The sequence below is a fragment of the Bos indicus x Bos taurus genome, chromosome 11 (genome assembly GCF_003369695.1).
Source record: "Bos indicus x Bos taurus breed Angus x Brahman F1 hybrid chromosome 11, Bos_hybrid_MaternalHap_v2.0, whole genome shotgun sequence".
NCBI lineage: Eukaryota > Metazoa > Chordata > Mammalia > Artiodactyla > Bovidae > Bos > Bos indicus x Bos taurus.
The window spans coordinates 14,367,637-14,628,045 of NC_040086.1; the positions used below are offsets into that span (position 1 = coordinate 14,367,637).

Here is a 260,409-nt window from a genome sequence, read left to right on the forward strand (position 1 = left end):
ATTTTCCTAGGTATCAAACATTTTACAATAAAAATAAACATCATTATAGATTAAAGTTTTACAAGGAAATGGATGAAGATTCAGCTTATCTTGTGTTGTTTCCTTTGCATTCAGATCCTGTCTTTTCTTACCCTGCAGAAGCTTGAGTTTGGTAAGTTGCTGTTATTCAGTTGCTCAGTCATGTCCGACTCTTTGTGACCCCATGGACTGCAGCACGCCAGGTTTCCCTGTTTTTCACCATCTCCCAGAGCTTGCTCAAACTCATGTCCATTGAATCAGTGATGCCATCCAACCATCTCATCCTCTGTTGTCCCCTTCTCCTCCTGGTAAGTTATGTTTATGATAACCATGGGACTGCTGGTTATGTCCTCTTGTCTACTTTTAGCAAATCAAAGCTGATTACATGCAGCCATACCTCAGTTAGTTTCAAATAGAGTAAGAAGCAGCCACTCTCAAAGCTCATGTAAGACATCTAATATTTGAGAAATTTATTGGCATTGGCAACCACCCTCTCATTAAGTTCTGTTCTAAACTAAGCCAGATCATCAGGAAATAATACAAAAATCACATCTACTGAATCCCTGTGAGAATTTGGTTTATTTAGTTATGATTAACCCTTGGCCTCTGTTTTATCACAGGATCACTCAATGGGGCAAGAGAAAATACATGTACTAGATATTATTCATCTTACCATACTAACAGTACATCCTAATACTATATTCCAACTCAAATGCCACCTTCACATGATATAATCCTTTATCCCAAGTAAAAGAAATTTTCTACTTTATCATGGTCATTTCATGATTTTGGAGCACTTCTCCAAATAACATAGTTACAATGTACAACTTGTTTAGATAGAGATTATGTGTCTCACCTGCTTTATATTCCTCCCAGGAGGCAATTTATAAATACTGATTGTTTGCCTCACTCATGCCTAAGAAAGGCTGAAGGTATAGGAAGAAGCAGGTAGTAGGGGCACATGTTCAACTAAGGAAAACATGAGAGAACTGAAGTAAAGTTACATAGGGAATGTAACTTGCATTTTCCACAGAACTCCAAGGGCCGCCAAGGGCCCAACAATTTGAAAGGAAAAAATCAACTCCAGGGCACTTCATTAAAAAAAAAAAATTCTACTAATGACAAAGAATTTATCCTAAATGTTTCCAGAATGAGAGGAAAAGAAAACAAAACATGTCACCAAAAAGGGCACAAAATTTTAAATGATACTGGATTTTTCACCAGCAACATCAAATGCCAAGAGATGTTGGAGTAATCTATATAAAGTTCTGAGAGAAAACGATTCCTAGAAAAATCTCAAATTCTAGAACCAAGCAAATATGAAGTGAATGATCTCTGGTTAATGAGACAAGAAATTAAAAAGTTGGTTTGTAATTGATAGAGAAACAATTTTTAAATAGTGTTACAAATACTCAAGATGGGGAATGAAATATAAATCCTGAACTAGCGTAACAGAAAGCCAATGGAAAATGTCTATAATTAATAAGAAATAGAAGTTGAATCATTTGGAGATGTGAATAACCACCAGAAGAAATAGCAAAAATAATTAATTGCCTCTGCGAGCTTGTGGGCTGGGGGGGAGTCAGGCAAAGGGACTTTCACATGTAACCATATGCATGTATTACTCTAAAAACATTTTTAATTTTTCTCTAAAATGGTTTATTCTTATTTCAAATTAAAGCAGTAATAAAATACTATTCTTACTTAATAAATTAGCACAAAGGCTTCTTGAAATAATACTTGGTATTGGCAAAGAGGTGGAGGCAAGGACACTTCATAGAGTTCTAGTAGTAAATACTATACATTGGTAAAAACTTCCTGAAGGACAATTTGATATAATGGGTCAAAAATTTTTTTAAACATGCAAAACTTCTGAGCCACCAGTTCCACTTCTAAGAGTCTGTTAAATAATCAAGAGTGTATACCAAGATTCATTTACTAGTATATTCATAAAAAGTTTGTTTTAATAATGAAGTATTAGAAACAACTTTAATGTCCAATAATACATGTCCAACAAATAAATAATGATGCAATCATGTGATGAAATACTATGCATGCATGTGTGCTAAGTTGCTTCAGTTGTGTCTGACTCTTTGCTACCTTATGGACTATAGCCCACCAGGCTCATCTGTCCATAGGATTCTCCAGGCAAGAATACTAGAGGGTGTTACCATTTCCTTCTCCAGGGGATCTTCCCAACCCAGGGATCAAACCTGCATCTTTTATGCCTCCTGCATTGGCAGGTAGGTTCTTTACCACTAACATCACCTGGGAAGCCCATGATGAAATACTATATAACCACTAAAAATGAAACAATTGGGAAATATTTATTGATATAGAAAACATTCATAATTTGTTAGCTGAAAAAAATGAACCATTTATGGATGAAATCATGTCTTGGATTTGCTCAAGAAACAATTCAGAATAAAGGGAAGTGATAGAGGATTTAGATAAAACAAGTTGGACCATGGGTTGATAATTATAGAAGTGAAATAATTGGGAAATGGAAGATCATTATCATAATAAGCCTGCTTTTGTATATTTTCAAAATTCTCCACAGTAAAGTGCTTTATAACTCTGTACAATATATGTGCATTTAAATATGAAAATGAAAAAGATATAAGATACACACCAAAAGTTGGATGGTCATACCTGCTTACTTTTCTTATCATTTGCTTATGTCTGTTCTTTAAGTGATCTGCACTAAAAGTGAATTATTTTTGTAATAAGAATTTCTAAAATTCCAACATAAAGTATGGCCTGCTCTACTACTCGTCCACATGCCCTTCAGAATCAAGTGTCATATTGTTTTCACGACTTTGTTTTATAATAGCATTCCATTTTTTCCCATTAGGAAACTATATATATGAAACACTAAAATTGGTTTTTAAGTTTGAGAAAAATTCATCCATGCATTCAGTTACAGGGCTTTCTTTAGAATACAATGATGAATTTATTGCTAATTTCTCAGAATGTTACCTTTTAGTTCAGTGCTTCTGCACCCTGGCTGGCTATATTAATACATTAAAATTACCTGGGATTTTCAAAACAACACCATTGCCCAGCCTCTGTTCTACCAAGGTTCTCATTTAATTGGTCTGAGACAGGGCTCAGGCACTGGCATTTTTTTTAATTAATTAATTTATTTTAATTGGAGGCTAATTACTTTACAATATTGTAGTGGTTTTTGCCATACATTGACGTGAATCATCCATGGGTGTACATCTGTTGTACATGTACAACATCCTGAACCCCCATCCTGAACATCCCGTCCTGAACCCCGCTGCCACCTCCCTTCCCATCCCTTCCCTCAGGGTCATCCCAGCACACCAGCCCTGAGCACCCTGTCTCTTGCATTGAACCTGGACTGGCGATCTATTTCACATATGATAATATACATGTTTCAATGCTATTCTCTTAAATCTTCCCACCCTCACCTTCTCCCACAGAGTCCAAAAGTCTGTTCTTTATTTCTGTGTGTCTTTTGCTGTCTCGCATATAGGGTCATCGTTACCATCTTTCTAAATTCCATATATATGCGTTAATATACTGTATTGGTGTTTTTCATTCTGACTTACTTCGCTCTATATAATAGGCTCCAGTTTCCATGGGGTGGCAAAGAGTCGGACATGACTGAGCGACTTCACTTTCACTTTCACTTTCACTTTCATCCACCTCATTATAACTGATTCAAATGAGTTCTTTTTAGTAGCTGTGTATATGTATTGTGTATACGTACCACAGCTTTCTTATCCATTCATCTGCCAATGGACATCTAAGTTGCTTCCATGTCCTGGCTATTGTAAACAGTGCTGCGATGAACATTGAGGTACACCTGTCTCTTTCAATTCTGGTTTCCTCGGTGTGTATGCCCAGCAGTGGGATTGCTGGGTCGTATGGCAGTTGTAGTTCCAGTTTTTTAAGGAATCTCCACACTGTTCTCCATAATGGCTGTACTAGTTTGCATTCCCACCAACAGTGTAAGAGGATTCCCTTTTCTTCACACCCTCTCCAGCATTTATTGTTTGTAGACTTTTTGATAGCAGCCATTCTGACCAGCGTGAAATGGTACCTCATTGTGGTTTTGCTTTGCATTTCTCTGATAATGAGTGATGTTGAGCATCTTTTCATGTGTTTGTTAGCCATCTGTATGTCTTCTTTGGAGAAATGTCTGTTTAGTTCTTTGGCCCATTTTTTGATTGGGTCGTTTATGTTTCTGGAATTGAGCTGCAGGAGCTGCTTGTATATTTTTGAGATTAATTCTTTGTCAGTTGCTTAGTTTGCTATTATTTTCTCCCATTCTGAAGGCTGTCTTTTCACCTTGCTTATAGTTTCCTTTTTTGTGCAAAATCTTTTAAGTTTAATTAGGTCTCATTTATTTATTTTTTTTATTTCCATTACTCTGGAAGGTGGGTCATAGAGGATCCTGCTGTGATTTATGTCAGAGAGTTATTTGCCTATGTTTTCCTCTAGGAGTTATATAGTTTCTGGTCTTACATTTAGATCTTTAATCCATTTTGAGTTTATTTTTGTGTATGGTGTTAGAAAGTGTTCTAGTTTCATTCTTTTACAAGTGGTTGACCAGTTTTCCCAGCACCACTTGTTAAAGAGATTGTCTTTTCTCCATTGTATATTTTTGCCTCTTTTGTCAAAGATAAGGTGTCCATATGTGCGTGGATTTATCTCTGGGCTTTCTGTTTTGTTCCATTGATCTGTATTTCTGTCTTCATGACAGTACCATACTGTTTTGATGACTGTGGCTTTGTAGTATAGTCTGAAGTCAGGCAGGTTGATTCCTCCAGTTCCATTCTTCTTTCTCAAGATTGCTTGGGCTATTTGAGGTTTTTTGTATTTCCATACAAATTGTGAAATTATCTGTTCTAGTTCTCTGAAAAATATTGTTGGTAGCTTGATAGGGATTGCATTGAATCTATAGATTGCTTTGGGTAGTATACTCATTTTCACTATATTGATTCTTCCAATCCATGAACATGGTATATTTATCCATCTATTTGTGTCATCTTTGATTTCTTTCACCAGTGTTTCATAGTTTTCTATATATAGGTCTTTTTTTTCCTTAGGTAGATTTATTCCTAAGTATTTTATCCTTTTCATTGCAATAGTGAATGGAATTGTTTCCTTAATTTCTCTTTCAGTTTTCTCATTATTAGTGTATAGGAATGCAAGGGATTTCTGTGTGTTAATTTTATATCCTGCAACTTTACTATAGTCATTGATTAGCTCTAGTCATTTTCTGGTGGAGTCTTTAGGATTTTCTATGTAGAGGATCATGTCATCTGCAAATGGCACTGGCATTTTTTAAAACTCCCTGTTGATTCTAATGGGCAGGCATAACTTAGAGTTACTGTCTTATTGCCTACTTCAGACAGCAACTCTCAACCCTAGTCACACTCTGGAGTCAGTTATAAAAAACACTGATGTCTAAAGCCTATCCCCCAAATTTCTGATTTAGTTGGTCTAGGCTGTGACATGGGCATTGGAATTTTTACCTCTACCCCTCCCTATCCACTCAACATAAATATCTTTCATTTATTCACTGATGTCTGAGATTTACCTCTTTGCTAAGAATATTCTCTTAAAATATTAACACCCCACTAAAAAAATATACACTAAGGTTTGCAATCCCTGAAAATATACACTAAGGTTTGTGAAAGCAAAAATGTGGTTAATCTGTCTTTTGCATCAACAATCTGAAAAGTTTTGCATATGGGGAAAGAGAAAAAAGTGACAAGGGAAAGGGTTCTGGAGGGCATAATATATTACATACTGATATAGATAGAGATAAAAGAGGGAGAGAAAAAGGGCAAAGCTCAATAGAGAGAAAGTACAAGATGAATTTTCCTTGCTTTAAAAGCAGAAGATGGCACACAAAGACAAATACTGTATGATTCCACTTATATGAGTTACTTAAGAGTAGTCAAAATCACAGAGACAGAAGATCAGAGGTGGCTGCCAGGGGCTGGGAGGAGGAGGGGAGGTATTGTTTAATGGGTCCAAAGTTTCAGTTTTGCAAGATGAAAAGAGGTCTGGTGACAGATGGTGGTAATGGTTGCACAACAATATGAATGTATTTAATACCACTGAACTACATGCTTTACAATGGTAAAGACTGTACATTTTGCTATGTATTTTACCCAACTGAAAAAAAAATTAGGGAAAAAGCAGAAGATGACAACTATGTTTGGACACCTTAAGGTTGAATCTACCACCAGCTGAGCTTTAATGAGCTTAAACCAAATATCCTCAGAAGATCCAAAGATGAGTTTCCCCATGCAACCAACTCTCCATTCTGAGCTTGGAGAAGAGCTCCAAGCTCTCTTCTCCAAGCTCTGAAGTAGAAAACGCACTTCACCTTACTGTTGTTCTCAGGATCACACTGAAAAACATCTCTGTGGGCCCTAAATGAGCCCAATAAAATTGGTAACCCCATTAATCAATATTTTTAACTTTGCAAAGCATGCCTGGAGCCACTTTTCTGGTGTTGAAAGTTTAACATTGAGTTTCAAAGACCACAACTAAATCCCAGAGCTTGCCCAGGTTTCAGTAACTTCACAATGCATGTGGCGGGCCTTTAATGTTTCCTTTGTTAATGGCACTCTTCTTTCTGGAACTCTCACTTTTCAGGAACTCAAATTTTTCCAGGTATCTGGTTCCAGTTTTTTGTTGCCACTTTCTCTCATCTCCAAAGTTTTCCTATTGTCTTCTGAACTTGAAGCCATAAAACATAATATTGTAAAATTAGCTTGTAAACCCTTAACTAAATACTCAGTAAAATGGAAAATTTCTTCAAGCAATCAATAAAATAGTAACAGATGACTGGGAAAACCTCGCTGATATCACATGTAACTTTCAGTTTTCCATTGTAAACCAAAGTCTTCATCTAGCTTTTAGATTTTAGTTTTAAATTGACTTTGTCTTAACACTCTTGTCAGTGTTTCTTAAGCTTGCCTTATGATACAGACAAGCACTTAGGGTGCTTGTGAAAAAAAAAAATGCAGACAACCAAAACCCTCCACAGGAGATTCTGATTCAGTAACTCTAGGGTGGAACCCAAACCTTCATAACTGTCTGTGGGTCTCTGGTGATTCTGCATTAAGTTAAGTTGCCTGCAGGTAAGACAGAGGAAAGCAGCAGATATAGCTCTTTCCAACTCTCCCACTCCTCATCTCCTCTTTGCAACTGTTCTAGAACTTCCCTGCATTTTCCCTGGACTTTGCTGTCTTGTCTCAATCTTGCTATTCAAAATGTGGTCCTCAGACCCTGGTGAGGTGCAGCAGCCTCACCTGGAAGCTTATTAGAAATGCAGAATCTCAGGCCCACCTCAGTCCTTAGGAATCTTCACTTTAACAAGATCCATGGATAATTTATCTTTCTCCTGACTAGTACAGCACTGAAAGAGAGCTCTTTCTCAAACTTTTTGGTAAACATAAAATGTACTCTCTCTCACTCTATGTGTGTGTGTGTACATGTGTGCGTGCACACATGTGTGTGTGGTCACATGGCCTTTACATAGCTAAAACATATATTGCACTTCCTATATTCCAAGCACTGTCTTTGTCTTCACAACAACCCTACATAGAAGGTACGATTATTATCCTTTGACAGAAAAGAGCCCTGAGACACAGCAGCTCATTAACTTGCTCACACTTAGTTTCCATAGCTGGTAAGTGGGGCAGCTGGACTCAAACCAGGCCCATTTTGATTCCTGCCACAGCCCTCTCCATCTTCCCCAGGATTTCTCTGCCTCACACCACTGACTAACCTCCACAGCAGAACAGTAGCAGGTTTCCTCCTTTTCCTGCCTTGAGAGATATCTATTGTCCTTCTCTTGTGGAGAAAGAGGACACAATGGCTTGACCATGAGCCCTGATATGGCTTCATTAAACCTTTCCTCTACTTCTCTTCTTTTCAGGGGAAGAGTCAAGATTTTAATTTTATAGAATTTAATTGTATTTCTTTTCAATTAAATTAATTTGTTTAGTTAAATTTCCCTTTTACTTATTTACTGTTACACCATCTTAATTTATTATAGTGTCATAATTTTAAAGTGAAGAACTTAAACTTAGAGTAACAGTAGTTATTAAGTAAGTGTAGGGTTGGTCTTTGACCTAAAAGTTGAAGAGTTCATCCCAGGAAGAAACAGGCAGGAAAGACTTTTGAGAGGAAACATCACAAACAATCCTTCCTGAGCAGGACACAGGCTCAGTAATCTGGATTTAAGCAGTTGAAACACAAAAGCCCCTTTCGGGACATGGAGCACCACACTGGTGGGTTTACTTGCTGGTGTTGACCAAAGGAGGAGAGGGGGTGATGAAATATCTCCCTCCAGGGAAACACAGGAGCAGAAAGTCCCTTCCAGTAGCCACCTCAGGAAGAGAATTCAAAGCTGTGCCCCAGGCACAGCAACAGAAGTAAAGTTCCTTAAATTGGATGATTTGCCATGGTTGCATAATGAATAGCATCAAAGCCCTTCATATGAAAAGGGTTGCCTGTCTCCCTTCAGAACAATGAGAAAACTGGCCCCAGGTTCCATTTGTCATAAACAGAACACAGCTCCTCCAGTTAGAGAAGCTGTAAGAAGAGTAGCTCAGGACTGCCGCCTGCTATAGGAAAGAAAGGGCTTCCCAAGTGGCGCCAGGGGTAAAGAATCTTGTGTGCAGGAGACATAAGAGATGCAGGTTCAAACCCTGGGATTGGGATGATCCCCTGGAGGAGGGCATGGCAACCCACTCCAGTATTCTTGCCTGGAGAATCCCAGGGACAGAGGAGACTGGTGGGATACAGTCCATGGGGTCAAAGAGTCAGACACAACTGAAGCAACTTAGCACTGCACAGCACAGGAAAGAAAAAAGTCGAGAAAGCTGACCCAGGGCTGAAAAGTAAGCCTGAGATCCTGCAGGGGAAGCTTCTTGGTGGGTTCCTGGTAGCTTCTGAGACAGGAGGCTTTGAGCTGGCTGGTCTTTAAGGTTGTATGAGAATACATCTGTCCTTCCCCAGGAGGGGAACAAGAACATCCACACTAGGCCAGAATGGAGGTATGGGAAGTACAGAGACCTGCCAACCAGGAGCTGGGTTCCTGCCAGGGAACAGAAGGTAGCGCTGGAACGCAGACTGGAGCAGAGTTGGGGCAATGTGACTCCTCACGAGTTACAGACAGGATGGGGATAAGGACTTTGTGCGGGGTAAGCTATGCCAACCAATCCAACCATGCCCAGACATCTTGTAGGGATAAATAAATTCTTCTCTGAAAATGCAATTTCCCTTCATCTCTTAGGAAAAACTCTTTTGTCTTGACTGAAGTAAGAAAAAGAAGGACAAATTCATAGGGTATAACATAGTGACTAAGAACATGCTTTCTGTAATTAGGCTAGCTGAGTTCAAATCTTAACTCTACCTACCTCTACTCTGCTACTCTTTGACCCTGTAAAAATGCTGGAGATGATAATAATAGCTTTTACTTCTGGGAATAGTGTCAAGATTAAATGAAATAATAGAGGTAAATTTCTTAGAATAATGCCTGGTACACAACTAGCATTCAGTAGATGTTTCCACTGGGTAAGGAGAGGAAGCTCCTGCAGAAGAGGGTCTCAACTTCAATCTCCAAGAATCACCAAGGGAAGCTTCTCTAGGTACAGACATCAGAGGAGTCTGGATAAGAAATGAGGACTCAGCATTTTTAGTGCCACTCCAAGTGACACTGATGGAGTTGGTCCAAGAAAACCCTGAAGAAACTCTGCCCTGATGATGGCTATGGGTAGAGGTAGCATTTCCCTTGCCCCATTGAAAACCCAGGAGCAGTTTGTAAGGCACACCCCAGAAGAGCTGGAGACAGCTCTCTTCCAGTTCAAAGCTTTCCCTTTCAAGCTTTGTCTTACATCTGTCCAGTTCTCTGAGCACCTACCAAGACACAGAGCAACAGGCATTTGATGAGGTCATCTCATTACTATTGGATTCCCCTGGTGCTCAGGCAGTAAAGCGCCTGCCTACAATGCTGGAGATCTGGGTTCAATCCCTGGGTCTGGAAGATCCCCTGGAGAAGGAAATGGCAACCCACTTCAGTACTCTTGCTTGGAGAATCCCATGGATGGAGGAGCCTGGTGGGCTACAGTCCATGGGGTCACAAAGAGTCGGACACGACTGAGCGACTTCACTTTCACTTTCTTTCACTTTCTCATTACTATTAACATGCAGCATCTCCCATTCTGAAAGAATGAGGATTTTCCTCACCCTTTTTCTAAACTTTTCTTTTCCTTTACTCTGAATGTTGTGTTTTTAAAGAGGGCTTCAAAATGCTATCCCAAAGGGATAAAGGTTGGAATTAACACTCTATTCACACAAACACAATCTTGGGAAACTCTTCTGCACCACAATGAGATGAAACAGAAGAGCTTTCTTGGGTTCTTTCAACAGTCTAGGCAACCCTTCAGATATGCCCTCCAGCTCCTCCAAGATGCCAGGAACGGCCCCAGATTCCAAACAATAGCAGGCTGATACCCAAAAATGCTCTTTGTGGTCTTGGATGCTTTCAAGCACCATCCCAGATTGAAAAGAATTCAGAATTATGCTTAACAGATTCTCTTGAAGTCATGCCCCACAATGTCCTAAGTAAGCACTTAGCCTCCTGCTCACTTAGCAATGGCATGGCACTTGAGAATTGCAAAGTACATGAAAGATACATGACTTTATTTTTCTGTGCATTTAGTTCTGGACTCAATGCTGACTTTATCTCCCTAATATCCATAAGCACAGAAATGGTTTCCTGGGGGTAGGGGTGGGAAACTAATACAGAAGCTACTTTGGAAGTTCTTCAGAAAAATATCCACAGCTTCTACAGCCTTGTGTCTAACACCAGTCCACCATAGGTGTTTATAACTTCCTTCTTTAGCTACCCTTTCTGTGTTCCATTGCCTTCAGTCAACTCCTCATCTAGAAATGTTTCTTGATCTAATTAGGTAATTCAAGATTTCATTCCCGAAGAGTCTGAATCACTAGCCTGTATTGGGTTGCTATAGTATGCCAATAAGTTTTACCACTGGTCATCAAGACATTGGGTTTCAGTGACCAGTGGTAAAACTGGTCATGAGGTTGCAGAGTCAGACACGACTGAGCAACTGAACTACAACAACAACATCGATGAGGAGACGCCCCTAAAAACCAGGATTGGTAACTCCATGCAGGACAGTAAAGCCCCTTCTTCGGCTGTTTTTCCAGTTACATGAGATATCTGAAGGGTTCAAGTGGCATTTTCAACTTTCATTTGCTGACATAAGGGGAAAAAGGGAAAGATAGATTTAGTCTTTGAGAAGAACCTGATGCACCATTCCTAGCTTTGAATATGGGGAGTGGTCCTATGCAAAGGAATGCGGGCAAACTCTAGGAACAGAAGAGATGCTCCTCAGCCAACATTCAGCAAGGAAACCAGGACCTCATCCTACAACCACAAGGAAATGCATTCTGCCAGCAACCTGAATGAGGTTGGAAGATTCATCCCTAGAGTGTGTAGATAAGAGTCTAACTCTGCAGGCACCTTGACTTTGGCCTTGGAAGACCTAAGTGGAGATCCCAAGCCAACCCAGACAATATAAATGGATGTTGTTTCAAGCTACTAAACTTTTGGTAATTTGCTGTGCAGCAATAGAGAATCAATAAAGCCCCTATGAGATGAACTCAGATGAAACTGCATCACCTAACACTGATAAGCCCCTACTTTGACAGTTAGACAGGGAAGCAACATGAGTCACCAGCAATTAATGTCAGGGCAGTGCTGTTGTACAATAGCCCCAGGAAGGTTTAGGTATTTTCCACTTCCCAGTTCACAAACCTTTTCAAAAAGACTAGGAGAAAGATCTACAGTACATCCCTGTGGGTGGCAACAGGATCCTTCCTTCAGAGGACGTGTCCTACATTTCATTCAAAGGGCTCCTTCCTGAAATCTGGCATAGATCTTGGACTTAAGTGACATATTATGACTACTCAATGCTCACCAGACCTAGAATTTTTTATTATATGTAGTAAAACTTTACCAGGTCATTGTATCAGTTTCCTATTGCTGTTGTGACAAATGACCACAAACTTAGTGGTTCAAAATAACACATTTTATTATTCTATTTCTGGAGGTCAGAAGTCTGAAAATGGGTTTTACAGGGCTACAATCAAGGTTTAAGCAGGGCTGAAACTTGTCTATGCTAAGTCGCTTCAGTCGTGTCCAACTCTGTGTGACCCCATAGACAGCAGCCCACCAGGCTCCTCTGTCCCTGGGATTCTCCAGGCAAGAACAGTGGAGTGGGTTGCCATTTCCTCCTCCAATGCATGAAAGTGAAAAGTCAAAGTGAAGTCACTCCGTCATGTCCAACTCTTAGTGGCCCCATGGACTGCAGCCTACCAGGCTCCTCCATCCATGGGATTTTCCAGGCAAGAGTACTGGAGTGGGGTGCCATTGCCTTCTCCAAAACTTGTCTATAGGCTGATATAAACTGAAAAAACCTTGTAATTCTCCTCCAGTGTCATTTTTACCTGTCGCCTGGAGGGAGGGTCTTTGAGGATCTTACTCTGAATATGGGTCTGGAGGTAATAAAATGTGTTAGGATGAGTCTTGGGGTGAATAAGCATCCCTTGGTAATCCCTTTGAAATTACCTTGCTGCTGCTGCTGCTAAGTCGCTTCAGTCGTGTCCGACTCTGTGAGACCCCATGGACTGCAGCCCACCAGGCTCCTCCGTCCCTGGGATTCTCCAGGCAAGAACACTGGAGTGGGTTGCCATTTCCTTCTCCAATGCATGAAAGTGAAAAGTGAAAGTGAAGTCGCTCAGTCAGGTCCGACTCTTAGCGACCCCATGGACCGCAGCCTACCAGGCTCCTCTGCCCATGGGATTTTCCAGGCAAGAGTACTGGAGTGGGGTGCCATTGCCTTCTCCATGAAATTACCTTAGTTGAGGTCATTACAGAGACTTCAAGCAAGGGAAGTCATTACAAAAATCCAGACACTGAACCTAGATGTCTCTACACCAGTTCTCAGAATCCCATTCTTTCCAGTCAATGTCTCAACTTTCACAAAAAGATCTGGTGAGCCATGAATCCAAATTTGCTCAAATTCTGCAACCCACAGCATCAAATTTTGGGTCTGAATTTTTTTGATACATCAACTATGACCATATGACATTAAAGGTCTTCTTTAAGGCAGTCATAAAAGCTGTCTAGTTTTTGAACTATACCCTGATCCAAAAAATTTGTCTTTTTTTTTTCCTTTGTGAATCTTCTCCAATGAAGTCAGCTGTAAAGTTAACGCACCCCATAGTCCTTACGCTCCTCATATCTGTTAAAATACCCTATTGAAGCAGCACTTGATTCCACAAATGCTTACCTTCAAAATACTCCAAGAAGGCTGTTCATATATTTTTCCAATGTTCATTTAATTTGTGGCTAATGAGACTAATGTCAAGGGAAGAACCTTTCTGAGGGTGAGGCATAGAACTACAGTGACTGGACTACGCACCATAGAGAGTTCAGTGGGGGCCTAATCTAAAAATATTCCACTTACAACAGGTCTCTAAGGCTTTCCCAAGTTTCTCATTAAGAATTAACCATCCTTCTGGGATGCTGTGAAAACACAATTTTTGAACCTCTCCTGCATTATACTCATCTATATGCATGGATGTCCTCATATACACTGAGCCTCTTGAGGGGAGATGAAAAGTCATTCACTTACGTGTCTTTAGGGACCACCATTGGGTAAAAGGCTCTCAAAAATATCTACTTAGGTGAATTTCAAAATTTCTACAGATCAGTATCTACTGTTCCATTTTTACCCTTTCAGCATGGAAATGTTTGTTGTGGTTATCTTATTCCTGTGCCACCACTGACACAGGCTGAGTTGCAGAGAGTGTTGGGAGACTGTCTTTTGAGCTCATAAATCTCACAGTCAAGAGCCACACATGGACTACATGTAAAGACTCTAATCTTTACCTAGAGATCCTTGGTTTGGGGGTCATCTCCCTTATGGAGGGGATGGAGGCATCCTATGCAGGGGGAAGAAGAATGAACCAAATATTCAGTGTCTGGAAAGGTGGCTGTAGCTGATATTAGTTTTATTCCATAATTCAAACTATATTTACTGTCCTCCTCCTTCAAGATAAATGGAAGAAATGACCATGTGATAGTTAGGGACAAGAACTGGGGGGCATAAGAAATATAGGGAAATGACTTGGGGGAGAGAGTATTTAATTGCTTGTCAGTGTGAGACACTGTAGAACCCCCTCCCTTGCTTCAGCAACTGGCAACATTCCATATGGAGCCTCAGCCAAGCTTGGATTCCTCAGTGGAGACAGTATGAGCCAGAGCCCCTTAGAAACTACAACGCATATGTAGCACAAGCGAGAAATAAACCTATTTAGTGGCATTTTTGTTATCATAGCATTGCACAGTATATGATGACTGCTTTAGCATTCCTATCACTTCTCCAAGTTATTTTGAAATCTTCCTGATTTCTGTAATTCAAGGGTCGAACCCATATCTCCTACCTTGCAGGCAGATTCTTTACCATCTGAGCCACCAGGGAAGTCCCTCTTTGGAAAATATGCGTCCCAGACTCCCTTGAAACACAGAAATGCTCTCTGCCCCAGCCCCGGCAGGCAACCGTGCTGTCCTGCCTATTCCACACTCAGTGGTGGGCACGCACTACCTTGTGAAGAAATGTTGTGAGGCAAATCTGCTTCCTTACTATCTCTACCTCATAATCTTAGTTCTTCTCACCTATGCAACTAAGAACCATTCTTTCACCATAGATACCCTCTAGGAAGTTTTCTTCTCTCTGGGCTATTTAATGGTTTCTTATATGGCACTTTCTAGATTCTTTACCATCTTCATGACCTTCTCTTGATAGCAGTGCTAATGATCCACTTAAAATATTATCATAAGACAAATCTCTAAGCTTTCTCAGTTTCTCAGTAAGACTTAACCACCTCTCCTGAATAATGTGAAAATCCTATTTGTCAACCTCCCTTGGGGTGTTTATACATTACAGTCATTATTATATGCATATATATCTCCCTGCCTAAACTGAGTTTCTTGAGGGGAGAGGTAAACTCTCATTGATCTACATATTTTTAGGGACCATCACAACATTAGACACGTGGAAAGCACTCAAGGAAAAGAAGAATAAAGTGGGATTTCTGACCATCAGTTCAGTTCAGTCACTCAGTCATGCCCGACTCTTTGCAACCTCATGGACTGCAGCACACCAGGCCTCCCTGTCCATCACCAACTCCTGGAGCTTGCTCAAACTCATGTCCATCAAGTCAGTGATGCCATCTAACCATCTCATTCTCTGTTGACCCCTTCTCCTCCTGCCTTCAATATTTCCCACCAGCAGGGTTTTTTTTTTTTTTTCTCCAAGGAGTCAGTTCTTTATATTAGGTGGCCAAAGTATCAGAGTTTCAGCCTCAGCATCAGTCCTTCCAATGAATATTCAGGACTGATTTCCTTTAGGATGGACTAGTTGGATCTCCTTGCAGTCCAAGGGACTCTCAAGAGTCTTCTCCAACACCACAGCTCAAAAGCATCAATTCTTCAGCACTCAGCTTTCTTTATGGTCCAAATCTACTGTCTATACATAGCAGTGGCTGCACAGCGGAGCAGCCAAGAGGGGGTACCCAACCCCCAAGGTCAGGAGCGATGGCTGAGAGGAGGCACCCCTCATCCAAGATCAGGAGTGATGGCTGAGAGGAGGCACCCCACGTGCAAAGTAAGAGAAACCCAAGTAAGATGGTAGGCACTAAGAGAGGGCATCAGAGGGCAGACAGACTGAAACCACAATCACAGTAAACTAGCCAATCTGATCACAAGGACCACAGCCTTGTCTAACTCAATGAAACTAAGCCATGCCATGGGGGCCACCCAAGATGACGGGGTCATGGTGGAGAGGTCTGACAGAATGTGATCCACTGGAGAAGGGAATGGCAAACCACTTCAGTATTCTTGCCTTGAGAACCCCATGAACAGTATGAAAAGGCAAAAGGATAGGACACTGAAAGAGGAACTCCCCAGGTTGGTAGGTGCCCAATATGCTACTGGAGATCAGTGGAGAAATGACTCCAGAAAGAATGAACGGATGGAGCCAAAGCAAAAACAATACCCAGCTGTGGATGTGACTGGTAATAGAAGCAAGGTCTGATGCTGTAAAGAGCAATATTGCATAGGAACCTGGAATGTCAGGTTCATGAATCAAGGCAAATTGGAAGTGTTAAAACAGGAGATGGCAAGAGTGAATGTCAACATTCTCGGAATCAGCAAACTAAAATGGACTGGAATGGGTGAATTTAACTCAGATGACCATTATATCTACTACTGTGGGCAGGAATCCCTTAGAAGAAAGGGAGTAGGAAACATAGTCAACAAAAGAATCTGAAATGCAGTACTTAGATGCAGTCTCCGAAACGACAGAATGATCTCTGTTCGTTTCCAAGGCAAACCATTCAATACCACAGTAATCCAAGTCTATTCCCCGACCAGTAACACTAAAAAACCTGAAGTAGAACAGTTCTACGAAGACCTATAAGACGTTTTAGAACTAACACCCAAAAAAGATGTCCTTTTCATTATAGGGGACTGGAATGCAAAAGTAGGAAGTCAAGAAATACCTGGAGTAACAGACAAATTTGGCCTTGGAGTACAGAATGAAGCAGGGCAAAGGCTAATAGAGTTTTGCCAAGAGAATGCACTGGTCATAACAAACACCCTCTTCCAGGAACACAAGGGAAGACTCTACACGTGGACATCCCCAGATGGTCAACACCGAAATCAGATTGATTATATTCTTTGCAGCCAAAGATTAAGAAGCTCTATACAGTCAGCAAAAGCAAGACCAGGAGCTGACTGTGGCTCAGATCATGAACTCCTTATTGCCAAATGCAGACTTAAATTGAAGAAAGTGGGGAAAACCACTAGACCATTCAGGTATGACAGAAATCAAATCCCTTATGATTATACAGTGGAAATGACAAATAGATTTAAGGGCCTAGATCTGATAGACAGAGTGCCTGATGAGCTATGGACAGAGGTTTGTGACACTGTATAGGAGACAGGGATCAAGACCATCCCCGTGAAAAAGAAATGCAAAAAAGGAAAATGACTGTCTGAGGAGGCCTTACAAATAGCTGTGAAAAGAAGAGAAGCAAAAAGCAAAGGAGAAAAGGAAAGATATACTCATTTACATGCGGAGTTCCAGAGAATAGCAAGGAGAGATAAGAAAGCCTTCCTCAGTGATCAATGCAAAGAAATAGAGGAAAACAACAGAATGGGAAAGACTAGAGATCTCTTCAAGAAAATTAGAGATACCAAGGGAACATTTCATGCAAAGATGGGCTCGATAAAGGACAGAAATGGTACGGACCTAACAGAAGCAGAAGATATTAAGAAGAGGTGGCAAAAATACACAGAACTATACAAAAAAGATCTTCATGACCCAGATAATCACAATGGTGTGATCACTCACCTAGAGCCAGACATCCTGGAATGTGAAGTCAAGTGGCCCTTAGGAAGCATCACTACAAACAAAGCTAGTGGAGGTGATGGAATTCCAGTTGAGCTATTTCAAATCCTGAAAGATGATGCTGTGAAAGTGTTGTACTCAATATGCCAGCAAATCTGGAAAACTCAGCAGTGGCCACAGGACTGGAAAAGGTCTGTTTTCATTCCAATCCCAAAGAAAGGCAATGCCAAAGAATGTTCACACTACCGTACAATTGCATTCATCTCACATGCTAGTAAAGTAATGCTCAAAATTCTCCAAGCCAGGCTTCAGCAATATGTGAACAGTGAAATTCCAGATCTTCAAGCTGGTTTTAGAAAAGGCAGAGGAACCAGATATCAAATTGCCAACATCTGCTTGATCATTGAAAAAGCAAAAGAGTTCCAGAAAAACATCTATTTCTGCTTTATTGACTATGCCAAAGCCTTTGACTGTGTGGATCACAATAAACTGTGGAAAATTCTGAAAGAGGTAGGAATACCAGACCACTTGACCTGCCTCTTGAGAAATCTGTATGCAGGTCAGGAAGCAACAGTTAGAACTGGACATGGAACAACAGACTGGTTCCAAATAGGAAAAGGAGTATGTCAAGGCTGTATATTGTCACCCTGCTTATTTAACTTATATGCAGAGTACATCATGAGAAACGCTGGGCTGGAGGAAGCACAAGCTGGAATCAAGATTGCCAGGAGAAATATCAATAACCTCAGATATGCAGATGACACCACCCTTATGGCAGAAAGTGAAGAAGAACTGAAGAGCCTCTTGATGAAAGTGAAAGAGGAGAGTGAAAAAGTTGGCTTAAAGCTCAACATTCAGAAAACGAAGATCATGGCATCTGGTCCCACCACTTCCTGGCAAATAGATGGAGAAACAGTGGCTGACTTTATTTTGGGGGGCTCCAAAATCACTGCCGATGGTGATTGCAGCCATGAAATTAAGATGCTTACTCCTTGGAAGGAAAGTTATGACCAACCTAGACAGCATATTAAAATGCAGAGTCATTACTTTGTCAACAAAGGTCTGTCTAGTCAAGGCTATGGTTTTTTCCAGTAGTCATGTATGGATGTTGAACTATAAAGAAAGCTGAGCACTGAAGTATTGATGCTTTTGAACTGTGGTGTTGGAGAAGACTTTTGAGAGTCCCTTGGACTTCAAGGGGATCCAACCAGTCCATTCTAAAGGACATCAGTCCTGGGTGTTCATTGGAAGGACTGATGTTGATGCTGAAACTCCAATACTTTGGCCACCTGATGCAAAGGGCTGACTCATTTGAAAAGACCCTGATGCTGGGAAAGATTGAGGGCAGGAGGAGAAGGGGACAACAGAGGATAAGATAGTTTGATGGTATCACTGACTCAATGGACATGAGTTTGTATAAGCTCTAGGAGTTGGTGATGGACAGGGAGGCCTGGTGTGCTGCAGTTCGTGAAGTCACAAAGAGTCAGACATGACTGAGTGACTGAACTGAACTGAACTGGAAAAACCATAGCTTTGACTAGACAGACCTTTGTCATCAAAGTAATGTCTCTGCTTGTTAACATGCTGTCTAGGTTGGTCATAGCTTTTCTTCCAAGAAGCAAGCATCTTTTAATTTCATGGCTGCAGTCACCATCTGCAGTGATTTTGGGGCCCAAGGAAATAAAGTCTGTTACTGTTTCCATTGTTTCTGCATCTATTTGCCATGAAATGATGGGACTGGATGCCATGATCTTAGTTTTTTTAATGTTGAGTTGTGACTATAATAGGCTGAATAATGGCATCCAAAGATATCCATGTCCTAATCCCTTGAACCTGTGAATGGTACCTTATATGGTAACAGGAAGTTTGCAGATGTAACTAAGAATCTTGAGATGGGGAGATTGTCTTGTTATCCAGGTGGGCATTAAATGTAATCATGTGCATCCTTACAAGAGACAGGCAGAAGGAGATTCTACTGTGAGAGGAAGCAATGTGACAACTTTAACAAAGAAAGAGATGATTTAAAGACAGTACTCTGTGGGCTTTGAAGATAGAAGAAAGGCCCATGAGCCAAAGAACACCAGCTGTGCCACTATCGAAGCTGGAAAAGTCAAGGAAACTGATTCCATCAGCCTCTGGAGTTGTCAGCCCTGTCAACACCTCAGTTTGGGGCTAGTGAAGATGATTTCAGACTTCTGGCATCCAGAAAAGTAGGAGAATAAATGTATATTGTTTTAATCAAGTTGGTGGTATTTTATTACAGTGACCATGCAAAAATAATACAATGATCAAAAGGATTTCATGGGTCTGACTTTCTGACACAGTCTGAACACCACAATGAGCATCTGGAACAAAGCAGCACCACACTTGACACCCCCCAGACAGTCTACACTACTTGCAAAATGGAGCCACCGCATCTTTCAAAAATAGGAGAGAACTCCTCTTTCCTTTATTTCAGAAATACAGCAGCAATTTCCATCCTTCCAGGAATAAACCATAAGTTAAAATTTGGCTTTCTTTTTTTATTTATTTTTATTTTTTTTTTTAATTTGGCTTTCTTAAATTCACATTCTTTCTTCAACTTTTTCATAGTACTGGCATGATTTGAAGTATTGACTCACTATCAATATTCCTTTTATTCAGATAACATACATTTTATTAAGTTAAAAATGATAATACTTTTATTACAGAAGATTATATTTGAATCTAAATCTGTACCTGAGCCTCCTACTCTTCCCATGGAAGGCAGGAGTACCAGCTACTGGTTTCTCAATTAACAAAGTGATGAGATGTAGCAGACCTATTGACTCAATGTCATTTCTTCAGTTTTCCTTTTTTTAGTTAATTTTAGAATACAGGAAGGACAGGAACAAAAATGTGTGAAGGGTGATTCCGATGTCAGGATGAGACATCAACAGAATTTCAGAAGCTAGAGGAGGACCCATTCTCCCAATGTTAGTGACAACCATTGATTTTTTAAACTGAAATTTAGGGTCAAGTCATTAGGATTTAGAACCCTGCCATTCTTGATGGTTAGATCTTTGGAACATTTTGTCTACATCTGTAACATTAATACGGTAAAATGAATCTTCTCTTAAAAATGAGCATCTTATACTTCAACAAGGCCATCAAGATCTCATTTTAAATGTTATTACATCCTATTTTAAAACTTAGTTATGGTCTAGGTCCTCTTAGGAAATCTTTCTGTTCTTTTCTTACCCTAAGATTTATTTCTCTGTTTGCTTAGACGCATTTGTAGAGGGCATGTCAATAAACAGAAAGTTTAGTTGCTTAATAAAATTAGTTCTGAACTATTGTATCAAATTTATGAGCATGAAAATGCTGTCTTTAAATGCTTCTATCTATGGGTGATTTAAGCAGTAAACTCCCAGCTACTGAAATGACATGGTCACCCAAGACTTCCGATCTACTTCTTACAGTGCACCTGCAAGGCAGATGCAGCCATAAAGAGCTCAGTGTCTGAATGATCCTTAAAGCCCAGGGCATGAAACTATGCAACAATACAAGTGTGTCTGGATGTACACTAACAAGGATCATATGTGAACTTGAAATTTTTCAAATGAGGTTTAATCTTCACTGAACTCTGTTTTATGAGAGAAAAACACTGTTGAAGAATTGATGCTTTCAAACTGTAGCGTTGGAGACTTTTGAGAGTCTCTTGGACTGCAAGGAGATCAAACCAGCCCATCCTAAAAGAAACTGATCCTGAATATCCATTGGAAAGACTAATGCTGAAGCTCCAATACTTCAGCCACCTGATGCAAAGAGCCAGATTATTGGAAAAGACTGTGATGCTGCAAAAGATTGAGGGCAGGAAAAGGGAGCAACGGGGGACAAGATGGTTGGATGGCATCACTGCCTCAACGGACGTGAATTTGAGAAAACTCCGGGAGATGGTGAAGGACAGGGAAACCTGGCATGCTGCAGTCCATGGGGTTGCAAAGAGTCGAGCACAACTGAGGGACTCAACAACAGCAACACTGACTTTTTAAGGAAAGACTTATTAAGTTACTTAACCGAGATAATGGGAAAGCCTTCACTTTACTCCACAGGTGTGAGGGTGGTGTCTCCATTCTTCCCCAGTCACTTGAGTCCCACCCATGGTAACATTTTCTGAACATGAAAAAGCCTAAAGGAAATTTAACTTACCCTTAATACATGAGCTACATCACACCTCCCTTTATCAGTCCCAAGGTCACATTGAAAAAGAAGTCAGCTTTTCTATCCTCCGTTATTATAATGAATCCCAACAAAATGACAAACACTGCCCGACTGTTACAATTCTAAGTCTCTGTGAGCAGAGGCACTATATCCAAGTAACTCCTCTTTCCTGACTTCTCAGTTTCTCCTCTCACTTTTTTTTTTTACAAGGAGAGAAGCAATGTTCATGTATAAATATTACCTCTTTGGAAGAATCCTTAATCTTTGGGGAATGATGCAGATAGGCGTTTGAGCAACGCAAAGCAACCTGCTGCTTTCTTTACTTTCCTTTGGAACCACTTGCCAGTGTAATTGTGGCCAGCTGGAAGTCAAAACTCATCCACTTTCTCAAAGAAGACATTAAGGACTTGTAAACCATCAACAACTATAATCTGTGAGAAAGTAAGCCTTTCCTTTCAGTTCCTAGCTCAATGGTTATGCATCAATTCTTAAGTTCTGTTCTTTGTGATTTACTCCAAAATTACTTCTATTCATCATCTCCTGATTAGTTCTCTTGTGTTCTCGTCAGACAAAATAAACTCCAACCCTAGTAAGGGGGAAAGGTGGGTCAGAACCCAGACCTGCCCTCACTCACACAGCTGCCTTCTCATCCCTTTCAGTCTCTCCAGCTGAGATAGGACTGGCCCTCCAGTGTTTTGACTTCTACTGAGAATTCAGCTTTATCTTGCCACCTTCAGTTTTGTTCAGGACCTCATCTTCTCCTCTTTGTTATCTCATCATCTCCCGTTCTGCATCCAGGTCCTGACATTCTTCCTGACTCAAACACGAGTCACTACAATCCATTCTTCACACTGCAGTCAGATTCAGGTCATCATGAATGCCCCCTTCTCAAAGCTCTCTGATGGATGAGTCTTAGTTGTCTCCAGCATTAGTCCAAATTCCTTAGGATGACTTATGTGGCTCTTCGAGGTTTGGTCCCTGCCTACCTTCTTTCACCGCTCAGCACCTCCCTGCTTCTGTCTGTACTCTTTGTCTCACTGAAGGATTTGCCTCCAAAACTCTTCATCTTTATTTCTCCCCCCTTCTTTTCCTCACATTGCTACGATGTCAAGGAAGACACACAGGTAAGGAGGTGTCCAAGGTTTCTAGCTTGACTCACAGAGTGGATGGTGCCATTCATGGAAACATGAGAAGATGCAGAAGGGGGGCATATGGTTTTGAGACATCTTTGTTTCAATGTGCCTAAGGGATGAATCATAGGTGGAGATGCTAAGCATAGAGTTAGAAAGGAAAGTGTGAAGTTGAGGAAGAGAGGTCAGGGCTGAAGATAAAAGATCTGAAAATTGAAGCCAAGGAGGCCACCAGGAAAAGCTGGAAGCAGGAAGAGATTATGCTATTGGCAGAAAACTTAGGATGTGGGCAGAAAAACAAGAACCAGAGAACTGAGAAAAATCATTCAATCAACAGGAACATGTAAAGGACAAAAGAAGAGATTGTGATTATAAGCCTGCCAAATGCTTATATGATGGGGCATCAGGAAAGGCTATTAAATGTAAGACTTAGGAAGTGGCTAGTGGTTGTCTACCTGTTTAGTACTTTGCTTTTCAAAAGATTTCTCATGTATTATCTCTCATGGTTTTCAAAACCATGAAGTCATCCAGAATGTTGGCCAGAGACACACAGCTGGTACTTGAGATTAAGCCTCAAAGTCTCTTAACTCCTGGATTAGTGCTCTCTCCTCTTCAACACACTATCTTTCCACATATTAACACATGTGAGTATTAAAAAAAAAAAAGAGAGAGAAATACTCACAGATTAGCAGGGAAAACACATGCAAGGAGATCACTTTAAAGTGGTGAATGCTACAAGAGGATGCTAGGGGACCCTGCAGGTAAGCTGCCAAGCCCATCTTGAACTCCTGGAGGAGATGAAGCCTGAGCAGAGTCAGGGATGAAGAATGAGTTAGCCAGGGTGGAAAAAAAGAGCTGGCAAGGGGCCTGGGAGGGCCCTGAGACAAAGCAGTCAACAACAGCAGAGCACAGAGCAGCAGGAACATGGTCAGAGAGCATGGACAGCTGCAAGAAATATGATGAAGCAAAGGAGGAGAGTATGAGATGAGGTCAAAGACAGGGCAGAGCCAGACCCTGAAGGACTCTAGGGCCTTGTTAAGGGGATTAAGCTTCATTCCAAGGATGATGGTAGAGTCACTGGAGGACTTTAGGCAGGAATATGACAGGCCAGTTTACAGCATAGGCACCTCAATTTGCAGAAGTATGGAGACAGAAAACAGAGAACTGTTGCATTAGTCCAGGTGAGAAACATAGGGAACTCCAAACAGAGCCTCGGGAGTCAAGATGGAAAGGAGTCAGTTTCAAGAAGTGTGAGGGTTGAAATGATGTTTTAACATAGCCTGGGTAACCAACAAGCCCACCCAACAGACATTCCACAGTACAGCATGCTCTTCTTTAAGAGGCTGATTGTATTAATCATAGTACCAATTTTTCATATGAAAAACAAGCATAAAAAAAACCTTGCTAACATGTTTATTTCTCTGGGACATTTCATATTATTAGTAACTAGCAAATGAAGCCTTATGTTTCTTACCTGACTAAGCAGTTGACTTCGTTTTCTAAAGTGAAGTTGTTGCAGCATATCTAGATTTTTTTGTCTTGGCTGGAAGAGTCTCCCAACACTTCACTCCCATTTAACCCTACCAACCCCCATGGCTGGAGTAAATTTTTTACTATTCTTAATTGACTCATTGAAATCTCAGAAGAAATCCTTTATGTCTGAAAGCTTTAGCTCTGGTTCTTACCTGAAGATAAATATTCAAGATTCCTTCATCTGTAGATGGAATTTGGAGCCATGGGGGCTACCAGAAAAAGTCTGAAGGAGGAAGAGAAGATGTTGATGGTAGAACACTTAGAATGTAGGCATAAAAAACAAGAACCAGAGAATTGAGACAAATGATCCAAGAGATAGGACCTAGTAGGAACATACAGAAGACAAAAGATGAGCCCTTTTCAGCTCCTGGCTGTCTTGTAACTGAGTTTTTCTATATAATACAGACATGCACACGCACACACACACATACCAATCTAAGGATTGCTTTAAACCTCAGCTCCTTTTTATTTGTTCTGAAATTGTTGGGTTCCTGAGAGTCCTGAATTACTGGAGAAGTTAACAAAGGCAGACGATCCAGAAACGCTTCTGCACCAGAGCATCCTGGTGGAAGAAGGGATGAGCTGAGCCCCTCAACACCTTGTTCCAGCACATAGAGGGTGGCACTCCACACAGTTCTCCACCAGGACGTTCTTCTACCCAGCCTGTCCCACTCTTACTCACAGTACCAGGAGACAACCCCCCCAGGAAAAATGAATAAGATGTTAAATAAAGTGAAAGTTTGCCATGGCCTAGATTCTTACTAAAGAGGGATTCGTTGGGTTCTGGGCACACAGGAGGCCTAAATAATTTATTATGAGCAATTCTCTTGTCTCTCAAACATGCTGCTCTGTCTTCTTATGTACTGTCATAGATATTTACTGATTTTTGGTGGGGAGACTTCTCTAGGCTAAAAGAAAATTTCTGTCTTGGCTCTGTCTTCTTTCCCAAGTTCTGTTTAATCTTTTTCTCCTTCACTGTACCAACAGACATTAATAATCACATCATGACCCTGCTGATACATCTTCAATAATATCACAAAGAATAAAATCCAAATGTCTTAGCCTGTGGTGCAGGGCTTTCCACAACCTTATCTTGAGGAAGAATGCTCCCTGTGCCCATGATTTGGCCACACTGAAGTCCATAGCTTTTCATGCCCTCATGCCTCTTCTTTACCTTCCCTCCTCAAATTCCATGTAAGCTTAAAGTTTGATTCATCAGCCAAATTTCAGCTTCATCACCTTTCTTGATGGGGCTTCTCCAGATGCTACCAGTCAAAATTAATTTCTCCTTATCCCTTCTCCCAACCCATTTTATGATTCTTCAATAGCACCTCTCTTAATTTGCCCTATATCATAATTTCTTGTGAGTAGATCTGTCTCTGTTCCCCCTTTGCTTCCTCCCCCATCATTCACACATACATACTCACAAATAATTATGAGACCCTGGAACTGTCTGTTATTCATCTTTGCACTTCTAACAGGCCCTAACACAGATTTGAACCCTGTCAGAGTGTCAAGAATATTTGATAAGTTGAAAGGTGCTGCATTCAGTATGAAGAAAAAGGCATATACACAAAGAAATTAACAAGCTATAAACTATTACTGTTTGCAGGAAAATTAAAGATTATCTCCTTTAATTGTTTTATTTTATAGAAGAGGAACTCAAGTTTAGAGATGTGAAAATGCAGGAAGGGCTTCCCTGGTGGCTCAGAGAGTAAAGAATCTGCCTGCAATGTGGGAGACCTGGGTTAGACTCCTGGGTTGGGAAGATCCCTTGGAGGGGGGCATGGCAACACACTCCAGTATTCTTGCCTGGAGAATTGCCATGGACAGAAGAAGAGCCTGGCAGGCTACAGTCCATGGGGTCGCAGAGTCAGACATGACTGAGAAACTAAGCACACACAACAGCCTTTATCAGTTCAGTTCAGTCACTCGGTCGTGTCTGACTCTTTGCGACCCCATGAATCGCAGCACGCCAGGCCTCTCTGTCCATCACCAACTCCCGGAGTTCACTCAGACTCACCTTTATCAAGGAGCATATAAATAATCAGTGTCATATAAGTATGGAGTAAAATAAGTATTATTGAAGAAGACAGGATTTAATCATATTTCCAAGGGAAGAGTATGAATAGAGCATTACAAGGAGTAATGAGGGAATCAGCAAATGTATGGCAATCAAAAGGAGCATGATATGTTGCAGAAAATAGTAACCAAACCAGTTTGGAGCCAGCAGACGTTTCTTTCAGGGAAGTAGTGGAAGATAAGGCTCCAATAGTAGGTTGGGGTCAAAAACCCTTAAAGATCAGAGTTCAGACTCTATCCAGTAACATCAGGATGCTCTTAAAACTGTTGTTAAGAGAGTGTTTTGCCTATGTTCTCCTCTAGGAGTTTTATAGTTTCTGGTCTTACGTTTAGATCTTTAATCCATTTTGAGTTTATTTTTGTGTAAGGTGTTAGAAAGTGTTCTAGTTTCATTCTTTTACAAGTGGTTGACCAGTTTTCCCAGCACCACTTGTTAAAGAGATTATCTTTAATCCATTGTATATTCTTGCCTCCTTTGTCAAAGATAAGGTGTCCATATGTGCGTGGATTTATCTCTGGGCTTTCTATTTTGTTCCATTGATCAATATTTCTGTCTTTGTGCCAGTACCATACTGTCTTGATAACTGTGGCTTTGTAATAGAGTCTGAAGTCAGGTAGGTTGATTCCTCCAGTTCCATTCTTCTTTCTCAAGATAGCTTTGGCTATTCGAGGTTTTTTGTATTTCCATACAAATTGTGAAATTATTTGTTCTAGCTCTGTGAAGAATACCGTTGGTAGCTTGATAGGGATTGCATTGAATCTATAAATTGCTTTGGGTAGTATACTCATTTTCACTATATTGATTCTTCCAATCCATGAACATGGTATATTTCTCCATCTATTAGTGTCCTCTTTGATTTCTTTCACCAGTGTTTTATAGTTTTCTATATATAGGACTTTAGTTTCTTTAGGTAGATATATTCCTAAGTATTTTATTCTTTCCGTTGCAATGGTGAATGGAATTGTTTCCTTAATTTCTCTTTCAGTTTTCTCATTATTAGTGTATAGGAATGCAAGGGATTTCTGTGTGTTGATTTTATATCCTGCAACTTTACTATAATCATTGATTAGTTCTAGTAATTTTCTGGTGGAGTCTTTAGGGTTTTCTATGTAAAGGATCATGTCATCTGCAAACAGTGAGAGTTTTACTTCTTCTTTTCCAATTTGGATTCCTTTTATTTCTTTTTCTGCTCTGATTGCTGTGGCCAAAACTTCCAAAACTATGTTGAATAGTAATGGTGAAAGTGGGCACCCTTGTCTTGTTCCTGACTTTAGAGGAAATGCTTTCAATTTTTCACCATTGAGGATAATGTTTGCTGTGGGTTTGTCATATATAGCTTTTATTATGTTGAGGTATGCTCCTTCTATTCCTGCTTTCTGGAGAGTTCTTATCATAAATGGATGTTGAATTTTGTCAAAGGCTTTCTCTGCATCTATTGAGATAATCATATGGTTTTGGTTTTTCAATTTGTTAATGTGTTGTATAACATCGATTGATTTGCAGATATTGAAGAATCCTTGCATCCCTGGGATAAAGCCCACTTGGTCATGGTGTATGATCTTTTTAATGTATTGTTGGATTCTGATTGCTAGAATTTTGTTAAGGATTTTTGCATCTATGTTCATCAGTGATATTGGCCTGTAGTTTTCTTTTTTTGTGGGATCTTTGTCAGGTTTTGGTATTAGGGTGATGGTGGCCTCATAGAATGAGTTTGGAAGTTTACCTTCCTCTGCAATTTTCTGGAAGAGTTTGAGCAGGATAGGTGTTAGCTCTTCTCTAAATTTTTGGTAGAATTCAGCTGTGAAGCCGTCTGGACCTGGGCTTTTGTTTGCTGGAAGATTTTTGATTACAGTTTCAATTTCCGTGCTTGTGATGGGTCTGTTAAGATTTTCTATTTCTTCCTGGTCGAGTTTTTGAAAGTTGTACTTTTCTAAGAATTTGTCCATTTCTTCCACATTGTCCACTTTATTGGCATATAATTGTTGATAGTAGTCTCTTATGATCCTTTGTATTTCTGTGTTGTCTGTTATGATCTCTCCATTTTCATTTCTAATTTTATTGATTTGATTTTTCTCCCTTTGTTTCTTGATGAGTCTGGCTAATGGTTTGTCAATTTTATTTATCCTTTCAAAGAACCAGCTTTTGGCTTTGTTGATTTTTGCTATGGTCTCTTTTGTTTCTGACATACATCACAGCAGGATCCTCTATGACCCACCTCCCAGAATATTGGAAATAAAAGCAAAAATAAACAAATGGGACCTAATTAAACTCAAAAGCTTCTGCACAACAAAGGAAACTCTAAGCAAGGTGAAAAGGCAGCCTTCAGAATGGGAGAAAATAATAGCAAATGAAGCAACTGACAAAGAACTAATCTCAAAAATATACAAGCAACTCCTACAGCTCAACTCCAGAAAAATAAATGACCCAATCAAAAAATGGGCCAAAGAACTAAATAGACATTTCTCCAAAGAAGACATACAGATGGCTAACAAACACTTGAAAAGATGCTCAACATCACTCATTATCAGAGAAATGCAAATCAAAACTACTATGAGATACCATTTCACGCCAGTCAGAATGGCTGCAATCCAAAAGTCTACAAGTAATAAATGCTGGAGAGGGTGTGGAGAAAAGGGAACTCTCTTACACTGCTGGTGGGAATGCAAACTAGTACAGCCACTATGGAGAACAGTGTGGAGATTCCTTAAAAAACTGGAAATAGAACTGCCTTATGATCCAGCAATCCCACTGCTGGGCATACACACTGAGGAAACCAGAAGGGAAAGAGACACATGTACCCCAATGTTCATCGCAGCACTGTTTATAATAGCCAGGCATGGAAGCAACCTAGATGCCCATCAGCAGATGAATGGATAAGAAAGCTGTGGTACATATACACAATGGAGTATTACTCAGCCATTAAAAAGAATACATTTGAATCAGTTCTAATGAGATGGATAAAACTGGAACCTATTATACAGAGTGAAGTAAGCCAGAAAGAAAAACACCAATACAGTATACTAACACATATATATGGAATTTAGAAAGATGGTAACAATAACCCTGCGTACGAGACAGCAAAAGAGACACCGATGTATAGATCAGTCTTATGGACTCTGTGGGAGAGGGAGAGGGTGGGGAGATTTGGGAGAATAGCATTGAAACATGTATAATATCATGTATGAAACGAGTCGCCAGTCCAGGGTCAATGCACAGTACTGGATGCTTGGGGCTGGTGCACTGGGATGACCCAGAGGGAGGGTAGGGGAGGGAGGAGGGAGGAGGGTTCAGGATGGGGAACGCGGGTATACCTGTGGCGGATTCATTTCGATATTTGGCAAAACTAATACAATATTGTAAAGTTTAAAAAAAAAAAAAAACTGTTGTTAATATTGGGATGACTTGAAAAAGATGGTGATTTTGAAAGATAAACCAGACACCAAGTCAAGTCAGGGGACTACACTGGAACCAGATAGAGTAGATAGAAAGTATGGAGTGATAATGTCTGGGCTAGGGGACTACAAAGAAAATAAAAAAGAGGAAACAGACTGATTCATCACTAACACTTGAGAAAGATGATGGGAGCGAGGTAAACATCAAGAGTGAATTAAAGGTTTCCAGCTTACGTGACTGGGAGGGTGAGGATCTGAAGGGATGGGGAAAGGAAGGCAGAGAATATAAACTCTTAAACCTGCAAAATTCCTCCGGACTATCTCATCCAAGTAGCATGTTTTACAGATGATGACCAGGTGAACACTGGTGCTGGAGAAAATGGAAGACTGTTTTTAGTCTGAGTTCTTAGAACAGGGCTCTCATCACTTTGGGAACACCCATAATGGAAAACAGCAACAGCCTTAGGCAGTCACATCAGGCCTCTGGGTGGGCTCATCCTGTGTCTCTTTCTCTTCTGGCTGTGCAGCCCAGGATCTTCTCTGGGCATGGATGAGATCATCTTCTTCAGTTTTCTGGTGCCCCTGATGGGAGTAAACTCTTACCTAAATCCAAGCCTTTTATTCTGGCCCCAGTCTCACCCTCTCTGCTTCAACCTACTCTGAGCAGATGCATGCTAGCTCCACAACTTCCCTTTCTCTTCACATTTATTCATTCCACATTTTGTAAGTCCTAGAAATACAACAGTGAGCAAGACATAGTGCCCTCATAAGGCTTACTTTTTAGAATGGAAGGCAGGCTCTTGCCCCAGCCATTCAAAACAAGTAAACAAATAATTAAAACAAAGTAATTTAAAATCACAATAAGTACCGGCAAGAAAACCAGGGTTGAGACGTACAATAATGGGGGTGTGCAATCTATGTGGGGAATCAGAGTGGTCAGAGAAGGTGCTCTGGGGAGATGTCACTTGAGTAGAGATCCAAGGGATGTGGAAAAGTCAGAATACCAGTTATACACAAAGGCCCTGAGACTTGACGCATTCAAGCAATTGAAAGGAGGCCAGAGAGACTGAAGCACAGTTACTAAGGGGGATACATACAACCAGGGAGCTAGGCAGAGAGGAGAATTCTTTAAGAAAAATAACACAGAATTTTGAATACAATATTAGGTACAAAACTAAGCTTACTTAGAATATGAAAAGATACTACATAAATTTCAAATTTGTAAAAGCTTATTAGAACTAAAATTTTAGAATTATTAACTCTTTCTAGTTGCTAGAAACTTTTATCATGAACAGACCCACTCTAATAATATTACTTAAGTAGACTTTAAGTAAGAAAGCATTATTATGTCTGACAATAATCATACCAGCTTTCCTTTAGTTAGTTTTTTCCATGATACCTTTTTCCATTCTTCAACCTTTTTGAAACCTTATTATTTTTTATCTTTTTCTAGTAACCAGCTTATAATGAGTATTTCTTAAATTCCACCTTAAAAATCTTTATCTTTTAACTAGAGTATTTTGTTCATTTATATTTAATAAAACTACTGGCAAATTTAAATTTATCATCTTATTATTTTCTTCTATTTGAGCCACTGTTTTGCATTCCTTTTCCTCTCCTATAATGCTTCCTGCAGGAAGCACAAGCTGGAATCAAGATTGCCCTGAGAAATATCAGTAACCTCAGATATGCAGATGACACCACCTTTATGTCAGAAAGTGAAGAAGAACTAAAGAGCCTCTTGATGAAAGTGAAAGTGGAGAGTGAAAAAGTTGGCTTAAAGCTCAACATTCAGAAAACTAAGATCATGGCATCCAGTCCCATCACTTCATGGCAAACAGATGGGGAAACAGTGGAAACAGTGGCTGACTTTATCTTTTGGGGCTCCAAAATCACGGCAGATGGTGACTGCAGCCATGAAATGAAAAGACGCTTACTCCTTGGAAGGAAAGTTATGACCAACCTAGACAGCATATTAAAAAGCAGAGACATTACTTTGCCAACAAAGGTCCATCTAGTCAAGGCTATGGTTTTTCCAGTGGTCATGTATGGATGTGAGAGTTGGACTGTGAAGAAAGCTGAGCACTGAAGAATTGATGCTTTTGAACTGTGGTGTTGGAGAAGACTCTTGAGAGTCCCTTGGACTGCAAGGAGATCCAACCAGCCCATTCTAAAGGAGATCAGTCCTGGGTGTTCATTGGAAGGACTGATGTTGAAGCTGAAACCAATACTTTGGCCACCTGATGCAAAGAGCTGACTCATTTGAAAAGACCCAGAGGGATGGTATGGGGAGGGGGGAGGGAGGAGGGTTCAGGATGGGGAACACGTGTATACCTGTGGTGGATGCATGCTGATATATGGCAAAACCAATACAATATTGTAAAGTTAAAAAATAAAATAAAATATAAAAAAAAATAAAAATAAAAATAAATGAAAAGACCCTGATGCTGGGAAAGATTGAGGCCAGGAGGAGAAGGGGACAACAGAGGATGAGATAGTTGGATGGCATCACCAACTCAATGGACATGGGTTTGGGTGGACTCCAGGAGTTGGTGATGGACAGGGAGGCCTGGCGTGCTGCGGTTCATGGGGTTGCAAAGAGTCAGAGGCAACTGAGCGACTGAACTGAACTTTGCATTCCATTTCCTCTCCTTTCATGTTTCCTTTAAATGGACTGTTTTGTATCATTCTGTATTTTCCATATATTTGGAAAAGACAGAATGGTGGAAAAAGTGCATACTTTTTCCACTTTTTTCATGATTATCCCATAGCATCTTTGAAATACCAAAATATAATGTTAATCTTTACTTTTATCCTGCCATTGAAAAAGTGCCAGAAACTTGGAATACCTTAACTACCTCTTTCTCCTCAAAAAAATTGTATGTAGTATTGTTATGTATTTTGATGGCATATAGTTTCAAAACCCCACAAGATGTTATTATTATTGCTGCTTTATATTCAGTTCAGTTCAGTTCAGTCACTCGGTTGTATCCAACTCTTTGCAACGCCATGAACCGCAGCACGCCAGGCTACCCTGTCCATTACCAACTCACGGAGTTTACCCAAACTCATATCCATTGAGTTGGTGATGCCATCCAACCATCTCATCCTCTGTCATCCCCTTCTCCTCCTGCCTTCAATCTTTCCCAGCATCAAGGTCTTTTCAAGTGAGTCAGCTCTTCGCATCAGGTGGCTAAAGTATTAGAGTTTCAGCTTCAACATCAGTCCTTCCAATGAACACCCAGGACTGATCTCCTTTAGAATGGGCTGGTTGGATCTCCTTGCAGTCCAAGGGACTCTCAAGAGTCTTCTCCAACACCACAGTTCAAAAGCATCAATTCTTCAGTGCTCAGCTTTCTTCACAGTCCAACTCTCACATCCATACATGACCACTGGAAAAACCATAGCCTTGACTAGATGGACCTTTGTTGGCAAAGTAATGTCTCTGCTTTTTAATATGCTGTCTAGGTTGGTCATAACTTTCCTTCCAAGGAGTAAGCGTCTTTTCATTTCATGGCTGCAGTCACCATCTGCCGTGATTTTGGAGCCCCAAAAGATAAAGTCAGCCACTGTTTCCACTGTTTCCCCATCTGTTTGCCATGAAGTGATGGGACTGGATGCCATGATCTTAGTTTTCTGAATGTTGAGCTTTAAGCCAACTTTTTCACTCTCCACTTTCACTTTCATCAAGAGGCTCTTTAGTTCTTCTTCACTTTCTGACATAAAGGTGGTGTCATCTGCATATCTGAGGTTACTGATATTTCTCAGGGCAATCTTGATTCCAGCTTGTGCTTCCTCCAGCCTTGACATACTCCTTTTCCTATTTGGAACCAGTCTGTTGTTCCATGTCCAGTTCTAACTGTTGCTTCCTGACCTGCAAACATTTTTCTCAAGAGGCAGGTCAGGTGGTCTGGTATTACCATCTCTTTCAGAGTTTTCCACAGTTTATTGTGGTCCACATGGTCAAAGGCTCTGGCATAGTCAATAAAGCAGAAATAGATGTTTTTCTGGAATTTTCTTGCTTTTTTGATGATCCAGTGGATGTTGGCAATTTGATCCCTGGTTCCTCTGCCTTTTCTAAAACCAGCTTGAACATCTGGAAGTTCATGGTTCGTGTATTGCTGAAGCCTGGCTTGGAGAAATTTGAGCATTACTTTAGTAGCGTGTGAGATGAGTGCAATTGTGTGGTAGTTTGGGCATTCTTTGGCATTGTCTTTCTTTGGGATTGGAATGAAAACTGACCTTTTCCAGTCCTGTGGCCACTGCTGAGTTTTCCAAATGTGCTGACATATTGAGTGCAGCTGCTCTATATAGTTAATGGTTATTTAGATTCAGCCACATATTTACCACCTTCTTTGCTCTCCTTTCCTTGCTACATCACAGATGATGTCATCTGGCATCAATCCCTTTTAATGAACAATGGTCTTTAAATTTTTCTTTAGTGTGTGTTTGTCAGAAGGAATCTTCTACTTCCATGAGCAGTGTATGAGGGGTCCAATTTCTCCACATCCTCTCCAAGACTTACCACTCGTCTTTTTAATTATAACCACCCTAGCAGGTGTGAAATGAAATCGCATTGTGTGTGATTTGCATTTCCATAATGACTAATGGTAAGCATCTTTTCATGAGTTTATTGGTCATTTGTACATCTTCTTCAGAGAAATGTCTACTCAAAATCTTGGCCCACTTTCAAATTGGATTATTTGCCTTTTTATTATTGAGTTGAATGAGTTCTTTATATATTCTTAATACCAATCCCCTATCAGATATTCAGATTGCATGTTTTCTCCCATTCTGTGGATTACCTTTTCACTTTTGTGATGGGGTTGTTTTTAGCATACAAAATTTTTGATGAGGTCATATGTATCTGTTTTTTCTTTCTTGTTGCTTGTGCTTTTGGTGTCACAGCTAAGAAAACATTGCTTAATCCAGGGCACTTAAGATTTACTCCTATTATTTCTAACAGTTTTATAGTTTTAGCTCTTACAGTGAGGTTTATGATCGATTTTGAGTTAATATTTGTGTATACTGTGAGATGAGGCTTCAAATTTATTCTTTTGCATGTGGATATCCAATTTTCCCAGCAATACTTTTTGAAAAGAGTATTCTTTTACCATTGAAGTTGTCTTGACACTCTTATCAAAAGTCCGTTTACCACAACATAAGGTATCATTTCTGTACTTTTCCATTCCATTCTATTTAACTATATACCTATCCTTGTCCCAGTACCACACTGTCTTGGTTACTATGTCTTTGCAGTAAATTTTGAAATTAAAAAAAGTGAGTCCTTTTTTTGTTTTAAGGAATCTCCACACTGTTCTCCATAGCGGCTGTACTAGTTTGCATTCCCACCAACAGTGTAAGAGGGTTCCCTTTTCTCCACACCCTCTCCAGCATTTATTGCTTGTACACTTTTGGATAGCAGCCATTCTGACTGGCATGAAATGGTACCTCCTTGTGGTTTTGATTTGCATTTCTCTGATAATGAGTGATGTTGAGCATCTTTTCATGTGTTTGTTAGCCATCTGTATGTCTTCTTTGGAGAAATGTCTGTTTAGTTCTTTGGCCCATTTTTTGATTGGGTCGTTTATCTTTCTGGAATTGAGCTGCAGGAGTTGCTTGTATATTTTTGAGATTAGTTCTTTGTCAGTTGCTTCATTTGCTATTATTTTCTCCCATTCTGAAGGCTGCCTTTTCACCTTGCTTAGAGTTTCCTTTGTTGTACAGAAGCTTTTAATTTTAATTAGGTCCCATTTATTTATTTTTGCTTTTATTTCCAATATTCTGGGAGGTAGGCCATAGAGGATTCTGCTGTGATTTATGTTGGAGAGTATTTTGCCTATGTTCTCCTCTAAGAGTTTTATAGTTTCTGGTCTTACATTTAGATCTTTAATCCATTTTGAGTTTATTTTTGTGTATGGTGTTAGAAAGTGTTCTAGTTTCATTCTTTTACAAGTGGTTGACCAGTTTTCCCAGCACCACTTGTTAAAGAGATCGGTTTTTCTCCATTGTATAATTCTTGCCTCCTTTGTCAAAGATAAGGCGTCCATAGGTGCGTGGATTTATCTCTGGGCTTTCTATTTTGTTCCATTGATCTATATTTCTGTCTTTGTGCCAGTACCATACTGTCTTGATGACTGTGGCTTTGTAGTAGAGCCTGCCTTATGACCCAGCAATCCCACTGCTGGGCATACACACCGAGGAAACCAGAATTGAAAGAGACACATGATACCCCAATGTTCATTGCAGCACTGTTTATGATAACCAGGACATGGAAGCAACCTAGATGCCCATCAGCAGATGAATGGATAAGAAAGCTGTGGTACATATACACAATGGAGTATTACTCAGCCATTAAAAAGAATACATTTGACTCAGTTCTAATGAGGTGGATGAAACTGAAGCCTATTATACAGAGTGAAGTAAGCCAGAAAGAAAAACACCAATACAGTATACTAATGCATATATATGGAATTTAGAAAGATGGTAATGATAACCCTGTATGCGAGACAGCAAAAGAGACACAGTTGTATAGAACAGTCTTTTGGACTCTGTGGGAGAGGGAGAGGGTGGGATGATTTGGGGGAATGGCATGGAAACATGTATAATATCATATAAGAAATGAATCGCCAGTCCAGGTTCGATACAGGATCCTTGGGGCTGGTACACTGAGTTGACCTGGAGGGATGGTACAGGGAGGGAGGGGGGAGGGGGGTTCAAGATGGGGAACACATGTACGCCCGTGGCAGATTCATGTTGATGTGTGGCAGAACCAGTACAATATTGTAAAGTAAGTAGCCTCCGATTAAAATAAATAAATTAAAAAAAAATTTTTTTAAGTGAGTCCTACAACTTTTTTGTTGTTTAAGATTTTTCTGGCTATTCTGATTTCCTTGCATTCTCATATTAATTTTAATATTAACTTGTCCCTTTCTGGAAAAATATCAGCCAAGATTTTGATATAAAGTGTGTTGAATTTGTGGATTAATTGGGAGAATATTGCCACCTTGAACACTAAGTATTCCAGTCCATGGACATGTATATTTTCCCATTTATTTAGATTTTCTTTCATTGCTTCCACCAGCATTTTGTAGTTTTCAGTGTATAAGTCTTGTATTTCATTTGTTAAATTTATATCCAAGTATTTTTTCTTTTTTATGCCATTGTAAATTGAATTGTTTTCTTAATTTCATTTTCAGAAGTTTCATTGTTAGTGTAGGAAAATGCAACATCTCTTTGTGTATTTATCTTATATCCTGAAACTTCCTGAATTAATTAATCCTAATAGTTTTTTAGTGGATGTGGATTCTTTAGGATGTTCTCTAGGTACAAGATCATGTCATCTGTGAATAGAGAGGTTTTATTTCTTTCTTTTCAATCTGTATGTCTTTTATTTATTTTTCCCAGTTGTCCTTGCTAGAAGCTTCAGTACAATGATCAGTAGAAGTGACAAGAGCAAATATCCTTTTCTTGTTCCTGACATGAAGGGAAAAACATTGTATCACTCTTTATATGTCTAGCTCCCTGCTGAAATTTTTAAGCCCCAAATTTATCTCTATGCATTAGCAAGCATAGTATTTCTACAGTTCATATCTGATAATTCCAGTATCTGATGTCTCTGGATCTACTTTCTCTGCTAGTTCTGGCTTGTATTGTTTTACCTCTTGGTGTATCTCATCGTTTTGAGGCCATTTTCACTTGTAATCACTTTAGAAGTAATTTGAAGTCCTAAACAGTCTTATCTTCCTTCAGAGATTTTCTTCCCCTTTCTATCAGGTAGCTGAGGGTCCTTGCTGTTGGAAGCCAAGGTTTTTCTGAGTTGCCAAGATGAATTACCAAAGCATAGTTGTATCCTTATTCCCTGTTCCTAAGACACAGCCGTTGAGATCTCAGTCCTGAGCAGGGAGTGTTTCAGTTCTTTTTCCTAACTTGAATTGTGCTGGACTCTAATCCTTGTCTCTGTCAAATAAGGTATAGTTCTACCTTTCATTCTTTTCCCTGAAATGAGCATATGCACCCAGAATAAAAACATTTTTTAATGACGCAGGAGTCTCCACCTGCTGATGCCAAATACTTCCTACACTGACCTGCCAAAAGTGTAGCTCTGTTCCCATCAATGAACACCTCCAGGGAAGCAGCAGCTGAAGCCTATCTCTCCGAACTTCTGCTGATCAAAACCCCATAACTATTCACCATCACTTTTCCTCACCATTTACTTTTAAAATGTTTTTATGTCCAGCTTCTTTTAGTTGTCTTCAGAGGGAATGTTATTACCAAATCCAGAGAATTCCCTTTTGTCTTCATAACATTGCTCTCCAAATAGTGGATAAGAGGATATCTCTCTTTATAGATGAGACCCATATTATTAATGAAGAAAGAATAACAAATTTTGAATATCATTGTTTTACAAACCTAGTGAAATAATGAATCTAAGTATTGAATTAATAGCTGCTAAGATCATTAAAAGATGGACAACCAGACATCTCAAGCCTTCTAATAGAAAAACACAATCCCACTATGAAGTAGCCATCTTGGGAAAAAAATCAGACCTGAATTCAATCAAGCCTCTGAATCCATCTACCAATCTACCTACAAGAAATACTAAAGATAAAGGGGCATATCAAAATGCACCATAAAGATGCAAAAAGCAAAATCCGGACTGTGAGACACTCCTGAGAAATAGCTTGGTTTCCTCAACAAATAAATTTCATTATACATAAATGATTTTTATATGTATGGAATGATATAATTTATATATATTAAAATGGAATACTACTCAGGCATTAAAAAAGATGGAACCATGCCATTTGCAACAGCATGGATAAACTCAAGGGTATCACGCTAAGTGAAATAAGTCAGATGGAGAAAGAGAGATACTGCATTATTTCACTCACATGTGTAATAAAAAACAACAAAAAATGAATAAACCAAACAAAAACAAACACACCAATACAGAGAACAGAATAAAGGTCAACAGAGGATAAGGGTGAGGGGAAGGGTGAAATGGGTAAGGGAATCAAAGTGGTGATGGGATGGAAATTAAATTTGTGGTGGTGAGCACACTGTGGCATTAACATCTACAGAAATAAAAAATATAATTTTGCACATGTGAAACATAAGTTACATTATAAACCAATGTTACCTCAATAAAAAATAAATTTAATAATAAAAATATACCTAGCAGCCAAAAAAAAAAAGAAAGTGACTTCTCAGTGTCTAATTTGAATAACTGAGTAGATGTGGCGACACAGAGACACAGAAAACCTGAGCATGGGTGTGGGGAAGGGCAGGTGGGTGGGAAGCAAACTTCTGTTGACATTCCTTACATTCTGACTTTGAGATTTCTATGAGAAACCTATGAATATGTCAAGAATTGAGTTGCCAAGGAGAAATCATATCACTTGGAATAAAATTATATCAATTAAAAGATGACTTTTAAATCTAGATGATTTGATAAGCCCAGTCAGGTGGAAAATATAAAGGCAAACATTTATTGAACCCTAATAAATCAGGCACTCAATAGATTTGCATCTAGATTGGGAGACAAGTCAGTGGTAAAGGCTATGATAAAATACAGGCAAAGTAGAGTGCTGAGTTGCAGTGGGAGGCAGGATCACTCTCTATTCTAGCTCCACAACCTGTTATAGGGGAGGGGCTGTGAATAAGGGTCAACAAACGTACACTGAATGATGGCTGAGATAATTGTCACAATATGAACTTTTCAACTTCCTCCAAAGGAAATCACCATTTTTACTGATAAAATGATAAAAATCATTCTTCCAGTCTTGTCTTCTCAAAGACGGAATTTTCAAAGCTTCAGGTGCTAGGTGATATGTCATGCCCAGCATTTGGAATGCCCTTAGTATCAGGACCAGATGGAGCCTGAAGCTGCTGGTCAGAGCAGCCACGAGCAAAGCAGGCTCCAGTTTCCCCTGGCAGGAGGGCACTGGAACAGCCAAACAGGCTGAGGGGAGAAGACAGGCCGAGTCCATTCCCGCTGGCTCACAAGACCTGTTTATGCAACCCCTCATACCCTTCAAGTTTTCTCCCACCCTGAATGCACAGGCTGTGAGTGAGTGCTAGTTTACAGGCACAGCTGATTCCAATCTCTTCCTTGTCATCTTCTAAAGTTTTATGATGTGTTGAGAAGACCTCTGGCAGAAAGTCTCTGTTTAAATGCCTTTTATTATTTTCTTGTTTGTGATGTATCAGACCAGAGGATGCATGTAACCTGATCAACCTAGTAAAAATTTTAATCCCTTCTATTTTTATGGCCTTCCAGGAAAAATTCCATTTAGGGGAAAAGTAATGAGTTTCAGAACTAATTCTCAAACATCATATCAACATGTTACCAAAAATGGGGCCCAGCCCTGTTGGGGGTCTCAACCCATCTAAAAGTTCCTAATGGTTTTTGTTTAGAATGTGGTGTGTTGGAGAACTTGGGAAGCAGAGACTTGAGCAGGAGAGGGGTGAAGGATTCACTGAGCATGTGTGCCTATGTGTGGGAGGAATGGAGGAAAAGGCTTAGAAGCTAAGGGTTTAACAGGTTGTCTTTTTCTGAGATCTTTAGTTTCAATGGACTTGCTACCAGATCTCTAAAACTAGTATTCACAGCAAAAGTCACAATCTCCTTTGGTTCTCACAAAAAGCCTGTGAAGTAAGTACTCCACAGGACACAACTCAACTTTCCAGGTGGGGAACTAAAGTTGGGAAAAGCTAAATGACTTGTTCAGGGTCATACAGATACTTTGGTTTCTGCCCTGTGTGTGGACCAAATCGCCTTCTGCACAGATTACTCCCTGAGATAAATACCCCCCCCTTTCATTCAAAGAGCCTGGGAACCAAAGGAGGGCAAATTTGATAGTGACATACACAAGAGCTGCAGCATCTTTCTGTGTATAGAATCTTCAGTCTAACAATTCTTACCTCCTTTCTGTCTCACTCCCACAATAGTTGATGTACACCTGAGATCGTTTCACCAGTGCAGGATCCTGTAAGTGGGTGCATGCTTAGTCGTGTCTGACTCTTTGCAACCCCACAGACTGTAGCCCACCAGGCTCCTCTCTCCACAGGATTTCCCAGGCAAGAAAAATGGAGTGGGTTGCCATTTCCTTCTCCAGGGGATCTTCCCCACCCAGGAATCAAACCCACGTCTCCTGCATTGCTGAGGCACCAGGGAAGCCATCCAACTGTAATTCCACTACTTTCTCTCTTACTTAAAGAGAAGTACAGCAAAATCCAGGCAAGAATGATATAAAATCAGCTCTAATTTATCTTCATGTAAGTCATTCACAAACATTCCATAGTTGGTAAAAACAAATTATTAGTAATACCAGTTACTTGCAGTGTAGTTTCAAACTGTCACCAGAAGTGACACCAGTTCCACCCTTATGATAACCACTTATTATTTTTCAGTCTACTACTGTTTCCTATTTACAACCACACACTCACTTTCAGTAATTGAGCTCAGACCACATGCCTGCCTTCAGATAACACCAAGAGAGGAAAGAGACCTGTCCCCATGGAGGAGGCTATGCACAGAGGTGTGTCAGAGGAACCACAAGAGCGAATGACTCTCAAACTGAATCCCAACAACTTAAGTGCAGGTATGACAGCAAGAGACAAGTCAGGAACAGACGAGCAAAAGCAGGATGAAGAGTGAGATCATCTCATCAGCATATGTTAGGGAATCATCAAACGATTCATGGGATTCAGCCAGAGGAGTTAGCTATAGCTATTCTATCAGCTGTCAAATCCATTTTTAAAATCTTAAATCTGATGCTGATCACTGCTCACCCAAAATCTGTAATGGTGATATGCTGTTTTACCAGGGATCCCTGTCCAGTATTAACCATATCAAAAACAAATATGGGATAAGTAGCCTCAGCTGGTGCCCCAGAGCTACTCTCTTCCTCGGCTGACTCTCAGCTCATTTTACAATCATCACTCCAGACCTTTCCCGCTGTCTTTAAGAAATCAGATAAAAACTCACATCCCACCCCCAAATACACAGATAATTTAGTTTCCCAGGAGATTTTGTGAAGTCTGAAGTTTATACAACTTGGGGAGAAGGATTTTTTAAGGAAAAGAATAAAAAATCATGAATATAATATTTTGTATTCATAAAAAAACAGCATAAATTTTTAAGTGGAAAATATATCATCATAATATATAGGAAAATTACACAACATTTTTAGTAATTAACTGCCTGACATATCTCTATATTTTTCTTACAATTTTTTTGCCTGCATACTCTGTGATCATCTCTTCATATGGCAATGACTTCATATCATTTTTTATAGAGAGAACAGAAGGATCATTATCTTTCCCTTAGCAGAGTTAATCAAAATTTGCGGGTTTTTTAAATTGATATTTTAGAAACATTTCTTTCAGTTTCCTGATTCTGTTACTGGTGATATGAGGAAAATTTTTAGGATCACTGTCAAATTGAGGAAAACCTCTACTAAGTTTCTTTCACATATAAGCTATAGGGTACGGAAGAAATTTCCATAGATTACAACTCCCTACCTTTCAAACTTTGTTTCTCCTCGACTGTCCACACACTTCTGATGCCAAGCACTGTAGAAAATGTTCATTTAATGTTATGACTTTTGGCTCCATAGTTTCATGTCATGATGCCAAGTTAGTTCAGCTCAGTGGGCTGTGGAGTATTCCTGGATGTCATTCGTACACTAGGTTTGCTACAAATGACTTACCTATACACAGAAGTGACTGAGATCAAAGGAATATACCCCACGAAACCAAATTAAATATATCCCCAACTAACTTCCCTGTAGCCAGACCTTCAAAATGCTCTCTACCCTCCAGTGCCAATCCACATGAGACAAAAGTGTGACAAACAGGAATCTGAAATGGAAAGAGACAGCAATCTTAACCAAATACAGTTAAATATTGTACTCTTGCAAATCTTACAAAAACATGTTAACACATTGCTAGAAAAGGGAGGGGCCCATGAAACTAAGGGGTTCTGAAGTGTTAAGTTTCATTGGATTCAAGGTAAATCCACCTGTCTCCTATGGAATTTGAAGTCATCCTATGTGAACTTCCTCAACTCCTCTCCCTTCTTTTTCAAAAGGTTTCCATATCTTTAGTGATCCTTTGACCATTCCCTTTTGTTTCTGGAGAAAAAGCCTACGGATCTGTTTGGAACACCTTCCATTTAATCCCATCTCTGCTGAGCTCTTGCCCCATCAATTATCCTTTCTTTGTTATGTGACCCTTTCCTGCTCTATTAGTTTCTTTAACTAAGCCTGGAAATATATCAAAGTCCCAATACATCTTAATGTGTTTATACCATGCTGTTCACCTTATCCCTACATCTGCTCTTTCTTTGTGTTCTCCATTTTTATTATGACTTCCATCATCATCCTAGATCCACAGGCTACAAGACTGACGTATTTTACACTCATATGAATCCTTTTGCCAAGTTTGGTCAAATGTACAACCACAATCTTTCTTAATCAGACCTTCCATTTTTATATGGCCTACATACAGCAGACAAACTAGGTTCCTAAGTCTGCAGTCTGCCCAGCATCCATCCTCCTTTCTTACTGTGAATAACAATACCCCAATTTTCTGTTGAGGAGCCACCAATCCCCCATTCTCAGTCCATCTGTGGGCACAGACCTAAACAAGGACAGAGAATTCCATTCCCTGGGACACAGTAGTTGTTGTTGTTTGGTTGCTCAGTCATGTCCAACTCTTTGCGACCCCGTGGACTGCAGCACGCCAGGCTTCCCTGTCCTTCACTATTTCCCAGAGGTTGCTTAAACTCATGTCCATTGAGTCAGTGATGCCATCCAACCATCTCATCCTCTGTCATCCCCTTCTCCTCCTGCCTTCAATCTTTCCCAGCATGAGTCCTTTCCAATGACTCAGCTCTTTGCATCAGGTGTTCAGAGTATTGGAGTTTCAGCTTCAGCATCAGTCCTTCCAATGATATTTAGGGTTGATTTCCTTTAGAATTGACTGGTTTGATCTCCTTGCTGTCCAAGGGACTCTCAAGAGTCTTCTCCAGCATCACAGTCCTAAGGCATCAATTCTTTGGTGCTCAGCCTTTTTTATTATCTGGTTCTCACGTCTATACATGACTACTGGTAAAACCATAGCTTTGACTATATAGACCTTTGTCGGCAAAGTAACTTCTCTGCTTTTTAATATGCTGTCTAGGTTTGTCATTGCTTTTCTTCCAAGAAGCAAACATCTTTTAATTTCAGGGCTTCAGTCACTTCAGTGATTTTGGAGCCCAAGAAAATAAAGTCTGTCACTGTTTCCATTGTTTCCCCATCTATTTGCCATGAAGTGATGGGACTAGGTGCCATAATCTTAGTTTTTTGAATGTTGAGTTTTAAGCCAGCTTTTCACTCTCCTCTTTCACTTTCATCAAGAGGCTCTTTATTTCCTCTTCATTTTCTGCTCACAAGAGTGATGTCATCTGCATATCTGAGGCTACTGATATTTTCTCCTGGAAATCTTGATTACAGCTTGTTTGTCCAACCTGGTATTTCTCATGCTGTACTCTGCATAGAAGTTAAAAAAGTAGCATGACAATATACAGCCTTGACGAACTCCTTTCCCAATTTTGAACCAGTCTGTTTTTCCATGTAAGGGTCTAACTGTTGCTTCTTCTTTTCCTGCATACAGGTTTTCCAGGAGGCAGGTAAGGTGGTTTGGTATTCTCATCTCTTAAAAATTTTCCAGTTTGTTGTGATCCACACAGTCAATCAGTTCAACCATGACTTAATGACTTAAGTCAGACAATGAGACTCCATTCTGAATTTGGAGTGTGTGTGTGTGTGTTTTTAATTACTGGGAATGAGGAACTAGTAGTGATAACTTGTTTATTGGTTCTCTTAATAAATGAGTTAAATAAAATCTTGGAGTCATGATTTTACTTTTATTTTTTTCAATAAATGATCTTTCTGGAGGTCCTCCACCAAGATGCTCATTGAATTTATCTAAAACAACTAAGTAAATGGCTTGAGGCCAGGCACATGCTATTGTTGCTCCCAGAGATGAATGCCAAATGGCAACAGATCTTGAACTTTCCTGACTCTCCACTTCTCTAGTTTGTTTGTTTTTGTCTAATTTCCACTAATTGTGTGTGGATATGTTTCAGTTCAGTTCAGTTCAGTCGCTCAGTCGTGTCCGACTCTTTGTGACCTCATGAACCGCAGCATGCCAGGCCTCCCTGGATGGACTGGTTGGATCTCCTTGCAGTCCAAGGGACTCTCAAGAGTCTTTTCCAACACCACAGTTCAAAAGCAGGATTCCAAATAACAAAGGCCTTAAAAAGTCCAATCTAAGATTCCTTTTGAAAATTTCCAAATAAAAATTAATTTTTTTATGATTCTTGATTTGGCAAAGCAAACTTAAGGAGGTCTGTATAGTAAATTAACATGCTTGCTTCACTTATAATAAATAAAAAGTCAAATCCAATGAGTCAGATTTATTTTGTGAAAGCTTTTTTTCCAAGACTATTATGATTACAAGGTGGGGGAACTACCAGAAAATTTTGTTAAAACTTGGGAATGAACAGGAAAGATTAGCAAGTATTTTGCCTAGTTCACCAGGTTATCTCAGCCTTTCCATGTCTTTGAGCTATTTCACAACTCTGTAAATTGTAGATGACTAATAGCAACGCAAATGATCCTTTTCCATAGTAATGCAAGTACATCTAGTGAAGAATCTATTGATTCCCAGCACCTTCTCCCCTATCCTTGCAGAAAAAGCCAATTTTCAAATTTTTGAATCCTTTAAATTATAGCATAACTGAAAAATAACATTACAATTTTATACCTTTTTTCTGACTACTTTTGCTTGTCTCCCTTTAAAAATAATTTTGGCATTTTTCACTAGGGTTGCACTAAGTTTATAGATTAATTTATAAATGTGTTTTTGTCAAATTGAGTTTTAATGTTCAATAAACTCTACTAGATTTACATTTATTCAAATCTCCTTTAGTGTCCCTGAATCATATTTAAAATTTTGTTTTTGTGAAGTGTTGACTGAAAGAAAAAAGCACAATATGAGAATTGTGAGTTAAGTTTTATTTGGAGCAAAATAAGGACTGTAGCCTGGGAGACAGCATCTCAGACAGCTCCGAGGAACTGTTCTGTAGAGGTGGGGTGGAAGTTAGTATATATATGGTTTTAGTGAAGGGGGATACATTCAATCAAGCATACCTTTTGGCAGAAGGTTAATTCTAGTCACAAGGAGAAGATGTCTCTGTTAATGATTTTGGTCCTTTTCTAGATATGAGAAGATGCAAGAATCTGGGCTCATAAAACCCTCTCTTGGGAATATCTGACTATCCGAAGGCCGGTTCAGACAGTTTTCCCAGAGCACAGATGCCTCATTTCTCATCTCCACCCTAAACTCCTTTCAGGGTATGTTGAAGGTCAGGAACTACAGTGCCTAGTGACTTCATTCTTATTGAATAAGATAACAAGTATCAATTTTTTTAGCATGGACTTCTACGTTTCTTGTTAAGCTTATTGCTTGGCATTTTATTGCTTTTGCTCCTACTATAAATGGGACCTTTTCTTCCAGTCCCAGAGGTGTGATTCATTAGTTGGTTTAAGCCAAGCAGGATAGTCCCATTTATCTTCCCAGCCCATACTCTTCTGGTCAACCAGACATGAGAAGGAGATATCAGGAGAAGGATGTTCTTCACTGATCTCATTGATCTGAAAAAAGCACATGGAAAGAAGCAGGCCATCTTGTGAGGGGGGGGAAAGCTCCTTTCTTTTAATATAAATTTTTTGTTTTCTAAAATATGCAACTGAAAATATCTTGTCTGATAAATAACTATGATTGTATGCAATAAACCATGTCCTTTATCTACACTTAACCCTTTATTTCTTAACACAGAATCTATAAGCTCAGCATAACAGGCAGTGATAACATCAGAACATTTGCATTCAGGTTTGGTATTAAGACATACACTCTGCCATGGAAATAAATGGAGATTAGTCAAATGAGAAAAGACAAAAGCTATTTATTCAGAGCTCCTGTAGCAAAGGAGCTAGCTGCCATCACTTGTGTTTTGACAGGGACTCATAAGCAGGCAGAGGAATGGGAAAGATTTATAAAGGGAAAAAGGGGGAAGCCTTCAAATATGCTCTCATTGGAGGCTATTGGTGGGAAAGTTGTAGGTAGGCTAATCAGAAGGAAGACACCTTATATGATTATTTAGGGGTGAGTATGTGGCCTCCTATAGCTGTCTCAGGTGGGATTACTGTGGATAATGTGCTAGTTCCCTGTGGTGTTTGTTGCAGACTGTAGGTCAGAGTTCTATTTTTTATATATAATCCAGTCATTGTGTGTTTGCATATTCAGTCTCTCACTGCTACAGCTGAAAAAGCAACTCAAATACTGATATACTTCCAAAATAAGCTCCAATGTGCCCTCCCTACCACTCTTCTGGACCTCAGAACTCTCCATGCGACAAAAGGATCAATGTCTGACACAGCTGATGACCACCAAGACCCTACTCCTATAGTAGCCAATGTAGTTCTGCTTGGTGGGTGCCAGTGCCTTAATGTTAGTCCCTCGACTGTATCCGACTCTTTGCAACCCCACGGACTATAACCTGCCAGGCTCCTCTGTCCATGGACTTCTCAAGGCAAGAATACTGGAGTGGGTAGCCATTTCCTTCTCCAGGGGATCTTCCCGACCCAGGGATCAAGCCTGGGTCTTCTGCATTGCAGACAGATTCTTTACCATCTAAGCCACCTTTTCACAGTTTTTTTCTTCACCAGTGCCTGGTGTGTGTGTTTATGTGTGTGTGTGTTAGTCACTCAGTCGTGTCCAACTCTTTGCAAACCCATGGACTGTAACCTGCCAGGCTCCTCTGTCCATGGAATTCTCCAGGCAAGAATACTGGAGTGGGTAGCCATTCCCTTTTCCAGGGGATCTTCCTAACCGAGGGATCAAACCCAGGTTTCTTTCATTGCAGGCAGATTCTTTATCACCTGAGCCACAAGGGAAGCCCTTGCCTTACTTCGCCAGTGTCTTACTGGTTGTTAAATAACATTTCTAGTATCACTCCTGCTTCTACTTCCTCTCACTTTCTAGCCCTGTTTTCCTTTTTCCAACCAAAAAATTTCATATTATTTGCTTAGTCCTTTTAGTATTCACTTTTATATTATGGTGGGCTTCCCTTGTGGCTCAGATGGTAAAGAATCTGCCTGCAATGTGGGAGACCTGGGTTTGATCCCTGGGTTGGGAAGATCCCCAGGAGAAGGGAATGGCTAACCACTCCAGTATTCTTGCCTGGAGAATTCCAAGGACAGAGGAGCCTGGCGGGCTACAGTCCGTGGGGTCACAAAGAGTTGGACACAACTGAGTGACTTTCACTTTCACTTTTATATTATGAGAGATTGAATTCAAGGCACCAATTCTTCACCTCCCTCTGCAGGCATTCCCTTTGCCCTGAGATTCTACAGTTCCCTCTTCGTAACAGGTAAAGTCTCCTCCCCTTGAAGCTAGGGTTGGCCATGTGACTTACTTTAGCCAACAGAATGTTAGCAGTTGATACAAGTAGAGACTTGAAAAAGCACTTGTGATCTTCTGTGCTCTCTATTGTTTTTATTACTCACCATAAGAACATGTCCAGTCTAGCCTGCTGGAGGAAGTGACAGTGCATGCTGGTGAGCTGAGTCACCCCGGCCAAAGTAACTGTAGACCAGCCAGCTACCCGCCAGCCAGCTAGTTGACGAGAGATACATGAGAAAGCCTAGAGTAGTTCCAATCAGCAGAACAAATCAACCAATGCATAGATTCATGAAAAACGGTAAGTGGTTGTTTTAAATCACCAAGTTTTAATCTGAGATTAAATCTCTAAATTGTATGGTAATATGTTGTACAGGAGTAGTTACCTGATACACATGCCTTTACAAGTACTCAGATGGCTTTTCCTGAATTTTCAATATATCCTGATGCTTACCTATAAAAAATAACAATTATATCTATAGCACCTCCTACCTTTTCTTCTTCAGCCTTTATCAGTTCAATTATTCTACAAGTTTGACATCATCCTCTACATCTACATCTTCCTTAAATGCTTGTGTTTGTTTTTTTTTTTTTTTTTAGCATTGTTGAGTACTTGAGTAAGTTCTTTGAAGTTTTGGTGACATGTTTAGTCACTATTCTTATCTGGTTAGGGTCAACATTTTTCTTGGGAGGGTCTTCATCTTTCATTAGTTTTTCCTCACGTTTTACTTGTAATATAGGTTGTGTACTAACCTCACTCTGGGATGGTCCTTGTCATAAATTAGCTAGGGCTGGCTTACATGCTTTAAAAGTAGCAAGGTTTTATTTATCCTTAAAGGCCTTTTTACTCTTGGGGAATAAATTAAAATGCTTCCTCTTTCCTGAAGGCTTTTCCAGTGTTCTCTTCTTCCTCTCAACTCTAGAGCACTGGCTCATTTGACAGATGCAGCCACCTATCTCACTCGACCCAATATTTAGGTATTCTAGACTGTACATCCCCAAGAACAAAGAACAAGGCCTCAGAAAAGCCTCAAAAACTGGTATACCATCACCTAGTCACTCTTGGACAAGTTATTTAACTGAGGCATAGCCTTCACCTTAAAGTTGAGATCAGGATGTTTCCTTGCAAGGGTATTAAGTGAGAAAATATGTACAAAGTGCTTAGACTAATGTCTGGAATAAAATGGGTGTTCAACAAGTGTCAAATAACTCCTCATCAGCATCTGCATTCTCTGAAAAGCCCAGTGTGGTGCCTTGCATACTCTTAGAGCTCAATAAATATCACAGTTGGGTTGAAGTAAAATTGCTGAATCACCCTCTTGTCTGTTCATTTCACATTAGATTCAACCAGGAAATTATTAATTATTCTGACTTCACATGCAATGACATCTACAAAATGATGATTCTTCTGTCTTTTCTAAAAAATTGAGATTAAGTTGAATATTTATGTTTCTATGTCTATTACATACGCAAAAAAATGTTTGAATGAGTATCATGCTAGTTTTCTAGGTGAATGGTATGAATATTCCAAAATGATACACTAGAAGCCATTCAAGGGGCTTCCCAGGTGGCACCAGTGGTAAAGAACCCATCTATCAATGCAGGAGAAAAGAGACACGAGTTCAACACCTGGGTTAGGAAGATCCCCTGGAGAAAAGCATGGTAACCCACTCCAGTATTCTTGCCTGGAGAGTCCCATGGCCAGAGGAGCCTGGTGGGCTATAGTCCCTAGGGTCACAGAGTTGGACATGACTGAAGCAACTTAGCATGCATGCACTGGTTCCTTTTTTGTGATTATTCATTTTGAATGACATGAGTTCTTCCTGGCCTAGCAACTTTCAGGGAAGTTTAGTTGGGGCGGTTCCTGGGCTAACAGGTATTTGCCCTGAATCTTAGTGTAGCTTCCTACAACACAATGTGTGTGTGTGTGTGTGTGTGTGTGTGCACGCACGTGCATGCACATGTGTATTGCCCACAAGAATGCACTGTCTGTATGTTTCCTATTCAATGTCATCTCCTCTCCCTTCTTTCCCACCACAGCTGCATACATTCGCACTGTGGTACCAACAAGGGCCTGGGAGGTACCTCTCTCCAGCTGTGGCACCCTATTTCCATTGTCTCAAACTAGCACGGTTGGCTTTTGCCTTTCATGTGTCCCAGCTACTTTGGAAAACAGTTTTTGTCTGAGATCTATAGCTGGATGCATCCTATTTGAGGACCTTTCTGGATACCTATACATATTTTAACCAAATGTGCTTCTAACTTAAATTTGTTGAGAATCTGATACATTTGTAATTAGTTCCATTATTTTATTTTATGTATTTATTTGTTTCCATTTCTCTATGTTTCATCTGTTTGAGAAGATTTTTTCCCCTCATTTCTTTTTTTCCCTCTAATGATTTTGAAACAGCATACTCTATTTCATTTCTTTAGTAGTTAAATTTAAATTTTGTATATGCTCCTTAACAAAGCCAATGTCTCCATCCTTTTTCTGAACAGGATATTAGAATACTTTAATTCCAATCACTCCTTACACTTCAGTTACACTCCTTACACTATTATAGTCTGGCATTTTCCTTTTTACATTTAACTCCAAATATTAAACAATTTTATTGTTTTATATAATTGATGACTATTTAGAACAACCTACCTGACTTTCTTGGCTCAAAATTCATGCAGAACTTCCTTTTCAGGCTATTTTCTTTTTCCTGAGTATACCCCTGGGAAGTTCCTTTAGTGAAAACCTATTGATGTTAAGTACTCAGTTTTTGAGTGTCTGAAAATGTCTTTTATTTCACCTACTTCACCTTTCATTTTGAAAGACTATTTTCCTGGACATACAATTCAAAGTGGACAGTGATTTGCTTTCAGCATTTTGAAGATATTCTGTCATCTCTGGCTTCCATCAATGTCAGGTTACAATCTATCGTTTCCTTGTATGTGATTTGTCTTTTATTTTTTTTTTTAAGTTTTAAATTTTATTTTATTTTTAAACTTTACAATATTGTATTAGTTTTGCCAAATATTGAAATGAATCCGCCACAGGTATACCCGCGTTCCCCATCCTGAACCCTCCTCCCTCCTCCCTTCCCATACCCTCCCTCTGGGTCGTCCCAGTGCACCAGCCCGAAGCATCCAGTATCATGCATCGAACCTGGACTGGCGACTTGTTTCATACATGATATTATACATGTTTCAATGCCATTCTCCCAAATCTCCCCACCCTCTCCCTCTCCCACAGAGTCCATAAGACTGATCTATACATCAGTGTCTCTTTTGCTGTCTCGTACACAGGGTTATTGTTACCATCTTTCTTTTATGTCTGGCTGTTTTTAAGATCTTTACTTCATGGTTGGTGTTCTCAGTTTTACTAGAACATGTCTAGGTATTATAGACTTGATTTTTACTTATTCTGTTTAAGATTGGTTATAATTCCTGAATCTGTGAATTTATATCTTTAATTCTGGAAAATCCATTCTCTCTTAACTTCCATTATCTCTATTTTCTTTTGCTGGGACTCCAGTTAGATGCACAATATACTTACCCTTTTTATCTTAAACTCTTTCATACTGTCCATATCTTCACTTCTCTGCAGATTTTTGGCTAATTTCTTTAAGTCTTTTTTCCAATTCAGTAATTTTCTACATCTGTGTCTAAACTTCTTCTCATTTACATTTAGCATTCCATTTCAATTGCATCTTCTTCTTTAAAGAAAAATATGTAATTTGATTCCTCTTTAAGTCTGGTCATTTTTTAATAGTCTCTTTCTCTTTATTCACATTTTAAAATTTTTCTCTCATTTCCTTGAAAATACTAGACATTCTTATTTCTGCATCTGATGTTTTCAATATCTGTTGGTCTGATCTTACATTTTGTTGTTTTTGATGACTCTTATTCAGAGACTGGTTTTCGTGTGTGTTTAATGATTTGTGTGAGTTCATTATTCATTGGAAATTTATCTCTAGACTGTTATGCCCATGATTATAATTTATTATAGCTAAGGATAGAGATTAAAATCAGCAAAGGTCATATGGCTGGCCTTGGTTACTCAATTCCCAGTCCTTTCAGATATCAAACTGATACTCCATGTCCCAGCACACTCGCCATGAAACACATTTTCAGTATAAACTATCTGGTGTGGCTTCAAGCCCCACATAAACAAAGACAGGCAGGATGTGTCCAACTCGTCCGAAGATCAACAAGAAAACAGACCTCAAACGACATTATAAGCCAACTAAATACAGCAGATACATATAAAACATTCCACTCAACAGCAGCACAATACACATTCATCCAAGTGCACATGAAACATTCTCTACAATAGAATATATTATGGGCATACTAATTGTATTATGTTTCATTTTATTGCTCTTCATAGATACCAGGTTTTTAACAAATTGAAGGCTTGTGGTAACCTTGCATTGAGCAAGTTTATCAGCATCATTTTTCCAACAGCATTTGCTCACTTAGTGTCTCTGTGTTACATTTCTGTAATTCTCACAATATTTCAAATTTTTCACTATTGTTACATTTGCTACCGTGATATATAATCAGTGATCTTTGATGTTACTATTGTAACTGCAAATGAGGTAGAAATAGCAAAAGAGTGAAAATTAGAAGTGGAAACTGAAAATGGAACTGAGTTGCTGCAATCTCAAGATAAAATTTTAATAGATACAGAGTTGCTTCTTATGAATAAACAAATAAAGTGGTTTTCTGAGATGGAAACTACTCCTGGTGTGGCAGAGTTTGAGAAGATTGACTCCAATTTTGAAAGAAGTTCCACTGTTGGTAAAATGTTGTGAAATAGCATTGCATGCTAAAGAGGAGTCATTCATGAAAGGAAGAGTCAACTGATACAACAAACTTCAAATTTTCTTATTTTAAGAAATTACCACAGGCACCCCAGTCTTCAGCAATCACCACCCTGATCACACAGGAATCATCAACACTGAGGCAAGACCATCTTAGCAAAAAGAACGTTCCAACGGCTCAGATAAGGGTCAACATTTTTTTTTATCAATAAAGTATTTTACAATGAAGGAATGAACCTTGATTTTTTTAAGACACAATGTTATTGCACACTTAACAGATTACAGAATAGTGTGAAGATTGTGCATTGAGAAACCAAAATATTTGTGTGACTCACCTTTTGTGATACCTTATTGCGGTCATTTGAAACCAAATCTACAATATTTTGAGGTATGCAGGTATGTCACAGAACAAGCCTCAAAAATTTAAAGAGATTGAAATTATAACAAGTATGTTTCCTTACCACAATGAAATTAAGTTAGACATCAACACACCAGGAAATTTGGGGAACTGACAAATATGTGGAAATTAAATAACATACTCCAAAATAACCAATTTAAGTCAAAGAAGATATCACAAGAGAAGTTAGAAATACCTTGAGATGAATGAAGATGAAAAATCCAATATCTGAAAACGTATGAGACACAGTTTAAGGCCGTGCTCAAAGGAAAATTTATAGCTGCAAAAACCTATATTAAAGAAGAACAATCTCAGATCAATCATCTAACATCTGGGCCAGCAGCTCCACCTTCTAGGCCCAGCTCTGGCTTTGTTGGCCTGTGTACACACAGCAGCAGCCCTGCTGGCCTCTGTGCTGCCTTCAGTGACCTCACCAGCTTCAGAGTCATTTTTCCTTTTCTTTGATGAATAACATTGGCAGTTGAGTAGTCCTATTAGCCTGTTTCCACCTATAGAGTTTTTGAAGACCTACAGCCTTCTCTCAATTTGTCCTGTCTCTGTTCCCTTCAATCAAGTTGGTAGTGCTTTCTTCCAGGATAACATCCTCAAAAGCCTTGTGGACCTCCTGTGTATGTCGTGGGGATCAACACCATTAGATAAGAAGGTCTCTACAGATCCTTCCTGGATAAGCTCACCTCTACTCCTAGTTTCAGCTGGTATGACTGATTGGGACCCATGAGTCATATACTTATTCTCTTGTATAAAATGTTGCCCAGTCACATCCTTGGCCTTCTCTCCAGAGCAGGCTTTTCCAACAATAAATTTTCTAACTTCAGCATCCATTGCAATCTAGATAGGCCAAGAACATCTCAAATCATCAAGTGCTGGTTCCACTTAGCTTAATAAATCCTCAATTTATTTTATTCTTCTCATTTTTCTGTAAATAGCAAGGAGAAACAAGGCTACACCTTCAATACCATACTAAAATCTCCTCAGTTCAATATCCAAGTTCATTGCTTATACTTTCTGCCCTCTACCCAATAGTAGAACACAATTCAGCCAAGTTTTCTGCCACTCTGTAACAAAGATTGCTTTCCCTCCAGTTTTCAAAATATGCTCCTCATTTTCTTCTGCGATCTCATCAGAAGCACCTTTAACATTCGTATTTCTATTGACATTCTATTCACTATGATATATGTACTTGCTAAGATGAGAGAATCTTTTCTCTACTGTGCTTTTCACTTTCTTCTGAACTCACAACAGAATCACCTTTAATATTCAACCCAGAACTTTTCTATCATGCACCTCAAAATTCTTCCAACCTCTACACATCCCTCAATTCCAAACCCAACTCCACATATTCAGGTATTTGTTCCAACACTACGTTTTCCAGTACCAAAATCTGTTAGTTTCTTAGGGATGCTGAAACAAGTTACCACAAACTTGTTGGCTCAAAACAATAGAAATGCATTCTTTCATGGCTCTGGAGTCTAAAACCAAGGTCTGGGCAGCATTGGTTCCTTCTAGATTCTGAAGGAGAATTCATTCCATGCTTCTCTCCTTCTTTCCTGTGGCCATTTATGCATATGGATCTAGTTTCTCCAATACCATTTGTTGTAAGGCTATTACTTCCCCCATTTAATTGTCTTGGTGTCTTTTTTAAAAGTCAAGTGTCCATATAAGTTAGAATTTAGTTCTGGACTCCAAATTCTATTCCATTGATTTTTATGCTTATTTTTATGGCAGTGCCATAATGTCTTAGAGAAAAAATGGCAACTGACTCCAGTATTCTTGCCTGGAGAATTCCATGGACAAAGAAGCCTGGCAGGCTGCAGTCCATGGGGTTGCAAAGAGTTGGACACAACTGGGCGACTTTTGCTTCACATACTGTCTTGGTTACTACAACTTTGCAATAAGTTTTGAAATTCCAAGTATTAGTCCTACAACTATTGTTCTTCTCATGATTGCTTTGGCTATTATAGATTCCCTGCCTTTCCACATACATTTTAGGATTGCCTTGTCAATATCTGGGATTTTTGATAGAAATTGTGTTGAATCTATGGAACTTAGACTACTGCCATTTTTAACATATTAAGTTTTTCAGTTCATGAACACGGGATATCTATTTATTTAGATATTCTTTCATTTACTTCAACAATGTTTTGTAGTTTTCAGTATACACATCTTAAACACTTCTTTTGTTTAAAATATTCCTGTTTTATCCTTTTTGATGCTATTATAAAGAGAAATGTTTTTGACTTTTATTTTCAGATTACTTATTGCTAATATATTGAAATACAACTGATTTTTATACTGATCTTGTATGCTGTAACTGTGCTAAAATTTATTATTAGCTCCAGCATGTCTTTAGTAGGTTCCATGTGGTTTTTTTATATACAAAATCACGATACTTGCAAATAGAGAGAGTTTTATTCTTCAATTCCAGTCTGAATGTCTTTTATTTCTTTTCCTTGCCTAATTACCAGCTATAGACTTAATATTTGTGTCTCTCCCCCCCTTTGTATGTTGAAATCCTAACCTCCAAGGCAATGGTGCAACATTAGAAGGTGCAACATTTGAGAGGTGATTGAGTCATGAAGTCAGAGCCTTCATGAACTGGATTTGTACCCTTAGAAGTGAGGCCTGAGAGGTTCTTCGCCCCTTCCACCATGTGAGGACACAGGAAAAGGTCTGCTGTCTGCAGGAAGTGGGCTCTCACAGATGGAACCACCAGTTCCTTGATCTTGGACTGAGCCTCCACAACTACGAGAAATTAATTTCTGTTACTTATAAGCCACCTATGCTCATGGTAAAGAATCTGATTGCCAATGCAGGGGATATAAGAAACTTGAGTTCAATCCCTGGGTAGGGTAGATCCTCTGGAGGAGGGAATGGCAACCCACTCCAGTATTCTTGCCTAGAGGATCCCATGGACAGAGGAGCCTGGTGGGCTTCAGCCCATGTTATTATTGTTGTTCAGTCACTCAGTTGTGTCTGACTCTTTGTGACCCCATGGACTGCAGCACGCCAGGCCTCCCTGTCCTTCATCATCTCCCAGAGTTTGCTCAAACTCATGTCCACTGAGTCAGTGATGCCATCCAACCATCTCATCCTCTGTCATCCCCTTCTCCTCCTGCCTTCAATCTTTCCCAGCATCAGAGTCTTTTCCAATGAGTCGACTCTTTGCATCAGGTGGCAGGAGTATTAGAGCTTCAGCTTCAACATCAGTCCTTCCAATGAATATTCAGGGTTGAATTCCTTTAGGATTCACTGGTTTGATCTCCTTGCTGTCCAAGGGACTCTAAAGGGTCTTCTCCAGTATCACAGTTCAAAGACATCAATTCTTCGGCACTCAGCCTTTTTTATTGCCCAGCTCCCACATCTGCACGTGACTACTAGAAAAACCATAGCTTTGACTATATGGAACTTTGGGTCCAGAAAGTCCACAGGGTCACAAAAAGCCGGACGTGACTGAGGCAACTTAGCCCAGCGCAGCACATAAGCCACATCGTTTACGGCATTTTGTAATAGCAGCCTGAATGGGTCAAGACACTGTTCCTAGCTGGAACACCCAGTACAGTGTTGACTAAAAATGGTAAAAGTGACACCTTTGTCTTGTTCCTAATCTTAGAAGGAAAGCAATAACTCCTTCACCATTAAGCGGTACATTAGGCATAGGTGTTCATAGATGTTCCTCATCAGTTTGGAGACCTTCTCTTCTGTTCATAGTTTGTTCAGGAATTTTATCCTGAGAAAAACTGGATTTTATCAAACACTTTTACTAGTATTTTGTTGAGAATGAGTTTGCACCTATATTTATAAGAGACTGACCTGTAGTCTTCTTTTCTTGCAATGTCTTTGGTTTTGGTATCCAGTTAAAACTGGCCTAGCTGCTGCTGCTAAGTCGCTTCAGTCATGTCCGACTCTGTGACACCCCATAGATGGCAGCCCACCAGGCTCCCCCATCCCTGAGATTCTCCAGGCAAGAATACTGGAATGGGTTGCCATTTCCTTCTCCAATGCATGAAAGTGAAAAGTGAAAGTGAAGTCACTCATTCGTGTCCCACTCTTAGCGACCCCATGGACTGCAGCCCACCAGGCTCCTCCGTCCATGGGATTTTCCAGGCAAGAATATCAGAGTGGGGCGCCATAAAACTGGCCTTAGAGGATGGATTGGCAAGTGTTCCCTCCTCTTCTGCTTTCTGGAACAGTTTGTGAATTGAATTCTAAATTTGTCTGATAAAATTAGAACCCCCAATTTATGTTTGAATTGTCTAGTATGCTTTTGCCTATTCTTTTTACAAAGAACTTAATGAGGTGTCATTTTATCCCAGAAAATGTGCTAAGTATTTGACTTTGAAGATTTTTTTAAGTCAAATACAATACCCCTGTCTTGGACACATGAACAGGTAACTACACCACAGTGTGCCTACTAACAAAGAAACACCTATGTTTTTACTAGGACACAGAGAAAGGAAATTTATCATTTCAGTTCAGTTCAGTCACTCAGTCATGTCCAACTCTTTGTGACCCCATGGACTGCAGCACACCAGTCCTCCCTGTCCATCACCAACTCCCAGAGCCTGCTCAAACTCATGTCCATTGAGTCGGTGATACCATCCAACCATCTCATCCTCTGTGATCCCCTTCTCCTTCTGCCTTCAATCTTTCCCAGTATCAGGGCTTTTCCAAGGAGTCAGTTCTTTGCATCAGGTGGCCAAAGTACTGGAGTTTCAGCTTCAGCATCAGTCCTTCTAATGAATATTAAGGACTGATTTCCTTTAGGATGGACTGGTTGGATCTCCTTGGTGTCCAAGGGACTCTCAAGAGTCTTCTCTAACACTGCAGTTCAAAAGCATCAGTTCTTCGGCGCTCAGCTTCCTTTACAGTCCAACTCTAACATCCATATATGACTACTGGAAAAACCATAGCCTTGACTAGACAAACTTTTGTTGGCAAAGTAATGTCTCTGCTTTTGAATATGCTATCTAGGTTGGTCATAACTTTCCTTCCAAGGAGTAAGCGTCTTTTAATTTCATGGCGGCAGTCACCAACTGCAGTGATTTTGGAGCCCAAGAAAATAAAGTCTGTCACTGTTTCCATTGTTTCCCCATCTATTTGCCATGAAGTGATGGGACCAGATGCCATGATCTTAGTTTTCTGAATGCTGAGTTTTAAGCCAACTATTTCACTCTCCTCTTTCACTTTCATCAAAAGGCTCTTTAGCTCTTCTTCACTTTCTGCCATAAGAGTGGTGTCATCTGCATATCTGAGGTTATTGATATTTCTCCTGGCAATCCTAATTCAAGTTTGTGCTTCATCCAGCCCAGCATTTTGCATCATGTACTCTGCATAGAAGTTAAAAAAGCAGGGTGACAATATACAGCCTTGACATATACTCCTTTCCTGATTTGGAACCAGTCTGTTGTCCCATGTCCAGCTCTAACTGTTGCTTCTTGACCTGCATATAGGTTTCTCAGGAGGCAGGTCAGGTGGTCTGGTATTCCCATCTCTTTAAGAATTTTCCACAGTTTGTTTTGATACACATAGTCAAAGGCTTTGGTATGGTCAATAAAGCAGAAGTAGATGTTTTTCTGGAACTCTCTTGCTTTTTCAATTATCTAACAGATGTTGGCAATTTATAAATCTAGGACATTTGCCCATCCTTTTATTTTTAACCATTTTTAAACTATTTTAAAACTGTCTCTAATACCAACATAATTGAGTTTTATTTTGTGATCCAAACAGTTATTTTTTATTAATGGTAAAGGTTGAAAACCAGTTTAAACAAATTGCATGTCAATTCTGAGCATTTGTATTTGGCAGAGATTTTTCATGTTACATTGGATGTCATGTAAGACACTGACTTGGAGAAAGAGAACAGAGGAAGATTCTTAGTTATTTATACATACCTTTCTGCCATGAACCTGATTAAGCCACACAAATATGGAAGTGAACCCAGTGAAAACTGGGGCTGAGGAAACTTGAGAGTTGAACAAGCTATAGAGCTAGGTAGGAACAAAATAGGGCTTCCCTGGTGGCTCAGATGGCAAATAATCCACCTGCTTTGCAGGAGACCAGGGTTCAAAACCTGAATTGGGGACATCCTCTGGAAGATGGCATGGAAACCTACTCCAGTATTCTTGCCTGGAGAATCCCATGGATAGAGAAGCTGGCAGGCTACAGTCCCTGGGGTCACAAAGAGTTGGGCACAACTGAGCAACTAAGCACACACAGGAACAAAATAGGGGGAAAGGAGGAGTAGGTCCTTTATATTTGTGGTAATCCTTCTAAGTGCCAGATGCCGCACCCCACTGACTCATTTAATATTCCTAACAGTCTTCCCAAGTCCTATTTCACATATGAGAAAACTAAGATTTCAATAGTTTTCTGTCCTCAAAGCATGGCTATCAGACCACCGGCATCACCTAGGAGTTTGTTAGAAATACAGAACCTGAGGCTTCACCAACCTACAGATGCAGAATTCACAGGTGATTTGTATGCACATTAAATTTTAAGAATCACTAGTGATTTCCCCAAGGTCAAAGCATATAAATAGCAGAAACTGACTCCAAAGCCTGTGATCCTTGCTCTGCAGCTACAACACAGTCAAGTCAGAGATTAAACTCCTTGCTCTAGCTGAGCAGAAGAGATCAAGTCATAACATCAGGCATCAATTTTCTCATCTGTTGAAGAGTTAATTATCATCATAAAACTGATTCCATGTCTCAGAATAAATAAGGTGCTTTGAACGCCTAGAACACAAATAAATTCTAAGACAATAAAAGTTTGTCATAATGAATGCTGTTTAAAATTTTAAAGTCACCTTAGCCCCAGGTCCTTTATTCTATAAGATTTATATCTGTTGCAATGAGATCTAAGCTTATTCCTCAGCCATGCTAACAGCTTTGTACACACTGTATGTTCATCCATGCTTCTAAGTCCATTCAGATTGGAAAGAGAATCCTACTGCACCACTCACTCAATTTCTTTATTTAGTTTTTTTGGTGGCATCTCAAGGCTTATGGGATCATAATTCCCCAACCAGGGGTCAAACCAGGACCTACAGCAGTTAAAGCACCGAATCTTAACCACTGGACCAGCAAGAAATTCCCCCATCAGTTCAGTTCAGTTCAGTTCAGTCGCTCAGTCACGTCTGACTCTTTGCGACCCCATGAATCGCAGCACGCCAGGCCTCCCTGTCCATCACCAACTCCCGCAGTTCACTCAGACTCACGTCCATCGAGTCGGTGATGCCATCCAGCCATCTCATCCTCTGTCGTCCCCTTCTCCTCCTGCCCCCAATCCCTCTCAGCATCAGAGTCTCTTCCAATGAGTCAACTCTTCGCATGAGGTGGCCAAAGTACTGGAGTTTCAGCTTTAGCATCATTCCTTCCAAAGAAATCCCAGGGCTGATCTCCTTCAGAATGGACTGGTTGGATCTCCTTGCAGTCCAAGGGACTCTCAAGAGTCTTCTCCAACACCACACTTCAAAAGCATCAATTCTTTGGTGCTCAGTCTTCTTCACAGTCCAACTCTCACATCCATACATGACCACAGGAAAAACCATAGTCTTGACTAGACGGACCTTTGTTGGCCAAGTAATGTCTCTGCTTTTGAATATGCTATCTAGTTTGGTCATAACTTTCCTTCCAAGGAGTAAGCATCTTTTAATTTCATGGCTGAAATCACCATCTGCAGCGATTTTGAAGCCCCCAAAAATAAAGTCTGACACTGTTTCCACTGTTTCCCCATCTATTTCCCATGAAGTGATGGGACCAGATGCCATGATCTTCGTTTTCTGAATGTTGAGGTTTAAGCCAACTTTTTCACTCTCCACTTTCACTTTCATCAAGAGGCTTTTGAGTTCCTCTTCACTTTCTGCCGTAAGGGTGATGTCATCTACATATCTGAGGTTATTGATATTTCTGCTGGCAATCTTGATTCCAGCTTGTGTTTCTTCCATCACTCAATTTAAATGTGGAAAACAAAGGAAAGTCTTTCAGTTCAGTCCAGTCGCTCAGTCATGTCTGACTCTTTGCAACCCCATGGACTGCAGCACACCAGGATTCCCTGTCCATCACCAACTCCCAGAGCTTGCTCAAAGTCTTTCAGAGAATGTTACAGTCATTCTTCTAGACCTGGGGCTAGGCCTTCAGTGAATGCAAGTTAAAACAGATTCAACTCAAGTTCTGAATGAAAGTTTAATTCTTACAAAATCCAAAAGTGTCCTTCTTTTAACCGTTTCTCGGACTATTCTGCACTGCTTTCTTTTTCTTTTTTTTTTTCAGTTTTAGAGGAAATATTGTTTACGTTTGTTTTGTTAGAAAAGAAAAAAAGTTGTTGCGCTTTGGATCTAGCCCCGGTGCTCAGAGATAGGCCAGCTTGTTCTGCTCTGTGGGCTTAAAAGAGCCTCTTTTAGAAGAGTAAAACCATAAAACAATTCAGCATCATAACTGCTTCCAATGAGACCTCCTAACTTGAGAAGCCTGGATCATCTGCCTCAGAGAACATTGCATACTGTACTCTGCCCGTGTTCTTGAGAATTTTAGAACTCAGGACCACTTCAGAATAAGTTTCATAAATAATTAACGCAGCTCCATTCCTTCAGATGCAAAAATTAGCCTCAATTTTTGGTTACTTAATTCTCTCTGTACAATGTAGCTGTTTTTAAAGCACTGTTTTTAAAGCACTGGTTTTATGAGGACACACTGTATTCATGGATGCCGTGGGGGTCTTTGCAAATTTTCCCAGCTGGTATTCTCTCTAATGACATCCTAGGGATGAAACAATTAGAGAGATGACATATCAGGATTTACACAGCAAATAAATCCTTTAGATTAGTACTTCCCCAGGCCAAGGCACCTTTCAGGCGTTGGGCTAAGGTGAGGTGAGTGGAAAAGCAGGTAAATATGAGAGATAAAATGTTTAATAGCTCTTAAATAAAACATATCTGGATAATTTGGGCCAGGCCCTCTCCCATAGATACCCTGTTTATTTCACCACACCTTTATAGACAAGGTAGGTAGTATGAGGCCACTTACAGAAGAATGGAAGTTCAGAAAGACTGCCAATCTGTCCAAAATCACAAAGGCAATCAGTCACACCAGAGACTGGAGCGCAGGGCTGTCTGACATCTTACAATCAGGTCAGCATACAATGCTGTATTAGGTTTACAAGTGTTTTTATTTTTGTTACTTTGGGGTTTTGTTTGTTTGGTCAACTGGTTTCTTTTCTTTGGTTGTTGTTCCTCCCTGGGCACTATTAAGCCACAGGTATATAATCCAACTCACTTTTCTCTAAAGACTTTGGGCAAGATACTTTAATTGACCTTAATACTAAATACTAAGTAAGTGAAGTTGCTCAGTCGTGTCTGACTCTTTGAGACCCCATGGACTGTAGCCTACCATGCTCCTCCATCCATGGGATTTTCCAGGCAAGAGTACTGGAGTCGGTTGCCATTTCCTTCTCCAGAGGATCTTCCCAAACCAGGGATCAAACCCGAGTCTCCCACACTGTAGGCAGATGCTTTACCATCTGAGCCCCCAGGGAAGACTAAATACCAAAGCAATGCTCAAAATTCCCCAAGCCAGGCTTCAGCAATACGTGAAACGAACTTCCAGATGTTCAAGCTGGTTTTAGAAAAGGCAGAGGAACCAGAGATCAAATTGCCAACATCCCCTGGATCATGGAAAAAGCAAGAGAGTTCCAAAAAACATCTATTTTTGCTTTATTGACTATGCCAAAGCCTTTGACTATGTGGATCACAATAAACTGTGGAAAATTCTGAAAGAGATGGGAATATCAGACCACCTGATCTGCCTCTTGAGAAATCTGTATGCAGGTCAGGAAGCAACAGTTAGAACTGGACATGGAACAACAGACTGGTTCCAAATGGGAAAAGGAGTCCATCAAGGCTGTATATTGTTACCCTGCTTATTTAACTTCTATGCAGAGTATATCATGAGAAACGCTGAGAAGGAAAAAGCACAAGCTGGAATCAAGATTGCCAGCAGAAATATCAATAACTTCAGATATGCAGATGACACCACCCTTATGGCAGAAAGTGAAAAGGAACTAAAAAGCCTTATGATGAAGGTGAAAGAGGAGAGTGAAAAAGTTGGCTTAAAGCTCAACATTCAGAAAACGAAGATCATGGCATCTGGTCCCATCACTTCATGGGAAATAGATGGGAAAACAGTGGAAACAGTGTCAGACTTTATTTTTGGGGGCTTCAAAATCGCTGCAGATGGTGATTGCAGCCATGAAATTAAAAGACACTTACTCCTTGGAAGGAAAGTTATGACCAACCTAGATAGCTTATTCGAAAGCAGAGACATTACTTTGCCAACAAAGGTCCGTCTAGTCAAGGCTATGGTTTTTCCAGTGGTCATGTATGGATGTGAGAGTTGGACTGTGAAGAAGGCTGAGTGCCGAAGAATTGATGCTTTTGAACTGTGGTGTTGGAGAAGACTCTTGAGAGGCCCTGATCCAACCAGTCCATTCTAAAGGAGACCAGTCTTGGGTGTTCATTGGAAGGACTGATGCTGAAGCTGAAACTCCAATACTCTGGCCACCTCATGTGAAGAGTTGACTCATTGGAAAAGACTCTGATGCTGGGAGGGATTGGGGGCAGGAGGAGAAGGGGATAACAGAGGATGAGATGGCTGAATGGCATCACGGACTCAACAGACGTTAGTTTGAGTGAACTCCAGGAGTTGGTGATGGACAGGGAGGCCTGGCGTGCTGCAGTTCATGGGGTCACAAAGAGTCGGACATGACTGAGCGACTGAACTGAACTGAAAAACAATGTAGTCCATCCATTCCCTTCTACTGATTATTTTCCTATGTGCCCATCAGTCCTCTGGTCATACAAATTTCTCTTATTCTCCAATGTCCTCTTCAAACATTCTCCAAGTGTTTCTCAAGTTTCATTTCCCTAATAACTTTTCTTTGTATCCATTCCTTGATACAACCAGCCTTTCTCATACCTTCAACTGCCACTCTATATTAATAGTATTTACCATATCAAATCTTTATGGTAGACAGATGAATGGAGGAAGAAAGAGGGACATATACTCCTAAAATCTTTCTCCCCAACTTCTCCTTCAAGTTCCAGATCCCCTTTTCCAACCCCAAGTTGAACGTGAGCACCCAAATAAACCACCCACACCTCAAACACTCAAATGGATGTTGGAATCACCTTTAAAAAGGTTTTATTGAGATGTAATTGATATAAAATAAATAACACATATTTTAAGAAATCAATTTGATAAGCTTTGACATATGTATACACCCATGAAGCCATCGCTGCAATCAAGGTAGTAAACACAGGCATCATCACCTAAGGTTTCCTCATGTCCCGTTCTAATCCCTTCCTTTCCACTCTACTCTGTTCTTCCATCCCTCCCTGCCTCCCCAAACTGATCTGCTTTCTATCACTATAAGTTTGTTTTCATTTTCTAGAGTTTCATATGAATGTAATCATCCAGTAGACACTCCTTTTAGATTGGCTTATTTTACTCAGTATAAATAGGGAGTCATCCTTGTTGTTGACTCTATCTACAGTTCATTCCTTTTTATAGTTGAGGAGTATTACACTGTATAGATATACAATAATTTGTTTATTCATCTGTTGATGGGAATTTGGGTAGCTTACTATTTGGGACTGTAAATAAAGCTGTTATGAACATTTGTGCACAAATCTATATATGGACACTATTTTCTTTTCTGTGGGGGTTAGTATCTTGGGGTGGAATGGCTGGATCGTGCTATATAGATCTATAGTTAACATATTAAGTAACTGCCAAACTGTTTTCCAAAGTGAATGTACCTTTAACAGCCTCAGTAGTATTTGAGAGTTCCAGTGTCTCCACAACCTCTCCAACACTTGCCATGGTCAATCTTTTTAATGTTAGTCACTCTAAAGTTTTAAATTTGCATTTTCCCAATAAATAATGATATTATGCATATTTTCACTTATTTTCCAGCTATGTATCTTCTTTGGCAAAGTGTCTTTTCAAATCTTTCCTCATTTTTATTGGGTAATTTCCTTATTATTGTTTCCAGTATTCTTTATAAATTCTGAAATCAAGTCCTTTATAAAATGCTTTCCAAAGATTTTCTCCTAGTCTGTGGCTTTTTGTCCTTGCCTAACAGTGTCTTCTGAAGAACAGAAATTTTAAATGTTGGTGAAGTCTAATTTGCCAATTTGTCCTTTTATTGATTATCACTTTGGTATCTTTTCTAAGAAATATTGCCTAACTCAAAGTCACAAAGATTTTTCCATTTTCTTCCATGCTTTTTATAGTTGTAGGTTTTACATTTAGGTAAATGGTCTTTTTTGAGTTAGTTATTATATATATACATGGTATGAACACAAATTATTTTCTAAATATGTATATATAGAGAGAGATACAACTATCTCTGTACCATCTGTTGAAAAAACTCAGTTGCTCAGTCGTGTCTGACTCTTTGTGACCCCATGAATCGCAGGACGCCAGGCCTCCCTGTCCATCACCAACTCCCGAAGTTCACTCAAGACTCATGTCCATCAAGTCGGTGATGCCATCCAGCCATCTCATCCTCTGTCGTCCCCTTCTCCTCCTGCCCCCAATCCCTCCCAGCATCAGAGTCTTTTCCAGTGAGTGAACTCTTTGCATGAGGTGGCCAAGGTACTGGAGTTTCAGCTTTAGTATCAGTCCTTCCAAAGAAATCCCAAGGCTGATCTCCTTCAGAATGGACTGGTTGGATCTCCTTGCAGTCCAAGGGACTCTCAAGAGTCTTCTCCAACACCACACTTCAAAAGCATCAATTCTTCGGCGCTCAGCTTTCTTCACAGTCCAACTCTCACATCCATACATGACCACTGGAAAAACCATAGCCTTGACTAGACGGACCTTTGTTGGCAAAGTAATGTCTCTGCTTTTCAATATGCTATCTAGGTTGGACATAACTTTCCTTCCAAGGAGTAAGCGTCTTTTAATTTCATGGCTGCAGTCATCATCTGCAGTGATTTTGGAGCCCCAGAAAATAAAGTCTGACACTGTTTCCACTGTTTCCCCATCTATTTTCCATGAAGTGATGGGACCAGATGCCATGATCTTCATTTTCTGAATGTTGAGCTTAAGCCAACTTTTTTACTCTCCTCTTTCACTTTCATCAAGAGGCTCTTTGGTTATTCTTCACTTTGGGCCATAAATGTGGTGTCATCTGCATGTCTGAGGTTATTGATATTTCTCCCGGCAATCTTGATTCCAGCTTGTACTCCTTCCAGCCCAGCATTTCTCATGATGTACTCTGCATATAAGTTAAATAAGCAGGGTGACAATATACAGCCTTGACGTACTCCTTTTCCTATTTGGAACCAGTCTGTTGTTCCATGTCCAGTTCTAACTGTTACTTCCTGACCTGCATATAGGTTTCTCAAGAGGCAGGTCAGGTGGTCTGGTATTCCCATCTCTTTCAGAATTTGCCACAGTTTATTGTGATCCACACAGACAAAGGCTTTGGCATAGTCAATAAAGCAGAAATAGATGTTTTTCTGGAACTCTCCTGCTTTTTCGACCTTTACACTGATGTAAAAATATAAATCAATTGTTCATATATGTGTGAGTCTATTTCAGAACTCTCTATTCTGTTCTTTAGATATAATTGCCTTTCTTCGTGCCAATACCAAATTTTTATTAACATAGCTTAGTAATAGTGCTTAACATCTGTTGGTGTAGCCTTCTAACTTTTATTATTTTTAAGCTGTTTTAGTTATTCTAATCTTTGGCATTCTCATGTGAATCAGCTTGCCAATTTTTGCTGAGACTTTAATTGGGATTATATTGAATCTATAAATCAATCTGGGGGGAACTAACATCTCAACAATACTGGGTCTTCCCACCCAGGTACAAGGTATATCTCTCCATTTATTGACCTTTTTCATGTCTGTAAGCAATATTTAGTAGTTTTCAGTGCACAGGATCTGTACATCTTTGATCAGATTTGTCTTAAGTTTTCATATTTTTATGCTATATAAATGGTATTTTAATTTCAATTTTCAGTTGTTTGTTGCTTGGTATATGGAAGTACAATTTCCTCTTGTAAGGATGCAAAGTACCTTAAATATTCATTGTATAATAAAACTGTTAAAAGTCTGGCATGTAGCAAGGAATATAAAAGTGTTTTATAAGTATCAACAAGGTCTAATAATAAATTAAATGGATCATATGTGTGGAATATGTTCAGGAGAACAAAGGGTCAGTAACAAAAGATAACTGAGATTTCTAATTGAGATGAATTAGTTGGCAGTGACCTTGTTAACTGAGATCATTAAAACAAGGAGGTAAATGCACTTCATAGTGAAGACAGTAAGTTTAGCTTTGAACATTATTTAGCAATGTCTTTTGATATCAAGACAGAAAAATTTGGCAAGCAGTTGGAAACTAGATCACACAGAAAATAACTGTGGAACTGGGTTTTTCAACTTAGCCAGAATCCAGAGACTGTCTCCTCTTAAGCACCACTTTCCACTGTCTCCCACTCAATGTTTAAGTCATTGTGCTGGGTACTATTTGGCAATCTCCAAAGCAAAATAATTTACAATATTCTACAAAAATTGATTAAGTAATGCTTCAGTTCAGTTCAGTCGCTCAGTCGTGTCCGACTCTTTGCAACCCCATGAATTGCTGCACACCAGGCCTCCCTGTCCATCACCAACTCCCAGGGTTCACCCAAACTCATGTCCATTTAAGTAATGCTAGGTCTTCTTAAAGTATGCTAAGGGAGAGTTAGTTCAATGCTCAGTCCAAAGAATGTTATTATCACTTAATAACTAATTCCATTGTTATTATAATACCCTTATTTTTAATATCTGCATTTCATTGTGGTATTATATTATTGAAAACTTATAATACATAATAGTATGATTTAACCTATGATTACAGTATAAACTTGAGTTCACCATATTGCAATAGACATCTTCTGATGTTCGGTCTATATCATCATTTATATCTACAACTACCACTAATATTAGCTATAGAAGTTTCCCATGGGGAGTGATGTATGTATATCTTTACAAGTATGTATGCATATGTAAGTGTGTGTGTGTGTGTGTGTGTGTGTGTGTGTGTGTGTGTGTGTGTTTCTCTGGATATATATATATAAAATATATAAACATATATTTGTACACAATTGCGACCCTATGGACTGTAGCCTGCCAGGCTCCTCTGTCCATGGGATTTCCCAGGCAAGAATACTGGAGTGGGTTGCCGTGCTCTCCTCCAGAGGATCTTACTGACTCAGGGATTGAACCTGTGTCTCTTACGTCTCCTGAATCAGCAGGCGGCTTCTTTACCACCCTGGAGATGTTTATATACATACATTTCACACATAGGGACATGCAGCACACATAGGGAATTAGTTTAATAATGTCATAAAGTTTCTTTCAAGTTTTTAATATTTATTTCCCATTTTCTCTGCTGTCAGAACTTGTCTCAATATTACAGGTTAGGGATAGCTGAATGAATCTTTCAAGGGGGAAATTTTAAACGAGGAGAGTAGTGGGAGGTAGTCTTAGTTGTCCATTTAGCTGACCAGTTAAGGTCTGTTCTTGTCCTTGGCAAAGAGATTTTCATAAATGCAGCCAAATTATAACTGCCCAAGGAGAGATCATAAAAGTTAACCTTATCTTTCTGACTCTCGTCAGTTCCCTAGATGCACTGAATCCACGCAATAACAATTAATAAAGCAGCTACTATTACAAATGGGATTTGAAGTCATGGGACCTGTGTTTGAATTCAATTCTGTCACATACCTAATGATAAACAGCAATACAGTTAATCTTACTCAGAGCCTTTTATTTGTTTTCTCTGTCTTTTACCATTCTTCTATTGCTCACTTCATTCCAGTCACATTGCTTCTTCTATAATTCTATTTATTATGGTTCTTGAACACATTGAAGAACATCCTCTTCTCCAGGACTTCTTCCTGTTTCCTCTGCCAGGGATATTCTTCCTCTGGAATCCTTTGCTCAAATGTCACCTTATCAGAGGGAATTTTCCTGACTACTCTATATAATATATAAAGTAGTATTCATATACAAACCCAAATTTCCCTGTTCCTTTTACCCTGCTTAACTTTCTCTGTAGAACTGACATAAACCTATATTTATTTGTTTATTGTCTGTCTTGCCCACTAATACATAAGCTCTATGAGAATGAGGTTTTGTTTAGTTCATTACATATCCTCAATTCCTGTTGCAGAGCAAGGCATTAATAAATACATGTTGAATGAACATATTAAATTAATGAATAATAATACATTTCCTATCTACATCATAAAATTGTAAAAACCAAATGGCTATGTAAAAGCTCTCTGTAGAGTGCTGCACAAATGAGGTGCTCTTCCTACAGTGAAGAGATTATTAAATGATATTTTCATAGCCAAGGATTATTTTCAATAGGCAAATGCCAACACAAAAGATCAAGAAGAAATTAGCCATACCTCTCATATATATGCCCTAATATAGAAGAGCCAGTTAGGAAATATAAAAGTCAATCAGTAGTCTTTTAAGAACATTTTTCTCAATATTAAGAACTAGTCAGTCAACTAGCCAGCTTTTAGTTCTTAGAAAGTTAAATGTTTCAAAATTATCTATTTCCTATTCCAGAGCAACTACAAATCAAAATAGCATTCAAGTCGATTATGACTCAAAGTATTGAGAATAAAATTGTTTATCTAATTACTAAATTTGAAGAGCCAGAACTCATGCCAATTTAACTTCTTGTATTAGTGTGTAATCTCTACCATGCCTGTTCTCACTTTAAAAGATTTATACAAGCATGAAAATTCTGGACAACATAATTTTCTATTAGAGGGGTTAAAACCTTACCTCTTGATTTATTTCAGTACTTATTGATTTTAGCCATGTGCCAAGTAATTTGAGGATTTAAGGGTACCTTGCCTTTGTGAGAACAGGAATTAGTTTTTGTTTCCTCTGGAGTATTGAGATCATTGGCTAGGAAAGGAAAATAATTAATAATGAGATGGAAGTCCTTCCTATTTCTTCTGCTACCAGAATCTGTTATCTGAATAGTAAAGATTAAGAACAGCTGAATGAAGTCTTTATTTTCTTTTTGTGTGTGTGAGCTTTTAAAATTAATTTATTTCATAGCAAATGGAACAAAGCAAGTGAAGTATAAGGTGAAATCTTATTATAAATATTCCAGTGAGCAACCAGAATTATTGCTCTATGTCCATCAGTTTCCAGCTGTTAGACTTTGGCTTTGTCTTAAAACTTACTCTTAGAAAAATTGCCAACAAGAGAATATGACTGTCATTTGTGTTAAAAAGAAAATAGGATTAGCTAAGAGAATATGAAGTACAACCCTTTAATATACAGCAACGTCTCTAGGTGTATTAAAACTAAAAGATAATATATGTAAGTTTATGAGTCTGTGAACACCATTTTTAATACATTTATATTTATTAATAGAAGACAAGAGTTTATGATAGATAGATGATAGATATCCAACTATGTGTTCTTGTACAGACTGTAAAGTTAGGTGAATATGAGTAATCTGGTAAAGTTAGAAATAAACTGAATAAAACTAATGATGAAATGTTAAATACTTAACAGTTAAGTTTTGTTTCCAGCCCTCTGGCGTCAATAAATGTCAGAAAAATTCCTTTTGTACTGAACATTTTTTTTAAAAAGCTGCAATATACATTATTCATGGCTGAGCTGAAAGGAGAGTAAGAGTACATTGAAAAGGCAGAAATAACTGTACAGTGAGATAGCCCTAGAACCATACCTCTGCAGAGAAGCTGGAACAGCTCTCCAATTTCAGCCCTGAGATACAAAGCTCCTAAGTCACCATTCCTATATTTAGTATAGTCTTCCAAGTGATAATTATGTAATGTGATGGAAGGATAAATTAACACTATAGTGACAATAAAATTGCAATATGTAAATGTATCAACTCAACATGTACACCTTAAACTTATACAATGTTATATTTCAGTTATATCTCAGTTTTTAAAAGAAAAATTCTGGGTCAAGTCTTCCACCATGTCTACTTCCATTTACCTTTCAGTTCAGTTCAGTTCAGTTCAGTCGCTCAGTCGTGTCTGACTCTTTGCGACCCCATGAATTGCAGCACTCCAGGCTTCCCTGTCCATCACCAACTCCCGGAGTTCACTCAGATTCACACATGTACAAAATGTACAGAATAATAAGAATTTCTTGGGACTTCCCTGGCGGTCCAGTGGCTGAGACTCCATGCTCCCAAATGCAGCAGGCCCAGGTTCAATCCCTGGTCTTGAAACTAGATCCCAGATGCCACAACTAAGAGTTTTCATGCCACAACTAAAGATTCCACACACCACAATGAAGACTGAAGGTCCTGTGTGCTGCAATTAAGACCCAGCACAGTCAACTAATTAATTTAAAAGAAAGAGTTTCTTACATTTCAGTAAAGCTTTTTTGAAAATATTTGTTTCAGATGTCATTCAGATGACCCTGTGTAGTAGGTAAGGTAGAGATTATCATTATCTACATAGCTGCTGCTGCTGCTGCTGCTGCTAAGACGCTTCAGTTGTGTCCGACTCTGTGCGACCCCATAAACAGCAGCCTACCAGGCTCCCCTGTCCCTGGAATTCTCCAGGCAAGAACACTGGAGTGGGTTGCCATTTCCTTCTCCAAAGAAGGAAAGTGAAAAGTGAAAGTGAAGTCGCTCAGTCGTGTCCGACTCTTCACGACTCCATGGACTGCAGTTCCGTCCATGGGATTTTCCAGGCAAGAGTATTGGAATGGGGTGCCATTGCCTTCTCTGATCTACATAGCTAGTAAGTAGTAAAGGCAAGATTCAAACACAGTTCTTCCTTAAAAATGACTCCAACACTTAAAGCCTAGATATGAGAAAATGTTAGGATCTTAGACACAGAGGAGATTGTTTAAATTTCTGATATGCTGAGTTTATGGAGAAAGCAATAGTCAAATAAGATAGGCAGATCTCTCACTTTCAACAGGCTGCCAGTCTGAAAGATAATTGGTGCATAGTGGCCTAAGCTAGTACCCTGTTATATCCTTTTCCAGTTTTAGATCTGAATTTCCCAGATCTGCTTACATATCTTTCTATTCCAAGCCAGTTCAGCTTAGATAGCCTCCAAATAAAATCAGAGTAGGCATTTTGTATACATGACTATTTGAAGCACAATGCTGACACCTAGTGTATTATCTGATTTTTTCTTTCATTATTTTCTATTTCATCCCTTTATTCTTCTCTCCCATCTTTCCTTCTTTCCCTCCTTCCTTCCCTTTTTCCCTTCCTCCCTCCCTCCCTTCCTCCAAGAATGGCTATGAGGATATAGGTTCTTGCTTGTGGGTTTTTCTGGCTGCACCATGCAGCCTGTGGGATCCTAGTTCCCTAACCAGTGATTGAACCCTGCCCCCTGGCAGTGGAAGCCTGGAGTCCTAACCACTGGAATGCCAGGGAATTCCCTAGGATATAGTTTAATAAAAGCAAACATTTATTGAGAATTTACAACATATTTATCTTCATTAACTACAAATAATTATTTACCATCATCCCTATTTCATTAAAAACAAAAGGCGGCAAGTGGGAGAGGTTAAGAGAGTTTAAATTTGATGGGAAAGTTTCTTTCTGGTGGCAAAAGGTCTCTTCACTTTAACAGTTTCTAAGTTCTAGTTAGTTAGTTCTAATTAGTTAATTTCCCATCCAGGGGGAGACCAACCTGAAAATTACCTTGGACAGGACAGCTCCAGTGATAATCACAGTGGAACTCATGGCCCTTCTTTCACATCAGATGCACCTTTTCTGTCAGATAATTAGGATAAGGAGATCAAGTCCTGAGCCTTTGGAGTGGGAGCACTGACTCCAAGACCCTAGACAACCAGAGAACTCACTATTTGATAGGGAGTATCAAATAGTGAGAACTCACACAAATGAAACCACTTGAATACAAGACCCAGCATCACCCAACCACCAGTAGCACCCTCTGCAGGACACCTCATCTAAACAACAAACAAAGCATAAATACAAACCCAATCATCAGCAGACAGGATTACCACCTCACTCAGCCTTGACCATAAGAGGATAAACAAACAAAAACTCAGCACAAATCTCACCCTACACAAAGCTTACACAAACTACTGGACCAACCTTAGGAGGGCGGAAACCAAAAGGAAGAAAGAATTCAACCTTCTTCAAGGAAAGAATTCAGCTTTCCTTGAAGCCTGGGAAAAGAAGACCTCAAACACAGTAACTTAAATAATGAAAAGGCAGAGGAATACTAGAGAAACACTACACAAAAGAAGGAACAAACTAGAAACACAGAAGTGCAAATAAATGAGGAGAAAATAGGCAAACTACCTGAAAAAGAATTCAGAATAATGATAGTAGAGATGATCAAAAACCTTGAGAACAAAATGGAGAAAATGCAAGAATCAATTAACAAAGACTTAGAAGAATTAAAGAATAAACATACAGAGACAAAAAATGCAATTACTGAAATTAAAAATACTCTAGAATGAATCAATAGCAGAATATCTGAAGCAGAAGAACGAATCAGTGAGCTGGAAGAGAAAATGGTAGAAATAACTTCTGAAGAGCAGAATAAAGTAAAAAAAAATGAAAAGAACTGAGGATAGTCTCAGAGACCTCTGGGACAATATCAAACACACCAACATTCAAATTACAGGGGTCCCAGAAGAAGAAGAGAAAAAGAAAGGGTATGAGAAAGTTTTTGAAGAGATTATAGTTGAAAATTTCCCTAACATGGAAAAGGAAATAGTCAATCAAGTCCAAGAGGCACAAAGAGCCCCTTACAGGATAAACACACCAAGACACATACTAATCAAGCTCACAAAGACTAAACAAAGAAAGAATATTAAAAGCAGCAAGGGAGAAGCAACAAGTAACATACAAAGGAAAACCCATATGCTTAACAGCTGATCTTTCAGCAGAAACTCTGCAGGCCAGAAGGGGAATGGCAGGATATATTTAAAATACTGGAAGGGATAAATCTACAACCAAGATTACTGTATCCAGCAAGGTTCTTATTCAAAATTGATGGAAAAATAAAAAGCTTTCAGACAAGCAAAAGTTAAGAGAATTCAGTACCACCAAACCAGTTTCACAACAAATGTTAAAGGGACTTATATAGTCAAGAAATACAAGAGAAGAAAAAAGATCCACAAAATCAACCCCAAACAATTAAGAAAATGGCAATAGGAACATATATATCAATAATTACTTTAAATGTAAATGGATTAAATGCTCCAACCAAAAGACACAGACTGGCTGAATGGATACAAAAACAAGACCCATATATATGCTGTCTACAAGAAACCCACTTCAGACCTCAAGACACATATAGACTGAAAGTGAGAGGATGGAAAAATATATTCCATATAAATGGGAAGCAAAAGAAAGCTGGAGTAGCAATCTTCATATCAGACAAAATAGACCTTAAAATAAAGAATATTACAAGATAAGGAGGAACACTACATAATGATCAAGGGATCAATTCAAGAAGAAGACATAACAGTTGTAAGTATATATGCACCCAACATAGGAGCACCTCAATAATAAGACAAACACTAACAGACATAAAAGGAGAAATTGAAAGTAACAAAGTAATAGTAGGAGACTTTAACACCCCACTCACACCAATGGACAGATCATCAATACAGAAAATTAATAAGGAAACACAAGTCTTAAATGATATGTTAGATGAGATGGATCTCACTGATATCTTCAGGACATTCCATCCAAATGCAGAAGAATACACCTTCTTCTCAAGTGCACATGGAACATTCTCCAGGATAGACCACATCTTGGGTCACAAATCAAAACTCTTAAATTTACCTTTCTTAAATTTAAGAAAATTGAAATTGTATCAAGCATCTTCTCTGACCACAATGCTATGAGATTAGATATCAATTACAAAAAAAAAAAAAAAAAAACCTGTAACAAACACAAACACATGGAGATTAAACAAGACATTTCTAAATAACCAATAGGTTACTAAAGAAATCAAAAGGGAAATCAAAAAACTAGAAACAAGTGACAATGAAAACACAACAACTCAAAACCTATGGGATGCTGCAAAAGCAGTTCTAAGACAGAAGTTTATAGCAATACAATCCTACCTCAAGAAACAAGAAAAACATCGAATAGACAACCTAACTTTACACCTAAACCAACTGGAAAAAGAAGAACAAAAAAACCCCAAAGTTAGTAGAAGGAAAGAAATCATAAAGATCTGAGCAGAAATAAATGAAAAAGAAATGAAAGGAACAATAGTAAAGATTAAAAAAACTAAAAGCTGGTTCTTTGAGAAGATAAACAAAATTGACAAACTTTTAGCCAGACTCATCAAGAAAAAAGAGAGAAGAATCAAATCGACAAAATTAGAAATGAAAAAGGAGAGGTTACAACAGACAATGCAGAAATAGAAAGGATAATAAGAGACTATTATGAACAACTATATGGCAATAAAATAGATAACCTGGAAGAAACGGACAGATTCTTAGAAAAGTTCAATCTTCTGAGACTGAACCAGGAAGAGATAGAAATTATGAACAACCCAACTACAAGCACTGAAATTGAAGCTATGATTAAAAAATCTCCCAAAATACAAAAGCCCAGGACTAGATGGCTTCACAGGAGAATTATATCCAACATTTAGAGAAGAGCTAATGCCTATCCTTCTAAAACTCTTTCAAAAAATTGCACAAGAAGGAACACTTCCAAACTCATTCTACGAGGCCACCATCACCCTGATACTAAAACCAGACAAAGACAACACAAAAAAAGAAAACTACAGGCCAACATCACTGATGAACATAGATGCAAAAATCCTCAACAAAATTTTAGCAAACAGAATTCAGCAACACATCAAAAAGCTCATACACCATGATCAAGTTGGGTTTATTCCAGGGATGCAAGTATTCTTCAGTATACACAAATCAATCAATGTGATACACCATATTAACAAATTGAAAGATAAAAACCATATGATAATCTCAATAGATGCAGAAAAAGCCTTTGACAAAATTCAGCACCTGTTTATTATAAAACTCTTCAAAAAATGGGCACAGAAGGAACCTTCCTCAACATAGTAAAGGCCATATGTGATAAGCCTACAGCAAACATTATTCTCAATGGTGAAAAACTTAAAGCATTCCCCCTAAGATCAGGAACAAGACAAGGGTGTCCACTTTCCCAATTATTATTCAACACAGTTCTGGAAGTCCTAGCTACAGCAATCAGAGAAGAAAAAGAAATAAAAGGAATCCAGATCAGAAAAGAAGTAAATCTCTCACTGTTTGCAGATGACATGATACTGTACATGCTGCTAAGTTGCTGCTAAGTCACTTCAGTCGTGTCCGACTCTGTGCGACCCCAGAGATGGCAGCCCACGAGGCTCCCCTGTCCCTGGGATTCTCCAGGCAAGAACACTGGAGTGGGTTGCCATTTCCTTCTCCCGTGCCTGAAAGGGAAAAGTGAAAGCGAAGTCACTCAGTCGTGTCCGACTCTTAGCGACCCCATGGACTGCAGCCTACCAGGCTCCTCTGTCCATGGGATTTTCCAGGCAAGATACTGGAGTGGGGTGCCATTGCCTTCTCCGGATACTGTACATAGAAAACCCTAAAGATAGTATCAGAAAATTACTAGAGCTAATCAGTGAATTTAGCAAAGTTTCAGGATACAAAATCAGTACACAGAAATCACTAGCATTTCTATATACTAACAATGAAAAATCAGAAAGAGAAATTAAGGAATCAATCCCACTCACCATTGCAACAAAAAGAATTAAATATCTAGGAACAAACCTACCTAAGGAGACAAAAGAACTGTACACAAAAAATTATAAGACACTAATGAAAGAAATCAAAGACGACATAAACACATGGAGAGATATTCCATGTTCCTGGATAGGAAGAATCAATACTGTAAAAATGACTATACTACCAAATGCAGTCTACAGATTCAACTCAATCCCTATCAAATTACCAATGGCATTTTTCACGGAACTAGAACAAAAATTTTTACAATTCATATGGAAACACAAAAGACCCCAAATAGCCAAAGCAGTCTTGAGAAAGAAGAATGGAGCTGGAGGAATCAACTGTCCTGACTTCAGACTACACTGCAAAGCTACAGTCATCAAGACAGTATGGTACTGGCACAAAAACAGAAATATAGTATTTCTGGAACTATGGAATAAGATAGAAAGCCCAGAAATAAACCCATGCACCTATGGGTACCTTATTTTTGACAAAGGAGGCAAGAATATACAATGGAGCAAAGACAGCCTCTTCAATAAATGGTGCTGGGAAAACTGGACAGCTACATGTAAAAGAATGAAATTAGAACTCTTCCTAACACTATACATAATGATAACTCAAAATGGATTAAAGACCTCAATCTAAGACCGGAAACTATAAAACTCTTAGAGGAAAACATAGGCATAACACTCATTGACATAAATCAAAGCAAGATCCTCTATGATCCACCTCCTAGAGTAATGGAAATAAAAACAAAAGTAAACAAGTGGGACCTGATTAAACTTAAAAGCTTTTGCACAGCAAAGGAAACCATAAGCAAGATGAAAGGACATCCCTCACAGAATGGAAGAAAATAATAGCAAATGAAACAACTGATAAAGGATTAATTTTCAAAATATACAAGCAGCTCATACAACTCAATACCAGAAAAACAAACAGCCCAATCAAAAAGTGAGAAAAAGACCTAAACAGACATTTCTCCAAAGAAGACATAGAGATGGCTAACAAACACATGAAAAGATGCTCAAAACTGTTCTTTATTAGAAAAATGCAAATCAAAACTACAATGAGATATCACCTCACACCGGTCAGAATGGCCATCATCAAAAAGTCTGCAAACAATAAATGCTGGAGAGGGGTGGAGAAAAGGGAACGCTCTTGCACTGTTGGTGGGAATGTAAATTGATACAGCCACTATGGAAGATGGTATGGAGATTCCTTAAAAAACTAGGAATAAAACCACAAAAGACCTAGCAATCCCACTCCTAGGCATATACCCTGAGGAAACAAAAATTGAAAAAGACACATGTATCCATTGTTCATTGCAGCACTATTTACAATAGCTAGAACATGGAAGCAACCTAGATGTCCATTGACAGATGAATGGATAAAGAAGTTATGGTACATATATACAATGGAGTATTACTCAGCCATAAAAAGGAATGCACTTGAGTCAGTACTAATGAAGTGGATGAACCTAGAACCTATTATACAGAGTGATGTCAGAAAGAGAAAGACAAACATCATATTCTAATGCATATATACCAAATCTAGAAAAATGGTACTGAAGAATTTATTTACAGGGCAACAATGGAGAAACAGACATAGAGAATAGACTTACTGACATGCGGAGAGAGGAGGAGAGGGTGAGATGTATGTTAAGAATAATATGGAAACTTACATTACCATATGTAAAATAGATAGCCAACAGGAATTTGCTGTATGGCTCAGGAAACTCAAACAGGGGCTCTCTATCAACCTAGAGGGGTGTGATGGGGAGGGAGATTCAAAAGGGAGGGAATATATTTATACCTATGGATGATTCATGTTGAGGTTTGACGGAAAACAACAAAATTCTGTAAAACAATTATCCTTCAATAAAACATAAATAAAAATGTTTTTTAAGTTTAAATTTTATGACTGCACATGTTAGGATTCAAATGCAGATGTCTGACTCTGGAACTGAAGCACTCAATAACTATTCTTAAAATAAGTTTTTTAAATAGATTGTTTCATTGGACAGTTAACTTACTTTATATGTTATTCACTTGGAGTACAAGTTTACAACAGACTTCATTCAAGACTATCCACAAGAGTCAAGGCAGAAAATATGACAAATCTTAGTTCTTCTACGACAGGAAGTCAAGCCTAGAATCACCCAGATCTGTTGCCCTTTCATTCTCCCTTTGAGGGCATAAGAAGACTCATGGAGGCCTCCATGTAAGTTCTGGTTACCTCTGGTTTTTCAGAAAGGACAAGACTTTATCCCATGAGCAACATACACTGTAGTATTTGTGGAACCTGTAGGATTAACCAAAGTTGAATAGGGTTCTTTCCTGCAGTATTTTTCAAAGCCTTTAATATGTTAATACATATTCTGTGTTTTAAAGAAGAGGACAAGATATTACTTATTTCTGCTTTTGTCTCAAGCTTTAATACGGGTTAGTGTGCCACTATCACTGATTCTGCCTTTGTTAAAACCTTGATATTTTGTTCACAATAAATTTTTGTACATTGCTTTGTTCTTTAAGTGCTGCCTTAGAATATTATTTATATTGATTACTGAGTTTTTTCATGCCCTCTTAAATTTTGCAAAAGAAAAACAAGTGCCTGTTTCACCTCATTTGCCTCACTCTAGTCCCAGTGCCAATGGCACCCCACTCCAGTACTCTTGTCTGGAAAATCCCATGGACGGAGGAGCCTGGTGGGCTACAGTCCGTGGGGTCACAAAGAGTCGGACACGACTGAGTGACTTGACTTTCACTTTCACCTTCACCTTCTGGTGTCTAGCATATAATGCATTCTTGATGAAAGTTTAGTACTAGAGAAAACAAAGCTACCATCGATCAAATACTTGGCACATACAAGTGTCTTGCTTAACAAAGCACATACATTATATCATTTCACAATATTAGGGGAAAAAACTATTATTATTGCTTCAATTTTATAGATTAGGAAACACAATAAGAGAAATTAAGTAATTCATCCAAGTTCAAGCTCCAGAGTAATATTTGACTCAAAATCCAACGCTTTACAACTACGAATCCCAAGTCCAAAACTCAGTGTTCCTTTTGTTCCTTTTGCATGAAAAAAGCAAGTCTTTCCTGTCAGGCCTGAACTTCAGTTTGAAACAGTTATCCAAACACCCATCTGAAAACAGCAGTGCTGACCTTTTACTTTACTAAAAATTACCTTTTGATACAGAATATCCCAAATACTCTGGATGCACAATATCCCATAATCCTCTTTCTGGGAAACTCTGTAATAAATTCATTCAAATTAAAATGTATGTGATTAATGACTATTGTTCACTTGATGTAAGGACCTTTAGATGAAGTAGAAGTTTAGAGCTGATTTAATACCATGTTATTTCTATTAACACAAAATTGGACAAATCCATATTCAACAATTTTATCTTTTCCAGAAAATCAAATTCATTTGTATCAGTGACCTACAGTCTGTTTCAGTAAAATAAATGCCACTGTCTGAAAACTGTAGATATTAAAGGTACTCAGACTTCCCTAGTAGTCCAGTAGTTTAAAATCTGCTTTTCAATGAAAGGTATGCAGATTCGAACCCTAGATGGGCAACTAAGCCCACATGCAACGACCACTGAGCCCATGTGTCACAACTACAGAGCTCATGAGACCCAATGCAGTCAAATAAGTAATTTTTTAAAAAGAAGATATCTAACATCTGATAGAGTAACATTACTTCCCTCAATGTGCTAAGCTGCTTCACTCATGTCTGACTCTTTGCAACTCCATGGACTGTAGCCCACCGGGCTCCTCTGTCCATGGGGGTTCCCGGGCAAGAATACTGGAGGGGTTTGCCATTCCCTTCTCCAAGGGATATTCCCGACCCAGGGATCGAACCTGCATCTCTTATGTCCCCTGCATTGATAGGTGGGCTCCTTACCACTAGTGCCACCTGGGAACCCCTTTACTTCCCACAGGCTCCCAGTTATACACATTTTACAATCATTTCAGTAGTTTTCAAAATTCAGTGAGTAATCCTGATGGGCAGATGGATAAGAGTTGGGTTTCCTAGACTATCCTCAAAGAATTCTAATTAATGACTCTGGTTTGAAGCCTTTAAACACCTAAGGGAATTCTCTTTTAAGAATTTCATGACATTTAATTATACCAGTATATCAACAGTATTATCATTTCATCATGTAATCAATATTAGAACTATTGAGTTACTTTACATTTTGCACCAAGTCCTTGAGATATAGGATATATTTTACATTTATAAGATAGTACACATTATTTATTTTATCTTGTAGTTGATAAACTATGTTGAGTTAGTTTTAGGTGTACAGCAATGTAATTCAGTTACATATACATGTTTCTACTCTTTTTCAAAATTATTTTCCCATTTAGCTTATTACAGAATATTGAGCACAATTCCCTGTGCTGCAGTCTTTGCTGGTTGTCTATTTTAAATAGAGCAACATGTACATATCAATCCCTAACTCCAAGTCTGTCCCTACCCCACACCCTTCCCTTCTGGTAACCATTCATTGATTCCCAAGTCTTAGTCTGTTTCTATTTTGTAAATAAGACATCTGGATGCAGAGTTCCAGAGAAGAGCAAGAAGAGATAAGAAAGCCTTTTTATGCAAACAAGGCAAAGAAATAGAGGAAAACGATAGAATGGGAAAGACTAGAGATCTCTTCAAGAAAATTAGAGATACCAAGGGAACATTTCATATAAAGACAGGCACAATAAAGGACAGAAAACGTATGGAGCTAAGAGAAGCAGAAGATATTAAGAAGAGGTGGCAAGAACTATATAAAAAAGCTGTTAATGACCCAGATAACCATGATGGTGTGATCACTCACCTAGAGCCAGAAATCCTGGAATGTGAAGTCAAGTGGACCTTAGGAAAGCACCACTATGAACAAACTGTGGAAAATTCTTCAAGAGATGGGAATACCAGACCACCTTACCTGCCTCCTGAGAAATCTGTATGCAGGTCAAGAAGCAAGTTAGAACCAGACATGGAACAACAGACTGGTTCAAAACTGGGAAAGAAGTACATCAAAGCTGTATATTGTCACCCTGCTTATTTAACTTCTATGCAGAGTACATTATGCAAAATGCTGGACTGGATGAAGCACAAGCTGGAATCAAGATTGCTGCAAGAAATATCAATAACCTCAGATATGCGATATGAGATCTCTTCAAGAAAATTAGAGATACCAAGGGAACATTTCATATAAAGATAGGCACAAAAAAGGACAGAAAAGGTATGGAGCTAAGAGAAGCAGAAGATCTTGAATACTCAAGCTGGAAATATATCAGTTGGAAAGACTGATACTGAAGCTGAAGCTCCAATACTTTGGCCACCTGATGTGAAGCGCCAACTCATTGGAAAAGACCCTGATGCAGGGAAAGGCTGAAGACAGGAGAGGGGACAACAGAAGATGAGATGGTTGGATAGCATCATCACCTCAATGGACATGAGTTTGAGCAAGCTCTGGGAGATGGTGAAGGACAGGGAAGCCTGGCATGCTGCAATCCATCGGGTCACAGAGTCGGACACAACTGATCGACTGAACAACAACATATAGTTCCCTGGTGGCTCAGAAGGTAAAGAACCCGTCTGCAATGTGAGAGAACTAGGTTCAATCCCTGGGTTGGGAAGATCCCCTGGAGGACAGAATGGCAACCCACTCCAGTATTCTTGCCTGGAGAATCTCCATGGACAGACAAGCCTGTTCCGCTCCAGTCCATGGGGGGTCATAAAGAGTCGGACATGACTGAGTGACTAAGCACAGCACATATAAGTGACACGATATTCCTCTTTCTCTGACTTACTTATTATGATAATCTCCAAGTCCATCCATGTTGCTGCAAAGGACACTATCATTCTTTTTAATGGCTGAGTAATATTCCATTGTATATGAGCACATTTTCTTTATCCATTCCTCAGTCGATGGACATTTCAGTTGCTTCTGTGTCTTGGCTACTGTAAATAATGCTGCAATGACCACTGAGGTATACATATCCTTTTGAACCATGTAATTCTCTTGAAATATGTCCCAGAGTGGGATTGCTGGGTCATATGGTAGCTCAATTTCTAGCTTCTTAAGGAACCTCCATACTATTTCCCATAGTGGCTATACCACTTTACAGTTCCACCAATAGTGTAAGAGGGCTCCCTTTTCTCCACACCCTCTCCACCATTTATTGTTTGTAGACTTTTTGATGATGACCATTCTGACTGAGGCTTCCCTGGTGGCTCATATGGTAAAGAATCTGCCTGCAATGCAGGAGATCCAAGTTGAATCCCCTGGAAAAGGAAAGGGCTACCCATTCCAGTATTCCTGCCTGGAGAATTTCATGGACCACCATACCATAGACAGGCCTTCTGACTGGTGTAAGGTGACATCTCATTGTAGTTTTGATTTGCATTTCTCTAAATTAGTGATGCTGAGCATCTTTTCATGTGCATCTTGGCCACCTGTATGTCTTCTTTGGAGAAATGTCTATTCAGGTGATCTGCCCATTTTTAATTAGGTTGTTTTCCTGGTATTGAGCCACATGAGCTCTTTGTAAAATTTGGAGATTAACCCCTTGTCAGTCACATCATTTTCAAATTTCTCCCATTCTGTGGGCTTATTTTATGGTTTTCTGTACAAAAGCTTTTAATTATGCCCTGTTTAGTTTTGCTTGTATTTCCATTACTCTGTATTGTTGTGATTTATGTCAAAGAGTGTGCTGCCTATGTTTTCCTCTAAGAGTTTTATAGTATACTTACATTTAGGTCTTTAATCTATTTTGAGTTTATTTTGTGTATGGGATAAACATCTAAGGTAATTCTAATGCAAATGGTCCTTAACCACATTTCAAAACTTTCAATTAAATGCTTGAAATTAAAAATTCAAGTAAATATTTGAAAAATGTTATACAGTAGTAAGTGAAAAATATAATGGAGATATAAGTATTTATGAAAACTACATGCATTACTGCCCTCTGAGATGGAGGCCTTTAGTCACCTTATTCAAATTTTTGAAAGACTTGCCCCTTTTTTTTTTGCCCAGCCAGGTAGCCAAGAGTTTGTTCTTTCCTGAAAGCTTGGTAGAAACATTGGTATATTTATTTACAGTAATATATTGGTCAAATGGTAAAACTTCCAACACTAAGATGATTAAATTCTGGGGATCTAATGTATCAATATAACATGGTGACTATAGTTAATAAGTGTATTGAATACTTGAAAGTTGCTATGGAATTAGATCCTAAGTGTTCTCACTACAGACAAAAAGGTAACTACATGAAGTAATGAATGTATTAACCTATGGAATCATTTTGCAATATATACATGTATCAAATCATGTTGTACACCTTAAACTTACAGAATGTAATATGTCAACTATATAGAGAGAAAGCTAGGGGGAAAAAACAAGAGATATTACTTTGCTGACAAAGATCTATATAGTCAAAGCTATGGTTTTCCCAGTAGTCATGTATGGATGTGAGAACTGGACCATAGAGAAGGCTGAGCACTGAAGAATTGACGCTTTCAAACTGTGGTGTTGGAGAAGACACTTGAGAGTCCCTTGGATAGCTAGGAGATCAAACCAGTCAATCCTAAAGGAAATCAATCCTGAATATTCATTGGCAGGACTGATGCTGAAGCTCCAATACTCTGGCCTCCTGATGCAAAGAGCTGACTCACTGGAAAAGACCCTGAGGCTGGGAAAGATTGAAGGCAGGAGAAGGGGACAACAGAGGATGAGATGGTTGGATGGCATCACCGACTCAACGGCCATGAGCTTAAGCAAGCACCAGGAGATGGTGAAGGACAGGGAAGCCTGGGGTGTTGCAGTCCATGGGGTCCCAAAGAATCAGATATGACTGAGAGACTGGACAACAACAAGAACAAACAAACTCTTCTTGGATACTGATTGAAAATTAATTGATGCAAAACAAATTTGGTTATAATTAATCTTAATAATATTGAGGCTTTTAACTCAGTAATATGGTATATAACTCCATTAACTGGCATCTTAGTTTCACTAAGCATTATTTTGGAATTTTCAGTATACCAATAATGTAAGATTTTTACAGTTTACTTCTAAGTAGTTTATGTTTTATTTTTTAAGATTTATTTTTTGGCTGTGGTGTCTTCATTGTCTCACACAGGCTTTCTCTAGTTGTGATGAGCGGGGGCAGATTCTTAACCATTGGACCACCAGGGAAGTCCATGGTTTATGTTTTAATACTGCTTTGGTGGTATCATCAACTTCAATTTCCAATCATTAATTACAAGTATGTAGAAATAAAATTGAACATTGTATGTTAACTTTGAATACTGCAAGCTTGCTGAATTTATTATTCCCAATGAATTTTTAAAAATATTTTTAAGGATTTTCTAGACAATCATAGAATTAACATAGAAAAACAACTTCATTGTTTCCTTTGAGATCTGAATGCTCTTTGCACCTTACTGCACTGTTGAATGGAGAAGGTAATGGCACCCACTCCAGGACTCTTGCCTGGAAAATCCAATGGACGGAGGAACCTGGTAGGCTGCAGTCCGTGAGATCACTACGAGTCGGACACGACTGAGTGACTTCCCTTTCACTTTTCACTTTCATGCATTGGAGGAGGAAATGGCAACCCACTCCAGTGTTCTTGCCTGGAGAATCCCAGGGACAGGAGAGCCTGGTGGGCTGCCATCTATGGAGTCGCACAGAGTTGGACACGACTGAAGCCGACTTGGCAGCGGCAGCAGCAGCACTGGTGAAAACCTCCAGTATGAAGATGAATAAAAATAATTACAGCAGACATCCTTGCATTATTCTCAATCTTGGGGGCAAAGTATTCAGTCTTTCACCATCAGGTATGACATTAGCTGTAAGTTTACTGTAGACATCCTTTATCAAGCTGCTGCTGCTGCTAAGTCACTTCAGTCGTGTCCAGCTCTGTGCGACCCCATAGACAGCAGCCCACCAGGCTCCCCCGTCCCTAGGATTCTTCAAGCAAGAACACTGGAGTGGGTTGCCATTTCCTTCTCCAATGCATGAAAGTGAAAGTGAAGTCGCTCAGTCGTGTCCGACTCTTAGCGACCCCATGGACTGCAGCCTATCAGGCCCCTCTGTCCATGGGATTTTCCAGGCAAGAGTACTGGAATGGGGTGCCATTGCCTTCTCCTTATTAAGCTGAGGAAGTCCTTAATCCATTCTTTGCTCATAGAAGATTATTTATCTTACATGGGTGTCAAATGTGTTTTCCACATCTATTAAAGTTTTTATATGATTTCTTATTATGCCATGAGTTAAATTAATTGATTCTTCTTTTATTTTTGGTATAGCTTACACATATATTGATTTTAGGTATACAACATAGTAATCCAATATTTTATATAGTATAAAAATTTACAATGGTAATCTGTCACCATGCAAAGTTGTTACAGTCTTATTGACTATATTCTCCATGTGTTTATCACTGTGATATTTATCTTATAGCTGAGTGAAGTCACTCAGTCATGCCTGACTCTTTGCAACCCCATGGACTATAGCCCACCAGGCTCCTCCATCCATGGAATTTTCTAGGCAAGAATACTGGAGTGGGTTGCCATTTCCTTCTCCAGGGGATCTTCCCAACCCAGGGATCAAACCCGGGTCTCCCGCATTGTGGGCAGAGGCTTTATCGTCTGAGCCACCAGGGAAGTTTGCATTTAATCCCTCTCATCTGTTTCATCCATTCCCCATACCACCTTCTCCTCTGGCAACCACTGTTCTCTGTATCTGAGTCTTTTTCAGTTTTGTTGTGTTTGTTCATTTGTTTTCTAGATTCCACATACAAATGAAATCACACAGTATTTATTTTTCTCTGGCTGATTCTTATATGTTAACTAAGTCTGCATTCCTGAGACAAAATACACTCACAGTCACCATAATATTATTTTCATGTTGCCAAATTGAATTTGTTAAAAATTTCTCATAAATTTTTATATCAGTGTTTATCAGGAATATTGGCTTGCCATTTTTCTATTACTGGGTTTTTCTGAATTTCTTTCAGTTGTGTTTCGTCTTGGTTTGGTATCAGGATAATGTTGGACTCAAAACCTGGGAAATGTTCCTTACTGTTCTATATTTTATGGGTCTGTATGAAATTAGTATTGTTTCCTTCTTAAATGCTTATTAGAATTTACCAGTGAAGTAATCTAATTAAGACAGAAATTTTCTTTGTGGGAGGTATTTAATTTTAATTCCTTTAAAAGATATGACTACTTTCCCAGTTATCTAGTTTCTTGAGTGAGCTCTGGTAGGTGTGTCTACCCATTTCACCTAAGTTGTCAAATTTACTGGCATAAAATTACAAGTTTCTTTCATTATTTTGATATCTAAATGGTCTGTAGTGATGTCCCCTCTGTCATTCTTATAACTAGTTATTCATGTCTTCACCCTTTTTTCTGACCTACTTGGATAGAAATATATCTATATTTCTTCTTCACAAAATCCATTTTGATTCCATTTATTTTTGTTTGTTTTCTGTATCACTGAATTCTGCTCTTATCTTTGCAGATAAGATCTTTATACTTCGGGTTATATAGTATACAGTACAAAGTATCTGTACTTTGCATTACTTTGCTTTTTATTTCCTAGTTTTGAAAAGCAGAAGTTTAGGTTATAAACTCATAATCTTTTCTATTTTCTAAAGAAGCATTCAAATTTTTCTCTAAGCACTGCTTTAGCTAAATCCCATACATTGTTTTCATTTTCATTCAGTTCAAAATATTTCTTCTTTGACCCAATATTTAAAAGCATTTTTTTTTTAATTTTCAAATATTTGAAGTTGGTCCCGAACTTTTGGTATTAATTTTAGTTCAAATCTACTGTGATCAGAAAAAAAGATTTTTTAATGACTACCTTTAATCTACATTTTTCATAGTTCTTTTGTCTTACGTGGTCTTTGTTCCTTTCCTCTTTCCCTAACTTCTTCTGGGTTCACCTGGTTTTTTTATTTTAATAATTCAATTTTACTTGCACTATTGGTTAATTAGCTATAACTGTTTTGTTATTTTGTCTTAGCAGTTGCTAGAGTTTAGAACTTACAGCCAATCTTCAAATAACATTATACCACATCACACATACTGTAAGAATCTTACAAATACATTCTGCCCATTCCCCATTTTCACACTGATATTATTTTTAGATGTTTTACTTCTATGTATGCTATTGGCCCCAACTACATTTTATTCTCTTGCTGGCTCTGATGAAGTTGCCATGTTCAGGAAGCCTAGACAACAAGGAACTTCTGGCCTGGCAGGAAGCTACAGATCTAAAGCCTTAGTCTAACATCACTAAAAGACTCAATCCTGCCAAAACCACTCACATGAGCTTAGAAGCAGACCTTCTTCAATCAAGCTTTCAGATGAGACTCCAACCCTGACTGACACTTTGAATCCATATGACATACCACCTATGAGGCAGATGACCAACCACTTAAGCTGTGTTCAGATTCCTAACCCACAGAAAATGTGAGATGATAAATAGGTTTAGCTTTAAATTATTACTTTTGTTGTAGTTACTATGCAGTAATAAGTAACAATACATCCTAGTAGGATTACCTTGGACTAACATTATGGGCGTAGAACATTAAATTGACCCAATGTTTCCCACCTCCCCCACCTCAGCCCCCCCCCCGCCCCCCCGCCACACACACACACACACACCCAAAGCAACTAACTATAAGCCAGAATACTCTAGCATTCTCGAGAAGACATCTGTATTGTCATGGCAAACTGATTATAGGGAACTGGAATGCAAAAGTAGGAAGTCAAGAAACACCTGGAGTAACAGACAAATTTGGCCTTGGAATACGGAATGCAGCAGGGCAAATACTAACAGAGTTTTGCCAAGAAAATGCACTGGTCATAACAAACACCCTCTTCCAACAACACAAGAGAAGACTCTACACAAGGACATCACCAGATGGTCAGCACCAAAATGAGACTGAATATATTCTTTGCAGCCAAAGATGGAGAAGCTCTATACAGTCAACAAAAACAAGACCAGGAGCTGACTGTGGCTCAGATCATGAACTCCTTATTGCCAAATTCAGACTGAAATTGAAGAAAGTAGGGAAAACCACTAGACCATTCAGGTATGACCTAAATCAAATCCCTTATGATTATACAGTGGAAGTGAGAAATAGATTTAAGGGACTAGATCTGATATACAGAGTGCCTGATGAACTATGGATGGAGGTTCATGACATTGTACAGGAGACAGGGATCAAGACCATCCCCACTGAAAAGAAATGCAAAAAAGCAAAATGGCTGTCTGGGGAGGCCTTACAAATAGCTGTGAAAAGAAGAGAAGCGAAAAGCAAAGGAGAAAAGGAAAGATATAAGCATCTGAATACAGAGTTCCAAAGAATAGCAAGAAGAGATAAGAAAGCCTTCTTCAGCGATCAATGCAAAGAAATAGAGGAAAACAACAGAATGGGGAAGACTAGAGATCTCTTTAAGAAAATTAGAGATACCAAGGGAACATTTCATGCAAACATGGGCTCAATAAAGGACAGAAATGGTATGGACCTAACAGAAGCTGAGGATATTAAGAGGTAGCAGGAATACACAGAAGAACTGTACAAAAAAGATCTTCACGACCAAGATAATCATGATGGTGTGATCACTCACCTAGAGCCAGACATCCTGGAATGTGAAGACAAGTGGGCCTTAGAAAGCATTACTACGAACAAAGCTAGTGGAGGTGATGGAATTCCAGTTGAGCTATTTCAAATCCTGAAAAATTATGCTGTGGAAGTGCTGCACTCAATATACCAGCAAATTTGGAAAACTCAGCAGTGGCCACTTGACTGGAAAAGGTCAGTTTTCAATCCAATCCCAAAGAAAGGCAATGCCAAAGAATGTTCAAACTACTGCACAATTGCACTCATCTCACACGCTAGTAAAGTAATGCTCAAAATTCTCCAAGCCAGGCTTCAGCAATATGTGAACTGTGAACTTCCAGATGTTCAAGCCGGCTTTAGAAAAGGCAGAGGAACCAGAGATCAAATTGCCAACATCCGCTGGATCATGGAAAAAGCAAAGAGTTCCAGAAAAACATCTATTTCTGCTTTCTTGGCTACGTCAAAGCCTTTGACTGTGTGGATCACAATAAACTGTAGAAAATTCTCAAAGAGATGGGAATACCAGAACACCTGACCTGCCTCTTGAGAAACCTATATGCAGGTCAGGAAGCAACAGTTAGAACTGGACATGGAACAACAGACTGGTTCCAAACAGGAAAAGGAGTACGTCAAGGCTGTATATTGTCACCCTGCTTATTTAACTTATATGCAGAGTACATCATGAGAAACGCTGGGCTGGAAGAAGCACAAGCTGGAATCAAGATTGCCAGCAGAAATATCAATCACCTCAGATATGCAGATGACACCACCCTTATGGCAGAAAGTGAAGAGGAACTCAAAAGCCTCTTGATGAAAGTGAAAGTGGAGAGTGAAAAAGTCGGCTTAAAGCTCAACATTCAGAAAACAAAGATCATGGCATCCGGTCCCATCACTTCATGGGAAATAGATGGGGAAACAGTGGAAACAGTGTCAGACTTTATTTTTTGGGGCTCCAAAATCACTGCAGATGGTGATTGCAGCCATGAAATTAAAAGACGCTTACTCCTTGGAAGGAAAGATATGTCCAACCTAGATAGCATATTCAAAAGCAGAGACATTACTTTGCCAACAAAGGTCTGTCTAGTCAAGGCTATGGTTTTTCCAGTGGTCATATATGGATGTGAAAGTTGGACTGTAAAGAAAGCTGAGTGCCGAAGAATTGATGCTTTTGAACTGTGGTGTTGGAGAAGACTCTTGAGAGTCCCTTGGACTGCAAGGAGATCCAACCAGTCCATTCTGAAGGAGATCAGCCTTGGGATTTCTTTGGAAGGACTGATGCTAAAGCTGAAACTCCGATACTTTGGCCACCTCATGCGAAGAGTTGACTCATTGGAACAGACTGATGCTGGGAGGGATTGGGGGCAGGAGGAGAAGGGGACGACAGAGGATGAGATGGCTGGATGGCATCACCAACTCGATGGACGTGAGTCTGAGTGAACTCCAGGAGTTGGTGATGGACAGGGAGGCCTGGCGTGCTGCGATTCATGGGGTCGCAAAGAGTCGGACACGACTGAGCGACTGAACTTAACTGATTTTAGGAGGTAAAAGATGAAAGTAACCTAGTCTCGGACTTCATTATATTATGTTCCCATCATCAAAAGATGATAAAGAAACAACTCAGGTAAACAAAAAACAACAACCTGGAAGATGATGAAATGGAAGCAGTCAGTGAAGATATATTCAAGGATAAGAAAGAATTAAGCCAAGGAAGAGTAGTTGGGGTTGATAGGTAAGGCAGTTGAAAATGATTTCAAGTACATAGAGAAAAATGAATACATACATATTGTTAGGTAAAGTTATAAAACTTCCCCCTGGAGATCTCGCAGAAATAAAGAACAGGTTATTCTCCATAACCCAGCTAAGCTCGATGCTTCCAGAATCTACATACCAATTCAAAACACCACAAAACAGTGACATCACAAGTTTGAACACTCTCACTTGGCAAAAATATGAGAAGTAGCGCTGAACAAGTACAGCCACGTGTCCTGATAATCCGTAATAGAGTATGGGTTAGCAAATGTAGTCAAGATTATCCAAAGGAGTATTAATCACTACTTCAATTACTGCTGCTATAATCTTTGGTTGTTCAGACAGCTATAAGTATGTTGACTCAACAAATACTGTATACAGATTTAACATAAATTTAAATATCCGAAGAAAATCTTCTGTTTCACCCACAAGTTAACTCTGCCAGAAAGGTACTAAGGAAAACATGTGAGTAAATGGTCACCACTCAAGCCTTTACTGTATCACTGCAAAGTGGCATGAAATACACTGTGCTAGAATACCACCAGGGTGTCACTACATTAACCACACTAATGCACTAAATCCCCCAGGGACCTTTAGAAGACTCAGCTTTTCTCAAATCAAACCACTGCAACCACAGTCTTGAAGAACCAGAACTTGTTTCACTTTTTAAGAGAGGCTTTAAGAACATAAAAAGAAAATAGAGGGAAAACTTCTATAGTTAAGCTGGGTGGGTTCTTTAGTTTTTTTACATAGTCTAATTCCGGGTTAACAGTTGTATTCTAGATAAGTCTCACAGAGAAGAGTTTAACTCTTCAGAGTTCTAAGTAAACAAACAAACAAAAAATAACTTTACAAGGTTTTAAAAAAAATTTTTTTCCTGGCGAGTTATCGCTTTGGTTAAGGTCTTAACATAGAAGCACCATATAGCAGCAGAATCAGCGAGATGACAAAACAGGAAGCCTTCCCCAACAAACCCACCAATTCAACAATTTATGGGTAAATTCCCCTTGTGACAAATTCAGAAACAAGCAGCAAAAATCCAAAACCAAATGCTGGGGAGGAAAGGAGCAACAAGAACTCTTATTCACTGCTGCTGAAAATGCAATAGCAACAGTAAAGTCACATATATTAAGCTAGCCTTAAAAATGCATTCCAGTATACAGTAGGTGCCAGAGAAGGCAATGGCACCCCACTCCAGTACTCTTGCCTGGAAAATCCCATGGGCGGAGGAGACTGGTAGGCTGCAGTCCATGGGGTCTCGAAGAGTCAGACACGACTGAGCGACTTCACTTTCCCTTTCATGCATCGGAGAAGGAAATGGCAACCCACTCCAGTGTTCTTGCCTGGAGAATCCCAGGGACGGGGGAGCCTGGTGGGCTTCCGTCTATGGGGTTGCACAGAGTCGGACACGACTGAAGCAACTTAGCACCAGCAGCAGCATACAGTAGGTGCAGACAAGTACTACTTGATTCCACTTATACGAGGTACCTAGAATAGTCAAATTCATAGAGTCAGGAAGTACCCTGCTAGATGCCAGGGGCCAGGCTGAGGGCAGGGGCTGGGAACTTCAATGTTTAGTGGGGACAGAATTTCAGTTTAGGAAAGTGAAAAATATGGGAGACGGATGATAGTGGAAATTGCACAAAAATGTGAATGTACTCAGCACCACTGAACTGTAGTTAAATGTGGTAAAAGTAGTATGTTTTTTTACAATAAAAAAATTTAAATAACAGTACGGTCACTTTGGAAAACAGTTTGGCAATTTCTTACAAAACTAAACACACCCTTACCAAACAATTCAGCATGACACTACTTGGTACTTACCCAAATGAGCTGAAACCTTACATTCACACAAAAACCTTCACAAAGATGTTTATAGTAGTTTTATTCAAAATTGCTGAAACTTGGAAACAATCAAAGCATCCTTTAGTTGGTGAATGGATGAATGAACTGTGGTAAATCCAGGCAATGGAATATTAGCACAAAAAAGAAGTGAGCTATAAAGCCATAAAATGACCTGAAGGAATCTTAAATGCACATTAGTAAGTGAAAGGCGCCAATCTGAAAATGTTATAACTTATGATCCCAATGTATGACATTCTGGAAAAGGCAGAACTATGACAACAGTAAAAAGATGAGTGATGGTCAGGAGTGTGCAGGATGGTGGAATGGAGGCAGAGGCATATAAGATTTTTAAAGCAATGAAACTATTCTGTACGATACTATAATGGTGGATACATGTCATTACACATCTATCAAAACCCACTGAAGGTACACTGTGTAATGCTGTAAGCTGCGGGCTTTGAGTGATAACGTGTCAGTGCAGGTTCGTGGATTTTAACAAATATACCACTCTGATTCAGGCCACGATAGTGGGAATGGCTGTGCACATGTCAGGAGAGGGGGTATGCGAGAAGTCTGTACTTTCTCTTCAATTTTTCTGTGAACCTAAAACTGCTCTGAAAAAGTCTACTGTTAAAAAAATGGAATCAAATTAAATTTCAAAGGTACAGGTGATCTGACAAAAACCTAATTTATTAACTATTCCAACATGTTTCGTATCCTTCTTAAGGCTTAAGGTGATCACTGAGAACAATAAAAATGAGTATCTCCCAAGTTGTGAAACAGTTACAGAAAGTGCCAAAGTGCTGATAGGCAGGCAGTTACCCAGATATTACCACAAGGGCAGCAGCTGTCTGTGTACATGAATTCTGCTAAGCTGGTAGAAGACAAAAGTCTCCTCAGTTGATAGGTATATCTTATTCTAGGGGATCATCACATTGTATGCAAATTCATTCTGACTCAAAGTCTACTTTTGTATATTGTTTGCATTGGTATGCAGACTTTAAACAGTACTTTCTATGATGAGATTTGATAATATAGCTTCAAACTGGCTGAATATTACAAGGTTATGTTATCATTTTCCATTACTAGGTATAGAAGGAATGATCCTTAAGCTGAAACTCCAGTACTTTGGCCACCTCATGCGAAGAGTTGACTCATTGGAAAAGACCCTGATGCTGGGAGAGGTTGGGGGCAGGAGGAGAAGGGGACGACAGAGGATGAGATGGCTGGATGGCATCACTGACTCGATGGACGTGAGTCTGAGTGAACTCCGGGAGTTGGTGATGGACAGGGAGGCCTGGCGTGCTGCGATTCATGGGGTCGTAAAGAGTTGGACATGACTGAGCGACTGAACTGAACTGAACTGAACTGAATACACTCATAATGTTCATCAAATGCCTTTACCAAAAAAAAAAAATATATATATATATATATATTTAAATGCTATGTGAACATTTTAAAAGATGGAAAAAGTAATTTTAAGAGTATTGCCAAGAAAGAACTGTTTAAGAACAGTTATTTTAAAAGCACAACTAAGTTTTAAAATGACATTACTTCCCTGAAAATCACAGCTGCAGATGCCTTGATTCCTGTGCCAGATTAAAGAACATAAGTTAAAAAAAAAAAAAAAACTGAATGACTGCAAAACAGCTATCTCTTAAATTTTAATGAAGTAAAAGTTAACATTTTTCTATATTAAAATTACTAATTCATATTTCCCCAACTTTCACAGTGGTTCTAAGAAAATCAATTGAAAAAAACTTGAAGCTTCTGCGTTTTCAAAAACTGCATTTTTATACCAGTTATCAATTTTCACTGGTCTAGGAGTTTTCACACACATAATTCTCTAATGATTTAAGTAATTTGTATTATGTTATATGGGCTTCCCTGGTGGCTCAGTGGTAAAGAATCCACCTGCCAATGCAGGAGATGTAGGTTCCATCTCTGGTTGTGAAGATCCCCTGGTGGAGGAAATGGTAACCCACTCCAGTGTTCTTGCCTGGGAAATCCTATGGACAGAGAAGCCTGAAGGGCTACAGTCCATGGGATGGCAAAACAGTCAGACATGACTTAGCGAATAAACAACTGTTACATTATCTATAGGCCATCCAGCAAGTTAATATTTTGACTATCCTGCTCAGAAAAATAAGTTTAGGGTAAAGCAATCCCTGGTGGCTCAGTGGTAAAGAATCCACCTGCCAATGCAGGAGACCCAGGTTCGATCCCTGGATCGGGAAGATTCCCTGGAGAAGGAAATGGCAACCCACTCCAGCATTCTTGTCAGGAGAATTCCACAGACAGAGGAGCCATGGGGCTACAGTTTACACAGGACTTAAGTGACTAAACAACAATTATTCCAAAACTTTTGAGGTATATTCTCTTTTGCTTCCCTCCCCCTCCGACCCCCGCCCACACTCCCAACATACACCACACAAAAGGCCTTGTGGCATTACCCTTAACAATTCATTCTGCAATCTCACTTTGAACTAAGAGAAATTTCTAAAGGAATTTCCCTAATCTTTGAAATTTTTCCTGGGCAGAACCTTACCTACACCATTCTTGATGAAGCTACGTCATTTTCTTCACCAAACCTTCCTGTGACTGTGTGTTCTGTTATGCTCCAGAAGCTACCAAAGTTTTTCCCTGGGTCTGGTCTGATTCATAACTGTTTAAAACTAGCTACTAAAACAGAAGCACCTCATCATCATCCTACTAGAGATAGTTAGATACTAGTCACTCATCCACATGCTACTAGTCAATCCTGACTTCTTCACCCTCCTATTTAACAGTTTTCTTGTATCTTCCTCAAATTTTTATTTCCTCAATTATATGTGACCCCTTACTCTTAATTTTTCTTTTTCCATGGGTGGAGTCCAAAATCAAGCACAAAACTCTTAAAAACGTTTAAACAATACGTAAGGACTCTGCAAAACAAGTAGGATGGCCATTCTTCTCTCACTGAACTTATGATGCCGTATTGTAAGTGGATGGCAATTAAGCAAATTCAATTTCCAGAATAATTTTTTCTTTTTGAAAACCCAGTGGGGGATGGGGCGGGGCTTGCATTCCTGGGTCCCTTGAAACTGAAACCCTCCAAGAGGCAGTTTTAAGTAGCCTGCCACCCCAGGGCACTGCAAGGACAGCCAGCTGAAACACACATACACCTTCCTGAGAAAGAGGCCTATTTGCTTGTCCTGTAACTTCAGCCTGAGGGGCAGGTTTCTGCCTGCCACACATCTAAACTACAGAGGTCTTCTGGGACCAGGGTGTCATCTCTGCACTCTCCATCTGCTTGCTAGAGCTCTCAGGTATTCTCTAGAAAGGAGTTTATATACTCATCTGGAGCACAGATTTGTGTAACTGTTGCCTAGGGAACACCTCCAGATTGCCTAGGTCTGGTCTCCAACAGGGCTTATGCTTGTAGTCCCATGGGACTGTATATGTTTATAGGCTTCAAAAGCTGCAGCCTGAGGGTTTAGCTCCCAACCAGCCTGAATCTAGGTGCTAAAATACTCCACTTTGGGACACTGACAGGTCTTGGCACACCCTCAACTATTAGAGATTATTAAAAATAAAATAGGCTACATGAACAGTTACAAAGGCTTGAGATATAAGAGCTAGGGCAGGGTTGAATGATAAGGTTTATCTCTTACACAAGGTAACTCCTTCAAGACTGGAAGAGGTGGCCAGTTTATCTAATGCAGAGCAATGAGCAGAGATCAAACTGCACCACTATCTTACACCATACCAAAAACTAACTCAAAATGGCTTAAAAATTTAAAGCTAAGACCTCAAGCTATAAAACTCCTAGAAGAAAACATACATGGTAATCTCCTTGACATCAATCTTAGCAATGACTTTTTGGATCTGATTCAAAAAGCAAAGACAACAAGAGCAAAATAAACAAGTGGGACTCTACCAAAACTGAAAAGCTTCTGCACAGCAATTAACAAAATGAAAAGACAACATACAGAATGGGAGAAAATATTTGAGAACCACATAACTGATGAGGGGTTAATACCCAGAACACATAAGGAACTCTAACACCACAAGAGGAAAAAAAAAAAATCCAATTTAAAAATGGACAAAGAACCTGAAAAGACATTTTTCCAAAGAATACATGCTCATGGCCAACAGGTATGTGAAAAGATGCTCAACATCACTAATCATCAGGGCAATGCAAATCAAAACTACAGTAAAACATCACCTCACACCTAGTGGAATGGCTATTATCAAAAAAGTCAATAAATAAGAAGTGTTAGAAATGACTTGGAGAAAAGGTAACCCTCGTACACTACTGGAGGGGATATAAACTGGTGTGGTTACTGTAAAACAGAGCTCCATCTTTCTGAGAAAGAGGCCAACTACTGTATGGAGTTTCCTCAAAAAATTAAAAATAGAACTACCATATGATCTAGTCATTTCACTTCTGGGTATTTATTCCATTTAAAAAATGGAAACACTAACTGAAAAAGATATATGCACCGCTATGTTCACTGCAGCATTATTTACAGCAGCCAAGATAGAAAAATAATCTAAGAATCCACTGATGCATGGATAAAGAAACTATGGTAATGACATAATGACATGAGTATTTATTATTCAGTCATTTTTAAAGTATAAAATCTTGCCAATTACAACAATGTGGATGGACCTTGAGGACATTATTCTAAGTGAAATAAGTCAGAGAAAGGCAAATATTGTAAGATCTCACTTAAAGGTGGACTCTAAAAAAAAAAAAAGCTAAAACTTTCAGCTATAAAACATATCAATAATAGGGGTGGTAATGTACAGCATAGTGACTCTAGTTAATAAAAATGTACTACATATTTGAAAGCTGCTAAAAGCAAGATCTCAAATGACCTAATCACAAGAAAAAATATTGTATTACTACATGGTGACATGTTAACTACACTTATTATGAAGATTATTTTGCAATGTATACTAATATAATTTGTCAGTTGTGCCTCAATCAAAAAAAAATGACATTCTTTCTAAGACAAAGGGAAAACAGAGACAAAAGTTGAAAAATGACAAGACAGAAAAAGCTGTATCCCTTCTGATATCATGTGATAAAAGAAACTCAGATTTAAGTGTTGTTCTGGGCTTGCAAAATTTGCCCTACTATACACAAAGGAACCCCATTCAAGAAGAAACTAAAAATCCATTTTTATTAATGATTTTTGGAGGTAAAGAAAACAACATATTTACATACATGTTTACAAACATTTGCATAAAATGATTTTTTCCCTTTTTGTTTAAAAGATTGTTTTTCATTTGGCAAAAGATTAAAACATTAAATACCATAAGCAATGAAACTCAGTAACGTTATAAATTATTATTTCTTCCCTTTATCCTTTTCCCTATGTTCAATACACTTAAAGGTGATCCACAGTGACACTGATATTTAGAAGGACAATGAACTACAGGAGCATGACTAATGGTGAAACTGCCTTGTTAGGAGACAATGCTGAAGTTATGACTGCTAATTAAGAACATGAAACACAGTAATTGCATACTTACAGGGTCCTGTTTTCCTTGATGTGTTCATTGAAAGGAGGAGGAGAAACAGAAAAGGAGAGGGAAAAGGGGGAAGAAGAGGGTCATGCTGGTGGGCCGTTATTTTGGGGGTCTGGAAAGCTCCTTGGAGGGAACCATAAAAAAGCATCTGAGACATCCCCTACAATGGAAGAAAATGCCTAACACCATTCTTGCACACAAACTTGGGCTGCTGGATATTATCTCCAGAGTTCCAGTCTTCATTAAAAAGTCATGACTAAGGATACAAGAGGATGAATACATTACCTATGACCAGAAGTCACAGGTTTTGAGCTATCTTGAAAAAGCTTCTCCTGGGTAAAAGCAGCCTCTTCAGGCCTACAGAAGTAGACTGTTGTTGTTGTTTTTAATATTGGCAGGGGTGGGGGGATACAACAGAGAGAAAAAAAGGATGGATACAGATCAGTATCTTTTCTCTTTCTACCAGCATCTTTTATCTTGGAGGCAATGTCTTTTTAAATATTAGGAGATAATAAGCATTATAGAATTAAACCAGTAATACTACTATTGAATTACTTGGTTGTGTCAACCAACTAAAAGGGGAAAAGAAACAGATAAATCTTGGCATTAATTGCTTTGTTTCCAAATACATGAAAGATACCCTTTTCCTAGAAATAACCAATTTATTTTGTTTTCAAGAGTTTAGTTTTTTAAAAAATACTTTGACTAATCATATTATTTTCCACTTATAAACTTCATTATCTTTATTTGAAAGATTTTTTTTTTTCAGTGAACATGATAAAATCCCCATGATCAATAATCTCTGTCTCTCTATTTTCTACACAATCCACCTACTGCTTTCTTGAGGGTGTTCCTAGGCTGATCTGCAAATAAGTACATAACTTGGTAAAGGTTTATTCTTTAAGAATATTAGGTGCTATAAACTCTGTTACAAGAGAGGGAAGTTAATTATATCTTCCTGTCAGTACTGCTTATTTCAGGCACAAAGACTAAAATTCAGTGAAAATAACTCTACTGTCAAATATCCAGTTTTCCTTAAGTTGTAGAAAAGGTACTGGGAATGTAGACTTTTTCTTTTAAGGAGGGGAAATAATAGGATAGAAACTAACAAGAAAGGCTAAAAATTCAAGCCAGATAGCTTTTGTTATCATACAGTATTAAAGTTAATATTCAGTTTGCTAAAAAATAATTTTTCTAACTCATTTTATATCAAGAGTCACTTCAGTCATATATGAATTGGTCACAGAAACCTGAAGCTGTTATGGACAAACCTCACTTCAGTTAAAGAGGTATTTCAAGTGGGAAAAAAAAAAAAGGAACATGTAGTTTTACCACATAAAAGCTATTATTGCACACTGAATCAAAGTTCAAGTAATAAACTAGCAATAACTTAAATACTACATATTTACCTAAATTTCTATTAGCTAAAAATTTTTAATCTTCATTTTAAAAACAAGCTTAAATGAAGGTATAAATTTAAAACAACACTTACTAATAAAGTAGAATCTGTATATTACACTTAAAATGCAAATTACAATCAAGTGATTTGGAATCCAATATTAATTCTAATGCATAAATACCTGAGTGGAGATGGTCAATAACAAAACTCCATGCAGAACACCAAATCTAAATTTCAGCCTGTTTTAGTCCTAACCATTGGTTCAACTTTCCTCATTCAATAATGTAAACATTTAGCTAAAAATCATTTCTGTTAAGAGATAATAAATGTGAAGATTTCTAAAACAGTAAAAAAAACTACAAATCAAGCACTGCGAGGTACAATATTTTCCTAACACAAAAACAACTACCAGAACCAGAATCACAAAATTATCTGTGGCAATTACAGAGATCTACTTCTTTTTTTTTTTTTTTTGGAGATCTACTTCTTAAACAGAAATTTTAAAATATTTTAACTGTAAAATATGCATCATCGTTTTATCCAAGTTAATTTTCCTGGACACTGTACCAAGTAGAACTCTGAAGAACAGACTAACGCTGAACGGTTCATCAAATTAACTAACATCCAAAAATATAACACTGCTAAATACAAGTACTTAACATTAATGCTTTGGCCACTTCATGCGAAGAGTTGACTCACTGGAAAAGACCCTGATGCTGGAAGAGATTGGGGGCAGGAGAAGGGGACGACAGAGGATGCGATGGCTGGATGGTATCACCGACTTAATGGACATGAGTTTGGGTAAACTCCGGGATCTGGTGATGGACAGGGAGGCCTGGCGCGCTGCGATTCATGGGGTCGAAAAGAGTCGGACGCGACTGAACTGAATATTAATGTAGGCAAGGAGCAATTTTTAAACCTTAACAAAGTCAGGTTGAACTTAAATACTCAGTACAGAGGTATTGTATAAGTGGCCTACTGGTGATGGAAAATATGTAAACTCTGAAGAGAGAAATTTTTCAAGCTTGTTTTACATCAAGTTATATTAAGACTGTTCACATTTAGCACAAGGAATCAGCTTCCAGTAAAGACAGTAAAATGATACTCGACATTTTTTATCTAACATTCCTTATAGAAAATATTTGGTCTTTAGGAAATGAGAATGCCTTCTTGATACATTTTAAAACCATCTCTGGTTCTTATTCCAGATTTTGAACCTATCATACTGAGATATTTCAAATGTCAAAAGCCTTGACTGGATTTGATAAACTAGGTAGTTGTTGGGATATAACATCACTAAAAAGTAACAAGATTGATTTTTTTTTACACAATTGAGCTTATACTTATAAAATGAGTAAGACTGATTTTTTTTTTAAAAACAATTGAACTTATAAATGAATAGTTACTTGTATTCTTGCCTGGAGAATACCATGGACAGAGGAGCCTAGCAGGCTATGGTCCACAGGATTGCAGAGTCAGACACTTAGCAACTTAGCACACATGCACAAGCTATTCTAGTATGCCGCTGCAGGGGTTTTGAGGAATTTCCACTTTAGACCAGTTTGATGTATCCCAGGAGAAAGTCAGACTTATTTTCCCTTGAACACATTTTTCCCCTAAACCATACTACCCAATTTAATCACCCAACTGACCTTTGATTATTTCTAACAGAAAAATGCAACCTCACAGGTCAATAAATGCCCTGTCCTGTATTAAAAGGAACATGGCAGAATGTGAAGGTACCACAAGCGACTACGTTGAAGGAAAATATTCTGCATACACAAATATTTTTGCTTAAAAAATACAAATGTTTAAAGATGTTATTTTACAGTAAGGATAACTAACTAAAATATATTCTTTAAATATTTCATTTTTCCTATGGAAAAATATCTGTGCGTGATAATCTTAGGATGGCCCTATAAACAGAACTATAACCTTGGTTAAATTCATGCATGTGCCATCACATAAATCAAATAGGTAATACATTTCAGACACACAAACATAACTTTTACATGGGGAGAAAAAAAGATTGATAATATGTGCCTAAAATGAATACAAATCTCCAAAATCAATTTTCAAAAATCATGTAAAAATCATTATTTCTAATTTTTAAAAAGGTATCAAAGAACTACAAAGATGTACTTATAATACACTGGACTTAATGTAGAGCTTGTTCAATTTAAAAATGCCTTATTCCTTAATCCTTAATAAATCAAAAAGTTTTTTACTTAACAAGGACCAAAGAACAACCTTTGGGGAAATTAGCCAGGGACTAAATTTATCTTTACAATCAATGTTCAGCAAGGCTAACCCTGGTCCCTGATGGAGAATAAACAGGTCCAAATAAGAGATGAGAAAGTTGGATTCAAGTAGACAATAATTTGTAATTTTGGCTGAACCAAATTCCATGTTAATCCAATTTCTACCAAAATAGATAACTCACTGCATCCTTATAAAGCATCTGGAAAATCAGTCTATAATTTTTTTTAGAAGAAAAGAATAAACAGATCTAGTAGAAAGATTTCCACATAAGACATTAACCTTGAATTTCTGCTTAAAGAGCTTTTTACCTTGAATCTTTGTTATGAAATGAAGCTAAGGGAACAATTTTGAACATGGACATGATTATGAGACTAAAAAAGTCAGAATATTAAACACTTGTTTTTAATTTTATTCAAAATAACTGCCTTTAAAAAAATCTTTTATATCTAACAAACACTGGTAATGACTTATTTTTCAAATCAAACATGTTTTTTAGATGACCCCAGAAACTGAGACAGGATTCAAAGACAAGAATTTCATTTGGGAGGTTATGTCAGAAAACACTGATAAATGAATCAGAAGCGAGACAGAGAAGAGGAGGAAGAAAAATAAAGAATACTTATTCAACAGTCCAGTCTTTCTTCTGCAGAGGACAATGAGGTCTAGCCCCACTGCAAACTCTAGAAAACATGCCTCGAAGTATTACCAGAAGGGTAAGGAAGCTGGAAAAATTATTCTCCGATTCCCATCCGATCTGCCCTGCATGTGGATGAGAAAATCGCAGAGTCGCAGGTACTTGCAGGACACTTTAATGCATGAACAGGAATGGTGGGAGTCAAGTGTCTGCTGCAAAGTCTCACCATCAGAAAGACTTACATACAAATAAATTTCATTTTCTGTTACGATCTCCTTACAAAGAAATAGTGCATTTTTAATGATGAAAGCAATGGATCAGAATTTTGAGGTCTAAAAGTAAACCTCCCAGGAAAGAGAAGTCTGCAGTTCTTAGGAATATTTTAATCCACCAAAAGAAATCTGTTTTTGCCAGAATTAATCAAAATAGACCTTTACATAAATGGTTCCCATTTTTACTGAAGCCACACATCCACATTACTATTTGAATCCAATGTGATATCTCAAAGAGTGAACACCAAAAACAAAACACAGAATAATATTATACAGTATAACATTTGTAACACACAGAACTAAAAATTAGGAGAACTGAATTCTTACACTAGCTCTTGATACTAACTAGCCAAACAAATTTATGTCAGGCTATTTATATGAGCTTAGGATTCTCTCAGTAAAAATGCGGCAACGTATGGCCTTCTTAAAATTGAGATTAAAAGAAAAACCCGTGAACATATTTTTTAAATTAAAAGTATAATATGTTAAATAATAGGGTATTTCTTTATTATTGTCATAAAAAGTCAAAGGTGGAAAGGCCCTTAGGAGTCATACTATTCACTTCCAGCACACATTAAAGAGATAACCTCTGCTCTAGGAAAGACCTGTGATATGTTCCAGCAAATCAATAGCAACTGACTGGCAAAGCTGAAGATGGATTCCAGTTTAAAGCTTCTAGCACCCCATAGCATCTTTCAATTGAGAGCTGGCTGGACATGTCATTGGGCAAACAGGTAAATAACACTAAACACCATAGGATATTGTAAAACATGAGCCAAGACTTGTAGGCCAGTGGTTTCAAATTTACCACTTACATTACTATTCACTTCATTTGGCATTATACAGAATTTACGAATATAAAATTCTATCACCTTTTAAAATTAATAAGAATGCTGGTTCCCACATCAAAACCTGAAAATGGAAAAAGCCAGTTAAAATTGTTTCCAGTTAAAAGGCTTATGATTTCCAGTCCTTTAAAAAACACTTCATATAAGCATGAAGTTTTTGTTCTCCTTGCTTTAAAAATCCAATTCATCAGAACTAAACAAATATCAATCAAAGCTTTTTAAGTGCTAGATTCAAATGGATAAATCTTAAATGGGGAAAAAAAAAACTTCTCAGAAAAAACTATTTAAAAAATTGTTAAGGTAAGAATATTTTATTAAATCTAGTATTTAATTTTAGAACTTACAAAACTTAGCCTTGTCATGTATATGACATCATTCATATATCACTCTAATTTTCTTAGTTTTCATCTTGCTTTAATACTTTTTACTTAAGTGCATATAATATCACATTCAGTAATTCAGAGAATACTGTGGTGAAAAAATTAAAATATTTTCCAAAGTTTACACTGGCAGGCTTAAAGACCAAAACTGATATAACATGGCCTTCAAGAGGTTCTTCATGGTACTTGCTTTCTCTTTGGTTTCCTTATTAGGCTGATAGGGAAAAAAATAGAACTACATCTAGTAAAGTTACAAACCTCAATTTATACAGTATGAGATATACCTTTAAATATAATTTGTAATTTATAATGAAAAACCAACTGCACTGTATTATGGCTTTCAAAATCAGGACAACTGGCTTTAAACTTTTTTCTCATTATTTTTATAGGGTGATGGCCAAAATCTTGTATTAGAATTAAACACATATAAACAAATACTGCAAATGTGATACCCCCTAGGAACAAACCATCTGGGACCACTGGAGAACCCTTGAACAAATGACAAATCTAAAACTCTTAAGGTTCTTCACACAGGACCCAACAAACAGAACATATTAATAAACTCATGACAGGCAAACAAACTCTATCCATAATAGTGACTTTAAAAAAGCAGAGGTTCCTGTTACTAGCATTACTTTTATCACAGGTATACAGCATGGTCAATGTGATACTGTGACATGTCATTTAGTAATATTTTGACATTAAAATAATATAACATAAAACAGGTAAGCTATTTCAATACCCTTTTCTGATAGTGATACAGCTCTGTTTTGGATTAAAGCAGAACCTCTGCTTAGGAAAAGCTAAGTCACTTTCACTAATAAGTAACAACATCAGTTTATAATCTCTCAAAGTCAGTGTTAAAAGATCAAAATCAGTGTTTACTTAAAAATGATTTCCCTTAACAGTTTTACACAAATGAATTAAGTTTCATATTTACACTAATTCCATTACCTGTTTTTCAGCTCGGTGATCCATAATTTCAGGTCTACACAGGTAATATGCCCCAGCGATACTGATAGTATAGGGATTCTACTTTGAAAACCACTGATTTGGCTTTTGTTTGAATACTTCGAATGATTTTATGAGGAAAGGGCCAATTTTCATTTAGAAATTCTCATATTGAATCTTAAATGTGGAACCAGAAACTTTCATTTCTTATAATTCATTTGTCCACCTAGAAGAAGACAGAACAATTCTATTCCTTCTTATACACGGCAGTCACTCAAATGTCTGAAGAAAAACCCTTCTCTTTATTTACTCCAAAATAAATATCACCAATATCTTTGCATTCCACTCAAGCCTTTCTACATTCTGTCTGCCTTCCTATGAACACTACAGTTCATGCATGTCACTCTTGATATGTGGCACTTACAATTTAACACAGTAATATAAAAGTTTTAGTCTTAGTATCAGAGTGCATGTGGTTTATTACACCTTCTAGTCAATAATAATTTTATAATTACATTAGACCTTTCAGCAACTGTATCACAGCACTTTTCAACTGATAAGTCTCTACATTGATACCTCCCCTTGATGAAGTTTTCAGTGATCCAGAGTAAATGAGAAAAGAATAGTGGAGTAACTTTTCCATCAATTTAAAGTCATTCAACTTAAGTTTAACTCTCTTTTATTCTAAGTTTATGTTTTTCCTAAATATGAAGGGAGTCTGAGGGGGCCTTAAAGTGATAGTGATGGAAGATGGTAGTTATTTTTCCAAAACCCTTTCTTTACATGGCAAAATGAAGTCTCACACTTCACAATTTCTCTTAAATCTGGTCTCCAAGTGTCCTAGAATACGAAGGTAAAAAGGTTTATCTGTAAAAGGCTTATCTTACCAGGTAAAAAACTACCACCTAGGTAGCGAAGTGCTTAGAAGAATTTATATAATTTTCAACAACCAATTACAATCTCTATTCTTCACTCTTTTGGTTAATTATGGCAGCAAAGCAAAGTTCCTAATCAGCTCTAGTAAATAAAAGGACTTCAAAATGCTTTAACACTAGTTCCTAAGAGTTTCTGTTTCCCTTACCTACTTCCCACTTATGTTTATAACCCTAAACAACATTCAAACTCAGCAACCAGACCATATATAGAAAATTAAGAGAGGGTTGGGATGACAGAAACTCACAACCATCTGTTGCAGTTTAAAATTACTAACCATGTAGGACAGCAAACTATGACCAGTGGACCAAATTCAGCTATCTTTTCTGTGAAAATAATGTGTCAGTGAGGCACAGACATAGTCACTTATTTCCACATTGTCTATGGCCGTGTTTGTGTTACACTGGCAAAAGTGAAGAGCTGGGAAGAAACTATATGGCCTGAAAACCCCAAAATATTTATTGTGTGGCCCTTCACACAAAAACATTTACCAACCTTTAATCTAGGATAGGGCTTCCCTGGTGGGCACAGTTGGTAAAGAATCTGCCTGCAACATAGAAGACTACCTGCAGCACAGGAGACCCGGCTTCAATCCCTGGCTCAGCAAGATCCTCTGGAGAAGGAAAGGTGCAACCCACTCCAGTATTCTTGCCTGGAAAACCCCACGGACAGAGGAGCCTGGCCAGCTATGGTCCACAGGGTTGCACAGAGTTGGACACAACTGAAGTGACTTAGCACAGCATTGCACAGTTGGCCCTAAAAGACTAATTTTAATCTAGGATAATGAACTGTTTGCTACCAAAGAAAAATTTGAGACTTCCAACAATAACCATTAACTGACTCAGGACACCTACTTTCTCTATTGGAATATCTAAGCGTTGGAATCTGAATGATCCTTTATTCCTTCTCTGTTGCCGTAAAGATTTGTTGCCCACCCAAGACAGAAAGCACTTACTTACCTGCTCACTGAGCTAAACTCTAACATACATTTCTCAAGGACTCACTATGAGAATAGTAAAGAATCCATTAATATACTGCTCTGTGCAAACTAAGGTTAAAAAAAAGTTGTGGCAAATAACTCAAAAGTATATTATAAAAAAGAAACTATAGAACTACATAAAATTTCCTTTACATTTTGTATTTCAAATAAAAACACTTTTAAAGGCACTTAAAGTAGGAAAGTTTAAGTAATTTAGGTAATATTAACTGCATTAAGTAATGCAAATTAATTTCCTTTTGTATTAAAAAAAAGGATTTTCATGTATGCAGAGTTGAAATCAAAAGATAATACTTCTAATCCAATTAAATCATGCAGTTTTTTAAACGTAAGTGACATCAGAATCTCTAAAGAGCAAAGTCACAACATCAAAGGACTTTGAAACTGTTAAGTGTTTAACAGACTACCTCAGTATTTTACAGTTAAAGATTCAATACAATATGAAATATTTATGGTGTGACAAATAATTAGTGGCAGAAGCAGAGCTAGAAACCAAAACTTCTCTATCAGTTTGGAACTCTTTCTACTTTGTGACTAAGTAAGAAAGATATGCTCATTCCAGAAAAAAGTAATATTGAAGTACTTTGGATATTTAAATGTACAGTAAACATATTCAGAGGGCTATAGCCCACTCAACCTAAAAACCCTCTTGTGTGTTTTTATTAATCAATCAACTATAAAATTACAGAAGGGAAAATAATAATTCATTATAAAGCCACTCCTAATAGAAAGATCAAAAGAACAACCAACTATTTGCTTAACAAATTGTCAATGACTAGAAAAAGTAGTAATAGTGAAATGGGGGGCAGTATGATGAGTACTTATAAATTGCTCATTTGGTACAATCTTTCTGAAGGGTAACTTGGTCATGTTTTAAAGAGCTTTGAAAGTTCTCACCTAAATAGAACTAGTCTAATATAGAATTCAAATTTCACATACAAAGATGTCCATCCCACTATTTATAACTGTGAAATATTAGAAACAACCTAATATCCAAAGAGAGAACTGGTTCAATTATGTTATATTCATACAACAGAATAATAGGCAGCCATTTTTTAAAATCACATTTTCAAAGACATGGGGAAGTTCTTATGGTAAATTATAAAAAGCAGGGTATACAACTATATGGTCAGCAAAATCTCAATTCTGTAATTATGCACACACACAAACACATATATACACCCATACGTATAAATAGCATAGACAAAGATTGAAAGGAAATACAAAAAATATTAATAGTGTTATCTCTGGATAGTGAGATTGAAGATAATTTTTTTCTCTTCTTTATACTTATCAATATTTTCTAAATTTTCTGTAATAATCATGTATTAGTCTTATATCCAGAAAACATTAAAAATTTACTCTGTAGTCAATTTTGTAATTTTTATGGTCTATATAATAAATAAGGAATAAATATTTACAACACTCAAAAGTATATCTGAATGATGGGAAATAAATCAATAACATGTAAGAATATAATTTCCATACATGTATACGTGGGTAATTTTGAATCCAAAAGATTACAGTATTTCATCTCAGTTCTTGAGGACAGAAAGTTGGTATTTAGTAAGAAATGCAAATCTTTAAATAAAATTGGTGCAAGGCATCTAAAAATTGTGCTATTCTGGCATAACATTGAAGATATAAATGTTCTCCAATGTGATATAAATACCCAGTGTTATATTAAAATAGGTATAATCTAGTACAGACATCATGGCCAATAATTAACTAATTGAGTTACATTTTTTTTTTTTTGCCAAAGTGACTAGGATTGATCTAGGCTAAAGAAATACAACACCATACCATTATTTTAGTTGGAAGAGCCGCACCAAAAATCATGACAAAAAACATCGCAGAACTATAAGAAAATCCAGTGGTTTTCTGTTGTTATTGTTAATGACTTCTTGCTAAAAATTCAAGTAAGACAGTCAAATTGCTTGGAGCACTAAAAAAGCATAGCAGCAGTGTATGGTCTGCAATGATTTGAGAAACACTAAGAACATTCTTCATTGTTTCCTCATTTGCAGACTACTGCCTATCAAACACTATCTGAGAATTACAGAACTACATCTGTGTTCTTTACCAATCTTGAAATTATATTGTATTATAATATAGTCATGACACAAAGTGATGTCACACATAAAAAGGCAAACTGTATGTAATTTTAAAAACTAACTTTAAAATATGACTCTATTATCTGTGATAAAAAAAATCACATAAATATGTAAAATATAAAAATACATCCTAACATACTTTTACATAAGAACTAAAGTTTACCACTCTTAACATAAAAATTCTGAAATGGAACTAATAAAAAACAATTTTCATATGTACCACAGAGCAATAAGTTTAAATCAGACTATTTTTGAGTTGTGTAGCCCTTTATTAGCAACTAAAATAGAAGGTATCTGTTGTACAATATGGGTAGTAATTGACTATAACTGGAGAATTTTATATTCTAATACAGATCATTTATAAATGCAACTTCTTTATTAAAAAGCTTCCACCCTTTTTGTTTGTTTGTGTACAATTTGCAAAACTATTCTGAAAGCAGAGTATATGTGCACAAGTCTGCAAAGAGTGCAAATTAGGATATGGTAAATGCTTTACAAGTTACTTTCAAAAAACTGACTGCCACAACTGTGCCTTTACATTGCCTGTTTTTTTTGATCAAAATATTTTGATGCCAGCGTTCCTTCCACTGCTCTAAACTATAAAGCATTTTTTTTAATGAGTTGAAATTAAGGAAGGACTACACCTACTAGAAAAGAAGAGAAGAAAGTTCTGTTAGTTTGAGGTTTCAGAATCCCCCCAAACCAGGACCAGTATCTTGGTAAGGGTTAGGCTGGGACCCTGGACAGAGCATGAGTATGTGCAGATGGCATTCCTGAGGATTCAGAGCTTCAGTGAACCGTGAGTGCTCCAGCTGCATAACTCACTGAACTGTCTTGCCAGTTTCTACACTGGCTGGACTGGGCATAATTCAAAAAGGAAAAGCTCATATTCATTCCATTCTTCTGCAGCTCTGTGATAGCCTAGGAAAAGAAAAAAACTGGTTATGACAGACATCACAAAAAAAGTGAGCACTCTCTGAACGCACTGGTAGCTTAACTTTGTTCACTTCACAAACGAAGCCTAGATCCCTCCCACTCCACGTTTCTTGGATTTCCCATCACCTCACATTAAATAGGAAAAAGAATTCTTTATTTCATTCTCTCAAAGAACAAATCCTAATCTAGCTTCTTGATAAATATCAGTCATCTTCCACTCTATCTCTCCCTGTATTTAATAAAGCCACTTAAAAAATAAAAAAATTTTAAAGCATAGTATCTTTCTCTCTATTCACAAAACCAAACCTTGGCCACTGTCGTCTTAAAATGTTGGGAGTGTTTTCTTTCTCTGACATTGATTAAATTTTAAACGTATATAAATTAAGTACCAAATCTAAGAGGTATACCAGGAATTTAATCTAACTGTAAATTGGTTCATCATTTATTTTACTAAAATTTTACTTAGTGAAGTTTTATTTGATCCAATTCAAACTTTAGTAAATTAGTATAGATTAGTCTTGTTTAAATTTCAGAGATCAATTTAAGCCCTTAACAGACTCTTACAGTCAATACTGCTTAAGAGAAGACCTTTCCTAAAAATCCACAATGTACTATCTTTCAAATTACAGCACAGTAATGCTAGACCTTTAGGTTCCTACCCTAGACTATTCTAGACTACATTACCAATTCCATGATTTCTCTGCCTCTCCAAACAATGAGCCCATTATTCCTTCCTCTTCCCATTCCTGAGTACACATTTTCTTCTTTTTGAGTCTCACATTTTCTTCCAATTTTAGTTTTATTAGGGAAAAAATTAATGTTATTATCTCTTTAGAAAGTCCAGTTAATCAAAAACTTCTGCCTCTTTACCAGTCTTTAAATGAAATATTATTGTCTTTGTTATAAGAAGAAAAACATACCATTTGCCTTGCTTTATTAAATTATCAATATCTAAAACTCAGGCACAGAATCTTCCACTTATTTTTTATGGAGTCAAGAACACTAAGTAAAACCCCCAAATTAGTAAGACCATATCTCTTGAAAGCTTACTTTGGTTTATATTTGTAAAGAGCATACTGGAACTGGCTAAGAGTCAAGAGGAAAAAACGAGTTTCAACTCTAAAAAACTCTCTGTATTTAAAAGAAAGTCTTGGCCAGTCATACAGTGATAAATAACCTTAAATTACCAAAACAATAAAATTTAAATTATCTTAAAGGTACTAGAAAGAAAATTTACTACACATACCTAAAACTAAAGCTAATAAGCTGTCACAGATGGTATCAATTAAGATATTCCAAAACATAATAAGATTAAATGTTTTCTTTAAAAAAAAAAAACAAAACAAGGCTTCCTAAGGATACTCACATTTAATAACACCCCAATGGGATGTCTTCCACATATAGTATTATGGTATTTCTTCAAGTAATTGCTAAAAGATACAGGATCTAATTGTTCTATAATACTCATACCCTAAAAAAAAAAAAAAAAGAATGAAAGAAAAAGAAAATAGGACAACTTATTATTTCCTAATTAAATTTAATTACATTTTAAAACAGCTACTTAAAGCTAATGATCATAATTTTCCAATAAAGAAAACACATTACTTAGTGAAGTTGATACTTCACTCATTCATCCAAGGTAATCTCATTATAGTCAACTCTCAACAATACACACATTTTATTAACAAAAACATTTAATCCCCAGTTTAGTTTTCTCTAACCTCCTAGGATGTTTCTACACCACGTTCCCCAGTTGTCACTCAGCTCACAAATCCTCAAACATTTCAGGATTTTACATTTTTCATATGTGTGTGTGTACACACACGATTTATACAAGTAAACCTATTATGAACATTTTCATACAAAATCTAAAATTAGATTTGATATATGGTTATTTTTCTCATGTCCATTATATTACTCATACCACTGACATAATCAAGAGCTGATTATAATTTTACTACTTCCATTACATATACTTAAATATCAACAGTGTGTAAGGCATTTTAATTATCAGTAATTATTTAGGTATGTGATAAATGACACCACAAACTAAGAAAATAGTTAATATATTTTTAATCAATTTAAAGCTCATAACAGACTGATATAAGCTTAAGCAAAATAAGTCTTTACAAACAAGCTGAAAAAATAAAAGTTCTCTCTCTTTTAAACTAGAATGTTTTGTTTTCAAAATTTTAACTGAGAGTCAAAATTTTTTAGACTACTATAGAAACGATCTCTGATTTGGACAAATGTCCAATCAGAGATTACACAATTACACAATTAATTCTGTATTCTGCAAATGCCTTCAAATGTGTTCATAATACATCGATATAGAGCAACTTTAACTCATCTGAATCAAGCAAATAAACCAATGATTCTAAACTCATCCATTCACTAACTACGTCACCTTATTTTCTTACCCAGATAAAATACTTTATACTTATGTTCAATGAAGTGGATTAATATCCTCTGAGAGAAATGTAAATTGTGGTTTAACTAATGAATCAAGTGACATAATTGTGTCTTTTTTTAAAAAACATAATTTGTGTGTTTTTTAATTGTATTTCAACATATTTTAACAAGCACAATGTAAAAGCGTCTACAGTAATCAAATGAACACTCATCTGGAAAATGACAGCAGTTAGCAAGTGACATAGTACAAATACTGCAGTGGCAACATTTAAATCAAAATTTAATTTTATAAAGAATCTTTCTTCAGAATATCCAAGTTTTTCATAAACATTATCATATTTTTCTACAAATATATCTGAAAGATAAGCCTATGTGTGTGGTCAACTTCCAACTTCTTGCACATCAATTAGCCACTCTCAAATTTATCCAAAACCAGTGTTTAATGCTAAGTTGGTTTTCTCCTGTCAACTAGGTGGCATATGAACTAATTTAAAAGTTAAACCTAAGATAAATGATTAGTATTATGATGTTGGTACATAGAAAATCACTCAATATGTTTCTACAGCAAATAATAATACAGAGATGGAGTTATAAATCTCTTCCATAAATATGAATAATCAAGGTCTAACTCCCTAAAGATGAAGAAACTATACATTAAAAAGGTTAAAAACTTGTCTCTAAATTTCTAATCCTAGGCTCCTTCTCATTTACTTACTCTACTTCATACAGAATAGCAAGAGAAATATCAATAAACCTTTAATACTCGCACATAGCTACAAATGCTATACATCTTATAAAAGAATTTTCAAAGCTCCTGGATGAAGTCTAGGACAGCTTACCCTAAATCAAATTCCACTTTGTAATACATTATGTAACATTAAAGGTACAATATGTACCTTAATATTAAAATCGCAAAAGCACACTGTGAATAAATGTATTACATTTATATATATTAACATGAATAATTCAAAGAGAAAACTAATGATCACATTTGTAGAAGACAAAGAATTCAAAGTAAGTGGCCAAGAAACTTCACACAGAAAATATAAAATTATAAATGTAAAGAAGACACTACTAAATAAAGTGTTCAAAATGAAGATACAATAGTTAAATTACAATACAGAAAGCAAAAAATTGAGGTAATGGAAGTTAAGAGATTAAATTTAAAATTTTAATTCCCTGAAGTGCGTTATGTACCTACCAGGGCAAGAATCAATTTTATTATACTCAATTCTCTGACAAATACAACAGTTAAGAGGTATGCCTTTTTACAAATAAGGGATAGAGAGAAAAATTGAGGCATTTCTCATGAGTGAACCTCACCAACTAGAAAATTCATAAAGTATGCAAAAACAATAAAAACGATTAGTAAAACTGCAAAATGGAACACCCATTAATTAACATGGAACAGTGACAAATAAGCTTTTATATATATTTATGTTTTGATTCTAACAATTCTGAAACTACTATGACCAAAATTCAAAGAAGATAAAAAAATGCCAGTTTGATGCTACTGCCCAAATTCCAAAAAGATGAAAAATAAAAGTGCTTCCCAAATATGCCTAAAGAACTCTTCTATTTCTTAAAATACTGGAAGAGATGATCAGTAAATCTAATGTCCAGGTGATAGAAAGCTTGGTAGGGCCTGGTATATTGAGAATTTGAACTTAATCTAATGTGATTAAGAACTTAATGAATTTAATCTAATAGGAAGCAATGAAGTGGGTCACTACCCATTCAGCTCTAAAATACAACAAGACATTATATCCAACTGCCTATCCATCACAATGACCATATGGGTTTCTGAGGAATTTAGCAGCTTTGACAAGAAATCCTCAGACTGAAAGCTAACTTCCTACCTTGAAGGGAAGAAGAGCAAAGGGAATCTATCATTGTGCTGACTCTCCAAGTAATAAGTGAAAGTTTGTAATGTCAAATCCTACCTGGTCATCCTAAACTGAACAGGCGGTTCACCTAGCAGAGCTGCAAATTCAGAACTCTAATAAGATAACAAAGATTTTCCCTTTTTAAAAGTCTGCTGCTGCTGCTGCTGCTAAGTCGCTTCAGTCGTGTCCGACTCTGTGCGACCCCGTAGACAGCAGCCCATCAGGCTTCCCGGTCCCTGGGATTCTCCAGGCAAGAACACTGGAGTGGGTTGCCATCTCCTTCTCCAATGCATGAAAGTGAAAAGTGAAAGTGAAGTCGCTCAGTCGTGTCCGACGCTAGCGACCCCATGGACTGCAGCCTACCAGGCTCCTCCGTCCATGGGACTTTCCAGGCAAGAGTACTGGAGTGGGGTGCTATCACCTTCTCCGTTTTAAAAGTCTACCTATATATAATATATTACGTAAATTTCACTTAATTTTAAATACTATTACCTAGAAATAATCTCCCTCTAAAGAAACAAACACCAAAAAGAGTAGCAAAACATTTTTAGAAGTCTTTGAGAAATAAGAACTGAACCATATCTTTCAATTATTAACACACAACTAAAATTATATTATCATATCATTAAGACTGTGGCCTTCTTTTTTAAAATAAGGATACACATTTATGTTGGAGAGATGGGTACACATTTAGGAAGATGAGGTAGGAAAAGGAAATATTCTAGTTTCTTTAAGAGGTACCAAGATAAAATCTTATAATGAAAGAAATTTTATGGGGAAAAAACCACTCTAAACATAGCAGTGCTAAGAACAAATGTACTAATAAACAGCTACCTTAAGGAAGATACTATGAAACTAGTAGCAACTACTAAAGAAACGACCGGGCTAAGTTCAAGAGAAAGAAGTGTGAGGAGACAAATATGAACGATTTCACTTTCAAAAGATTAACAGGAAGAGAAGCAGCTAAAGTTCAAAGTAAATAAAGTGACTATTATAAATCTGGAAGGAAAAGAAGTTAAAAAGATGACTACAATGACATTTTCAGATTCTCTCTGCCAAATCATAAATGCCACTAGCCATAAGCAAACACTGGTTTACATCAAAAGCAGTACAGAAAAATAACCTACAATCAACTATATATAAAATATGTATAAATGTGGCTGCTGTTTCAAGTATGTTATCTAAAAGGTTCACAGAAATCAATATCTTAAAATGTGCTCTACTTTGGTCACTATACAAACTGAAATTGCAACATACTAATTACCAAAAAACATGGCCAGTAGTCAGTAATATTGTAAGGCTTTCAGAATCTACATCTCTTACAACTAGTTACTTTTTTCCTCCAAACTACAACATTTCAAAGATTCAGCTTGTTTTCCTATATATTTTTCTTTCCTTATGTGTTTTCTTCACATAATTAATTTTCAAGATATCCAAATGCTAGACATAAAATTCCTCCCGTCAAAAAATCAGCAATTTTTCTTTTGATTTTGGAGCCTAAAAACTTTATTTTCTAACATTTTATTAACTATGTTTAAAAAGACTCTTCTGATAACAAAAAAGGCACCAAAACTTAACATAAGTTTCAAAATAAAATCTAAAATTTTATAATTTTATACTTAAAATAATCTTTTCACTCTATCAAACTTTCCAAAGGTATAATTACAATTCAGAATTGCTAACATTTTTGCAATACTTGTATAGAAGTATCCTACTATATTCTCCTCTGAAAAGATTGATATATAGAAATTATGATATTAATTCTTAAATGAAAGAAACTTTACAACATAAAATGATATTCATAAAAAGGAATATACAGTAGGATATTCACCATTTGGTCACATAATCAATTAAGAAAACACACTGCATAAGAGCTGGCATAATATTGAGTGTATAGATATACTTACATATATAAAATCATATATACATGAGTATATGTATACAGCTAACCATTCTTGTTATTTTAATCCATTTATTCTAACTCCCAGAATGGATTTATAACTTGAATTAACAGCATGCTAATAAAAAAAAAAACAAAACACTTAAGAGCCCTTTGAAAATTATATAGACATATATTACTTATGGACTCTGTGGGAGAGGGAGAGGGTGGGGAGATTTGGGAGAATGGCATTGAAACATATATAATAACATGTATGAAACGAGTCGCCAGTCCAGGTTTGATGCACGATACTGGATGCTTGGGGCTGGTGCACTGGGACAACCCAGAGGGAGGGTATGCGGAGGGAGGAGGGAGGAGGGTTCAGGATGGGGAACACAGGTATACTTGTGGCAGATTCATTTCGATATTTGGCAAAACTAATACAATAAAAAAAAAAAAGAAAAGAAAATTATATAGACATATATTACATAAGTGTTTCAATAAATGGACCACAAAAATCAAGTTCAAGTCAAATGTTATATCAACTATTAAATTCAAGCATATTAAAATGAAGCAAATATTCAATATTTATTCCAAAATTATATTCCAGGCTATTTAAATAAAAATTTTAAAGCTAACTTCCAATAATTTTGCATATGTAAAGTATGGTAGATTTGGAATTCAACCTAAAGCTTATTGGTTCTGCTGAACCAAAATTTGTAAAAGTTTCAAAGCCTAAGAAGTGAGCAGAAGAGGCAAAAAATTTCAGAAGTTACAAGAATCAACCTATGGGTAAATGTGACTCTTCTTGCTCTTCCTCAAAGTAAGAAACCAGGGTCTAGTTATCCAACTGATCATACACATCAAGAAAGACAAACAAAGCTAGTCCTTTTAATATAACCTAAAAATCAACAAAGTTAGAAGGCAGGCTAAAAGAAATGTTAAGTATAGATGTTTGTAATATACAATATACACATAGAACAATAATATTACTTAAATATGTCCTCTATTCTAAAAAATTCCAAATGATGCTATTATGTTCAGTAACTTCAGAGCACCAGGTAAACCAATGTTTTGGGGAAACATTTCCCTTGTGCTAAAAGCATCAACTCACTGATTGATGAATTCTTACATTTGCAAAATTAAATGTTCTCTGATTAAAGTCCACAAATTACGTAGCTGAGCAGAAAACAAAGGGTAAGAAAATGAATAGGAAATTCTGTTCTTTTTCAACAGATCAGGGTCCATAATAGGCTAGCTCCAACTCACCTTCAAAGCTGGTTTTGGAATACAGTTGTTTGGACTCTCTCCATATTATTAAAAGGGGATCCCCAGGGGCAGGTATGGGCAAGTCTATTTTGAGAAAGTTCCACAAGTGATTTCAGTTGTAAAGATGGGGTTGGGAATTACTACAGTAGACAATCCCATCTCTGCCTTGGCTTTGATTAACAACTACATGTTGAGAACTCCCAAACTTACTCCAGATCTCTTCTCTGAGCTCCAAACCAATACAGTTAATCCATTAGCAAAGCCCTGTGGAATACAAGAACTCAAATCTATGAACTTCTTTCCATCTTCACTAATACCACCCTGGTTCAAATTACTAGCATCTCTCCCCACAACTCCTGCCAATGCCCACTGTTACTACTCCTGATCCTTTTGTAGAATCCATTCTCTATACAACCAACAAAGCAACCTTTAAAATAATTATTTTATTATTCCATCATTTCACTTCCCATTGTATTCACATAAATTTTCTATCCTGGAAGTTAAACCCCTACATTATCTGATTCCCGGCCCACCTCTCTTACCTGAGCTGTATCATTCTTATCCCTATCTCCTATACTCCTATAACCCTGATCTTTTTCCCTTTCTTCTAACACACTAGCCTCTTCCCATCATAAGACAGTTTTGTCTAGAATGTTTTCTTCCCTCTTATCTACTGAGTTTGTTCCTTCTTATCATTTATACCTCAATTTAATGTTCTTCCTCAGGAAGTCTTTTTCCAAGCATTCAATCTAAAGCAGCCTAGAATTATACGCTTTTTCAAAACCCTGTTAATATTTTCTGCATAGCACACATCACTTTTGGAAACTAACATATACTATATCCTTGCTGCTGCTGCTGCTAAGTCGCTTCAGTTGTGTCCGACTCTGTGCGACCCCACAGACGGCAGCCCACCAGGCTCCCCTGTCCCTGGGATTCTCCAGGCAAGAACACTGGAGTGGGTTGCCATTTCCTTCTCCAATGCAGGAAAGTGAAAAGTGAAAGTGAAGTCGCTCAGGTGTCCAACTCTTTGCGACCCCGTGGACTGCAGCCCACCAGGCTCCTCTGTCCATGGGATTTTCCAGGCAAGAGTACTGGAGTGGGGTGCCATTGCCCTCTTTAAAAATATATATATATATATGTGTGTGTGTGTCTCCTCCAGATAGAATAAAATTTCTGTGAGATCAAGTGAGCTTATTTGTTGCCTTATTTTCAGCAGTGCCTAGAACTTTAAATTTAAATGTACTCAAAAATAATTGGTGAAAAGAAAATCCAAATGCCTACTTGCCTGATATCTCCACTTGGATGCCTTGCTATTTGTAAGAGCAAATAAAACATATCCCTAATATTTGAATTTATGATCACCCTCCCTTGTAAAAAAACTAGTCTTATCATCTTGTGATTATGACCTAAGCGCAGAGAACGAAGACATAACCAGCAGCATAAGCCAGATAATTAAGAAACATCTTTTTTTTTAATTTTTAAAAGATTTTTTTATAAATTACATTCCATATACAATTATTACAAAATACTAACTCTATCCCCCACGTTGTACAATACATCCTTATAAGCCTATCTTACACCCTACAGTTTATACCTCCCACTCCCCGACCTATGTTGCCCCTCACCTCCTCCCACTGGTAACCACTGGTTTGTTCCCTATATCTGTGAGTCTGCCTCTTTTGTGTTGTATTCACTAATTTGCTGTATTTTCTGGAAGGAATTACCCTTGACACTTCCTTCTCCTCCAAGTTTTATCATCAGTCTGTCTCTAAAATATACTGGACACATCCACTCTGTCCCTCTCTTCCCCATCATCAACCCAACCAAATTACCATGTCTCACTTGGATTATCAAACTAGTCTATTCATTTCTCCTCCGGCCTCTGTCCAACCCATTTGCTGCAGTACAGCTATATGATCTATTCACATACAATCTTCTTCTATCACTTTCCTATTTGATATCCTTTAAACAGACTGTTCTAGATTCTCTAGCCTAATTGCTCACTCTCTCTCATCCCCTCAGCCATTGATTTGACAGATATACATACCGAGTACCACAAAAAGCCCAATACAAAATAAAGATCTTGATCTCATGAAGCTTACAATCTAATAGAGGAGGTTTTCACCAACAAATCAACAAATATTAAGTCACACAGTAATAAGTGCTAAGAATAAAAATAGAACAGGGTAAGGTTTTACACTGAGTAACTGAACAACAAAAGGTCTTAGAATGGTGGATTCCCGGATCGCTCAGTAGTAAGGAATCCGTCCGCCAATGCAGGTTCGATCCCTGGGTTGGGAAGATCTTCCCTGGAAGGGAAGATCCCCTTGAGGAGGAAATGGCAACCCACTCCAGTATTCTTGCCTGGAAAAATATCATGGACAGAGAAACCTAGAAGGCTACAGTCCATAGGGTTGCAAAGAGTCAGACATGATTGAGCACATCATAGAAAGGTCTTAAAATAACTGTTCACCACAGGGGCTTAGTGGAAAATTGTGGGCATATTTCTAGATGCTCAAATGCTCCATCATGTCCAACTCTTCACAATCCTATAGCCCGCCAGGCTCCTCTGTCCATGGAATTCTCCAGGCAAGAATACTGGGGTGGGTTGCCATTTCTTATTTTAGGATATCTTCCCAACCCAGGGCATATTTCTGGGTTGTGCCAATAACTAGAAGATACTACTGGGGGATTTAGTGGGTGGCAACCAGGGATGCTGACTGTCCTGCAATACAGGACAGTCCCACACACAAGGAACTGTTCTTATCCCTTAACACTTTCACAGCCTGGAGAATCCCATGGAGGGAGGAGCCTGGTAGGCTACAGTCCATGGGGTCACAAAGACGACTGAGCAACTTCACTTTCATGTCCATATATGAGAAAAACCTGCTTATAATTATCTACAGTCTTAACACCATTTTACATACAAACACAAAGATGTTTTGTATGATTTTAATATAGATTTCCCAGAAACAAACTATCATATAAAGTGAGGGAAAACTATACTTTGTTTAATTTACAGTTTTCCTATGAATTATTCACCATTTTAGAATTGGTGAATTATTCACTCACCCATGTAACTTGGTAATGTAAGTCACAAATATAAACATCTTTAAATAGATGTTTGTGTGTAGCTGTTGAATTAATGATACTCTGTAAGTATCTAACTACTCCACTGTCTCCTCGAATACAGCTGGTACCTGGGCATGTAACATTATCAAATATATATTAATTGACTATAAATTACTTTTCCTTTTATTTCTTTCTCAGATTACAATTAGGGTATTTGTTTAATCTAATTATGTACACAGAAAGATTATATTCACCAACTCAATCATTTGAAAAATATTTGCTGGGCCCCTACCTACGTTTCAACAGCTAGTCTAAGCACTTTGGATACATTTGTAAAGAAAACATATATCCTTACATAAAAAATAAGTGAAATATTTAGTTTCTTAGAGGAAAAGTAAGGTGGACGGTGGATGCTGAAAGGGCAGAGTGTAAGATGTGCCAGTAGGCCTCACTGGAAGGGTGGAAACCGAGCAGTCATAAAGTAAGTGAGACAGTCCAGTGCAAAGGGCACAAGCTCTAAGCTAGGGCACATATATGGCATCACTGGGGAACGGTATGGAGACCGGTGTGTCCAAAATGCCTCCTAAACATCTTACATCTCTATATTGTAATGGCTTCTTTTCTAAGTCTACTGGATGATGAGACTGTAAGGTCGATTAAATCAGAGATCATGCTTTCTCTTCTCAGTATCTTCAATACTTCATACAGTATTAGAATACAGTAAACACTCAATAACCATTTGCTTTATGAAGAAAATAATGACATAGAACCAGAAAAGTTTTCTGAGGCAACTGAGAACTAAACCTCAGAATAGCAAGATTAGAATAGTAGCCAGAAAAGAATTAATTGACGAACATGACAATATAATAAGGCAAAAAAAAAAAGTCAGTGAATCAAAATTCAAACAAAATTTCAAAGGCAAAAGTATTAGGCCATAATCGGATTTAAAGTAACATGATAAATTTAAATATGATAAAATCTCCTGAGTAACTGCATTTATTCCATTTGGCTTTTAATAAAATAATACTACTCAATATAATCTACTTATAGCTTCAGATCCAAAATCTTTACTAAAATGTATTTCTACTTTGACTAAATATTCTTATATTAAAACATACCCATAAAGCTTATCACAAATTGGCCAAGTTGATTTTAACAGATTACAGGTTACAGAGTTAAAGGTTGATAAGAGTTTAAAGATAATTTAGAGACTAAGTCTCTCCAAGTCTCTCATCTTAGAGATGACAAATTGAGGACTATAAAACTGAAACAATCTGTTGAAGATCAGAGAAAATTAGTGATATATTTGCTAGATTTAATATTCCATTATGAGTCGATACCAAAATGATCTGCATGTCTCTAAAACATTAAATATTATCTAAAATATTAAATACTAAATATTAAAGCAAGTACTCTAACCACCCTACTTCAAGGAAAACTTGAGGTTTTGACTCAATATCCGCAGGATATTTTGACTGTAGATTTTGACAATATCTGCAGTTTTGACTGCAGGATCAATATCTACTGAATTCCTGGGCTAGTAAAGAATACAATAATGTTTTAAAATTCTAATTTAAAACAAATCCAAATTCCATTTAGGAAAACCCAAATGGCCAAAAAATAGAATTAAGTAATAAAATAAACTTAGAATTTCCTATGATTGTCTCTGCTTAACAGTAAGTAGTGGCATTAGTATCCTATTGTCCCTAAAACCAAGACATTCCCCAAATAGTATCTAAAATTTGTATCTAATTATTCAAAGCATAATTAATTAATCAAATAAAATTAAGATGAAGGAAATCTCTACTAATAGAACAGGGATTATTTTATAATCAATATCACATGATTACAATATATATTTTGCACATTTAAAGATAGGGAAAGAATTATCAGCCCATTGTATACCTTAACATAATAAGTCTTGAGTCACTAATCTGAAATTAAAGAAAAAAATCTTAGAGCAGTAAAATCCCACACCTGAAGGACTTACCATTTTATCTAGATGTTCAATGGATCTATAAATCTCCCCCTGGGATTCATCATAGTAACTGTAACGGAACCTTTGACCTTGAAACAAATATCATGTACAAAATAAAATAGGGAAAAATTAGAAGCTAAAAAGAAAGCAAGCGCTTACCAAATAATTTCAGTTCTCACGGAAGGCAAAGCACAGCTTAAGCCTCTGAGAGAATGATTCCCAAGAGCCCTTGTATGTAAAAATAAAAGGCATATTTGGGAAGGTAATAAAGAAATGATATATCATCAGTGTTTTACAAGGTTAAAAACTATTTCAAACTGTAAAACCTTAAAGTCACAAGCAATACAAAAGACTAAGGAGAAACAGTTTAAAAGTTAGAAGCATTGTTAAAACATATTATATCGGTCTATAATGGAAAGTAAACCCAAAGAACATGATTCAAGAAGATTTGGCTTAAGGAAACTATCTCAATATAACAAACCAACGAAAGCTTGGCTTTTGTTGTACAAATGCAAAGATTTAATCTCTACTACAGAAAAAAAAAAAATGTAAGTCAGAGATATATGTGGCTTGTATAATTTTTATGATCTAAATTTTTAAAATTTATGTCACTGTTGCAAATGTTAGAAAACGATTAATACAAGTGCCTTTAAGTAGGATACACAAAAGTATAAATTTAACAAGTAAGTTCTACTCTGACAATGAAGTCTCCGTAAGGGTACAAGCACAGAACAGTCAATGTTTAGTTATTCTCCAAAGAACAGAGAGGGCAAATGGAAGAAGTTTAAAAAGGGAGAAACAAAAGGCTCAGGAAGTGAATTTTGCTTCCTACTATGTTCATATAAAAGCCAAAAGTTAAACATATTCATAATTAATTACAGATTATTATTCAACTGATTGTGTTGTATTTCAGATATATCAAAACTTGTTTTTCAGCAATGCCTTTATTTTCAAGAACTCAATATTTTTATATTCCTTATTTTCAAAGATGCATCAAAGTACAATTCTGAAGGCATTAGAGTACACTAATCGTGTACACACATACGATGCGTCTTTGTGCTGAAATTTTACAGCAAAGTTCACATAGCCAATTATTATCCTCGCATCTGAGAAGATGGGTTTCTTTGACTGGATAATTATGATTTTTAAGTTTTCTATTTATCTCACTAAAAAATATCATCTTACAGATCACGAGCTATGTAAAATTATAAAACCCTTTGGATGTCCTTTTTGAGAGAAACCATACTTCACAATTTTTAACATTTCATTAACTTGTTGATGCTGATCATCTCTGATAGTCACCTTTCTACAATATACCGTATTTCCTTAGCTTTCACATATTAACTTTTCACATACATTGACACGTATAACTACTCAATGTGGCAATTCTTATTTCCCCCCACTCCCCCACCGAGCACCACTATTAAATCAATATTGCATCTTACAATTCATGATATCCTAGAATCAAACAATAGGTTTCTGAGACAATTACCTGCATTTTGAATATTAACAACCTTTTCTGGTAAACACTGGAAATTACTGTATGTTGCTATAACTATCAGATCTGTTACAGTCCTTGAACTAAAAAAATTCTTAAACAGTGACAACTCTATCACTCAATATCTCTATATTAAACAATTCATCAGACATTTCCTTCAAAACTTAGAGTTAGGTACAGCTTTGTTTTTCTTTAAAGACTATATGTACTTACTCCTATCTAACATGCATTACATAATTTACCCTATTTTTCCTATTTGCCAGGCTGGTCTCAGAAGGTTCAAAGACAAATCTAAAGTCTATCGTAATAACTTAGTGATTCAATTCACTGGTACTAAATTTCGACTTTTATTGCAAAGTTCTTTAGATAAAGCTGCCTCACATCGTCTGTGAAATGAATAAACAATCAAATAAACAATCCTGGACAAGAAAATTCTAACTCACTGTCACTGTAATTAGCCTATGTGCCTGGAGAACTGGACGTGTACTGGGCAGTCGCAAGACTGTGTCCAGATGCAGCAGAAGTGGAATGACGTATCCTGCTCCACTCTTTGAACCTGAGCTGCTTCAAGTTTATACTAATACATTCTCTTTTTCTTACTTCTGACAATAACTGTTAGTTTTAGTTGCCAATAATCCCTGTTACTGGGACATAATTGTCTTATCTCAAGATGGCCACTCTCAAGTGCAGAGAAAAATGTGTGTACTTTGTGACATTTGCTATTCAAAAGTCTTTTCTACTTATTTTCAATTTTAGAGCTGCTGTTTCAAATTGCTGAAGTTGGTTAAACCTGCCTTAATCATACATCAAAAGTGTAACTATATTTTAAAATGCTATCTTATTCATATGGACCATTTTCAATGTAACATTCACTTAAAAACTGCTTCTGTAGACAGAAGTGCACAGAATGTTTAAAATAAGTTAAAATACTAAATCAACATGTGATTTAGTAAGAATGACAAAATACAAAGAAAATAAATAAGCAAATGTTTTAATATTTTGTTATCTACTTTTTGCTATGTTTTAGTAGCCATCTCGAAATTAGTAGCTGAAGAACTGAATAGAAATATTTGATAAGCACTAAAGAATTTCTGTTAAGAAGCTAAATTCACACTTCTATAGCTACTACATTGAAAAAAGTATCTTACTTGTAACAGCTCAAACTGTCTCATGATAATTTAATTTTACAAACATTTCAAAATTACTTCAGTAATTCATTCTGGTCAACACGCTTAGAGAAAGCATCAAATTTAACGTAAATAGTTGCCATTGTCCTAGCCTAAATGCATTAATACGTACATACGTATGTATGCATATACATGTGAAAGCACATGAGTACACACACATAACACCTTTACTTAAACACCATTTGCAATTTGAATTCAAAAGATTTTTTTGCTTCCAATTATTAAAAATAAAGTTTATCAAGATTTTATTTACTAAGAAATAAAAGAAACGACACTAATACAATACACTGCTCATTGATGCACCTTCAAATATTGCTCATTTAAAATATATTATGATTTCATGTACCTCATGAGTTTTGTTTCACAGTATTTCTAACGTTCAGTAAAGCTTATGCAGCTAAAGTGAACAAATACGGTTGCCTATGTGCCTGGAGAACTGGACGTGTGAACTTTTATATAAGTATGAATTAAGCATATCACATAGTAAGAGAAAATTACTTACCTGAAACTTATCCTTTCAGAAGGTACACTGGGAAAATGGATTCTTTGAGCCCCTGTTTCAACTCCAAGTATGAGCTTTCTAGCTTTAAGAGCCATTGACACTGCCCCTAGGGGCAGCACAAGCTTTGGAACTCCCCTAGTGAGTATGTCAGTAGTTTCTTCAGGTGCCTTCCCTCAGTTCTTTTCAAATTCAAAAGATGAGAGGAAAAATAACCCAAGAAAAAAATCCTGTAAAGCAGAAACCTTACTCTTTGAGGGAAGGAGGGTAGCTCATTTGTGAATCCATTCCAGAGCACGCTTTCTGAGAAAAAGAAATACAGGTAAGTAATTTTCCCATCTCCAAAGGTGACTGGTGATTAATGAGTGGATTCACAGAGTGTGGAGAGTAAGCTCCAGGGATGTCTGTTTAACACACAACAGTCAACTAATGAGGACAAACACAACAATGAATGGCACAAGAACCAACACTGCTTTTGAAATACCTCAAAACAGGAAGTAAAAAAAAAATTAACTATCTCAACATTAAGCTATATGCTAGATTGCAGAAATAAATATTGAGCTTGGAAAGTTGTTCTATAAAGCCCCCAAAAGATCAGTGAGCAAAACAGACTTCCTGATGTATGTCCAGGAAAAACTGTACTATTATACATTTACTTAATCCCTTTATATGTTTAAATATTTGAGTTCAACCTCACAACACCTTGAGATAAGACTATTAGACCATTCTACACTAAGGACCTAAACTAGGGACATTTAATTGAAATCACTACCAAAGAAAAAATGTTTCATAAAGAAAATATTATCTAAGTAGCATCAAATAAGGTATTCATTTTTATAAGCAATATACTATAGTCCTTTCATTCTGAAGTCTTAGTTACAATGTAAAATTATTGGCTTTCTCTCAAACTCGCAAAAGATCAAAACCCTAAATATGTGAAATCACTATGTACCAATATTTGAGAAGACAAATATGATATCTTGAATAAGATATATTTCAGGAATTAGCTAACTTAAATCAATTTAAATATTTAGAAAATAGTAATACCATCATACCCAAGAGACTAACAACAGAAAGGGAGGAGAATATGAATAATCATATACTAATACATATTAAACTAGAAATGCCAGTTTTTAATAAGTGGCATGTATTTATTAAAAATTATGTAAATATACAAATGCAAGTTTACAGATAAAAATCCAAACCTGCTGAAGTGACTGTAGTATAAACCTTATTCATATTTTAACAAAATAATTTATCATTAACTTTTACCAAATAAATTTACTGAAACTGATTTGAAATTAAAACTATCCTTTAAAAGGAAAATTATCTAATAAACAGAAGTGTGAATCCACTTTAAAGAATCAACTTCTGTTAGATCCAGTTTCATTTAGAAACTTCTCAGAAGTTAACTGAAAGTTATGTTAATGAAAGCTGTCAATAATCTAAATTTCAAAGTATAAAGTTCAGGATGATCAGGAAAAAGCAAATATTAACAGAATATATGGGAAAGAGCAAAAATAAAACTCAGGAAAACAGAATACAAACTCTACTAACTAAAAAAACTAAAAAGTCCTGACAACAGACAAAATTCTCTGTAATGGAGCCATCCAGCAAGGTGTGGCATTTGTAAGTGCACAGTGCATGGGGACACATCACTTAACCGGGATGAAGTCAACTACCAGCGGCACGCGTCCTTTCTCTTATGTTACTCTTCCTGATACGCAAATGGTATCAGAGAAACACCATTTGGGGCTCCCCAAAAGCAGGGAGATTCAAATGAGGGGACAGAAAGACAGGGCACAACAGAATCTAGGTTCCAAACTGTCCCTTTGCTTGTCTCACCCAAAAAGAAAAATTCAGAGGATTTTAATCAATTTTTTTATTTCTCCAATATCTCCTTCAAGTCTAAACAAGAGCTAAGTGGGATCAGAAAGATGAATCTCTTTAAAGCAAACCACCCCTTTAAAAAATTAATTTTTACAATGGACATTGGCTAACAAATAAGGTTGACAAGGCAAAATTCTTCCAGTTACACACATATAGGTCTCTCAACTGTCTCTATCATCAAGTTTTTCATTTTATTTTTCACAGAACCCGGACTGAATACAAAGAGAAACAACCACTAGAAATAAAGATGTCGTTACTGCCAGTACTCTAACATATTATTTAACAGCAACAAGAAAAAAATCCCACTGTATATATCTGAGCAATTGGTCAACTGTACCATAATCAAGTGACTTCTCTTAAAGAAAAAAAAACAGCTATTCAGAAATGTGAAGTGTATTAAGAGCCTAACTCAATGAAACTTTTAAGATCTCTTGAGTACTTCAGAAAATTCATCTTTCCTGTGAAATGATTTTGAATTCAGCATTATCATTACTTAGGCATGATAAAATCAATCCGCATAGTATCATTAAAACAAGAAGAAACTAAGTATTGTAGTCATGAGAAAAGGCTAGATTTTTGAGATGGAAATTACTGTTCATCCATATAGGAAAGAGGACCAATGCCACTAGAGCATGAATTTCAAAAATATGAAATTTATCTTCTTTAAGTAAACACAGTTCAATCCATAACTAGCCAATGATTCATATTATTTCAACAGGCATGTACAGGAGAAAATGAAAACTTACTTTACAAGAATGGCAGTCATTATTACATTGTAGAAAGGAGTCTACCAATTTTGGAATAGTGTCCATGTAACTCTTTCCACTTACCCCCAAACCTCCAACAAATTTCCTAACAAGAATTAGTACAGTGCTTTCCGTAAGTACAAAGTAAGCATTTAATGAGCATTATTAGCGACAGTTATACTGAAAAAATAAACACTTGGAAAGGTTCTATTACTTAACCACTAAATGTAAATATAAATATGTTTTAGTCTCTTGACAATTCCAATAGCTAACATTTACCAGGCTTTGGAAAGTTTGACTTCTTTTTTGTAATTATAACCAGAAAATTCAATCCTCCAATTTAAATTCCAAAATTTTCAAGAAATCAGTAGATTAAATGGCCTAAATAATTTTCTGAAGATTTAAATAGATACAAAACAAAATCTGTTTTTCTCTCTCAACATTCTACTTAAATACAGTAGCGGACTAGGATTTGCTTTATAATCACCAATGAGGTAAAAAGGATGAGTTCACACAAAAGCAACATTAAAACATCTCGTCTTTTAAGTGGATTTATGTTGTGGTTGTACTATACCAACATTGAGGGATAGTCCAGGCCCTGAAGAATACTATCATATCAGGGAAGTGAATTATTTAGATCACAAAGTGATTTTAAACAATTCAAAGAGCCTTAAAAGTGAAGAGGAAGGGACACATGCTTTAGGAACTTTAAATTTCTTTATTCATAATACTTTATTCTTTATTCATGCTTCATTCATAATACTAAGAAAAATAGCTTCTCCCCCCCAATAATGATACTCCTTAGTTTTATGACTAAACTTCAAAATCCCCAAGAAAAGAACCCTTTCAGATCTAAGTAATACACTTATATCCATAAAAAATAACTTCTGCCAAAGGTAGCAAACCAACTAGCAAATAGAATTAATTATTAAAGAACCCTGAGAGGCGAGGTAGCACACAGAGCTACCTGCATACCCTAAACTAGGGCTTTCAACCTCAGCACTATCGACATGTGGGCAAGATAATCCTGTACGTTATAGGATGTTTACCTAACAGCTCCTAACAGCTTTGCTGGACTCTACTCATTAGATGCCAATAGCATCCCCACCTCCTTCCCACTCCAGCTATGAGGGCCAAAACTGTCTCCAGGCTTTTCCAAATGTCTCCTGTGGGGATAATCAGCCCCAGCAGAGAAATCAGTGATAACAAAATATTTATCTGTACCATTAGGAAGAATGGTTCTCTTGAACTGAAATCTCAAGGCCACACACAGTGCAGCATGATGTAAGAGAAGAAGAAACCAGCCTATCCAGGCCTGATAAATGTAGAATCAACTCTGGCAATCAATGACAAGACATGTAAAGGCCAGAGCTCCCTATAGCTCATTAAGGGTGTTTTTCTGGCCATTATGTAGCTTAAAATTTATGGTGTTGAGCCTTATGTTTTCACCATAATCAAAGAAACAACTGAAGAATGAACAGATATTGGCATCCTTAAACCATTAAATCAATGAGTCAAAGAGTGTCCTAAAAGGAACAGGATTCAGAAACATTCTATCACAGTAATGAATAAATAGAACAAACTGTATCCAAAGAATTCAAGAAAAAAATTTAACTAAAAGAGGCATCCATAAACATCTCACTTCCTTTATGATCTATTCATTGTGAAGCTTCCTTATTTTTTTTAATTCACAATAACAAAAATCTCTTCGAAGTTCTTATGCTTATGAACCAGTGAAGACCACAGTGCTAATAGCTAACATGTTACAATCTTTGGAGGGTACTTTGAGGTATAATCTTTGGAGGCAACTATGCGCAAAAATTAAGCACCAAAGGCAAAAAGAGAAAGAAGAAAGGACTAATTACAAGAAAAAATGTGGAGCAAGACTGGCATAGCATACAGTGCTCTTCTTCGTTCTAAAGAACATTTGTTTTATCTGCCAAAAAACTCACTTCAGAGAATTTATCACACAGCTCTACCTAGAAATGGGGTTAAAAGATCTTAACTCCTACTAACCTAAGTGTCTAAGCAAGGATGCCCTCACAGTGTGAATCCAATTATACCAGTCGCCTTTGGAAATGTATCCATAATCCCCTATTACAATCTCATCCTTTTTAAATGACCAAGAGTTTTTTATTCACCTTTATATATTATTGCTAAAAGTGTAACTTTCCAAGGAAAGTGATAAATAACTGAAGATCAGAGCTTAGAATGAAAAGACACCTTTAACCACAAGTACATAATTTCTACCATGAAATGGTAAAATCTAGAACTTACCCCAATGGCAGAAATCAGAAGAAACCACAAAGAGATTGCTAGGCTCCGCTAGGTATTTACTGAAGAGTTTTCCGAATTCCTGTTCTTTTGACTCACTCAGAGCTCCAACCAATACAGGAATAATGGTAAACTCATCCTTATGGCTTAAAGAAAACAGAAGAAAAAAAAAAAAAAAGTCATTTAAGAAATAAAAAAATAGGTTTCCAATGCTTGGCACTAAAAAGTGGAACATTTATTAACAGTGGTATGGATAATATACATAATGTTGTTTAATCCTTAAAATCTATAAATTAATATTTAAAGAAAACCATTCAAAAATGAGAGGTACAGAATATTAAAAATATCTATGTAAATTACAGAAATGTACACTAGTTCTTTAGGTAAAGCAGCTATTTTACTACTAACAATATCATCAAATATAAAAGTAAGCTCATCAAATCACTATCATCAATCTTCTCAACTACCCAAAAAAGCTACAATCATCTCTGCCCAATGCTTCTGCAGTTTAAAAGAGCATTAAATTCTTCCTTACTTAATTCTGATTGTAAACACCACCATTTCTGGCACTAGCTCTATAAACCTGCCAAGTGAGACCCACAAAACTTATCTTGGCTCCCAAAAGATTCACCAGCTACACCTCAAACCTAAACTAATTAAACAGATACAGAACAGTCTGAAGATACAACTCAAATTTCACTGGCATCTAGGATGGACATAGAATTCAAGGATATAGGTATTAATTTCTGGCAGCAAGAAAAAGATACCACGCCCATCCACAATGTCTATAGCATATTTACAAGTCCCTTTTTCACTCTACAGATTGAAAGATTTATGGAAAAGGAACAAAGCAAATTAAGAATAACCGTGACAGGCTATAGAAACAGACCTTTAAAAATTTTCATTGTAGTGAAATTTAATTTACATATATCCAATATTATTTATATTCTAAATGACCCCAGATTTGACATTGTAGAAACATGACTCATGCTTGTCTGACTTGTTGTGAACAGGACTTAAAAAAAAAAAATCTTATGATAAACGGCTTTTAATATGGTACTCTGGCACTTAATTGATGTAGGACAAACAGAATTTATAGAAGGGTCTGTAAAAAAAAAAAAACTAGGTTTAAGTATTACCAAAATAAATGTTAGCTCAGCTTCATAAAGCTAAATTCAGGGCACCCAAGCGCCTCCCCCAAAAAGGCCCCCTTACCCTTGTCAATTGCGAAATAAACAGATCATACAGATCTCCAGTCCCTCTGCAATGCAGGGGCTTCTTGGGCAGAATCTGCATCTATGGAGTAAGAAAAAAACAGGAAGCTGGCAGAGGAAGCTGCCATGGGATATCTCTTTCTATGATTCTTAACCACTGTGCTTCACAACTGCGTGAATGAATAGGGGCTTTTCAGTAAGGTAAGAGTGATTATCATATGAAAGAAAAGAATTTGTACTCTTGCAAAAAATTCAAGAAGATTGTTATGAGTTGTTCTAACTTCAAGCACTACCTACATAAATAAAAACACTAAGATCATTAAAATGACACAGTAGGGAAGCAGAGTATAAAAAAACAAGAAGTCAGAAGAAATGGGTTCAAGTACTATCTCTATCACATATAAACAAATGTTGAGTACAAAGGTAAGTTACTAACCTAAAAATTTATCTTATTTGCAAAATGATCATAATTACAATGCCTAATTCATAAAACTGTTACAAAGTGAGGAATACTGTAAGAAAAGTACTTTGTCCGTGTTGGTTTACTCTGCAGAAACATCACAAGTCTAATCTGTAAGAGCCACCAAACCACTCAGTTAACCTCAGTTTGAGCTATCTATACAGGGGTAAAAGTCTCATACTACTGAGAAATCCAACCTTTGAATTAAGATTCATCCATCTACCTCTTTGCCATTTCACTTTTTAAAAAATAATTGTTACTTCTGTTCTGTATCCCCACAAGGCATAAATCAAAGAAGAGAGAATTTGGCTTTGAACTGTGACATTCCTATTAAAAGTCCAGAATCCAAGTTGTGAAGCTGGTCTTCCCTAGCAAAGGAGTATAAAATCTTGCCCTCAAAGAACAATTATAAAACTGAATAAAACTGTCCCCAAAACAACGATTTTGTGCTCTGAAAATCAAGCAAAGGCCAAAAAAATACAATGAGAAGAGTTAATTCCTGAAAAATAAAATAACCTTTTTGAGAAGAACAGTGCAAGCCTGGCGCCTTACCAGGAACTGCCTCAATCCTCTGTCCTTCAACATTATGGTAAATGCAAGGTGAGGCTGGCTATGAAAAACCAGCAGCTTCGCTGTTGAAGGGGGCTGACTTTGGCTTGGGGCAGAGAGCAGAATACGCACACCCAGCAGGAAACAGAAAATCCTGCCACTTTTGTAGCCTGAAATGACCACACCATTTGAGGCAAGCCACAAACCTGAGGACTACCTAGAAATCTAACAGGGAGGTCCTGGGAAGGAGAGAGCCATATAGGGACAGGATAAACTGACAAGTTGTGAGAAGATGCGCCAGCTGAACAGGAGGCAGCACATGTGTGCAGGGGAGGTCCAGAAGGCTGAAGCTCCACCCAAATGCCAGGGAACTGGGAGGATGAGAGCAAGCACAAAGGCACGTGGAGACCTGAGGGACAATAAGCTCTTACACATCCCTGGCTGCCTGGAAACAAGGGATGCACACAAGCACTGGGAGACCAGAGAAGACCCAAGAGAAAGTAAAGGAGGCAAACCTGAAAACTTCTAATGTTCTCCCCAAAACACTCACAACCCACCAGCACACAGTGAAAGCTATATAGGCTCACGGTATTTAAACACAACTTCCAAACAAACAGTAGCTAGCACTAAGCAGTGCAGACACCAGGGTGAACTCTAGACAGTCGAGGTAAAAACAAGTAAGAATGATTTAAAAGCTGAGGAGATGCATCAATAGCCAAACACTGGAACAAAGATTCTGCAGACAGAGTCTATGAAAGGTACTTTTTTTAAAAAAATGAGGGCTTCCCTGGTAGCTCAGCTCCTATACCTCCCACCTGTCAGTATAGGAGGTACCAGTTCAACAGCTGGTCCAGGAAGATCTCACATGCCTCAGAGCAACTAAGTTTGTGTGCCACAACTACTGAGCCTGTGCCTGGAAGCCTGGGAGCTGCAACTGTTGAAGCCTGCACACCCTAGAGCCTGTGCTCCACAAGAGAAACCACTGCAATGAGAAGCCCATGCGCCACAACAAAGAGCAGCCCCTATCTGCTGCAACGAGTAAAGCAACGAAGACCCAGCACAGCCAGAAATAAATGAATGAATGAAACCATCACCACTATCATCTGAAGAAAAAAATTAATTACAATAAAGTTGCTATAATATACTGTACTATGTAAAAGTTCAGTTTCGAGGGAAAAAAAAATTCTGAGCCAAAGAACAAGGAAACTGTAACCCATTCTTGGGAGCAAGGAGAGAGCTAGCAGAAGCTGTATTCAAGTGGAATCGGATATTAGATTCAGCAGACAGATTTTAAAAGTTATCATGTGCTCAATCACTCAGTTGTGTCCGACTCTTTGCAGCCCCATGGACTGTAGCCCGCCAGGCTTCTCTGTCCATGGAATTTTCCAGGCAAGAATACTGGAGTGGGGTATCTTTTCCAACTCCAGGGGATCTTCCTGACCCAGGAACTGAACCCCCATCTACCACACTGGCAGGCAGATTCTTTACCACTAGCGTCACCTGGGAAGCCCCTAGAGTTATTATAAATATGTTCAAAGAAATAAAGGAAACTATGCTTTAAAAAGTTTAATGTATCAGTTCAGTTCAGTTCAGTCGCTCAGTCGTGTCCGACTCTTTGCGACCCCATGAATCGCAGCACGCCAGGCCTCCCTATCCATCACCAACTCCCGGAGTTCACTCAGAATCACATCCATCGAGTCAGTGATGCCATCCAGCCATCTCATCCTCTGTCGTCCCCTTCTCCTCCTGCCCCCAATCCCTCCCAGCATCAGAGTCTTTTCCAATGAGTCAACTCTTCGCATGAGGTGGCCAAAGTACTGGAGTTTCAGCTTTAGCATCATTCCTTCCAAAGAAATCCCAGGGCTGATCTCCTTCAGAATGGACTGGTTGGATCTCCTTGCAGTCCAAGGGACTCCCAAGAGTCTTCTCCAACACCACAGTTCAAAAGCATCAATTCTTCGGCTCTCAGCCTTCTTCACAGTCCAACTCTCACATCCATACATGACCACAGGAAAAACCATAGCCTTGACTAGATGTACCTTTGTTGGCAAAGTAATGTCTCTGCTTTTCAATATGCTATCTAGGTTGGTCATAACTTTCCTTCCAAGGAGTAAGCGTCTTTTAATTATACAATGACTACAGCAAATATCAACAAAGAAAGGCAAACCATTAAAAAGAACCAAAGGGAAATTTTGGAGTTGAAAAGTATAACTGAAATGAAAAATTCACTATATGGTCTGAAGAGGAGAATCAATATTACATAAAGAATCAGTAAAATTAAAGACAAAATAAGTTATCCAATCTGAAGAACAGAGGGAATAAAAGACTGAAGAAAAATGAATAGAGCAGTGGAGACGTGTAGACAACATCAAATACAAGAGGATGCACACAGTGAGAGTCCCACAAAAGTTACAGGAAACAAGTTAGAAAAAATAATGGCTGAAAAATTTCATGAAACATTTATCTAGAGATCAAAAACACTCAACAACCCAAAGTAGGTAAGTATAACAAGATTGCCAACCTAGATACAGCACAATGAACTGATGAAAACCAAAGACAAAGAGAAAATCGTGAAAGCAGCAAAAAGAAAATGACTCATTACTTACAGGATAGTCTTTTCACAAATAGTATTGGGATAATTGCATAATCCATAGAACAAAAAGTGAAGTCAGACTTTTACCTCATACCATACACAAATTGGATCATAGACACAACTATATTATAAGCTAAAAGTGTAACACTCAGAGAACAGGGTTCAGCAAACATCTTTTGAAATGGGCCATACTTTAGGTTTTCTGGGCTATACAATCTCTTTAGCAACTACTCAACTGCTACTGTAAAAAGAAAGCAGCCACAGCCAATAGGTAAATGAATGGGTGTGTCTATGCTCCCATAAAACATGACAATAACAAGCTAGACCCTTTCCGGCGAGGCAGGAACGTGGACGTCGGGTCTCTCGTTTGCACCGCGAAGACACCTCTACTGCAAAGATGGTCAACGTACCTAAAACCCGCAGGACTTTCTGTAAGAAGTGTGGAAAGCATCAGCCTCACAAAGTGACCCAGTGTAAGAAGGGCAAAGATTCCCTGTATGCCCAGGGAAAGAGGCGCTATGATCAGAAGCAGAGTGGCTACGGTGGGCAAACCAAGCCAATTTTCCGGAAGAAGGCTAAAACCACCAAGGAGGTCGTGCTGAGACTTGAATGCGTTGAGCCCAACTGCAGATCCAAGAGGATGCTGGCCATTAAGAGGTGCAAGCATTTTGAACTTGGAGGACATAAGAAGAGAAAGGACCAAGTGATCTAGTTCTAAGCTTTGGGATTCTTTTGTTCTTATGTTTTGAGAGGAAAATGTTGAAGTTACAGAAAAATTGCCTGAATGAGAATAAATACAGTGATATTCCTACTAAAATAAAAAATAAAAAAATAACAAGCTAGATATGGTCTGCAGGTTGTGTTTGCTGACCATGTTCAAGAAGAGAAAATCTATGTAACCCTAGATTAGGCAAAGATTTCTTGATATCAATAGTGGAATCCATACAAGGAAAAAAAGAAAGAAAGAAACTGAATCCATCAAGAACATTTGCTCTTCAATAAACACCATTAAGAAAACAAACAGATAAGACATACCATGGGAAGAAATCTTTGCATATCAATAAAAAACTTATGTCCAGAATACAAAAATCTCTCATAACTAAGTAAAAAGATAAATTATCAAATTAAAACTAGGGCAAAATATATGAACAGACATTTCACAAAAGAAGATACACAAATGACTATCATATGAAAAGTAGCTCAAATTCATAAGTCACTGGGGAGATGGCAAACTAACACCACAGTCAGCTTACACTACACATCTGTTAGAAGAGCTGTCATGTAAAGACTGACAATACCAGGTATTGGCCAGAATATGGAGAAACAGAACCCTCATGCTTTGTTCCCTAGAATATAAAATGGTGCCATCACTACAAAAAACACAGACTTATCATATGACTCAAAATTCCATTCACAAGTACCTATTCAAGAGAAATGAAAACATATTCATATAAAGACTTGTACTTGTACAAGAATGTTTATAACATTATTCCTAATAGCCAAAAATAAAGATGACCCAAATGTCCATCAACTGGTGAATGGTTAAACAAAATGGAATATTCATACAATGGAATATCCACTTGGCAATAAAAAATGAATGAACCATTAATACACAATGCAACGTGGATGAATCTCAAGAACAGTATGCTAAGTGAAAAAGGACCAACACAAAGGACTACATATTGTATGATTCCATTTATTTAAAATTTCCAAAAAATACAAATCTACAGAGAAAGAAGGTAAATGGGTACCTGAGGTTGAGAATAGAAGCAGAAATTTTCCTCAAATGAACACAAGGTTTCTTTTTTGGGTGATAAAAATGTTAAAACTAGATTGTGAGGGACTTCCCTAGTGTCCCCAATGCAGGGAGCCCAGGTTTAATCCCTGGTTAAATAACTAGACCCCATACGCTGCAGCTAAAGATCCCACATGCTATAACTATGATCCAGTCCAGCCAAATAAATAAAAATAAACAAAATATTCTTTTTAAAAAAACTAGATTGTGAAAATGTCTGCACAATTCTATAAATTCATCAAAAATTTTATAGGATATAAATTCATACTTCAAACTTCAATAAAACTGTTTAAAAAAAGGAAGAAAATCCATCTCTGCTACCTACAGCAGGTTACTTAAACTATCATCCGTCATCCATAAAAACAAAGTTAATAAAACCCACCTTACAAAATACCTATGAGCACTTTAGTAATACAGATGAAAGTTTTAGCCCTTCTTTTTCTGTCCTATGCTTAACCTATGCTGCAGAAAATTACTGATCCAAGATGTGTAACAAACAAAAAAACTGAAATCACACAACCAACAGTGAAGCACTCCCCTTAAAAACAAACAATATCACTCTATCACCAATGCGTCTACTGGTACAGAGTACAAAAAAGTCTAAATTCTAATGCAAAAATTCTAACATAAAAATGTGAATTCAGTAGCTAACATAGTTCTATAGTTAATGTTATAGTTAATAATACTATATGAACATCTGAAACTTGGTAAGCATACATTTTAAAAGTCTTCATCAGAAGAAAACTATGAAGTCTAATATGAACATTCTAAGTGATAAGAAAATCATTTAAATGGCAGTTTTCACTAAATTAGTGGCATATAAATAACTGAAATCTTAAAAGTGATGACATTTTAAACTAGATCAAATACTGTATACAAATAGTTATTTGATTGTTCTTTCCATGGCATTTATTTGAATATTTCTCCTCTGAACAACATTGATGAACATGAGAATTTTCTTTTCTATACAAATCCTTCCAACTTTCCAAAGATTTAGAAGCAGTCTAGAGCTTCTCAGGTGAGAATTTTTAAAAAACCATAACTAAGCCAGTCAGAAGAAAAGCTATTCTTATCTCTAAGATGCTGAAGCTGTTGCCACAATAGCGCTATATAATTTATTCTCCTCTCCTCTTTTAGATAGAAAATATTTACAGAAGGAAAAAAGAGAGGATAAAACATATGTAGATAAATACTAAAAGTCTACTCTGATAAAAATAAAATATATTCCAATCATCTCAAATGTCTTATGGTACCTCTTTGCTCATCCTTTTCATGGTCACATAAACAAAAACTGTTTCATTACAATCAAAAATTCAATTTTATTTATTTCGGAGATACTCCATGCTCTGTAATTCTAAAAAATGCTCTCTTCCTGATATACAGGTACTAATCCAAAGGAATCTTCTATGTTCATGAAAAAGAGAAACTAAGCAGTATACAAAGAAAACATGTTTGCTCTAAAATCTCAATAAATGACAATTAAAAAAAAAAACGATATATGCAGAAATACACGACCAGGAGTATGAAAGTCACAGGGTAAGAACACATGTGAAAATCACACTGCTCTTGTGGCTGTCATTTAAGCTGGACGGGGGTAGAAAATCTCAGGCTGTTTTCCATGTCCATAGACAAGTCATTCCACTCTGTTAAAGAGTAACTACACAAGAGCATACCGTATTTTTTCTCTGATCATTTTAAATAGTTGAAGACCTTGATTGAGGCCAAATCAGAAAGGAAAGAAGAATCTTAAGACCTAGTACAAACCTAAACTATAATAAGAGTTAAAATGGTATTCAGGTGAATCAAAAATTCACAAAGCTGGAATGGCAATATGGCAGCCTGGAACTGGGAAAGTGGAAAGGGAATTCTGCAACTGGGTTAAATTCAGCAGATTTGTTGCTGAAATCTTTAGAAAGTCCTATGTGTAAGACTGGCCTTTGGGTACCTAGCCACTTGGCTCCTGCAATGTTATTTAGGTGGATTAAGGCTCTTTTTACCCACTTGGGACACAGTACCAGCTTGCCTAGATTGTTCATAAATTATGTGATTATGGCAAACACCTGCTTTCCTACTGGGAGTTTTAGCATAGTTTTATAGTTTTAGTTTTATGTCTACATGACTAGCCCCTAACAAAAATCCTGGATTTAGAATCTTAAAGCAGGCGTCCCTGGCCAGAAACACTGTACGCTTGTTACAGTGCTGGAGGAACCACGTACTGTTCAGCCCACCCCTATGGGAGGGAGAATGCTGGAAGCCCACATTTGGATTCCTCCAGATTCTCCCTGACACATCTTTTGTCCCTTGCTGGTCCTATTGTGTATCACATCTTTTCTAATAAACCATAGTCATGATACATCTATGAGTCCTTCAAGTGAGGCTGGTCGTGGAACCCTCAAAAAAGGTGTTAAAGGCACAGAGACAGAAAGAAATCATAATGTGGAGTTTTAGGGAACCCTATGTGGAACAATTCCGCTAGTCTTTTCCTCTTGATCAAATTCACCTTCAACGACAGGGATACGTATACAGATTAAATGCAGAATACTCTGACTCACTGTGAGAAAGAATAAACTAGAAAGACCCAGAAAACATCAGGCAGAGTCAAAGAAACTAGGGGAAAAAGAGAGGGAAAAGGGAGAAGGTAAACTGTCAGTGACAACTAAAATCAACATTTAAGTCATTATAAATCTTTACTGTTTGATCAGGTAAGGGAATACAGTGAGACTATCAATATTAATTTCAAAGGGTATACCTTTCTGAATTTCCATTCCTGTAGGAAAACTAGTAAAAAAGATTTTACAAGGGCAGGCATATTTCAGGTACCAGAGAATCTTACTGAACTCTATTATGGAAACTCAACTGTTTGAAGCAAAACAGTACTATGATGAACTGGTGCAAGTCAGCTTTGAGAATTATGGTCACACCAGTATTTTTACAGAAACATTCCAGTATTTTGATGGAAACAAGTCAACATTTCCATGCCCTATGTTCTCCTAAAATTGTACCTGGTTTACACCAAAAAGTTAACATCTTGACCATCTCTGTTAATTGTACACTCTTACACGTTAAAAGTATTTAAAATGATCTTACTCTCCCACACAGAAATATTTACCAAGTTTTCTTCATTCTCCCATAACCTGCTCAGCTTTATCCATTATTACTTTAGTCCAAAGCCTCCATGATTTCTAAACTATTTCTATCAACCTCTTCCAACTCTAATCCATCCTTCACAGTACCATCATGACATTAAAGAAGAATACTCTTACAGTCAAGTTCTAATCATCACCCTCCTTCTGAAGAACATTTACTAGCTCTATAACAATCATGGAATAAAATACAAATATCTTAAAATGACATTAATGTCCTTCATAATCCTGTCCCAACCAACCGTTCCAGCTTTCTAATCTTGGCCCTTTTACTCTCTGCCCCTACAAGGTTACCTACTCAAATGTCTCCAGGCCCATGTTGGTACCATATATCTGTGAAAGGTCAGATAAGATATACGATAACAAGAAGTGGCAGGATCAACATCAAACTAAAAACATTCATATCGGTGAAAAACTTTTTCTACCTATGCAGGTCAAACAAAAGTCATCTAGAGACAGACCTCAATTACTAACCCAGACTTCTGTAACTTCCACAAGCTAAGTCAAATAGGTTCCTGCTCTTAAAATTAGCCCTGGGCTTTCTTACTTCTGCATTTTATATTTACAGTATTCTGTTTCCAACAAAAAATTCTGCCTCACTCTGTGAAAACTACAGCCATCCTCAAAGTACACTCAAATATCATCTTCTTCACAATGCCTTCTCTGTGCTCCCCTAACTCAGCTATCATCTTCATACCTTTTTTTCTGTTTCTATAAACTCTTCAATTGTACTTATAACATTTTGAATTATATTACATTTATTTATATACAGTTCTTATTTCTCCAACTGGACTATATGCTGAAGAAACACACAATATTTACTTGTTTTTGCATCACTCATTATTCCCTGCATAATTAAGCAACACTACTCGTATCTGAAAAATTTAGATTAACCAAATTTTTAAATTTTGAAGGTTCAATTCAGTTCAGTGGCTCAGTCGTGTCCAACTCTTTGCAACCCATGAACCGCACCATGCCAGGCCTCCCTATCCATTACCAACAACCGGAATCTACCCAAACCCATGTCCATTCAGTTGGTAATGCCATCCAACGATCTCATCCTCTGTCATCCCCTTCTCCTCCTACCTTCAATCTTTCCCAGCATCAGGATCTTTTCAAATGAGTCAGCTCTTCACATCAGGTGGCCAAAGTATTAGAGATTCAGTTTCAACATCAATCCTTCCAATGAACACCCAGGACTGATCTCCTTCAGAATGGACTGGTTGGATCTCCTTGCAGTCCAAGGGACTCTTCAAGAGTCTTCTCCAACACCACAGTTCAAAAGCATCAATTCTTCGGCACTCAGCCTTCTTTATAGTCCAACTCTCACATCCATACATAACTACTGAAAAAACCACAGCCTTGACTAGACAGACCTTTGTTGACAAAGTAATCTGTCTGCTTTTTAATATGCTGTCTAGGTTGGTCATAACTTTCCTTCCAAGGAGTAAGTGTCTTTTAATCTCATGGCTGCAATCACTATCTGCAGTGATTTTGGAGCCCCCCAAAATAAAGGTAAATATCTTAAAAACAATCAAATCTTTACATCAAACTAGTAAAACCAGACAGGGAGGAATTACCATATGGAGTCAAAATGAGTTTTGTTCACTAGCCTACTTAATTACTCCCTATAAATAAAATACATTATTCTTAATTTGTGATTAACAGAAACACTGGAAAAGGAAACATCTCTTGTGTGTTCTTGAGGAGGTGGCAAAGATAAAAGAAATCCTTTGTCCAACCCCAAATAGCAAGTTTTAAATAATAAAATCAGAGCCACGAAGTGGTAAAAAGTCTTTCAGAGAGAAGGAAAACGACATAGTTCATAAGCTCATATTGACATAGAAGAAAAGAAGCATATTAGAAAGGAATAAAAGAATTTAAAATAACATCTTTGGTATATTTCATTTTTTTTCTTATTCTTAATTGATCTAACATAATGATTTGTTCAAAATAATACAGCAATAATGTGCTTGATAATTATAGCTTATGAATGATAACGATGTTATAAGGGATAAGAACAAGAAATTGTGAATACTGTAAGATACCTGCACTGCATGAATCAGTACAGTGTTACTTGAAAGTGTACTTGCGTCAGTTGCAAATGTACATTGCAAATTTTACAGCAACCACAAAAAAAAGCAAAAAGAAGTGTAACCTATGCTAAGAGAGGAAAGAAAATGAACTCATATTAAATGTTCAATTAAAATCAGAGGAAAAAGAAAAAGAGTAAGAAAAGAAAGAACAAGAGCAGCGAATAGAAAATGGTAAAAAATATAACAGATATTAATCCAATAATATCAACAATCTTTTAATAGGTGAGTGGAAAGGTAAGTTTTCATTCCAATCCCAAAGAAAGGCAATGCCAAAGACTGCTCAAACTACCGCACAATTGCACTCATCTCACATGCTAGTAAAGTAATGCTCAAAATTCTCCAAGCCAGGCTTCAGCAATACATGAACCATGAACTTCCTGATGTTCAAGCTGGTTTTAGAAAAGGCAGAGGAACCAGAGATCAAATTGCCAACATCCTCTGGATCATGGAAAAAGCAAGAGAGTTCCAGAAATACATCTATTTCTGCTTTATTGACTATGCCAAAGCCTTTGATTGTGTGGATCACAATAAACTGTGGAAAATTGTCAAAGAGATGGGAATCCCAGACCACCTGACCTGCCTCTTGAGAAATCTGTATGCAGGTCAGGAAGCAACAGTTAGAACTGGACATGGAACAACAGACTGGTTCCAAATAGGAAAAGAAGTACGTCAAAGCTGTATATTGTCACCCTGCTTATTTAACTTCTATGCAGAGTACATCATGAGAAATGCTGGGCTGGAGGAAGCACAAGCTGGAATCAAGATTGCCGGGAAAAATATCAATAACCTCAGATATGCAGATGACACCACCCTTATGGCAGAAAGTGAAGAAGAGCTAAAGAGCCTCTTTATGAAAGTGGAAGAGGAGAGTGAAAAATCTGGCTTCAAACTCAACATTCAAAAACTAAGATCATGGCATTGGGTCCCATCACTTCATGGCAAATAGATGGGGAAACAATGGAAACAGTGGCTGACTTTATCTTTTTGGGCTCCAAAATCACTGCAGATGGTGATTGCAGCCATGAAATTAAAAGACGCTTACTCCTTGGAGGAAAGTTATGACCAACCTAGACAGCATATTAAAAAGCAGAGACATTACTTTGTCAACAAAGGTCCGTCTACTCAAGGCTGTGGTTTTTCCGTTAGTCATGTATGGATGTGAGAGTTGGACTATAAAGAAAGCTGAGCACCGAAGAATTAATGCTTTCGAACTGTGGTGTTGCAAAAGACTCTTGAGAATCCCTTGGGCTGCAAGGACAGCCAACCAGTCCATCCTAAAGGAGATCAGTCCTGGGTGTTCATTGGAAGGACTGATGTTGAAGCTGAAACTCCAGTACTTTGGCCACCTGATATGAAGAGCTGACTCATTTGAAAAGATCCTGATGCTGGGTAAGATTGAAGGCAGGAGGAGAAGGGGAACACAGAGGATGAGATGGTTGGATGGCATCACTGACTCAATGGACATGGGTTTGGGTGGACCCTGGAAGCTGCTGATGGACAGGGAGGCCTGGCGTGCTGCAGTTCATGGGGTTGCAAAGATATAGACATGACTAAGCCACTGAACTGAACTTAATCCAATGATATCAATAATCTTTTAATAGGTGAGTAGAAAGACTGACACAGCCATAAAATGGGCTATTACTCAACAACAAAGAAAAATAAGCTACCAAGCCATAAAAAGACTTGGAATTTTGATAATATATTACTAAGTTCAAGAAGTCAACCTGGAAAGGCTACATACTACATGATTCCAACTACACGATATTCCAGAAACTATATGGCTAGGAAGACAATAAAAAGATCAGTAGTTACCAGGGGTTAGATGGAGATGGAGAGAAGAGAGAAGAGGAATAGGTAGAGCACAGGGGATTTTTAGGACAGTAAAACTACTCTACATGGGACTATTAGAGAGACATGAAATGAAGCATTTGGCAAAGCCAAAGACTATACTAACACAAAGAGTGAATCCGAATTAAACTATGAACTTTACTTAATAATCCTGTGTCAATACTGGTTCCTCAATTTTAACAAATATATTATACTAATATAAGATATTAAGAACAGGAAAAAGTTCAGTTATTAGTAATTAATACCATACATTTGGCATTTGGCATTTGATAGTAGTTTTCTCACTCAGGGAACTCAAAAATATAATTAATAAGAATAAACACAAGAAATTACAAGAGTTAGGCTTAACAATCTGGATAAACGATACAAAATCAATATTTTTTTAAATATATATAATGATATAAGTACTGAAGTTGTCAAATCCTAACCACAGTGAATTTCTAAGATTGACTTGAACCTAAAACCTAAGATGAAAGATTTAAATACACTGTACTGTGCTTTCAAGCTGTCCATGTTACAAAAATATTAGCAGTAACAAAAAGTATTATATGGCTGAAAATATATTTTTACAGTGAACGTAAGTATTTTTACAGGGCCATATTTCTCAAACACTTTGAAATTTACTAAAGAATTCCACTATTTACTTTGCACATTTTTCTGAACAAAAAAGCACTAAAACTGAGGCAAAGGAATTGTTCTATATCTTGACGGTGTTGGATATTTACAAATCTACATTAATCAATATTCACAGACTTCTATGTCATAAAGAATATATTTTACAGTGACCCGAAAATCAATTAAAATTTTAAACGGTAAACAAAGAGTAAATGAGAATAATACAGAGAAAGGAATAAAAGGAGGGAAAGATAATAGAGTAAAATGCAAAGAAAAAGAAGTGGGATCATGTTAATTTTAAGAGTGTGTGTTAGTCGCTCAGTCGAGTCCAACTCTTTGCGACCCCATGGACTGTAGCCTACCAGGCTCCTCCATTCATGAGATTTTCCAGACTAGAATACCAGAGTGGGTTGCCATTTACTTCTCCAAATTTTAAGAGTAAATAGCTTTTCCAAGATAGATGAATTCTACATATCCCAACTTAATATCTCTAAATGCAATTATATATAATATCAAAAATTATGAGTTTCAGTAATAAAGATAATACATGGAAAAAAGGATCCGAATAAAATGCTTAAGATACAACCTCCTGTTTACATTTTAATTACACAAAAATGTGTATGTATAAGTCTTATATATATATATACACACACACACACATACACAAACATATATGTTAGCATTTCCATAATAATATTCACTGTCAATAAACACTGCTGAGGAGAATAAAAGAGGCTTTCACTGCTCATTGTGTACGCTTTTAAATCATGTACACCCATTTTTTAAAAGGACAGATTTAACTGAGCAAGGACATTATGGGTCATTTTGTTTTCTCCTCTATATTACTCTTTTTTTTTAAAGAAAGCTCTAATGAATATCACTTTTAAATATGCTTCATATAAGAGAATTATAAATAATACACTTAGATATTTAATTTTTTAGCCCATGATAATTTTCATTATAGTGAAAAATGAGGAAAAGTTTTAAAATTAGTCAACTGAAGTACTACATAGTCATATACTGGAAAGTCCTGCTGCTGCTAAGTCACTTCAGTCGTGTCCGACTCTGTGTGACCCCACAGACGGCAGCCCACCAGGCTCCCCCGTCCCTGGGATCCTCCAGGCAAGAACACTGGAGTGGGTTGCCATTTCCTTTTCCAATGCAGGAAAGTGAAAAGTGAAAGTGAAGTCGCTCAGTCACGTCCGACTCCTAGCAACCCCATGAACTGCAGCCTACCAGGCTCCTCCATCCATGGGATTTTCCAGGCAAGAGTACTGGAGTGTCCTATGTATACCCAGTTAAAAGGAGTTTAAAAAAAAACACATGTAAATAGGTTCATGACATAAAAAGCAGCTAATTAAAAAACTCTGACCTCATTTTTGGCGCCAGAGTTATTATCTATTGCTATTAATTTATTCAACAATTAATTACTGAGATCCTGTTGTGTGCCAGGTACTGAGATGAGTACAGAAGATACAGAGTAGACCAGCTGCCCTAGAATAGGGGACAGGTCAGGGAAATACTACAGAAGGGAAGCAGACAGATATACATATATAAATAATCTCCTGAAAAGCTATTTAACTGCAGTGCCACCGTGGTAGGCTATCTACAAACATAATCAACAAAATTCCTTCCACATCTGAATGCTCACACCACTCCTTCCGTTAGGTACAATTTTTCCCTCCCCTTGAATCCAGTCTTCCAATTTGCGTTGTCAAGTAAAATATGGCACAAGTAATACTGTGCCACTTGCAAGCCTAAAGATTAAGAGACCTAAAATTTCTACTTACTTTCTTGCTATCCTGAATTGCCATGTACTTCAGGATAGATCAGCAGGAAAGGGAAACCATGTGTAGAGAAAGGCCCTGAAGAAAAGTAACAAGTGGAGATAGGACCAAGATGACAACGAAGGTGCCTAGTAGACAATCTGCATTAAGCCCCAGACAGAAAGTGAGAGCACCCTGGAACCTCTAGCCTAAGTCAACCTATCTTACCTGACAGCAAATGAAATAGAGATGACTGGTCGCCACTCATCCCTGAACACAAATTTCTAGCCCAAAGAATCATAAGAAAACAAAAAAAGTACTTTAAGGTGATATGCCATGCTACAACTGATAACCGAGACCAAAAATGGGTGCCTGGAAAGTGTATTACTAAAAGAAACACCTAGAAAATATAATATTGGCTTTGGGGACAAGAGATAGGTGGAAGGTGAAAGGGCAACAAGGAGCCTGAAAAGTAGACAAGCAGTAAGGACACTGCTCGAAGAAGGGTTATCCATATTATTTCCTGGCAGAAAACAATTATCATAGAACTGTCACATGATAAAACTTAGAAGATAAGAGAATCTATAAATCTAACTAAGATTCCCCAACAAAATATTCAAAGTGTCAATGGTTTCTTCACAGCCAAATATGAGGAGATGTAAGAAGAAAAACATGACTTAAAGAACTATAAGCTGAGTTTAAAAGAAATATTTCTAACTAGGAGTTTCTTGGTTAAAAAATAACTGTTTCTCATTACTAACCTCTATAGATAGCCAAACACTGTCAAGCAAACAGCCTAAGGACAAAGACCAAATACAGAGTACTACCAAGAACATGGGCTCAGAATCATCAAATCAAAACCACATCTGTAAAAGCCTGTTAGGACCACAGGAAGACTTCAGACCATGCTTGCATATTCTCTCAGGCAGGTAAAAGGGCTTCTGAGAAATTACACGACTCTAACTTGGGCTCCAAAGTGGAGAGAATCCTGTCTCCGTAAGAAAGTGGACAGAATCTTATCTCAGTAAGAACTGTGGATGTGACTTTTGTCTAATGGAATGCACTTCTAATCTTATATATAGAAAATCCACAAAGTAGTTAATGGAGTTCTATCAGTTTGTACTAAAATAAAACACTATCTCAAATGAAAAGAGGCCTTTAGGCTTTTAACTGTCACATAAAGCAGAATAAAACTGCTACTCAGATGCAAACAAAGCCCATTTCTTATGGAAAAGTAAAAAGGACTCAAAGAATGGAGCCAAGAGCCAAAAGGACCCAGCCAAGAGCTAAGAATAATACAGATCTTCCTCAGCTTACGATGGAGTTAAATCTAAATAAATCCATTATAAGTTGAAAATACATTTACTACACCTAACCTACTAAATAGCATAGCTTAGCTTAGCCTACCTTAAGTGTGCTTACAATATTTTCAATAGCTTGCAGATGGGCAAAATTATCTAAAACAAAGTATATTTTATAATAAAGTGCTGAATCTCTCATGTAATTTATTGAATGTGCTGTGCTTAGTCGCTCAGTCATGTCTGACTGTTTGCGACTCCATGGACTATAGCCCACCAGGCTTCTCTGTCCATGGGGATTCTCCAGGCAAGAATACTGGAGTGGGTTGCCATGCCCTCCTCCAGGGGATCTTCCTAACCCAAAGATCAGACTCAGGTCTCCTGCAATGCAGAAGGATTCTTTACCAGGTGAGCTACCCGGGAAGCCCAACTTATTGAATACTGTACTGAAAATGAAGAACAGAACTGTTGTCTGAGTACAAAAGGATTTTTAAGTGTATTGGGTGTTCACCCTCATGATCACATGGCTGACTGGGAGCTGCTACTCCTTGCCACTACCTAGAAACATGAGAGAGTATCATACATATTGCTAGCCTGGGAAAAGATCAAAATTCAAAGTACAGTTTCTACTTAATTACGTATCACTTTCACACCATCAAAAAGCCAAAAAATCCTAAGTGGAGCCAGCATAAATCAGGAACCATCTGTAATGAATTATGAAACCACTATCAGAAGATAGAACCAAGCCATAATCAAGGACATTTTCTGTTTCCTGGTTAGATTTCAGAACTGCTTTAGAACAGAGATACTACATGCTTTTACCTTTTCCAACCTCCAATGTGATTAACTGTCTGTCTCAAAACCACATACTAAGTATATTGGGGCCTGTGGAGGGGGGTGGACAACGGGGAGACTTGCCTTCCCAGTTCACAGGTATCCAAATAAAAAAGAGCTGCATTCAAGGAGCCTCATCCACATCCCAACCAAATTCAGATGATAAAATAATGAACTTTGAACATGATGTCATAACTGGATGAGATTTCTGGGCATCTTAGGAGATGTCCTCCTTGTTGGAGAAACATGAATTGTCTACCACAGGAATAACTGTGGTAGTCCATCAACAAAGATGCCTGCCAACAATTCCTCCTACTCCTGTACACTTATGCTACTCCTCCCATCAAGAGTGGCATCTATTTCTCCTTTGAGAAACAAAATGCAGTGGAAATGATGATATGCAATTTTAGGCCTAGTCCTTAATAAGCCAAGAAATGTCTGGTTTTGTTCTGTTACCCAGAATCACCATGTAAAGAAATCCAGACCATCCTTCTAGAGATAGGGCAAAAAGATAAAAAAGCCCTGGCTGATTAAAAAAAAAAAAACAAAAAACAGGCCATAGAGAACAAATGAGGTATCTCAAGTAAAAGTCAGCTCTAAAGTCATCTTGGATCCTCAAGGCCTATTCAAATCATCTCAGTCAGTGTCTTGTGGACCAGAGCACGGTGTTCCCTACTCAAACTCCTGACCCCAAAATTGTGAGCAATAACAACAGCTATGATTTTAAGTCATAAGTTTTGAGGCAATTTGTTATTCAGTAAAGGATAACTGATACAGGTAATGGTAAGCAGTGCTTGCAGCAAAGGTGACAAAGGAAAAGTACTAGGTACTTTTGAAAGAGTCAGTATTACGGATCCTAATGGCACCCCACTCCAGTACTCTTGCCTGGAAAATCACATGGACGAAGGAGCCTCGGACATGTCTGAGAGACTTCACTTTCATGTGTTGGAGAAGGAAATGGCAACCCACTCCAGTGTTCTTGCCTGGAGAATCCCAGGGATGAGGGAGCCTGGTGGGCTGCTGTCTATGGGGTCACACAAAGTTGGACACGACTGAAGCGACTTAGCAGCAGCAGCAATGTAATCTGAGAGATAACGAAGGTTTTCCTGAGAAGTGATATACTTAAAGTGAAAGTGAAGTCGCTCAGTCATGTCCGACTCTTTGCAACCCCATGGACTGTAGCCTATCAAGCTCCTCTGTCCATGGGATTTTCCAGGCAAGAGTGCTGGAGTGGATTGCCACTATACTTAAAAGTGGTAATGTAATGTTACTTAATATGGAGGAAATTACAAACATAAATTTTGTTCACTGGTTTCAAATTTCTATTTTCCTACATTTCCACATTACACCTGTTTTACTTTTGAAATAACATTTTAGCCAGGAACAAAAGTTTTTTTAATGTCCTGTTGCAGTTGAAGAATGGGATGCTCTGATGACACTAGCATTTCAAAAAGTAAACAGGCTATACTGCTTTAAAATTTTCTGAAGAATTAGAATGTATTAAAACACAATTAACCTAAAATTGGTAAAGAATCCGCCTACAATGCAGAAGACCCTGGTTTGATTCCTGGGTCAGGAAGATCCACTAGAGAAGGGAAAGGCTACCTACTCCAGTATTCTTGGGCTCCCCTTGTGGCTCAGCTGGTAAAGAATCCACCTGCAATGCGAGAGACCTGGGTTTGTTCCCTGGGTTGGGAAGATCCCCTGGAGAAGAGAAAGGCTACCCACTTCAGTGTTATGCCTGGAGAATTCCTGGAGAATTCTATGGGGTCACAAAGAGTCGGACACGACTGAGCAACTTGCGCTTTCACAACCTAATATTATACTGCTTATAATTTAATATCACTCTATTTTTGCAAACTTCTTCAGCTATGTAATCCCTTATAGTTATTTTTGTGAAAAGATGTGGACAACATGAGACTGAGAGAAATACATAATACTTTGATAACAGAATTAAGAATGGAAATGACTGCCAAAACTGCAATAATGAAATAAAACCAACATGAAAAAATTAAACAAAATTAACTGAAGAGACATTCACTTTTAGGGTTAAAAAGAAACCAACCACTGAAGCACAAGAGGAGAAAATCATCTAGTTTAACAGTATAAAAAATCCTTGGGGTTTGAGCTGACCGCAAATGTATCAGACAAAAGTAAGTAAGCCATATCAGCATAAATATTGTTAATCTCATACTTCATTAACACATTTAATTAACAAATATTCACTGCAAACCTAAGATGTACCACTTATTTTCCTAAGAGAATACAGTAATGAGGACCAGAGAAGGAATAATTTCACCCTATTTAGAACTAATCAAACTAAAAACATATGGAATATTAAGTCCATATGAAGGAAATGGTTGAAAAAAGTACAGAAATGTGACCTTCAAAAGAAAAACGTTCGAATTTGAATATTGCCCTAAAGAAGGAAGAAAGCTCTTAAAACAATTCTTTCATTTTACTAAAATAATGACTACTATGTGACAGGCACTGTGCTAGGCACTGGGGTAACAGTGGAAAACAGAATGTCCTGTCCTCACCTACTTACAGCCTAGTGAGCATGCTGTCCTCAAAGACAGAGCTCTTAGCAGGCACCAAGTAATGATGTCAGCACTTTTTATAACAGAGATCTCTTTTATAATAGATCTATGTTATATATAGATTATCTCACTTATTATATATTACTACATAATAATTGCTTTTATAATAGAGATTCACATACTTTGATAAAGGCTGAAATAAATTACCTCCAAAGTTACTCGCAAATCTAAAATTTTATGATTACTTACTTGGAGCACTATACCATGAAAGAATGTAATTGTTATTCTGAGATAAATAAATATATAATGAATAAGATAACAGGCAAACCAATACATACAAACACATAGACACATGGGTTTTCTTGTTAATATTTCTACCTAAGAAAACAACCATGCCACTTCATAAATTTAACCTTCATAGGCAAACTACTCAAAACCAACTTCAATCCACATTCAGAAAAATCTAATCTCAAATTCTTTATTTCACTGTAACAAGAATTTTTAAATCTCTTTATCCTAGTGATCATCTTACCCTAGTTAAAATAATTCCAAAGAAACTAATATCCATGATTTCTCTGGGATTTCTTATATTAATTAGTATACCTTTCCATGGCTTTAGCTGTATAAGGCAAATGCATTTCAATACTGTGTTCATCTTCATCTGTCTGCAGAGACATGCGTTCAAACATTCCTGTCTTCCATAGTTCTCCGTAAACTAGAGGTTTCAAAATATAGTAAAACAAATGTATTAATGTATATCCTTATCCTGTGAGACTACCCAGTAACACAAAACTACATGCTTTGGCAAGAGACAAAAGTATCACGTAATATTCTCCTTTGGTTTTAGTTTAAAAAAAAGGAAAAAACAACTAGCTTCTATATAAGACAAAACAGTCAGACACGTAATGATTTACTCAGCATTTTCATATGTTATATAGTTACATAAAAAATAATAATTTAAAATTTTCATCAGGTCCTTTCATTATATCTAAAATCACCTCTAAGTTTAAGGTTTTCCTTGACCTTAATCAACCAGTAGATACTAACAAGAACAGCTGATCAAAACTACTACTGAAATATGGAAAAATCCCCCCGTCTACTTCCTCATGAGGTTTAATAATACAGTTTTTGAGTTTTGTTTTATTTTTAAATAAAATGTATAGGATTATTGTTTTACACCTCAGGTTTTGTTATACCAAGAACAGAAAATTCCTACTGAAAAATGTTATTTTCCTCAACATTAAGAATTAAACTTGTCAGGTAGACTGGAATGTAAATTTACCACAGGACTATGCCTTAATCTTAAATTTTTTAAATGATTTAGCAATTCAGACCCTTCTGGTGGATTATACTTAAAACAAGATATTATATAGCAAGAAAATAATAGAATTTAATACAAAAAAGACACAAGAATATTTTTATTTTATCATTGAACAGAATCAGCATTTTTATAACTAAATCCTTAAATGGGTTTACCAATATCAAAGAAAGAAACAAATAACTGTATGACTTTTCTTCTATGAAACTGCATCTGATTAAAAATTCTCATTGTTAGGCTATCCAAAACCAAAATTTTCTGAATGCTCTAACAAGGTTTTACAAAGCAAGTGTGACCCAGAGGGTGGATGAAGGTAGTAAAAAGGTACAAATCTCCAGTAATAAAATCAGTAAGTACTGGGGATGTTATGTACAACATGATAAATATAATGAACACAGCCGCATATTATACATTAAAGCTGTTGAGAATAAATCCTAAGAGTTCTCGTCACAAGGGAAAAATATTATTTTGGTTCTTTAATTTTGTATCTATATGAGATTATATTCACTAAACTTATTATTTCATGATATATGAAAAGTCAAATTACTGTGTCATACTTTAAAACTGCCGTATGTCAATTATATCTCACTAAAACTGGAAGAAAAAATAAAAATTTTAAAAGCATTTTAAAAATTTAAAAGTTACATAGCCTAAAGCCATTCCAGGGAGTAAGGTTAGAAATATTCCAGTTTTGTTAATAAGCTATATCCTAACAACAAAATGCTAATACTCTATAAAGCCCAAAATTATGAAAATTTAAGCCTAAAGTTTAAAAAGAGGTGACCATTTCCTTTGCAAATAGGTTCTTTTATTCTACAAAAGAATTTGCTGCAAAATTTCTTAAAACAATAAACACTCAACATAATTAAAATATAATTTAATGAACTGGAAGGATATATACTAAGTTCATGACCGTGGTCACTTTCGGGAATGTGGGAATGTAAAGTCAGTTCAGATGAGGAGAAAGTCTGAGTCAAGTGTGAACGATAAGTACATGAGTGTTTGTTTTAGTAGTTTCCGTACTATTTGGCATTTTTAAAATTATGTTTACCCATTCCTCCAAAAATACTATTAAAAGTCAGAAAAAGTTTTACTTTACACATTGAGTGTACAAAATGAGACACAACTAAATAAAAAATGTGATGCCTGGAATCTTATTTTAAAAATCAAAATAATAGGTATGTTTTATAAATAAAATACACTTAAGATTTATATAGCACTCTTCTTGCTAAGCTTCACAACTACAGGCTCATTTTTTCCCATAAAAACCATAAACAAGGAAATAAAATCATTATCCTCATTATCCATTTACAGTGAGGGATTTGTTATACACAGAGGAAGACTAACATGCCCAAAATCTTTCAACAAGTTGTTGTGGGCACCAATTTCTTTTCTGATGCTACACTGAGTACATGGTACTTCCCTGATTATAAATAGAACCACTACAGTTCAGAGACTAGTGAATCTACAGATTTTTGTGGCTGGCAGAAAAACTGCAGTTGTCTTTTAGGCATATGGAAGATTTTCTTAGTTTTTGTTTTTTTGCAGATTAGTTACAACAAATTTTATTTTTAAAATTGAAATATTACAAAAGTAATACTTTTAATTTAAAATAAACTCATAATTCCTATCTTTAAAAACTTTGTTTACAAGCTATAAGAGTTCTATATACTTACTCTTTTGGTCAATACGAAGGTCATACAGAGGTGTTCTATATATATCCACACTGGAAAGTGCACATCGAGAAAGGGGCACATGATGAGAAGGCCCAAGGATGAAAATTCTCCGGCTAGGAGATATACAACAAAAAACACAGGACAATTGCACTTCTACACAAACTTTATTAAGTAAAAAGAAAAAAAAGTAATTTTTAAAAATTACGTGTAAACACTGTTTTCCTTCTTGATTTCATCACCTACTGTTACATGCTAAATTGTGTTCTCTTGGTATCATACATAAAGTCCACCCCCCTGTACCTTAAAATGGAACCTATTTGGCGATAAGGTCTTTGAAGAGGTGGTTAAGTTAAAGTGAAGTCATTACGGTGAGGCCTGAATTCAATATGACTGGTGTCTTGACAAGAAGAGAAAGAGACACCAAAGGTGCACACATACAAAATGGTAACTGACCACGTGAAGAGACATCAGGAAGACAGCCGTCTGCAAGCCAAGGAAGGGGCCTCATAAGAAACCAACCCTGTCAACACCTTCATCGTGGACTTCTCCAGCATCCAGAATGAGGAGAAAATAAATTTGTTGTTCCAATCACCTAGTTTATGGTGTTTTGTTACGGCAGCACTAGCAAACTAGTGTACCTAATGACTTGCTTCTAAATTAAGTTCAGTTCCTTATCTCTGTCTTTCTGTTGAAAGGGCTTTAAAAGAACCATGTTCAATACCTGGAAATACCAGTTACTAATTATCTACAGTAAACCAATTGACTACGCTTAAAATCACCTCTGTATTCACAATGGCTAGAACACAGGTTTTCAATAGCTACATTAATTGCATTTTAAACATTCCAGCTATTAAATAAAATCTCAAACACATCCTAAACTTGCCTACAACTTTAATAAAATTACATAACAGTATAAAGTCTGAAAATCCAACATACTACTACAAAGAATTATTCAGATAAAGCTATTTCCACATTTCATCCATGGCAGAGAAGAAAGGCATCTTGTTGAGAAGAACTCAGTGTAATAAGCTTTATCTGTTCCTATTCAAGTAGAAGTCATTCCCAAAAACAAAGAAACATAATTATGTGTTCTTTGCACTATAGGCTAAAGAAAAGAATGGGACTAACTTGTAGCTTAAATCTTTACAATCCCTTTCTCTTAAACATCAAGATTAAAATGGACGAATTCTTATTTTATCTCAAACATCTCTACAATCTGAATTCTAAAACTCTCCTTTTTCTCTATTCTCCAGATTTATATGAACAAAACTTTCCCCATCACACACATGCTCACAGACAGGAAACTCTAAGAAAAATTAAAATTTTTCTAGAGAAAATTAAAAACTACTCATTGCTCAATTAAGGGACAAAAAGACACCAGAGCTCTACCTGTTTCACATCGAAAACTTGCAGGCCAAGGAATGTGCGCCATATTGCAAAGTATTTATTTTGATAAAATTCTATTACAGGTTAAGAAAATTAACCTATGGTTGGGTGTATCTTACTTGCTATCTGAGGTGTTGGGAGGGTTGGGGGAGCTAGGAAAGATGTAGGTAAGGAAAAGGTGATTCTCAGTTTCGTCCCAAAATCTCCTGAAGAAACTGCAATCCTCAAGATGTCACTCAGAGCAGACACGTAAGACCACAAAGCATTTCTAGTCAGAAACGTAATCCCTTTTCTCACCTCCCCTGCTAATACTCACTTCCTGTCATCATCTCTATGAGCAAATCAATAACGTTTAAGAAAAAAAAAAAAATCAAATCCATAGATTCCTAAATGAACAAAGAGACACCACTATGTTCTCACACCTTAATGGCATATAAATAACACCACACTTTTTAAAATTAAAGTCTAATGTGGGACATAAATAATGGTATATCTGAGTGTTTAGGAAACTTGCTTAAGGACAAGGTACTATATTGGGTTGGCAAAAAAATTCCTTCGGGTTTTTCCACAGGACGTAAGCAGAAAACTCTAACAAACTTTTTGGCCAACCCAGTATGAATTAAGAGCTAAGTAAGGAAAGAAAAGCATTTTTATGATTGAGGAATGTATTTCTAAGAAAAGAAGACTAGAATACTTAAAATCAGAGAACTCCTGGGAATTCAGGATAATTAAAACATGAAATGACTTTTATAATATCAATTGAGACACAGATATATTTCATAGGTAAGTGTAACAAGGTTCTTCCAACGGTGATTACAAGATGAGTATTACTTTAGAAATAAACACCTGAGGTCAGAAAGCCTAACTGCTTCCTCTAATTTAATACGTGGCTATTCATCTTGCTGGAGTTTTCGTCAGACCCAACTGAGATGAAAAGATAAAGCCTAGTTCGGAAAAGAGCTCCCAACAGTCTGAATTACCCAGCTGGGTACCCCAAAGGTTGAAACTCACCCGAAAGCAACATAGTGAAGTTTTGCATTTAGTTAAGAGAGATACCAGGGGAAAAAAGAGATTTAAGTCCCATCAATACAAAACCCTTAAAAGTGATATACCAAAAAACAAACCAAAAAAAGCTAGGTATTGTTGAAAAGAAGGAAAAACAAAATACACATTGAATGAGTACTAATCTCAGACTGAATTTCTGTGTTAGCTATATGCTAAAAGACAATTAACAGCATAAATAAAAAATAACATGTTTTCTCTTTCTTTCCCCCTAGATCGCTAGGTCCATAAACACCTAAGCCATATACATATTTTGGAGAGAAATGGATAATATAAGCATTGGAAGTAATGCCACTTTCTCTCCCTTTAATTAATTACAAAGTGCTTTGTCATAAAGGGGTTACTTTTAAAATATCTGCATATAATCACTGTTACTATACATATAAAAGAAACCTTTAATATGAAAAAATAGGAAAAAAATCAGTAGGCATTCTTTCAGGAAATAATGTAGTTTACACATAATTATACCTCCAGAGAATCCACATTTGTGGAGTTACTAAGACAGTAGTCTGTGCACTCAACACATGAGTTACTTAAATGCCTGTTCTCATAGTCAACTATTTATACTAAATAATGGAACACAAGTAATTTGTTTTTTAATGTTTCATACTAAGTGGAGATATTTTAACTGAAAAATGAAATGTCATGTGGCCCCAAAGAAGATTTCTTTTGGCTCTCTTTTTCTGCCCTGCAAAGTTTTCTGAAAGATACGAATCAAAATCAAGTTACTATCTAAGTAACATCCTGGGTTTCAGTTTTTAAAGTTTCAGTAATAGGAAAAGACTTGGCAACTATAAATATGGGAAAGAACTTAATGTATCATTTTAAAAATTCCTTAAACGGCCAGAGTACTCTTTCTAAAATATGAATCAGATCATATCCCTCTCCCACTTAAAATGTCTTTCAAAGGTTTTTCATGGTCAGAGGATAAAATCCAAAATCCTTAAAACAGGTTCTAAAGTCTCAAATGAACCGGTCCCTCCAGTGTGATTCTCCCCAACTTAGATCACAGTACTTTATACACACTGTCTTTGCAGTGCCCTGATGACAAGGATACCTCTGCCTATTTCAAAGCCTTTTCACATTAATTGCTTCTTTTGCTGGCTTAAGATCATCTCCCCAGAGATGCTATCTCCAATACCTTACCCACAATATAAATCCAATCACCTTGAATTATAGCAGTTCTCAAAGTGTGAACTGTAGATTCCTCAATACCCTTTCAAGGAGTTCACAAAATCAAGACTATTTTCATAATAATACAAAGAAGTTATCTGCCTTTGCAGTGTGTTAACATTTACACTTGTGATACAAAAGTGGGACTGTGTAAACTGCTGGCTACAATAAAGATAATGGAATAAAAATGTACTAGTAGTTATGTATTCTTCACCTTCACCCATGCTGTTTTTTTAAAGCCAGTTTCATTTCATTAAATGCTGAACTCTGAATACAGTTTTATTAAAATATGCTGTATGACAAAATGCATTCAATTTGTGGTAATAAATGCACAAAGTACCTCTGCAACATACAGAAGCATGTCTCAAGGAAAAAGCATTTGTGTGTTTTTGAGTTATGAGCTAAAGTAAACATTTTCCCCATGGAACACAATTTTGAGTTCAAAAAACGACTGCAGAGAAATTGTGGTTATTCCAACTTAGCTAACTGGCAGAAATTTTCTAGAAAACAAACAAAATGAGCCTGACACTTCATAGAAAACATTGGATACATTTGTTGCCAATGATAAACCTGAAACTTTTAAGTGAAAGTTAGGACTTTTGCAAAACTTGTATCATTGTGAGATTGACAGCGTCCCAATAATTAAAAATATTTCTAATGAAATTGATGGTGATATTAACAAATGTGATTTTTTTTTACATTGTATGATGGAATGTCAACATCTTAAAGACCTGCCTAACTCAATGAACAAGTATTTTCAAAATGTCATGTAAGATATCAAAAAATCATGCCAAGGTAAAAGATCCATTCAAAGCCTATGCACAAAAGATGATCCTGGTGGACGTGTAGAGAATGGGAAAGTAAGAATGGAAGCCAGTATATCAAGTTCAAGCTTCTCTCTTGGACTGTTATTTTTTCTCTATACTTATTATTCCCAAAAGCACGTGTTCTCTATCTTCTCAAAGGACTCTGAAGACATTGCAAATCTCAGGGATAGCCACTTTCAAGAGAATACAACTATGACTGTCAATGATCATTTTCAACACTCAGACCTTCAAATTTATTTATTCAGAATTCAATTCCAATATAATAATTACAAGAATAAGGTGATCACTCACATTACCCATCATTTGTCTTTCTTTTTATTGATAGCCTTTATCACCTCCTCAGTCCTTCCTTTTTACCATTTTTTCCCTTCCATTCTTACTGTCCATCAGCTTATTTAACACACAATTTCCACGTATATCAATATAGACTCTCTATGTACTCCTAGGCCAAATTAATTCTGGGGTACCGTTTCAGTACATATCATCATCAAAAAAATTCTGCCAAACAGGAAAAGGTTTGGAAAAACCTGTTATATGAACTAGCCTTGATTATAGATGGTTTATAGACCAGGGTCAAATAAAGGATGTTTCTAAAAAGGTTTACAATCTAATTTCTACTTCACTCTTATTCATGAAACAAATTAAAATTATACATTAAATATGTACTATGAAATACCTGTTAGACTCTCCTCAAATCATCTGGCAATATTATAGTCTATTTATTATTAAAAATTGACTAAAAATAACTTTCAATCAAGGCCTGATAAAATGTGCAGGACAAACTTACTACATAAAAAACAAAGAGAGCAGCTTTTTTAACAATTTGAACAAACTGCTCAAAGGCAAGGAAGTAGGCTAAGGGTGAGATTCTCTTTTTAAACTCATGGCTACTGTGAGTTATTTCTACATCTCACCACGAATGATTATACTTCATCTATGCTAGTACGGGTCTAATCAACCAATCGACATCTGACAGAATTAAAAGTTTCCAGCAGAAATTTTTGAAATTTCACAAGCTTCTTATTTTAGAGAGTGGTATACTAAGCTTTTAAAGTTCACAACTTTCTCATTTTATAGAGTACTATATGACTCAGTCTCAATTTGCCAGGAAGATTTTTTTAAGCTAATTTCAGAGCTGTCATTAAATTATTATAAGATAATATACTTCAAACACCATATTAAATTCATTGTCAGATTCTAAAATAATTCAGATACCTTTTCCTGTCAATGAGAAATTATTCTTCATTCATTAATCAGAATTTAACAAGTACAATAAGAAATTTTCAATTATAAAGTGATTAAAACAGAACAAAGGGCTTTGGATTTTTCTTTAAAAAGTGTTCAACTCCAGGTTTTCAAAGAAAATTTTAAAAAGCAAACTATTTAACTGGTCTTGCTCCTGGACCCACTTCCATTGAGTGCATTCATGGGGGCAGGAGAGGGGCACACTCGGCTCTGACAGTATCTACCTTGAGACAACATCAGATTCCACAGGTTAAGGGTTCAGTCCTCCAAGAATGTCCCCACAGCCATACCCCACCTCAGATGCCAGTCACAAGCCCAGGTTGTCACTTAGGCTTTACTGATCAGAGATATTGCAACAACCACCTCCTTGAATTTCAATTCAGATGCCAATTAAGTCCAGGTTATTACCTGTACTTCTGACAGACTGATTACAAGTCAGAGGTTCCCATGACCCCCCTCCTTGGGTTCAATTTATTTGCTAGAGCAGCTCACAAAACTCAGAAAAACATTTCACTTGCTAGATCATTGGTTTATTATAGAAAGATGTAACTTAGTAACAGCCAGAAGGAAGAGATGCAAAGGGCAATTTAGGGGAAAGAGCCAGGAATTTCCATGCCCTCTCCAGGCAGGTCACTCTCCCTGAATCTCCGCAAGTTCACCAACCTAGAAGCTCTCCAAAGCTTGCCTTTGGGGCTTTTAATCAAGATCATGATTGATTCAACCTCCAGGCCCTCTCCCCTCCCCAGAGGAGGTCAGGAAGTGGGAATGAAAATTCCAACCTTCTAAAACACAGGTTGAATATTCTGGCAACCAGTCCCCATTCTTAGGTGGGGTCCAAAAGTCACTTCATTAACATACAAGAAACACCTTTTTTGTCAATGTCACCACTTAGGAAAGTCCAATGGTTTGGGGAACTACGGAAGAAAGCTAAATATATATGTGAAATATATTTTGATCATCTAAATGACCAAATATATATTTCTTACAAAATCACAACAGTGTATTAACAATCTAACATTTCCAGAACTAAATATTTCACCATCAAAGGGAAGGTAATAACCAAATGTTCAGATCATGAAAAACAGTATTAAAGCTTTTTATAACCTACATGTTATAATCAAATTGATAAAAAGTCAAACTCTTAATGAAATCAAATATATAATATGTAAAACAAATTACTTCAGTGACAAAGCAAGTATGATATAATCTCCAATCACCTAATCAAAATGGAATCTAGCTATATTACTTACGTAATAGATGGATCCACTTGTTTGTAAGCATGAGCAGCACAAGACCCACAGTACGTATACCCTGCATGGCTACAAAACAAAAAAATGTTTAACTTAATGATCAGATTCAAAAGCAAATCATTCTGGGAGAAAAATAACTTCTGAAAGAAATATAGTAATTATGGTAAACATAACAGAATTATGTGTATAGATTAAAAAGCAATGTAGGGAATGATGCAACTTCTAGAATAGCACAGGGAACACATGATTGTTCTGTGTTCCAATTTTAAATGTTAAAAAGTATTTTGTAATTTTTTTTTGATCTAAAAGAAAATTAGATTTAAATTTTTCATGGCTTATTTGAAGTTGCTAATGTAACACTAAGGGGCTTCCCGGGTGGAATCAGTGGTAAAGAATCTGACTGCTAACGGAGGAGATGAAAGAGACTCAGGTTCAATCCATGGGTTGGGATCCCCTGGAGAAGGGCACTGCAACCCACTCCAGTATTCTTGCCTGGAGAATCCCAGGGACAGAGGAGCCTGGCAGGCTATAGTCCATAAGGTCACAAAAAGTTGGACACAACTGAAGCGACTTAACACGCAATGTAACACTAATAATAAGATGTGAGTTTTTAACATTCCTGTTCAATACCATCAACAGACTATTACATATACAAAAACGATAAGATTAAAAGTAAGTCAAATCAGAGCAAAACAAATACCTTATAAGAAACAGCTCATGTCCCTCTGCATACGCAGAGGTAAGAGACCTGACCTGGCCTTTTGTGTACCACACCCTTTCATTTTCTCTCTCTATTACGCATTCTATCCTTCTCACCCTCTGGTCTTAGCTTTACATTAGTTCTCTGATCACCCATACAATGCCTTCGTTTCAGAACTTCAATTTTCTTTCTTGACTCAAGTTATGTGAGTCCAGAAATATTTTATTTAATGCTTCTAGTGTGTGGGCAGTAAATGTTTAACAAATGGCTCTGCAGGGAAAAAAAAATGTATACATATATACAGAAGCTTATTATAAATTTAACTAAAATAAAAAGATATATATCACACAATTTACAAACAATGAAAAAATATGTAATATCCTTTACTGCAAATTCCGCACAGGCAATTGATTGTCCCAGAATGCTTTCCCTGATTTTAGCTGACCTCTTTAATCATTAGCCAAATAATGACTGCAAATGAAAAGAGTGAAACAATGAAGACATATGTCTGAATTTCACTCATTCAACAACTTGAAAAATGTCTTTGTTTATTAGACAGTAGTTTTTTAAATACGGGAAAGCATATTTTCTTCCTCATTTCTTTGTGCTAGTCACAATTGTAAAGCGATAGACATACCATAAAGTTTAACCTGCATTATTAACTTTTCCCCATTTCTTTTCTTGAGTATAGACATATAATCAACAAAAAATAAAGTCCTGATTTGTAGCAATCTGCCTATTAATGTGGAGTAAATCATTCCTATCATGGCCAATTTCAAGATGCACAGTAAACTGAAAAGACAAAACACAGACTGGGAGAAAATATTTGTAAAGCATATATCTGATAAAGGATTTATATATAAATATATAAAGAAAAAGCAAATATCTGATATAAGATTTATATCTGATATACAAAGAAATTTCAAAACAACCTAATGCTTTAAAAAGATACAGGTAACTATTTTACAAGACAAAAAGAATTCACACAACAATGTGAATGCACTTAACACTACTATACAAATGGTTAAAAACCCTTAAAATGGTAAATTTTATGTTACGTATATTTTATTATGATTTTTTAAAATTTTTAAATAGAAAAAGATGTGAACAGATACTTTCAAAAAGAACACATGGGATGGCAAAAAAGCATACGAGAGAAGGCTCTACATCAGTTAGTCATTAAGGAGAGGTGAATTAAAACCATGAGCTACCACTAAACACCCACTAGAATAAGCTAAAATAAAATGAGTGACCATACCAAGTGTGGCAAGGATGCAGAACTGAAATTCAGTCTGTACTTGTGGAAATGCAAAACAGTACAACTACTCTGGAAAAAATGGTTTGGCGATGTCTTTATTTAAAAAAAAAAAAAAAAAGCTAAGCATACTTCTGCCATATAACTCCTGCCAGCTATTCCACTCCAAAAAAAAAAAAAAAAAGCATTATGTGCACACAAAGATTTATACTCCAATATTTATCCCATTTTTATTTGCAGTAGCCAAAAACAGAAACAGTCAACTATCCCTCAAAAGGTGAACTGATAAACAAATTAAAAAATATCCATACAACAAAGTAACTTTTCAGCAATAAAAAGGAACAAACTATTGACACACTCAAAATAATTATGCTTAAAAAAAGGAATGGCAAAATAAAGAAAAATAAATATGCTGAGTGAGAACACAGACAAAAGTTTCATATTATATGATTCCATTTAAATAATTCTATAATTAAAAATGTTTAATTTTGAAAAAGAATATATACATATATGTGTGTGTAAAAGCGAGTCACTTTGCTGTAGAGCAGAGACTGACCCAATACTGTAAATCAGCTATACTTAAACTAAAAAAATAAATAATTCTAAAAAATAAAAACTATAGTGACAAGAAACCAGTGGACATAGGAGGGTGGGGAGAAGGGCAGAGAGGATAAGAAGGCACAAGGAAACTTCTGAAGATGAGGAGTATGTTCACTGTCTTAATTGTGGTAATGATTTCACAGGTATATACATATTTCAAACTTACATATAAAACTATACACTTTATATGGAGCTGAATGTTAATCATACCCCAATAGAGCTGTTTTAAAAATGGTACTCTCATCTTAACTAAACACAGAAAAAGAGTCACATAAGTCAACCACAGTCATACAAGATAGCAATGTGCATGCTTAATTAGGACTAAGGTACCATGGGACATACGCTAAGCACACTGTAATCACTGAAGGCTTTACTAATCACATTAATGGTGGTCACTCCATTCTCACATCTCTGTCAAGGGAGCCTATCAAGCTGCCCCAATATAGCAATATTCTCACAACCCAATTCTAATTCTAGCCAGAAGGTAATGTAAGTTGTCCTGTGGCTCAGCAAATTCAGTTTTGCTGTCATCCTGTACTAATCTTGATACTCCAGACTAACCAGAGGCTCTATCTGATCCAATTATAACCCCCATCTTTCAGTGCCCAAGACACCAATACCAACTGCTTCAGATTCTTAACACCTGTTCCTCATCTTAACATTACTGGCTCCTTCCAATCAATTCAGAAATACACTGTCTTGCCCTGCCATGTGGACCTTAAAATTCATCTGATCCATCCGGACCTGTCCTGGTCTGTCTCAAACGTGAATGACATTCAGATTTACAACACTACTTTGCTCTTAGTTGTCACTCACTTCACATTCCTCCACTTCTCAATTCTTATATCTTAAACTGGTCCTTTCTTCTTAGATCTGCTTTTCAGACCTTAGTTACTACTTGCTCTTCATGAATTTAAAGGCCCTGAACCCCAATCTATGCTCCAATCTCTAAATCAACCTGTCTTTCTGAGTCTCTCCCGGTTTTACCAATGCTGTTACTACTTAAGCTTAGTTCTTTTTTTAAAATACATATTTTAACTTTTTATCACAACTCAGCGATTAAACACCACCACAGCTGATTAACAATGTTGTGATGTTTCAGATGCATGGCAAAATGACTCAGCCATACATATACATGTATCGGTTCTTCCCCAAACTTCCCTCCTATCCAAGCTGCCACGTAACACTGAGCAGAGCTGCATGTGCTGTACAGTAGGTCCTTGTTGGCTATCCATTTTAAATATAGCAGTGTGTACATATTAATCCCAAACTCCCTAACTATCCCTTCTCCCAATTGAACATCTTTTCATATACCCCTTGGCCATCTGTATGTCTTCTTTGGAGAAATGTCTATTTAGGTCTTCTGCCCTTTTTTTGATTGGGCTGTGTGTTTTGATGATACTGAGGCACATAAGCTACATGTAGATTTTAGTCAAGTCATTTGCAAATATTTTCTCCCATTCTGTGGGCTGTCTTTTCATATTGTTTATGGTCTCCTTTGCTGTGCAAAAGCTTTTGAATTTAAATAGGTCCCATGTTTGTTTGTTTATTTCTTTTATTTCCATTATTCTGAGAGAGAGACTAAAAGAGATATTGCTGCAATTTATGTCCGAGAGTTATTCTGCCTGTTTTCCTCTAGGAGTTTTACAGTGTCTGGTCTCACATTTAGGCCTTTAATCCATTTAGAGCTTATTTTTACACACAGAGTTAAAGAATGGTTTCACTTTTTTACATGTTCCTGTCCAGTTTTCCCAGAACCATTTATTGAAAAGGTTGTCTTTCCTCCGTTGTATAATCAAGCCTCCTTTGTCATACGTTAATTCGCTGTAAGTGTGTGCGTTCTTAAATGCCAGACTTCTTAGAAACACTAGATTCTTGAAGAACAGATAGGACAGAAATAGTAAGAGAAGAAGTGTAAGGGCATGCAGGAAGGGAATAAAGGCTGAAGGAAAAACATGAGCAAATGTCCGAATGTATGATGTAAATGAGAAAATATGAAATTGGCCTGAATGCAGTAAGAGAGTAGTACTAAGACAGAATGAGACTCTGACTCAGTATCAAGTCTGGACTTGGTAAAACAAGTTTCTGAAAAGCTGATGTATGCTCTTGAGCAGGGAAGTGACCACGTGAAACTGTCATCGTGTACTGAAACACAAGCACAGAGGACATCAGGGACAGAAGAGTTACATGAAGCTCTCTCGGAAACTGAGGTTTCAGGTAGTAATGTCATGGTCCAGAATGGTGTCAGTGTCAGTGGGAAATGAGAAATCAATGCACTAGAGTCTAAAAAGAAAAACTGACATATCTTAGTGACCACATAGGAAAAAGAAGAAGAGGGCAGTTATGTTTAAGGGTGGTAACTAACGTCTACTAAGTGCTTACCACATGTCAGGCAATCTTCTATGTTACCTCAAAGCATTTCTTTTAATCCCAACAACTCTCTGAAATAGGAGTTACTATTCTTTTCTTTTTATAGGTGAAGAAACTAAAGCGGAAAGGCTAAGAAACTTGCTCAAGGTCATACAGATAGTAAGTGGTACTCCAGGATTCAAAGCCAAGCAGTAGAGCTCCAGAACCCTTTCTTAACCACCAAAAGAAACCTTTACATATTTGAAGGAAAAAGGGGAAGGGTCCGTGGAGTTGGAAAAGTAAATGTCCTAACAACTAAAGAATAATTCCAGAATCACATATCCTGTAAGACTACAGGGAAAGACGATAGCTTTAATAACATGATTAACTAAAGTAAACTTGTTTCATAATAAGAACTCAGATTTCACGGTTTTAGTCCTTTCTGAAGCTGAAGGCTTAAAAGTATGCTTGAACGAAAGACAAAATAGTGGCAAAGAGAGAGGAATCTTAACCTGGATAAAAAATACATTGCAGTGTATCTTTTTTTAAAAATCATTGAGTATACCATCCCTCTTATCCCCCATAGTGAGGAACTCTACTTACATGAAAGGACTAAGATCACAGTCAAAGAAGAGAATTTCTATTACTTTCCTTTATCCTGGCCCAGATATATGGTAAAGAATAAAGTTGTAGTAATTACCATCAATTCTCACCAGTGATCCTCTGTCTCTATACCTTTCTCTTGCTAATATCATCTAATTCTACATGTATGTAGAAAGAGGTTCCACTAAGAGATCACACACAAGAAAGAAGGCTTTGCTAAGGGAATGACTAAGTTATTTTCTTTTGTGCATGACAGCCAGAAGAGCAATGAAAATTTGCACTCTACAGATATTTGACTATGCATCATAAAAGTGTGTCCAAGTCAGTCTTTTTAAAGTTTTTAAAATCCTTAATACAAAGACATCCTTGCTAGCAGTTACAGGTCACTCTGATTCTTAATGTAACTTCTCATGAAAACAAATACAGAATTATACTCTAATATCTATAGTTTGTCATTAGGCTAGAGCTATGCCTCTAAAAACTAATCCTTCTTTTAATGCAGAGTACCTTTGTTTCTCCCTTTACGCCTACATAGCAGACCCTTTGTATCAGCAAGTCCAGTTCCTAACCTACCAGAATTTGTGCCCCTTACAGAGCTGCTATTAAATGAGGATGCAAAGTCACTGTCCATGATCATTCACTGGTTAAGTGACAGTTTTCCATACAGCGACCTTGCAGTGTGATATAATTTAAATTCCTACATCAGGAAAATTACCAATCACTACATGGACTTTCACTTGTATCAACCATGAATGCCAAGAGTCTACAAATATTCTATGAGAGGCTTTTCATCAAAGAGGATATAGGGAATCGTAAAAGAACACTTATTCGACTTCAACAAAGTCAGAATCTAGTAGTCCTAGTTCTACTGAACAGCAGCAAAAAATGCAAAATAAAGACCACACTGGATGAAACGAGAAGACTGGACTAGATGAAATGAGATCTTTTTTTTAAGGGATTTAAGAAAAGTTTGCAACCTTAAGCTATGATCTACAAACCTAGAATCTAAAGTTAAAAACCCCTGTGAACATACACACTACTATGTATAAAATAGACAGCTAATAACAACCTGTTGCAGAGCACAGGCAACTCTACACAACACTCTGTAATGATCTTCATGGGAGAAGAATCTTTAAAAAAAAAAAAAGTGAATATATATATATATAACTGATTCACTTTACTGTACCCCTGAAACTAATACAACATTGTAAATTAACTATATGCCAACAAAAATTTGAAAAAAAACAAAAAAACAAAAAAACAACACCTGTGAGCATACAGGATCAAGCTGAGGGACAATTGGCCCCAAACAGTTCACAGAAGCAGCAACCTCCATACTGCCCTCTCAATTTTATTCTGCTGCACCTAACTTTGCATTCTTTCATAGGCATGGCTCAATGGCCCTAAAGATTCCTGCTTCAATAAAAAATATCAGTAGATTGTTATACCCCAAAAATGTCCAAGTAAAACAGCCATTATTCAGGATATTTTATTTTTATAATTGGAACCTCACAAATATTAAGTAAACAGTGTTATGAGCTAAAAAGTCAAGTAAGAATAAACTAACCACAATGTTGCATATTGAGTTTCTTTTACTGCTGGAGTATATATGATTTGAGATACTGCCATGAATAACCTGCCACTTAACAAGGACAGCATATCTCTAGGAAATTAAATTAACTAGATAATTTATGAAGATTCACTATCTCATGATATACACTGGTAAGAGCTCTATAGGTATGCTTCGCTATATACAACCTGGTCTTCTATATAAATGTTTCTTGGCTTTCAAACCAGTTTTTATACTAAAGGTGACACATGTCCACAGTAAAAAAAAAAAAAGAAAGAAAAAAGTCAAGCAATGAAAAAAGGTACAGAATGAAAAGTAAAAGTATCCTTTGTTCCATACTATTCCTGCTAGATTAGCCACTAAGAAATCAAACTCTAACAGACTTTTCTGGTGGTCTAGTGGGTAAGACTCTATGCTGTCAATGTAGAATATGCCATGTTGTATAGCCAAAAACTTAAAAAAAAAAAAAATCAAACTCTACTGTAAATGTATGGTGGGAGCCTCCAATAGTCATTGTGTGTGTATGCATGCTAAGTCACTTCAGTAGTGCCAGACTCTTTGCAACTCTATGGACTGTAGCCCACCAGGCTCCTCTGTCCATGGGATTCTCCAGGCAAGAATACTGGAGTGGGTTGCCACGCCCTCCTCCAGGGGATCTTTCCGACTCAGGGATGGAACCTGAGTCTCTTATGTTTCCTGCATTGGAGGCAGGTTCTATGCTTTACAGCAAAATATAGCTTCATCATGTAAATTAAGCCCCTTCCATAATCATTGGCTTATATTTTTATATTCAGTAAGAGGTTTCTTAAGTGATGCAGACCTGTACAGATCCATTTTAAGGGTTGCTGAATTATTCAAGAATACTGCAAGATAAACAATTCTGGCATCAAAGTATCTGGCATTCATGGTGGGAGGGCTTTTGGAACTCCTAGTTCATGAGATCATTTCAATATATATCCCTGGGCCACACACTGTCTCCTGTGCCTTAAGTAACCTGTAGTTCTGTTTCAATCAAAGGATAGGATATTTTTTAGTCAAATTTTTTGAATCCTTCTCCCAAATGTGCCTGCTTATATGTCATACAGATTAGAATTCTTTAAGACTGATCAACAGTTAGTTTATGGGTCAATATTTATTTTTCTAATGTCAATAATAAGTGACATTATTCTACTTAATCCACATCAATATAAAAAGGACCAAATATTTAAGCATCTTTGAAAGTGTGCTACTTAGGTTCTGGGTTTGTCTTTTTAAGGTTCCCCCTGTATGATTTATTCTTATGAAGGCAGAATCTAAGAAAAGGTGGTCCCAGAGAGCTAGAATTTATAAAATTTTAAAAATACATTTTTTATTTTAAATAAATACAGAAATCTTAAAATTTTAAGTTGTCTAATTACTATATAAGTAGTTCTTACAAAGACCTTTCTGTGCCTGTGTCACGTCCAACTCTGTGGCCCCACAGACTTTAGCCATAGCCAGGCTCTTCTGTCCATGACATTTTTCTGGCAAGAATACTGAAGCAGGTTGCCATTTACTCCTCCAGGGGATCTTCCCAACCCAGGGATCAAACTCAAGTCTCCTGTGTCAGGACTCATGCATTGGCAGGCAGATTCTTTGCAACTGAACCACCTGGAAACCCCTTTATGCCTATTTAACATTAAAATATTTCTACCTTAAAAAAAAAGGAAGGTAACTCTGGAAAAGTTATCTCTGGAAACCATATGATTAGATGAACTTAACTACATTTAAAGTTTTCATATATTAACAAAGCAGAAATTATTTATATATAAACTACAAAGTCACTATATGGCAGAAACATGCACACCAAAGCCAAAACTATTTTCAATATTCATTTTGAAACCTCAGGTAACTTAAGAAATCTTTTACAAAGTATTTGGAACTCAGGCCCAAATATCTCATTTCCCAGACCACTTCCAAAGATTTCAATTTAAAACTAACTACAAGAAGGAAACAAGCATAGCTAGTTTTTCATGAATAACTAACCTCATTTTAACCATAACAGTCAAATATCAGCATAGAAATGGAAATGACAATAGAACATATATTATGATATACTATAAAAAGATGATTACTAAGCTCTCGTTTCTCACCCAACCACGGATCTCACTTATACAAACTTCCCAACTTATCCTTGCATCAATTTTTCTCTACTGGATTGTGTCAACATTATAAACACTTCAATAACTCTTACTTTAAATTGACGCCATATTCCCATTGCCCTGTTTATAAATCCCTCCTTGATTTATAGCAAAATTTCTCCCCCCAAAAAATGTCTATATTCACTGTCTTCATTTCCCTCCTTGATTCTTTCTTGAACCCACTCCAACTGTGCTTTCATCCCCACCACTCCACAGAAATTGTACTAAAATAACCAGCGATCTCCACAGTATCCAATTATCAATTATCAGTCTGCATCTTATTTGACCTACTGGCAAAATTCGACACACCTGATCTCCTCCTCCCTGACACATTTTCGTCCTTTTACTTCCCAGAAACATCAGTCACTCTTGGTTTTCCTCCTTCCTCCCTCATCCTCCTTCAAAATCTGCTTTGCAAATATTCATCTTCATCCTGACCTCTAAATAAAGCTGGCTTGCCTAAGGGCTTAGTCTTTGAATTTCTCCTATTTTACTCCCTAATTTACTACAGTCCAATTAGACTTTAAGTGATAAGTTACACACTTAACTGTGTTAAGTGTGATATACCAACACAGCCTAGCCCTTCTTCCCTGTACTCCAAACTCACACATTTAGCTGCCCATTTGCATCTCAACATTAACACAGGGAGAATAAAATGTTAGAGTCTATACAAACACTTAAAATTCCACTCCCCACCTCTACCCTTGTTTTTTCCTTTAATTAATACAAACACAATTCCATCCTTTCAATTTCACAAGCCAAAACTTAAGTCATCCATGACTTTTTCTTCTACTTTATTAGCCCTACCTTCAAAAATATCCAGAATATACTGCTTCTCATCACCTCTACCACTACTCCCAGTCAAAGCCATTATGTCATCTCTTTTCGGTACTAAGAGTAATAAGCCTCCTAAACAGACTCTTTGCCTCCACAAAACAAAAAGTCTAGACCACAGCAAGAGTAATCCCCTGCAAACCTAAGTCAGATGGTATTACTTTTCTGCTTAAAGCTTCTCCATACTTGCCATATAACTTGGAATGAAAACCAAAGCTTTTATGATTTCCTACGAAGCCGCCCCACAGTCAAGCCCCCACTGCCAATCTCAGCCACCACTCTTCCCCACACATATGCCTCTCCAGCTACACTGGCCTTGCTTGTCCTCAAACACACTAAGCATATTCTGTCGCAGAGCCTCTGTCCTTGCTGCTTCGCAACCTAAACTCTCTTTCCTGGGTATCTGCGTAACTCCTCTCTCACATCATTTAGGCTCAATTGTTCCTTAACAGGGAGAGTTTTTGTTATTAATCTATATAAACTAGCAACTCCCAACCCATGCTGTCACTCTCAATCTTTTTATCTGCTTTATTTTTCTTAGCGCCCAACTGCACTCGACACAGAAGTATTATTTACTGTCTGCATTCCCCAAATACTAAAAGGCAAGCACTATGAGTAGTGATTTCAATTTATTCAAAGAGCAGCACAAAGAAGAGCATCTAGTATTTAGCCTGATAGATATCTGCTGAATGACAAAATAAGTAACAGCAAGTCATTATGCTAAAAGTTTTATAAAGATTAGCTCATTTAATTGTTAGAAAAACTATATGAAGGTAATATCATGATTCTAATTTTACCAATAAGACAAAGGCACAAGAGATTAAATAACCTGTATGTCACACAGTTGGTAAGTAGTGTAGTCAACTTCCTGAGTCTTTTAAATGAGATCAACTTAGATCTCATTTAACTAAATGTTTGGCACATAAAGTACGTAACATTTATATAATACTTATTATGTGCCCAACATTAATGTAAGTTCTTTATGTGTATTTACTTGTTTAATTCTCATAGTGTTTAATAAGTGGTTACTATTATTATTTTCACTATTTATTATTTATCAAGTTACCAACCTGAACTCGAGAAGTCACATAAAAGATGCTGCTGTGAGAGAAACAGCAGAAACTCCAACATTTACCAAATCAAAATTAACTGAATTCATACCATACAAACAGTTAACTGTGTTTGTTAGCTTGTAATTCTCAAAAAGTGCTCTAACACTGACAACAGATTGCCTTCTAATAGGCAATAGACTGCCTTCATTTTAAAAAAATCTACCCATCCTCTAAAATCCTGGCTGCTAGTCCATATTGCACCACATTATGTTTAATACACTTTTATTTGTAAGTTTAAAATTATGTGATTAAAGTCGATCTTTTTAATGTTTAAAATAGAACTTACTCATTTGTACCAAATACTACTGCAATCACCAAGCTTACCTAATGTTTAAACTGTTTCAACTAATGTTTAACTGTTTTAAAAGTCAGTTTTATTACCAAAAATAAAATTGGAAACTTCTTCATCTGAGAAAACAGCCAATTCCTTTATCCTTGAGTTAAAGTGAAAGCCACAGCAATCATGAAATTTAGTGAATATAACTTCTTCATTTCAACACAGCATTTGATTTTTAATTTTTAATTCAATCCATAGACATTCATCCTTTATTAAAAATCAACACATGAAAGATTCTGGGTAAAGACCCTTAAAACTTACGGTGCAATAATGGCTCTAGCAGGTCTTTTTGTAGACTGTACTTGTGAAAGCCAACCTTCTAGCTGGGCATTCAGCTGCGGTCCTATAAAAAGAGAAAGAGGGAAACTGGAGTGAGCAAAGCAGTACAGTACCAGTAACCATACATGACACAAAGTTCTCACTGAACTTATTTGGGACTAAAATAGCTTAATGGGCAGTGGATCATCGTTTTAGATGTTAATGTCTGAAACTTAACCACTTATAAAGTTTCCAGGAGCAAGCCATATGATAAAGACAAGTACTGATTAAACAATATTTGCTTTAATCCATCCACTTTATTTACAACCATCTTCATTCAAGAACAACAACACCTCCTCAAACAAAGGTACTGATCAAACAAAATAAAACAGCAAACAGAAAACAACAGTATATGAAAAGAAAATAACTGAATATTTCTGGAGCATCAAAAGCTGCCTTAATCACTAAAATCACATCTATAGTGTGATCATTACAATACTCAATGATTGTTTCTGCCATCCACTCCAGCCCCTATTCCCATATCATATCAATAACCAGGAATTGTACCACCTCAAAAATTTCAAGTTCAGGCATCCCACTCTCTTCACTTCCTATTATTCCAGTTCACTTCTAAAAGTCTGTTGGAGTCATTTTGCCAACTATCCTTCATCCTCTCTTCTCCACTTCTTATACCTATCCTGAGATTTGATGATACATCACTATAAATCACTTCTTTGCCTGTGGCCTCCTCCTTTGCTCCTCTCTTCCTCCATCATAGTCAAATCATAGTTAAAACCAGCATTCCACCTAACACAGCAGCTCCACCCGAATAGCTGAATAAGACTGTAAAGAAACACAACCATAAGAACTTTGAAATTATGTTCATAAATTTCAGTAGACCCTTAGGAGACAAAGCCCAGAAATCATACCACAACAACCTAGTGAATCTGCTCCTCCATCTTTAAGATAAAGAATTACTTCATATAGCTTCTCCATTTATCTTAAACCGTCATCCCCTTCCCATTCCCAGCAGATGATCAACCTTTTCACTTTGTTAAGGAAAAACAAGCCGCAGAAGAATACCCAACCATCCTGGTTTGCTCAGGACTTCGCCAGTTTTAGCACTGGACGTCTGGTGTCCTGGGAACTCTCTCAGTCCCAGGCAAACCTGAATTGAGTCACCCTAAACTCAGAAGAGAATTACCTCCTCTTCCTCTTTTCCTGCTCCTATCAAAAGAAAAATAAACTACTTCTGCACTGGGTCCCAATTTGTCTTCCTTTCCTGCTCTTCCAACTATCCTTTTCTTCCGCCCTAACTTGTCCCTTTGTACAAGATCATTATCATCGGCATGCAAATTTAAATTTTTTTAATTAAGAAAAAAGAAAAGCTAAACAAGCCTCTAACCAGCAACTCAGGACCATCTTTCTCAAGGACCCAGTAGCCATCTCTTTGAAATGTGATCAAGGAGGACAGGAGCCTAACTTCAGAGGGTCACCTAGCCCCAGGTTGCTAAACTACTTCCTGTCATAAAAATACATAAGTTTATTTTTCCTTGGATAAAGCAATTAGCTAATACATTATGGTCACTCTGATTACCAAGCGAATTTAGAATGAACTATGTGTGACAAATGTTGCTGTCAAGTCCTCTTTCTTGAGCACTACTTATTATTTATCCTAAGAATATGCATATAATGGATTTTATCTGCTTAGCTGTATAAAAGGATAAGTGTTCTTTAGGTCTTTGCAATCTCTTAGCAGACAGCTGGTGACGTGCATCGTATTCAAGCTAATTACTTATCAAAAATACAATTGTTTCCTTTCTCAGAATTTTTATATTTATTGAAAAAGTTCTTAAATTTATTTAGATATGAATGTTCATAGCACTCATGTTTATGTAAAAACAAAAGCAAAATGAATTCAAAATATTCTTAAAATTTTCTTCATATTCACAATCTGATTTCTAAATTTCTTTTAACTCAGTCATCAATGACCCTGTTTTTCCATAATATCATCCTCTGTACCATTTAAGGAAGTAGTGATGTGAAATTTCTTTTTAAAATGCACCTCTACTGCCTCAGAATTCTCCTGCAAGCAACTGACACACATTGTTCAAGCTGTGATGCTACACCTTTCCTGATGTTACCAAACCAAAAGGTATCACCAGAAAGTGCAACTAACAGGTTTCAGAAGACAACACAGCGTGTTCATCTCTTCCTTAAACGATATGTTACCTGAAACACCAATGGGTTGCATTACCTAGTCATACCCAACAGGATTAATTATTGAGTTTGGGTATATGTAGGCAGTGATAACCATTTCACAACTGACAATGATTTAAAGATGCCACTGACTGCAAAACCCATTGCAATATCAGAAATATTAAAATCTGGGGGAAATCTACATCTTTAAATCAATGAAATATAGTAGCACTATGAAAACCACACTCTCCACAATGTTCTGGTATTTTTATTTCAATGCAGAATAGTGAAAAAAATCATTGAAGACTAGCATCTGGGAATGCTTCTCACTGTAACCAAAACTGTTTCTCAAAAGGCTTCCTGAATATAATCATCTCATTTAATTTAAAAAGTAACATTTCAGCAGTTCTCCCCAAATCCCTTCCCTTCTTACTGTTGTCTTACCTTGATCATATACTCAGAATTTATTGCTATGCTTTTTACAAAACTAAGTATCTTATTTTTAGATACATCTCAAGGGATGCTATTTGTTTTTATGCATCTATGACAAGACTCCTCACACAGAGAATAACATGCCCTTGGGAACACAAGAACTGTCTCACTGAATCTGACCCCAAGCCCATCCAGAGCAGCACTATAGCAAACCCAAAACACAGAAACAATCTTGTTGTAAAGAACATTATTGTTCTCCTTGATACAAACCTCAAAGAGTCAGACCAAATCCAAATATCTTGGATTCCTTATTACCCACTAAAATTACAAACATAAGAATTTGTTTATAATTTTTGCCAAACTCTGTAGTTCAGGATACAATTCATCAGGGCAAATAACTATGCAGTGAACAATCTTCAGCGCATACCATCCAACTCGTATCTGGCCAAGTGGCTATCACTTAACCACATTCCTGCCCCTTCATACAGTCTTTCAAAGTTTTTCATATAGTTAATATCAATTCCATTGGATTTCATACCTAAAAGGGATTCAAAATTTGAAGGATCACAGTGTACTCCTCCCTTGAGGTGATTTACAAAATCATAATCTGAAAAATGGGTTCAGCACTGAATCCTTTAACAGTCTATTAACTTGGAATCACTATTCTGAATCTATTTATAAACAAATTCCCTATCCCTATCAAATGTTGCCACTGAATTCCTTGAGAGTACCTGGTTATAGTGTCTCACCTCAACTCTCTTTAAACATCAACATATTGATTTATATCTGCTATTTCTTCATTATAAAAAAAATATGAGGGAACACATATAAAGACAAGGGTAAAACAATAATCCTATAATTATAAAAAACACCAAAATTAATATTTTCCAACTTTCCTGCTAGTCTTTAAAATGATAGACAATTCTGTAAACTGCTTTTATTTACATAACAATACATAAGTATTCTCCTATATTATGGACACTTTAACATTTTATAGTTAAATAAGATTTCTTTGTGTAAATGGATCACTGGTTTCCTTAAATATTACTCTAATATATTTAGATTTTTTCAAAGTTTTTGTGCAATTATAAATAATTCTATAACACATATCTCTATTTTCATATTTTAAATTCTCTCCTTTGGAGACTCTCAGAATGGAATTACTATGTAAATCAATGTGAATCTTTTTAAGATTTCAAAACATGTATTAAAAATGTTATCCAAAATTGCATCCCTTCAAAATTATGCACCATGCAGGAACAACACCTGTTTTACCATACCCTCACCTCATTTCTCTCATTTGATAAAAATTAAAATTTAATGCCTGACCTCAATTATATTTGGCATTTCAAAATAAATCATTCTATTTCTTCAAAGCAATTAAAATGACTAAAATATATACATATTGACTCTTAAGATATGTATTTTCTACTTAGACCACGGAATAGCAACATGATTGTTAACAATGGATAACTTGTGACTGGTAGGAATACTTAAGGTTTAGCAAACAATTACTATCTATTGGCCTTTACAGTTGTTGCTGCTGTTCAGTTACCCAGTCGAGTCCGACTCTTTGCAACCCCATGGACTGCAGCAAGCCAGGCCTCCCTGTCCCTCACCATCTTCCAAAGTTTGCCCAAGTTCATGTTCATTGCATCAGTGATGCCGTCCAGCCATCTCATCCTCTGATGCCCTCTTCTCCTTCTGCCCTTGATCTTTCCCAGCATCAGGGGCTTTTCCAATTATTTGTCTGTGCACATCAGATGACCAAAAAACTGGAGCTTCAGCTTCAGCATCAGTCATTCCAGTAAATATTTAGGGTTGATCTCCCTTAAGATTGACTGGTTTTATCTCCTTGCTGTCCAAGGGACTTTCAGGAATCTTCTCCAGCACCACAGCTCGAAGGCATCAATTCTTCGGTGCTCCGCCTTCTTTATAGTCCAGCTCTCACAACCGTGCGTGACCACTGGGAAGACCATACCCTTGATTATACGGACCTTGGTCAGCAAAGTAATGTCTCTGCTTTTCAAAATACTGTCTAGGTTTGTCATTGCTTTCCTGTCAAGAAGCAATCGTCTTCTGTTTTCAAGGCTGTAGTCACCATCCACAGAGATTTTAGAGCCCAAGAAGAGGAAATCTGTCACTACTTCCACGTTTTCCCCTTCCATTTGCCATGTAATAATGGGGCTGGATGACATGATCTTAGTTTTTTAATACTTAATCTTAAGCTAGCTCTTTCACTCTCCTCCTTCACCTTCATCAAGAGGCTCTTCAGTTCCTCTTTGCTTTCTGCAATTAAGAGTGGTATAATCCGCATATCTTAGATTGTTGATGTTTCTCCTGCCTATCTTGATTCCGGCTTGTAACTCACGCAGCCCAGCATTTCTCATTATGTGCTCCGTGTATAGGTTAAACAAACAGGGTGACAGCAGACAGCCCTGTCATACTCCTTTCTTGATCTTGAACCAATCAGTTGTTCCATTCAGGGTTCTAACTGTTGCTTCTGACCCGCATACAGGCTTCTCAGGAGACAGGTAAGATGGTCTGGTATTCCCATCTCTCTAAGAGCTTTCCACAGTTTGTCATGATCCACACAGTCAAAGGCTTTAGTGCAGTCAATGAAACAGAGATAGATGTTTTTCTGAAATTCCCTTGCTTTCTCTTTAACCCAGTGAATGTTGGCAATTTGATCTCTAGTTCTTCTTCCTTCTCTAAACACAGTTTGGACATCTGGAAGCTCTTGGTTCACATAATGATGAATAGCCTAGCATGCAAGATTTACTAGCGTGGGAGATGAGTGCAACTGTCCAATGGTTAGCCATTCTTTGTTACTACCCTTCTTGGGAACTGGGATGAGGGCTGACCTGTTCCTGTTCTGTGGCCATTCCTGGGTCTTCCAGATTTGCTGACATAATGAATGCAAAACCTCGATGGCATCATCTTTAGGGATTTGAATAGTTCTGCTGGAATTTCATCACACCCACTAGCTTTATTAACAGCAGTGCTTAAGGCCCACTTGACTTCGCACTCCAGAATGTCTGGCTCTGAGTGACCAACCACACCATTGTAGTAATCCAGTTCATTAAGATCTTTTTTACACAATTCTTCCATGTATTCATTCTATCTCTTCTTGATCTCTTCAGCATATACTAGGTCTCTACCATTTTTACCCTTTATTGTGCCCAAGTTATCCATTATACCAGTCATAAGTTATCCATTACTGAAGTTTAGCAAACAACTACCATCTACTGGCCTTTACAGGAGACAGGTCAAATTCAAAACCAAGCCTATTATGTTGTATTATGCTCAAGTTTTAAATCACTCACAATCATAAATACTTTCATATTCTCCTGGCATTAAATCTTCTTAAGTAATGGGGTATTTTTTTAACCTATTTTAGTAACAATAATTCTTTCTCCTATAATAGTCAAAAAGTGGTCTACAGACCAGAATCATCCAATGTGTTTATTTTAAAAAGAGATCACTATGTCACCACAATCTCTGGGGATGGTACCTACAGCTTTTAACAAGCTTTTAGCAAACTCTGCGGTGACTGTGATACACACTAAAATGCGGGGCCGCTGCCATAACGGCATTAATGTGAGCAAGAACATGCTATATGAATGAGTATATGAACGAACGCAGCTAACGTAACAGACCCTTGGTGACAACTGTTTCCATTACATAAATAAATCACATAATCTATAAATTAGCAATATAAAAATCCATGAATTTTTGTCTCTAAACTACTTGAGGGCTTCCCTTGTAGCTCATTGAATCCATAAGTGATCCACTATTCCTTAAAATATACATAAGTTTATTTTTAATAGTGTTTCTAACCTCTCACTTCAATCAATGCCTCACCAGCTTTTCCACTCAAACAACCCTGATGACAAAGGAAAATAAATTCAAGATTCACAGAAACTGGATGATAAACAAACTCTTACATCTTCTTAGTCCAATAATTTATGTGAATGTAATAAACTAAATGACAATACAACATCCATAGTCATTTCAAAACTCCCATGCTCCTACCCGTGATTTAAATGGAGGCCCTAAGAAGACACACCACATTTACCCTCTAACACCAGGGTCAAGTACTCTAATTAGGAAACATGAACCAGAATCATAAAAAGCAAGAAGCTAAAGTGGTACAAATGCTTAAAGTTGAGTCCACAATACTTCTTTAATGCCTGTCTAACCAGAACTTGTTATTTTCTCCCAACTGCAACTAACATTTTTTTTTTTAAATGTTTCTTTGGGTTACAACCAACCAGTTACTACTACCCAATGTGGATAATTTGATACCAAATGCAAACACACAATTTATGGGAAAATAAAACAAGTCTGCCTGAGTGGAAAGAATCAGAAATAAGATAAGACTTTCCACACAAGGAAACAATTTTCAGGTAACTGCTCAAAATAAGTTTCTGATACCAATGGTCAAGATGGCAGAATAGGAGGACGTGAAGTTCTCATCTCCTAACAGGTCAGGACTTGGGCCTAAGCCCCTGTGATGGTGGTGGTTGTTCAGTCACTCAGTCATGTCCGACTCTTTGCGACCCCATGGACTGCAGCACGCCAGGCCTCCCTGTCCTTCACCATCTCCTGGGGCTTGCTCAAACTCACGTCCATTAAGTCAGTGATGCCATCCAACCATCTCATCCTCTGTCGTCCCCTTCACCTCTTCCCTTCAATCTTTCCAAGCATCAGGGTCTTTCTAATGAGTTGGCTGTTTGCATCAGGTGGTCAAAGTATCTAAGCTTTAGCTTCAGGATCAGTCCTCCCAATGAACATTCAGGACTATTTCCTTTAGAATGGACTGGTTGGATCTGCTTGCAGTCCAAGGGACTCTCAAGAGTCTTCTCCAACACCACAGTTCAAAAGCATCTATTTTTTGGTGCTCAGCCTTCTTTATGGTCCAAGGCACTGTGGTAGGAGCACCAAGTCCAAGCTGCTGAACTTACAGAGTACTTCAACCTTAAGAAATATGAATCCATGTGAGCTCTTCCAAAGGTCTGCATCTCAGCACCAAGACCCAGTTACACCAACTGCCTCCAAACTCCAGTGCTGGACACCTCAGGCCAAGCAATCAATAAGACAGGGACACAGCCTGACCCATCAACCAAAATGAGATGACAGAGAAATATGTTACAAATGAAGGAGCAAGCTAAAAACCTATAAGAACAAATAAATAAAGAGGAAATAGGCAATCTACCTGAAAAAGAATTCAGAGTAATATTAATAAAGATGATCCATAAACTCAGAAATAGAATGGAGGCACAGATTGAGAAAATACAAGAAATGTTTACAAGGACCTAGAAGAAGTAAAGAACAAACAAATGGTGATGACATTAACTGAAATGAAAAATACACTAGAAGGAATCAACAACAGAATAACTGAGGCAGAAGAATGAATAAGTGAGCTGGAAGACAGAATGGTGGAAATAACTGCCAATGAGCAGAGTAAAGAAAAAACAATGAAAAGAAATGAGGACAGTCTCAGAGACCTCTGGGACAACATTAAATGCACCAATCTTTGAATTATAGGGGTTCCAGAAGAAAAAGAGAGTCTGAGGAAATATTTGAAGAGATTATAGGTGGAAAACTTCCTTAATATGGCAAAGGATATCAGGCCAGAAAGAACTGGCAAGATATATTTAAAGTGATGAAAGGGAAAAATCTACAATCAAGATTACTCTACCCAGCAAGGATATCATTCAGATTCAATGGAGAAACTACAAGCTTTACAGACAAGCAAAAGTTAAATTAATTCAGCACCACCAAAACAGCTTTACTGCAAATGTTAAAGGGAACTTCTCTAGGTGGGAAACACAAAAGAAGAAAAAAGACCTATAACAACAAGCCCAAAACAATTAAGAAAATGGTAATAAGAACATACATATAATTATCTTATATGGGAATAGACTAAATACTTCAAACAAAAAACATAGACTGGCTGAATGGATACAAAAACAAGACCCATTATACGATATCTATACACACCCACTTCAGATTTAGGGACACACACAGACTAAACCGTGAGGGGGTGGACAAAGATATTCCTTGCAAATAGAAGTCAAAAGAAAGCTGGAGTAGCAACACTCAAATCAGGCAAAACAGACTTTAAAATAAAGACTATTAGTAATACAAGAGACAAGAAGGACACTACATAATGATCAAGGGATCAATCGAAGGAGAAGGTGTAACAATTACAAACATTTATGTACCCAACATAGGAGCACTTCAATACATAAGGCAAATGCTAACAGTCATAAAAGAGGAAATCAACAGTAACACAGTAATAGTGAGGAACTTTAACACCCTCATTTATACCAAAGGACAGATCATCCAGACAGAAAATTAATCAGAAAATATAAGCTTTAAATGACACATTAGACCAGATAAACATAATTGATATTTATAGGACATTCCATTTGAAAGCTGCAGAATATACTTTCTTCTCAAGTGCACATGGAACATTCTTCAGGAGATCACATCTTCAGTCACAAATCAAGCCTTGTTAAATTTGAGAAAACTGAAACAGTATTAAACATCTCTTCCAATCACAATTCTATGAGATTGGAAATTATAGGGGGGAAAAAAAACTGTAAGAACACAAACACGAGCAGGCTAAACAATATGCTACTAAATACCCAGAGATCACTGAAGAAATCAAAGAGGAAATCAAAAAATACCTAGAGGGACCTCCCTGGTGGTTCAGAGGTTAAGAGTCCACCTGCCAACGCAAGGGACACCTGCCTCGGAGAAATGAAACCCGTACACCACAACTAATGCGCCCAAACGCTGCATCTACTGAAGCCTGTAAGCTCCAGAGCCTGCCTGCTGCGACTGCTCCGTGGGCTCCAGCACACATGCCCAGAGCCTGTGCTCCACAACAAGGGAAGCCTCCTCAATGACAGGCCTGCGCACCACGACGAAGAGTGGCCCCTGCTCGCCAAAACTACGCAAAGACCATTCGCAGCAACAAAGACCCAGCACAGTCAACAATAAAACAAATAAATTAAAGAACTTTTAAATCTTCCAATAAACAAAAGTCCAGGACTAGATGGCTTCACAGGTGAATTTTATCAAACATTTAGAGAAAAACAAATAACACCATCCATCTCAAACTCTTCTAAAACAAATAGCAGAGGAAGAACATTCCCAAACTCATTCTACAAGGCCACCATCACCTTAATACCAAAAGCAGAAAAAGATAATCACGAAAAAAGAAAATTACAGACCAGTATCACTGATGAACACAGAAAAATTCTAAAAAAAATATTAACAAATTGAAATCCAAAACATATTACAAAGGATTACATACTATGATCAAGTGGAATTTATCACAGGAACACAAGGATTCTTCAATATACACAAATCAATATGATATTCCATATTAACATATTCTTGACCAGAGACACATTAATACATCTTTTGTTAACCAAATGTTATTGACCAGAGATGTATCAATACATTTTTAGAGACTGATACATTTAACATCACCATGCCAAGCTATTAGAGCTTAAAACTGACCAAAAGTTCATTATACAACTTATGATTGTTATTATCATTCACATTTTGTTTGTTCCCTTAGGTTTTGGTTCCAACCTTTTGTACATTATAACCGCAAGTTTCAGTTCAGTTCAGTTCAGTCGCTCAGTCGTGTCTGACTCTTTACGACCCCATGAATCGCAACACGCCAGGCCTCCCTGTCCATCACCAACTCCCGGAGTTCACCCAGACTCATGTCCGTCGAGTCAGTGATGCCATCCAGCCATCTCATCCTCTGTTGTCCCCTTCTCCTCCTGCCCCCAATCCCTCCCAGCATCAGAGTCTTTTCCAATGAGTCAACTCTTCGCATGAGGTGGCCTTTATTACCATAAAATTTTCAAAACTGATCAATCACAAAATTCTGAGTTAAGAATTTTTCTGTGAATTTTATGCAGATACTTTCTCTAATGAACCTACCCAAATACAGTAAGTACCATATACAGAAAATCCACAGCAAACATCATTCTCAATGGTGAAAAACTAAAAGCATTTGCTCTAAGGTCAGGAATAAGACAAGGATGCCCACTCTTATCACTATTATTCAACATAGTTTGGAAGTCCTAGCCATGGCAATAAAGGGAAAAAAAGAAATAAAAGGAATGCAAAATGGAAAAGAGAAACTAAAACTGTCACTGTCTGCAGATGACATGATATTCACACTAAGAAAATCTTAAAAATCCCACTAGAAAACTACCGGTGCTAATCAATGAATTTGGTAAAGTTGCAGGATACAAAATTAATGCACAGAAATCTTTTCCATTCCTATAAACTAGCAATGAAAGATCAGAAAGAGAAATTAAGGAAATAATCCCATTTATTTACCACTGCAACGAAGAGAATAAAATACCTAGGAATAAATGTTCCTAAGGAGGCAAAACATCTGCCCTCAGAAAACTATTAATATAAGACACTGATGAAAGAGATCAAAGATGACACAGATAGTGAGATATACAACGTTCTTGGATCTATTTTCATATTCCAAATGATAATGACACAGAAAAAAACTTATAAACACTAAACCAAACAACAAATCATTGTTAAACCTAAAACAACATCTACATTACTAATCTAGATTAAAATAAATAAACCCAAATCGTTGAGAATTGCTATTTGACCAATAAAATATGTATCAGAGGGTTGGGATACATATATATGGACCAATCTGACAATATTTCCCTGTTACCAAGAAGGGACTTCCCCCTTTTACTTTACTTCCCTAGGTTTGATTGTTGTTGTTTAGTCGCTAGATCATATTTGAATCTTTTATGACCCCATGAACTGTAGTCTGCCAGGTGCCTCTGTCTGTGGAATTTCCCAGGCAAGAATATTAGAGTGGGTTGCCATTTCCTTCTCCAGGGGATCTTCCAACCCAGGGAACCTGTGTCTCCTGCATTGGCAGGTGGATTCTTTACCACTGAGCCACCAGGGAAGTCTTCCTAGGTTTGATATCCATTACCAGATTTCTGGTAGAGAGAATCAAAGAATAGAAAAACAATCTAGAAAAGAATGGTCCAGAAAAGAGAACATTAAGCACTTTAGTAGTATTTTTTTCAGTTTATCTTTATTGAAGTACAGTTGATTATTAATATCTTTCTTTTTATAATTTTTTCCCTGAAAATGCAACACTTTCAACAATTTGTTTTTTCTTTTTTTTTAATTTGTCTATCAGCTACTTGAGTTATTGTCCACTCTGACTTCTTCAGCAATCTTGTAACAGACAATCTAGATAAGTCATTATTACTTTTTGAAGTAATTAACGATAATCTACCACCGTTTTTGTTTTTGTACTTTTGCTGTAACATGTTTGAGGCCTCTTTCCTTTTTTTCACAATTGTTGGTACTGTATGTGCCAGCTCATTGATTTAAAGACTGTTTCTGATTTTGCAACCATAAGATGCAAACAAAAAGAATTTCAGCAAGTTTTTCCTTTATAACTAGCCAAGAAAACATGCCTAATGTGAACAGAGATGGGCATGCCAGGTATCAAACAAGAAGAAAAGAAAAAGATAATTGGTCAGAAAAGCCATCAAAATAAAAGGCTTTCTAAGGAGTTCTGAGAGTGATGATTTAGGGGTAAAACTAAGTTTAGAAACTAATGGACATGATTAAGCAAGAAAGTTAAGGTACATGTGTGCATCCGCTCTACCAAATACTTTCCATATCATTTGAACTGTTTTCATCAAACTGCCTAATACTGAAATAAATATGTTAATCTAAAAGCTGCCCAGATTGAAGAATACCTGGTTTAAACCCAAGTGGAATCTCTCCCATTCCCAGAAGATCAAACCAGAAAAGTTCTGAGAGCCTCACAGCCATGCTCAAGCATTAGCTCCTTTAAGAGGCCTTAGATAATGTCACTGCCACTTTCTTTTAAATTACAGCCACCACAAAAACTCTATTAAAGAAATAAAAAACACTCTTTCAAACCCCTGTACACTTAGCCAATCTGAAAGACATACAGATAACTACTCAACCAATCAATTCTATAAACGAACACTACCCAAATTTTTTCAGCAAAATTAAAATACAGACCTTTGTGCCTAAATAAATCGGAAAGGGTTGAGTGAAAGAATTGATTGTGACTACACTTGGGAGGCAGACGAATGACAGCACCATGACCAATGACATGACCATGACACATTGTCATGGTGTCAATGACAGAATTAAGACCATGAAGTCTGTTCTAAGAGGAAGACTCTGACTTCAGACACACTGAAAGTTTTTGGAGACAATAAGGCAACCAGATAAAGATATCCAACTGGTAAAGAATAAGAGTCTTAACTGCAGAAAAAAAGGACAGAAACAGATTTTGGAGTCATCTAATTACGATGGTTAAGTATGAACGTGTACATATCAATGCTGACAACACAAACGTTAAAAAACTGAGTCTTAGGACAGAGGTATGAGTACGAAGCTGACCCAGCAAAGGTGGGCAAGGAGATCAACACAAGACTAGGGGGAAAGAAAGTACACAGAAAGCAAAGAGGTAAGATCTTCAGGAAGATTAGCAGAATCTACTCCAATAGTCTGTAATAAACAAGCATGATGAGAACCGAAAAATGCCAAGCAATATATTTGGTGACTCTGAGAAATTAGTAATCTTAGAACAATTACTTTCCAGTGCTTGGGAGTAAAACCTGCATATACAATAGTTATAGACAAGATGAATTACAAGAAAATGGAGTCATCAAACGAAAACACTCCAAGAAGAACTGAAAGCAACTATCATTGCCTTCTTTTTCATCACTTCTAGGTCTCCTAATTTGAACTCTCCAACACTTCAAATACATCAATTTACTCACTTTATGAAATATAACCTTAACCTATAGGCACTAGCAATCATATTTTTATACCTCTCAATAAACAAAGCCATCTATTAATGTCATGGGAAAGTCAACATTTGAGTATGCTTTTGGAATATTATCCAAAATAGCAAAAATTTTGGGAAGATAAACAGTTTTAAGATTTTTTTCTACATATTCACATTTAAACATGTATTACAGGTTTACAATCCTGTAGGTAGTTCCATAGAAATTCAAGCCAACATTTCATATTAAAAAGGAGAGTGATAATTAAAATTACTAACATTTAATATTGGTAACATAGCTTTCATCTAAGGACATAAAAGCAACATTTAAACATCCATTAATGCTGACCAAACAGTCCTGCTTGCTCCAGGAGCATACAAGCATCAACATGTTTAAAATCTACCCTAATGACACATAAAGTGGTTTAAAACATTTGTGATTAATATTCAATAATGACAATAAATGGGAATATAACAACCAAAGTTATTTTGGATAAAATACTTCAGACTAAAAGTAAATCTTCTGAATGTGACCTTTAGTAACTGTCATTCAGAAAGTTAAGAAAAGGACCAGACAAAAATCTGCCTGCCAATGCAGGAGACATGGGTTTGATCCTTGGTCCAGGAGGATTCCACATGCCGCAGAGCAACTAAGCCCTTGCGCCACAAGTACTGAAGCCCATTTAAATCATGCCTGCAAGCCGCAACTACTGAGCCTGTGTGCCGCAACCACTGAAGCCCACACTTGCCTAAAGCCTATGCTCTGCGACGAGAAGCCACCACAATCAGAAGCCCACACGCCGCAACGAAAAGGAGCCCCTGCTTACTGCAACTGGAGAAAGCCCAAGCAAAGCAACAAAGATCCCATGCAGTTAAAAGAAATAAAATAAATAATAAAGGCTTAAAAAAAAAAAAAAAGAAAACATTTGTTAAGTAAACACCATGAACAAGGTAACAAATGCAACAAAAGTATACTGTTTTCATTTACTTTAGATACACTTGATGTTCACTTCAAAAAGAGGCAAGAAAAGAACTGCAAACAAGGACAGGAAAAACCAGGGAGTTCCCTGGTGGTCCAGTGATCAAGACTCTGCACTCCCAAAGCACGGGGCCTGGTTTCCATCCTTAGTCCAGGAGCTGATCCCCCACATGCCCCAACTAAGACCTGGAAGAGCCAAATAAATAAAGGAATATTTTTTAAAGATAAAAAAAGGAGGAGGACAGGAAAAACAAGAGCTTATAGTATACTTACAACTGGAGATATCAAGGGGACATTTCATACAAAATAGGCATGATAAAGGACAGGAACAGTACGGACCTAACAGAAGCATAGAGATTAAGAAGAGGTGGCCAGAATACACAGAAGAACTATACAAAAAAGGTCTTTTCTTTTTAATTTTAATTGGAGACTAATTACTTTACGATATTGTAGTGGTTTCTGCCATACACTGACATGAATCAGCCATGGGTGTACATGTGTTCCCCATCCTGAACCCCCTTCCTACCTCCCCCCACCAACCCCATCCCTCAGGGTCATCCCAGGGCACTGGCCCTGAGCACCCTGTCTCATGCATCAAACCTGGACTGGTGATCTATTTCACATATGGTAATATACATGTTTCAATGCTATTATCTCAAATCATCCCACCCTCGCCTTCTCCCACCGAGCCCAAAACTCTGTTCTTTACATCTGCATCTCTTCTGCTGTCTCACATATAGGGTCATGGTTACCATCGTAATGACCCAGATAACCACAATGGTGTGGTCACTCATCTACAGCCAGACATCCTAGAGTGTGAAGTCAAGTGGGCCTTAGGAAGCATGACTACAAACAAAGCTAGTGGAAGTGATGGAATTCCAGCTGAGCTATTTAAAAGCCTAAAAGATGGTGCTGTTAAAGTGCTGCGTTCAATAGGTCAGAAAATTTGGAAAAATTCAGCAGTGGCCACAGGACTGGAAAAGGTCAGTTTTCATTCCTATGCCAAAGAATGTTCAAGCTACCATACAACTTTACTCATTTCATATGAGTGTAAGATTATACTTAAAATCCTTCAAGCTAGGCTTCAGCAGTATGTGAACCAAGAACTTTCAGCTGTACAAGCTGGATTTAGAAAAGGCAGAGGAACCAAAGATCAAATTGCCAACATCTGTTGGATGATAGAAAAAGCAAGGAAATTTCAGAAAAACATCTACTTCTGCTTCACTGACTACACTAAAGCCTTTGACTGTGCAAATCACAACACACTATGGAACATTCTTAAAGAGATGGAAATACCAGACCATCTTAACCTATCTCCTGAGAAACCTGTATGTGAGTCAGGAAGCAGCAGTTAGAACTGGACATGGAACAACAGACTGGTTCCAAACTGGAAAAGGAGTATGACAAGGCTGTATATTGTCACCCTGTTTATTTAACTTATATGCAGAGTACATCATGTGAAAGGCCAGCCTGGATGAATTACAAGCTGGAATCAAGATTGCTGGGAGAAATATAAACAACCTCAGATATGCAGATGATACCACTGTAATAAAAAGCCCCTTGATGAAGGTGAAAGAGGAGAGTGAAAAAGCTGGCTTAAAACTCAACATTCAAAAAACTAAGATTATGGCATCTGGTCCGATCACCTCATGGCAAACAGAAGGGGGAAAAGTAGAAACAGTGACAGATTTCATGTTCTTGGGCTCCAAAATCACTGCAGATGGTGACTGCAGCCATAAAATTAAAAGACACTTGCTCCTTCGAAGAAAAGCTATGACAAACCTAGACAGTGTATTAAAAAGTAAAGACATTACTTTGTCAACAAAGGCCTGCATAGTCAAAGCTATGGTTTTACCAGAAGTCATGTACAGATGTGAGAGTTGGACCATAAAGAAGGCTGAGCACCGAATTGATCCTTTTAAACCGTGGTGCTGGAGAAGACTCTTGAGAATCCCCTGGACTACAAGGAGATCAAATCAGTCAATCCTAAAGGAAATCAACTCTGAATATTCATTGGAAGGACTGATGCTGAAGCTGAAACTCCAGTAATTTGGCCACATGAGCAGACTCAATGGAAAAAGACTCCGATGCTGGAAAAGACTGAGGGCAGAAGAAGGGAGCGATAGAGGAAGAGATGGCTGGACAGCATCATCAACTCAATGGACATGAGTTTGAGCAAACTCCAGGAAGAGAGTGAAGGACAGGGAAGCCTGGCATGCCGCAGTTCATGCGGTCCCAGAGAATCAGACATGACTTAGCTACTGAACAACAGTACAATGTGACAGGCACAGTACTGGGTTCCTTAGAATGTTATTCTTGGTTAACTGTCATAGTGATCATATCACATAGTTATTATATCTAGCTTACAATAAATTTAAAGAACAAAGTTCCCCTGGGACTTTTTGGGTAGTCCAGTGGTTCAGACTCTGTGCTTCCACTGCAAGGGGCAAAGGTCCAATCCCTGGTTGGGGAACTAAGATCCAACGTGCCACGTGGCATGATCAAAAAAATATGTTTCCTCAAGTTCATACAGCTAATAAATGGCAATGTCAAGATCTCTGAGTCATACTGGTCTGTCTCTGAACGCCGCCACACACTGCCAAATCTGAATGCAAGTGATCCAGGTGAGCCCTAGCTTTCCTACAGAGCTAAGCCTCAATTTCCTCTTCTGTAAAATGAAAAGGGTAAACTAAATTATGTCTGTAGTTCCACGTTACTGTAACATACAAAGAGATAGATATTTCAGTTCAGTTCAGTTGCTCAGTCGTGTCCAACTCTTTGCGACCCCATGAATTGCAGCACGCCAGGTCTCCCTGTCCATCACGAACTCCCGGAGTTCACCCAGACTCACGTCCATCGAGTCAGTGATGCCATCCAGCCATCTCATCCTCTGTCGTCCCCTTCTCCTCCTGCCCCCAATCCCTCCCAGCATCAGAGTCTTTTCCAATGAGTCAGCTCTTCGCATGAGGTGGCCAAAGTATTGGAGTTTCAGCTTCAGCATCAGTCCTTCCAAAGAAATCCCAGGGCTGATCTCCTTCAGAATGGACTGGTTGGATCTCCTTGCAGTCCAAGGGACTCTCGAGTCTTCTCCAATACCACAGTTCAAAAGCATCAATTCTTCAGCACTCAGCCTTCTTCACAGTCCAACTCTCACATCCATACATGACCACAGGAAAAACCATAGCCTTGACTAGATGAACCTTTGTTGGCAAAGTGATGTCTCTGCTTTTGAATATGCTATCTAGGTTGGTCATAACTTTCCTTCCAAGGAGTAAGCGTCTTTTAATTTCATGGCTGCAGTCACCATCTGCAGTGATTTTGGAGCCCAGAAAAATAAAGTCTGACGCTGTTTCCACTGTTTCCCCATCTATTTCCCATGAAGTGGTGGGACCAGATGCCATGATCTTCGTTTTCTGAATGTTGAGCTTTAAGCCAACTTTTTCACTCTCCTCTTTCACTTTCATCAAGAGGCTTTTGAGTTCCTCTTCACTTTCTGCCATAAGGGTGGTGTCATCTGCATATCTGAGGTGATTGATATTTCTCCCGGCAATATTGATTCCAGCTTGTGTTTCTTCCAGTCCAGCGTTTCTCATGATGTACTCTGCATAGAAGTTAAATAAACAGGGTGACAATATACAGCCTTGACGAACTCCTTTTCCTATTTGGAACCAGTCTGTTGTTCCATGTCCAATTCTAACTGTTGCTTCCTGACCTGCATACAAATTTCTCAAGAGGCAGATCAGGTGGTCTGGTATTCCCATCTCTTTGAGAATTTTCCACAGTTTATTGTGATCCACACAGTCAAAGGCTTTGGCATAGTCAATAAAGCAGAAATAGATGTTTTTCTGGAACTCTCTTGCTTCTTCCATGATCCAGCAGATGTTGGCAATTTGATCTCTGGTTCCTCTGCCTTTTCTAAAACCAGCTTGAACATAATTGATTAAAGAACAAATTGAGTTATGGAAGAGAATGGAGAACCCAGAAAAGGACCCTCATGCATACAGTCACCTGATCTTTGACAAAGGAACAGAGGCAATACAACAGAGAAAAGATCATCTGAATTTTCAGCAAACGGTGGTGGAACAACTGGACAACCAGGGGTTATTCCACATGCAATTAGCTCTTTTCTAACAATACCGTCTCTTCGTGAGCAATAAGCTTTGTATAAATATAGGATAATGCAGGAGTTCATTCTATAAAGGAAGGCGAAAAATAATGAATAGTAAATTGTTTTGTAGTTATGGGCCTAATTTCATTAAATGAAGTTGCCAGGTAGAAATGTTAATAGGTCCCAATCATTTGGTAATCAATAGTAACTACTTCTAATAAAAACATAATTCCCAAGTAAAACTTTATGGTTTTTTTAATGTGTTGGTGTTCAGCAGAGGTTTTAAAATTTTTGATTTGTTGTTTATATATGTTCTGAAAACAGGTATTATGAAAGTACTCTCTGACCTCTGTTCTCAAATATTATCTTGGAAAGCCACTTGAGGCCTCAGAACAATGAGGGGCTGCCCAGGAGGACTAGCTCATAGGAATCAAATTCACAAATGCTAACCAAGTGTCAAGAGTCCTGCCTCTGTATCTCAATCCCTGGTCCAAGAGCCATATTCAAGAGAACTGCTGATGTAATTAATAAAAATTCAGACACCGCCCGCCCCAACCAAAGCCTAACTCAAAAAGACTAAGTCAGAGTATACAGGAAAATATCAAGCCTAAACCTAGCAGATAAAAGCACTTCATTGAAGATTATTCTATTTCTTCCTATTATCCTTAAATATCTGCCCCCTGGCCAACCCTTGAAATTATCTTACCTCATTCAAACAGTTCCAGGCATCTCACCTTTGAAGTATCTGATTCTGTCTCACTTGGCAATAGGATGCATCTGCAGACCTGCGCTCTGCCTGGCTTCAATACCAAGGGTCCCAGGGCTACCAACACCCCAGCAGGGCAAACTGCAAACAGCTTGTACCCTGGTTTCACTGATTCTTCTCAGAACTCTCTCTTGCTGATCTCCTGACCTGGAAGTCTGAATACTGCACTGCCTGCTACCCTATTGGTATTAGCAGATTTCCATCTCCTGGTAGCAAAGAAAGTGAAAGTGAAGTCGCTCAGTCGTGTCTGACTCTGCGACCCCATGGACCGTAACCTGCCAGGCTCCTCGGTCTGTGGGATTCTCCAGGCAAGAATACTGGAGTGGGTTGCCATTTCCTTCTCCTGGTAGCAAACCTTCCATTTATTTGGCTCTGCTTTGTTAAGAGACCAAATTGCAATGTGATAAATCCTACAAGTGCGTCATATTAATTACAAAGGAGGCCTCCTCCTCTTTCACTTTTTATCTCCTTGATTACAAAACTACCTTCAACTTCATATTCTTACACTCCAAACTCTATGCTTCCCCCAGAATTCTTGACATATAAACTGTTTTGTTTCACAATTTAATCTCTATTTGTGTTTTTTGTTTTCATCCTAATTTCACTGTCAATGTCCATAATAGAATTTTAGATAGTAAATACATTCTCTCTCTAAACAGGACATTTCTCTTCCGGATTTTTAACGTTTTTTCATCATCTAGAAAAATTAGAGTCCTGGTTCAATTTACAGTATATTCATAATAACAAAATTTTAAACTTAAAAAAAAACTGGAAAAACATGGGTTTGTAAACTACTAAAAAAATGTAAAATACCAATTTGACTTGATCTTATATGCATATTTTCACTAATATTTATTAATGTTTACTTTTGAAGTGACTTAGCAGCAGCAGCAGCAGATTAATGTTATAAATAATTCAATACCATCTACCTCTTATATAGAAAAGCTAGTTATTAGATCCAGTTAGCCATTTAAGACTATATTAATTACATAGAAAACTTTCTAGGAGGATTCCCAATACCCAATATTTCAACAGAAAGTTGTGTGAAACCACCACCTGTACCAAGTTCCTGAACATCCTCAGAATCCCCAAAGAAAACCCTGTACCTACTAAGCAATGATTCCTCATCCCCACCTACTGTCAGCCACCAATCTGCTTTCTGTCTCCGGGGGTTCACCTCACTGGGATATTTCATGTACATGAAACTGTAAAATTTGTGACAGTTTAAAACGGCTAATTTTATATTATCTAAAATTTACCTCAATAAAACAAAGATAATTTAGACAAATCTTCATTCATAGTATGATAAAAATGAAGTCAGTAAATCAGAAAGTGCTAATTATTCTCTCTCCTCCTCTAACTCCGATTTTTTGTACCTGCTTAATGTCACAAAGGGTTTCCCTCCTAGCTCAGCTGGTAAAGAATCCTCCTGCAATGCAGAAGACCCGGTTTAATTCCTGGGTTGGGAAGATCTGCTGGGGAAGGCATAGGCTACCCACTCCATTATTCTTGGGATTATTCCCTGGTGGCTCAGCTAGTAAAGAATCCGCCTGCAATGAGGGAGACCTGGGTTCGATCCCTGGGTTGGGAAGATCCCCTGGAGAAGGGAAAGGCCACCCACTCCAGCATTCTGGCCTGGAGAATTCCATGGACTCTATAGTCCATGGGGTCACAAGAGTCAGACATGACTGAACGGCTTTCACTTTCAATGTCACAGACATCTATAAAATATACACCTTGCTCTGCAATACTAAATAAAGGCACTTTATCCACTACATTTGGGCGGTTTTTTGAGTTTTTGCATTTTTTTTTGTCGCATCACACAGCACGCAGGATCTTTGTTACCTAACCAAGGATGAATCTGTGCCCCTATAGTGGAAGTGCGGAGTCTTAACCACTAGACCACCAGGGAAGTTCCGACTCACTACGTTTTTGCCTGATACTCAACAAAGAAGCAAGGTCAGTATATCACGTCATTTGCAGTTAACAATTTAAATATGTGAAAATTAGCTTCAATTAACATGATATTGGTTGGAAAACTATACTTTGTTTTCTTATTCAAGACATAAATGTTTAAAAAAATTACATAAACCTAACAAGATGATTTATGTAATGGATACTTACATATCCTTTATGCACCTTTTTAATGACTCAAATTGGCTTCTAAGTAAAAATTAAAACATATGAATACATTTGTTTTCTCATGGCTTCAACATCTCTATAAATTCAGCATTTCAAAGTACAAAATACCAATAAACTGATAAAAAGAATTTATGGACAGATGTAGAATACCAAAATCTAAGTTAACTCAATCTTGTGTTCAGAACCACATGTCACCAAGAAAAACAAAACAATGATCATGAGTAATAGAAATAGATAGTGAAATCTTAAAAGTTCTAAGAGGTACACTGAGTTTTCTTAAACCAGAACAGGAACATAATAAAAAAAAAAAATTTTTTTTAATAAAGTTTCGCCCATTTAGACAGTCAGCAGTAGGAAAGTAAAACTAATGTAAAAAATAAAAATAAACACCAGCACATTTGGTGAATTTAATGACTCCTAAATTATGCATTCTCCTGGGACAACACTCCTTTAACCAGATAAAGTTGGGATTTGAGGAAAATCCTCAACTCCAGATCTGTGTGACAGAGAGAAGAGTCAGCAGGCAATGCATATACGATAGGGTCTTACTGAGGCCAGTTAAGCAAAAGCCTAAACACCTAAACCCATGGAGGAGATGCCACCCATATTTAAAGAACACTTAGCTTACACATCCTTTAGTGGTTATCCAGAAAAGGGCAGTAGTGTCCTAGTTCCATTTCTTCCCCACCCTCTATGTGGGCTGCGTGCTAAAAAAACAAAGTGGTTTTGCCTAGAAACAAACTGTCTCTGGAGAAGGAAAGGAAGCAAGTACACTGCAATGATGAGCTGAGAAAGGAGTCTAGACTCCAAAATATGTTTAAATATGGTAGAAATAAAAAATGCTGAAAATAATGTAAAAACTATATACCGTAACAACCTAGCATTAGTGGTCACATTTCTAAAACTTACTAAACATATATCCACATACTAAGATTATGAAAGCACAACTGAAGAAAACAACCCACAGTGTCCACAAAGTTGGATCATACATGCAAACCACTTTCTCTTTAAGTGGCCCATAAAATGAAAAAAGGGTTGTTTAACTTCCCTCTGGACATTTTTTTTTTTTTTGGCTGCACCATACATCTTAGTTCCCTGACCAAGAATTGAATCCGAGGCCACGGCAGTGAAAAGTGCAGAGTTCCAACCACTGGACCGTCGGGGAACTCCCTCCATCTAGACTATACTATAGCTAATTTCAACTACTATTAACAAATATTTCTCCAAAAATTAGTGCTCCTCAACTGAACACTTTATAGGAGAAAGATAAAGTGGCAACTGAGAAAGCAAATTCTCAGACAGTTTAAAAATTTTAAATAGTTCAAAGTAGAAAAACACTAATGAAGTCAAAAGTTTCCCTCATGTTCTAAATTCCAAATTTAGAATGTATAAGTCAAAGCTATAAAGACTATATTTTTAAAACCAGTGTAAGTTATTCAAGAAAACTGCTTTGAAATATCAATAACTAAATACATCAAATGTCAAGGGAATACCCAATTCTAACTACTCACAATATTAATTACTATAATCATATTCTTGCTATTTATACACACCAACACAAAATACATTTGGTTTTTCTTTCAGAATTTCAACCTTTCATTTCTGTGAAATTAAACACCAAAATCCTCCAAAAGAACATAAATTTTCAGATTATAAGCTATATAATGAGATAAGATAAACAAAATGAAAATGTTTATTAAAAAGCATTACTAATACTGCCATGTATATCTTTTCATCCTCTTTTTCAATAGCAAACAAATATTGAGCTTCTTATGTGTATAAAACACTAACTACATAACAGTATCGGTCACAGCCACTTCCATCAAACGGCTTATCTAGTTGGGGAAACAGCTAAACCAAACAAGGTAGGATATACACAATGCCCGGGGAGGGATTAAAAAGTTGTGAAGAAGAAAAAATGCTGGGAAGAAAATGGACTTAAGTGTTAACGTAGAACCACAGGAGAAGACAGCAGGCTATTTCCAAACAGAAGGAAGCTATGAAGAAAATCACAGAAGTGGAAATGACAATTCCAGCTGCTTCAAACAAAAGCCTGCACAGTTGACAAGGGGAAAGCTAGAATGGGTGACCCCTTAAGGCCTACATTAAGGAGTTAGCTTGTTATCCAGATAGAAAATGGGTAGCTACTGAAAGTTCTCCTGCTTAAAGATATGTTTTAATTATAAGAGCTACATATCAAAACGTGTAGGTGCTCAGTTGTGTCCAACTCTCTGACACCATGAACTGCAGCCTGCCAGGCTCCTCTATCCATGGAATTTTCCAGACAAGAATACTGGAGTGGGTAGCCCTTTCCGTTTCCAGGGGATCTTCTCTACCCAAGGATCAAACACACGTCTCCTGCATCTTCTGCCTTGGCAGGCAAATTATTTACCACTGAGTTTTCATTCCAATCCCAAAGAAAGGCAATGCCAAAGAATGCTCAAACTACTGCACAATTGCACTCATCTCACACGCTAGTAAAGTAATGCTCAAAATTCTCCAAGCCAGGCTTCAGCAATATGTGAATCATGAACTTCCTCATGTTCAAGCCGGTTTTAGAAAAGGCAGAGGAACCAGAGATCAAATTGCCAACATCCGCTGGATCATGGAAAAAGGAAGAGAGTTCCAGAAAAACATCTATTTCTGCTTTATTGACTATGCCAAAGCCTTTGACTGTGTGGATCACAATAAACTGTGGAAAATTCTCAAAGAGATGGGAATGCCAGACCACCTGATCTGCCTCTTGAGAAATCTGTATGCAGGTCAGGAAGCAACAGTTAGAACTGGACATGGAACAACAGACTGGTTCCAAACAGGAAAAGGAGTACATCAAGGCTGTATATTGTCACCCTGCTTATTTAACTTCTATGCAGAGTACATCATGAGAAACGCTGGACTGGAAGAAACACAAGTTGGAATCAAGATTGCCGGGAGAAATATCAATCACCTCAAATATGCAGATGACACCACCCTTATGGCAGAAAGTGAAGAGGAACTCAAAAGCCTCTTGATGAAAGTGAAAGTGGAGAATGAAAAAGTTGGCTTAAAACTCAACATTCAGAAAACGAAGATCATGGCATCCGGTCCCACCACTTCATGGGAAATAGATGGGGAAACAGTGGAAACAGTGTCAGACTTTATTTTTCTGGGCTCCAAAATCACTGCAGATGGTGACTGCAGCCATGAAATTAAAAGACGCTTACTCCTTGGAAGGAAAGCTATGACCAACCTAGATAGCATATTCAAAAGCAGAGACATTACCTTGCCAACAAAGGTTCGTCTAGTCAAGGCTATGGTTTTTCCTGTGGTCACGTATGGATGTGAGAGTTGGACTGTGAAGAAGGCTGAGTGCCGAAGAATTGATGCCTTTGAACTGTGGTGTTGGAGAAGACTCTTGAGAGTCCCTTGGACTGCAAGGAGATCCAACCAGTCCATTCTGAAGGAGATCAGCCCTGGGATTTCTTTGGAAGGAATGATGCTAAAGCTGAAACTCCAGTACTTTGGCCACCTCATGTGAAGAGTTGACTCATTGGAAGAGACTCTGATGCTGCGAGGGATTGGGGGCAGGAGGAGAAGGGGACGACAGAGGATGAGATGGCTGGATGGCATCACTGACTCGATGGACATGAGTCTGGGTGAACTCCAGGAGTTGGTGATGGACAGGGAGGCCTGGCTTGCTGCGATTCATGGGGTCGCAAAGAGTGGGACACGACTGAGCAACTGAACTGAACTACCCATGGTCACTGTACAATTTATGCACCATGCATGGCTAACACTTTACACATTTGGAAGTTTTTAATGATTATTTTTACCTTTATTGATATTACACTCTGAAACTCCACAAAATAAAACTTGTTTTAAAAGTTAATTACTTCCTAATATTTTATTTTCAAATGAATATATGTTTAATAATCTAGAATATTCATTTATAAAAAACCTTGTATGGGAAGCAATATGGAACAGTGGGTAAGAGTTCCAACTGTGGAGCCAATGGGTCAGAACACATCACAAAGTTCATAATCTTAAACAACCTAACACTCAGCTTCTTCATGTGCCTGTCATATTAAAAGTGCAAGTGCAAATGCCTGACATATAGTAAGGACTCAGTAAATGTTAATTAACAGTCATTAAGCCAAATCCAGAAGCCCTACTATTATTAGAGGCTGGCTCATTTGAACTTCAGTGAGGGTTCCTTTGCACTTATTTTCTATTCCCCAAAATTCTTAGTGTAAAGCTACCATGTATTTCGTAAACACTTCCTTATTAACTGGTATATAGAACCCAACTGTTTATTACTATACTAGATGATGGGCAAACTGGTAGACAGACTGTATCTAAGTCCATAACCCAAAATACCTTAGCTTGGTTATTTAAAGTGTTAGTTGCTCAGTTGTGTCTTTTTACGACCCCATGGACTGAAGCCTGCCAGGTTCCTTTGTCCATGGAATTCTCCAGGCAAGAGTCCTGGAGGGGGTAGCCATTCCCTTCTCCAGGGGGTCTTCCCAACCCAGGGATCGAACCCAGGTCTAATGCATTACAAGCAGATTCTTTACCACCTGAGACAACAGAGAAGCTCCAATTACTTAAAAACAGCACTTTAAAATTTAAAGAAAATTGAAAGCTGGTGATTAAACTATATTGAGATTAAAGTTCCAATGTTAATATCAATTACCAGTGAAACTTTGAAATATTTTAAGGACTTTTTAAAATTTTTAAATCATGGCTCTTCATTAAATATTTGTTTTAGTATAAACATTTTAATGCTTGATCAAAATTTTTTTAGTTCTATCTGCCTTTACATGGATTCCCATTATAATTAGGATAAAACCCAAACCATTTTACCAGCCCTCTAAGACTCTCCATGATGTAGTTCTAGTCTCCCTCTCCAACCCTCTTTCCTGTATTTCAGCCATATATAGTCTAACTAGAAATCTCTCTCCTCAGGAACTTCACAGCATTCAACATTTCAACTTACTTCCATCTCTACAGAAAGGCCTCTTCTAATCCCCATGCATTTCACCTCTACTATTTCACCTCCACTCACTTCTTTATTACGTCTTCACTATAGTCAAATGCCGGAGAAGGCAATGGCACCCCACTCCAGTACTCTTGCCTGGAAAATCTCATGGACGGAGGAGCATGTTAGGCTGCAATCCATGGGGTCGCTAAGAGTCGCACAGGACTGAACGACTTCACTTTCACTTTTCACTTTCGTGAATTGGAGAAGGAAATGGCAACCCATTCCAGTGTTCTTGCCTGGAGAATCCCAGGGACGGGGGAGCCTGGTGAGCTGCCATCTATGGGGTCACACAGAGTCGGACACGACTGAAGTGACTTAGCATAGCATAGCATAGTCAAATGCAGAGACAAACAGTAACAAGTATGGTTACAAATGGCATAATGCCAAGTAACCTTTCCAATCTGGCCACAACTGACTACAACAGGAATGGGGGTCTAGAGCCAAGAAGAGTCCATTTATAGGCTGGCCAACAGCTGGTAAAGTAGCCTCAGAAGACAAAGAATTCTACACAAAGCAGAGATGGAGATCACTGAACAGTCAGCTCCTTGCCTTCTACCTCTTACAGTTTATTTATTTAGAATTGAAGTACAGATGATTTACAATATTGTGTTAGTTTCAGGTATATAACAAAGTGATTTGGGGGTTTTTTTCAGATTATTTTCCATTATAGATTACTACAAGATATTGAATATTGTTCCCTGTGTTTTACAATAAATTGCTTCTCTATTTTACCTACAGTCATTTGTATCTGTTAATCCCATACTCCTAATTTATCACTCCCCCCTCCCTTCTCCTTTGGTAACAGTAAGTTTGTTTTCTATGTCTGTGAGTCTGTTTTCTATGTCTATATCTGCTTTGTATATAGGTTCATTTGTATTTGTTTTAAATTTCACATATAAGTGATGTCATATAAATCTGTCTTTTTCTGTATGACTTACTTCACTTAGAATAACATTTTCTAGGTTCAACAATGTTGCTTCAAATAGTACTATTTCATTCTTTTTTATGGCTGAGTAATACTCCATTTTGCACACAGACATGTGGATCGTTTCCCATCTTAATCACCATAACTAGCACTGCTATAAACACCGGGCGCATGTATCTTTTTGAATTACAGTTAACACCATAAAACTCTTAGAAGACATCACAGGCAAAACATTCTTGGACTTAAATCACAGCAATCCTTTATTAGATCAGTCTCTCAAGGCAAAAGAAATGAAAGCAAAAATAAACAAATGAAACTTCATCAAACTTAAAAGCTTTTGCACAGCAAAGGAAACATCAACAAAACATCAAGACAACCTATGAAATGAGAAAAAGTATTTGGAAATGAAGGGCCCAACAAGGGCTTAATTTCCAAAATATTCAAACAGCTCATGTAACTCAATATCAAAACAAACAAACAAAAAAAAAATCAAGAAATGGGCAGATGACCTAAATAGACATTTCTCTAATGAAGATACACAAATTGCCAAGAGGCACATGAAAAGATGCTCAACACTGCTAATTCTCAGAGAAATGCAAATCAAAACCACAATGAGGTATCACCTCACATCTGTCAAAATGACCATCAGTTATAAATAAGTTCTGGGGATCTAATGTACAATTATAGCTAACAATACTATATTGTATACTTGAAAACTGCTGAAAGAGTAGATCTTAAATGTTCTTACCAAAAAAGGATATGGTAATTATGTGAGATGACTGAGTGTTACCCTTCTGTGGAAATTATTTCATGACATATAAGAGCATCAAACCATCATGTTGTACATCTTAAACTTCCACAATGTTATATGTCAATTATGATTCAATAAAGATGGAGGAAGAAAAGGAGCTATGTCATATACTTTTCTATTTCCAAATCCCTAAAAAAAAAAAGCTACAATGCTGAAAGTCATAATTTATCTGTCACGGTCTGAGTACGGGTTGGAAAAGAATTTCCAGACACGAGGCAGAATGAAAGAAGAATAAAGTTTATTAGAGTGGGTAGGGGAGAGTCATTGCCAGCACAGCAGGCCAGCCACGGTAAAAGACAGTGAACAGGGGTTCTTGATTCATTTTTATACCCTGGGTGTAAGGAGTGGGATAGGGGTCTTACAGGTCATTTGCTGATTGGATGAGGCATGTGTACTGGGTAAGAGGAAGAGTAGGGCAAATACCTTCTCCCTATGAGGGAGGAGGCGAGATGGGTTATACTGTTCCATTAATAGTTACAACATGGAGGAGGGAAGGATGATAAGGGTCTGGTTTTTCGTTCCTGCATTCCAAGACCCTCCTTGGTTTTATCTGCTCTTTCGTCCTTGGGTCACCACATTATCTAAAATGACTTATTGGATGGTTATAAAGAACAAAGGCTTTATTTTATTTACCTACTTATTTTAAATCAGAAAACACTGTTGTTCCGTCTTATATTAATTTTAACTGTTTAAATCACATTTATTTATAAAGAGAAATGTCTAATCCACAGGCAATTTTATAAACCAGAAACTGTAATCTGTGATATTTAACTTAAAAACTAGTAGAACAAAGTTATTCACATAAAGTCCTTAATTTATTAATAAAAAATTAAAGTCATTTCTTGTATGATCAGATACTTTTCTTCCATATATTCTTTTCATTCATTCATTCACCTATTTGTTTGATGAATCTTATAAAATGTCTACTACATGCCAATACTATTTCTGGTACTAGTATGTGAAGACAACAATAAACAAGACAGGTGGGTCCATGTTCTCATGGAGTATATATTCTAGAGAAGGGAAGCAAACAGTAAACAAGTACACAAATAAAGTAACTTCAAACTGTGATGAATGCTGTGAAAGAAATAGACTATTTCATTGCCACTGCATGTGCAGTAAAGGAAGAATAAGTAAAAATGATAGGAAAGGCACCCCAAGCATGCGACAATTGAATTGCAACCTGAAGAATAACAAGAAAGAAGCAAGAAAAGAGCTGGAGGAAGAGACTTCCAGGAAGAACGAACAACAAGCACAATGGCCCTGAGGTCAGGAACCAGGAGGAAAAGGGATCAGTTTCATGAATCCTAAAATATAGGGAACAAAGGAGAGAATGACAGAAGACAAGAGAGGATAGGCAGGCATAAGCCAAATTATGTAGGTTATCTAAAATCAGAAGCTTAAAAACAAGAGGAAATCACCAAAGCAGCAATCATTAAGCAGTACAGCCATATAGCTGACTTAAATATTTTTAAGTTCTAAATACTTGTAAACTAAGCACACTACAAAATATAATGAAAGACATAATTTAAGGCTAACTCTGTCAGCATATATTAATATTTAGCAAGTTGGTGTCAGACAAATAGCATAATAATCTAGTCAGATTAGTCATTCACTCACTCATCAAGCATTTAGTGAGTTCCTGCTCTGCGCCAGACACTTCCCTGGGTGCTAGAAATACAAACATGATAGTGGTGATGTCATCTTCCACTCTGAGCAGTAAACACAAAACTAATAATGTTGATGTCATCCTCTACTTTGAGCAACCCAGTTTCCTTGTAATAGAACCAACTCTGGTGTGTGGTAAAAATGCAGACATCCAGGAAGAAAAAAAAGCAAACATCTGGGTCCCACATATCAGCAAGTCTAACTCAAAAGTTTTATGGTAATCCCTCACCACACTTTGAAAAACACAAGTGAGGAAGTTTATCAAAATCACATGTGAGTTATAAATTACATCTCCCCATTTTCCTTGAGTCATTATAATTAGTAGAAGGAGTATGTAATATGGCATAGGGTGTGGTGTGTGTGTGTGTGTGTGTGTGTGTTGGGAAGTTTAATCATAATTGCCAAGTCTGCAAACTGGAGGTTCTCAAAGTCCAAGGCCCTTTCAAAAGGTCCATCAAGTCAAAACCATTTTCAAAATACTAAAAACATTATTTGCTTGTTTCACTGTATTGGCACTCATTGGGATTCACTCACTGGCATTGCCTGATGGTTCAAAAGCAGTGGTGGACATCTTAGCATTAGCACCACACTATACTAGTAGTCGTTACATTCTTCACCACCCCACACTAACCACTATTCAAAAAAAGTTTTATTCAAAAATACCTTTGATCAAACTGTAGCTATAAATATACACATTTTATAAAATATCTAGCCTTAACTACACACTTTTTTAATATTCTGTGTTCAACGGTTTCCCAGGGCACTTACACAACTGCACTGCAAGCCATGTTGTTATAGAAAATTATTTTTCTTGAAAGAACGATTCCTAGACAAATGGTTACTTAATCTTGGGTATTTAGCAGATATTTCCTTGAAATAACATCAAGGAAAACAACTGTCAATATCTATTGCTAACTACAAAATTCAACCTTTGAGAAGAGCAGAATTTTGCAAACTTGCTTCTGCCACTGTAGATTTAAAAGCTTCCTACTTTATCACTTTTCTGAAGAGTATGTGAAATTAACAAATGTGATTCTTTAACAATGAATAATAAAACGTGTAAACACTCGTCAGATCTGCATAACCCAAGGAACAAATATTTTCCAAATGATTAGTGCAAGGGGTTAAAAAATCCTGCGTGGATGGAAACATTCAAAGTGGGGGACAGACCAACTGATCTTGAAAACTTCATTTCACTGCCATGATTTCAAATTTCACACTGCAATAAAATCTTTCTGAAACTGGAGTTCACCATCAAGGAGCACACCGTTTGATTTTGTTGACAGTTTCACAGGTATGTTAAAAAAGTGTAACTTATTGTATGTCAACTATACGTCTGTAAAAGTTTAAAAAATAATAAACTACCACTTGAGTTTTTGTACAGCATCAAAGAATAGCTACAATTATCTGAACAGTCTATTAAAATACTCTGTTCTTTTCTAACTACATATCTGTATGAGACCAGAATTTCCTCATATGCTTCAAGTAAAATAACATTAGAGAATGCAGTAACAGATATGAGAATCCAGCTGTTTTCTATTAAGCTAGACACTAAATATATTTGCAAAAATGTTATTAAATGTCAATCTCTTTACACCTGAAACTAACACAACACTGTAAATCAACTATGCTCCAATAAAATTTTCTTAAAAATGCTACTTATGTTAACATGGAATGGGCTTATTGTTGTTATTTTAAATGAATTAAATGTAAATATTTCTGAAGTCCCTTAGTTTCAATCTCTAATATGATAGGTATTAATAGACATAATCCACAAACAAGTTCTGTGAGGTTATCAATAATTTTGAAAAAATATCTATTGTAATATGAAAATGTTGAAAGTGTTAGCCACTCAGTCATGTCCAACTCTTTGCGACCTCATGGACTGTAGCTCACCAGGCTCCTCAATCCATGGGATTTTCTTTTAAATATTTTTATTTATTTATTCGGCTGCACTGGGTCTTAGTTGTGGCATGTGAGATCTAGTTCCCTGACCAGGGGTCAAACCTGGAGCCCCTGCATTGGAAGCACAGAATCTTAGCCACTGAACCACCAAGGAAGTCCCTGTCCAGGGAATTTTTCAGGCAAGGATACTGGAGTGGGTTGCCATTTCCTTCTCCAGGGGAATCTTCCCAACCCAAGGATAGAACCTGGATCTCCAGCATTGCAGGCAGATTCTTTACTGTCTGGGCCACTAAAAAGATCTTCAATTATTAAAAGTGTAAGTACAAAAAGGCAAAGACAAAACCTAAGAGACTGGCATTTTACACTTTAGCTTCCATTTGCTGAAAAGGGAGAGAAAATGATGGCATGTCCATACGTGCTTGTATATGCATGAACATTGGGAACTCAAGAATCCGATAAAGGGAAGCAGAATATGGGATACACAAAAAGGTACCAGAATGAGACTTCTCAATGAATTATCTTTAATCTTTAAAACATACAAAATGTATTTTAAAACTTTTAATTTATAGTCTAATTTAAAGAACATAATCCTAAAGCCAGTATTAAACCATAATTCAAATGCCTTTTCAATTTCTAGGTTGCTCAGAAAACAAAAAAGTTTAACCTTTTTTTCCCCTCTCTGAAGCAAAACAGTATCACTAGCAACTATCAATAAATACTTATGCCAGAAAAATAAGTATCTGATTTCTCAAATGAAAAGGGAATTTTTTTAAACCTATAAATTAATCCATCACCTAAAAGAAATAGTAATGAATAAAGTAATTATTAAAAAAATACTGGGAGTTCCCTGGTGATCTAGTGGTTAGGATTCAGGACTTTTCACTGCCATGGTTCCACTTCAACCCCTGGTCAGGGAACTGAGATTCCACAAGTTGCACAGTGTGGAAAAGAAAGGAAGAAAGAAAGAGAAATATTCAGGTGAAACCATGAAATCAGCAGTTATTTTAATTCTTTTATACTTCAAAGATGTCGCTGATAGAATTAAAAGCAAAATTAGATACTGCACAAGAAAAAAAGAATCAGTGAACTTGGAAGATAAAGCAAAAGAAATTATCCAAAGTAAGCAGAGAGAAAAAAAAAGAATTCTCAGTGAACTGTGGTTCAGTATTAAGCTATCTAACATACTTTTGTTTGGAGTCTAGAAAACAAAGGAAGTGAAAAAGAAAAACATCTGAGATGATAATGATGACTGTTTTTCCAAATTTGCTGCAAACTACAGCCCACACATCTTGAGAAACCTGACAAATCCGAAACAGGACTAAATTCAAAGAAAATTATTCAAAGGCACATGATAATGGACTAGCAGGAAAATGGTAATAACTTTTTAAAATCTTAAAGTAACCAGATGAAAAAAAGACACCCTGAACTCAGAGGAACAAATATTTTAAAATCACAGAATTCTCAGAATCTGTGCAAGCCAAAATACAACAGAACATTTATAAAATGCTAAAAGAAGTGATGTCAACATATTTACTGAATTCAACACCTACCAAACTACCTTTCAAAAACAGAGTCAAAAAAAAGCTATAGAAATCAGGGACTTCCCTGGTGGTCCAGCAGCTAAGATTCTGTGCTCCCAATGTAGGGGGCCTAGGTTCAATCCCTGGTCAGAAAATTAGATTACACGTGCCAGAACTAAGACACTCTGCAGCCAAATAATTACAAAAAAAAAAAGCTACAGAAATCAAAACAGTATGGTTGTGCATATTCCCTGGTGGTCCACTGGTTAGAAACCCACACTTTCATTGCCAAGGGTGCAGGTTCGATCCCTGGTTGGAAAACTAAGATCCTACAAGTCGTGAGGCAGTCAAAAAAAAAAACACAAATAAATACAATAGAAGATTATGGTAGTGACATAGGACAAACAGAAAGACCAATGGAACAGAACTAAGAATCCAGAAATAAACCCAAAAATCTATGAACTATTGATTTGAATTTTTAATGGATAAAGAATAATCTCTTCAACAAACGGTTTTGAGACAGCTAGACTATCCACAAGCAAAAGAATGAAGTTGATCTTAACCCACTCCATTTACAAAACTTGTATCAAAATGGATCAATAACCTAAATGTTAAAACTAAAACTCTCAGAATACAAAGGCAAATCTTCATAACCTTGGATTTGCCAATGGTTTTCTAGATATAATATCAAAGCATGAGTAAAAAGAAAAAAAAAAGACAATACTAAATTTGGCAAAATTAAAAACTGTACATGAAAGAATATTATCAAGAAAGTAAAAAGACGATCTGTAGGATGGGAGAAAATCCTAGCAAATCATACATCTGATAAAGGATTTCTTTCCAGAATATTACAGATATTACAAACTCTTATAGATCAACAACAACAACAAAAAAAGCAAACAACCCAATTCAAAAATGGGCAAAGGACCTGAAAAGATACTTCTCCAAAAATGATTACAGATGGCCAATAAGCACATGAAAAGGTGTTTAACATAATTAGTCATTAGAAAAATACAAATCAAAACCATAATGATACAAACTAAGTCTTCAGGATGGCTATTATCAAAAAAAAAGGAAACTAACAAGTGTTGTCAAGGTTGTGAAAAAAAATGGAAACCCCACACACTGCTGAAAAAAATGTAAAATGGTGCAACTGCTGTGGAAATCAGCTTGGTGTTTTCTCAAAAAGTTAAAACACAGCATTACTATAAAGTGAAGTTGCCCAGTCATGTCTGACTCTTTGTGACCCTACGGACTGTAGCCTACCAGGCTCCTCTGTCCATGGGATTTTCCATGAGTCCTGGAGTGGGTTGCCATTTCCTTCTCCAGGGGATCTTCCTGACCCAGGTATTGAACTATATTACCCAGCAATTCTACTTCTAGATAGATATAAAAAATAACTAAAAGCAAGACTCAAGCAGATACTTGTACAACAACATTCACAACAGTGTCACTCACAAAAGTCAACCGGCAGAAATAACCGAAATGTCTGTCAACAGATAAATGAACAAGTAAACTATGGTATATCATATAATGGGTAGTACTCAGCTTTAAAAAGAATTCTAACATGCTACAACATAAATGAACTCTGAAAACATGCCAAGTTAAATAAATCAGACATAAAAGGACAAATATTGTATGAATTCACTTAATTAAATGCACCAAGGATAAGCAAAATCATAGATAAAGAAAAAAGACTGGTTGCCAAGGCTGAAGGAAGGAGTCAACAGGGAGTTAACTGCTTAATGCGTACAAACCTCCAGTTGGGAAAGATGAAAACATTCTAGAAATGGATGCTGGAGATGGTTGTAAATAACACAAATGTACTGATGTCAGAAAAGTATACACTTAGAAATTGGTAAAATAGTAAATTTTGTTACATATATTCTACCACAATTTTTTTAAGTGTCTTTGTACACTTGGGGCCTTGCCAGATAGTTTATGCCAACAATGTGACTTACTGTGAACTCCTATTTTTGTTCTCCTGCTAACCTGGGCCACATTGTATCATATGACCTCTGCAGGACACAGGAGGCTGGAGACTGAGTAGCTAGTCACAAAAGTGCCCCATGCCTACAGACTGACCCTCAATAAAAACCTGGGTACCAAGGCCCGGCTGAGCTTCCCTGGTTGGCGATATTTCATGCTTGCTGTCACGCATCACTGAGAGGACAACTGGACTCTCACACCTGGTTCCTCCTGGACTCCACTATATGTACACTTCCTCATTTTAATCTGTATTCTTTCTCTGTAATAAACCCCATCTGTAAGTATAACAGTTTTGATCCTTCTAACGAATCATCAAACCTAAAGGTGGTCTTGGTGACCCTTGACACACATGGAAAAGCATATACCATGTAAATATTAACCACAAGGAAGCTGGATTGGCTTCATTAATACAAAACAAGGAACAACTCAAAGTAAGAAATATTACCAGACAGAAAGGAACAGATACTGTGATGCTCAATTCACCAAGAAAGTGTAACTCCTAACAGGTGTATCAAAAAACAGAGATTCAAAAAACTTGAAACAACAAATCAACAAAATTAAAAAAAAAAAAAAAAAATAGACAAATCCAGAATTACAGTTGGAATTTTAATATTCCTCTCAGGAATGGACAGACAAAAAAGGAAAATCAATAGGAATGTTAGAAGATTTAAATACAACAACCCAACCTAACCTAATTAATATTTAGAGCGCATTCTACCCCACATCTACAGAAAACATACATTATTTTCAAACAAACACAGAACACTCACCAAGACAGACCATGTAATGAGCCATAAAACAAGTCCATTGTTAGATGTCTGAGCCCAAGGGAGAAAAACAGATGCATCATTTCCTAAACTTATCTGACCATAAACCCTTTCTGCAAAGGCATCTCCAAGGACCACTGTTTCCCAGAACACTTTGGGAAAACCTATTCCATTCATTTTCAATGTCTCCCCCTAAGTCTCCTCTTAACTGTGACTAATAAGAGAGTCAATAAATAACACCCTTTCCTTGACTACCAAGCCAGGATTAGTTAACACTTTGTTGTTAACTACTTTGTTAGTTAACAACCTTGCTGTTCAGCAGCTCAGTCGTGTCCGACTCTTTGCAGCCCCATGGACTGCTGCTTGCCAGGTTTCCCTGTCCCTCACTATTTCCTGGAATTTGCTCAAACTCGTGTCCATAGAGTGGGTAATGCCATCCAACCATCTCATCCTCTGTCGTCCCCTTCTCTTCCTGCCCTCAATCTTTCCCAGCACCAGGGTCTTTTCCAATGAGTCGGCTCTTCACGTCAGGTGGCCAGAGTATTGGAGTTTCAGCTTCAGCATCAGTCCTTCTAATGAATATTCAGGGATGATTTCCTTTAGGGATGACTGATTTGATCTCCTTGCAGTCCAAGGGACTCGCAAGAATCTTCTCCAGCACCACAGTTTGAAGGCATCAATTCTTCCGCGCTCAGCCTTTTTTACTGTCCAGCTTTCACATCCATACATGAAGACGTCATAAAGTATATGCAAAAGTCCTAAGGCAGGTATAAGCTTGACATATTTGGGGAACAAGAAGGGGGCCTGAATGGCTGGAATAGCATAAGGTAAACAACAAGCAATATGAGATAAAATGAGAAAGCTGAGCAGAGGTCAAAGCATGTAAAACCTTCTAAGCCTTGGCAAGGATTTTTAAGTATGATTTTAAATATTAATATGATAGGATTTTTAGAAAAGAATATTATCTTACTTACATTTTTAAAAGATCTCTCAGGCTGTTGTGTAAAGAATAGAATGGGAACTAGGCAACCAGTTAGGAAGCTCTGGGAGCAGGGTAAGAGATGGCTAAGACCAGAGTCGCTTAAACCACATTAAATGTGCTTATCTAAGAAAAAAACTATATAAATTGTGTTGAGATGCCTTAAAGCACTTTCCCTACTTGGCTTCCAGCACATCTTCTCCTCACCAGAAGCTTCATCTATCTTACTTACATGATAACCCTCACCTCCCCAACCTCTTCAAGTGCGAAGTGTTCTAAGGCTCACTCACAAACCTCTTTTTTTCTGGCCACTTTGATTCCTACAGTGATCTCATCCAGACACTTGGCTTCAAATATATTATCTGCATGCATGCTCACATGCTCAGTCGTGCTCAACTCTTTGCAACCCCATGGACTGTAGCCGGCCAGACTCCTCTGTCTATGAAACTTTCCAGGCAAGAATACTAGAGTGGGTTGCCATTTCCTCCTCAACAGGATCTTCTCAACCCAGGGACTGAACCCATGTTCCCGCCATCTCCTGCATTAGTAGGCGAATTCTTTACTGCTAAGCCACCCAACATGATGATAATTCCCAACCTTATATCTCCACCCTAGGCATCTCCCCTAAACTCCAGACTCACATATTCACTTAACTATAAAGCAAACATCTCAAACTTAATAGACCAAAATTAAGCTTCTTACCTTCCCCCTCCAAACCTGTTTCTCTTCCTTATCTCAGATAACAGCAACTCCATTATTGCAATCTCAGGGATAAAACTTAGAGCTATCCATGACTCTTCTCTGCCTCTCATATCTAACTTTGAGTATGTTAGCAAATGCTTTAGACTCTACCATCAAAATATATCCAATAATCAACCACTTCTTATTCACCTTCACAGCTATTACTCAATCCATCACCATCTGTAAGATGGAGTGCTACTTTCCTCTTAACTGTTGGTGCAGCCCTTGCCACTGCTTTCACCACACCCAACTCTAGTCTACTGCTAACATAGCAGTCAAGCTGTTCAAGTAAGTCTAAATTCGATCCTGTCAGAACTTTCCAATGGTCATCTCACTCAAGTCCTCACACTGCCTTCCAGACCTAATGTCGTCTGACCACAACACCTTTGTGCCTCTGCCCCAGCTATTTTATTTTCCTCTTAACTTCATATCAAACCACCTCATGTCACTTCATTCTAGTTGCAATGACCTTCTTGCATTCCTCAAATACTCCAGGCCTGCTCTAGCCACAGTACCTTTGAACTTGCTGTACCCCTGACCTGAAATTATATAGAATGCAAGCCTTGTTCTTTCACCTACTTCTTCACTCAAATGTAGGTCCAGTGAAGTCAACCCTTTCCTTGCCATTTAAAATTCCTCCCATTCCTTAACATCCTCATGTGTCAGCTCTGCTTTATTTGCTTTGTAACTCTCCAAAGCACTTTCCTCTATCTAACGTACTTTATGTTTTACTTACCTTATTTATAGCCTGTCTCCAACTAGAATATAAACTCTATAACGATTCTGTCTGTTTCATCTTCTATGCACCTGTCCCTAGAGTAGTACCTTTCAGACGGAACTGAGTCTGTCCAATACTGACAAATATATTAAATGAAGCCTGTACAGAAGTGTCAAGTTTTGTTAGGCCCAAATTCAAAGCTAGATTTGATTAATCCTTGATTAATTAAATTCTACCAATGCTTCCATCAGTTTTTATACCATATCAATAATACTCAATATTTCATAAATGTTTTTAATCATGTTTTATTATTTTATAATATATTTACCTGACAATTATAGAGGTGCTTACTGATTCCAAATAGCTCAACTTCTTACTTACTCTGGCATTACTATAATTAGAAAGAATACTAGGCTTCAGCTACAAGTCCTAGGTTCAAATTCTAGCTCTACCACTTAACAGTAGATGACTCAGGCAACTTAGTCTCCTTCAAGTCTTAGTTTCTCATGAATAAAATAGCAAAGACCTGCCCAGCCTACCTGTCCTACACCTAATCATAAGATTATTGTGAAAATAAAAAATGAATGAGACAATGCTTTACAAACCATAAATGAAACATAAGTGCCAGTTAAATACAAATATTGTAGTATGGAAAAAACCTGACTGGAACAGAATCTCAGTGTTTGGGAAAGCATACTTCCTCACCCCTAGTTTCAGAGTCAGACTGGCTCTTCCACTTACTTACTACACCTTAAACAACTTAAACAAGTTGCTCAAACTCTCTGAGTCATGGTTTCCACATCCATAAATGCAGATAATACCAAACTTGTAGCAGCCTTTTGAAGATTAGAGGTTACATACACATATATGTAAATGCAACTACAGAACACATTTAACAAATGACATCTTTGTTTGGTGTCTTGATTTTCTTCAAAATGGACAAAACCCCAAAAGTAGATAACATAAACTACACTACGGAGGTGAGGGAGATTTCTGACTTGGAAACCGCACGTGAAAGGACAAGCGAGAAAGTGAGAGGGAGGCAATTAAGCAATGCTCTCAGCAGTCTACCTAAGGAACGTGTGCTTTCTCGTCTTTCTCCAAGATAAAATTATAAGAGGAAGCACAAAGAAAGACCATCATACAGAAAAACCATATTAATAATCTAAAAAGTTCATTCCAAAACTAAATACTATATAGTATTTTCTCTTCAAAGAATGTGTGTTCCTCACACACCAAGATATATTTTGACACTCTAGAACTCAAGATACAAGCAATAAAAAAAGGTTGTGGTTTTCCAACGATAGAACCAATATAATTCTATTAAATATATTCATGAAATACGACAGAAAGAATTAGAACTTAAAAAAGCAAACTGCTATTAAGATATATCAAACAAACATTTCAAGAATGCTTTATGAAATCATTAGACTCTGATATATTTCCTTACTTCTATGACACGAGTGATTATAAGCTATAACAACAAATTTCCAGGGGGGGAAATACTCCCACATTATATACACACTTAAGATATAAAATATACCAATCTCAGAAAACATTAAAATGTAATACATCCCTCAGAGATGTTGAAAATGTTCTATTTCTTGAGCTGGGGATAGTTACAGAGTATGTTATATTTCTGGATATTCATCAAAGTGTACCACCCATTTTGCACACTCATTTATAATTTTTCTATATGTACATTTCAAAATAAATCTATGTAACCTACCAAAACCATATAGATACAACTATCAAGCAAATGAATTACTAATCCTACTATGAAAGGTGAAAAGAAAGCTTTTAAAAGAAAACATAGGAAAGTTAATCTCATGACACTAAGGTAGGTAGAGATTTCATAAATGGAAACAAAACAACACTAACCAATTGTTAACCAGACTTCTTTAAAATGAAGAACTTTTGAGTCACCAAGACACCAAGATCCTGAAAAAGCTACAGAGCAGAAGATATCTGCAATACTCCTATCTAAAAAGACTATATCCAAAATACATAAAGAACTACATCAATATGGAAAAAGTAAATACTCTAGTAGAAAAAGGGCAAAAGACTTAACAGACATTTCACAAAAGCAGAAGTTCAAATGGTTAATAAAAAAAGATGCTCAATTTCAACGAAATTGGAAATCAGGAAAATAAAAACTACAATCAATGTCACTACACACCCTCCCAGAAATAACCAAAAATAAAAAGACTGACAATACCAAGTGTTGGCAAAGATGTGGAACAACTGGAACTGTCTCACACACTGCTGGAGGGAGTATAAGTTTATGAAACCACTTGGCAGAACTTCAGCAAAATCTACTAAAAATGAATATATCATAGCCATAACTATGACCTAATAATTCCACTTAAGGTACATACCCAACAAAAATGCATATATGTGTTCATCAGGAAATAAGAGTACAAAAATTTTCAAAGCGGCAAAACTGTAAATAAATTTCCATCAACAGTAGAATGGAAAAACTGTGGTTTAGTCATAGAATAGAATCAGTTTAGTTCAGTCGCTCAGTCGTGTCCGACTCTTTGTGACCCCATTAATCGCAGCACGCCAGGCCTCCCTGTCCATCACCAACTTCCAGAGTCTACCCAAACTCATGTCCATCGAGTCGGTGATGCCATCCAGCCATCTCATCCTCTGCCGTCCCCTTCTCCTCCTGCCCCCAATCCCTCCCAGCATCAGAGTCTTTTCCAATGAGTCAACTCTTCGCATGAGGTGGCCAAAGTATTGGAGTTTCAGCTTTAGCATCAGTCCTTCCAATGAACACCCAGGACTGATCACCTTTAGAATAGACTGGTTGGACCTCCTTGCAGTCCAAGGGACTCTCAAGAGTCTTCTCCAACACCACAGTTCAAAAGCATCAATTCTTCGGTGCTCAGCTTATAGTTCAGTCGGTAAAGACTTTGCCTGCAGTGCACGAGACCTGGGTTCAATTTCTGGGTTGGGAAGATCCCCTGGAGAAGGAAATGGCAACCCACTCCAGTAATCTTGCCTGGAGAATCCCATGGACGAGGAGCCTGGCAGGCTACAGTCCAGGGGGTTGCAAGAGTCGGACACAACTTAGCGACTAACCCCCCAAACATTAGAATAGAATACAATAATAAACAAACCACAGTAAAACATGAATTAATCTCAAACATAATGTTGAGCAAAAGAAGGTCAAACAAGATATACTACATGATTCCTTTTATACAGAGTTCAAAAACAGACAAAACTTAACTATGGTGTTAGAATACAAGGAATACAGTGAAGTTGAGAATTCCAGTACTGACATTTGCTGAGCTGGCTGCTACTTACAATAATATCCCTATTTTGTGAAACTTCAACTAGCTGTACACTTTTCTCTATGTATGTCATATTTCTTTAAAAACTTATATTAAATACAGTCCCCCCAACTAGTGAATGAAGATTTCTAATCCTTTTCTACCAGGATTCTTCACCTACAGCATGCTCAGAGACTTAACTAGCAATGGTCCTATATGACGCCCAATGCTCTTATGGATTCAGACATCAGTATCTTTGTCCGAATCTCCTATATGCCAAGTACTTTAACGTTCACTTGTTCAAATACTTACTGCATATCTACTAAGTTATACAAAACCAGTGTTGAGAACTTAAGGTATAAAAAAAATTAGTAGCAAATGATCCCTGGCTTCTAGTTCATACTCTTATAAAAGACCACACACATGGGTAACCAGGTAAATGTATAGAGATACACACAGGATATTATGGGAACACAAAGGAACATCAACAACAGACAGTGGGAGGAAAGGCATCAAGGGAGGCTTCTAGGAGGTGTTAACACCTGAATCCTTAAAACATTAGAAGTTATCCTGGCGAAGTGCATTCCAACAGAGGAAACAGCTTGAATAAAAACACGGTGATAAGAAACAGCATAGTGTATTTAAAGAAACAATGAACAGCTGTTAGACATTGCTTAAGAGTAGTAAAAGGGAGAACTAGGATGGGACTGGGGGAAGTGGCAAGAGATAGAAAGATGCCAAGTCATGAAAGGACTTATCCAACAGGCAAGATGGGCCAGTGAGGTTTATGCAAAGAAATTATGTGGTCAGAGAGATTATCCAGGGAGCAATGCAGAGCACAGACTTAAGAGGAATCAAGCTGGCAGAAAGAACTGCAGTTAGGAGAGAGTTATAACTGTCCAGATAGAAGATAAGAGCCTGAAACAATGAAATGAAAGATACAACACACCCAGAAACAAAGACAGAGTACAGTCATTATGCTGCTGGTCTAGAAGTCACATTGGGAACCACTAACGTACACTATGTGTCAACGATTTTTTTCTGTAGGCCAAGAAATAGTAAAAACTTTAGGCTTTACAAGCCACATACAGTGGCTTGGTTTGGGTTCAGGATGGGGAACACATGTATACCTGTGGTGGATTCATTTTGATGTTTGGCAAAACTAATACAATTATGTAAAGTTTAAAAATAAAATAAAATTAAAACCAAAAAAAAAAAAAAAAATGAAAAACTATACTTCACTAGTGGACTTAACAAAAAAAAAAAAAGGTCAGGCTGGATTTGGACCGCAGGCAATGTGAGTTCACTTTGCTGATCCCTGCTGTGCACCCGTAAAGAAGTGAGGATTAACCGTCCTGTGAGATTAATTTTCCTAAAATGTTTCTTGTGTATCAGTGCCCCACTCAGAAACTTCTGCACTGGTCCTGACTGCCCACTGCATAAGTCAAATCCCTATGAATGCGAAGGCATCTACACCCTAGCTTCAACCAGGTCCTTGAACCACACCCTTTTGAGAACCTTCCATTCTTATTATACTGACCTACTTATACTCACCCGCCTCTGTATCTTTGTGGTGTTCCCCAATGTACTTTCCCCTTTCCAAAGCTACGCAAATACCCTTCCTTCGAAGCATAATTCAAATCTTTTGAAGTGATTCCACCCTCCTCCTAGCACCTAGAAGCACTGCTTCAATTTATCTGATATTTACTTGCTGTCCTGAGTTACTACTTACTTCAAATTATCTTCCTGGAAGGCAGGGAATACTTGATACTTCTATCAAGGGATCTAGCATATAGCTAGATGAAGATGTGTGTTATAAAACATATATGTATGCACACACTTTTTTTTTCTGAACTAGCTATATAAATGAAGCATATTTTATTTCTCTCTTTTATCAGTAATTGAACACTTCAATTTTACAGACACAATCATTTAAATGCTGTAGCAACTACAGAATGACAATCCAACAGCATATGTCTCCTATTATATGTTTTTAGGGTTAGTTTAAGGGAACAACAATAACACAAGTAAAATTTTTCCAATGGTCAATGTTACCAATCTAGGTACACTGGGGTCTAGGGTCACTAGATTAAATCAAAATTTACTTACATATCTTTTTACTCATTTTTAAAACATGAAATCAGCTTTTAAAACTAAATTGCTTTAAATTCACCCTTAATTATTACTTAAGTCACACACACACACACACACACACACACACACACACACAAGCCACACGTGGTCTGAATTTTTTTTTAACAATAAACTTCTCCAGGACAACTCACATTACCAAAATGACACTGACTTCATTCAGAATTTAGAGAAATAAGAATATAGTTAAAAAAAAATTTTAAGTTGTCCATTTTAGTTCACTATTGATAGTTTTAAAAACACAATGTCTTGAGCTAAAGAATTCTTAACATTGAGAAGATTACTGAAGAAGTCTTTTCAAGTCTGAAGTGTGAACTATGCCTCATTTTACTATGAAAAGAATGTTCAAGAACCTATAAAAATTGCTCCGGAATCATTTGCCCACAGTTCAATGCAAACTACAAAAGAAGTTTAAAACACTTTTGAAAGGTATAGAAGACAAATTAACCAAAAGATGGTCATGAAAGTGAAAACTGAGACTCTGTAACGCTTCAGAACACACTGAAGAAAAAATGTCTAGTGACTTACAACCCTGAAAAGACTATTATTCATTGATAAATTTAATAGTAATAGTGCATTGACTGGAAGACAAACCCAGGAACCAGTGTCTCCCATTCCTGTTCTGCCACTGGTCTGTACAGAATCTTGGGCACATCTGCATAAACTGAACAAGAAAAGCTGAGCTAACATTCTAGGTTGTGAGACCTGATGAAATATTTATGAAGTACTTTGGGACCATGAGGGAAGCCACTGTAACCATGAAAAGTCATCTGCTTAATGCAAAACTATAGCTACCTGTTAGGCCTGCAAATCCTTTGTGTCTTCTTAACACAGGAAATCTTCAGTGAGTCAGTAAAGTGCATGCATTTAATGAGAGAGCTTAGCAACCTCAGAGAAATGAATTATCTTGCAAAGCTTTGTCTTCTCACAAACCATGTCACTGTCCAACCCATCCATTTGCAAAGTAAAACATGATCTGACTCACATTAAAGAGTTGGGTCTAGTTATTGATAAGCCAATACCAAATGACTGAAAATTCAGGAATCACAGTGGAACTTTGTCACTTAACAGAAATGTGACTCCAGAAAGTAATCCCCCCAAACAGTCGTTCCAACCAGAGCTTTATTAAAGGGAAAGTCCCTACACTGTCTTACATAAAGAGCTCTAAAATGTTTTTGGACAGTGTCGACAGAAGATTAAATTCACTCAAAACCTGACCCACCGCGTTCATTATTTCCAGCACCTGCTCGGTGTTGAGGCTTGAGAGGCCGCTCAGGAAAAGTGCTGATGCCATCTCCAGCTGCCCCTTTCGTGAATGACAGTAACAATGAAAACACTGACAAAAGAGCTGGGAGGCCACCCCATGCCCCTGCTTAACAGTACTCCTACCCTACCCCCAACGGGCTGAGCTGCGAATCCCAGAAAAGGGCCTCCTCTCCCAGATCTCCCAAGCCCAGATCTTGCCTCCGGTCTGACAAGTGAAAAAGTACTACCCTTCACTCCTCTCAAGACAGCAGAGCACCTGAAGAGGTGAGGGGGGAATGCGGCCTCCAGTTCTCAACTGTCGGGGGGGCGGGGGGTGGAGAGGGCGAAGGCTGCCTGGCAGGAGGCGGGCGAGCAGAGCCCGGGTGCACCCGGGAGGCTGAGAACTCCCCGGGTCCCGCGGGCGCCCTTCGGGCAGGAGAGGAGAGGAGACGGGAGGGGAGGGAAGGGGAGAGGAGGAAGGCGCGTCCCTCCCGCGGCCGGAGGGTCGCGCGGAGGAAGCGGGACTCGGGCGCCGGGTGAACAGTCCTCCCCAGGGTGGCTGCGGCCGGCCACCCGCTTCCCGGGAGCTGGAGGAGGCGACGAGGAGGCTCGGTCGGAGCACATTCTTTGCCCAAGCCGGGTCCCGAGGGAAGGCGCAGGCTGCCGAGGAGGCAACTCTCTCTCTCATCCAACTCCGGGCAGAGCGTGAGGGTGGCCGGCCCGGGGCTGCCCGGCACGATGCCGCCCGGGTGGGGGAGGCGGCGAGGCCGGCCTCCGGCCCGCTCCCTCCCCACGCGGTTCGCGGCGGGCGACCGTCCGCGCCCTCGTCCCTCCCGCCGCCGCGCGGGGCCGGGCCGCCGACCTCGGCCGGCCGGGCGCCGGGCCAGGCGGCGGCAGCGGCGGGCGGGCCGGCCGGCCTGGGGCCCTACCTGAGGCTGTGTACCAGCTCCCGGCGTGACTGGCTTCCCGGCAGACCACTCGGTTGGACATCTTGGTGCCTGTGCCGCCTATGGTGCACGAGGATGAATGAGGAGGCGGCGGCGGCAGCGGCGGCAGGAGCGGCTCCGCGAGGGGACGAGACACCGCGGGCCCAGCCCAGGAGGAGGCGGCAGCGGGGAGGGGATCGGCCCGGCCCAGGAGGAGGAGGAAGAGGAGGAGGCGGCGGCCCGGGAGGAGGAGGAGATGGCAGCCGGGGCGGTGGCGGCGGCGGCAACAATCACCACAAACTCGGGCGGCCGCCGGAAAACGGGGCCCGCGGCGGCCTCACACCGAAGCTCGGAAAGCCGTGGCCCCGGCCACCGGAGTCACCGCTGCTCCCCAGCCGGGGCTGGTGCCTCCGAGCCGCCCCCACAGCCCCCTCCCTTCCCGGTCGGCCTCCCCGAGCCACCGCCAGTGACCCCACCCCCGTGACTCCACGCCCGCCCCCTCCCCCCACCCCCAGCGGGACTCCCCGCACCCACCCCCACCCCCACCCCCGGCCGGGCCCTCCTGCCCGCCCGGCTGCCGGCCCGCCGGCCCCGCCCCGCCCCGCTCCTCCTCCGGCTGCGCGGCGAGGTTAACGGCGGACACCGGACAGGCCAGACGGCATCTGGGGTCGGGTGGCCCCGCGAGGAAGCAGCGGCGGCAGCGGCTCTGCGCACACAAAAGCCCAGGGCCGGGGCCTGAACCGGGGAAGGCAGCCTCGAGAAGAGCCAACGCTTCCTTACTCGCCACTCTAACGGGTCCTGCCCACTGAGCATGCCCAGCAGCCGCTGCCAGGCCCGCCGAGGAATCTCACCGTGCACGCTCCGCTCTCCGGGGTTTAGCGGCAGCAGAGGCGGGGAGGAGGAGGGCGCGGGGAGCAGGACGCAGCCGCAGGGCAAGCCCCCTCCCCCAACCAACTTCCTTAAACCAGGAGCACCGAGGGCTTTTCGGTGCAGCTTTCCACGTGGAAAGTCCCCTGTCTTCCCCACCATACGCAGGAACCCTTAGTGGGTGCTTACCCCCAAGATCTCACTCCTAGGCACGCAACTCTGTCGCCACGTTGGAAAGTTCATTTGTAGAAGCAGGTGTGCCTGTGGTGCGGCAAATGCTGTTTTTGCTTCACAGGGCCACCCTTACTACCTAATTGTGGCTTCATACTGTAAAGTTGTCTTGTTTCGATTTATGTTTATGTAAGTGCATATCTTAACTCTGTACCTGGGGGACAGTGTGACATACCTAGCCTCAGTTATTCTGATCTATAAAATGGTCATAACAATACTAGAGGTGTTATTGAAAGCCTAGTACATCGGTTTCCCTATAGCTCAGTTGGTAAAGACTTTGCCTGCAGTACAAATAGACATGGGTTCGATTCCTGGGTTGGGAAGATCCCCTGATAAAAGGAAATGGCAACCCACTCGAGTAATCTTGCCTGGAGAATCCCATGGACAGAGGAGCCTGGCAGGCTACATACAGTCCATGGGGTTGCAAAAGCCGGACACGACTTAGCGACTAACCCCCCAAACATTATTTCCAACCTTCAGTTATCTTTTAAATCCCACCGCAAGTGTCAGAAACAAAGAATTACATTAAAATTATATAATAATCACAGTAAAGTAGAATATCTTGGACCTTCAAGAAAATGTTATGGAGTAGACCATTCCGAAACTAGGAAGAGAGTAAGAGCAAATGGCATGCCTTCAATGAAAGACTTGGAATTAAAACTATAACATTGTTATATCTGAAATTCACACTAAACAGATCCGTGGTAGAGGCCAAAGCAAACGACTGTGCTTAATTTTCAAGTTTCCCTAGTGTCATAGTCATAGAATTTCTTTTTTTTTCTTTAGGTACTACATTTTGTATTCTCACCTATTCAACTTTAAGGTCCGTGGATCTTGCTTGAGATCCCAGTCCTGGTCAATTATTGGAACATTTCTGACTTTCACACCTTTTTATACACTCTTTTTAAGCTGCAAAAAGAAAAAGAAAAAAACTTCCATTCTATATAGATCTGTATTCAATTTTTAACCCTCTCACTTCACCACTAACCTGCCCAAATATTGGAGGGTGGGGTACACGTACCAAGTAGTCAATCTAGGGATAAGAGAAAAAGGAGGGCTGAAGCCGATTCCCTGGTACTCTTTCTGAAGTGACAAAACTCATGATAACTGATGAAATTGTAAACACTTCATTGTAAATTTCAAGAAAAGGAAATAGTTGATATGGTTTATATGGTGTAAGAACATTGATTGCTCTGTCACTCATCAGCCGTGTGGTTATGGATATCTAGTAATTTAACCTTTTCAACCCTCAGTTATCGCATCTGTGAAATGCAAACAGCAGTCATATTTAACTCACTGGCTTGCTGTGAGAATCACCAAGTAAGGCACCTGAAAACAACTTATAAACTGTTCTTTGTAAATGTTTGTTTTCTCATTATCCTCTGCTCCTAGGTCTCATTCCAAACTAGTAGTCTAATCTAAAATTAAGCATCATCCCTATTAAAATGCTCAGTTGGAGGCTTCTTTCCTCAAAGGATTTTTCTTACTGATCAAACTCAGCAAAGACCACAGTGCCAAGTGAAGTCAAAGGTTAGAGGATCTTCTATTATCTCTAGAATGCTCTTAATATATCCCATCATTACTCCTCTTGTCCATCTTATTCTGGCTACTTTATTCAAGGATAAACTCTTTAAAGAGATGCTGAAACTACTCACTTATCCACAACCCCTAAATTTAGGAAGATCCATATAAATACTTGATCAATGGAAAATACTTGATATCAAAGAAGCCTGTTTGGCAATACTGTACACTTCATATTAACAATTCCATTATATCTACCAAGGATTTGGGTTTGACACTCCATAAACATCATCCAAAGTAAAGGGCAAGGAGGAAATCTTCATTAATAGTCTTCATGAAGCACTACTACTACTACTACTAAGTCGCTTCAGTCGTGTCCAACTCTGTGCGACCCCACAGACGGCAGCCCACCAGGCTCCGCCATCCCTGGGATTCTCCAGGCAAGAACACTGGAGTGGGTTGCCATTTCCTTCTCCAATGCATGAAAGTGAAAAGTGAAAGTGAAGTCACTCATGAAGCACAGACTTCAACAAATAAGATACCCAGAGCCCAACATTAATCTATCTTCTGAAATACAGAGAGTCACTGCATCAGTCTATACTAACAACTAGAAACAAACACAGTATCTGTCAATGATACTTGTTAATTTAGGATATATCCGTATGTATGCACCCTTTAAAAACAATAAGATAGTGCTATATACTGGTATGGAAAGAGCTCCAAAAAAAATGCAAAAAGCAAACTGCAGAACAATGTGTATGGTTACGATATCATTTGTGTAAAACCAAATACTTCTATTCTCACACACTTGCATAGATGTGGAATATTTCTAGAAGGATACAACAAACTGCTAACAGTCAGTGTACATCTTTGTGTATCTTTTGAACTTTGTGCCATATACGTACACTACCTATATCCCAAAATAAGTAATTTATTAGGCTTCATTTTTGGAGCTTATATGGCAGTATTAAACTGCCCATTTTTAAATCTTACTTATACACACCTGGGCTTCCCTTGTGGCTCAGCTGGTAAAGAATCTGCCTGCAATGCAGGAGACCCGAGTTCGATCCCTGAGTTGCAAAGATCCCCTGGAAAGGATCCCCTGGAGGGAAAGGCTACCCATTCCAGTATTCTGACCTAGAGAATTCCATGAACTGTATAGTCCATGGGGTTGCAAAGAGTCGGACACGACTGAACGACTTTCACCTTCACTTTATACACAACTGCTAGATTGAGGAGCCCTCTAATTACTAAAGCTCTTTACCAGAAAAATATTCTAGAATACCACAGGGTTTTGAAAAATTGAAACTTGAGAGAAGAGTTTAGCATAAGGATGCTCTTTTGATTTCAGTTAACACTATAACCTAGTATCCGTTGACTTAGCCCTTTTCTTCTTTAGAAATCATTCTCCATAAGGAATATTTACTAAACCTTTACTATGTACCTGACACTAGGCTAAGTCTTTACATATTTAATGATTCCCACAAGATGAAAACTTGTTCACTTCCCATTTTTTTGGAGTAAAATTTGTACACGGACCTTTCTGCAAGTTTGTTAATTATTTAGGATTAACAAACAGAGAAATTAAACTGAGTCAAAACATTTAAAATATTTAAAGGCTGACGAATTTTCTTATAAAGAAAATTCTTATTCATTACTGACTGCCCCCTTTAGCTCTGGTGATCTATTTCCCTAGATCACCTACTTTAACTCCAGAGATTTTAAGCAAGTGGATCCTCAGAAGTAGTCATTTACACCATCCATCTTTTTCCCCTTGTTGCTATACTTAGACATATGTATCAGGCCTATTTGTTAATACCTTTTTGGAATCCAGTCCAGGAACATACCTGGCTACAATATTTAATGCAGTCCCTACAACCATTCTATCATGTTGCTAATGGAACGTTATCAATCTTAAAATCTCCTGTGGTGTGTGTCTGTGCCCAGTTGTGTCTGAGTCTTTGTGACCCCTTGGACTATGGCCCACCAGGCTCCTCTGTCCATGGGATTCTCCAGGCAAGAATACTGGAATAGGTTGCCATTTCCTACTCCAGGGGATCTTCTGACCCAGGGATTGAATCTGTGTCCCCTGTGTCTCCTGCATTACAGTTGGCTTCTTGACCCACTGAGCCACCTGGAAAGCCCAAAATCTCCTATACCTTTTCCTAAATGAAATTTATTTATTTTTAAAGTCTTTATTGAATTTGTTACAATGTTGCTTCTGTTTTATATTTTGGCTTTTTGGCCCAGAAGCATGTGGGATCTTAGCTTCCTGACCAGGGATCAAATTCACACCCCCTGCATTGGAAGGTGAAGACTCAACCACTGAACCACCAGAGAAGTCCTTCCTAAATGAAATTTAAACAAAGGTTCAATATTCTCCCAATAGGTTCACCAGAATTAGGAAGACAGTTTAGTTTTCTTCTACTAAAACGTTTATATTTTTGGCCCCAGCGTGTGGGAATCTAGTTCCCTGACCGGGATTAAACCTGTGCCCTTGGCAGTGAGAAAGTGAAGAGGAACTAAAAAGCCTCTTGATGAAAGTGAAAGAGGAGAGTGAAAAAGTTGGCTTAAATTTCAACATTCAGAAAACGAAGACCATGGCATCTGGTCCCATCACTTCATGGCAAATAGATGGGGAAACATTGGAAACAGTGTCAGACTTTATTTTTTGGGGCTCCAAAATCACTGCAGATGGTGATTGCAGCCATGAAATTAAAAGACGCTTACTCCTTGGAAGGAAAGTTATGACCAACCTAGATAGCATATTCAAAAGCAGAGACATCACTTTGCCAACAAAGGTCCGTTTAGTCAAGGCTATAGTTTTTCCAGTGGTCATGTATGGATGTGAGAGTTGGACTGTGAAGAAAGCTGAGTGCCGAAGAATTGATGCTTTTGAACTGTGGTGTTGGAGAAGACTCTTGAGAGTCCCTTGGACTGCAAGGAGATCCAACCAGTCCATTCTGAAGGAGATCAGCCCTGGGATTTCTTTGGAAGGAATGATGCTAAAGCTGAAACTCCAGTACTTTGGCCACCTCATGCGAAGAGTTGACTCATTGGAAGAGACTCTGATGCTGAGAGGGATTGGGGGCAGGAGGAGAAGGGGACAACAGAGGATGAGATGGCAGGATGGCATCACTGACTCGATGGACATGAGTCTGAGTGAACTCCGGGAGTTGGTGATGGACAGGGAGGCCTGGCGTGCTGCAATTCATGGGGTCGCAAAGAGTCGGACATGACTGAGCGACTGAACTGAACTTGGTGGTTAAAGCACGGAGTCCTAAACACTAGACCACCAGGGAAGTCCCTGTTTTTCCAACTTAAGGTCTCCATATCCTTTGGCAATCTATTCCTGATTTACTGTACTGGTCCTCTCACTTATCCACCTTTTTTAAGAAATTCACTCTAAAAAAAAAAAAAAGAAATTCACTCTATAGGATATAGTACTTTTACTCTATTATTGTAAAATTTGCTTACTAAACATTATCTTCCTAATCAAAGGATAGGAACTGTTTCCATAGTATAATTGTTAGCTACACATGAAATACCTCCTCGAAGTATAGCAGAAGCTTGCTTAAGTGATTCCTATTTAACCAGCTTACTGGAGTAAAGCGATGTTCTCCATCTCCATAGTAAATACACTGTACCATGTCCACACAAGCTGAATTCTTAAAGCTGGTAGATTACACTTAGGAAATTCACACTGTTGCAACTCATCTCCCAGGTGTGTGTGCATCACTAACAAGGCTTAATCACATTCTCCAACCTATTTATACCAGATGTACAAGGTACTGCCATTACATAATTTAATAAAATATTACACAAGCCAATGAAATAGAAATACATAATGCAAAAGGTATTAGTACAAAAATTAGGTGAAATGCTTTGGACTCAATAAAAACAACTGTCAAATGAGAGGCGGATAAGATGACCAAAGGCAGGAGAAAAAACTCATGAAAAAAGGATCATTATACACTTAACACCTTAAGGCATTAAGATCTCATGTCTAAAATCTTCAGTCAGTTCAGTTCAGTTCAGTTGCTCAGTTGTGTCCGACTCTCTGCGACCCCATGAATTGCAGCATGCCAGGCCTCCCTGTAGATCACCAATTCGAGGAGTTCACTCAAACTCACATCCTTCAAGTCGGTGATGCCATCCAGCCATCTCATCCCCTATCGTCCCCTTCTCCTCCTGCCCCCAATCCCTCCCAGCATCAGTCTCTTCCAATGAGTCAACTCTTCACGTGAGGTGGCCAAAGTACTGGAGTTTCAGCTTTAGCATCAGTCCTTCCAAAGAACACCCAGGACTGATCTCCTTCAGAATGGATTGGTTGGATCTCCAAGGGTGTACTCTCAGGAGTCTTCTCCAACACCACAGTTCAAAAGCATCAATTCTTCGGTGCTCAGCTTTCTTCACAGTCCAACTCTCATATCCATACATGACCACAGGAAAAACCATAGCCTTGACTAAATGGACCTTTGTTGGCAAAGTGATGTCTCTGCTTTTGAATATGCTATCTAGGTTGGTCATAACTTTTCTTCCAAGGAGTAAGCGTCTTTTAATTTCATGGCTGCAGTCACCATCTGCAGTGATTTTGGAGCCCAAAAAAATAAAGTCTGACACTGTTTCCAATGTTTCCCCATCTATTTGCCATGAAGTGGTGGGATGGGATGCCAGGATCTTCGTTTTCTGAATGTTGAACTTTAAGCCAACTTTTTCACTCTCCTCTTTCACTTTCATCAAGAGGCTTTTGAGTTCCTCTTCTCTTTCTGCCATAAGGGTGGTGTCATCTGCATATCTGAGGTTATTGATATTTCTCCTGGTAATCTTGATTCCAGCTTGTGCTTCTTCCAGTCCAGCGTTTCTCATGATGTACTCTGCACAGAAGTTAAATAAGCAGGGTGACAATATACAGCCTTGACGTACTCCTTCTGCTATTTGGAACCAGTCTGTTTGTTCCATGTCCAGTTCTAACTGTTGCTTCCTGATCTGCATATGGGTTTCTCAAGAGGCAGGTCAGGTGGTCTGGTATTCCCATCTCTTTCAGAATTTTCCACAGTTTATTGTGATCCACACAGTCAAAGGCTTTGGCATAGTCAAGAAAGCAGAAATAGATGTTTTTCTGGAACTCTCTTGCTTTTTCCATGATCCAGCGGATGTTGGCAATTTGATCTCTGGTTCCTCTGCCTTTTCTAAAACCAGCTTGAACATAATTGATTAAAGAACAAATTGAGTTATGGAAGAGAATGGAGAACCCAGAAAAGGACCCTCATGCATACAGTCACCTGATCTTTGACAAAGGAACAGAGGCAATACAACAGAGAAAAGATCATCTGAATTTTCAGCAAACGGTGGTGTTACAACTGGACAACCAGGGGTTATTCCACATGCAATTAGCTCTTTTCTAACAATACCGTCTCTTCATGAGCAATAAGCTTTGTATAAATATAGGATAATGCAGGAGTTCATTCTATAAAGGAAGGCGAAAAATAATGAATAGCTTCTTCAGCATTACTGGTTGGGGCATAGACTTGGATTACTGTGATATTGAATGGTTTGCCTTGGAAACGAACAGAGATCATTCTGTCATTTTTGAGATTGCATCCAAGTACTGCATTTCAGACTCTTTTGTTGACCATGATGGCTACTCCATTTCTTCTGAGGGACTCCTGCCCACAGTAGTAGATATAATGGTCATCTGAGTTAAATTCACCCATTCCAGTCCATTTTAGTTCGCTGATTCCTAGAATGTCGACGTTCACTCTTGCCATCTCCTGTTTGACCACTTTCAATTCGCCTTGATTCATGGACCTAACATTCCAGGTTCCTATGCAATATTGCTGTTTACATCATTGGACCTTGCTTCTATCACCAGCCACATCCACAACGGGGTATTGTTTTTGCTTTGGCTCCATCCCTTCATTCTTTCTGGAGTTATTTCTCCATTGTTCTCCAGTAGCATATTGGGCACCTACCGCTCTGGGGAGTTCCTCTTTCAGTATCATATCATTTTGCCTAAGATCTTATTCTACTTTCAAAAAACCTGAAACTGCATACATTATAGGAGTGGTTTGTGGAAGAAATACAGAATTCCAATCAAAGAATCCATACCCAAAGCAATGGCTGAAATAAAAAATATTATGAAGTTAATAATAAAGATTAAAAAAAAAAAAAACTGTTCAGTGTCTTTCATGATTCCTTATTATGACTCCTTCTTTTAATCTACCAACCAGATAAGGGGGCTTCTATTGTACACACATAAAGACAGACTGATTTTTTCCCCCTCAAGGAAAAATTTTAAGCACACCTGAGGGCAATACAGCATTAAGGGAAGGGAGCCAATACAGCATTTAAGCTGGGTTTGAATCTCTGCCCCAAACTTACTTCCCCTGTAACTTTAAGCAAGTTAATTAAATCTCACTTTTTTCACCTTAACCTACATCACAGGGTTTTGAGGATTAAATGACAATTCATGTATTTAGAATGGGCCTTGGCATATGGTGAGCGCTAAGTGGGATGTGCACTGCCAGCAAGACACGCCTATTCTCAGTCCTTACTGAAAAAGGTATCAATTTTAAGATTGAATAATTTAAGCCCTATCTTGAAGATAACTCAATAGAACACTAAAAGTAATGCAGCACTAGGCAGAGTACTGAATTACTTCTAAGCAGTCGCTAACCAAAGGTGGTATGAGAATGCCTTAGAGTTTCTCTCAAAATGAGAAGCCTGGGCTCTATTCCAGCTGCATCAGGCTCTCCAGGGTCCAGGCATGCATATAGAGATATATATGCATGAGATATATAACAGATATAATTTCTATTTATACTTTTAATGTATTTTATATATATTTATATATGAAGTTTCGCAAGTGGCTCTGATGTGAATCGCTGATGGACTGTTGAAACTATTTATGCTTTAATAAAATACTCAAATTTTTTTAAAAAGGCAGATTAACATATTAATCACCAAAATAAATTTAGTGAAATTAATACTTGCAAAAACTATAAGCAGTGTATGAGTCCAGTATTTCCAGGTTTTTCCCATTCAGACCTATCAACCCGCATAGATACATCAAAACCACATCACCTCCCCAACTGTCACTCCTTTTTTGCTATATTAAAGAGAACTTTAATATGTTTTTGCTGTATTAAAGAGAACTGTAAGACATACCATGTCAGCATTACATTTCTAACTCCAACTTCACATGTTTAGCTTGGAGACATGTTCTCTAACATGCTTCCAAAGCAGGATTTCTCAACCTTAGAACTACTGACATTTTGAGCTGGATGATTTGGGGGAATGTGTGGGACACCCAGGCTGTCTGTGCATTAAGATTATTTAGCAGTGTTCCTGGCAATTATCCACTAGATGCCAGTAGAATCTCACCTTACTCCAGTTATGACACCAAAATGTTTCGGACATCCCCTAATGTCCCTTGGGAAAGGAGGGGAGATGGGTGCAAAATCACCCCCAGTTGAGAAACCACTGCTCTAGTGAATGTTTTTCCTGCCTGGCTCTCTGCAGACAATTTTCTCTTTTCTGAGCTAGTGCATTATCTCAATTTCTTCATACAGGACAAAGTGAGCAGACCTGAAAAACAATAAAAGGACTAGCTGGTGTTTTTTAATTGCAAAAAGCAGTATGTTAACTAGCCCAAGAACTTCTCTCTTAGCTATCAGCAACACATTGGTAGAACTGGGTCTTAATGCCCATTCAAGCACTTACCAGCTGTGTGGCCTTGAGCAAGTCACTTAACCTCTCCCAATCAGTTTCATCTGCAAAATCGGAATAACAAGATCTACTTTGCAGAGTTGCTACATTAGAGATAATTTAAATAAAATAATTCTGCACCTAACACATAGTAGAACTATAATAAATGATATTTTTTATTATATTAATACCATAAAGGTTGACAGCACCGAAGGATATTGTATACCCTCTGCAGTACTTACAACAGAACTCCAAATTTATTATGTGTTAGAATCACCAATGACATCTGTTAAAAACTGAAGATGCCCAAATCCTAGTCTCTCAGAGATCCAGGAACAACACTAGAAAAACTGGCTGAGAGTTTTTTATATTCTAATTGACTATGGTATATTTTCACACTGTTGTAAAACTCTACAACATGCTAAGACACATGGGAGTAAGTAATACATGAAAACAATTGAACCACATAAAATATTTGCCACATAGAACAAAAACTACTGTAAAATAATGATGTTTTAACAGTTTATTTTGAAGGTCATTTTAAAAACAAAGTTAAAGACAATCTGAAAAAATTGCACGGAACACATTTATTAAATAAGTTTGTGATTAAATCAATAAGGGAAATGATGTCTTCTTCTGCAACTCCGAAATAAGTTCTGTTGTCCTGAAGGTTCTTATTCTTCCAAAAAGGGGTGGGTGGGGAATCATGGCAACTAAAGCTGCCTCTTAATCATGTAAATCTACAGTAGAAACCAAATTTTTCTGTTCTTCCCAATAAGTCAGTTTCGATCTTCAAACTGTGCCTTGTTTTTTAAAAGATATGATGCTAGAAATTCAATGGGATTTGGTGGTCTGTAAGGGAAAAGAAATCCAAATTTTAGAAATTTACATTTTAGATGTGTTAAATGTATTGTTCCATAAAATCTTTTCTTTTTTTTTTTTTGGCTGCCCCATATGGGATACAAGATCTTAGTTCCTGGACTAGGCATTGAACCTGTGCCCCTGCAGTGGAAGCACACAGTCTTAACCCACTGGATTGCCAGGAAGTCCCTTAAACATATTTTAAAATTAAGCAGCGGGTAGGAGAGGGAGCTGGAAGAAGGCAGTCAAAAGGTACAAAACTCCAATGATAAGTACAAAGGATGTAATGTGCAACATGACCATAGCTGACACTGCTATGTGATATACAAGAAAGTCATTAAAAGAGTAGATCCTAAGAGTTCTCATAACAAAAAGATGCTTTCTTTTTTCTCCACTGTATCTATATATGAGATAATGGATGTTAACTAAACCTATGTGGTAAACCACCATGCTGTATACTTTAAACAGTGATGTATGTCTATGTTTTTCTCAATAAAACTGGAAAAAAATTTTAATAAAATGTTATTTCACATTTATCACCTTTATATATGTTCTTTTTGCTGATAAAACAGGTCCAAAAATGAAAAGTTGGGGGAACATCTATTTTAAACTCTATTATAAAAAAGCATATTTAGAACTGATTTACAATAATCTCTAAACGTTCTCTTAGCACTTTAAATAGCCTTTTGAACTAACTAGACAGAGACATGGAGAAGGCAATGGCAACCCACTCCAGTACTCTTGCCTGGAAAATCCCATGGACAGAGGAGCCAGGCTGCAGTCCATGGGGTCACTAGGAGTCAGACAGGACTGAGCGACTTCACTTTCACTTTTCACTTTCATGCACTGGAGAAGGAAATGGCAGCCCACTCCAGTGTTCTTGCTTGGAGAATTCCAGGGATGGCGGAGCCTGGTGGGCTGCTGTCTATAGGGTCGCACAGAGTCGGACATAACTGAAGTGACTTAGCAGCAGCAGCAGCAGACACAGACAATACTTGTTACATAATAATTTGAGGGATTATTTTGCTAAAATGCCTTACAATAAATGCAAAAACTTGCATTTATTAACAGAATATTACTTTAAAACTTTTTCAAATTTTATTCTTCTAGAATTTAAAGTAATATTTAGAATTTCCAATATACTGGCCTTCTTTTACAGTGTTCACTATTAGTCTTTTGAGAAAAATATCCAAGCAAGAATACTGGAGTGGGTTGCCATTTCCTTCTCCAGGGGATCTTCCCCACTTAGGGACTGAACCCACATCTCCCATTTTTCGTGCACTGGAGGGAAGGTTCTTTACCACTGCGCCACCTGGAAGCCAGTTACACCCAATAAATATTGACTAATGTAACTTACAAAAAAAAATTTTCTTATTGATTTACTTATACAAAAATAATTTAGGTAGACTTATCAGGGAAAAAATATGTACAGGACAGAGAAAAAATTGTAATCTTGCTAACAAAAAAATGTAAATTAAAACAACTTGGTAAAAAAAGTTTATAACACATGTAGCTAAGGCTACACTGGAAGAATCTTAAGGATAAACTTTTTGATGGAAATATATTATTATGGGTCAAACACCATAAAAATAGTCATGTCATTTGAAATAGTAAACCAACTCTTGGGTGTTTATCATAAGGAAGTAATTAAACAAAAACAAAAGGAAATGAAAGCAGATAAACTACCTGGTGACCAACAACAATAAAGGAAATTGAACCTAAATGTTCAAAAACGAGATATAAAATTACATGTATACCATGATTACAAATATGCACATAGGATCTAAGACTAGTAGAAAAATGTCTGAACTGAGGTTATATCTGACTTCTTTTTAAAAAATCTTTAGTATCTATAAGTTTCTTATACAGTAAAAAAAATAACTACACATAATTAATATTTCAACCAGGGAAGTTATTATTTTGCTTTCTCTGGTAAGCCCATTTGCAGACAGACACTATTATCTTACCTTTCCTTTGCAAGTACAGCAAGTCCTTGTAATAAGATAGGCACAACTGTCTGATCCAGATAGGCACGAGTTGGCAAAGACTGGAGATCCACTTTCTGTTTTGATGACTTTTCTGCGTTAATTTTCTCATTTTCTACTATCCTCTAGAGAATTTTTAAAAAAAAATGCATAAATATTAAAACTGCAAATCTCTCTGCCAAAATAAAATCAGACCCATTTCTAAATGTCATTCAAGAATTTTCTGAAGGCATCATAATATCTCATCCTTTTAATGTCGTATCTCCAGATGCTCACTTACTTTCTCTCTTTGCCTTTTTTAGGAGCAAAAATAAGTACTTTTTCTTTGAGAATACCTTCTTACAGTGTGCTTCAAAAAAATCTGGACATGACACTAAGTAGGCAATGGCACCCCACTCCACTACTCTTGCCTGGGAAATCCCATGGACGGAGGAGCCTGGTAGGCTACAGTCCATGGGGTCGCTAAGAGTCGGACAGGACTGAGCGACTTCACTTTCACTTTTCACTTTCCTGCATTGGAGAAGGAAATGGCAACCCACTCCAGTTTTCTTGCCTGGAGAATCCCAGAGACAGGGGATCCTGGTGGGCTGCCATCTATGGGGTCGCACAGAGTCAGACACGACTGAAGTGACTTAGCAGCAGCAGCAGCAGCACTGAATCACAGTGAGAAAACTAGTTCTGTTTCAATTTTTTCATCACAGATAATATCAAGGACAAAGTCTCAGTTTGATCCTAACATGTCTCTAACACTTCTGTAACACTTGCTAACCTCCCTCCTTAGACAGGGAACAGGTTTCAGGCTCAGAGGCTTCAACAGGCAACAGAGCTAAAATATATTACTTCTGTTTTGTAGTCTGTTTTGTATTCCCTGTTTTCATTTTTATAGTTACCTCTACCACAATGAGAATGCTTTTCCATTTATGTTTCTTTTTAAAATAAATGCATCTGATTTTTTTTAAGTAAATTTAAGAAAAAATGTTAAGTAAAAATAGCCAAAAAACAGAAGAAATTACTAACACGGGAAAGATCATTACTGTGATATTTAAATGATATTTAGAAAATGATGACTTATACTTCCTTCACTAAGAATCCCCATGAGAAAATTCAGGCCTTTCATATAGATTCATCTGATATCCAGAGTATCAAAAACTGCTTTACTAAAAAGCTATGCCTTCTGAAAATCTACCATTTCAGAAGTTTAGAAATAAGTCGCCATCTCAAAAGTCAAAACACTATTAAGAGCACTTTTATTTAAAGAACTTTTGTTCCAATCATACTGGAATGGATATAAATAAGTCAATAATTATAAAAACTATTTTTTTATACTTAATTTTTTTAAAGAAAATTTTTTATTTTGTAAAAACTGAGAAAAAACTTTAAGCATATAACATACATACCATGCTTTTCAAAACATTTGCCAGAACTATCAGATAACTTGTCTAGTTTTGCTTATGATTTTTCAGTCTAATTTTTGGACTTAATAAAAATTATATATGCTAATGAATGGAATAGCTATTTGCCCATGAATTAAGAAACTTCTTGTTCATCAGTAAATTTCAACAAATATATGATAAAAACTAGTCATTTACATGACATCCCAATACCTTAACAAAAAACACCAATACCTAAGCAACTCTAATAGATCCTATAATAAGGTCCTTAACAAGTTCTCTGATTTATATCATTTAAACATTCACTAAATACTTACGATGTACTGTAATGCTTAATTTTAGTAGTCAAAATCCTAAATTAATCTAAAAAAATTTACAGTTGACCCCTGAACATGAAGGTTTGGGGCACCAACACGTTCTGCCCAGCCAAAACCCACCTATAACTTACAGTTGGCTCCTCCATATCTGTGGTTCTGTACCTACAGTTCTACATCCTTGGGTTCAACCAACTGGAAATCACGCAGTACTACAGTATTTACTATTGGAAAAAAATCCACATTTAAGTGGACCCACACAGTTCAAACCTATGCTGTTCAAGGGTCAAATGTATATCCAAACTAACACACATATTCATAATAGATTAAGCTTTTAAGAGTGTAGAACAGTGACCATAAAAATGGGAAAAAGTGAGGTGAATCCTATGATTGCCATGCTTACTGCATCCTGCCTAAAGAACTTACAGTGATACCCAGGAAGAAGGAACCAAGCAGAGCCCTGCAGTCACCCCAAGATGAGAAGACAGAGTTGAAAATTCAGAGACCAAGGGAACTAGAAATCGCAGAGCGCTAAGAGGACAGTTTCACAGAAGGGAGTTGATCAGAAAGAGACAAAGAGATCGTCTCCCAGTTTTCAGGTGCGTACTAGTCAGAGCATGAGTGTGAGGGAACTACCCAAGGCCAGAAGAAAAAACCACTTGGAAGAAGCACATGGCACAATCCCCAGAGCTCCACAGGCCAGGAGTAGTTCATGGTCCTATGACCCAGAATGAAAACCTCGTAATACATGAAGCATTGGGCAGAATACACAAGGAAGAAATTAAGCATGAACTAAAGACTTGTGGGTTAGTCACTCAGTCCTGTCCGACTCTTTGTGACCCCATGGAGTGTAGGCTCCTCTGTCCATGGAAGTGGGTTGCCAAAGGCTAATCTGGTCCCATCTAAAAAAGCTTAAAGGCAAACTTCAAAAGGATCAAATAACTTGACCATGTCCCAGAACAAAGCTCAAGGTTTGAAGAAATGCAAAAAAAAAAAAAAAAATGCACCAGCACCCAACAAAGTGCATAGTGCAAAGCCTTTAGTAAAAATTACCAGACAGACCAAGAAGCAGGAAAAAACCACCCATGATGAAGAGAAAAACCAATTCACAGAAACAGACTCAGAAAGATACTGACAGCATTGGCAATGCCATTAAGCTAGTTATTATAATATATTCCACATGTTAAAGAAGACAGAGGAAAGAATGAATAAATTAAGCTAACAAAATACTTTAAAATATTTGAAGAAATGTCTGAATTTTCAAATATCATTAAAATTCTAAATGCAAAGGTCCAAGAAACTCAATCCTAAGCACAAGAAACATTAAAACAAACAAAAAATTATGCCAAGGCACATCAAAATTAAGTTATCTAAAGCTAGTAATAAAATCTTAAAAGCACAAAGAGAAGGCATTTAAATATGGAGCAAAGAGAGTAGTGACAGAACACTTTTCATCAGAAACAACATCAGCCAGAAGCCAGTGAAGCATATCTACACTCAGCAAATATGCCTCAAAACAAGGGGAAAATAATTATACCTTTTTAGACATTCAGAACCTTAAAGAACTCCTTACCAGCAGACCTCCACTACAAGAAACACTAAAGAAAACCCTTCAGGAGGATGGGAAATGATGCCCGATGGGAAGCTGGATCTACACAGACGGCCGGAGAACCCAGAAATAATAACTATATGGATAAACGTGACTCCTTCCTCTTAATGTTTAAATCTCCTTTAAAGAGATAATTAGACAGAAGTGAAGGGAACACTTCCGGGCTCCACAATCACCTGGAGCAGGCGGCGGCGTTAGGTCGACCCTGCTGGGCCTCTTTCTGCAGCTCCGCCTTTGCTCTGGTCTTTCTGGAAATCTTGCTAGTGCCAGACAGCCTCCCAGACGTGTGTGAGGGACCCACATAGTGCATACATTCCCCACACGGCCCCCCAGGGGCGGGCACAGTGCAATTCTTGATGGCCAGTGAATGGACGACAACAATGTGGCTTTCTGGCTTGTTCAGTTTACTGTTCTGTTTGTTCTGCCTCTTGCTGGGTTGCATGAAGCGGCAAGCTGTTACCAAGCAAGTTACCGAGTAACTTGCTTTGCTGGCAAGTGCTCTGGCCAGTGCTCTGAGGCTGTACCAAAGATGACTTCGCTTCCAGTTAAGCAGAGCATTTCTGGCCTGAGCTTTGTTAGGGGACTGCTGGCACTACCTGTTATATTCATTCATCTTTGTCAACTCTTCCAGTTACAATGAATATTCTCCCAGTCTTGTTATTTTCTTGGCTTCATGCTGCCACATACTGGAAAAAGGCACTTAGTGCAAAGGGTTCAAATAGTTTATCTCTACTGGGACCTCTCGTCCATAAATTAAACACTAATCAACAGAATATTCTGAAATTCAATACTTATCATTAAATAATCTTGATGGCTGCTACAGTTTTTATGCTTTTTTAGTGGCCAAGAAAGTTTGCTCCAGCTTTTTATATACTATAGATTCCTCAATACCACTCTCAAAGAAATCCATATCGTAGAGGACATTAACGAATTGAGGGCTGTTGTTGAATATCTAATAATGAAACCTGCTTGCCCACTGTTTTGTAAGAAGACTTTGTCTCCAGAGCATTGCTTTGATGAGCAGACTAGCACTAACAGTTGCATAGTTTACCATCCAGCTAAGTTATATGTAATACAAATGATTATTATTAGCAGCTGGTACTCTCCAGGTGTAAAACTGACCTCAATGCAATTTACATAAATACATCTCAAAAGAAAAATAATCGTTTTCCCAGAATGCTAAATCAAACTTTTAAACACTGAGGAACTTTATTGTAACCTGTTGTTAATGGTTAAGTAAGTTTAAATCTTGTGACAATGTATCAGAAATTCTTTAGACTGGTGTGCCTTCATCATAAAGTACATCTATTTCTCTTATAAAAATAGCTCGAAAAATTGTTTTCATCTAATTGGTAACCTTAATTTGTATCTGGCATGAGTTGATTATGGTAATACTAACGTGTAAATTCAGCATATTTTGAGACAGTATTCTTTTGGCTTTTAGTAATTTGGGGTGATTTTAACAAAAACACTTCCCACTGTGTTTAATTTCAAATTTTTTCTGAACCAACCAAGTGCTACTTGGTTAGGACAGATTTATTTTTGATGTATCACTATAATAGGAATTCTATATGTATCTTATGCTATGATCCTCCAAATTTTTATTTTCATAATTATTTCTGTGGCTTCAAACATTTTTTTTAAAAGGTCCCACTGTAAGCTTGTTTGTTAGCCAACTGGGTAAATGTCTGTGGTCACCTAGCATTTTACGTTACAGAGCAGTAGTCAAAAGACACTTTTCCTTTCAGAGACCCATTGAGTAACATTTCTCAAATACGAAATCCTTTTTTTAGAAATGTGCACACACAGGTTTCAGTAGTTTACACAATTACTTAGATCAGATTCTTGACTGAGAGTTTTCTTAGTTTCCTAGGCCTAAATTTTCATAATTACAGCAGTGCAGATGCCTTTTGAAAGTCATGTAACTGAAGATTTAGCATATGACTAAACTCAGTATCTGTTCTTAAATAATAATGAAGATTATGTATACTCGCCCATCAAATCTGATTTAAAAGATTTAATAGAAAGGTTTATAGGTAAGGTTATTGATTGGGAATGGGGCTAGAGGAAGAATTAAGAGGTAAACAGTGTATATTTCTAATTTGCAATGCAGAGATAAGTTTGGGGGAATTGGATGTATAATCCAACTGTGATTGAGTTGTATGTTTAATACATTTGTTGCGCTTCCATCAACTCCTTTATAAAACTGATTCTGATCTTTATTACTGCTGTTTAAAACACTGCAAAATGTTAATACTGAGTAATGTAATGGTTTTTGTAACCAGTTTTCTTCTGTGTATGTAACTTGGATTTCTCAAATACACTCAGGGACTTATCAGTAGCATCAGTTTTCTTTTTATTCAACTTTTTGATCCACAGAAATGTGATACTTACTTGATAGCTCAACTGTAGCCAGCTATTTTTGTAATTTTGAAATATTTATCTACTAAGTTAGAGAATGCTCAAACTACCACACAATTACACTCATCTCACACGCTAGTAAAGTAATGCTCAAAATTCTCCAAGCCAGGCTTCAGCAATACGTGAACCATGAACTTCCAGATGTTCAAGCTGGTTTTAGATAAGGCAGAGGAACCAGAGATCAAATTGCCAACATCCGCTGGATCATGGAAAAAGCAAGAGTTCCAGAAAAACATCTATTTCAGCTTTTTTGACTATGCCAAAGCCTTTGACTGTGTAGATCACAATAAACTGTGGAAAATTCTGAAAGAGATGGGAATACCAGACCACCTGACCTGCCTCTTGAGAAACCTATACGCAGGTCAGGAAGCAACAGTTAGAACTGGACATGAAACAACAGACTGGTTCCAAACAGGAAAAGGAGTACGTCAAGGCTGTATATTGTCACTCTGCTTATTTAACTTATATGCAGAGTACATCATGAGAAGCGCTGGGCTGGAGGAAGCACAACCTGGAAATCAAGACTGCCGGGAGAAATATCAATCACCTCAGACATGGAGATGACACCACTCTTATGGCAGAAAGAGAAAAGGAACTAAAAAGCCTCTTGATGAAAGTGAAAGAGGAGAGTGAAAAAGTTGGCTTAAAGCTCAACATTCAGAAAACGAAGATTATGGCATCTGGTCCCATCACTTCATGGGAAATAGATGGGAAAACAGTGGAAACAGTGGCTGACTTTTTGCGGGGGGACTCCAAAATCACTGCAGATGGTGATTGTAGCCATGAAATTAAAAGACACTTACTCCTTGGAAGGAAAGTTATGACCAACCTAGATAGCATATTCAAAAGCAGAGACATTACTTTGCCAACAAAGGTCCGTCTAGCCAAGGCTATGGTTTTTCCAGTGGTCATGTATGGATGTGAGAGTTGGACTGTGAAGAAAGCTGAGTGCCGAAGAATTGATGCTTTTGAACTGTGGTGTTGGAGAAGACTCTTGAAAGTCCCTTGGACTGCAAGGAGATCCAACCAATCCATTCTAAAGGAGATCAGTCCTGGGTGTTCATTGGAAGGACTGATGCTAAAGCTGAAACTCCGATACTTTGGCCACCTCATGCGAAGAGTTAACTCATTGGAAAAGACCCTGATGCTGGGAGGGATTGGGGGCAAGAGGAGAAGGAGATGACAAGAGGATGAGATGGTTGGATGGCATCACCGACTCGATGGACGTGAGTTTGAGTGAACTCCGGGAGTTGGTGATGGACAGGGAGGCCTGGCGTGCTGTGATTCATGGGGTCACAAAGAGTCGGACACGACTGAGCGACTGAACTGAACTGACTGAAGTTAGAGAAGCCCATTAATTTCAGTTGATTGTGGAGGGGGCAGAGTCTCATTATCATTATGTAATCTGATGGTTTTAAAAATTTTCTAGAGCAATAAATTAACTACAATGTGAAGTAAACAATTTAAAATTTTTTAAATAAAAAGGATAATTGACTTTTTAAAGAAAAAATAAAAACAATCAATTGAAGGGTTTATAACATATGCAGAAATATAATATGTGATAACAACAGTATAAAGGCCTGGAGAGAGCAAATGGAAAGATACTGTTGTAAGGTCCTTATACCATATATGAAAAGATATGATACCACTTGGAGGTAAATTGTGGGAAGTTAAACTTCTGTACAAGTCCTAAAGCAGCCACCAAAAAAATTATAAGTCAATAATCAAAATAAAATGGAATTCTAAAAATGAATTTCTAAAAAGAAAAGCAGCAGCTGTAGAACAGTGATTTCCAGACTTTGAGATATCACAAACAAGTAAATTAACAATAACATATTGAAAGAAGGGACTAACATAAGGTTGTTAACTTTATTTAACCAAGTAAAACCTCACAAACAAACAAGCATAATTATTATTTTACTATCACCATTAACTCATAAAAGAACAGGCATTTCAAAATTATGGAAGCAAGAAAACCAATCACCAAATAATGTAGCATCATCATTCATTCACTCCACTTTCCTTTTTTCTCACTGTACTATGGAAATTGGTCTGAAGGTTTGAAAAAATGTATTTGGTATCCCTGTATCATGGCTCTGCCTCCTTATACAAGCATCAACAAGAAAAGACTGCACTGATGCCTAAAAACAATCCTCTTAAATGACTAAAACACTAAGTGGCATAGAGTATCTTCATCTGATTCAGCATAGCAGCTCAATTAAAAACTGCATCATGAAGATTCAAATTCTCTTAACCCTGTTATCAAACCAATGAATAATCCTGGCAATTTACAGGCACAGAGAAGTCACACCACATGACAGGGAATTCTGGAGTTGATCAAGATGAGCAATATAATTTAATCCCACCTCAAAAATGTCAGCCTGCCTAGGTTTAACTTAAACAAGTTAGTCAACTTCTCTGAGCTTTGCAAGAGGAAAAATACACAAAAGTTACTTAGCGCTAATACTAGTAGCTATTACTATTATTACTGTACTTGGAAATGCTCCTGCCCTCATTTATCCAAATGTAATTACTGATGTCTTTCTTTCCCCCATAAAACACACACTTTCTCTATATTCCTAACCAATCCCACCTGCTGCTGCTAAGTCGCTTCAGTCGTGTCCGACTCTGTGCCACCCCACAGACAGCAACCCACTAGGTTCCTCTGTCCCTGGGATTCTCCAGGCAAGAACACTGGAGTGGGTTGCCATTTCCTTCTCCAATGCGTGAAAGTGAAGTCGCTCAGTCATGCCCGACTCTTAGCGACCCCATGGACTGTAGCCCATCAGGCTCCTCTGTCCATGGGATTTTCCAGGCAAGAGTACTGGAGTGGGGTGCCATTGCCTTCTCCGGCCCCCTCATCCATAATTCATAACAAATGTCTTCCCTAAGGAGCTCTCACTGCTTGAAGTATTTCCGGATCATTCACCACAGAGATGGAAATAAATCCCCAGACTGAAGGTTCAGATTTTTCGACATTACACTGTAAATCCAAAATAACACCTGGAAACCTGGGGATTGTTTTGCGGCGATGGTGGAAGCCAGTTCCTCTGTAACATACTAACCATGGTGAGAAAATTCCATAAAGGTGTCTGTGTGTTTCTCTGCCTCAGTGCTTTTATGCATCCCAGTGTTTTTATCCTTTTATCTTTGTCTCTTTTTCATGGTAACTCATCCTCACAAATCATATTATAGCAATCATTTTTTCAAAATCATATATCGTCATATATCATGGTGGCTCAGACGGTAAAGCATCTACCTACAATGCCAGAGACCTGGCTTCAATCCCTGGGTCAGGAAGATCTCCTGGAGAAGGGAATGGCAACCCACTCCAGTATTCTTGCCTCCACCCCGCCCCCCCCGCCCCCCCCCCGCCCCCCCCCCCGCCAAAAAAAATCCCACCTAGCTCTGGTTAATTGAACTGATCTAGCATTCATTTACAAAGTAACCTCTTTTTTTAGAAAGTAACCTCTTAATACCTAATGAAAAAGCTCTGTAAAAGTATACTCCTTTTGTATACGGTTTTGCACATGTACTCTCTGAATTCAGATTTAACCATGTAAGGCAAAAACGGTGTCTACTACCTGTGTTATAGCTTCCAATGTCTCCTGCTAATGAACTCTGCAAAGATATCAACCTTGACTAAATGTTGACTTCACCAGCACACTATCTGCTACAAAAACAACGGGTTTCCTAATTGTAATGTGCAGTTTTTCCACTGCAATATTCCAACAGAACATAAACAGCCACCAAGCAAAACGATTCTGACAATCTCCGTTAGTAATATACGTTTCTTTCTCTATATCATTTTCAAAGTTCAACCCCTGGACTCAGCTAATACGTACGTCTACATACCACGAAGCATTAGTGCTGCTAATAAAATAAGCTGCCCATAATTTGACACTATTTGGTTCATGATGATAAAGTTTTCCCTTGTGCAAAGCAACCTAGCAAAAAGGGATCCCAAGTTTTCTGCAGCTCTTAAGAGACGCAAAGATATGGCATAGGAACTGGGCAAGTTACCTCGACGTTGTCTGTGAGACCATATTCAGAGTGGGGATTTTCTGCAACCTAGAAAACAAAACACAAGTCACAGAGGCATCAGCCACTCTTCCTTACTGCACACAGCCACCCTAAATCCAGGGCCTCCTAGTACCTGCGTCTGTCCCTCCAGCATCTGCTCTGGCTCCATGGTGGACCCTGCAAGTCACACTCCCAGGATACCAGTCTTGGAAAACAAGAAAAAACGTGAGTTACCTGGGAGATTTTAAGATGAAGACGCCAGGATGGAGCCCAACCCAGTCCCGACCCCGCCCCTCACCCCCACCTGGGCGCGGGAGCACCCCGAGTTGTAGAGGAGCAGGATGGGACTGTCCACGACCGGGCGCCCGCATCAGGTCCGGTAGCTCCGCGGTACTCCCCAAAACCTAGAAGAGGTGGGGAAAAGGGAAAAGGGAGCTGATTACCCGCGCCCAAGCCGTTCGTTCTTAAGAGCCCTGCACCGCGCCAACTCCCAGGACAAACCGCTTCCGCCGTAAGTGGCGGATGTCGCACGACTGCCGCGCCTGCGCAGAATTGTACGGCCGGGACCGTACGGGTTGTAAGGATAACGTGCTGTCTACGATAAGCAGCGTCCTGGCCAAGGTGTGACCTGCAGTCTGCGAAACAATCGTTCCTTGACCTGCCTACGCTGAGCAGTCGCCACCCCATCTGCAGACCCAGTGAATAGACCAGCTGTCAGGGGTTTGGCCCGGCCATCCCTCGGTGCTGCCTGAAATCTGCCGAAGCTCTTCCTCGCGGAACCGAAAAAACTTGCTGAATAATTCTTACGGAAAAAATCTCAGACCGAAATTCAACAAGCCGGGAAAGAATATCAGTTCAGTCAGTTCAGTCGCTAGTCGTGTCCGACTCTTTGCGACCCCATGGACTGCAGCACGCCAGGCCTCCCTGTCCATCACCAACCCCCAGAATTTGCTTAAACTCAAGTCCACTGAGTGGGTGATGCCATCCAGCCATCTCATCCTCTGTCACCCCTTATTCTACTGCCTTCAATCTTCCCTAGCACCAGGGTCTTTTCAAATGAGTCACTTCTTCGCATCAGGTGGCCAAAATATTGGAGTTTCAGCTTCAATATCAGTCCTTCCAATGAATATTCAGGACTGATTTCCTTTAGGATGAACTGTTTGGATCTCCTTGCTGTCCAAGAGACTCTCAAGAGTCTTCTCCAACACCACAGTTCAAAAGCATCAATTCTTCGGCACTCAGCTTTCTTTATGATCCAATTCTCACATCCATACGTGATTACTGGAAAAACTAAAGCTTTGACTAGATGAACCTTTGTTGGCAAAGTAATATCTCTGCTTTTTAATATGCTGCCTAGGTTGGTCATAACTTTTCTTCCAAGGAGCAAGTGTCTTTAATTTCATGCCTGCAGTCACCATCTGCAGTGATTTGGGACCCTCAAAAAATAGTCTATCACTGTTTCCCCATCTATTTGCCACGAAGTGATGGGACCCGATGCCATGAACTTGGTTTTCTGAATGTTGAGTTTCAAGCCAACTTTTTCACTCTCACTTTCATCAAGAGGCTCTTTAGTTGTTCACTTTCTGCCTTATATAAGGGTGGTGTCATATGCATATCTGAGGTTGTTGATATTTCTCCTGGCAATCTTGATTCCGGTTTGTGCTTCATCCAGCCCAGTGTTTCTCATGATGTACTCTGCATATAAGTTAAATAATCAGGGTGACAATATATAGCCTTGACGTACTCTTTTCGCAGTTTGGAACTAGTCTATTGTTCCATGTCCAATTCTAACTGTTGATTCCTGACCTGCATACAGATTTGTCAAGAGACAGGTCAGGTGGTCTGGTATTCCCATCTGTTTCAGAATTTTCCACAGTTTGTTGTGGTCCACACAGTCAAAGGCTTTGGCATAGTCAATAATGCAGAAGTAGATGTTTTTCCGGAACTCTCGTGATTTTTTGATAATCCAGAGGATGTTGGCAATTTGATCTCTGGTTCCTCTACCTTTTCTAAATCCAGTTTAAACATCTAAGTTCACAGTTCACATACTGTTGAAGCCTGGCTTGGAGAATTTTGAACATTATTTTGAAAGCATGTGAGATGAGTGCAACTGTGTGGTAGTTTGAGCATTCTTTGGCATTGCTTTTCTTTGGGATTGGAATGAAAACTGACATTTTCCAGTCCTGTGGCCACTGCTGAGTTTTCCAAATTTGCTGGCATACTGACTGCAGCACTTTCACAGCATCCTCTTTTAGGATTTGAAAAGCTCAACTGGAATTCCATCACCAACACTAGCTTTGTTCGTAGTGATGCTTCCTAAGGCCCACTTGACTTTGCATTCCAGGATGTCTGGCTGTAGGTGAGTGATCACACCATCGTGATTATCTGGGTTGTGAAGATCTTTTTTGTACAGTTCTTCTGTGTATTCGTGCCACCTCTTAATATCTTCTGCTTCTGTTAGGTCCATACCATTTCTGTCCTTTATTGTGCCCATGTTTGCATGAAATGTTCCCCTGGTATCTCTAATTTTGTTGAAGAGATCTCTAGTCTTTCCCATTCTATTGTTTTCCTCTGTTTCTTTGCATTGATCACTGAGGAAGGCTTTCTAATCTCTCCCTGCTATTCTTTGGAACTCTCCATTCAAATAAGTATATCTTTCCTTTTCTCCTTTGCCTTTAGCTTCTCTTCTTTTCTCAGCTATTTGTAAGGCCTCCTCAGACAACCATTTTGCCTTTTTGCATTTCTTTTTCTTGGTCTTGATCCCTGCCTCCTATACAATGTCACCAACCTCCATCCATAGTTCTTCAGGCACTCAGTCTATCAGATCTAATCCCTTGAATCTAGTTGTCACTCCCACTGTATAATCATAAGGGATTTGATTTAGGTCATACCTGAACGGTCTAGTGTTTTCCCCACTTTTTTCAATTTAAGTCTGAATTTGGCAATAAGGAGTTCGTGATCTGAGCCACAGTCAACTCCCACTCTTGTTTTTGCTGACTGTTTAGAGCTTCTCCATCTTTGGCTGCAAAGAATATAATCAATCTGATTTTGGTATTGACCATCTGGTGATGTCCATGTGTAGAGTCTTCTCTTGAGTTGATGAAAGAGGGTGTTTGCTATGACTAGGGCATTCTGTTCACAAAACTCTATTAGCCTTTGCCCCGCTTCATTCTGTACTCCAAGGCCAAATTTGCCTGTTACTCCAGGTATTTCTTGACTTCCAACTTTTGCATTTCAGTCCTCTATAATGAAAAGGACATCTTTTTTGGGTGTTAGTTCTAGAAGGTCTTGTGGTCTTCATAGAACCATTCAACTTCAGCTTTTTCAGCATTACTGGTCAGGGCATAGACTTGGATTACTGTGATATTGAATGGTTTACCTTGGAAATGAACAGAGATCATTCTGTCATTTTTGAGATTGCATCCAAGTACTGCATTTCAGACTCTCTTGTTGACTATGATGGCTACTCCATTTCTTCTAAGGGATTCTTGCCCACAATAGTAGATATAATGGGAAGAGTAACTGTTTAGAGACATATAGCTAGCAAGTGGAGGAGTCAGATTTTCAAATTCAGACACTCTGGCTCAATTCATGACTTTAACCACTACTATGAAGAGGAGAGTGAAAAAGTTAGCTTAAAGCTCAACATTAAGAAGACAAAGATCATGGCATCTGGTCCCATCACTTCATGGGAAACAGATGGGGAAACAGTGGAAACAGTGTCAGACTTTATTTTGGGGGGGCTCCAAAATCACTGCAGATGGTGATTGCAGCCATGAAATTAAAAGACGCTTACTCCTTGGAAGGAAAGTTATGACCAAACCTAGATAGCATATTCAAAAGCAGAGACATTACTTTGCCAACAAAGGTCCGTTTAGTCAAGGCTATGGTTTTTCCAGTGGTCATGTATGGATGTGAGAGTTGGACTGTGAAGAAAGCTGAGCGCCGGAGAATTGATGCTTTTGAACTGTGGTGTTGGAGAAGACTCTTGAGAGTCCCTTGGACTGCAAGGAGATCCAACCAGTCCATTCTAAAGGAGATCGGTCCTGGGTGTTCATTGGAAGGACTGATGCTAAAGCTGAAACTCCAGTACTTTGGCCACCTCATGTGAAGCGTTGACTCATTGGAAAAGACTCTGATGCTGGAATGGATTGGGATCAGGAGAAGAAGGGGATGACAGAGGATGAGATGGCTGGATGGATCACCAACTCGATGGACGTGAGTCTGAGTGAACTCCGGGAGTTGGTGATGGATAGGGAGGCCTGGCGTGCTGCAATTCATGGGGCCTCAAAGAGTTGGACACGACTGAGCGACTGAACTGAAGAACTTAGTTAAATTCACCTACTCCAGTCCGTTTTAGTTCGCTGATTCCTAACATGTCAATGTTCACTGTTGCCATCTCCTGTTTGACCACTTCCATTTTGCCTTGATTCATGGGCCTAACATTCCAGTTTTCTATGCAATATTGCTCTTTACAGCATCAGTCTTTACTTCCATTACCAGTCACATCCACAACTGGGTGTTATTTTTGCTTTGGCTCCATCTCTTCATTCTTTCTGGAGTTAGTTCTCCACTGATCTCCAGTAGCATATTGGGCACCTAGTGACCTGGAGAGTTCATCTTTCAGTGTCCTATCTTTTTGCCTTTTCATACTGTTCATGGGGTTCTCAAGGCAAGAATACTGAAGTGGTTTCCCATTCCCTTCTCCAGTGGGCCACATTTTGTCAGAACTCTCCACTATGACCCGTCCGTCTTGGTTCAGACCTGACATGATCTGGTCGACCAGATATGAGCTGGTGGTAGTTAATCCCACCTGAATTGCATGACGGCTATGCAATGGGACAGGAGAGGTTTTCCCAAGGGAAAACCTTAGAATGACTAGGAAGAGGAAAGAAAGGGAATGAATTTGAAGAGTTAGCCAAAAAATATTGACTATCGTGTATTCTGAAGGAGTTCATACTCATTATAAGCTTACGACAAAAGAAATGGAATGCCAAAAGAATGACACAGCAGTTATACTTCTGGGATTTTATCCCATAGAACACAAGGATACAAAGATACTTACTATACCACAGTTTTTAGTAGGAGAAGATTGGGAATAGATTAAATTATGATATCTCAATACAGTGGACTACTGTGCAGCCATTGAAAAGAATGAGGTAGATCTACGGTGCTGTTGTTGTTCAATTGCTAAGTCATGTCCAACTCTTTGTGACTTCTTGGACGATAGCCTGCCAGGCTCCTCTGGCCTCCACTGTTTCCTGAGGTTTGCTCAGTTTCACATCCATTGAGTCGGTGATGCTATCTAACTATCTCATCCTCTGTCATCCCCTTCTCCTCCTGCCCTCAATCTTTCCCAGCATCAGGGGCTTTTCCAGTGAGTTGACTGTTCACCTCTGGTGGCCAAAGCATTGGAGCATCAGTCCTTCCAATAAAGATTCAGGGTTTATTTCCTTTAGGATTGACTAGTTTGATCTCCTTGCAGTCCAAGGGACTGTCAAGAGTCTTCTTCAGGACCACAATTTAAAAGCATTGATTCTTCAGCCCACAGCCTTCTTTATGGTCCAACTCTCACAGCTGTACATGACTGGTGGAAAAACCATAGCTTTGACTATATGCACCTTGTTTGGCAAAGTGATGTCTGCTTTTTAATATGATGTCTAGATTTGTCATAGCTATATAAATCTACATCTATAGCTACTGGCATGTTAAAAATATTCACAACATAATTTTGTCTGAAAACACATGTTGTAGGAAATCTGTGTAGTGAGGTATTTTTTTTTTTTTGCATGTACATACTTGTATATGCATATAAAAAAGCCTGGAGAGATATACAACAAACTATTAATAGTGGTTACCTGTGGAGAGTGAAAATGTGGAAGGTAAATAAGTCGTTGCTTTCTACAAACTTTTATATTGTTTGAGTTTTATTGTTTTTTTTTTTTTACCAAAGGCATAAATTTGTTTTGAAATTAAAAGGCCAGGAATATGCTCATCCCTGCCATCTCCAATCACACTGAAGACCACCTGATGCAGAAGAGAAAGAGAAAGCCCCATCACGCCTATGAATAGCAAACAGGTGAAACACCACTAATAACAGCAACAGTCAGTTCAGTCATTCAGTCATGTCTGACTCTTTGAGACCCCATGAACTTCAGCATGCCAGGCCTCCCTGTCCATCACCAACTCCCGGAGTTCACCCAAACCCATTTCCTTTGAGTCGGTGATGCCATCCAACCATCTCATCCTCTGTCATCCCCTTCTCCTCCTGCCCCCAATCTTTCCTAGCATCAGGGTCTTTTCCAATGAGTCAGCTCTTTGCATCAGGTGGCCAAATTATTGGAGTTTCAGCTTCAACATCAGTCCTACCAATGAACACCCAGGACTGATCTCCTTTAGGATGGACTGGTTGGATCTCCTTGCAGTCCAAGGGATTCTCAAGAGTCTCCTCCAACACCGCAGTTCAAAAGAATCAATTCTTCAGCACTCAGCTTTCTTTATACTACAGCTCTCATATCCATACATGACCACTGGAAAAAACAATAGCCTTGACTAGAAGGACCTTTACTGACAAAGTAATGTCTCTGCTTTTTAATATGCCATCTCAGTTCAGTCAGTTCAGTCACTCAGTCGTGTCCAACTCTTTGCGACCCCATGAATCGCAGCACGCCAGGCCTCCCTGTCCATCACCAACTCCCGGAGTTCACTCAGACTTACGTCCCTCGAGTCAGTGATACCATCCAGCCATCTTATCCTCTGTCATCCCCTTCTCCTCCTGCCCCCAATCCCTCCCAGCATCAGGGTCTGTTCCAACGAGTCAGCTCTTCACATGAGGTGGCCAGAGTATCGGAGTTTCAGCTTTAGCATCAGTCCTTCCAGTGAACACCCAGGACTGATCTCCTTTAGAATGGACTGGTTGGATCTCCTTGCAGTCCAAGGGACTCTCAAGAGTCTTCTCCAACACCTAGGTTGGTCATAACTTTCCTTCCAAGGAATAAGCAACAGGGAAATACACAAATGCACCTGCAAAAAATATTAAAAGACCAGGAATTTCCCTGGTTGCCCAGTGGTTAAGACTCTGCACTTCTAGTATAGGCAGCACAAATTCAGTCCCTGGTATAGGAACTAAGATCCTGCATGCCACAGGGAACAAGTGCAAAAAAAAAAAAAAGAGAGAGGCCAAAAATATTTAGATAATTTTTTAAATTGTATGTCATTTTATTGTATGTAACACAGGCAATAATGAGGAAGAATATTTACATGAGTAATGAGTCTCGTCGGTTATATGATAGCATTAAAAAAAAAAAAAGCCTTCCAGTTCATTCTTCCCTTTACCCTCCTATTTATGGGGCATCTGCAGAAAAGAGTTAACATAGCAGGGCCAAGACTGCTGGCTTTAGAAAGGCCTGCTTGAAAGACTGGCTGGTGTCTAGGCATTTGAAGAGTAAACTGTTCCCTACACTGATATATGGGGTCACAATGGCTCAGTGGTAAAGAATCCACCTGCCAATGCAGGAGATGTGGGTTTGACCCCCGAGTCAAGAAGATCCTCTAGAGTAGGAAATGGCAACCCACTCCAGTATTCTTGCTTGGGAAATCCCACGGACAAAGCAGCCTGGTGGGCTACAGTCCATGAGTTTGCAAAACAGTCAGACATGACTGAGCAATTAAACAACAACACTGATATAAAACTTTCCCTATATGATAAGAGTGGCTCACTGAGTCTAAAATGTTTGTGCAGACAACATGGTTTATGTTGAGCACCTGCTTTCCTTCTAGGAGTTGGGACTTCTGGTATGTGTTAGGCAGAGGATGACCACATGATCAGCAGGACTGAATTTCTGATGAGTGTCCCTGATAGACAGCATTTCACACATACTGTCAGATCTCACTGCTGGTGGAATGGTGTCCTGTGTGACTCAACTGAGAGAAGGCTCTTGGAAGTTGATGTTGGGTTTCCTCCAGACTTTGTCCATGTGCCTTTTTCCTTGCTGATTTTGCTTTGTATCCTCCTGCTGTCATAAATCAGAGCTGCAAATAAGACTCTATTCTGAGTCGTATAAGTGAGTGAGTGAAAGTCTCTCAGTCATGTCCGACTCTTTGCGACCCCATGGACTGTAGCCCAACAAGCTTCTCTGTCCACGGAGTTCTGCAGGCAAGAATACTGGAGTGGGTAGCCATTTCCTTCTCCAAGGGATCTTCCCAACCCAGGGATTGAATGTAGGTCTTCTGCACTGCAGGCAGATTCTTTACCATCTGAGCCATCAGAGAAATTGAATTGTGTGAGTACTTCTAGTAAATGACCAAACCTGGGGGTAAACATGGAGATCTTCCACTCTTGGAGAGTTTAAGATAAATATAAATTACAGTGCCTGCCCTCATAAATTTGTATTCTAGTTCAGCTAGATCAGACATTTAAATGTCAATATAAGATAACTGATTACAGATGAATGCTAGCTATCTGAATGCTTCAGATTAATTCTGAAGGAATTCACATGAAGTTGAGATAAATGCAAGCAGGTAACCTTGGAGCAAGTTGGACCAAAGAATAATTATTTCAGCAAAGCAGGGAGGAATGGGATCAAGGGGACATAATTCCAATTAACATAATTTCACTGATGAAGAAATTAAATGGAGAAACTCAAGTATCCTTGCAAAAATATGTTGTAAGAATATGTGTTAGAGAAGACTCTTGAGAGTCCCTTAGGACTGCAAGGAGATCAAACCAGTCAATCCTAAAGGAAATCAATCCTGAATATTCATTGGAAGGACTGATGCTATAGGTGAAGCTCCAAAATTTTGGCCACCTGATGTGAAGAGCTGACTTAATGGAAAAGATCCTGATGCCTGGAAAGATTGAAGGCAGGAGGAGAAGGGGATGACAGAGGACGAGACAGTTGGATGGCATTACCAACTCAATGCACATGAGTTTCAGCAAGCTCTGGGAGATGGTAAGTAAAGGACAGGGAAGCCTGGTGTGCTACAGTCCATGGGGTGGCAAAGAGTGGGACACAACTAAGCGATTGAACAACAACAAACACTAGAATATGGGGATTGAGGACTTACCTGGAGGTCCAGCAGTTAAAGAATCTGCCTGCCAATGCAGGGAATAGGGGTTCAGTCCCTGTTCTGGGAAGATTCCACATGCCTTGGGCAGCTAAGCTTCTGTGCCACAACTACTGAAACCCTCGCGCCACAGCTAGAGAGTAGCCCCTGCTTGCTGTGACTAGAGAAAGCCCGTGCACAGCACCAAAAACCCATTGCAGCCAAAAATAAATAAGTAAATACTTTTACAAACAGTATAGGAATCAAGCTTATCTGATAAGAAGGATTTCAAGGATAATGAAGAGTTTCTGAAATGACAATGGAAACCACTCTGGGAAACTGACGACTTGTTTTTTATGCCCCAACACTCATCCAGTGCTAACAATTCCCATTACTCTCCTTTTCATGTATGTCAGAGTAAATGCCTTCCCACCATAAACATGGAAATGTAACATATTTACATACCCAAGTATTTTCTTTAGAGTGATGACTGAATATACCTTCTGGTAATTTAGACTGCCATTCTACCACATTCATTTAATATCCTGTGTTAACTGACTCTGCTCTGCCTCCATAGCCTCACAGCTTTAAAAACTGAGCTGAGCAAATTAGGTAACAATTTATACTGTTACACCTACTACTATTTCAAAACCATGAGCTCATCCACACTTTCCATAGTAACAAATCCTCTGCAAACTAGAGAATCTCAAACTGGTGCCTCAGTTGTGGTTTGTTTGTTTTCAAATTTTGAGCCAACATCTCCTGAGCAATAAATTTCACATAAAATTTCAGAATTCTGTTTTCTCTTTAAATGTTTTAAAACTTTGGCAACAGAGGCACACATTTCTGAAAGGCAAAGAGCTTGAGCCGAGTAACAGCTGTCACATTTAATAAGGGAATTCTACTCTTTAATTTTTCAAAATATTTTTTAAGAATTTATTTATTTTTCAAAGTCTTTATTATTCACATCATATATATATATATATTTGAATTTCACATCCACACATGGAATTTATATATATATATGTCTGACCACTGTTGCTACTTGCTATTTAAGTTTTTTAGCCATGTATTGCACTGTACACTTACTCTTATTCCCTACTGTGTCCTGGCACCTTACTCATCACCTGGCAGGTTGTCTGTGCTTAATATGTTTGTTGAACAAATGAATGAATAAATATATGTCACAATGTGGGGAAATGATTACTTGTCGACAACTGTGTTTTGGCAACCCACTCCAGTACTCTTGCCTGGAGAAGCCCATGGATGGAGGAGCCTGGTAGGCTACTCTTTGTGACCTCCACGGGGTCACAAAGAGTCAGACACGACTGAGCGATTTTACTTTCTTTCTTTCATGTTTTTGCTTATGAACATAGCTATAGGATAAAAATTCCCTAATTGTTACTCTACTCTTGCCATTTCTTGTCTCCAACCATGTTTAATGTTTCTCTCTTATATTTTCTGCCTTTTTCAAAATCAGTTATCTCTTCTCTTGGTTCTAGGTGCACCACTTCATTTTACTTTTTTTAAATTATTAATTGAAAAGAAATAATAAGTGTCATAGGTCCCTACTTTAAATAATTCAGCATCTTTCAAACTGAAGGTTGGGGAATTTCTTAGAAGAGAAGGAGATTTACAAGATATATATAATTATATATAAAACAACTATTAAGTGGTAATCTCTTTCTAAATAAATTAATGGGTTAAAGTGATAAAGTGACCAAATGTCCTGGATTTGTTAGCACAGTACTCAGGTCCTCCTTTTTGTCCTGGTGAAACTGGCCCAGATTCCCTTCAAGATTAAGTGTCCTGCAAGTTCTTGCCATCTGAAAATGGGGAAGTTGTCACGCTATAGAGTAAATGGCTGAGAAGGTTAGTATCTTCAGTGCAGGGAGATTATAAAGCCAGGGTAATAGCTAGGTGGGCTTCCCAGTGGTCAGTGGTCAGTGGTGAAGAATCCACCTGCCAATGCAGGAGACCTTGATTCAGTCCCTGAGTCAGGAAGATCACCTGGAGAAGCAAATGACAATCCATTCCATTATTCTTACCTGGGAAATCCCATGGACAGAGGAGCCTGGTGGACTACAGCCCACGGGGTCGCAAAGAGTCAGACATGACTTAGCAAATAAACAGTGTCAACAATATCCAGGCATTATTTTTCTTGAGGCAAGTTAAGATGTTAATTGAGAAAAATGGATTTGACTGGCATATAATTCCAAGAGGCAGAAGATGTGGACTGAGATTATTGAAAATTCAGATCCCAGTAGAGTATAAATTCTGGAATGGCATTGTACATGTAAGAGACAGAAACAAAATTTACTGAGCCTTCTTACATTGCAGGTGTTATGCAGGAGGTTTTAGATGTATTCTTTTACTTTGCAATTTAATTCTTATTCTACCCATTTTACAGATGAGTTAAAGGGGTTGATCCATATCACACAACCAATAAATGACAGAACCAAAACACCAACCTGTCTTTCTCTCAAGCCCATATTTTTACCAAACCAAAAAAAAAAAAGGGGGGGGGGGAAGGTATAGAAAAGCAGTCAATGTTAAGAACAACTGGATAGCAGAGATCTAGCAAGTGGGAGTCAAGGGGCCAAAAACCCAATACCTCGAGGCTCAGGAATGAAAGATCACTCTCCATACAGGGGCAAGTGATATATATATTTCAAGATTAATAAAATATAAACAGTCTATATAAAAGTGCTTTTCTTTGGAGGCCTAGATTTTAAACTTAAAACCCTAAAGTAGCATGTGTCATTAATTAATACATGATGTTGGGCAACTAACAGGCTGTTAGGAGCCTCAAATTCCTTATTTTGAAAAATGGAGGCAATAAGGCTTAAAAGAGTGGTGATTGACTACAACAGTCAAGTTAACCTGCTTAGCCTAGAATATGGGTTCAATACATGTTAGCTAGTAGTAGTAGTCATCATTATTACTGTATTAATGATTACAGTCATCATTATTACTGTTGCTGTTGTCTCCTTAAACTTAAGTATGTTACTGTACCTCATGATTGAAACTAGGAATGTTTTGATGACTCAGCAAAATGGCTGGGAAATGCTTTCTTAGATTCTAATCTGAAATCGAGGTAAAAGGAAATTCTACCTACAATCACTGTGGTAGATTACTTGCAAAGATGGCCACAGTAATTCCTTTCATCCATACATGTACACTTCTTTGCAATGTGACTTTGCTACTACTCCATTGAGATGTGGAATTTATTTTCCCATCTCTTCCATTGAGGTTGGCCATATGACTTGCTTTGATAATAGAATGCAGCAGAAATTACATTATGCAACTTTGAAGTTTGGGCTTAAAGAGGATTTACATCTTCCTTTCATGCTCTGTTGGAAGCCAGACGCTATATAAAGAAGTATGGTGGGACTTCCCAGGTGGTGTAGTGAATAAGAATCTGCCTGCTAATGCAGGGGACATGGGTTCAGTCCCTGGTCTGGGAAGATTCCACATGCTGTGGAAGCCCACAGAACTACTGAACCCACACTCTAGGGCCTGTGAGCCGCAGCTACTAAGCCTGGTGCCTAGAGCCTGTTGTCGGCAACAAAAGAAGCCACTACAATGAGAAGCGCACTTTGAAATGAAGAGTAGCCCCCTCTCACTGCAACTAGAGAAAGACCATGCAAAGCAAGGAAAATCCAGTGTAGCCAAAAATAAAATAAATAAATAAAAAGTTACAAAGAAAAAAAAGATATGGAATATTCTGCTGGAGATACATGCCCCAGCCAATAGCCACCACCAGCCTCTGGACATCTGAATGAAGATAGCTACACCATCCAGCCCCAGTCAAGCCTGTAGTAGATTACTGCAGTCATATAAATGAACCCAGGTAAGGCCAGCAGAAGAATCACCCTGCCACACTCGGTCCAAGTTGTTGACTTACAGAACTGTGAGTAAATAAATGGTTATCTTAAGTCAGTAAGTTTTGGAGTGGTTAATTATATAGCAACAGCTCAGTCATGTCCGACTCTTTGCAACCCCATAGACTATACAGTCCATGGAATTCTCCGGGCAAGAATACTGGATTATATTATACCTTATATAAGATAATAAGAATAAGATAATAAGATAAGATACAAATATAAGGATTATATTTGTATAAGGTAAAAACCAGGTAATCGTTTCCTTCTCCAGGGGATCTTCCCAACCCAGGGATAGAACCCAGGTCTCCCACATTGTAGGTGGATTCTTTACCAGCTGAGCTACCAGAGAAGCCCATAGCAACAGATATCTACAACAATTACCATATTTGAATTGTTTTTCAAAATATCAGTGTTTATTAAACGAGTACCATAAGCAGGGCATCAGGCTAGGTGCAGAAAGTGAACCAAAATGTGTAAAGTTTGGCCACTGCCTTGAAAAGAATTTATAAACTATATCAGGAGATAGTAAAGTATTTAAATAACATAAACTATATATTAGAAGAACCACAGACTAACACAACCATATTGTTATACGAATTAAAAATATATAATTTCTGCTGGAAGTGGTAAGGGGAGGATTTATCAAGAAGATAGTATTAGAGCCTTGAAGGATTTTGATGGTGGAAGTAGGAGGAAAATCAATTCTAAGAGAAAGAAAAATTACCTGAGGATAACTGTGGTCCTGGGAAAGAGCAAAGAGTGCTCAGAAACTTGTCAGTATTTTACTTGGATTATAATATATGTATAGATGTGGGAGAACTCATTTAACAAATATCCAGGTACAACTTCATTCCAGGCACTGGCTACTACTCTGTTATGTAATAGGTGTGGAAGTTGAACTACAGACGTGGAGGCTGGCCGAGTCGCTAGCGCAAGAAGGTGGCGGAACAGGGATTCGAATGCAAGTAGTCTGACTCCAGAACCACTCCACTACTGTGCTGTGTCTTGGCTATGTTAAGAAATTAGTTAGGGGGAAAAAAACAAAACTGGCACCAAACTAAATACCCTTCAACAGTTGCAGTGAAAACAAATACACTATAGCTGTACAAACCAACAAGAAGGAATCTCAAATACTTATTTATTTCTATTTTTGGCTGTGCTGGACCTTTATTGCTGTTTATGGGCATTCTCTAGTTGCGGCAAGTGGGAACCAGTCTTCCCGTGGTGCGCATTCTTCTCCTTGCGGCGGCTTCTCTTGCTGCGAGCACAGGCTCTAGGCACGCAGGCTTCAGTAACTGCGGTCCAAGGGCTCTAGCGCGCGCACTCAGTAGATATGGGATCTTCCTGGACCCGGGATTGAACCTGTGCCCCTGCATTGGCAGGCGAATTCTCAGCCACTGTACCACCAGGGAAGTCCTCAAACACTTAATATTGAACAGAAAAATCAAATTAAGGGCAATATGTGCAATATGATTATATTTGTATAAGGTAAAAACCAGGCAACTACATAACATGTTTATACATGTTAATGTATACATGAAACTAAAATGAAAAGGAGAAAAATGATGAGTACAAAACTCAGGATACCCCCTTGCCCATCACGCACTGCACGTTCCTGGGGAACCTGGTGCTAAAGTAGACAGTCATTCGTAGACAACCTGCTTCTGGGTCGGGGTTTCATACATAGCAGAATAGCTTCCTCACTTCAATCTATTGAAAGTCAGCCCTTGACATAAGGGTTTGTAAAAAATGAAGAGATCTTTTTTTTTTACTTTTTTTTTTTAGAGGAAAAGAATTCTTTTCTTTTTTAAGAAACATTTTTTTAAACAAAATTTTTAAAAAAGAAAGAAAATTCAGATAAATTCTCTGGCATTCCAGTGGTTAAGACTCCATGCTTCCACTGCAAGGGGCACAGGTTTGATTCCTGACCAAGGAACTAAGATCCCGAAGGTCATATGGAATGAAAAAAACACAAAATCCAAAATTCAGAATAGTGTCTTCCTCTGGAGGGAAGAAAAGAGATTGAGATTAGGGAGGGAATCACAGAGTGCTTCAAAGAACAGGTTACATTAGTTTTTCTTAAAATAGAAGCTGTTTATTTTTTCTTTAAATAATATATATCTTATACAGTCATTTCTCTGTTCCCCAATACCAAAAGCCAGGGATGCTCAAGTCTATTACATAAAATGACATAGTATTTGTTTATTAATATAATATACTCACATTCTTGTGTTGTTGGAAGAGGGTGTTGGCTATGACCAGTGTGTTCTCCAGCCTTTGTCCTGCTTCATGTTGTACTCCAAGGCCAAACTTGCCTATTACTCCAGGTATCTTTTGATTTCCTACTCTTGCATGCCAGCCCCCTATGATGAAAAGGACATCTTTTTTTTTTGGGTGTTAGTGCTAGAAGGTCTTGTAGGTTTTCATAGAACCAGTCAACTTTAGCTTCTTCAGCATTAGTGGTTGGGGGCATAGACTTGGATTACTGTGATATTGAATGGTTTGTCTTGGAAATGAACCAAGATCATTCTGTCATTTTTCAGATTGCAACCAAGTACTGCATTTTGGACTTTTTTGTGATTATGATGGCTTCTCCATTTCTTCTAAGGGATTCTTGCCCACAATAGTAGATATAATGGTCATTTGAATTAAACTCGCCCATTCCTGTCCATTTTGGTTCACTGATTCCTAAAATGTCAGTGTTCACTCTTGCCATCTCCTGTTTGACCATTTCCAATTTACCTTGATTCATGGACCTAACATTCCAGGTTCCTATGCAGAAGAATTGATGCTTGTGAACTGTGGTGCTGGAGAAGACTCTTGAAAGTCCCTTGGATAGCACGGAGATCAAACCAGTCAATCCTAAAGGAAATCAACCCTGAATATTCACTGGAATGACTGATGTGGAAGGTGAAGCTCCAATACTTTGGCCACCTGATACAAAGAGTTGACTCACTGGAAAAGACCCTGATGCTGGGAAAGACTGAAGGAAGGAGGAGAAGGGGAGGACAGAGGATCAGATGGTTGGATGGCATCACCAACTCAATGGACATGAGTTTGAGCAAACTCCAGGAGATGGTGGAGGACAGGGAAGCCTGGCAATCTGCAGTCCATGGGGTTGCAAGGAGTCAGACACAACTGAACGACTGAACAACAACTCACATTCTACCATATACTTGAAATAATCTCTAGGTCACCGACAACACCTAATACAATGTAATTACTATGCAAATAGTGGCAGGCCATGTGGCAAATTCAAATTTTGCTTTCTGGAACTTTCTGGGTTTTCAAATATTTTCCACCTGCTATTGGTTGAATTTGGATGCAGAACAATGGATATATCATATATTACATGATAAATGTATAAATCAATTTTCACACAACAACAGAATCATACCACAGGGTTCAAAAGAGAGACTTCAGGAATTGAATTAATCAGATGTGAAAGAGAGAGGGCATTTCAGAATGAGGAACTGGCAGAGAACAGAGGCAGGAAAAGGGGTGGGGAGTAGTAAGAGGGAAACAGGGAGTAGGTCATTTTTGCAATAGTCTATATTTGTAAGAGTGTAGTGGTGCACAAAAGTTAGGTAAAGATGTGGCCAGAATGTGGAGTTTCTTGGAAGCATTTGTAAACCTTACACTGTAAACGATGAAGTCTTTATATCCACTAGGATTCCTTAGTTTGAGGCAACAAGAAACAATTGCGGCTAACCCAAGTAAAAAGAGAAAGAGACCAAAAAGAAAAAACAAAATAGAGTGATAGATGGAGAGAGAAAAAGAGAGACCGGGGAAGGAGAAAGGGAGTGTGAGAAACAGAAGAGAAAAACAGAGAAACAAATTCAATAGTTTTGAGATAGGTTATCAAGTAAGTGACCAGCCCAGGAACCTCGTAGTTCTGAGCATCTCAATGATATGAACTGATAGAGCAGCTCTTTAGAGCACTCAGTTCTTAACTTACCTCCTATTTCAGTGTGTCTCCATGCAAGATTCCAGTTTCTAGGACAGTATGGGTAACCTAGGGCTTCCCTAGTGTTTTCCGTTTCCCCTCTGTGACTCGGGAGGCGAGATTCTGCGCTTGCAGCTCAGGATAATACTGGCAGCAGAGGTAGTTTTCCAAAGGAAGAGACGTCGAGCAGATTTTGAAAAACGGAAAAAAAAAAAAAGTCCAGTCTGGATTCCTGAGGAAGTATGGAATGACTACCATGCAAAACCTAAAAATTCCCTTATTGAAACTAATTCTTCAGACTAGACATCTAGTTAAATTCAGTTCAGTAGCTCAGGCGTGTCTGATTCTTTGTGACCCCATGGACTGCAGCACGCCAGGCCTCCCTGTCCATCACCAACTCCCGGAGCTTACTCAGACTCATGTCCACTGAGTCCGTGATGCCATCCAACCATCTCATCCTCTGTCCTCCCCTTCTCCTCCCGCCTTCCATCTTTCTCAGCACCAGGGTCTTTTCGAATGAGTCAGTTCTTTGCATCAGGTGG

General features: G+C 38.0%; 3 protein-coding genes and 1 pseudogene across 7 annotated transcripts; 2 read left to right on the forward strand and 2 right to left on the reverse strand.

Annotated features, from left to right (window-relative positions):
• Positions 1 to 98,774: 98,774 nt before the first annotated feature.
• Positions 98,775 to 220,894, reverse strand: MEMO1 (mediator of cell motility 1). 4 transcript variants are annotated; one of them, XM_027554956.1, is made up of 10 exons: positions 220,837 to 220,894; positions 220,060 to 220,137; positions 173,927 to 174,008; positions 162,147 to 162,215; positions 155,204 to 155,316; positions 152,813 to 152,924; positions 131,462 to 131,604; positions 123,377 to 123,453; positions 112,235 to 112,339; positions 98,775 to 110,853 (listed from the first exon to the last, which is right to left on the reverse strand). In XM_027554956.1, the coding sequence occupies exons 2-10, from the start codon at positions 220,118 to 220,120 to the stop codon at positions 110,722 to 110,724; spliced, it is 894 nt and encodes a 297-aa protein (XP_027410757.1). In that variant the 5' UTR covers positions 220,121 to 220,137; positions 220,837 to 220,894; the 3' UTR covers positions 98,775 to 110,721. The 4 variants fall into 4 exon arrangements, 3 of the variants coding, with proteins under 3 accessions (XP_027410757.1, XP_027410756.1, XP_027410758.1); XM_027554955.1 differs by lacking the exons at positions 162,147 to 162,215; positions 220,837 to 220,894; XR_003513297.1 differs by lacking the exons at positions 98,775 to 110,853; positions 112,235 to 112,339; positions 220,837 to 220,894 and adding an exon at positions 126,552 to 126,851 and having other exon boundaries at positions 123,376 to 123,453.
• Positions 136,583 to 137,085, forward strand: LOC113901072 (60S ribosomal protein L36a-like). The gene has a single exon (XM_027554958.1). The coding sequence runs from the start codon at positions 136,672 to 136,674 to the stop codon at positions 136,984 to 136,986; it is 315 nt and encodes a 104-aa protein (XP_027410759.1). The 5' UTR covers positions 136,583 to 136,671; the 3' UTR covers positions 136,987 to 137,085.
• A 9,999-nt stretch (positions 220,895 to 230,893) lies between the features above and the next one.
• Positions 230,894 to 243,535, reverse strand: DPY30 (dpy-30, histone methyltransferase complex regulatory subunit). Of its 2 annotated transcripts, none has more exons than XM_027554959.1 (5): positions 243,433 to 243,535; positions 243,123 to 243,194; positions 242,990 to 243,037; positions 233,214 to 233,356; positions 230,894 to 231,237 (listed from the first exon to the last, which is right to left on the reverse strand). In XM_027554959.1, the coding sequence occupies exons 2-5, from the start codon at positions 243,156 to 243,158 to the stop codon at positions 231,165 to 231,167; spliced, it is 300 nt and encodes a 99-aa protein (XP_027410760.1). In that variant the 5' UTR covers positions 243,159 to 243,194; positions 243,433 to 243,535; the 3' UTR covers positions 230,894 to 231,164. The 2 variants fall into 2 exon arrangements, with proteins under 2 accessions (XP_027410760.1, XP_027410761.1); XM_027554960.1 differs by having other exon boundaries at positions 243,294 to 243,461.
• Positions 235,609 to 237,816, forward strand: LOC113900668 (annotated as a pseudogene).
• Positions 243,536 to 260,409: the final 16,874 nt, after the last annotated feature.

What these genes read in the sequence shown, in the direction of transcription:
- MEMO1 (XM_027554956.1), bottom strand. Translation starts at nt 220,120, where the DNA reads ATGTCCAACCGAGTGGTCTGCCGGGAAGCCAGTCACGCCGGGAGCTGG. An exon ending in CCTTCGTATTGACCAAAAGA is followed by an intron (nt 152,925 to 155,203) that starts GTAAGTATATAG and finishes TGAAACCTCTAG; the next exon opens with TTTACGGAGAACTATGGAAG. An exon ending in CCATTGGGGTGTTATTAAAT is followed by an intron (nt 110,854 to 112,234) that starts GTGAGTATCCTT and finishes TTCTTTTCCTAG; the next exon opens with GCTATCACAGAGCTGCAGAA.
- LOC113901072 (XM_027554958.1), top strand. Translation starts at nt 136,672, where the DNA reads ATGGTCAACGTACCTAAAACCCGCAGGACTTTCTGTAAGAAGTGTGGA.
- DPY30 (XM_027554959.1), bottom strand. Translation starts at nt 243,158, where the DNA reads ATGGAGCCAGAGCAGATGCTGGAGGGACAGACGCAG. An exon ending in TGCTGGAGGGACAGACGCAG is followed by an intron (nt 243,038 to 243,122) that starts GTACTAGGAGGC and finishes TTTGTTTTCTAG; the next exon opens with GTTGCAGAAAATCCCCACTC. An exon ending in GTCTCACAGACAACGTCGAG is followed by an intron (nt 233,357 to 242,989) that starts GTAACTTGCCCA and finishes AAAATTCTCTAG; the next exon opens with AGGATAGTAGAAAATGAGAA.